At 40.4% G+C, this 288358-nt stretch overlaps 1 protein-coding gene across 2 annotated transcripts; it reads right to left on the bottom strand.

The window, feature by feature from the left end:
* Window positions 1–110649: 110649 nt before the first annotated feature.
* On the bottom strand, window positions 110650–272650 carry ADGRD1 (adhesion G protein-coupled receptor D1). 2 transcript variants are annotated; one of them, XM_075719005.1, is made up of 26 exons: window positions 272480–272650; window positions 272349–272385; window positions 267829–267912; window positions 264415–264510; window positions 261423–261545; window positions 256596–256775; window positions 255135–255389; window positions 251475–251539; window positions 250521–250676; window positions 247732–247791; window positions 246350–246467; window positions 245321–245431; window positions 243514–243589; window positions 239330–239471; window positions 184455–184528; window positions 182416–182539; window positions 166040–166143; window positions 162517–162628; window positions 155347–155500; window positions 147739–147805; window positions 146647–146713; window positions 138369–138460; window positions 115570–115696; window positions 114276–114317; window positions 111436–111528; window positions 110650–110745 (listed from the first exon to the last, which is right to left on the bottom strand). In XM_075719005.1, the coding sequence occupies exons 1-26, from the start codon at window positions 272546–272548 to the stop codon at window positions 110650–110652; spliced, it is 2724 nt and encodes a 907-aa protein (XP_075575120.1). In that variant the 5' UTR covers window positions 272549–272650. The 2 variants fall into 2 exon arrangements, with proteins under 2 accessions (XP_075575120.1, XP_075575121.1); XM_075719006.1 differs by lacking the exon at window positions 264415–264510 and having other exon boundaries at window positions 272480–272605.
* Window positions 272651–288358: the final 15708 nt, after the last annotated feature.

Here is a 288358-nt window from a genome sequence, read left to right as displayed (position 1 = left end):
AGGTGATACCCTCAGAGATGTCCGTACAGCTTAAGTCAGAATTAAGAGATAGACTTTGATAACAGGTGCACAAATCTATGCGCATTTAAAATGCAAGATGTGATGCTATTTTCCGGACTGGTAGGGGTTCTTTTAGTTATTTCTAAAGTGTAGTAGGTCTGTTTCAGTAGCCTGCAGCATTGCCAGAATCTATCTGCAGTTATGAGTGCAAACATCTTATTGATTACGATGACAGTTTTCTCTGATGGAAGAATTAGAAGTCAACGAGAAAAGCGCGTTTCGAAGACAGAAATTGGTCTATGGTTTATTAACTGATAACTGTCCAATTATTAGAACATAGATAATGAAGGAGAGAAATGCCTCTATGCTTTTATCGCTTTATGGAATTACACGATTTCTTGGTGCATGTTTCTTTCCCTGTGTCATGGTTGTAACCCCAGCCAGCAACTAAGTCCCACCCAGCTGCTCGCTCAGTCCCCTGTGGTGGGATGGGGGAGAGAATCAGAAGGGTAAAAGTGAGAAAACTCCTGGGTTGAGATAAAGACAGTTTAACAGGCAAAGCAAAAGCCACGCACACAAGCAAAGCAAAACAAGGAATTCATTCCCTACTTTCCATGGGCAGGCAGGTGCTCAGCCATCCCCAGGAAAGCAGGGCTCCATCACGCGTAACAGTTACATAGACAAAATCAGGAGTCCAGGGATTTAAGCTTTCTAAAATTCAGTTTGTGCTTATGTGCTGTGTGGTGCTTAGTTGACAGCTTAAAAATAGATGGTAGAAACATTTCTGTGTTTTAGATAACAACAAGCAGGCCAGGCTTGCTAAATAATAATTCACTTAAACACTGAAGTCACTCAAAACTTAACTTATTTTTCAAAGCTTGGGTCTTCAATGAACTCTACACGTTACAGGATCATAATAGGGAGAAGAAATGTGTCTTACATTCCAATACGCTAACTTCATGCTTGGATCCATGCAAAAGGCTTAGTGTCAACTTCTTTTAGGCAGAAGATCAGATGTGGTTGGGCCTCTGTAGGCAATTTTTAATCTAAACGTAAAATACTGATTGCTTTGTTTAACTTCAAATTTATGACCAAGTGTTAGATTGGCATGCTAGTCCCCAAATGATATGAATTGATTTTGAAGGGTTTTTTCTTATATGAAAATTTGAAGACATAGATTGCCTAACTGCTTTGCTATTGATATCCCCCTGTCTTCTTTCATAAGTATTATCAAATGGGATATTTGTTTTGAGGTGTAGAGAAAGCTGAGCTTTTTTGTCTCCTGGTGCTATGGTTTTTTGAGTCAGGTTTTGATGCTCTTAATTAGACACTAAATATTACTTCATATCACAGACAGTCACACTTGTCAGCTTCATGCACGATGAAATGAGTAATATCTAACTGGACTTTCATGCATCAGCAATTAGACCCTGTATTTATGTTTCATGAGTTTGTTAGGATCTTATTTGCTCTTCACAAGTCCTCACACACAATTACTATGGGTGCTAATATTGCTTTGAGTAGTTTCTTAACTACTCTAGGATGAATTTCTCCAGGTTCTCAGTGTATCTAAATACGCATACTGTTCCTTATTCTGGTCTGTAAGCCTGTCTTTTTGTTGAAATCAGCACATAAAATACCAGGGTCTTTGGGGGGAGACTGAGATAGTGAATACCTTGAATCCTTCAGCCTTCTCTGCCATCTCATATTTGCTCTCCTTTCCTATTAAATAATCTATACCTTTGCCACCTTTTCACAGGACTGAAAGAACCTTTTTCCTGTTATCTCTGATATTCCTTGCTAGTAATAACTCCCTTTTAACCTTCATTTTTCTGATTGTATACCTGTCTAGTTGTATAATACCATTCCATTCCTCCTTTATTATGTGTTCTTTTTAAATTTTTAACTTCTTTAAAGAGTCATGCCAAGTATTTTTCCTCTATGGTAGACTCTTTTGCCTTTGTGTTTTTAATATAGTCTGGTTTAATAACTGCCAATTCTCCTGCCCTTCTTTTTCCCTTAGAATTTCTACCCAACCTACCAATTCCCTGAATCTGTTGAGTTTCACTGTTCTTATTGCACTGCTCTTTGCAGTAGAGGACTCGGACAATTTCTTGATTGTCCCTGCCCCCCCTCCAAATTTCTTCCTACTTTCAAATTCTTACTTAACTTCTCTTTACGAGTTAGAATCAAATTCATGGCACCCGTTCCCCGAGTGACTTCCTCTGCCATGTGGACAAATGAAACTGTCCCTGAAATGTAGCAAATGCCTTTTGGGCAGCCTGCATTTTCCAGATTTTTTTCAAGATATAGTTTGGTAATAAAATCTGGCTTTACAATTTTGTCCTTTGGATTAATTTATTAACTATAATTGAGCTTGATTTTCCTCTTTTTCTATTTACTGGTAACTCGCTCTATACAACACCCTTTCAATGATATTGTTCTTTAACTTTTTGGAGAAAGAGGAAAATGCTTATGGCTAGATTTACCACGAATGAGTCATCTTTCACTCAGTGTTCCTACAATTAAGCAGACAAGACAGCCTCAAAGCAAAAGAAAGTCAATATTATTGCCATCCCTATTTCATAAAGGGGAATTGAAACAGAGTGATTGTCCAAAGGTCATTCTTGATGTCTGTGGAGGATTTGAGAATTGCTTTAAATCTCCTTAATTCCTGTCCAGTGTCTAAGTGACAGGTAGTTTTTTCTCATATTCATCTAGCTCTAGTTCACTTTTTAACAGTTACTCAGGTTCTTTATCATCTGATTTTGAAATCATTTAATCAATTGCTCCACATTTAGGGGTTTTTAATCCTTGCTGAAGAATAAATTGCCTTCTTTAGAGTTTCTTTATAATGACAGATTATGGATAGAAGGGTGAAAAAGTGGGGGTGAGGTTTAAGTGAATCAGAAATGGTATTTCTGCTTCAAATGTTTATATAGCCATTTTTCCTGTCCACAAACATTATATATATATGTATGTATGTATGAATGGATGTATTTAATATCATATAATTGACTATTGGTTTTCTAGCCATCAGTTTAGATAATAGTGATATATGTTATTTAACCAGTTACTGAGTAGTCTTAGATGTGAATAATATATCCTAAGCTTTGCTTCTCACAGTTACCAAGTGGAAAGAGAGAGACTGGGCTGCAGGGCCATAGCTCTCAGGGTCAGGGTCTCATCCCTGTAGGAAGGATGGAAGGACAGAAATATTCAGAGATCTCTGCTACTCACACTGTCAAATCCCACACAGCCCTCGGTTGGCTGCATCCTTTGCTCCTATGCTTACTCCTACACTAGAAGGAGCTACCTTGCATTCATACCCAGTCAATTTGGTTTTCTTTCCTTTTTTTCTTTTAAAGATTTTGCACATAATCTTACCCTGCCTCTTTCAAATGCAGAGTCTCTGGTTCCCCTCCCAAGCTTCTTAAACCCAGAGACACCACACGGCAAAGGGAGCTCTGCTGACTCCCATGCTTTGAGTACCTTGTGTAGAGGGGAGCCTGATTTACTTTTGAATGCTGGTGGATGTGATAAAACTATGGAACCTATTTTCTAAAACCCATGAAATTGGTCCCTGTAGTGACTCAATGGGTCTTTCTGTTCAGAAGTAATAACATCTATAATAAACACATGAAGAACTGTCTAGAAACCAACATTTTATTCCAAAGAAGCACTGAATTTTGCTCATCCAACTACCAAAACATAAGTAATTTTTAAAGTAATTTCCCTTACCGTTATTCGGAATTAAACAGCAGCAAAGATGGAAAAGAAGGTGGCCAGAAAAGAAGGGAGAAAGAGGTATTCATTCATAAAAGCTGGTGACTGATAGCAGTGGCCAAAGCAAACCAATCGGAGAGATCTGACAGCATTCCTGGTGCTTAAAATGCATTGGGTTTGCTTTTCCACGGTAGAATTTCTGCTGAATATTAGCTGACAAGTGCGCCATTGGCTTGTGTAACTGCTATTTATTATTTGCCATGCAGCTTTGGGAACTGCAGCTACAGGCTGACCTTTTTTGCCTGGCAACGTACCAACTCACAGCAGAAGGATATTTGTTTCCACAAAGAGGTTAAAATAACACGAGGATAAAATGAATAACGTATAGATGCAGACAGATATGCATGTGTAAACCGTTACCCAATTCTGGATAGCAAGGTGTCCACCGGTCAGCTAGCCATTTAGCTGAAGCCAGCTTATAGAACAACACACTGTGTTTAAGATAAACATGATATCCTGAATTTGCAACTGGCTGTGTTGGAGCAGATCAGGGACCAGGTCACAAAAGTAAGAAACCCTCTTCTCCCTTTCTTTTTTTTGTGGGAATAATAATAACCTTGCCTTGCCTGTAGCAAGGTTTCCTCCACACTGGTGCAGCTGTACCTGGTGAGTATGAGAATCCCTACTCAAGCCTTTTTTATCACTCTTCTCCCCTATAGGGATCTAAAGTTCAGCTGAAGTCTAGAAGGAGAAAAAGATCTGTAGTTTTAGGTCAGTTCCATGCTGTGGTAGTTTATAGAAGGAAAACTGAAACTTTGTAGGCATGGTATTTATTCAGTTCTTTTACATAATTCCCAGGGTTGAATACATGTAAGTTGAGCAATTCAATTAATGAATAGTGTCACTGTTCTTTTAGTAATTTAATATAAGATGAAGAGGGGGGGATGCCTGTGGAAGGATTCATTTCTGATGCACACCCACAAATCAGCATTCTTTGTGCTTGCTTTTTCGTGTGTAATTTTGCACTTTGACAGAGAATTATAAACTGTAAGTGGGTCACAACTGAAAATACGAAGGTTCAATGGCCTCCTCACTGCATGGAAGAACTGTGCTAAGAAATTTGCTTCTGCTTCTTTATGTCCTTTAAAAGATAGATGATCAAGGGCTCAAAGTTCTCAATGACATTTAAATGATGGATATAGCAAGAGTGCAGTAAGGTCCAGAAAGCCTGCTTAGGCTTCTGTAATTTCAGAGTTGCAATGCTTAAAGAAATGAGGCTTTGCCTGAAATGGGGTGGTTGGAGGTCAGGAAATTTTCCAGTATGGCAGAATAAGATGCCTGAATCCTGTGCATGATGCAGCTCTGACTGGAGCTTGCTGAGTAGTGGGAACCACGAGCTATGGGATTTGTCTCAATCCCAGCCCCACGGGGCTGCATGCTGAGTGCTTCTCTATTCTACAAATTCACAGTCTGGACTCCTTTCCTGCAACTAACAGACCACCTTTTGTGAAATACTTACAGTTAAACCCCTCGCTCACTATGTGGGAGGGCAGGATGCCAGCTCCTGCTCCCTTCACTGTTCACTGTGCAGAAGCAGACCAAAAGCCAGAGCTAATCATACGAGACAGTCTTCCTAGTCTCCCTTTGTGTCCCAGCTGTAGGGCCACATTCTTGTTGGCTTGCTGGCTCTCCCCTGTCTTCCTAATCCTTCTGCCCTTGGCTGCAGAGTGAGGTAGCCATGGCAGGTCTGGAGGGCTTCCTGGGGCTTTTGTAGCCCACTGGCTGAATGAGTCTGGTGAAGCTGATGGATCCCCTTCTACCGGTGAGGGCAACAAACTTCCAACCTTGCTCTCGCAGAGGAAGTGCTTTTCCTACTAAGCTACTATGCAATCTGGGCGCCGGCACCAATCTCGACTGTCACGTGTGAATAGTGTTGCAGTGGTTTTGAAATGTGAAATACTGGCAGTGTATCTTGGATCTTGTTTGAGCACTCCCATGGGATTGTTTAGATACTTCCTACCTTGTCCCGGGATCCCAGAACCATCTTCCTAATGTTTGGCGCTTCTGTGAAAGCGTTAGTTTAACATTTACAGAACTTTTCAGTGCAACATATTGGAACTGCATTAGTTTGGAAGGACCAGATTTATCTGGTAAATATTTGGACATTTAATGTGTGCGATGCACATCCTGCTGCAGATTAACTGCCGCCGCTTCCCAGATCAGCTCCGATGTATCTTCAACAGCCTTTGTTGTGACTGCAGCATAGATATACTGCACTTTCCAGCAGGAAAGAATAGTGCTTCCCTCCTAAGCAGGGTTGCAGTGAGGTAGGAAACATTGTTAGGTGTGTTGGTACACTAGCAAAGAGTAGTTGGATGGATGCTAGCATAATATTGTATAATATCTAGGAATCTCAATTCCTAGTAATCTCACCTTGCTTCAAACTCTGACACCAAAGTCCATCCCAAGGTCAGGTCCGTATGTGGGTAAGTGGTAGGCAGTGGAACAAATGGTCTGTACAGCTGCACTCCAGACCTGTTGGCTGTAAGACCTAAACCTTGGGCCCATTTTGCCACAGGCTGCATGTCTATTTTCAGGTCAGAAATTAAAAAAGATTAGAATGGCATGCGGCAGTATTTATATACATATATATACCAAAGATGTTCTGAACATATGAGGTTCTCTTGCCTTCGGCTTTTGTAATTTTGATTTTGCTCTCTGATTGCCGTTGGAGTATCTGCAGGGTTTTCTTGCCTTTGCAGGGAATTTACATTTTAAATTGCATGTGATGTGCTCTCTTTCCACTACTCTAACTTCTAAATGTCATTTTGATTATTAGTATTTTTTTGACACAAGCCAAGGTACTTTGCTCCTTTCCAGCCACATAGCTTCTGTTTTCCCCCCAAATCTATTTACTTTCCAATATGCTTTAGTATCCCTTTCTATAGGCAGATATTTCATTTTCAGTTGTTTCCTTCACTTGCAGATTAGCCTATTTTTTCTAACTGTTCTTCCTTTTTTAATCTCTGTACTTCAAGGGAAATGGGAAGACACATGCAATCTGAATTTTTCACATTCTGAGGTTTATTTTAATTGACACAGCTCTTCACTGAAAATCAGCCAATTCTTTCCCAGCTCTTGCTCTTCTCCAAGGTGAGCCAGAGGGGCTGGAGACCATCCCCTGTCACAAAGGGAAGCCACGGGCTGCTGCGCCTGGGCCCTCACAGGGAGCCCTACACAGCACCAGCCCCCATCCCAACTCTTTCATCTGCTTTGGCTTCTCTAATTTGAGTTTCTGTGTAATGTTTATCCTTGGCCACCGTTGCTCACAGGCACTTTGATCCTTGCAAAACCTCTCGAGAAAAAACAATACATAAACCACCATCACAATTGCGCTCTCTGTTTCTTGATGACACTGCACAGCATTTCTAAAATTAAACAAGTGTGTTGCACAATAGTTAGTTCTAGGCAAGGCTTCAAAAGATAGAGTTCATGTCATATGCTGTTGGCTTGTAGCCACCTGCCTTGTTGATGTTGCCTTCTTGCCATTCTTTGTCTATCTGCTTAGAATTTCATTTACATGACATATATCGTGGCACAGAATTTTATGACAAACAGTTCTCAGAGGAATTTGAGTGTTGTCTCCCTTTACCCAAGTAAGCACTAATACAAACTCTATTAATATGCATAACAGGAGCTATTTCCTGAGGCGTGTCTTTATTTTAATAGAGTAATTTAGAGTATTTTTGAAAACATATGCAATTAACATTGATTTTTTTTTCACCATGACTCTACTTAAGGTACCTAAATGAGAGCCCGAGATGTACTTTCCTTGTATTCTCTGAGAGAGTACTCCAACAGATGCACTCCACTTTCTCTCAAGTGGAAAATGCTTTGTCTGACATCTCTTTGCAAGCTCGCATGAATGTCTCCTTTCTCTCACTTCACCACAGTGGTGATTAATGTACTTTCTGAACCAGTGAGATACTCACATTCCTACAAATCCTTTTTATTACTGCTACTTTTATTAGGTACCCAAGCCCCATCGTGCTACGCATTACACAGATGCAAATTTTCAAATTGCTCAGGATTGGCTTTTGTCTATACAATTAGATTGGAGTGTCCCCAAATTCTCAGAGTTTAGCCATCAGTTGTGCCTGGAGTTTGGATCTCGCAACGCTGTTTTCCTCTGGCTACTTTCCAAAACACAATAGCAGATCACCACAGCACCTACCCTGGTTACTGGTCCTGTGCCCGTCTAATTTGTGTCTCCGTGTTCAAGGCACCGATGTTCCCTCCCGGAGCTGCTCCCTGGGCTTTCTCCCCAGCAAAGAGTGCTGGGTCATGCCTCCTCCCTCCTGTAAGACTGGAAAGCAGCAGGGACACGCACCCACACCAAGGAGCTGGAAAGACCTACAACCCATTTCAGATGTAATGCATCTCTACTTGACAAATGGTTCTCCAGAGGTGACCCCAAATAAGAAATAGCTGACAGGCTGAACAGTTTAGGTCCCACACTGGCCGGATGTGCAAAGAGCTTGCATACTGGTGTGCCATTCCTATTTACCAGTTGAGAAACTGAGGCACAAAGAGCTTACGTGACTTCTTCGAGGCCAAAGTAAATTTACTGCAAAAAGAGCAACACTAGGAGTTTTGTTCAGATTTCCTCAGTTTCTATGATTAATTTAGTTCCTAGTAATTTTCTTAGTTTTCATTCATAAAATGCTATGAATAAATCATATGCTGAATTTATCTTTCATGTATTTATTTACTTTTGGGCACATGTTGTGGCATTAAGCAGTAGAGAGCACTGCAGACTCTTGATTGCCCTAGCAGGTGAGCTGACAGTAATTGCAGGAGTTTCCAGAACTGACTCTTGGTTTAAGAGCTCCTCCCTTGCCCTTCCCTCTGCAGTTGCACAATCCTGGTTTTTCCATTTTTCATTACTGTGACATCTCACTGAAGGCAGAGAGGTGACGTTGCAACTAATGCTGCTTGTGAGGATTATCTGGCAGCTGAGAGACTGATAGCCCCGTCACTCTCTTCCTAGGTGGAACAAGCTTCCAGCACTGCAGGAGGAAATGTCTCTCGTGCATATCTGAGAGGAGCTGGGCGGTCCGCTCTTCTGTTTCTACCCAGAAACAGGTACACCAGCTTCTGGGGGGAGGGACGAGAGAGAAGAGAATATACCTTTGAAATTTACTGCCCAGGTGCACAATGAATGGAAGAAACTTGGAACACAAAATGAATTTGCTCAGAACAGCTATAGAAAAAAAAAATACAGCTGCTGACAAATGCTCTTGTTTTGTAAGTGCCACGTTCTTTGTCAGCTCCATGTTTTCAGCTCTCAAAAGCTCAGGAGAATTGCTGTGAATGATGTGCTCAGGATTTTTAGGAGCTATGCTCTTCCTTACACTTGCTTCTCTCCCTTATCTTATTTATGTGAGGTTAGACGCACACATTATTTCAACCCCAAGAGAAATAGGCCAGCTCATTTCAGTATTTCAAAACCTGATGAAAAGGAGACGAGATAGTTTAGATACTATTTTAAGACTCACACATTAAAGATACTCCTGAGATAATGAATCTGTCATTGTTTTCAGAGGGGGATGCAGAACATTATTCTTGTACCAGAAATTTGCAAAAGAAAACCAGAACTGTCGGCTTAAAATTAAAAGAAAATTGTCTCCTAGAGTCTATACAGTAGAGACCAGCTCATTTGCTCCAAATGCAGTAGAGGCTCATCCTAGCCACTGCCTTTCCCAGGGTCCTGGCGTACGGCCTTTGAGACCCTCATCGGAGGCAACGCGGTCAACGTCAGGGGGATCAGCGGTCACCGCTGTCTTGGGCGGAGCGAAGCCTGGAACGCGTGGGGAGCTCCTCAGTCCCATCACTCGGTGAATAAGGAAAAGAAAAGCCCGGACGTGCCCTAAGACTCCAGGTGGAGAATGAAAAGCGCTGCCTCAACTAAGCAGAATTTACATGTGGTTTTCCTGTTCTCTGAAGATATTTGGGTTTAAAAAAGCGGATCAAAATGAATGAAACAAAGTTCAGTTTTTTAGTTGGGATCAATCTATCAAAACATGAATAAAATGTTGAACACATTCATCCAAATTCTGCCTCTGGTGAGGAGCCACCCTGACCTCACTCTGCAGCCTGCACTGGTGAGATAAAGAAGCCTGAGGCAAAGAGTTTGCATTTTATTTCTTTTTGAAATGAAGCAAAAAGCCTCCCTTTTGTGGATATGAATTCTTGAGACACCTGGGCTCCTGAGCCTTTTCTCAAGCACTTGATCTCTTTACTGTAGAAGCAAGCCTGAAGATTTGGCACTGCCCCATAGCACAGAAAGTATGGTTAGTGAGATAGATTGTTTAAAAACATTAAAACGAGTATTTTTATTTTTTATTTTGCAGGACATTAGAGCTTATTCCATTGAGAAAATCTCTGGAAAATGGAAGAGTGAATTTGCAGTAAAGGTACGAAAGCTTGACCATGATGTGAGCAAGGAAAACATCAAGTCCATCTTTTCCAAGCACAGCTAAGAAGCCCTGATGCTTGTGTAATTTTGGCTATTGGAGAATAAAGTATAATTTTGCACTGGAAAGTTTGTGGGTTTGTTAACTAAGTCATTTCCATCTTACTAAATTTGGAAAACTAAGAAGTTGAGCAGTACAAGCTTGCCTTATTTAGTAACTTTAAGTAGATAAAATCACTCCTGATTAAAGTCAGTAGGTAGACAGCATGCATTGTTTTGTTTCATTTATTAAGATTATTGGTGACCAATATGCAGGCATACCAGATTGCATGCTTGTTCTGCACTTCAGCCTACATCAAACACATTTTCCATGTGCTGAGATGCCGTGGCTGAGAAAGCGGCACCCGTGTGCTGCTGCCATTTCATTTATTCCCTGAATTGGTATGAGTCACCTAGCAAAGCAATGGGAAAATTTTCAAGTGGCCGTTTGTTGAGAGTTGAAATCCACGCCGTTCAGTCCCGTGGGAGCTGCCTGTCCTAACGCATTGTTCATGCCGCGCTGTTTTGCCAACGAACAAGCGTGGGAACTGCTGGGAACGGCCATGGCTGTAAGGCAGGAAACACCTCTAAAGATACAAACATCTTTAGAAAGGAATTTGGACATCCAATGCCCATTTATTTTTAATGAGATGTAAATCCATGAATCTGTAGATGTCTCTGATAATCTCATTCTTGTTCATTTGGGAAATCTGCCAAAACGTATGGGCAATTGCTTGCGCTGGAATTACTGTCGTTGGCTTTGTTTGAAGGGAGAAGGAATGGCATGGATTTTTCCAAACACCTGCCAAATGGGACTGACCTGAAGCAGACATCCCCTGAAAAGTTACATTTTCAGGAGTTTGTTTTAAAAGAATTATGTTGTAGAACACAGAGTTCTTCTGAAGACCAAACTTGAAAATCATGTAGTGTCACCTTGGAGTGATATTTTATACGGTGACATTCATTGCTACTCCAGCTTTCCCAGTGACTGTATAAATTGCTTTTGCAAGCAGAAATTTATTGTGTATATGCGATGTAGCTCTCTTGATTTTGCCCCTCCATCTCTCTCCCAACTCCTCCCCAAAACAGATGTTGCTATAAAGTGATACGTCATTTGTTCCTGAACTTTTCTTAATGATTGCGGTGGCATTTCTAATATTTCTCAGAGGCAAGCGCAGCAGCTGCCACTGTAATTGTTTCACTAAGTCAATGAAATACATTTTACTACCAGAAAAAAAAAAAAATCCAGCTATGATTTCATAATTATTGCTTCCCTTGTTCAGCTCCAGAGCTGCACAGTCTGAATAGTCCCCATTCCTAAATCCCAGGATCCTACAAAACTCAGTGTTACGTGTTTTTTGTTATGCATGTTGAGCAAATATCTTACAGATTTGAACAATTTTGCTAGACTAACTTGTCAGGAGACACTTTGACTGTATTTCTTCGTCCCATTTTAAATTCTCCTCCTTGACTAGCCCTTCTGCAGACCCACCATACTTAACCCAGATGGATTTTCTGTGAGGCATATTTGGGCTCCCTTCCTGGTGTAGCTTACTTAAGGTGAGATCTGTCATTCTGCTTTATCTGTTGGTTTTTGTTGTTTATTTTCTTCTCTCTGATTCTTTTTGAACAGATTCATAGAAAAGGATTTAGGTAAATTTGCCAGCTACTCCGTAGTGTCTTTGGGCTTTATTTTCTTTTGTTTTCTGCTGAAGTATTGAAACAAAATTAAGATGCCTTGTACATGCTTTCTACTACAGACGAAGATCAAGTAAGATGTAAGACGGTCAATACTTTCTTTGACCTTGGTCCCACCCTTTCTTCAGCCTTCACATCTTATGCAAATGCTATACTCCAAGCCAATACTGAATCTCTTTCATTAATCACAACACCAGTTTAGATAAAGTTTATTTTTAATGTCACAGCATAGCTTCTCAGTAATTTTCCTTATGCTTTTGAAAAATTGAAGTTGTTCATATCAATCGTTCTGTACTTTTATGAAATTAGCTGCTGTGAAAATATTTTTAGTCATCTATTTTAAAGAACAAACTAACAACTCTATCTCTGCAGAGCACTCATAGATATTCAGAGCTTGTGATTCTGCCATGACCTGCTGAATCGGTCACGGTTCATTAGGTCACAGTTTGAGGAGCTGCCGATGTTTGGACATGGAGTTTTAATTTGATCCATTATAGTAATTTAGGCCAGCTATGAAACTGAGATCTGGATCCATATCTAAATTCTGAAAAAGTTACAGTCCCATCAGCGCTAAAATTATTAAATGATACATATTTGGGGTATTTGGGATTGATGCCTTCTACACTGTCAGTTGGAACTGCCACTACAAAGCATTAATGTCACGATATCTTTTCTGTTAGCCACTTATAAAATGCCCACAGCCGTAAGCATCATTCTCAGGGACAAGCAGAAAACCAATCACAGTGCAGTATTTAATAGCAATGTTTTTCATTCTAAATACTAATTAACACAAAAACATTGCTGAAATTAATGTCTGTTGCTAAGCCAAATCCCAGAAGTTGTGCAGTTTAAACTCTGATTCCAGTAAGCTTAGCAGTAGCCTGTGGGAAATGCACGAGCTGTAACTAAAATTGTTTCAGTTTTTAGAAGGGGCCTTTGAAGGCTTAGAGATATGACTTTGATACATTTGGGAAAAAATAATTACAATGAGCAATGGTTTCCAGTTTTGTTTTAGCATACTTGTGAAGCATTCAATCTGTACAATCATCTATATTTGTCCAAATTCAATCAGATAATAAAATGTCTGGACCATTGTTTATTACAGTGTCGCTGGGGAAAGGAGAGTCTGGTACAAGATTTCTATTTCATTTGGCTCCTGTTGACTCATCCAGCTGATCTTATTTGAATTTACACTAGAATTGAACCTGGTACTGAAAGAATAAAATGTTTGTTCAAAAAAAAAGGAGAAAGAGTATGTGGAAAGTTTTATTTTATGACAATGAGAGAAATAGCTGTAAACTGAAATTTTTGCAGGAGATGTAGGCTTTTTAGAAAAGAAAAAAAAGAGAAAAGATACTGAATTCGATTGTGAATCTTCTAGGCTTAAAATTCTAAATAAGCCTGAGAATTTATGCATCATTTTGCATATCTCAAACCAGCATTCTCTTGTCCCACAAATACAGACTTTTTCTGGTATTGGTTAGTCTTTTCTATTTCTCAGTGACTCATATTCCTTGTTTCTATCTACATCTATCTAGCTATCTTAGGACATGAAGTTTCATTCTTGAAAGTGCAGATATGTCAGTGGAATTTAGAAAATTATGTTTACCCATGTCAGCTGAGGAAAAAGCACTCAGAACTGGCTATCTCTGTTCAGTGAAGTCAGTGGGGAAAAAATGCCACAAAATACATTCTAGAAGATCTTGATGTGCTCGTAATAGATGTCCATATATAATTTGTTTTAGTGATGAGTTTATGGATGTCAGAATATTCGGATAAACTCAGAGATATAATTTATCCAATGGGCAGCTAATCCATGATAGGTGCAACAGGCCCCAGGAAAGAAAACTGCAAAGTATTGCACTGATGTTACCTTGCCTTTTCAATTTCTTCAGTTATCCACAATTCAATTAATCAATGAATTTTTAAATTTTAAATTTGCTGTTTAGCCTACTATTCACTGATGTTATTAAAAAGAAACTAGGTTTATTAACTGCAGCATTCAGTTTTCAGCATTAAGTGCATTAGTGCGTTTCTTTGGTTTTGATGAAAGTTGTGGCGTAGTGAATGCCAGGCTATTTTTCATGTATCCCTGTACTCTGCCGAAAGAAAGTGCCATGGCAACTTTATAGCAAAAAAGACTTTAGAGTTGTTGCCTGTATCTACACATAGTAAAAAACCCCAACCAACCAACCAACCAACCAACCAACCAACAAACCCAAACCAATTTGGACTGCTTTCATCCCTTTTTTTGAGGTGTCTTAGAGGAGTACTCGGAGAAAAATGGGTCAAGTCTCAGAAGAAACAAACAAAAAAAAAAAAAAGAAAAAAAGAGGAAAAAAAAAAAAATAATGGGACCCAAAGAAAACATCCAAAAGAGAACATCCTCTTGAAAAATGGGTCAAATCTCAGAAGAAACAGACAAAAAAAAAAAAGGGGGGGTGGGGGGTGGGGGAAGAAACAAAAAAAAAAAGGGCCCCAAAGAAAGCATCCAAAAGAGAACATCCTCCTGTACAGCATTCAAGCCAATATTAGAAGCAAAACTTTCTTGTCCTTTTACCAACTATTAAATAATCCTTCACCCAGGTTAAATATTAAATTGGCTTCTAGCAGTGCCATCAGCAATGTACAGCAGTATCTCTATTTTAGAGATATAAACAAGTCCATACATCCAAAGTATCTTGGTAGATTGGAGGTTTAAAAAATTGAAAAGAAAAAAAATTATTACCTAAAACTTAATTTCTACATTACATTAAAGAAAAATGTCATTGGTATTGAATGTCTTAAAGCTTTAATTAGTCAAAAAGCAATATTGATTAATTGGGGGGTGTTGGGTCTGTGTGTGTGGGGATGTATGTAGGCATGCAGAGGAGAAGGGGGGTTTCTGCAGTAATGCCTGGCAGAAATGAAAAATAAACCTTGTAAAAGCCACACAGTGCATAATTTTGCATTTAAATAATTAGTTCTGAGCCTGGCACTCTGGAGAAGCAACTGTTTCATCCAACTCTCCATGATCTGATTGTGTGTCACCATAAATCAGCCTTCCCGCCATCACCTTTTTCCCAGATAACAACTGGTTACAAAAAGATCGATCTTTTGCTGGAAATACTCTCATTTAAATGATTCATAGGATCATGTTTCTTATGAGGAAAAGTTTACATGGATTTGTACAATTCATTTTGATTCATTGACTTCCATTTGGATTCCGAATGAAAATAAATGTTGAAACAAGTTGCGGAGGAGACGTTCCATTTTCTGGCCAGCCCTACGGTTGCCGTCACTTATTCACAATAACACTTTATAACTTCTGATAGATTTTTCTTATGACAACACTGCACATTTGATGGAGGTATCTGTAGGAAATACAAGGGGAAAGCAGACGTGTTATGTGATTTGCTCAGGAATGACCCAAAAACAAGCTGAAAACAGAGCAGCCATGGACTCAGTTAACACATGACACGACCTCAGTTGGGAGATGAGCATTAACAAGAGATTTGTTGTTGAAAGAGTGAGTCTTGATCACTCCAAGTGGGTAGCTGGGTTGTTCTCTTAAAACTTACAATGGATTTACACTCCTCAGTGGGCTGGGAGGGGCAGGGATGCAATACGTGCTGGTATATGTATAACGCACACCAAGTGCCTATAGGACAGGACAGTCAGGAATGGTTTCCCAGAGCACATAACAGTGGACCAGCATAGAAGCGCAGTCCGAGGCCTTTAACCGGTCTGTTGCCAAGTATTCCTAGAGCAGGCAGTCTCACCAGGTCAGATATCGTGGACTTTTGAGGGAAGCGGTGGGTTTCCTTATGCAAAATAGTGCGATAGTGATGGCATTTGTAAGGGATGAGCATTTTCTTAGCTTGGACACTGCTGTAGTATTTTAAGGTATGAAAGATGTTTCAAGCTGCTCTTAGCCATGATGTAGTTGCAGCCTGCAACTGAATTTCTAAAGATTTTGTTCAGCAGAGTTTCCCGTGCTTATACAGCAAACTCTCTTTCTCTCATCTCGCTTATTTACATGGATGCTTGGACTGCACCTTTTCAAAATGGGGTCAAATATACAGACAGACACCTGGCAATTAGAGAAAGATAAACATTAAAGTTTTCTCATAGCCTAAATATGACTTGTTTCATTGTTCCGATAACATCGTTCTTGAAATGAAAGTGTCAGAATGAGGACCATCAGGGAGATTTAAAGGCATTTAGGCACTTTACTCCTATTGAGTTAGCCACCTGAACATCCTAAGAAAGCTGACCCTCTCTTCAAAAAAGAGCTTCATTAAGCTCTAAATGCAGTATGCAAATTGCCTCTATAACCTCTTCCTTTTTACTGTCTGCTTTTGCATAATGTAACAACAGGGCTTTGAGATTCATGCTGGGCTCTCTTTCTGCTGGGCAATCTATAGATGTACTCACGTTGCAGAACAGCGATGAAGCTTTTTCTTTCCTCATGGAAGACCAGATCATTTAAACAGCAGCTGCCTTTCTTTTGCTGGGAAAAGACAGAGTAGTTATAATTTTGAATAGAAACCTACTCAGATTTATTTCCTTCCATCCACTATATGCAACTAGAATGTATCAAGTGCAAGATTCTCTTGGGAGAAAGAGTTAATAGCCATTTTGTCACAAAATCGAATTTAAAATTTAATGATGTTTACGAAAAAGTTTCTTTTAACATAAACATTTTGAGATAAACTGTACACAGATAAACAATCCTTTGGTTGAGATTAATTTTAAGGAGCCTTTCTAGTCTTTCAAAACTAATGAATTGTTGCCAATAAAAGCTAGCATGCAGAAATAAAAAGGCATTATGTATTCCAGATCAGGCTTTCCAAAGTCCACTGAAGCCAGCGAGGAGCTGCTATCCTATTTCAGCCAGCAGTATTTCAGATCTGAAGGGAGAGCAGATTTGAGGATAAAGGGTTACCTGCTTCTTTAAACGGGCCCAATTGAAACCCTGCCCCTCCCTTCTTGCTTTATAGGGACCAGCTGAGTGAAACCCCAGGCAGTTTTGTCTCCACTGAAGTAGGCTCTGGAGTGATGCAAGATGATGCAAGAAGATGCAAGAACTCCTCCTGAGAGGTAATCAGTCTGGTTTTAAGATACATTCACTACCCATTTGCAAGCATCTTTTTGGTGTGTTCTGGCTCCCTGTTCTTGCACCTAGCTCGTGCTCAGCCAAGGGCTGTTATTGCCAGCGCCGCTCTGAAACGCGGTTGCGCTAAGGTGAATTAAATCAGTGTGTTTTCGAACAACGGTGATTTCAGCTCAACTGACTGTAGAGGCTGGTACAAAAAAGGTAATTACTTGCTTGGGTATTCTTTACATCAGCTAGCCCATATTTTAGAGAAATGGGATATAAATGTTCCAGGTTAGTGTCATGTGGTTCCCACTCATCCTGGCTGCCATTCTTAGAACACAACCCGGCGAACAGCAGGTGTGTTATGCAAACAGCCTCCACCAGAATAAAGCCATAATTGAAATGGACATTGATGTCACTGAACAATTTATCTTCCTTAAAAGGGTTTTGCTTTACAAAAGAAGCTAATTTAGTCTGGGAAATTAAATTGATAGCCATGTGGGAACATTTGTCTAATTCACTTACAGGGTTGTATCATTAACCGTGATTGTTTGATCAATATTTACAAAACAGTAGAATTTACTCAGTTGACAGATGTCAGAGTTCCTCTCCTCATTACTGAAAGCAGATTCTTTGTGGGTAACCTGCAACAACATCTACCTCCATAGAGACTCCAAATGCTAATACAGTATTAATAACGGATTTTTAAATACATGAGATGGTCTTCTACAATCTTTTAGTAGGCAGCTGAAACCAGGAAAAACTTTTCCTATATCCATAACATTAATATGCACCAGATACAGAAGTCTTGTAGTGGCCTTACAGCATTGGATAAAACCTGGAGGATGCCAAGCCTACTACATCGGACAGCTGAAAAAATAATTAGTTCTCTTCTCGCGTTATATGTGGATATTAACAGAGTGCTTCAGAGAAGGAAATGCTTCCGCAATTACATGCGTACTGCCAGGATTACCTATTCTCTCTCTTTAACTGTGCCATATTTTTGTCTTGTATCAGTTTTACTCTGCTTCAGTCGTGTCCGTTTTGCTGCTTAGATCTGTAGAAACTGATGTGAAAGGCCTGTGGAAGCTGAACCTTTGACAAATGTATTTTAGACCAGTATGAGAAATTATTCAGGTCAAAAAATTTCCTACATGTTCATACTTAAATAATACAGAAAATACTTTTCTCGGCGTCTTGAGAACCTTCATACATTTCGTTAAAGCTTTCCTTCATTCCTACAACTTATGCCGTCGTGTAGCCAGCTGTACATTGTGTGAATGATGACCATAAATCACTTTAAATGGCTCATCTGATCTCAGGTCAGCGCTGTCCTATTTTGGGGACAAGCTTTTTTAATGAAATGGCTAAAATATAGTGAAATTTTCTCTCTTCCTTCCTTCTCAAACAATTCACTTAATAAGAACCTTTCTTTTTACTGTAGCTTTAGAAAGCTCTTTGTAAGAGTTATCACTGTCAACACTTTGGAGTCTGGGTGCTGCTAAGAGGTGTGGTATACTGCATATTCACAGTAAATCATAATCTCACACTTTGTCCAATAACTATATTAAGGAATTCGGAATACTCACTACTAAAAATGTCTGTGTTCATGGTGGAATCTGAGCTGCAAGATTTAGTACCTGGATTTGGATTTGGATGTAGGCATTCAGAGCAAGGAGCTTTGTTCACTTCTGTTGCAGACACGAAGGCTGTCTCTGTCTTATTTGGGAAAAATCAGTGTTGTTCCACTGAAGCCATTAGAACAGGGGTGATTTGGGGGCAGTATGTTTCTGTTTATCAAACAGGCTATTAGAAGAGAGAGCCCTGTTTAAACAACATGGTTGGGATGTTTGTTTTTTTTTTTTTCCTGTGAATCCTGACTGTTTTCATTCCTTCCATATCTTTTAACTTTCATGTCTGTGGCTCAGACTTTCACCGAATTAGCACGGGTATAGAAGTGGAGAAGTTTCTTTTGAAGTAAATGGAAATTACTCCTGATTTGCCCTGGTTACATTGACATCAGATTTTCATTCTTTATCAATTCTTATAAGTTTTGGTGCCTCCCCTCTCTTCCCCCATCTCTTTTATTAATGGATTTTTCTCCTTGTAAGCTTTTCTGTACCGTGGCCTGGTTTCAAAAAGGTGCAGTTACTTCTGAATGACAAGCAACACAAGAGTAGTTTCTTTTTTTCTCACTTGACTTGCCTTCTGCAGTTAAAATAATATATTTTCCACTTACATAATTTTATGTTCTTCTTAAACCAACATGCACAAATATATAAAACACAAGTAACTTGGCTAGCTCTCATTGACATTTAAAACCAGAAGCGTGACTGCATTATGTAAAATATCTCTTTCTTTCCACTGCGTTTTTCATTTTATTGCTTTTCGTGTATTGTAAATACTTTTTTTAAAGTATGCACTCCTCTATTAACCAAATAGTATTATGCTTTGAGATGTCCAGCCATCACAGTAGGTAGAGTACATCCATGTCTCCTGTAAGGAGTTACACCAATTTATGCAAGCTCCGGGTCTGGTTTTTGGGGGGATAGATTGTGCCTTTGAATGGTTTACAGTGATTTTACCGACACCTGATCCTTGCCTCGGCATTTACTGAGTATTTATCACACGAATGGTAAATGTTAGGTCTGTAGAAGTATTCCGCTGTGTGCGGGGTGTGGGGGCAAGGTGCCTGGCCTCTCATCCAGCTCCCTCTCTCTAATTAGTAAATGTGAAGGTGAAATGGAGCCAGATTTCCGCCTATTACTCATATGTTCATGCTCAGCTCTTTCAGACCAGGAGCTGAAAGCATAGCTCCTCTCTGTAACCTGTTTGAATCTCAGGCCAGGATACCATTTCTAGCATGAAGGTGATTCATGAATTCTCTTGGGTAAGAAGTCAGCCCCAGAAATCAAGTATTTCATATCTTTTGGGTTAAGTCATTCAGATTTCTTGAGTTGATAGTTATGTAAGAATACAAATGCTTTGTGCAGTTCTATACTCAGATTCAATTTCTTTAGGTCAGTGTACCATGAAGAATCAACTCTAGGATTTCCAGGTAATGGATTGCCATATGCTTGAACCTGTGACTTTAATTAAAGTTGTCAAATGGGTGCTTTTGAGAAGTGTATTTCTTCGATTTCCTTCTGTTCTCTTTGGTCCTGCCTTGAAACAAGGAAAATAGAGACAGACGTGGTGATTGATTTGACAGCTGACCTATTACTCTCCAAGAAAATGATACCATGATGGACCTTCTCTAATAAGAATTCAGAAGGTATTAATGTCACTTTCAATCTAACAAATGTTTGACCTTTATTATGGTCTTACAGAAATGATAGCTGCTCATACTCACTCTTCAATTTTAAATGCATGCTGAAAAACGTTTAAATGTGGAAAGCCCACAGATTCAAGGCAAGTTCAAGAAATGGCTTCTGACTTCAGGCATTTTAATTAATTTATGAATGACAGAATAACCTGGCCCATGTTGAAGGTGGCAGCCTAAGGAACTAAAAAATCCGTTTCGTAAAGCTACATAGGCGGCTTTCCCTTCTTTGGGAAGCTATGTTGTATGATTCTGCAGACTTTCATAGGTGTACTTTCGTTCCAGGTTCTGGGAAGAAAGCCAGAAGTTTAATCCCATTTTGTAAGTGACTGTGGCCAAATTCTATTCCCAGAAAATTAAATGAGAGTTCTGTGATGGAGTTCAAAAGAATTGGGAATTGACCTCTATCTAATATCTTTCAGAATAATTTATTAAAACTATTTCACTTTTTCCACTATCGCGTTGCCAATGCAAATTTGCGCATTGGGTTTCAAACTCTGGGGCAGAGGGGAAAAGCAGCTAAATAATGATTGCGATTCCAATTATGTTAGCTTTGTGCTTAATTCAGATTGCTCCTATAAACAATCCAGTGCACAAGTTTATGACATTATAGAAAAAATGTTGCAGAAAGGACCATATCTGCAAAGACATGCTGAATAAAAGAGCGAGCTTGGAAAACATAATGCCCTGATCTCAGTAAGTCAACACGTAAGACTAGATCCAAACAAACCCTGCAGGACCAGGGCTGCAGAGGGAGTTTAAACTCACCCTTATATTAGAACATGTTGTACAAGAAATGCTTAAGGGATGGAGGGAGTTTAGTATTAAATGGCAATTTTTATAATACAGTGCATAAGTGATTAATCCTCAGCTGTGCAATTCCACCTTGCTTTCCTGTTTAAACTCTCCTTGAGCAACTTCTTAAGCTTATTAGAACTCGTTGCTTTATTGAACTGCTGTGATAAAGTGTTTCATGTGATTAGCCTTTTGTCTGGAACGCTCTCCACGGCAAAGTATAGTTGTTCTACGCAAGCGGCTTTGCCTGTGACACTCGCTTGAAAAATCTCATTGATGCCTACGGAGTCATTCATACTTAGCAGGTAGCTGGGTATTTAACAAATTCCAGTTGAATTTAAGCATGTGGATTAAGTTAATACACAGTCAATATTGTTAGAATGAATGGCTCCTTTAATGAGCAGGCAACTCGTTCTTTTAGATTAGGATTTTCAAAGGAGTTTTGAGGGATTAACGTATTAAATTTCAACAGTGCTTTTAAGATAATGGGGCACCTAACTTCCTCGTGTACGCACAACAAATCCTCACTAAGTTTTGTCTCTTAGATTTATGTGCAAAAGAGAGGGAAGAGAAGAAGAGGGTGGGGTTTTTCCGAGGTTTTCTTCATTGTTTTGGAGAATTGCCAAACCTAAGTCAATTAAATGGTATTAGCTCCTTTAGCTGTCTCTCTCGGCTTGCCAGTTAGAGAATTATGAGACCACATGGTTTAGGAAGAAAGTAGAATTTCCATCATAGCATCTTCCAAAACAATTCTTTGGAAAACCTGTGTCCAGGAATAGTTCAACATTCTTTGGGAAAAGGGATAGACTGTGTGACTTGACGGTGTTTCCAGACTTAGTTTCTAACATATTTTATTATTACATTTTATAATACTTTATTATATTTCAATTTCTAAATAAAATGCGTGAATGTAAATGCATTAATTTCTACAGTCAAAACCTGGGGAGAAAGCTGACCCCAGAGAGTGACCTGATTCCTGCGATAGCTGTCTAACGTTGTGGGGTGGCAGTCTCTGTCTCTGCTCTTTGACTACAGAGGGGGGTGAGTTAGATGAGGAAAATCCACTCTTAACAGCCCTGCATGCCTCAAGTACACCGATAAACTTCCTCAGTTTTGACAGGGATACTTATGATGGAAATGTGCCCAATTCTGGGGCTTATGGAAGAAATTTTGGTATCTAATTCAATTCTTTATTGAAATGTTTATAGAATGAGTTATGATTTCTTTTAACATCCATAGAGTAACTAAACAACACAGGTTAGTAGGATTTTTTTTAATTGCCATTGACAGGGAAGCCAAGGAGAGAAAACTTCTTTTTTGAAAACTGATTCTTTGCACAATTTTTTTTCCCAGGCTTGACAATATTAGTGTATTAATATTGGGGTTTGATTTCTTTTTTTTTTTTAATTTTTTATTCTTTTTAACACAAGCAAGTGCCCTTTCATTGCTGTATTTAATTAAACACCCTCAATGTTCTTTGGGCAAAGTCTCTGAGTTTATGAAACTTGTTGTCTTATTCAGCCACACAATAAAAAAATTCCCGTAGAAGATAGTGATGTTAATGATGTTTTTCTGTCATTTGGTGCACCAGCTGTGCATAAACCAGAGATGCTCTGCTTCAGAATTATTCCAGGATTCATCCTAATGATTAGGTTCCTTAAATCAGCATGTGGTGATTGATGATGGTGCCACATACCATTTGTGGGTTCATACCATTCTTATTTACCATCCTGTACTAATTTACAGCTTAGCTGTCCACTTCTCCAGGGTTTCTCGCAGCCGTCACCCTGAAATGTTGATTGGGAGGTTTTTGGTTTCTCAGCTGTGGGAACATACATATATTCTTAAAGGTTACTTTCAGAGAGGCAACTCTGTTCAAAGATGGGATTTCTGGTGAAAATCCGAGAGATCTGTGCAAAATTGATAGAAAATTGGAGGCTGATGTGGACAGCCTCTATTTGAGGAAACCAGTCTGAATCAGAGATGACATAACCTTAAATCCTGAGCACTCATTTCCCAGATTGGCTTTGCCTTCTGTCTATCCTTTCATCTACCCATCCACAAAAACCCTTGAAAGACCTTGGCTTTGCTGTAATGTGCAAAAGAAAGCTTTTTAAAAACTTCATTTTGTGAGAATGGAAGCATTTGCCAATTACCTTTGCTCACGCTAAATAATGAGGATCTTACTAAAGGCTGAGGTAAAGTCCTGCTCGGCGCCGAGAAGGCATTCTAATTGGGCCCACGGTAAGAGATGGAGCACGTACGTGATGCTCGGCTTCAAGCATTTGCTTACGTCCTCACTGAAGTTAGTAGTAGGACTAATATAACTCTCTCTTTAATCACCCTTAATTGCTTTGAATCACATTTTTTAGGCACATAGAATAATTGAAGATAATCATTTTGACGTATTCGAACCTTGGGAAAAGACTTTTGGAACTAGACTGGAAAACACATTGAAAAATAGAGCGTGGGGGAATGAATTTTGAGAAAGTTTTTTGCCTATTTTAACTCATCTGCCTGTAACCGTGAAAAGCAGCTATTTACACTCTCAAGTAGTTTTGTATGAGTTATAACTGCCACAAAATGGGATATGTTTCATTTTTGTCACCATTCTGAGTGAGTTTATTAAAGCTAGGCTAAACAACTAAATCCTGACAGAGCTGGGCTTTGTGAGGAAAACTCATCTATCAAGTTGAAATAAGTAATAAAATAGCAGCAAAATATTTTTTCAAAACCAAGTTTCAACAGTATCTTATTTTCTTAGTTCTGAACAAAATATTTAGATTGTTGCAAAATCAAATCTATTGCAAATTGAACATACATTTGAATTTTTCAAAAGAAAATTCCAGTAACTCGTTAACAAGTATTGAGAGAAATTTTATTGGGTTTGAGTGAAACATTTTTGTAATCTCCATGTTCTCCACAACAAGAACTTTTATCTTGGCGCTCTCTCTTTTTTTTTTTTTTTTTGTGAGGGGAGGGCAATTTCTGATCTCACTATGGATCATCAATCTTCAGTAACTTTTTTCAATCAGGTTTCTGTACAACAGAAATGTCAGCATAACACATATAATTTAGTGGTGTGACAACACAGCAGAGTTCTAGCATAGCTCTACCAGTTGATGTTATTTTGTTATTTTCAGAAAAAAAGTGGATTGACCACATCTTTTAGGAATATTGTTTACAATAGTGCAGTTGTTCCAGGACTCTGCCATTGCATTAGGTGAAGTCAAAACCAATTCTGAGCAAAAGTTCACGTATAGATAGTTCTGTTTCATTTCCATCTGTTTGGTGGAGGCTACATTTGGACTGCCAAGAGATCCATGTAAATCTAAGTGCCTCATAATTGTCTTTTGGGCTCAGGCAATATGGACATACAAATCCTGACAGGATGCCACTCAAATCCTTAGTGTATTGCTGTCTGTGCTTGACTGTTGGTGACTATGTCTGCGTTGATTCTTAATATACTCTGTTTATAAATTCCAATTTCTAGATACACTGTGCTGTAGCGAAAAGCTCAAACGAAGCTTCTCGTTACAGCTCAATATATATTAGGTCAGCATATACAGTCTTCAGAATTGCACTAGAAATGAGAAATGATTTGCCCTTCATTCTTTAAATTAGCCTACTTAGCCTACTGAATGTCCTCCGCCTTGACAAAGTTTTCTTAGATGAAAAATCTTTGTATTTCCTTAGGGACATTTGGAATGAAGCAGTTAATGCTGCCCACTTAGCGACAGACAGTGTCGTTGGTTATAAATTGTGGGTGACACTTTACAAAGGATTTGCTTTGTGCTTCCATTTTCAAGAGCATATCAGCAGGAGTGTTTGTGCTCATCTGTTTGCCTATATATTGATATTTATATAGACACGCCTTTTTTAAAAGGTCCTTAATTTAACAACAGTAAAAAGCAAATCACTTAGAACTGAATTTTGATGTGCCACCAAGCATAATGTGTGAAACCCAGATTGTGTAAAGTCTTTGGACAAAAGCATGAATATATACAAAGATTTTCTGGCTTCCCTGCAAACCAGAAGTGGTTCTGATGTTTTGTCAAGTTTGCGTCATTTTTCTGAGTAAAGCAGAACCTAATTACAAATGACCCCAAGCTTAACTGCAGTTGATTATTTCAGTGTTAGAAATCATGTGCTCAGCATGTTGCAGCAAATTTAAAACAACTCCATAAAAAAAGAAACCTTTATGTACTATCACTTCTGCATAAAGATTTGGATAAAATAGCACCTGAAAACAGGAATGGAAAGAGAGCTCCTGCTTCTAAAACAATAAAGACTTTAAAGGTTATCATTATCTTGCATATTAAAAGCTCATAATTTATCAAAACTTCTGTCTCTTTTGAAACTAGGAAAAGAGAGTTTGAACAAGGAGATATTTCTTCAGTTAGCTCAAAGGAAACTTCATTTTAATTAAAAGTCAAATGACTTTCTGACTAATTTAAATATTGGAGGGGGAAGATTGTTAAGAGGGGGAAAAAAAAAATTGCCATCTCTGTTTTCTTCAGAGTGTACAAATAATCTTGATTCAGATATTTTCTATCTTGCCCCAAATCAAGTATTCAGTAAAAGATCAAAGGTGGGAAGTTATGAAGGCACACAGTGATTACAGCCTTCTAACGAAGGATCCAGAGATGATTTTGTTCTTGAAAGCAGGTTGACTCGTTTCCTTCCTGAGCCAGTTTGAGCACTGCCTTCTCCCCCAGCGAAGGGGGGTGATGGTAGAATTAATTTGGTCCTGCAGATGACTTTCTCCAAAGTACTGGCAACTTTCATCTTCCCATGTGAACATGAATTCAGTAGTATCGTTATCCTCAGCCATGTTTCTGTCTTGTGGGGACTGATTGACATCCCTCAATATTGCTTGCCTGGCTAGCAAGGAGACTGCTTTCCTTCCAGCAGAACGTGACAGCTGAGTGTTTTTATCTAATGGGGCCCCGTATGCCACCGGGTCTCGGGAGGGAGGAGACGCCAAATGCTCTAGCTGCTTATGTATTCAGTCCTAAAAGAGAGGGAAGGTCACCCAGCCCTAACTCATAGATAGGAAACTGTTTGCCTGTTATTTGACAATTTCTTCCCATTCACCATAAGCCTGCAAAACCACGCTGGTGGAACAGGTGCATTCTACCTTGGCAGCCAAGTCATAATACGCCAATACCGAATGGCGTCCAAACTACGATCCAGTCATCGAATACGCTGAGCACGTGTACGAGCACCATCCTGTTCCATTTCCTGAATGTCAGCTGGCAGTCCCAACTGATGCCATTTCTTTGAAACTCCCTTGAGAGTTTTCTCTTGGGGAGGCTGCTATGCAAACGTCAAGTAAAGGTGGTTATGGCCATAGTTGGCTGAACGCCCGAGAGTCCTTTTGGGAAATCTGGGTTTCCAAATTCTGGGGGCATTCAGATCCTGCAGATGTTGATATAGTGATCCCAACTAAAACATAAATGGATGAGGACAAGGAGAGAAAAGGCAGGGCTAAACTTATTTTTGTTGTGGATGGAGATGAAGATCAACTTATGATTTGAAATAGATCGGTTAGAAAGTGAATGCGTAGCAACAGAAAGAATCTCTGCTGAATTTACCAGCAACATAAAATACTCTGTGACTTTTGTGTGTATGCCAGTCATCTTTTTAGTCCCAAAATGACATTTACTGCTTTGTTTAGTACCTCAGCACTTAGCAGGGAAAAAAAAAATAATCAGAGTATTTATAAGTTGAGTGAGAGGAAATGACCCTAAAAGTTACTATAACCATAACTTCAGCACAACTGTGAAGACTGTAAATAATAACGTGAAGTGTTTTCCCTCTTGATCATCTAAAGGACTTATTAGATGTCAGCACTATTCTGCGTTTCCTTTCATCTCAGACTTCTCAGGTTTGGAATAGTCTTGATTCCCAGAGTGGATTAAAATATAGGGTGAGATATACCACATTCTACTTGATATCCTACTTGTATCACGGCAAGCCATAGCGGCCACTTCTTGGTAACTCCTGCATTGATTTCAGGGTGCACAATGTATGGTGATTAATACAGTAACTGTCAACCAATTAATTATTTATTGACAAACTGTTCTTAATCTGTAGGTGGAAAAAATGCTAAGTGGTGTAGGCTCACTTCCTATGTCTCAGTTTTCCTGTGCTGATGGTTAGGAAGAGATGAAAAATTGTGATTGCAATATGAGTAAGAAGAATTATATTTTGATAACGTTTTGTGATTGCAATACGAGTAAGAATTATGTTTTGATAACAACTAGTTTGAGTCCTTGAGCACAGAGAGGGTGAGAGTAGCCCTGTCATTAAGAGCTTATTATCTATGGAGATAAAAACTAGGAGAAAGACAGAGGCAGGAAAAAAAAAAACGTGAAGCACCTTGGTGTCCTGATGCCCAGAAAGCAGATCCCAGCTTTGCAGTCACAATAGCTTTTCTGTCTGTAGACAGAGCTGTCAAATTATGTGAAAGGCTGTTCATGAGAAAATGTAAGTGAGAGCATAAAGACATGAAGGTAAAAAACATTTTCCATTTAAAAAAAAAAAGTCGCTAGCAGCATAGAATTGGAATTACATATATTTTGATTTTGACTTGTGCATTCTCTTTGCATAGTCTAAATAAAATTTAATAGAAAAGTAATATTTCATTTAATTAATTAAAGTCTTATGGCTTCAAAACTTGCTTTCAAAGGTTCTGTAGCAATAACAGGACTGCTTTTTGTATACTCCACGTGAGAGTTATCTGTGTGTTAGATAATAATTCGAGACATGTTCATTTTAACCTTTGCCTTTTTATATACAAACTGGAGAGAGAGAAATTCCTGTGCTGTAGAAAAAGATGATACATACACCAAAAGAGCATGCTTAAGTGAAAAATTTCTCAGTGTCTTTATTGTCTGACATGATACCTGATATGCAAGCTTGAGCTGTGTGTTATACATTAGGGAATGACAACTCTTGAAAAGATGCCATGAAAACAATTTTAGAAAAATATTCTGAGCGCTTCCACTTACAATTCTTATCCTGTTTAATGTAAGATGTTCTTCCAGCTCTACTAGAAAACAATATTTCACGTTGAATTTGAAGTGTATGGTTGTTGCTGTGATTTTTATATTCTGTGATTTTACTTTTACCGGTCATTTTGTTATTACATATTGCAGTAAAATTTAAGCTATAATTTCTAATATTGTTGCTTTTGTCAGGGGTGTGAAGATAGGAGATCTCTAACAACAGAACAACGCACTGGGCTAGTTGCTTAGGTAAACCAACAAACAGGCAATCAGAATAACTGCCTTTATACTGTGTCGCAAAAAGCACACACTGTATGGGAATTTAAGCCCAGTATGTTTCTTTATGACTTGCTAGGCTTATTTAGCTGTTCAACTGCAGTAGAAAAACCATTAGGAACCCTTTCAGTAAGGGATAATCCCAGTTCTCAACCTAAGAGAAGAAAGAACTTTTTTCCTCCTTATAGACAAAGAACCACCAGTGCAGATTGGTGTTCTTGCACTCCCAAGAAGCCCGTAGAAGAACTGGGGAAAGCATTTAACTACAATTTAACGCTCGAAGCATAGGACAACTGCTTCGAGAATAGGAGTACGCAGTCTGTGTCGCTAGTGGGCCACTCTAGTCTAACCTAGCCACCTCCAGAACACCTCCTGGGTCTACTCCTGCCTCCACGGAGGTCTAGAAGATAAATACTTCTCTATGAAGTTTAGATTGGTAGCCAGAACCATCTGCGGAAGAAAACCGGGTATATTAAAATATGCCAGAGTGCGGTACAGTCAGATGGGTAAATGATATATCTGAACCACAGTAAGCTCCAAGTGCTTGCTCATTTAACCAGTAAAATTGGATCCACACTAGAAAGATTTCACAGCTTTAATTATGGTTTTGGATTAATTAAAGCAGTAAAACTTTCTAATGTAGATGAGCCCTTGTTCATCTCATTTCTTTGCTTCCAGCATGCAGTCTATCGGATTTGCAGTGGAATTTAGACGCCCTTATTTTTGTCATTTTGCACACAGCTTAGTAGGGCTCCTAACGACTTCACCCAGTCTTGTGTTAACTTTTGCCGTGCCATTTTCACTTCATGACTGCACACTCATTATAAATCAGCTCACGCTCCGGCTCTTCTTGGAAGCACATTTTCTTAGGCTCTGTGGCTTTCAGGCATGGAGGGGTTTTATTAGCAAATTTGGTAGAGTACAATCAGCATTACACTTGAAATTGTCTTATTTATCCTCTGATTATGGCCCCTAGGTGCCTGGTATGCAAACAGGTGCTCAGATACCTCTTCTACTGTAACCAAATTTGCATTCTGTCCACACCAGCAATTTTACTGAGCCAATGAATATGATAGATAGTCCTGACATGTAGGGCCAGTGGTGTCAGCACATTTATAATGGCTTCTCTTTTCCAGTCTTTTTTTTTTTTTTCCCCTCTTTTGGCCCAAATATGGAGGCTTTGAAGAAGATAACAAGGATCAGATGGGTAGATAAAAGATGAGAGAGCAAGATAGGAAAGGCCAGTAATGCATACTGTACATATGAGAAGGTCCTAGAGGAGGTATATGATGTGGTAACGTATCGTGTATTTGCTCATCTTCAGTGGGCTGCTGTTTTCCACACTTGCCATCATATTTAAAGGCACTGTCTGGTCAGGAGCATGTGAAATAACATTTTCACCGTGCGCTGTTGTATCAGTTGAGCAGCATAATATCATTTTTCAGGTTATGGCTTGGTACTGAGGCAGTCTTTGTGCCTATCTGGAAAGGCTTTTAATTTCCATAAAGACAGAGTTTGGAGTAGGAATGGCAACACCAAGAGTTCTAAGTTTATGATTAAGGTTTACAAATCATAAATCTGGATTAAAATAATAAAAATTTAAAATTAATAATTCTCTTTCACGTGGACCTTTGGGACATGTATTTTGATAATTTTAACTATTTTCTCTACCATCATGAAAACTTTCACTTCTCTAAAAAATAAAGTTAATGTTTTTACAAAATACTCTGGAGACTTAATAAAGTACAACAGGCTTCCTCTGAAGTCACAAAACTGTGTAAAAAATATTGAAGCATTGAAACAGTCTTAAAAAATTTTTAACAGTAGAACTTGTGCTATGAAGTAACACCAATCAAAACAAGTATTTCTACAATTTAATGGTACAAAGTGAGCCGGCTTGAAACCATACTCCTGCTTTTGTGCTGTGTGACAACGGAAGCGTCAGAGAACTCTGCCCTTGGTATTGTGCTGCTGCTGAAAACCTGTGGACTTCTTCGTAATGAGTTATAAAGCTCATGCACGTGCTGGTTTACGGTATAGTTCCTAAGGCTATACTGGGTCACTGAAGTGTTTAATGTATGCGTATGTTTGCCTGATTTAATAACAATCTGTTGAGAAATAAATGAGAAGGTGAGACCCTGGATGGTTATAGACCTTCACAGGGAAATACTGTTGGATTAACAATTTACTATCAGTTTAGTCGCAGTTGCTGATTGTATGATTGTCACTCAGTGAAAATGTGAGGGAAAATACCATTTAAATAATGTATTGGTTATTAAAAAAAACCCCCAAAAACTCAAAAACCAAACCCCCCCCACTCCCTGGTAAATATATGTGGTTTTAGAAGATGGTGCATTAATTATTCCTCTGTCTGTGCCTCCCCAGACCTGGGAGAATCATAACTGACTTGCAGGATACAGCAGCTCAGGCCTTTTGCCTCCTTAGGGACCACCCCAGATTTCTCCCTGGGAAAGATGCAATCGCAGAAAGCACTCAGAGGCAAAGTTAATCCTGTGAGCAGGCGAGTGAACCCAGACCATATTCAGGTTTTTGCTGCAAACTGTTTCTCTCGGTTAGAAATATATGTGGCTGGTGTTGCTGGCAGGAGTTAAAGGTACTACAATATTGCAATTTCAGCCAGCAGAAATGAAGAGTGGCTCCAGCCAAGTCACTTCCACAAGATCTGCAAAAATGTGCAGTAGCCAGTTTTCAGTTTTTAACAGCAGAGTCCCCAGTGTTGATGATATACTGGATTGAAATATGGGAAATCTTTCTGATTGCAAGAAGGTGGACAGCCTTGTATCAGCATTAAATGGATTTTAGAGGCAATGACTACTATTTTTAGGCTTGAGTTCATAAATAGAATGGGACAAAAGGTCAGTCTGGCACATATGGCTCATTTACTGTTAAGCCGTACAAAGAACCTTGTAATAGCTGGGTTTTATAACAACTGAAAAACCAATGGATGAGTGGCTACAGAGAATTAACTTCATAATCCGAATGTTGCGTTTGAATGTTATTGAAAACAGTTATAATTATTTGAATCACTAAACTATATTTACATGTTTTGAGTTTTCCCTTGGGGATCGTTCCCTGGTTTTCTATCACACATGACTGGCTGGTAGATAGGCTGCAGTTAATAGTTTTGCATTACATGGCAATATTATTTCGAGTACCTGAATGGAGCAGCAGCAAAACACATTGTGGGTTGTAGCTGTGGTCAAATCAATACATTCATACAAAATGAGGAGAAAACTAATGTTGTGCTGTGAATAGCTCTAGTTAGAAAAATGTCTCTTGTGAGAAGGAGCAGGCTTAATAGTCTGCAGCAAAAACAGAGAAGTAAAGAGCATCGCGTAAGGAACGGAGGGGAGCAGTGGTATGCTATCAAAATCCCTTGTATCCCTCTAAGGAGAAACAGGATTTATTCCGTGATATGGTCATCTTAAAGAAATGGAATAGCACCTATAAATGGATAAACATCTAGGGGAGAACCAGCCAAGCAACAAAATCTGGGTTGGAGTGAGCCTTTTTGTAATCATCTCTCTGCCTCCTGGGTGGGAACCAAGCCTGACGGGGAAAAGCAAGAAGGGAGGCAAGCTGCCCGCAGTCGAAGGCACTGATGTCTGGCCGCGGGGAGCTTGCCAAAGGCTGGCAAAGCTCTGAGTTTCTGTGGAAAGGACTACTCATGGCCAATTCCTATAAGCACAAGTGCTATTTGTGATTTATGGGCTCCTTTCTCCAGCTGGAGGGGATGTAGCAAGCTGCAAGACGGACAGAGGGACCAAGGAGGGCAGGAGAGGCTCTTTGTGCAGCAGACTGAGGGGTGACCTGGGTGAGAAGCCTGGGACGTGGCTGCTGACAGCGGGGAGACCCTTGAGCTCTCGTGCAAAGTGAATGAACTCTTCTTCACTTGCAGACGGAGGCTCTGGGAATGTGAGACTGTAAAACAAAAAGCCATATGGGAAGAGTAACTGGGCATCTCTGCTTCCCTTAACACATTCAATCCAAGAAATAGAAACGCTACCTGAAATACTCGGGGCTAATGGTAACACCTACATATCAAAACCATCATGAACTGAAATATGAAATGCCATGCAGCAGTGCTTGCTGTGAGGGGACAAACTCCTACTACAAGTATCTTCAATTGTGCCTTGCCTTTCTTTTGCTAACGTGTGTGACCATAATGTCTTTTGACTTATACTTCTTTGTTTGTTATCTTTATTTTAAGTTTCATGCATTTTTTTTTTTTTTATCACCAGCAGCAGAATTTCTCTCGCTGCAAACAGAAAGAAGGCTGTGTTGAGCTCAGGTGGGATAACAGGCTGCTGTTTTGACAGGGCAAAATCTTGAGCATCTTTTTGTAACTGCTTTAGCAAGGGCTTAGGCAGGGCAGACCTCGCAGCTGTAAGAGGAAACATCATTTGTTTCCTCAGTTCTGTGATGGATGGCTATCAACAGTGGACCCCTGTAAACTAAGAAAAGAGTTCTTCCTCATACTGCAATCACCAGAGCGCTCCAAGGCACGACTCTTCTGCCTTAATTTAGACATCCGCAGTACAGACTTCTCTAGCTGAGCTGGGCATGCAGAGTACTTTTATAGTCCATGGAGAGAAATAGGGAATGATTTGTCTTATTCTACAGTAAATGTCTAAAGTGCCATATAAGTCATGCTTTAGAAATGCCTATGTCTCTCCAAGGACTATTAAGATGTTGTAGATAACTAGTTGCTGACTTCCGAATCTACCCACCTATAGGCAGGTGAGATGAGACCCTTTCCCTTGGCCCGCAAGCGAAACGGCGAGACAACCGCTGACAGGCGCTGGCGACAGCGTCTCAGCCATGCGTGCCCGGCTGCTGCCACCTCAGCGCTGCCCCTTCCTGCCAGGTCTTTTCCTACATTTCCCCTTTCAGCTTCCCTGCAGGTCACTACCTCTGGGCCCGGCGCCCCTCACGTAGCACGTGGCGCAGCTTTTGGGCTCCCTGAGAGAGCATGTATGCGGGGAAGTGTCCTGGTTTCGGCTGGGATAGAGTTAACTTTCTTCCTAGCAGCAGGCACAGTGCTGTGGTTTGGATTTAGTAGGAGAAGAATGCTGATAACACGCTGATGGTTTAGTTGTTGCTCAGCACTGCTTGTGCCAGTCAAGGACTTTTCAGCTTCCCCTGCTCTCCAGGGGCACAAGGAGCTGGGAGGGGGCACAGCCAGGACAGTTGATCCCAACTGCCCCAAGGGCCATTCCATACCATACGGCGTCATGGGCAGTATAGAAACTGGGGGGGTTGGCCGGGGAGCAGCGATCGCTGCTCGGGGACTGGCTGGGCATCGGTCGGCGGGTGGTGAGCAATTGCATTGTGCATCACTTGCTTGGTATATTATTATTACTATTATTATTATTATATTGTTATTATCATTACTATTTGACTTTATTTCAATTATTAAACTGTTCTTATCTCACCCCAGGAGTGTTTCTCACTCTCACTCCTCCGATTCTCTCCCCATCCCACCGGGGCAGGGGGAGTGAGCGATGGCTGCGTGGTTCTGAGCTGCTGCCTGGGGCTGAACCCCGACAGGAAGGCGCTTGCTATCCCTTCAGGGCCCCTGTTTACCTGCTTTAACCCAATGAGTTGTACCCCATAACCACAGACCATGCATGAAGCAGCATCCATGGGATGTGAGGTGATTTTCAGGACTTGATTGTGCTTGGCGTACTTTTATCTACCAGGCTTTTAATAAATTCAGATGACTGCACAGTATTTAGCTCTAATGCAAACCTAGCAGAAAAGGACATCTTCTTTCTCATGGCCTAGCCCTAGGCTACTCTGTTTCCATCTCGGTCCCGAGGTGTTTCTCTTAAGTTTATTTATAGAGGAGACAAGTGCTGAGCTTGGTTTTCTGTTTCCTTGCATCACACCGTCATTTGCACTAATGAGAACAGGATTCCAACTGCTCCACAGTCAAAATGAGGAGTCAACACAGAAATTATGGGCCAGATTAAGTTCTAATTTGCATTTAATTCTGGATGAAGTGCCCCTCCTTCTCTTTTCACTCATACTAGCTCTGTTTCAGTCTTGCTTTAGGGTTTCCTCTGTCCTGCTTTTGTGTTGTGGATTTGTTCCTTGATTGCAATGTGATTTCAATAATATCCGTAATTGCTCAAGTTTCAGTAGCTAACCATGTTAATTGAGGAGCTGGACAGATGGCTCAAGCATCTGATATTAAGCTTACTGTGCTGAAATGATGTAGCCATCAGGGTTTGAAGTGTTACCATGGGAATGCACTTCCAAAGGCTATTGAGTGCTAGAAGCATTACACAGTGGCACTCCTGCCAGGGCTGTAGTGACACTAGCTTTTAAGAGATCAAAAGAGGCAAGAAAGGGTCAGCTTAAAAAATCCCTGGAGAAATACTGTGACATGTTGGTATCCTCCAATTAGCTGCTGTATAGTCAACCAAAGGTTCTTTGCACACGCACTCCACTCAGAGCATCAAAGCTATGAGGAGCCTCTGTTTCTGGAATAAAGTAGAACTATCATTTTATAACATTCATTGTAGACTTCAAATTGAAATAAAATCTTTCTGGTCTTCTCAATCCCCTCTTCATCTCTCTGGAAAGACTTTTCAGTGGCCTTCAGGAAAGGAGGATGTTTTAGTAGCGAAGAATTGAGATGTCATTTCAGTAAGATCTACAATTGTTTAGGTTTCTGTAGGTAACTGTGAACTGAGAAACTGGGCAGATGGCTCAAGCTTCTTACATGAAGCTTACAGTGTTGAAATGATGTAGACATGGGCCTCGGAGCAGCTTGTAGCTCCTCCTACTTTGTATGATTTGGGGCAAGTCCTTTTATTTCTTCAGAGCAGAATAATTGAAATTTAAGCCGATATATTTTACCTTACGGTTTGAGTAGGCTGAGGATGTGCTAGCTACCATGCTGACCGAAGGAATTCCTTACGTGGTTACATTCAACAGCATATCCAGACAAGGGAGCAGAGAGTAAATGTGGACTCCAAGCTCCTTCCACCCCCAAACCCACGTAGCCCTGCCCCGTTAGGCTGCACTGCCGTAGCATCTTCCACAGGGAAAACCAAGGATTTATGCATTCTGTTGAGAGGCACGTTTCAGAAGAGATCACTGAAGTTTGTTCCCTGCATGCTCTGCCAGCCTTTTCCTTCTGCTTCTCATCTGAAGGACAGTTCCTGGTCCGGGTACACTGAGCTGGGTCCCCATCAGTCCCCTGCCGTATAGGGGGTGGTGGCAGCTGCGACTTTGGGAAAGGCACTTCAAGGCCCTGAGGATGTCCGTTATCAAGAGCTGCAATTATCCAGTCGTACTGATATATCAAAGGACTTTCATCCACTCTTAATTCTCTGCCTTTGTTGGTTTTTTTCCCCGTGTAAGTTTTCTGTGTTTTCATGGGGCTCTGAAAGTTATCCAAGATGAATAGGTGCTTTCCTTTCGGTTACAGTGGGCTTTTGAGCCGGCCTGTAACTAATGTCTAAACCTCCTCCTTGTCTTTCCCTTAGGTAATGTTATCGTGTGCACATGTTGCCATTTAATCTTTCATACGATCTGTTCTGCAGAGGAAAAAAATAATAAACGTGGACCGAACACTGCAGATCAACTGGAAAACCTGCCAGTGGCTTCAGTAGAAGGTTTTCTTGAGTACAGAAATTATCTAATCTGATTCATGCCCATCACCATGGTAACTGAGCACTGTGTAGAAAATTACCTGTATCTGTAAAAGTGTTTGCACATACGCTGGATTCCTTCCTCCTTTTTTTTTTTTTTCCCCCTTTATTTATATGATCTAAGAAATTCAGTGGGTTTTTTTCTCTATCTTTGTGAGAGTTACATGAAATGGAGACTAGGGCCTGTGTTTGCTTTGTTATGTAGAATAATTCCCTAGGGTAAATATATTTACCATTTATCATCTGTTCATATACATAATGCATATGCGTAGCTGAGTTGGCTAGCAGATAAAAAGTATTTTCTTTTTTTCTTTTTAACCTTTCCACTGAAAAGATGCATAAATATAAATCCCATCTGCAGATATAGCATCCTGAGTGCTGCATATTTCCAAACCCCTCCAGCAGCTGGGCTTTATATTCTAGGTCACATGAAATTATTTTCTTTTACTGAATTGCTGTGATATATCACAAGAGTTCCTGGGTGTGATGCCCCATGTGAAACAGGCATGGCTGGAAATTCCAGCCAGCTCATGAGAATTGGACATGACACAACATTATTTCCAAATATCAGTGGGGTTTTTTCGCCAGAAACTTTGAAGTTGCTATTTTTCTGAAACCAGATGCGCTCCGTTGAAAGGCTAGGTTGCAAGGTGTACTCTCGATCCCTCCGTTTCTGACAGTGTTTTTCAACAACAAAAGAAGGGCTGTCCGTGAAGGTCACTCACAAACAGACCTGTGTCTATTTGACTGCCACACTTCATCAATGAGAACACAAGTAACAGGAAGGGAAAAAGGGAAAAAGAGAAAAAGAAGAATAGTTTGACTATTCCATTTTCTCATAAAATGTGGTTTCATTATAACGCTTTATCTTGTATTTGGTATTTTTCCATCACTGGGCACTTTTTTAGAATCTGTACATTTATTTTGGAATCCAGAGGGGAGCTGAGATCTCTAGAAAATCTCTCTCTAGAGTATAATCTTCACAGTAATGGTCTGGTCGTAGAAAAAGCCGTGGAGAGGAAAAGGTCAGTCTGCCTGCCTGGGGCCTTGCCACATCTCTCACTTAGCCAATGCAATCCCTGTTGCTGGGATTTCAAAGAAATGTTGTGACTGAGTGGCTTTAGGCAAGATGGCCGGCTGTGCTTGCCATTTTTTATTCTCCCTAAGTAGCAGTCCCTTTGCAGGACTTGTATCTGGAAGGAAATTTTAAAATTGTAAAATGAATCATACTTGAGTAGGAAAGGAATATACAACGGCACTGCTCGAGGCAGGAGCTGGAACATATGAGCTTCATTTTCACAGTGAAAAAAGTCTTTTGGTGGCTAAATGCACTTGTGAATCAGGGCTGTAGACAAATCTGAGCCTTAAATAAGATGGTAGTGATTTCTGACTTGTGAAATATGAACCAACAGCATGATGTTGTATTATTTTCACTGCAGTTATGTACTGCTTATAAAGTACTGCGCCTCATTCCCAACCATGAAAATCAGCGACAAAAATACTCCTGCTGAAATGAACCAAAAGCTCAACTCCGGCTGTTGTGTTCTTTAGGCCATTTAGAGCACCATATTCTTTTATTCATTTTCTTTGAGAGCATTGTGTGTTGCTGATGCAAATTTTTGATTTTTCAAAAGCCTCCTTCATTGCCACACATACACACAAAAGGTCTAGAAGTGCCCACGCTTCAGATCTTATGCCTTGACTGAAGAGCAGTTTCAGTCAAAAAGTAATTATCCATAAATGACAAGCATTTATTCAACAGAACAACTCCTTGGTAAACTTTGAAGTGCATCTGCTTATTTTGCCTAACAGGCAAAATATGCAAATTTTTTTTTTTCCTTTACTGTTATCGAAAAAGAACCGATATAGGGCATGTGCATTCCCTTCTACCCTGTCCCTCATCATCAGAACTATCAGTGATGTTTTGACTATAGAATATTCTTGGGCAAAAAGTAGATAATTTGATTTTTGCATGCCTCGGGTCACTCTTCCAAAAGGGCGGTCTTTCTTCTTAATGTGCATTAAGACTTGTTTCACTCGCTATTTCTTCCAACCTCCAAAATGTACTAGGATTTATGCTTGATTTGTCCACATTTCTAGGACTGTTAATCTTTTTTTTCACTTTTCTTTATCTTAAAGCATAATTATAAAAAAAAGTCTACAGGTGCTAATGTTAAAATAGCAACACTTCTTTTTCTCAGAAGTCGTCTTTTGGTAAAGATTTTGCCCTACTATCCACAGATCAAGAGAGGATTGGTGAGGGAATTGCGGCATAACCTAAAGACAACAAGGCCAAACCTTTTAAAAAGGATCCGTGGACAGTTTGTGTTGTGCAGTAGCAGAAGAGCGGGCACAGATGCTAAAGGTAGCACCATCTCAGGCTGCTGTGTCCTCATGGTACATATGCATTTGAGATTCCGACTGTCCCAAATTATTACTGGAAGTCGGCGTGGTGCTGTGCCTACGCTAATAATTGTTTGTTCTCAGTTTATCAGCTCAGGCACAGGGCTGAGCACAGGCAGCTGATCTGCTGTCTCACTACCACAGCTGGCAGCTCGTCTAGTGACGTGGTGTCTCTTCGCTCCACTTCATTGCTCCAAAGGCTTTTTGAGTGTCAGGGTCCTTTTTTGAAAGGAGAGTTTTGCACTTCTGACCCAAATTTAATTGAGAGTCAAAGGGACGTAGGTAGTTATGGTATATTTATCAAAGACCTTTAGGAGTTTAGACTCCAAATGTCAAGTTTCTGTTAGGCTTTAAAAACTTCTACGTGTTGACTTCTTATTGATTTCAATGCCTACATTTGAAAGTCCCATCAGATGCCATCAGCATCTCTTAGTTGCAAGTGAAGATGCCTATATGCTTTTGAAAGTTAGATGTTTATATCAAGAAACATCTGCCATACACTGCTATCTTTGCCCCTGGAAAACAACTCCACTCCATTAAAATTACCAGACTTGTATATGGCTAAAATACAGTCTGAATGTAGCTCCTTTATAAAGCAAGCCATTTTTGTCATATACTTGTATTTAAAACATTTGAGCAGCCACACTGGGGTTATTTGTCTCAACAGAATGAAATAATCAGAGGTGGTAGTTTTGTATTGTGCGACAGCGTAAGTTCCATCTAGACCCCATCTTTGGTCAAAGCTCTGCATTTCTGAAAATCTCTTTCCTAGCAAATAGATATTGCATATATGAGAGAGGATGAGGTGTGGAAACGGGTCAGGTGCTGGCCTCACCATCTCAGTGAGGCAGCTACTGCCCCTGATTCATCAGATAGGGTGTTAAAATTTACTAGAAGCAGCAGCGCAGGTCAGCCATGCCAACAATGAAAGAAGTGAGCAATAGGAAAATTAGGACTCTGGGAGCTGTGTCCTTGAATCACAGGGCTTTGGAAACTGCTTGTGGCATAACACAACCTCTGGGTCACATTTTGCTCATGGCTGTAGGTAAAATTAAACTGTTGTCCCAGATTCCATGATAAAATCACACAGTGGTCTTTACTAAAGTATAGAAAGACTGTTTAACTCTCTCTGCAAGATGACTAGCGAAAATGCTGTTCCAGGATGCAGAAAGCCAAGTTCTTTGGTTTTCTTGATATTACAGTGATGGAAATGATAATGCAGCTGGATCATTAACTTCAACAATGTCAGCATGTTCTCACCATTGCATTTACATTAATTAGTCTACATATTATTATTTAACAGCACACTTCTCTTAGATTGAATTCACTAATGTACTTTTTGGCTCCCGCTATGTAGAGTAGCTCTGTTTCAAAAGTAAGCTGTTAAATGCTAGAAAAGGTAAGAAGATTTGTGGAAAGAGACACCAACGTGTTCACATTTGAATAGGAGCACATAAAGACATTGAATGATAACTTTCCTGCAGAAATCTCTTGCTGCTTACTATGCAAAAGTCTTTGTTTCTACCTCATGTGCAGGCAGGAAAGAAAACAAAAAGCAGAATATCAAATCCAGAGGAGGAGTGGATGTTTATGGACCTGAGAAGTGAGATGAATGAATGGTTCCAGCCAGATTGTTTTAGCACAAATTACACACAAATCACAGCCCAGAGAAGGAACAGGAAAATATGCCGAATACAGATCCTTACAGCTGCTCCCTATGTGCTAAGCACTCAGGTTGTGAACAACTGTTGGTCTTCATTGCTTTCTTCTACTGCATTTCTTCACAGCCAGCCTTAGTCATTGAACTTGAACTACATTGTGTTTGGATTAAAATGCAGTGTCTGTGGGGTTTTTATTTTCAATCTGTTTTCATAACCATCAGAGTTGAGAAAAGCCTCTTGGTCAGGAGTTCAAACGTGGACTATGCCTTAGTTTTTGCCTTGTCTCTATGCTGTCTTTAGCTGCAGAACTCAGCCTGGTGCTGTGGGCTGGAACAGGGACATCTGAGCTCTGTCTTGCTCTCAGTGGCTATGAACTTAGTATTGCAAAGAACTTAGAATGCAACTAGAATGGAAGAACTGAAATGTGTAATCAGTCAGATAACTGAAGAATCTGGGGGGGTTCCAAGAAGTATATTGGCTTTGAGTTGTCGGGTGCCCTTTTCTTCCCTGCCTCCAACTTCCTTTTGAAAAGGAACAAAGAACTCCTACATCGTGCATTCTGTGATGTAAATCTAACTGTAAAAAGGGGAAAATGCACTATAAATGTAGAGGGAGAGTCCAAGGCAAAGAAATCAGGGAGCCTCCATATCAGACTTATGGGGTAAGAAAAAGACAAAGTTCTTAACGAAGTAATTGTTTGTTGATTGATGAGTATTTCTTTTTTGTCAAATCTCTTGGTAGGTAAGCAGCATGAGCATGGGGAGAATAGCCTGTTCTGAAGGCTGATGCACAGTTCGATCAAACATAGGATGAAATATAAAGGTTACGTATTTGCATCAGCAGGGTCGTCTTTTAAATATGAATCTAAAGCCTTTCTCTTTTAATACCCTTTTAAAACAGCTTGCAGACAAGAGGCGACTGCCTATAATGGATGAGATAGCGAAAGCCAAGCTTAAATATAAAAGCCCAGATTTAATGTATGTTACTGGCAATGAGATTAGGCAAATCTGACTAGAAATCCATTTAGGGCTGAACATGAAACCGCCTGATGTCATTTGCATGACGTCATTCAACAGGCTGGAATCCTGCTTTAGATAAAAGAGCCGCGAAGACGTCTTTTCTGGCTGGTTTAGAAATCAGAGTTGCACACAAATGATGCTTTTGAATACAAGAGGCATGTACAAATGAATCTTGTTCTTTGCCAAAGGGCCAAAAGTTCATTCATGAATGAATATCCATCAAACATGGTGACTTTAGGTAATAAAAGAGTGAATGAAGCAAGAACTTAAGGCTTCCCCTAACCATGAAATTGGATGCTTATTCAATAAGAATCAAATTAAAACTATTGTATTGATTCAGTTAGTCCTGTAGAATGTAATCATTTGATATTGATATTTTTAAACTGTAGTTATGTTAGCAAATGCAGGTGGAGGACTGGGTGAATTGCATGGGTGCCAATACAGTAGAAATGTTCATTGCATACCTGTGGTGCCAACCATGAACAATTCATGAACATGACCTTATCAATTCAGTAAGTACTTCAGATATTACACACATGCCCTAAGTCTTGATGATACTTAGGGAAAAAAAAAAAAATCTATGTTGTAACACTGGTGAGAAAACAACTGCTTAAATATTTCATTGTCTTTGATTTCATTCAAGGCTTGAGAGATGCAGGGATGACGCTATCTTTTTCTAACACAGATAACTCTGTTCTTGGTCTTGGGTTGTTATATACTTCGCTAGGACAAAAAGGGCAGAATGTTACCCACTAGTCACGATACCAGGTGCAAAATTGACTCTTTAACCTTGATCAGCTTGTTTTAACTGTGAGGGTCTCGTGCTCTGAAGATGACAGTACCTTTAGCTTACAGTCATAAATAAGCATTTACCACCCACTGCTGCAGGGCAATCTTTCCTTTAGTAACAGTAGAAATGTATTTAGAAGAAGCTTCTGTGGTTTATCTGAAGAACAAAATGCATGCAAACTTCTAGGCACAGGTGGTGTTAGAGAGGTAACTCCTCTGTTCCCCAATATCTGCGCACTGTAAACTGGAATTTGCTTTGCTTAACCCGGAGAATATTGGTTTGCCATTACTGCCCAAGTGTGACACTTCTTATTAGTATTATCTTGCTAGAGTAGATATAGGGAACTGGTTTTTTCTGATTATTATTATTACCAACAAATTTGAGAAATATTTTGAATCATTCATGCCAATCTCAGTACTGCAATATTGAGTATTATGTTATAAATATTCTTCAAGACTTCTGCTTTCAACTTCAATTAGTAACATTCCATACTGTACACCTTTTTTTTTTGGTTGGCATGACTGTAATTTTGTTCTCCTTGGCAAGAAAAAAAGCGAACACTGACATCAGAATATTCTGTAGTATATGAAATGAGAATAGATGAGGCTTTCACGCAACCTTAGCTTATGGTTTTTTGGTGATAGTGAAAGAGATGATCCAAAAATACATTTGCTCGTCAGTAAAAGGTCTGACTTAGGCTTATATAGACATATCTTAGCTAGCTTTACCCCACCTAGACTGGGGACTGATAAAAACTGCAAGCTAACCCCTCCAAAACTTACCCACTTTCTCAGACTTAGAGCCTGCAATGAGATCTTGTGCTTGGTGTTGTGTGTGCTTACAATAATTGGTTTTGTTAGCTCCAGTTCGTCTATGCAAGCAACAATTGCAGACTGATTGCTGTGTAACATGGGGATATTTATGCAATTGTGATTGTACGAGGCCTAATAAAAAGTGGCAGTTGGTTGCCCGTTTTGTTTTCTAGTGTGATGCCCAGAAATGCTGTCGTAAGGATTTGTATGCATTGCATGATTGCTACCATTCATCTTGGAGCTCTTAATGCTATTCTTAAGCAAAACAGACCTAAGACCAGAGGGATTAACAGACCCCATAGCAACTCCCACAAAATAGGGATGAGGTAGACCTGGCATACGCTATCCAGTGCTCCACCACCTTCACGGTGCTTGGTGGGCATAGCACAGGGACAGGAGGAAACGAGGAGAAGGAAAGACTCTGAGATCCAGAGCATCTCCTGGGTAGCTGAAAGAGACAACGATAGGATAGAAAACCTCTCAAGCTGAACCAATATTTGAGAGGCACAATAAACACACGAAGATTTTTTTTTTTTCTTTTTCCTTCTCTTCCTTAGGCTGTGTCTTTCATGCTTCAGATCTTGACATGCACAGCACGTAATCTGGTGTGTGGGAGGCAGAGGCTCCATGATTGAGCTGCCGATTTAAGTTAAGTTATATATTGCCCATAAACTGTTATTTTCTGGGGCTTATCTTCATTAAAAATCACTTTAAGCTGAACACTTCTATTATTTTATCAGCTCAAAGTTGGCTATTTACGCCTCTGAAAGAATCCACTTTACACTTTCTGAGTTTTGAAGCTTTTATCGAACCCTTGCAAAAGGAACCCCCTTTCAAATCTTTTAAAAGAAGAAACCACAAACAACATTTTTAACAGAGTTTAAGAATAACTCTTTTTTGAAGTATTCTGGATCAAATTATGAGTGGTACTGTGGAAATCAACAACTTTTAAAAATTACCTAAATCCAGAGTTAGCTGAGATTGCTATAAAACCACTCATTATGTAATGATGGCCATAAAAGAGCAATTATACTATGTTGTTCTGAGTTTTAATTATGTAATTGCAATGACTATGTTGATTGAATTCTTAGAAGGTTTAATGGTGTTAAAGAAAATATTATGACATTTTAGCCCATGCTCTTCAGAAGTACTTTTAAATGACACCAGAATTCATGTGCTTCCCCTCCCCTTCTTTGTATGTTTTATTTTTCATTAATAGGGGAGTTTCTTTTGAGAGAAGCAGAGTAGTCCTGTTTCCACATCTGGCTCCTCCTGCAAGTGCTAATCTCTATCCTCCTGCTTTAAAAGGAGCTTGGCACTTTGCAGCATCATGCGGATCATGCAGAATAAGTACATTAAAACTTTGTATGTAACTGAGACAAATTCCTGATAAAGAGGGGAAGTTTTAAGGCAGTGCACAAAGCATTGATACGGCCTCCTTTGGCATATCTCTGCAATTCTATTCATTTGTGTTCAAGAGAGATGAGCTAAAATCAGAAAAGGAGCAAAAGAAGATTACTAATGTAATTAGGAGAATGGAAAGTTGATCATATAAGAGGATGTTTTAGGGGCTGTCTCATTCTCACAGGACGAAGTCTGGATAGCAACATCATTGCTATATACAAAAAAGAATGGAGGGAGAGAAAAGGATAATGGTGATACAAGAATAAATGGATATAGGGGAGGCATTAATACTTTCAGAGTGACAGTTTAGAAGCAGGTTCCCATCTACCAGAGTACTGAGATGCAGCAGCAGCCATTCCATCAGCAAAAGGGAGAAGAGCCCAACTTTTCTTCACGTTGACCTCAGTATGCCAATAGAGAGGACTCATGGCTGTGGTGCTTGTGACACAAGAGAATTTAACCTTTTGATGCAGAAGTACCCCTCCTCCCTTCTGTTTTACTTTTTCCCCAGGATAGCAAAGCATTTAAGCAAGTTCTAAAGTCCTGCTGAAGTGAGGACTAGCCTGTGCTGAACTGAAGTTGCTGCCGTGATTTCCTGTCTACTGCAACCCATTTAGTCCCTGTACTCTCATAAACAAATTCAGGAGCCAGTGGCTCCCTGAACTTTCAAAGAGCTGGGTCAGCATCTCCTGATGCTGAGCCAGAAGAGTCTTTGTGTAGGTCCCTAAAAAGCCTGAGACCTGAGGCTGGCTTTGCTGCTTATTCCACTAAGGGACGCAGTATTTTCCCCGTACCTGCAGACTTGGAAAGGATACAGTGCATGCATCTTCTGTAGGGGATCCTATACGTTTGGGTACTTTTTTTCTTTTTTTTTTTTTTGGGGGGGGTGGGATGACACAGGGACGAGGCATGACACATCTGTCCCCACTAACCCCCCAGTGGGGACACATCTATCCCCACTGACAGCGGTGACACTTTTGTTGGCCCCGGTGGAAGAGGAGACAAACACTTAGCCCTTTTAAAAACCCCACTGCTAAGATTCAACATAGTCTAAAGTATTTGCCACTTAATTTTTTTATTGTTCTCTTTGTGACTCCAAGTGACAGGACAATGCGGCGTTTCTATCATCACACATGTTGCTCAGCTACTCCCTTTTTTAGCCACTTCAATCCTATGGTTAAGATTCTATGTCATCCAATTCAGTCCGATTGCTTTCAATTAGATTTCAATGAAGCTTGCACTGGGCTATGCAAGACCACTTTAAGGACCCCATGGATACCAGCTTTTTCTGAGTGGTCCTACTAGGAAAGAAGGTTTTTCAGCCCCAATGGGTTTCTCTAAATAAACTTTACTCCATTTGCTTTTTGTGTGAAAATAAGATAGCTCATGTGAAATTACTTTCAGTGATGCACCATGAATATCCATAGTTTGCAAATGCATTCGATAGAGAATGTGTAACTAAATGCTAGCACAAAATTTTATTCCTTGGAGATCAATGCATAGGTCTTGGCTGCATTAAGGGCAAATTTCATGCTTAATGTAATTACTGCATCTTCTAAATCGGGTGACATTAATATGCTCATCTCTTTGGGACAGGAGCTCTCGCTTTCTATACTATTGGACAATGCCTATCATGCTGGGGTTGTAACTTGATTGGAATTTCTAGGTGTCACTATGAGATCTGAATGTAAAATTATAATCAGAAAAGCTTGATGGCTTTTCTCCCCTCATAATTTATCAAATTGCTCAATACATTTTTCTCTAGCATTCCAGCCTTTTCCATTTGGCAAATATTTGATGGTTTTTCCACAGCTTTAATGGAGGTAAAACTGTCATGAAAAAAAAATAATAATTGCATGCATTTTTGTAACAGTTACAAGCCAGAAAGCTTTTACTTTGTTCCAGAATAAGAACTCAAATTAATATACAGTCTAAGCTCCTTCTCAGCTTTTTAAAGTCCTACTCTGAGTCAATCATAGCTTCTCTGAATTGTGGTAACGTGCAGTACCTTTATAAAAGTACTTGTCTGTTGCCTGTCCTGAGCCAGAAGACTTGCAACTGTTTATTAGTGTCAGCAAATATCTCGCACAGGTATCACTAAGAAAACTTACAGGGCCAATGTTAACAGTCTTTAGCTATGCTAAAAGTTTTGATACTGAACTCCAAAGTAGCCTTGTTGCTGTAATTGGTACTCAGGCAAACCTTTAAATAATAAGCAGAAGGTATTTTCTTTTTTGTCCTGATAATCTATGATCAAGTCCAAAATTTGTAATGGTAACATTATACAGATCCAGTATAAGCAATATCAGCACTATATAAAAAAAGGTATCAAATTCATTTTGATACAGCACCAATTTTTTCTTTGGAATGAGGCAGCATAGCGTAAACTGGAAGGAGGGGAGGAAAAGAAAAAGCAAGCCCAAGGTGACAAGCTCATGCCGAGCGGCTAAGCAATAACCCCATCTACCTGTCTCCAAGTTAATTACGTACGTGCACAGGTATCTGTCAACTGGAGAGGCAACTAAAGCAATTTTTAAAGCAGCAGCTGAAAATGGATAAAGGCAGCAGTCCTTACTAGTACATCTGGCAGCTTTAAGAGCACTTGACCTTATGTCAGGCCAAGCAGGGAGTTCCCAAGCACAAGCTATCAAGTCCCTGGTTCACTTCAGGCGTATGCGGTTTCCTTCAGAGCAACAGCTTCTCTAAAGCAAAGCAAGGAGTGAGAGAAGGATGTTGATAGAGATTGACTGATAATGCTGTCACACGCCTTGTAACACCGGGGAAAATGAACACGTCTTGGTACTTCATTTAGAGGTGCGGTGTTTCTCTCATGTCTGATGCTGTTGCGCATCATGATGAATTTCAGAGGCTTTTGTTTCGCCTTTTTGACATCACATATGCAGGCACATTCATTATTCATTCTCTGTGCGTGATACGTCTCGTGGCTTTAAGTGTAAAACATACTTGTAATTAGATAACTCACAGGCATCCTAAGCTGTAAGATGCAGTTTTGACATGGAGACTTTCAGCATTTTATTGTATTGTAGCCACGCACCATCTTTATGGAAGAATAGAGGACTTTTGTGCAGGAGAACATTCCAAGTCCATAAAATTTCAACTTTATTGTATTGTAGCCACGCACCATCTTTATGGAAGAATAGAGGACTTTTGTGCAGGAGAACATTCCAAGTCCATAAAATTTCAACTTTATTCTGGAAGATAATGCTGTTATTAGTCAATATGGCTGGCTTGAGCAGAACGCTAAGCAGTGAGTCGTGAAAACTGGATTCAATCCCCAGCCCTGCCCTTGGTCTTCTAGGTCATGGTAGGCCAACCAGTCAGAAGTTCTCAATCCCCATTTTTACATGGACTTTAAATCTTTGACTTTGCTTTAAATCACTCCGAGATTTGCAAATGTAAAGGACTGTATTAAAAGTAGATGGCATATTATTGGACTTGGAATTCCCATTAAAACTTGTCAGTTTTAATGAGGAGTTGCAATATGATCTTAGTGAAATTGCTAAAGGACAGGCGCTTTAAAATAATTGGAAACAGGAAAGAATTGTTAATTGATGACCTCTTCTGGAAACATGACCACTAGTCTTTCTACACTGTATTTTTTCATTCTTTTAAAAAGATTAAAACTCCTTTCCTTCTGCCTTTTGTGTTCAGATTCCAAGGTATTCATCAGAGTGACTGTCTTTACCCTGTGTTACTAAAGCACTTAGCATAAAGAGACACCCTACCTGGAAAAACAGTTTTGTAGAAGTTATATTCTTAGCTCAAATAGAATGAATCATTTAATTTGTGGGGCAGGTGGGAAAGGGTTGAGGTGTGTGCAGCTCTTAAATAACGCAAAGGACCATTTCTTTTCCCCAGAGAACCTGCTGCCTGAATAGATGTTTTAAAAATCCTCAGTGTGAATTTGACCGCGTTATCTAATATAAGATCAACTACAGATAGATATCCACTCGCTTTTCTAGCCCACTGACTTCAGTCTAATAGTCCCACTTATGCCCTGTGCCTTTGAAAACATTATATAACACTTTCCAAAATGGTGCAAAGAATACGTAAGAGCTCAAAGACACATTCCTGGGGATTCAATTCTACCAGTAAAACATTCCTTTCATGGAGGGCAGTAGTGTTCAAAATGCCAGAAAGCTCTGCCCCTGCCCAGAACAACCTGTGACGTGAACCATATCTTGCCCCAGGACATCTTGCCCCTTCTCCCAAGTAGTTAGCAATAGGATGAGAGGAAATGGGCTCAGGCTGTGACAGGGGAGGTTTAGGTTGGATATTAGGAAAAATTTCTTTACGGAAAGGGTGGTCAAGAATTGGAACAGGCCGCCCAGAGAGGCGGTGGAGTCCCCATCCCTGGAAGCGTTCAAAAAACGGGTAGACGTGGCACTCTGGGACATGGTTTGGTCTAGTCTACCCTTGATTGGTTTAGTGTGGACTTGGTAGTGTAGGTTAATGGTTGGACTGGATGATCTTAAAGGTCTTTTCCAACCTAAACAATTCTATGATTCTAAGGTGATGGTACAGCTAGGAGTAAAGCAATGTGCAAGCTGTAAAGTATTTTTGATGCTGATGTGTTATTTGACGAGGAGCTACTGGAATTCCTTCAATATTAGTATCCCTTAGGGAGACCTCTGACCCCAGATATACGTATTCACAAAACTGGAATTTTCCTAAAAGAGCTGCAATGGAAGAAGCCACTCAGAAAGCCTGTCGAACTGGTTACTGTCATCTCGCCCATAAAGACCTGTCTGTTTTCATTGGAAGCATGCTCACAGCAGAGTCACTGATCATCCTAAGTTTCCACCACTGTAAGGTAATTGGTGACATCTACCAATGGGGGGGAACCCGGGAAATTAATCTAATAAATCAGTGATTATAACATAGTTGGCAAACCTGTTATAAAGTAAACTGCGACATCTTGCTCTTCCAGTTCTGCTGACTAACAAGGAGTCTGTCTCTTCACGTTCCAGATTTTGTCCTACCTCTTGTTTCTATGTCTGGCTTTGTTTTCTGCTGATGGATTTATATTTTTTGGCCGTGTTGGAATGACGAGACAGTGACATCTGGTGACCGGTTACGTGTATTCATTTTATTTTTTGATACTTCGCCATAAAGCAGTTACCCCAAATTCTGGTAATTACTGTAGCAAAACCTATTACTGAACAGGTCAAGTATTTTCAAAAAGAAAGACCTCAGCAGGTCCTGTAGAGTGAATATAAATGTCATAAATTTAGCTTAGTCTTTTGGAGAACGACTTGTCAAGTGATTGCTTATCCACGTAGCCATCTGTTTGCCCATTGCCACCAAGCTGTTTAGGGTCAGGTCCTACATCGTCCCCGTGGGTAGGGAGCCATGTCGTTCACATCTGCTGGCTGTTTGGCCTGAGCTGTTGACTGACCACAGGTGTATAGGGTTGTGTGTTATTTTTAGACTTGGAGGAAGCAATCATTGCAATAGATTGCTGACTTCTTTATATACGTCTTCAAAAAAACAAAGAAAAAAAAACCCACCCAACTCCTGAACCTAATCTGCTCTCTCAGCTTTGGTTTTTTTTTTTTCCTAAGTGGGCTGCCAGCAGGGCTCCTGCTAATAGCCTGGTGTCTCTGCATGCTACGCTTTTTGGACCTATTTATTTCATAAACAGAAACATCAGTGCTTCTCCTCCCTTCAGGTTTTAAAGGGCATGTCTGTATTCAGTCTCTATCAGCGGTGCCTGCTAAAGCTCTCTCTCCGCTACCTCACGCAACTGCTTTCTCTCTCAAATGTTCCTGGGGTTGTTCTGATGATATTGGAAAGTAGGTTGAACTTATCTAGAGATTTATGAATAAGAAAGAAATCCAGAGCAATGAAGTAGAGAGCTGCCTCTTTAATCAGATGAGTTTCCTGCATTGTCCCATAAGGAGCTGAGGAGAAATGGCGCTGTTATGCCATTATCCTCCTCAGCACTGCCACCGGTGCTCTCCATTAGGATAAACAAGGCTGTTGCTCTGGGAAGCGATATGACCCAAAGTTTTATTATCTTCCCCGCATTTTCCTTGGCTCCTCTGCCTGGGGAGGGAGAGGGGAGGCACCAAATGCACCCCATTTGCCTGTTCCAGGACAAGGGCAGAGCAGGAGGCCCATGGCCTCCTCTTCCTCAGGAAACAGAACCAAATGCCGTGTGGTTTTCCCCCAGATCATCACCAGGGCTGCCCCGGGACAGCGCTGCTTCTCGGGGCAAACTTGTGTTCCCTGCGGCTTCCCTCCTGATGAAGTGAGAATTTGCTTTCACAGAAAAATGTTTAAAATCTTAATCTTGCTTGTAGATGGTCTTCTATACTTTAGTACAAATCCTCATTTAGTGTAAATACTCATTTCAAAAATGCGGTTTTTCTTTTGAGATCCAATGCTTTTCTAATTTTGAGTAGAGGGGAAATACTGCCTTTAGATAGACTTTCAGTCAGACGACAATTTAGGAATACAAGTACAAGAAAAGGGAAATTAAGTTCATAACCAGGTTATAATCAAAGACTACAGGATTCTTCTGTGCTGTTAGAGTTTGCAGGAAGAAGCAGGCTACCTGGGTGTGCTCTGGGGAACAGAAAAATGAGTTATTTTTCTCTGCCCTTAAAAAAAAAAAAAAAAACAAACCAAAAAACCCAACATTATCATTTGGGTGTGTACGCTAAGAAAGTCAAGTTAAAACAAATGTTGTGTCCCAAGGAACTGGTGGACACCAGAATCCAGGGATGCCAAAGCACCACTGTACAAAGTAGGTGACTCAGATATTTAAGACAAGAGGCTTTCAATCATTCTCCCTTAGCTTGCTCAAGAATAGAGCCATTTTCTTAATTCTTTCATAAAAATAGTTCTTAGAAAAAGTTCTTGGAAAGGGTGGCTGGATGCCTCAATGAGGCCCATGACATCGTACTGCTCGGAGAAGCTGTGACGCTCCGTCCCCTTCCACTCCTCTTTCAGGCCTTTTCTCTCAGGTGACGGATGTGGCTCCATGGCCACGGCCACCCTGAGTTTGGCTCCGTGTGTGCACGGCTGGGGCTAAACCGCACAAATCCTGCCACGACGAGCTGCTCGGGCTGAGCCCTCACGTAGCCACGGCCCTCGGGCTCCTGCTTGAGCCTCCGGAGGTTTCCGCTTGCCCGCGGCAGCACGGTGGCCGCGGGGACCCACTGGAATGCCGGCAGGATGGATCCTGGACTCCTCCAGCCCAGGGCCACCAAGTTTAGCACACACACGAATAAACGAGCTCCTCTTCGCCTGCCCTCAGAGCCCAGCCAGGCAGGTAGCACAGGTCACCACCTTTTCCTTCCTGCTGTGCCTGCCCTCCTCTGCCTTTTCATCATATTGTCCAGAAATAAATTTCAACCATCATAAATTACTAATCCATGCTATTAGTACCTCCACCGAGTTAAATAAAGGGCTACAAAATTTATTAAGTCTAATTTTTTTGTGTGTTGGTTCTTTCTATATTCCCAGCTCCTGCAGGGCTTAGTAAATATGCAAATGATGTTTGATCCATTTTTGGAAGTGTTTTAATTATTAATATAGTAATAAAACAATTAGAATAATGTTTGGAGTTGTTAAAGATATTTTAAGTTGATGACATTTTCCTAACTGTACTGCTGGGTATAAATAAAAACGGTTATTGCAATCTCCTGACCTAATGGGAGTAGCCTGGCAAGTAGTATCGTTCCAAAGATCTTTTTTTTTTTTTTCCCCAATCTTTCTTTTTTTGCCATCATCTGAGCAAAGATGAATTTTTCCATAATATCATTATAAAACATTCATAAACAATAATGTTTTCCTTATTGTAAGTGGTATGTTTTAAATTACGTTTAAAGCATCTGAAAGTAATTTATCCCAGAGCTACATGGTGTCACTTGAGAAAAGAAAATCAAAATTGCTTTTGAATTTGCTACGACTTCAATACTACTTGTAATGGCAGCTGAACTTGCTGTTTAGAAAAATTGAGTCCCTAAGCATCTTGAGGTACAATACTTGTGTGCGTATGTAATTTCCTCAACCTCCTGAGCACTTTAAAGCCTCACTTTCTCACTCAGGTGTCTCTGATTCCCTTGACCTTGTGAGCATTTTAATGTTGTGCTTTCCAAAAATAACTATCACAGCTGCAGCTGAACATTTTAATTTGTTTTGAGTGCTATTTTGCAGTGGCATACACTGCAAAGCCAAATTAGACAAATTACAATACATGTTCATAGAAATTAATTATTCCTAATGATTTCCTGTCCAAATATATATTCCTTTCCATGAATGAAATAGAAAGCTGGTTCTTTACTCTGGGAAAATGTCCATATGTTTACACAGATCTTAACTTATGATCTTATTATAGTTCTGAATTGTACAAAAATGGAAGTATTTTTATTATATTTTATTGTATTTCTATTACAACTTTGTGGGTTCTGTTTTTTTTTTTTTTCTTTTTTTTTTTTTCCCCTCCTTCCTGACCCTACACTCTCCCTGCAGCCTGTGGGTGTGGAAGCCCTTGCTGACCACCTACCCAACAGATCTGAAATGAGCTGTTTGAGATCTCAGCTGGTTTACTGTTCTGATCAAGGTGGCTTTGATACCATAGGAAATTATCTGCTTTTCCTTGTGGCCATAAGGAATCTGTTGGTTGTCTTCAATCGAATAAAGAGTTTCTATCCTTAAATCTCCACTGTGCGTAACATTCGTATCTGCAGCTCCAGGTTGATGTTACATTTCAGCTCATGAAGTGCTGCAAATGCTGGGCAGCTAGGGATCTCCAGTACAAAAGGCTTATTCTACATCAGGAGACTATAAACTATTATGAGTATGGATCTGTTAAAACAAAGATCCTGTCATTCATAGTGATGATATTTTTCTGGCAATATAAGGCATTCTCTCCATATTCTGATAACCACTGAAATCACCATCCAAGCCTGCAGGACTTCATCAGTGTTCATTTGTTTAAAGAAATGAGGGGGTTTGTGGTTTTGGGTTTTTTTTTTTTTTTAATGTAGTGAATATTCTTTATATTGCATTTACTCTAGCTTTCATTCATTTAAGAGTACAGTCCAGTAATTAACGGGCTAGTGAGCCACCCTCATCCAAACATCTCTAATGTCATCTCACAGCCAAGGAATGAGAAACCTTAGATCTATGAGGTGCACACTAGCAAAGTCACTGATTCTTCCTAGACAAGGTTGGCATTTTAGGTACTACCAGTAGAGAAGCAGACACTCCGACTTTGAACGGTCTTTGCCAATCAGAACCACCCATTCTCCCACGTCAGCTCTTCTCAACGTATCAGAAGGCACGGCTGAACATGCTTTAGAGAAAAGCAGAAGGATGGCTCAGGGTCTCTTCAGTATTTTTACACTTTATCTATTTCTTTGCATTTTGTACATACAGGAGAAGGACTGCTTTTATTGGATACCTAGCCATTTATTTGTCCAGGTCAGGTTTAAGTGAATTAATATTGTTTCCGTGTCTTACGGAAGATAATGCTGTTAAAAATAAAATAAGGCACTTAGGGAGGCCATGACCCATGGATAAGTAGCCTTTAAGGAGCTCAGGGTTCACTCATGGTCTTATTTTTTTACTAAAATATGTATATTTTTGGTATATTAAGATGAGAAGCCAGTCTGGCCTCGATCTTAGGGTAAGTCACTTTGCTCCTCTGCGCTGCAGGTCTTCTTTTATGAGGAGAGACTATTAACATCCTTTAAGTGCTTTGAGATCCCTGGTTGAAAAACATTATACAACAGCTTGGATCCCTGATTTCTTCCAGTAAGAGGTCTTGATTTTTAGGAAACTTTTTCGGACATATTGCTTGATTCTGCCCCCCCCCCCGCCCCCCGCTGATTTTCCTCTCCATTATAAATAGTTCTGTAAGCTCCACAGATAAATATTTTGTATTTTGGAGATAGTTATTAATCACTGGTTGGTGGGTTTGCATTATTTGCTGTTATGTTATATTGTCAGAGATAAAGAACTTGATCAAGTTTAATCGCAAGTTCTTTCTCAATATGGCACTGTGAGAGGTATGGATAGAAATTGCAGATCATTTTTACAGCTGTTTAAGGAGACATAACCTGTTTTCCTGGATGGTTTGGGGGCTACAAAGAATTTTGAATCTCATAAAATGAGTAGGTTGGCTTTTGTGAATCAAGGTATTCAAATAAAGAGGAGCTAAAACCTGTCATAGTGTACTTCCATTTAAAAGAACAACAACTTTTATATGTTGGTGGCTTTGCTGTCAAACTAGTGACAGAAGGTCTCAAATGAAGAATAGTGAGGGGTGGAAGGGATCATCTAGAGGAAGGTACCTGAGAACAGCTAAGATGAAAAAAATGATTGTACAAAGATGAAAGATGTTAATAAAACCTGCCCAGCAATCAATAACTAAAGGTGTCAGGAAGTTTAGGTTCTAAGATATTATTTAATACCAGTTTGATGAAGTAGGGTTACACAGTGAGAGCACTGCTACTCCCTCTGCAGAGTGTTCTTCTACAAAAGAGTAGTTAAAAAGCCCTATCTTCTTGGTTGGCTAGGCTTTTATTAGATCTTGTGTTATATAAATGTGAGAGCAAATCACTAAGCATGGAAAATTTTAGAAAATAAAGGCTTGAAAAGGCAGAGGAGTAATAGCAATAAACTTTGTGTCTTTCTCTCAGTCGTACAGAGACTGTGACAGCAGAGCATGTGCTTCCCCACAATGAGGGAACACAACTCACTCGGATGGCTTTTCCTTGCAGTGCTGAACCTCACATGCAACCCTGGGGAAATGTAAAGGGAGGGACTCAGCAAAACCAAAGGGTTCATCAATGTGAATTCCCAGTGAGAGGAAATATACGTCCTTGGAAAAGAAAAAAGAGACGGAGGATGTGCTGCAGTGGTAACTGATGCAGAGAAACAACAGGATCAGCTCTGATTTCATGCTGGGAAAGATGCTGATCTTGTGCACTTTAAGAAGGGCTGGCAAGTTCTGAAAAACTTGCTGGGATTGCAGAATGAAACCTCTGCAAAGTGTTTGATTGTCACAGATAGCATCATCCCTAATGACAGAGCAATCTTGTTTAACCCTTCCATCATCCAACAGCCTCATTCCATTCTTGTTAGCTAACACTGAGATTCGGTGATGTGTTGCCAAGGGGTACGATTTGTTTTTCAGAACTTAGCAGAAATCTAATGGCATAAAAAATTGAGCCTTTGAGTGTTTCCCAGTCTACTGTATTTTTATTTCTCTCAGTTCTTAACTGTAGCAGGGGCTATGGCAAGTACTGAAATCAGTAGGCACTGTAAAAAAGGAAATGGCCAAGCAAAGATGACAGTGAACATTTAGAATAGTTATGAACGGACAGATGGTGAAACCCAGCAGAAACATCTACATATTTGTGAACAAAGGCAGTACACTTTAATGATGTTATGGGAATGATCACCAAGCCTTTTGAGAAGATTTAAGTATGATCAGCAAAGGAAAAGGACAACCTTTTGCTGAGGCCTCAGTTCAGCAAAACAATTACGGAGATCTTAACTACAGGGTTAATGTAGGTTTGTACTCAAATCTTAATGCCCAAATCTTTTCGATTAATAAACAAATTCTCATATCTGTCTTGAATGATGATTTAAACCTGGACTGATGGGGGTAGAGGCTACCACAAGGCTTAATTTCACTGGGAATAGCAGCCTGCCCAGTCTCTCGTGAGGAGGCAAAATTAATCGTTCAGGTGTATGCAGTGACTTGTGTCTTCCCCTTTACGAGGAGGTTGGGGTTTTTTTTAAGAAAAACTTTTTTTTCTACAACAGACAGGGAAACAAATATTGCATGAAGCATATTGCTTTTCTTCATGAAGCATAGCCATATCTACAGAAATGAATGGAGCAAGCAGAGAGGAAACCTTGGCGTGTGTGTCATTACTATGCAGCTGCTTACCAGCACACGACTGGCCAGGGCAAGACCATCATGCTGGCCATGCTAACACTTCAGTGAACATAATCTTGCGTTTCCATAAGGCATCTGCTGATAATCAGGGTCTCAAATCCAAATCAGGATTCAGGCTGGCTCAGGATGTGTTATCTCCATTAGTCCTGGTTCCAAACTGTGCAGAAATATCACTGGTGTAGACCTCTGTCCCTCTAACTTGATATATTATAACACTTTGCGCTCTGAAGATGTGAAAACATTCAAAGACTTCATGTCTTTTCTTCCCATTCTTCCTGTAATGTGAAAAAAAGTTACTCAGGTTACTCCCAAAGTTGGGGAATTTGTCATAAAGTCATTCATCTCTTAGTAGTACAATCTCAAGCTCCTGTGCAAAGAAGTAGACAGAAAATATTTTATCGTCTTTGAAGTCACCCATCTGACCTTCTGCCCCACAGAAATGGGATGGGTATTTGAGAAAGAACATGTTGACAGCGCTAGCCCAAGGCACAAATTTTCTAAAAGATTTCTCGGGACCCCTGACTTCTGGCAAAAGCAGTCCTTGCCTGAACTACAAGATATAGCTTTTTTACAAGCTTATATAATTTCAGAGTGAAGTTTTCCATTTTTTCAAATTACATAAGCCAGACTGAACTCTAAACGTTTATAAGTATATTGGTGACTTTTTCCTTCCTCCTCAGCTGTCTCCAACCAAGCTTATTGTTAATTAATATCTTTTTTGTTTTGGTGGGTTTTTTTTGTTTAGTGCATTCGGTGCTCACCCCAAAGGGCTGAAAATAAGTGTTGCAATTGGAAAGAGCTGGTAGTATCTTGTGACTGGTACTGACTGGAAAGGATGTCTGCAGACAGAGCCTGACTGCAGCTGCACAGAACCTGCTGCTTGGGCATTGCAAATGCTGCAGCATTTCCTCCTCTGTCCTTCACAGCTCTCTGGGGAGAGGCTATTTCCCTTGCTGTGTTTTAAAAATGCATATTATTGCCAGCCAAATGGATGATCTGGAAATGTCAAATAGGAACTAATTTAAAAACAGAAAAAAGTTCTGGGGGGAAAAAAAAAAGTGGCATCAGCTGCATTTAGAAAGCAGAGAGAAACCAATTAATAGAAGTGCATTTGAAGGAATATACAAAATGAAACATAAAAACTTATATAACAGCTTTTGTTTTGGCAAGAAAAATAGAACAGAATATGGAAAGAATGATGGAAGTGGAAAATAATGGTTTGAATGTTTTAAACAGGTTAGGGTTTGTAATATTTTCCACTTGAAGTGAATGCAGACTTTATGTGTTGTTATTCAAAGGCTTGGAAGTCTTCTTTCTTTAACCAGGAAAGACAGTAATAGATGTAGGTCAACCTGATGGATAGTTGGTTGAATGACAAAAATGAATCAAGCAGGACAGTAAAATACCTCCCCCTGACCCCCTGCAGTGCTACATTGCTGTTTGGAGATGTCAATGGTTAGGGTATTACCCTCCCAATTTTACTTCCCCCCGGAAAGCGCCATTCCTCTAGTTCCATTAATAGCGACTGCAACCCTGTTCTAGCACAATAAGATATACTGATTTATGGAATTATAACGGAGATCATTTTTCATGCTCAAGCTAGCAGTTATCAGCAATTTTGATGATGTGTTGGAACCTACCTAGCTGTAAAAGGCTCTTTCCAGTCAAATAAGTGTTGAAGCTAAGTTGAGGCATTTGCTATTGCAAAAAATCACTTTATTATACTGTTTCATAGCTATTTTATTCCAGTATAAACGTGCTTGATTTTGCTAGAGAAAACTGTCATCATCAACGATTTTAAGTCATTGATGGCATCTTGCCCCCTAACATCAATCCAGAAAGATAATACTTAGTCATCACACTTAATTTTTTTTTTTCTAGAGGGATGCTTATGAGCATGGGTGTACAATGCAGCCTGCTAGCGTGGATTGCATGTCTCCACGTCCTTGTTCTGTCAAAACTATCATAATGATGTAAAATGTTGGCCAGGAGAGCTGTAATGGGTGATTATATTTTGGCATCCAGGTGCTCTATCCAACTACCTGTGCGATTCAGTACAGTGCATTGGTTTTACCACTGTTCAGCAGAGTTTTAACCTGACTTGCTCTTGGTGAAAGGCCAGATCCAGTGCGGTCAATCTGGCAACGCTGGGAAAAACTGAAAGCTAATAAAAAACCTAAAAGAAGTAAAGAATCGATCTAGAGTGAAACAAACTCAACTCCTTTTGTTTTATAAGTTACATGGAATTAAATCATACTGTCAAAATTAAATGGCCTCCTCCTAGGTTTGGCAGAGTCAAAGCATACTGTGCAGAGTACAAAACATCTCTGTCTTCTGTCGCAGTGAGCAGGTCAGCTTGTGGAGGTGGTACCACCAAAGGGCTCTTGGGTGTCGGTCTCTTCTCCCACGTAGTTAGCGATAGGATGAGAGGAAATGGGCTCAGGCTGTGACAGGGGAGGTTTAGGTTGGATATTAGGAAAAATTTCTTCACGGAAACGGTGGTCAAGCATTGGAGCAGGCTGCCCAGAGAGGTGGTGGAGTCTCCATCCCTGGAAACGTTCAAAAAATGGGTAGACGTGGCACTTGGGGACACGGTTTGGTCTAGTCTACCCTTGATTGGTTTAGTGTGGACTTGGTAGTGTAGGTTAATGGTTGGACTGGATGATCTTAAAGGTCTTTTCCAACCTAAACGACTCTATGATTCCATGGGACAGGTAATAGATTGCTTTTTCTGCTGACTCTGGGAATATCTTGCTGACGGTCTCCAGCTCTGTAGCACTGCACATGTTCACGAATGGACTTTGAAAAGCCATGCAGTAGCACATTTTTTTTTCTGTCTGTACATGTACCCCCCCAAAAAAATTCTTGATTGATAATCAGTAAGATACGGGCTGCCTCCAAGAATGTGTTAATACTAATGTCAATGTGAGAAAAAGCACCCAGTAAAATAGAATATATGCTTGTGCCATTTCTGTTCTTACATTTTTGGGCATTGCACTGTAATGTTTATGAGCCTAAGCTCTGTTCTATATCCTTACAGCAACATGTGCCACCACAGTTCATCATTTACTACCCACATGAATACTCTTTGCGAGAAATTAATATTTTTTTTCATACATAGAAATACAAAGCAAGGAAGACATAGAGAAGTACTCAAGCAAAGTAGTCAAGCAAAATGCAGCTTTTCTGACTCCTACGTGAAGGTTTTTTGGCAACTATCTTGTCTTTTTTCTTGTTGTCTTTTTTTTTTCTTGTCTTTTTTTTTCTTGTCGTCTTCTTTTTTTTTGTCGTCTTCTTTTTTCTTGTCGTCTTCTTTTTTCTTGTCATCTTTTTTTTTTCTTGTCGTCTTTTTTTTTTTCCTTTTTTTTTTTTTTTGTCAGCAGCTCTTGCTGCATAGGTACAATACCCTTCACTGTATTATTCCTTATTTAAGAAAACATTCTAGATACTAATCCGTGCAGAAAGCAGTGCAGTCCTAAGACTGGTTCATGATAACCAGTGATTACTCTTAATTTCAGAAGATTTTCCAAGATACTGTCATTGTGTTGTGAGAAGATGATCAGGCCCAGGATGTCCTCCTTGTTCTTCCAGCTCATTTCTTGCTGATTTACTCCTTTTCATTCTTAGCCCAATGCCTGAAAGAAGGTACTGCTGAACTGGGACTACCTACAGCAACCAGTGTCATTATACTGTCATCTTTCTGATCCTGCTAGATATGCTGTTATCTGTCTTGCAGACTGCCCTCAAAATTTGGTTTTTGCACCCACTGAAATCCTGTCTATCCAACCTGCTTTGCTGCCTGTTTCTCTATCTAAGAGATTGTCACAAATCTGATTTTTATAGATAGCTGTCCTCACACTCAGTGCCCCCAGAGCCACTTAGCTTGAGGCCATCTGGCAGTATGAAGAGAGATTTTTGAGGCTCTTTGATCCTCCCAGTGCTGTGAAAAAGCAATAGAAAAGGAACAGGTAAAGATGCTTCAGGAGGCTGAAGCAGATGATGTTCAGTGGTGAGTCAGACAATTAGTGAGCTTAGAAAATACCACATAGGTATGATCATCTGGTTCGGGCTGGATAAGTGCATATTGGTCCAGATTGTCCCTTTCTTCATGGACTGCCAGCAGAACGCAGCCTGGGCGTATAGCGTCCTCCAACTGAACTGCACACAGAATTCCCTTTGTGGACAAAAATGGATTTTGAAACCCCTCAGACTAGACCAGAGACTTTGAAAACAAGGTCTGCCTGTGAGACAAACAGTGAGAAAAGTAGCGCTGCGTGGATACACAACCATCTGTGTTCAAGTAGCTGCAGGTGGAAGACCAGCAAGTTCTCTGCTTCCAGGTCCTCGCCCCAGAAGTCCACCACACACGCAGTCTGGGAGGTTTCCCATCTTTGTTCACTTGTCTCCCATTCTTCCCTCCCATTTGTATATGAAGTTTTCCTTTCCTCCCCTTTTTTATTCTCTATCTTCCCCTGTGTGATTCAAGCGACTGGGTGTTTGTCGAATTCTCTCATTGAATTGGCAGGGGAAAGGGAAAGATTCAGACCCTGTGTGTAATACCTAGAGCTAAAGGAACTATGCCATAGCATATGACAATCCAGGTGAAAATAAGTGATCTTTTTCTTTTTTTTTTCCTAACTGTCTATGGTATTTCACATAATTGCTATTCTGCTGTTGCCATGGTAAAGCCAGCATTTCTCTGTCTCTGTATTGTCGTCTTTTCTATCACTTAGATCTACTTACTACATGGGCCCACTTCTATCTAACAGATGAATTGCCCATCTAGAGGAGTGGGTGTCTTTTTATTTTTTTCTCCCTCCTTTTTTTTTTTTTTTTTCAATCCTGCTTTCCAGCCTCATGCAAGAGACTTACTTTAAATTTACACAGAACGTAAAAATAGATATATGTTTAAAGGCACATGATCAAGTGCTACAAAAGCAACGGAAGCTCTCTCACTCATCCCATGGTATTTAAAAGACCTTTTAAATTAAGGCCAACGTTGTCTCCTGAGCTGCTTTAGAACACTGGCATGAGAAGGACTGAAATTAAGTCTACACTACTTTAGCAACTATAGATCTTCCTCACCGTGTGTGATCTTACATTTAGAACTTGACTGAAATTGAAAGGCGGCAAGTGAATGAGGTGGGCCTGGCTGCTGAGCATTACTCATTATTTATAGCACGTACCAGGGCGTAGTGCCTGATTAGGACACAGGCATTTTTTTTTGTTTGGGAAGCTGTTTCCAATAGTGTTTCACTACCCAAATAGAAGAGTTCACTAATAGTGGGCAGACAATCATAATAATAACACAACATCACATAGGAGCAGCATCATCGTTTCTCAGGGATAATGGACACTTCGTTTTCGTCTTTTAGAAAATCAGAGCTACTGTCTTCCTTGGAGAAAAAAAGAGGATAATGAAGGGCAAATTTTTAAGATAAGCAAGTTATTAAAAAAAAAAAAAATTGTTTGTTACTGATTAGCCAGATTAACCCTACTCTGAATGAGTTTGTCCATAGTAGTACCATGCAGTGGCATAAGAAGGGTAACTGCGGAGGTGTAATTTCTAGACAAAAAAATGGTGCATATGCTACATGAGGGAGAAAATGAATCCAGTATTTCCTGGACAACAGAATCCATACTGGGTGAGTTTGTCTCCATTTAAATTGTAGTATTTGAAACTAGGTTGGTCTGGCTGCTATCTCAGTACAGAGTGAATGACATCCTGGTTAAACTATCTTTGTGGTTCCTGCTCTGAATATGTTCTCCAGGATCCTTCTGTCACTTAGCAGAGCATCTGCTATTTTTTCCATAGACAAAGATAACTGAATTAGAACTCTGATCCTTTCAGGATCAAAGTATCCGTGCTCTAAAACTGGCCTCTGCTTCTGCAGGATGTGTAGGAAAAAGCCTGCAATGGACAGGTGTTAAGATGCTCTTCTTTCCAGTATTATCTTGTCTCAGCCTCTCATTGCCTTAACATCTGCAGCAGATTTTCTGTTTTCTTGGACAAAACCAAATGCATGAAAACATGAGAAAATGCAGATATTATAATAGGATAGACCGAGTTAAAACAAATATTGCCATTTTCTTCCTACTTTTCAGACAAACATTAATCTTGTCTTATCCCATTCATCTGAAAAAAAAACCCAGTTATTGCTATTGCCAGTCGCTCAGTGACAAGCTCCAACTTGTTTAGAGTCCAGCTTCTATCAGACTGGCAACTGTAGATAGAGACTGTAATTTCTCTCCTGCCAGTTTTGGTGGTTGTTTTTTTTTTTTTTTTCCAACTGCTTTCCCATAAGACTCACTCGATTTTTTAAGCTTGAGCTATATACAGCACCATACCCCTGCAGAAGCCACTGGCCATGGCAATTGCAGCTGGGGCCTCAACATTTAAAGGCATGTGCTGGCCAAGTTGATACCAATGGGAGCATCTTGTCTCCTGTGTGCGGCCCAGTCTTCTCAAGGACAGCAAAACATGGTATGGTTTGAGTTTACATATAACGTCTTTTTAAGATAGTAAGTAACTGTAACTCATCCACAGATTCATATGGAGGTAGAAACAAGGCACACCACACACTTTATAGTTTTATAAATGTAAATAGAATCACAGTAGGCTCAGTTAGCTGCTAAAACTGCATATAAAGCTACAGAGAAATGCTAATGCAATTTTGGTTCTTTTCTACTTTTGTATTATACATTGTAACGGCATTTATGTATATACTACCATTTGGTTTTCACTGACTATGTGAAGGATTGGACCTCAAATCAAAGCAGATTCAAATTTTACACTGGCAAAGACCAGAAACTGGTTGAAGAATCAAGTTTTTAGGAAAGTCATTGAGGGGATTCAGGAGTTGAGAAGGTGATCTTTGCAAGGATGAAAAGATGAAAGTTTTTAATGGTTTAACTGGGATGTTACTCTCTGAACTGACTGTATTATTATCACTGATTTTTTTATTCATATTACAAGGATGATTATCAAGTCATATGGTTCTTTTAAGCTCTGATTCAAAGTCCACAATGTACATCTCGCTATTCTTGCATTTACCTTTGGGTCAAACTCATAAAGACATTTTAAACATAGATCTCAACCTATATTTCAAAGGAAGCTAGACTTTTATGCACATTTATAGACCAAAAATTAGCAATGAACACTGACATGAACAAATTAGTGTAGTTCATCCACATGCTTGTATAAAAATCCAGCTCTACAGATCATAGCAGAATTATTTAATTCAGCCTGCTGTGGTCCATACTCAGCAGCAACAGGAAAACATTAGTTGCCCTAAACAAGTAATGGACTGTCTTAAGATCATGCTGAGGCCTTCTTTCTCTGAAGAGTTAGAGATCACTGTGATACCAGCTGATAATATTTTATTTTACTTCCGATCTTTCACATAGTAAAGGTGTGAATTGATTACAATTTGTATTTCTCTTTGCAATGAAAAGTAATTAACAGTACTCAACAACTGGTTAAAGATACAGAAAAGATAAAAATTTCAATAGAAAAGATACAAATTTCAGTAAGTATAATGCATTAGGGATTTTTTTTTTTTTTAAATATGCCATATTTTGAGACATTTGTAAGTTCTGCTAAAGTATCCTTTTTTTCCCTGAATATTAGAGTGTCTAATTCCGCTGGTTTGTACTCAGTGTTGTTGGTATATTCATTTTTACACTAAAAGATGGGCTAACATTGAGTAATCTATTTTCATAGCCCAGATATGAAACTCAGTTTCTAAAGAACTTTATGCTTAAGAACTCATAAAGTCAATGAGCTAGAGCCACAGGCTCTTGTGGTGTGTAAAAATTAAATAAAATGATTTGGTAAATCTAGAGAGGACAAGAAATAGAAGTGTCATTTAAAACAAGAACACCACTAAAAAGCCCCCTTTACCTGAAGAGGTATGTTTTTGCCAGATGCTATTTTTGGTTTGAGATTACATGATTAACTAGAGTAAAATGTAGATCCCAACTCCACAGTGACTTCTGCATATGCTGAATTGTATGGGATAACTCATGTGGTTAAATATAGGCCTGTCTGCGTGCTTGAAGGGACCACGGGCACTGTGTGACTGCACTGAAGCCTGATTCCTTGGGACACCAACAGAACTATTAGTCTTCTCGTGAAAGGATATGGCAAATTTGCAAAGAAATTAATTTGGCGATTTCACTTGAGACTGTGAGTTACCTATTGGGAAGAGGCCCTAACCATTTTACACTAGATGATATTTTCAATAATATGATTTTTCTGAACAGGAGGAGATGGATTCTGACTCATAAATATATAAAGCAACATGCCCAGCTGATCAAAATTCCACTTTCCCCCTGGATTTCAAGTAATGTGCATTCACTAAAGCTGACTCCAGAAGTTACATACTCCAAAATTACCAATATTTTTTTTTCCTTCAACTCTCATCTCATTCCTTCAGCCTTCTCCTTTGAGAGATATTTTCTTTGCTATATTTTCAGAGGAGGCTACTACTGCTATTTCTTTCAAAATGAAACTTTGTACAGTGTTAATAATACTTTATTTTAATGCAAATAAAACTTCAGTTTGTGGTGTTTCTAGTGAAATATTAACAAGTAATCATGCAAGTCAATATTACCACAGCTTCCTATTCTCATCTCCTGGTGGCAGAGGAAAGCATTTTGGCTGTGGAAGAATCCCCCATCAGTGATCTTCAGGCTTTGAGCTGACCCAAATAAACCGATGCAAGGCAGACACTTCACTGGAATTCAGCTGTATCGCACATTGATTAAAATAGCAATTTTTAACAATCACCATCAATACAGGCATAGCGTTTCCATGTCCTGGGGATCAGCTTTTAATGTTTAGACTTAATGGCTCAGTGAACGTAATAGAGATCTCTAGGGACCAAGCTCATACATGTTTTCATTTGTCTCGTGGCAAACAGGCTTATCAGCTACAATAGCTATAATACTATTTTCTCCTCATTGTTTCTAAGGGAATTCCATTTTTGCAGAACCTGTACCTAAACTTATAGCTGGTAAGGTATTCTTGGTCTCTCCAAGTGTGTCCAGGTTTGTTTCATGATGTTATTGCTTATTCTATTGTGATGGCAAAAATTGTTTCAAAGACTGGGGGAGCTCTGCTAGGAACTTTATAGGCGTATCACCATCCCAAAGCATTTACAGTTTTTTTGTAAGAAGCAAAAAATAGCTGGGGAAAAAGAGGGCTGGATACCCTTCCTGTACCACAGCGAAGCGAGATACAGAACAGTTTAATTCCTTGCACAGATCAGTATGTGGGAGAGTGGGAAGTGATCTCAGATCCCCTGTAGTGCTAAGATATAGGCCTATCCTTCTTGTTCAATTTAATTTAGAATGAGTACCCATTTTTAACTGTGCTTCTGTATAAATCATTTAGTAATAATCCATCCTCTTGAAACCAAAGTTATAACAATCAGCTGGATATGAATAATTGGTACTAAAAGATAGGTAAAAGTGTCTCTTTCCCTATAAAAATGTCTTCCTTTCTGAATCAATTCAGCATTTGCTCTCTCCTAGAGAGAGAAGAATATTCAGGCTGCGGAAGGATGGAAGAAGAGTTTTGTTCTCATTAAAAATTCTTTTTCCAAAGATCAATAAGAAAAGCCCCATCTCTTCATTACGTTGAGCATAAGAAGAACCAGGTTCCTCCAGCAATTCGCAAAACATCTGTAGCGTGTTCTCAAATAGCCTGGGGCAATTACAGCGCCAGGCAGGTCTGGATTCATTAGTATTACTAGCTTGAACACTTCTAATAATTAGCCAGGTCCCTCTGGTGAAGGGCAGATAGCCTTCATGACTCTAAAGCCATGTTTCAGTCACAGAAAAGCGAGTTGCTCTTCGCATGAGGTACAATAGGTGGTTTGGAAATCTGTTTTCTCTAGATGATTAAGAAACCTGATGTATCAGAGCGCTTTGTTCTTACTTTTATCTCATCTTTTTGCACAAAAAGTTGGTTTTAGTTATCATTGCTTTAATTTAGTGACCCATTGGATCAAATTTGTAACTGGAAGACATGGAAACATTACTGTTTTCTCTTTTTTTAAGGGGAGTGGGTGGGGTTTTTTTCTTTTTTCTTTTTTCTTTTTCTTTCTTTTTTCTAATCTTTTTTTCATTTTTCTTTTTCTATTTTCTCTTTTTTCTTTTTTTTCCTATTTTTTTTCTATTTTTTTTCTTTTTCACCCCCCCCTTTTTTTTTTCTCCCCTCCATCCCTTGCCATCGAGGAAGCAATGCATTTCTTTCCTCTCCGGTGCCATTTTAGGGAGGAATGCTTTTGTAGCCCAGTAAGAACACTTTGTGGAGAAATTAGATTCAGTGAAAACTGGTGATCAGGAGGCCTATTTCCAAGTTCTGTAAGCACATTTTAAAACTGATCACCAATAAAGCCGAGGATCCTTAGAGGAATGGTCAGAATACTGTACGCTGGGAAAACAGCTCTCTGTAGGTGTGTGCTGGAGCTGTCTTTTCTCCTGCATCCTGCAGTTTCATTCCATACGGCAAAAAAAGCAAAAGGCCACGGAGGACTGACATTCATCATGAGTTTAATCCTGCTGAAATCAAGGAGAGTTTTGCTAGGAACTTCAGTGGGGCTGCGATTTCCCCTCTGTTTTTTGGAAGAGATGTTGGCCGCTTCCCAGTTTAATGTGATTTATTCTTCGCCTCCTTTTAAGTTCATCCTCTGATTGGCTTTAAATTCAGGTTAGAGCTTCTCTCCTTCGTCTTACAGAGAGCAGCAGCGGCAGCTGCGGGCTGTCACAGGGAGAGTGGGAAATAGCTGCTTTCAGAGAGGGAGGCGGGCAAGGCCCCGGCTTCCAGACCGAACACCACCACCGGCAGGCCCAGACCACCAACAGCAAGCAGTCATGGCGTTTCACCGAAAGTCATTCAAATCAAAGTGCCACTAGGAGGGGGCAGAAACCTTTGAGAACATTTGCCATTTAAAGAAAGATTCCTGTGTCAGGAAGTGTGGCCAGCAGGAGCAGGGAGGTGATTGTGCCCCTGTACTCGGCGCTGGTGAGGCCGCACCTGGAATGCTGTGTCCAGTTTTGGGCCCCTCAGCACAAGAAGGACATTGGGGTGCTGAAGTGTGTCCAGAGAAGGGCAGCGGAGCTGGGGAAGGGTCTGGAGCACAGGGCTGGTGGGGAGCGGCCGAGGGAGCTGGGGGTGTTCAGCCTGGAGAAGAGGAGGCTGAGGGGAGACCTGATCGCTCTCTACAACTGCCTGAAAGGAGGGGGTAGCGAGGTGGGTGTTGGGCTCTTCTGCCAAGTAGTTAGCGATAGGACGAGAGGAAATGGGCTCAAGCTGCGCCAGGGGAGGTTTAGGTTGGAAATTAGGAAAAATTTCTTTACGGAAACGGTGGTCAAGCATTGGAACAGGCTGCCCAGAGAGGTGGTGGAGTCCCCATCCCTGGAAGTGTTCAAAAAACGGGCAGATGTGGCACTTCGGGACATGGTTTAGTCTAGTCTACCCTTGATTGGTTTAGTGTGGGCTTGGTAGTGTAGGTTAATGGTTGGACTGGATGATCTTAAAGGTCTTTTCCAACCTAAACGATTCTATGACTCTATGATTCTATGATGGTTTCTAAGATTTATCTTCCAATTCTCCAGGTGTTTTAGGCCACCGAGGCCAGTGAGGCATTTGAGGTGCGAGCCTCCAGCGCCGGCTGGGCTGTGGCTGAGGCCTTGCCTGTGCTCCAGGCCCTCACTGAAATAGGGCCGGGGGTAGCAGATGATCAGGGGGTATCCCTGAGGCCCTTTTATTTGATTGAGCTCTTCAGAGAATTCCTCCAAGGAGAAAAAATAACCCCCCTTAATTTAAGGGAGGCGGAAGCTGAGGAAAGCATCGACTCCAAAGACAACCTATATGTAGACATTAAATTGAATGGTTTCTGATGAGTGAGCATTGTGTGGTGTCTTGCTTAAAAGAGGGAACAAAGTGTGGATTAGAGAAGCTGAAAAATCCAGGCACACAAGGGTGTTTATTAACGTTCTCTATTATTAAGTTTATTCTTTCACGTGGCACTCCTACAAAAGGTAAAGATGCACAAGTACCTGACAAGGAGAATAGTCAGAAGGATGAAAAGGTCTGAGATGGATTATTTTGCTGTGAAAAAAAGGTATAAGAGGAATTTAGTGCTTCAAAGAAATATTAAAATCGTATGTCATGGAAGGGGAGCTGAAAAGCCCAGATACATTAGCAATATCTGTGCTGTTCATTACTCCAGCTGTGCAAGTTGATACAGAGTCTGGCAACTAAAGAGCAGAAGGTTTTTGCTGGAACTGAGTAGCTGGTATAAAATGCAGATCCAAGGCCCAGACATTCATTTTTAAGCAGATGTGTAAGGCCATTGACTTCAAGTATCTCGCACAATTTCCTCTATTAATGCTCCGTGCTCTAAGATACAGGCTCATTATTTGCCTGTGTATTTGTCATTGGCTCTTTGCCCTTGCGTACACGTTCGGTATCAAAACTCGAAATACAGAAATGCTCTACCTAAATGAATTTCTGCAAGAAAATCATCCATGCGTGTAATAGCATTGCTAATTGTCTGTCATCTTGACAGATGGAATAATTTGCTGTTGATACATTTGATAGTAAAGGGCCCGAATCCTGGGTTCTCCTTGTTAGCTACTGACAGCTAGCTAGTCACAGAAACCTTCACTGTTGTCATTTTTACCTATAGTTATGCAACATAAGCAGGAAAAAAAAGCAGAGGAATTGGTAGCAATTTGTACGTTTTGTTTCTTATTTGTATTTAAATGTGTGATTAACACCTGCCCGCATTGCAAATCATAACACTGACTAACTGCTTACATGATCTATGTATCTACATTTGTCTACTGCACTAAAAATAACAAAGGAGCGATCAGTCTTTGGTGTCACACATGCTTCAAGCCTAAAACAAAATCAGAAGGACTTGGATTTTTTCTCTCTCAAGTAACTACTGGCACTGCCACCTCCAACCATCCCCCAATGAGTTCTCTTGACATTTACTTCTGGCTGCAGAACATCATATCACATTTTTTTTTTTCTCTAAATACAGTAGCTGAGAAAAATGCCTGTTAGGCATTGCCGTAGGCATCAATGCTTTTTACAAGTACACTGTAAAGTCTTTTGAAAAAAGTTTCACTCTGTTCTTTTCTCAGATGGACAAGGGTTACCTGTAAATATTTTTTTTCCTTCTCCCTCTTGCTTAGCAGCCTTTAGCAGTTGGTTGATACATCAGTTGATATATCTCCATAGATCATGGTGCAACCCTGAGAGTTGAAATTTCAAATTTCCATCACATCATTTTTACATATATTTTATACAAACCTCTCACGAGCTTCAAATGCAATTTGACACATTTGTTCTCGTGGAATTTCTCATCCTGCTGTCAACAAGCTGTGTACTATTATTTGGAAACCCACTTCAGATGGCCATTAATTATGCCTATTTAGTGTCAAAATAGTTAATTTCTTTTCTTCATTTTTTTAGGCTTAATAGCATGCTATCATCTGCAGCTTAATCTTTGCTTTAATGAACAGTAGCAACACATTAAAATGATGTGAAAATTACTACATTAACTTTACAGAAAAAATATCATTAGTACAAGAAGCACAGTAAATTCCTCAAGGGTACCTCAAGTGCATGGATCTTGAAGTTGATTAGAAGTACTTCTGCAGAAATTGTTATTTTAGGATGTTTGCTACCCTTTTTCCTGATTTGCCATGAATTACCACTGTATGTCATAGACAGCTTTATATATTCTGTACAGATACAATAGAATCTTAATGCATATAAGGATATCTCTGAGGTCATAGTTTATTAGTTAAAATACAAATAATCACGGTTTTTAATGATTTTGGCTGGAGGTCTAGCTGGGAACTATCGCAACATACCTGTGTTTAAAGGGGTTTATGCGGAATATTAACAGAGTAATACAGAACTTTCAAGAGGTGCCATTTGTGACACTACATTTTTAGATTATGGAAAGTTAAGCTGAACAGTTGGACTTTGTAATGGAGTTGATGCAATAATAATTTCTACCTGATGTATGTGTATGTGTACAGCAATATATGTAATATGATGATTATATAATTTATTTAAGTATATGTATAAATGGACAGATGGTCTTTTTTGTTGCACTGATGTCGCTGTTACCTGTTTTTCCACCAAGACTTCACTTGCCTGTTGCAAAAACATATATGCTGTTCTAGATGTTGAATTGCTTTGGTCTGTATTACTGAAAAATTTCAGGAGCATCATACTACTCAATTTACCACCGTGAGTTTTATAAAATGAACCAGATTTAGCTGCATTGCTGGACTATTTCAGGCTACTGTTGCTACACAGAGCAGTTGTACATTTTGGCGTAGCACAAAATAACGTAAAGCATCCAGACCTGTGGGTGAAATTCAAACAGCTTAATATAAGGTTGTAGTATTTTTGGCTTTCCTCTCCTGCTGGCTTATGGCTGGCTTTAGTAGCCAGTGGCTGTCAGGGGTCAGATTTGCAGAGTATTAAGCACCTGAAGGCTCAGATAGGCACTCACTGACATTTGCCAAGTGCCAAAGTGTGTTAGCAGATGTCTAACTCCTCATTGACATTCTGGCTACATGACTTGCTTAGGAGCTTCTGTAAACCCAGCTAGACATCTATGTTCACCCTTACGTATGCAGACATTTGCAAATTTGACCCTAATCCCATGAAGTGATCTACTTGATTACAGCAGAAGAGTTCATTCAAAAATTGTCTTGCAAAAATTGGAAACTGATAAAAAAAAAAAATTAGAAACACTTCTGTTCCCCTGTAGATCAGCCATTCTTGATTCTGTCTGAGGCAAATGAACTGCACTGTCTTTTAGAGACCTTTCTGACCCATCTAATATAATTACATAAAAAGCCCATGGCAGGTTGATCTTTCTGTCTTGTCTCTTCTCATGATTTCCAACCTCTCTTCCCATTTTACTTCTTTCCTGCATAAGATCATTAAGTAATATGTTTCCAGCATCAGTTCTCATGGCTAAAACGACTCCATATGAGTCTTTCTCTGCCATTACCACATTTGTGCTGAACTTATTATTCCCTCGTAGATTTTTAGGCCTGAAGGGAGGCCGAGCCACTGTTAAATCAGGCTGTAGGAATTCCCTCTCTTACTCTTTTATTGAGCCCAGTATCTTCAGTTAGATTAAGTGAGATCTTTCCTAAAGTTGTCAGTCTGAACCAGAGGGCTTCGAGACATGGAGGCCTACTGCCTTTCTTGGCCACTCATCCCTCCTTTCCTCTTGTCTCTCTCCTAACGTGGCAGCTGGATGAAGCCACCGTTCCTTCTTGTGGGATCCTGCAAAGACTTCTTGCAGTGTCCCATAGCTGTCTACACTGCAGCACCTTGGCTTGTGGCAAAAGGACTTTGCTGGCACTGAGCAAATCCTTTGGTCATCCCACTTCCCACCAGAGCGCCGGGGAGGACCGCTCATCGCACGAGTCTGCACCGGGCAGGTGCTGTCGCGTTGCAGCATCACGTCAACTAGCATATTTAAATGGAACTGTCACAGATAGATGTTAGCAAATCTGTCATATCATGTACCGTACTGCTTTCTGATCTAATTATAATGGTACCCTTAGAAAAGCCATTGTCTGACACATTGTTCATCCTCTTTTTTCTACAGACAGAGCAATTTCCCTTGATATTTCACCATCTGGGAATCCTTTTCTTCTCTGAATTTAAATGTTCTGCAGTCTTAGAAGGGCAGCTCTGTTCTCTTAGTTATTGGTTATTCTCTTCATTTTGATTCATTTTCTTATGATCAGGTAGCTTTTCTTATTTTCTTCAACATAAGTGTCCTGGACCCAGAGCCATGAGATGGAAGTCTGTGATTTTGGAGGTCTGGACCTGGATTTGGTTTTGGAATTTACTGACATCCCTGAACTCCCTGGGGGGTTAAGTCAGGATCTTCTGGCTACACCTCCTGCAATTTGCAGAACATGTATGCCACGCTTGTATCTACATCTAGTTCCAATTAGCTATTAGCATTGCTTTCCCTCCCCTGGCACTGTCATGTAGGCTGTAGCATGTACAGATTAATATTCCCCACTAGTCGCTTCTTTTCACCTCTACATTTTTTTTGCCTAGTTAATGTGCTTTCCTAGCCTGTATTTCTCAGGTGTCCTTTCTAGTTTTTGAAGATGACTTTCTCTCTTGTCTCTGGAGGAATTTGACCTACAATGTAATTCAGTATATTGCTTCAAAGCACCCAGAATGCTATGACCCTACATCCCACGCCTTAATCTTAATTTCTAAAACCATATGAAATGAAGCCTGCATATCGATATATTTTTCATGGAGACCTGAATTCCTTTTCTGCATTTTCACCTCTCTGCCAGTCCATGTTTTCACACACTAGGTTATTATTGTTTATTTTCAGACTCTCTTTATCTGAAAATAAAGAGGTCTGTTCTGTATCCCCTGTCTGTCATTTAGCATGAATTTTTATACTGATAACACCAGCAGTTTGCCAGGTGTACTTTTAAATTCTCTGCTTTGGAGATAAGATTGATATTAATCCCATCTTTTTCAGTAATCTACTGAAGTATTTACCTGCCTGGAATCATCATCTTTATTTATTTTTGGATTCTAAATTCTATTTTTTTTCAATATCCCTTCTATATGCTTTTCATTTCAAGTTGCTTAGATGACTCATTACTAGTCTCAGGTAGGGAATGCATTTTCTGTGCCAACCATTGAATAACAACTTCAGATGGTTTCTTTTCCATGGATGATTTTTATGATTATTATTTTTAATCTTAGCTATGTCTTCTTTCATGATGTGCTGCTGGGTATTAGCAATAGATCTGACTGTAGTTTGCACTGAAACTCTTTTCTGGACATTTAAAGGAGCATTAAACTGGGAGCAAATTATTTGTTGCTTTTTTCTGATCCTCTTAAACTGCCAACATAGTGAGAAAGGGATTTTGTGTAAAAGAGAGCTATACTCTAAATGTCTCTAAAGAAGTAATAAAAAGTTTAGTCCCAAATGGATAAAGGTGAGAAATTTGCCTATATTTTTTTTTAAATAAAATGTTATATTCTAGAAGTTTTCATTTGGAAAGGAGTTATTGGAGTCATTCTCCCATGCTCCCCAAGATTATCTTAGGAGAGGCCAGTTCCAACCCATACAGAAAGATGATCCTTGTCCCAGGCATTTTCTCTGTCTTGCAGTCATGTAAACCATAATACACATTAACTTTTTCTGTATTTTCGTCAGAGGATGGTTTTATGGTATTGCCAGTGCGAGGACGTACCTCAAAACTCCCACAGTGTCGTGGGAGTATATATATATAAATAATACAAAATTTGGAGCAGATTTTGCACGAAGGCAAGCCCTTCTTTAGTTATTCCCGGATCTCAGGGCTTGTCTGCCTTTAGCATTTTTCATCGAGAGACAACTGTTCCTGAATAATTTTGTCTACAGGCTCCCTGGCAGGCTTCATGTCACCTAATTATAAATGTGTGACAATGTAAGAGTTTGCATCTGAAGTAGTCATCTAAGTAGTCAGTGGCAAGAGAGGCATTCCTAGTGCATGATTTCCTTGGCAGAGGATAACAAACACTGGTTTCTTTCCCCTGACTATAAGGGGTCTCAGCCACAAGTTCAGATTCTGATTTCTGCATGGCAGATACTTAAAATCAGGTGTGTGCTTCTGTGCCCCGTTTCAGAGGTGGACTCCGCTCAAGCAGAATAAAGCGGTCATCATCCCAAACAGGAGTATTGTCACGGGCTTGTTCAGGGATGCCTTTTGCAGTTTAAATTCCTACTCCATCATAATTCAAATATATTCTTAGAGAAGTTCTTGGAAAATAAAAAGAGATGAAAATGCGATAGTCTGTGGCTAAACACTCTATGTTTTCTCAGCTAAATGTGCACTCTGCTTACCAAATACTGAGCGATAGTAAGAAACGGGTCTTGAATGTACAAGGACAGACTACATTTATCAGTTTATGTTACTTGTGTTTGCAAGTACCTAGGCTTTTCCCCTCCTTTTTCCTATGCTGAAGATGTTGCATATGATGGCATTGTGCCAGTCGTACACCAGTAACTGCAACAACAAAATTTCAACGGTCTTCCCTGTATGAAATTTCTATGATAATGTAGTAAGATGTGTCCACAAGAGCTTAAAGCTTCAAAGTAGCCAGGGTCATAATGGATAATAATAATAATGGATAAAACTGGACTCGGGCACTTTAAAAAAAAGTTTAAGATATGTTCAAAAGTCTGGAAAGAATGGAAAGTATTGATTAAACTGATTAAAAAAGAGTCAAAACTAAATGCCTATAAAGCTGAACCGAAACCTGAAAATATGAGAAATGAAACTTAAGGAAACTTCCCATCCATTTCTTTCTACTGGAACATACAAAATGCAGTTTCCTGGTTATTTCTGGTTGTAACTACATTTTAGCAATAAAACTGAGCGCCCACTGGATTAATGTGGGCTGCATATAATTTTGAAACCAAAGTGAAGCGTTCTTCAAAATAAGGGAAAATTACACGTAAGTCGCTCTTCCCCCAAGGCAAGAGCTAGAGGATAGCTGAAATTATATTTTAAATGTTTTTTTTTTTTTCTTTATAATGCATACCAATTACTCCTACAGTAAGTAGGTCTGGTTTCTTCTGCCTGTTTTGAGAAGACATTACTTACATTGTAGATAAGGGCACAATTCCATGCCCAGCAGTGCATTAGCAAAGAAACAATTCCTTGCACCTGAGGGCTCTGCCTGCCATCTGTATAGTTTGGTGTGCCAAATTTGGACATCTGTTTTGGAGACGTCCGTCAGCAAAAAACTCCTGCTCAGAAACATCTTCAGGTTTCCTCAGGGTTTCCCCCTTAGTTTTCATGAGCAATACTTCTCACCCACGCACTCAAAAATTATTTACCACCTGCTATGTTCAGAGACTGGGACTTCCAAAATTACCATCCCATAGCTTAAAAGCCCGGGTTTCTTCTGCTAGTGAAGTCGGGAGAATTGCAATAGATCCAAATGGAAACAACTGGGGAAAAAAAAAAAAAGAGGAAAATTAGTTACGGAGGTGGTTCAGAGAATGAATCTCCACAAGACACATTAAAAATCAGTAGACAAAGCTGTTGTTAAAATGCAAATGACACACAGCCTTTATCACTCCTTCTGAATCTACTCCTAAATCAGCTGCTAGACTTTGAAGCATGTGTTGATGAAGCGAGTTAGGATTTATGATGCTAAAGCATCAACTTCCCTTTGTCTTTAAGTTGGTGCATGACAAGAACAAAAACCAGTATGGAAATAAGTAACAGTTTGCTTTCTGGTTTTAATTAAGTTGGGCAAAGTAAGGTCAGAAGAGGAGTGTTTGAAGTTGCCTTGGGGATTTTTCAGAGTTTTTCAGTCAAACTGCTGCTAAAAATATAAAGAAATCTATAAGATACAGTTGGAACATCATTGTCATGACGAGAATTGCTTTAGAATCAGCCTAGTACTCTCTAAAAGAAATGTGAAAAGTTTCTGTTGACATGTTTGGAAAATGGATTGACCCAGTGTTTACTCAGTAAAATAATTTGATGTAATCATGATCCGCAGCTGGTTTCTAGCATTTGCTGAAGCCAAGACTTGAAGAGGGAGGGAAAAAAAGAAAAAGCAACAAGTATATGTTGAATGTTGGCACTGATGTGTTAAGGACCTTAAATACTTATGTCAAATAATAGTTCTAGCATTTTTCTCTCCAAATTAGCTTACATTGTGTATTGGTTACGTGTTTTATTTGTTCTTCTAAACTGGACAAGTCTAGGAGCTTTCTAAACTGTTTGACACAGGCATGTTAGAGGTCATGTATTAAGCTATTAATCTTGTCTGGTTCCTGCAAAGAACAGGCTCAGAGAAGTGGGAATTTGTGTAGAAAATTCATAAGGAAAGAGTCCAGGGAAACGCCAGCTGAGAAATACTTGCAGAGCATTAGCCAGTTCTGTGCATCATCCAGTCTCCATGCTTTTGCCACATCCTCTTTATTATGTTCAGCATCTTAGCAGTGGTCGAGTGATCTCAAGCACTGAAGGTTTTCAGTCTAATCCAGCCAGGCAGCAGCCTCGGCAAAAATTAGCCATGTCCTAAATGGCTGTGCTGAAATGTGCTAAAAGCTAAGCATTAGTTTAAATGCTTCATAAAATCGGAATCACAATCAGTGGTCATAAAACACTTTGGAGGCCAAGAAGGTGAACAGCATTTTTGAAAGACACATGAAAATAATTGATGATCCTTATATTTGTATTAAAGCGATGCAACACACGCAACTCTTTAGTTTTCAGTCCTTACATATTTCACTAGGATGAATGTTGCCAAGTTTATTTCCAGCAAGACATGACTTTTCCATCCTTAGAGACTTAGTACACGTAAGAGGGTTAACAGCTGCATCTTATCTACACCAGACAGTGAAACTGAGTGGAGAACTCAGTCCGCTAAGCACAAGTGCTCTGACATGGAGCAAGGAGAGATGGATACACACAGGGCAAAGGCTTTCTTCCCCGTGTACCTCCTTACACTTTGTTTTGGGGATGGGAAAGAGCTGTGTTACAGGCGTACGGTCCTAATCACTTTGTGCGTAATGGGTTGTAATATTTTCCCATTTTTTAATTCTGTTGATTTGATCAACTACATTTTGATGACCCTCTCCATTTTAAAGAAATGCCCTTGATAGAGACAGGCAGTACAGATTAATGAGGTACCACTTCCAGTTAGCCTGGCTTATTGCTCAGCATCACGATAGGCAAGGGTTTAAAATTTCTGGGTTTAAACCTTAGCGAAGAACAATTTCTCTTCTCCTTTCTTTTAAATCTGCACTGCTATAAATATGAAAAGCAACTCATTTTTACCATCACCTACGGGCAGAAGCTATAAGCTGCCATTTCTTTTCCTGTACAGCTGTCTGGTTCAGTAAATACATCTTTGGGGACTCATTTGCATTAGTTACCAAGAGATGATGTGCAGCAGTGAATGGTGGCTTGTGCTTTATAATGGGCTTCCTCAGCCCTCACTTTCTAACGCAATTATGAGCTCTTTTGTCGTTAAGGGAGGAGCGCAGATTCAACACTGTGCAGGAGACCTGAAGGTTAAGACTGAGTAGGCAGGAGGGACATCATCTGGCATTCCCCATAGCGACTTGTAGCAGCCCGATGCCAGACTTTCAGCCAAGGTCCAGCAAGGTTTCCCTTTTTGAGGCCTGACAACTGTTTTTCAGAGTCTCATTAGAGTTTGGTATTATACTCTAGGAGCTTAAGACAGTAAAGTGCACCACATGAATATTTGTAGTTATCCAAGAAGTAGAATGAGAAAGCCAAAGGGGTCTGCATTTAGATTATTTCAACATATTTAATGTGTGACTGCACTATTTGAAAAATAAGATCAATTCTTCTCCCATGTAGTTAGCGATAGGACAAGAGGAAATGAACTCAAGCTGCGCCAGGGGAGGTTTAGGTTGGATATTAGGAAAAATTTCTTTATGGAAAGGGTGGTCAAGAATTGGAACAGGCTGCCCAGAGAGGTGGTGGAGTCCCCATCCCTGGAAGTGTTCAAAAAATGGGCAGATGTGGCACTTTGGGACATGGTTTAGTCTAGTCTGCCCTTGATTGGTTTAGTGTGGACTTGGTAGTGTAGGTTAATGGTTGGACTGGATGATCTTAAAGGGCTTTTCCAACCTAAACAATTCTGTGATTCTATGAATAAAACCCCAGGAGATAAGACATTTTGTTTTTAATGGGGGGGGAAGAAGAGATGTTAACGCCTTCATTGAGCAGAGGAGCTTTGTCCCCGAGACGGATGTGCTGGCAGACACATCCCTGCGTGTAGGTGAAAGCGGGGAAGGGGGAGGAGAGGCACATTGTTTCTCAGCCAGTCTAACCACTTGTCTCAAAATTCAAGAGTTGAGAGAAACATTTTGGAAAATACTAGAAGATCTGGAGAGAACAGGTCCCACTGCTTTTGAAAAAACACATTGCGCTCCTTTCTTTTAATAATCTGCACAGTTGCGATTTCAGGTTTCTTAGGTTTTCAGTAATACATGCTAGGGCATTTTATTCTAAGCCCATATCATGAAGTGTTTCTCCTGGCTGGTCTACAAAAAAACGTGATGGCATGAATTTACAGTAACAAGTAAACTCATTAGCTTCCAGTAGGGGCTCTCTGACTGTGCACTTTGCATATTCTTGTGTTCAGACAGGAAGGACTGTGGAGCAACTGCTTTGCTTATTGTGTACTGATTTCTCAAGTAAAACAAAATTAAATTTTCACTGAATAACATATTTTTCAGACTGATGTGCATTTTGTTGTGATGTAAGTTATTCAGGGTTTCCTCTGGTGCAAATCAGATTGAGTGTGACCTAAGGGCTTTGTCTTGCACATTTTTAACTTAATGGAAATAATATTAGAGTGTGATAAAATTATATGGAATTTATCAGTGGATATAAATTATGTTATCTCATTGGATAACACGTGATCTTTTATTGTATTTTGGAGTGAAGGAAAGGGAAGAAAAGGGAAAAGATACTGAATTGTAAATATCATTTAAAAATATGATTTGAAGTGACCTTAATAAACACAAATGCCTGTGGTCCAAGTTAAGGGGTGGGTTTTAAAAAAAACATCTGAGGAATGATTTTTTTTTTCAATAGTCAGTGCTTTTCTCTCCAAAATTTTTCAAAATGATATTGATAAAGACAAGCCACCCAGTCCTTTGGGATCAGCTATCTCTAGTTGGTTTAGCCCATCATTACAGCAGTCTTTCAGGTTTATCAGTTTGGGCTCGCTCTGTTCTTATCACTTCTTGTTATGCACCTTTGTTTCATATATAATGATTGTATCCGTCAAAGCCTACTTTAATGAATAGGTTCAGCGCTTTATTTTTAACAGTTAAACCTTTTTTTTTTTTTTTTCCCACTGATCATTTATCAGATATATCTGTCAAAAATCCTTCTTGTCTCCAACAAATATTATTTTGAAGCCTTACTCCACATGTGAAAAGGACAATCTATTTGCTACCAGCTAGGACTGTTCTGTGGTTTATCAAAAATGAGGGGGTTGTTGTGAAATATTAGGAGCGGGATAGGGGATTGATGTCACTAATTGCAGCCTGTGCTTTTAGGCTAGGTAGACATATCAAAGACTAAACGGACATGAAAGCTGAATTCACCTCTCACCCTTACAAATGAGCTAGCTCAGCTGGGCTTAGAGCGTGGTGTTTAATCAGCGAGGAGCAGCCTCTGCTGATACTCCTGATGTTGTTCCTATTTGTCATTAAACGGAGGTTGTCAGTCTCTGCAACTCTCCCTTCGACCTTAGTATTAAATTTGCTGTAAAGAAAACAAAAGCACTGATTAGTGATGCCTGGAGATGTTTGTCAGGGCTACAGGTGCCTTTCTTGGCTGGAGACATGGTATAAAAATAAACCTCTGTAAAATCAGAAGTTTCCATTTATCCTGAAGGTTGGGAGGAGGATTATGGATAATTGATGGCGGGAGAACAAAATTGCCAGATCTGAAACAAAAACACATTGTCTCCTTGTCCATCAGAAAATTGGTTTTGGTTGCTTTTTTTTTCCCCAGCTCATTTGTCTTGGACAAAGCTCATATTTTAGAGATAACCAACTTCTTTTTTCCATGTCAGACATCTTGTAGAAATAAAATTTTTCTACTTAAATTATAATGCAATGCTGAGTGTTTAGCATCATGCTTTTCACCACTGTATTAGCTTGCGGAGAATCGGGTTTGCTGACAAATATACGTCCACAGTTCTAGTAAGCCCCTTCCTTCTTTTGTGCAACATCCAGCTATACACCTTCCCCGTCCTGTGCAAACCTCTGTATCTTTTGCCTGTCCTCCATCAAAATGCAATTGCTAACATCGGATCAGAAAATGTCATTTAGATGAACCTTTTATCACTTCTTCATGGGGAAGCCCAGTATGAACCAAATGATGGTGTCCTGTGAGGTATCGTGAGATTTTCTTTCTTTTTCTTTTTCTTTTTTTTTGAGAATCTGTAAGGAAGAAATACTGTTGATTGCATCAAGTGCCTGAAACGTGATCAGAAACAATTCTGCTCTTTAGATTTACATATGAAAGTCATAAGCCAAGGTTAAACGGCTTCTTTGTACATGTCGATATGACCCTATGCCAAGTGTTCTCCTTGAACAGGTAGAGCCAACTGCCTCCATCAGGATGCAGGCTGGGGCTCAAATTGATTTAATTCTCTATACTGTGCCAGTATTATGCACTAGGCTTTCGGACAATTTCGAGGTAACCTGCAGTGATGGCTACGTACTGTGCAAGCCTTTTATCCTACTGACTTTTTCAGGGCTCTTGTGGGTAAGTCCTGCTCTTCTCTGTTCACAAACCCTTCCCTGACATGCCTGGAAATGTGATGACTTCCCGATTGTTTAGGCTAAAATGTGCATTTGGTTACATAGGTACCTACACATGCAAATAGTTATGTTTTTAAACTAAGAAATACATTGATTTAGCTTATCATAAAATTAGAGACACCAAACGAGTGAGTTTGATGCTTTGCATTTGGGAATAATACAGCTGGGAATAACATTCCTTCCTGTTTTGCAGTACATAGAAAAGTGTGTTTCTTGATATTGATCAAATAAAAGACATTTTATTACACTATAGTTGCAGATGGAGAGGCAGAGGGGAACACTTGTAACTGTGAGAATTAGATTTGGAAGAAAAAGAGCTTTAGGACTGATAACTAAAAGAATATGGCTTAGATAACACGATAATGTTCTTTGCAGAAAGCTCTGAACAGATCAGACTGGAACTTACTGAATAACTCGGTATGTGATTATAGCCCTTGGCGAATTGTCTGAAAGTATACTTTGAATTGTGTATAGATTTATTTGCTAATCATAGTAGTTTAAGCAATTTACGTGATCTAGCACATTGCAAGCCTTCATCTACCATCAGTTTTTATTTCTTGCTCAGATTGTTCTGCCTTACGTGACTTGAATAACAATTTTCATAAAACCTCTAGATTTCTCTTAAAGAATGCATGTTGACCTGTGGGTAAGTCCACAAGCAGGAGAGATGAGTTCATTGGAGAATTAGCATGGCTATAACTTCTGTGTGTGTTCATGACTGTTACCTAAAAGCTGGTGAGAAAGTTGCGCCGGAGCAGCTTTGGGGTGCATTCAGACGGGCAGCGTTCAGCCAGTTCAAAGGGTTTGTTAGCCACCCAGTTCCCTGTGAAGAGGCAATCTCTGGATTTGCTTACACTCAATAGGAATGGGTTTAATATTCAAATTAATCCAGTTACACCAATACAGGTCTATCCATACGCCTTTTGGCACCACTTTAGATACATTGGTTTAAACTTCACAGATAATCCACGAAACACTGCTTTCTTTGCAAGCAAGTGCAGTTCGCTGGCTCATTGGGGTGGGAAGAAACAAAAAAAAATAAAAGTAAGTAATTAAATATATTACCTTATAATAAACACATTGGCTTGCAAGGACAGTCAAGGCACCAGGGGACCCCTCTAGGTGAATAAGCTGTAATTCAAGCTGAGGAGCACCAATGCTATGTGAGGAACTTGGGGCTTGGAAGATGATCCTGAGCTGCTCCAACCTTCAAGGATCACAACAGTCAACACGCCAGACCCTCACCTTGAATGCCTAAAAATTCCCATTAGAAAATCTATACAAAAGCACAACGTGAGCCCACCAACACCATTCTATAAAATGGACACCTTAGCAGCTGATCTGCAGCAGTTCTCACTTTTAATTACATCGCAAAGATTACCAGCAGCCAACTAATAATCAGATCAGTACCCTGCCAGTTTCCCTGTATCGGCATATCCTCATTACGTATCTGTCCTGTGTGATTACAGAGTGACTGAGCAGCCAGAATTGTTGTGCTTATTCCAGAATCAACTTTTTTAAAGTTTATGATGTGAGAGCATGTACCTTATATATGAAAAGCGATCCATTCTATAAGACAGGAAATATTTGGGCAGTAGCATAGAATCCCATTCGATGTATATCTACTCCAAACAGAGGGTGTAGCAGACCGTCTATGCCGCAGTTAAATCCAATTCAAAACTTCACCAGGTTTAAGTGGGATTTAACTTGGCCATAAGTGTTGTCCTGGCCTTCTGCAAAGATCTGAAATTTTGCCAGAATTTATACTAGGAATGGGCTTGTTATAATAATTCAAATTAAGACAAGATAACATTTTGTACTTGCAGATGGCACAGAGGAACAATAGGGGCTGATCTTGTAGCAAAGAAATTAAAATAAAATGTCAGTTAAATTAGTTAACTACACAGCCTGAGCCAATGTGAGATGCTTCAGTGCAGCTTAAGACCTTGAGTTGTAAGGTAAAAGCAGACCCAGTGCTGACAGCAGCCAGTGTGTCTGCAGCCCTTCGCTCCTAGCAGCAGGTAGGGTATAGCATCATTCTTTACATTTGATCATTCTGTTTTCTGCTATGCGTATTCACCAGTATTTGTAATTGTTTTGATTAGATTTACAGCCAGAGACGCTCATTAAAATAACATGCAATTGTATACATTTTTCTCTTCCCTCCTCCTCTGCTTCCTGAATTTAGCTACAACTCTGAATTTAGCTTCAATTCTGAAGCCGAGTATGTGTGAAGTATGGACTGGGTGTTATACATGTCCGCAGAGTAATTTCTCTTGCTTCCTGGTAGCTGAAAGGCAAGAGGTTTGTCCAGGGCCAGCTAATGACAGAGGAGCAATGTGTCCCTCCTGACCATGCAGCTCTCCGACTATAGCTCCTGCTCAGAATTGCAGATAGACATTGGTGTTAGATATTTACTTTGGAAGGATCCTTGTTTCTTTGAGCTAATGAAACCGCAAAGCAATGCACATGTAAGCATTGAAATAAAAAATGAAGTAGGAGCTTTCCAGAAGTCCATGGCATTTGCTGGGGATCTCACAAGAGTCTGGGAACCACGCTAGTAGCTAACCGAGGTAACCTGTCTTAGAAGCATGGACGTGTTGCTGTTGATAGCAGGGTACAAACAATAACAGCTCCAGGGGTTCAATTCCCTTTACTCCTAGTTGGCACCAGGTGTATTTCTGTGAGTAGGCTCAATCTTTGCTTGTATTTGGGAACCTTTCTGTGTGACACCATACTATTTTTCACATTATTCTCAAAGTATAACCATTCGGGAGCTTTATTTTATGTGAAAATGATCCTTGTTGCCTTGAACATAACCAAGATTTCCCCCCCACGTACATTTTCAACTTCTTTGGCATTTCCAGTTTGTAATGAATCTTAAATCCAAGTCAGTTTTGTCTGGGCTGTAGTTGAGTTCCCGAGGCTTGTACGCTATCTCAAGGACAACAGTTTTACATGTATCATTTAACTTTTCTTTAATTTCTCTGGCCTGAGATCACACCAGTTCCTGGGGAAATTGGTTCTATCCTGTTTCCAACCCTTCGCTTTCACACATCTAAAGGATAATTTTTCTGTTCTGAAAACCCAGCATCTGGTTATGCTCATACTGAGCAAAATGAAATAATAGAGACAATGGCATACCAATTAGATCACTAAAAAAAAAAAATCACAGTCGGTTGCCATTTCCAGGAACATGTAGTACTTCTGCAAGACAATACTATTATTACCTTGCAGTTGGAAGTACTGCAAACTCTTTCAACAACTTGCACGGATGTTTGCCTCAGAACTGAATGACTCCAGTTTAATTTAAATGTAAATGAAAAGTACATAGTGTTTAAATGTTTAACAGACACACAGAGGATTTTGCACAGAGCAGAATTATTCATTTACTATGTTCTGTAGTGGTTATTATTCATTTATTGCCACATCTAAATTCCTTAATCAGATCCAGATGATACTTTGCAGATTCCCTCCCTCCCCCTGCCATGTAGATGGCCTTCAGGAAGACTTCCCAAGCGCTATGCCAGCTTGGCTTCTGCAAGATGCTGCTGGCTTCCTAAATCCTGGCTGGAAAGTAGCTTCCATGATTGTAGAGCATAACTAATGCCTTCTAATACTTGCTTCTCAATGAGTAGCAAAATCCAAGCAAATGGCAGGCCTCGGTTCCTGCAGCAGTTCTGGAATCTGTCAGGCTCTCCTCAGGAGTTCCTGGCCTCTTCCGACTGGAATAAACTGCATGTTTGAAAAGAAGGACAACACGGAGTATCCGTAACTTGAAGCTTGCAGAGGTTTTAGAGGGACTCTTCTCAGCTCTTGAAAATCACTGCTACAGTCTTAGAAGGCTTGTCCAAATCTTCAAAGCCTCTAGTATGTCACACTTCCCACAGCAATTTATTCACAGATGTTCACTATACTTGTAGTCTTTATTACTGGTAATTCACATACTAATCTGGACATTCCATTTAATGTTATTAAGGGGTTTTTTAATGTACTTCATGTCTATACAGTCTCCAGGCTGTTCTTTTGTAATTAGAAAATTTATTTTTTAACAAAAGAGCAAGATAGGATCAGGTCAATAGTTCTGTTACACACGCCTCTGGCACAGCCATGCCCTTCTCCATGATATATCTCCTGGATCTGAGGAGATCCAGGTGGGTAAGCAATAACACTACGGCTATTTTGACCTCCTTCAGCAATGACAGTGATTTGAACACGTTCAAGTTTCTGATATGATTTTCTTTTCTATGAAATTGCTTCACAATTGGGATTGCAAAAACCCAGTCATTTTGGCTGTCTGAATTGTTGCAGATTCTTGTTACAAGTTCCTGTTACAGTCTCTTTATTTAATTCATCTGCCCAAAAAATCCATTCCATTTTTCATCACCTTCAGCCTTTGCCAGTCTGGAGTTTTCCTTATTTCTTATACTCGCTCAAATTAATAAGCGTAGAAATTGTTTTTAGTGCATAAAATTAAAAATATGTATATTAAATCCTGCTGAATTTCCCATCATTTTTTATACTCTGACTTGCACGGAGATCTCTAACCTGAGAACTTGTGAATAGCACAGACAATTCATTCTTCATACTGTTCAAGAGCTAGGAATTTAATCCTGTATATGGCAAGCTTGTCAGATTAACACATTCTTCAATTTTGTTCTGGCTGCTGCTGGTGGCAAGTAAATAGAGAGAGAAAATCCACCCATCTCAGTAGGAACTGGCTGCGACCTTGGACAAGCTGTTGCAACCACAAAAGTAGGTGATGGCGACTGCTACAGTGAAAGCTGTAAACCAGTTTTTGTTGTACACAAAATTTCTTGGGGGGACACCGTAGGATGCTGGACCTCAGCTCTGCCGTGAATGCAAAGTGACCGGGAGCGCTCGGGCTGGCTGCAACGGACTTTAGCCCAATGATGCCGGCGTCAGCACGGCAGTAGTAATTCGGAAAGTTTGCCAAGATTTTCTGACTGGCAAATGAATCCAAGTCACTTTCTGACCTCTCAAAGCTTAATTTTCTTTCTAATTTCAAGTGAAACCTATCCCTATCAGTTTGCAATGTACTAATACCAACAGCTTTACAGATGTATCTGTTCTGCCCAGCTCATGCAAAGAGGAGATGAATTCACACTAACAGGGGCTGGTTGGTCCTAACACTTTCACTCAAAATATTGTGCTGAACATAGAATACAATATAGCATAGTGCACTACATGACAACAGAAGCTCCCCAAGTAAATGTGCCCTCATACACTATATTTTAGCAAAAAAATAATTACGGAATTTACTCTGCAGAGCAACTGTGTGATAAATAATTTCAATCCCTTAGCTACTCACTGTAAAGAAGCCACATAAATAATTACTGATTTACTGACAGCAATTAAGTTGGCCTAAGAACCCAGGATTAATAACACACTTACTCTGCTTGTTCTCTGGAATAACAACTTAGATGCCATTTCTAAACATCATATATCTTTATCTTGGCTTCTGATAACTGTCAGCTCATCCTGACCAAAGGAACTATGAAAATGTAGCTAAAATGGAGATTTCTTTCATCTCAGTAAATCTCTTTCCCTTACTGCCTGTTTTTGCAATAGTCAGGGTTCTAGTGAGGCAATCTTAATTTATTGGTTTAATCTGGGAAATTAGTCACTGTACATTTTGGTTATACAGATCAATGGACAATAAAAACCATTTTGACTTGAATGAGATTTCTTTTACTTTTGCGAGGATGCAAAGAGAATACTGAAAACAATTTGAGTATTACTGTTTTAGAGATTAAAATTCAAATACGAAAGCATACAAAATAAATATTGCACCGAAACCTCTGATAAAGGGAAGTTTGTTGCTACCTAGCTATAGCTGTATGCAACCGCGTAACATCATACATTAAAAGTTTAAATAAGTAACGCCTGTTATGTTAGACACCCCCCCCCAATTTTATTATAAATTGCATTTTACAGAAGGAAAAAGGAAATGTTTTTGAAAGCCTCTAGCTGATTTAGGAATCTAAGTCACATCATTAAGTGACATGGGGCCAAAACCACATTAGCTGTATCTTCAAAAACATCTTTTGGAAGTAGAAGTTGGACTACAGTTGCTTTTTGAACATTTTGCTAAGTACCCATTTGCATTTGAGGAGTTATGTATATTTTAATGTCTGTGCCTATGCGATTTAGATGCCTTTCGATGTCTTTTACTACTTGGGCTTCCAGCTGCCTAGTCACTTATGAAAGCAGGATTTAGCTGTTCAAATCCTTTGGACCTTGTGATGCTTAGTGCAACGGCACGAACAAATTGAACCTGGCTGCCTAAAGATACAGCTAAGTACTCAGCAGCATATTATAAAGTGCCTGCACGGATCAGGCTTGAATTCAGTTTAAGCAAAAATCACAAAAACACCCATGCTGTTTGTTGAATAAGGTCTAATTAGTATATGGAGATAGTGATCAAATGCCTTTTATCCTTCTGTAAATGAAGGATGATTCTCTGCTTGTGTATTGTGCTGACACGTGGATATAATTGCGGGAAAGGGAAAGTACCTGCAGAAAAAATAATCGGGCCAAAAAGATAATGCTCTGCCTTGTGCTATGGGGCAGCTCCCGTGCTCCTGAGACCATCCAGTGCCACCACCTGATATCGCCACCCAGTCATGTCTCGTATAAAAGGCATGAAGAGACAAGCTCTTAATGCTCTTTTTAAGTACAACATTGAGCAGCTTGCAGCGCTTGAGAGCAGATCTCGCTGTACCCAAACATTGCGCTCCAACCCGAACTGCCCTGCTTTTAGCAGTTAGCAGAGTCAAAGCCAGCAAGCACTCCAACTCATGTTGTTGACAATAGTCTTGATTGCTCATGCCTGCCTGCGACAAGGGTCTCAAGCCAAAATGTCAGCAAGTGTGGGAGCTGCTTGCTCTTTGCCCCAGTAATAAATAGATTTCAGATTGTTCTGTTAACATTTGGCTGTTTGCAGAGTTCTGCTTTTATTCTCAAGGTTTTTGTAGGACTGAGAGGGACCTTCACTTGACTTTTTAACTCTAGGTTGCATCTCAGCATACTTGTGTTTTGGAGTGTAACATACAGTCTTTAGTCCTTTCTCCCCTCCTTTTGTTTGTAATAGAATGTAAAGTAGGGACCTGCTGAATGAGTTGGAGAAACTCCTGTGCTACTCTGATACTCTGCTTCCCATGGACCACTCGGGCCTTTTGCAGGCGCTTGGAAGAAAGAGAATAACCTTGATAAATACATCATGTATTCCATTTGTGACTTTGAGCCACCTGGCTGGTTGGAGATACAGGTTATAGGCACATATTAAAGTTTGAGAATCACACTCTTAATTTGAAGCTGAAGAGGGTTTGATCAGTTTTTAACGCTAGAGGATTGATCAGTGATCAGTGTTCAATGATTGCATTGAGTTTATGCTAGTCTTTCTCCAAGTGTGACACTGTTTGGATAATGGTTAGGTCTCTCTCTCTCTCTCTGCTGGAGTCAGATTTTTGAATGCTGACAATAATCCTGAAATTTTATGTAAATTGAAATCTAGCCTGAGTGGGTAAATAGATGCCTTCCTTTACAGTGTGTGTCAACTAATGCGAGCTGTCAATAAGTCTGTTTCCTTTTAATAAAACATCTGAAATTCAGCTTCTCTGGCACTATCAAAAATTTAACTGAAACCCATCCATTGCTTGAAGCCTATTACAAGATTAAGGAACTGAATTAAACTAAATGTGTTAGCGCAGCTACTTTATCCTTTCTAGATCTTTGATAATGTCACGCCTGGGTGCCATAACCTTCTGAAATGCCAGCGTTGTCAGAGGGGAGATCCTTAAGAGTGGTCAGGAAGGGAAAGGCAAACCATTAGCTGTCATTTGTGACCTGTGAACCTTTTGCAAGTACATATTACCTTTGCTTTTTCCTTAAAAAAAAACAAACAAAAAACCACCCACACTATCTGCTGCTTTCAAGGTTCTTCCCCATCTAAATTCCATGCGTTTGGAAATGTTTGCATCTACTTCAAGGGCCAAAGCCTGCGTGCGTGCCTTGGCAGCGTGTGCCTGGCTGTGGCAAGGTTGGCCGTGCAGATGAGCAGATGCCCAGTACTTGCTTAGCTGGCCCTGTCCCACAGAACAAGGGTCGTGTCCAGTGAAGGGCTTCTTCGTGGAAAGCAAAAGACCTGCCTTTCTCAAGACCTGGGCTCAAATCTCAGCTCTAATCTCTTAAGCGTGTGACCCTGAGTAAGGTGGCTTTTCCAAGTTCCTCAGCTGTTAGACGAGACTGCATTTTACAAGACTGTTATGAGGATTAAACTCATAAATTCAACTCAAATATGTAAGCTAGTATGAAGTTTTTGCTCTTTCTTCTGTTTCCTACCTGACACGCGGTGGTGATCTTAGGGGAAATTAAGGGATCTATTAAACTGTGGATGAGCTACCAATAACAATATTATTTCTAGAGATACATTCTTAATGTGCTGTTATAATTATTCAGATTATATTATTGCAGTTGTCTTTACTATTGTATCTCAATAGCACAGCAAAGCACTAGGCAGAAATCAGCATTTGGAGTACTATGTGCACATAGTACATATACGGAGTAAACATTTGTTGCTTTAGTAAAAAATACGCACTTGCATTTTAAAGCTAGGTGCTAGAGGGGGATAAAATGAGTAAATGTAAGAGAAGGCGACCAATGGTAATGGAAGAATAGTAAGTAGCAGACATCATTAAATGTGGCAGTTTGGTTCAATTCCTACCTTTTTTTAAAATTATTTTTGCACACTTGTATTTTATGAGAAATGAAATGTAATCTGTGGATGAATCACCCTCTCTGGGATCACAAGACTTGCAGTTACGAGGAGGCAGAAGGGAAATTATTTTCCATGAGGCATTTCAGTTTAGATTTTGTAACAACATTAGGTACCCACGTTTCCAAAGTTTTTACACCTCTGGTCTGTAAGGTCTTCACTTTTTGGTTCAAAATGTCCCAGACTGGGCAAGTCTCCAGTGTATTTGTTTCGTAACAGCTTGCTTGGATAATGTGACCAAGGTGGTTTGGGGTTTTTTTTTTCCCAGTTTGCCCTGGAAATAAAAAAGACTTACACTTTTTGACACGTTCTGATTAGAGAAACACCGATATATGAAGGAAATTCTTGTACTGTGACAGCATAAGGTAGGGAGAGCTATATTCTGATGTTATTAGCAAAAGGCACTGAGGCATGAACTTACACTTCACTGCCCTGTTTTGCAAGAGAGAGAAAAGACTCTTATGAGAATGATCTTGTAGAGATATAATCCAGAGTCAATGAAGTTCCTAGTGCGGTCAATGATGAAGTAATTGTTTTATCATGCTTTGAAATGATCTTGTGAGAGACAGAAAAGTGTTATTGTTGTTGTGGAAGTTTCCTTTATTCATAATCCAGGACTGCTCGGAGGTAGAGAAAAATGGAAGGATTGTGCTTTAAAAAATCATAAGGGTAGACTAGTCCTGCCATAAAACATTTTTTAGATAAATAGATGTGGCAGAAGATGCTATCACTAACATCATCTTCAGCAGCCTTTTAACTGTTTTCATCCATTCAGGAGAAAACCAGCCCAAATTCTGCTCCTGCTCTCTGAGGGTGACTGCCACAGAGCATCTGGTCACTGTGATGTCTGCGTGGATTTTCTTGGACCATGCATGCCTGAGATAAGTCAAGGCGCTCTAACTTTGATAGAAAACATCTTTTTAATTTGGCAAAAATAGACAAAATGAAGGATTTTACATCTGAATTTAAGCAAATATGGAATGGGTAGAGTTCATTCATTGACTTGGTAATGTTAGGTTAATGGTTGGACTGGGTGATCTTAAAGGTCTTTTCCAACCTAAACGATTCTATGATTCTATGATTCTATGATTCATCAACAGAAAATCATCTTTATTCCAGACTGATGCTACTTGTTCAGTGCACTTTGTTCCACTCCAAATCTAGGGAGAACAGAGGGGCAGGAATGACCCTCTTAATACTACTTTCAGTCCTGCCTTTAAGCCATACCCTTCATGTTTCTATTTGAATCATTTCATTTAAATAGTTCTCAGGACTGATTCATCAGAGTAGGGTAAATGATTTAAGGCTGATGGACTGCTGTGTAACTCTTTTTTTTTTTTTTTTTAAAGTTAAGTCCTTGTTCCTGAAGCATAATTTTCTTCATGATAAACTGCAGTATGAGGAAGGGGTTGCATTTCAGAGAATATATACCTTGCTGCAAAACATTAGGTTTTTTCACTGCAATATTTCCACATTGCCTGATAGTGTCCCTAATGTATTCATTAGAGAGTGGATGGATCAGCATGGCACAGAACCAGAATAAGATTCACACCAGGAGATGTGAAAACACAGTACTGAGATAGAGAAAGGAATTCTTTTCATGTACGGAGTAGAAATACTCTGAAGATACCATATCTGTGCTTGCTTTCCACAAATATTTTTCTTCCTCTTCTTACATTTCCATCTGGAAATTGCATTTCTGTATAAAGACCTTGCATTTTTTTCTTTTTTGAAGTGAAATGGCAGGTACTGTAAACTGATGTCTTAAACAATGATGACTTGCTCTGGACTCCTTGCTGCTGACTAGCGAGCCACAAATATATGGTGAACTATGGGAACAAAAGATTATCACATTATTTACTTGAATTCAGCAGCAAACTTTCATTGAAGGGGGTTTGTTTGTATGTTTGTTTCCCAAGAACATTCGAGTGTTTGACCTAAACACAAAAAGTAGTCATGAAAGCGTGGGGGTGGTTTACTCCAGTGTTGGAATTTCCACCAGAAGCAAAGTTTGGTACACATCTGTCTAGTCCATTGCATGTTTTCTCAAATGAGGAAGCGGACCCAATAAGAGACCAAATGTTTTCTAGTTGGCACAATGTAGATTCTATTGTAATATTCCATTTTCATAAGTATTAAATATTTTTTGCAATTAGTCACTTCCAACTGACTCATACAACTAAAAATGACATGTGAATGGCAAACTGAACATTTGTAACAGGATTTTAGCAAATACTCTGAAGAATGGCAGTTACTGTGAAGTAGGTAATAAATGTCAATGTCTCATCCAGTTTCAGAATAAGACACGACATAAATCCTACTGAAGTGGTTGGTAGTCTTTCAACAATTGACCCCATCAGGCTTCAAATTGGAAGGCTCGTCAACCAAAATGGCATGGTATTCAGTTATGTGTATTATTTGTAGAATATTATTAATATTTTTTTTTATTTTTGAATAATGTCACAGATTATATTTATTCAAAATGTCTGTAGCCTTTCAATGAGCAAAATCTTTCAATCCCAAAATTTCTTATCCTGTAAACAGTTAGTCAAATTTTGACAGTCTTATGGCAACCTAGGTTTTTTTTGCTTCGCCGCCTTCTGTTTAACTGGAAGATAAGAGATACAAGGAAACAAAAAATAATGCAAATTAGAATTCTGGTCAAGTTTTAGGATTCTTTTGGGGTTTTTTTAGTTTTGAGGCATTCTTCAAATCAGATACATTAAACTCAGCATGCTCATGAGAATATTATCATCAGAATTTACATGCTATAGACCATCCAGAAAGACAAGTACTTCAGAGGAAGAAACACAGTAGATTTCAGGCACCCTAGATGTAGCCATTATTTATCATTCTTATGCATCTGATTCCAATTTTGTATAAATGCTCCTATAAAAATAATTATTGTTAAATCTCTTCTGCTATACAAGAAGGGCATTGGACCCTTCTTGCATTTTTCTAAGTATTAAAACTGATTTATGATGGAACAGCTTCTGTCATTCCATTGTAGCTTTCTAATTGACTACATAATTTTTGGTATTAGCACTAAAAAGCCTGTCTTGGTTTTTCTTTCTTTTTTTCCCTCACAAAAAATTCTGCTCACTTTCTGTGATGTTCTTAAAGGACTATCAAGCATATGCTGCTAATGCAGAAATGAGGTGGAAGCAAACAAGGCCTACATCTTTGTACATTCCAGTTCCTGAAAACAAATGGAGTAGGAGGGTATGTTAAATGACATTTCTCAGCAGCCAAATTATTCCTCACTCACATATCAAATGCTCCTTCCTGAATACTTAATTGAGCAGTAAACTTCCTAATTAGAACACAAAAGCTAGATAGCGAGTGCTTCTGGCTAAGCAGGGTGAGATGGGTACTATAAGAGCACTGAGTACACTTAGGTCCATATAGCACTGAGATACATTAACGCTGGAAGAGTAAATGGAGTAAATTTGCAGATAAAATACTGGCTTTTCACCTCTGGGATGAATGCCCAGTTTCTGTCGATATTCCTACTAAATGTGAAATTAGCTTTATAATATTTCTGCCATAACGTATCTCTGAACAACATTTGGCATCTCAGAAGCTTTCTTGTCACTCAGCACAGTCCGGGCCACCTGCCCTTTCACCTCAACGACTGACCTATCTGAAAGGTGTAGTATCAGCTACCCACAGGGGAGGGACCTTCCTAGGAGCGCGCTGGCAGGTGTCCCCAGCTAAGTCACTTTAACCAATGCCTTTGATGCCTACGTTGCATGCCCAATCCATAAATTTCCCGGGCCAGGTTCTTTCCACTGCTTTAAAGCAGATGTTAGGTGCGCAGCATCCATGTGCTCAATGCACCAGGACAGCCCTTGCATCCTTAGAGGCAAAAGAGCAGCACTGCTGGTGGTGTCTCTGGCAAGGATATAATCAGGTCTAGCAACCAGAATTGGGGGTGCTGGTTGACAGCCGGCTGAACATGAGCCAGCAGTGTGCCCAGGTGGCCAAGAGAGCCAACAGCATCCTGGCTTGTATCAGGAAGTGTGGCCAGCAGGAGCAGGGAGGTGATTGTGCCCCTGTGCTCGGCGCTGGTGAGGCCGCACCTGGAATGCTGTGTCCAGTTTTGAGCCCCTCAATACAAGAAGGACATTGAGGTGCTGGAGCGTGTTCAGAGAAGGGCAACAGAGCTGGGGAAGGGTCTGGAGCACAGGGCTGATGGGGAGCGGCTGAGGGAGCTGGGGGTGTTCAGCCTGGAGAAGAGGAGGACTGAGGGGAGACCTTATCGCTCTCTACAACTACCTGAAAGGAGGTTGTAGTGAGGTGGGTGTTGGTCTCTTCTCCCAAGTAGTTAGCAATAGGACGAGAGGAAATGGGCTCAAGCTGAGCCAGGGGAGGTTTAGGTTAGATATTGGGAAAAATTTCTTCACGGAAAGGGTATCAAGCATTGGAACAAGCTGCCCAGAGAGGTGGTGGAGTCCCCATCCCTGGAAGTGTTCAAAAAATGGGCAGAGGTGGCACTTTGGGACATGGTTTAGTCTAGTCTACCCTTGATTGGTTTAGTGTGGACTTGGTAGTGTAGGTTAATGGTTGGACTGGATGATCTTGAAGGTCTTTGCCAACCTAAACAATTCTATGATTCTGTGATTCTATGAATTATCCCTTTGAAACAGGTGTTCCCTCTCAGGTGCGGGATTCATTCATAAAAAAGGGTAGTTCTGGCATGGCTTGCATCGGTGCCCATTCTAGTACAAATACTGCCCAGGCTGCCCTGCTGTGGTGTGCTGGTTAATGTTGTTTCTCTTTGGTTGTTGACCCTCCTAAGACTCATTTCTCTGAAAAAGTCACAAAGGTCTAAGTACTGGCAGCTTTCTTAGGCATCTTGCCATTTCAAAGCCAGGACTAATCTTCTGGATTTGCAGTTTGCAGCAAGGTTGCAGACCAAAAATTCTGATATTAGGGCCAAAATAGCTGAGATTTCCAAATCTACAATCTTAAAGGTATGTATACATATTGATACCTACCTGTGTGCATACAGAGTTCTCCAAGAATAGCAGACTTGCCTCTGACTTACAATTTGACTTATAGTTGGGAAACAGGAGTTCAGCAGAAATAGGCAACTGAGGTTATATTAGCTTAATAAAAAATGTAGGGTCTAACTCAAAAAATCCAGCATTTTTAACAGAAGTCAAGTGATTTTCTCATTTCTCTGGCCAGCTTCTATCAAGTTCATTACTCTTTCTTGATTAAATCTTTTCTAATGATTTCTGCCTGAATGAGAATCGGAGAAAGGGTAGTCACAAATCACTCCTTAGACAGACTCTGACAGCGATGTATATGACTCATTTATGTTCAGCTGGATATAAGTCTTTAATTCTTCTTCTGAACTGGGAGGAAAAGTGTATCATCAGCAACAAATATCCTAAGGGTGTAAATTCTAAGCAGGGAAATTTCTACCCTGTTATAGCTGGCAGAAATTAGAAAATTTGAAAAAATGTTCCAAGTTTATCAGGAATAAATAGAACAGTGAAAAAAAGGGAACTGGTGTAATAATACTAAACATTTAAGTTATTACAGTCCATTTATCACATAGAATGTATTTACCTGGAGGAGAACAAAAAGGCAACTTTTGCCTCTTTGGTGTATTTCTATAATAGGGGTCTATAAACACTTTGGTCTGTGAGCTGGACCACTTGAAAATGAGCAATAGGCACCTTTGGGCCTGAGTAGAGTGACTTACATGGAAAGAGTATCCTATTAAAGACCAATAGCTACACAAGCTTTTTGATGCAATCAAATCTTTCAGTGAAAGATATAAGTAAGTTTTCATTTTATCTGAAGGATACTATTCTTGTGTGCTAGCCGCAATACGTCATAGAGTTCATGTATGTACCTAACATTAGGCGCTTCGTTTAGCTTTACATGTTCAGGAGCTACCTGATAGGGCTGTGAGAAACTTCTTGCAGCGGGAACCAGAACCCTTTCTTGTCCTGGAATAGGCAGGTCTTCATTTTTCATTTAGACTTAAAACTTGGTTTAGATTTAAACATGTGCTAGAAACCAGAGGTGGATGCTACTCTCGTCTGGATGGTGGAGTTGGGTTGCATGTATCTGTTTCAGCATGACCGTATTTGAAGGATGCACGCTTCGCCAGGGAGCGATGGTTGGGAGAGAGAGAAGGGGTCCTTAGCTCCTCTAGTAAACCTGTGCTTACATAAAATTAAACGTCTGCTAGGTGCAGAATAGCAGCTCCCCTCAGGTTGGCCTTCTAGATAGAATATTCTTTTTCCCCTCAACCACCTTTCGTCTGATATTTTTCTCTTTTATCTACTTTTCCACATAAGGCTGATTGTAAATGTCGCCTTTCCTGTCAGAGAACTGGGTTGCTTTGAGCAAGATAACAAACACATGCTTTTTCCTCCCCCTTTCCTTATATATAATAACATTTCTTATTCTATTTGCCTTGTTGCCAGCTCTTATCCGTAATTTGGATCAAAACCCAAGACTGTCTTTTTCCAGGAATGCTGAATAATGTAATGGCTGGTAAATTGTGAGGATAATTTTCTTTTTGTTTTTTTTTTTTTCTTTTTTTTTCTTTTTTTTTTCTTTTTTTGTTCTGAATTTTTTGATGTTTCAAAATAGATTTGGGAGCTATTCATAATCTATAGAAAAAGCAGAAACAAAAGCCTTTTATCCTCTTCATTTCTGACTGCTGTGTCTGCTTGTTTTAACATGTTGCCTTTCCCTTCTTTACTAAAAATTAGAGAGGGCTTTTTCTCAGTGATACTAGCGTGAGTCAAGGCCTGATCCAAAGCTTACTGCTGTTAGTACCAAAAATTTCTGTCGTCTTCCACTGGTGCTGAATACAGCTGGGAGTCTTACTGTACAGGGAGGGGTTCGGGTCCTTGGGCAGGATTCCTGGCTTAAGGTTCTGCTTAAGAACGGCTTCTAAAAGAAGATGCTCAAATGTTCCTTCAAGACTGACATTAGCAGGTTCTGAAATGGACCGCACAGAGCTGCTCTGCTCAAAGGGTGCTGAGAAAAGGGGGAGAAAAAAGAGCCCCCCAGATATTAAGCAGGAAAACCAGACTTTAAGATGGGTGTCAATATAGAGACCTGTCTCTATCTGTCCTCTATTTTTTGGGGAACTGAACCTCCACTTTGCTCTCCAGAGTAACAGTTTACTCTTTGCTATCCACTTTCCTCATTTTCTCTTCCACAACTGTCTACAGAACTATCTGTTAAGAAAGACCCGCTTGAAAGACTGGCTTGGTGGCCAGATTATTCATTAACGTGCTGGATGAAGAAAAGGCTTTTTGCTATTTCTCTGGATTCCTGTCACCTTTTCCACCTTTTGTGGCAGTGTTAACATCCCTTTAGACTATATACTCTCTTGGAAAATCACCCCAAAAGTTTAAGGGTACGTAGAGCCGTCAATACCATGGGTGTCTGGTTTTGATTCTGGCCTTTAGACACTTCCATTGTATAAATATTTGTGATTAATAAACATAGGTTATACAGCCACTTCCAGAAACTCCTCTTACTAATCATAGTGCCAGCACAAGGACCAGCAAGTAACCTCGGTGGGGCTGTATGGCAGAAGAAAGCTTTTACTGGTTGTTGTTCACTGAGTTTGTGTGCTGCCCTTCCACATCCATCCTACTCACCAGTGAGGAGACCCGCTATTACTTTGTGTTTATGCAGCCTTGTTTCTTGCTAGCCCCTAAACACCACTGTCATCAACAGGATTATTTGTATTTATAATAATAATAATGAACAGAAAATAAGCGCTGTAAATACTGCACATAAAACTGCTGAAGAGAATACTTTTCACAGATTAAGGCACAGTTTACGGGTCGGTCATTAAATCTCCTGATATCTCCTCAACCGCTGAAGAGAAGTGAATGAATTTTTAATTGAGATGCAATGGGTTTTCCTGCATTCATCAGCCAGTAGCTCCATCAAAGCATTTCCGTCATGCTCATTATTATGTCACCTTGGCTCCTAGAAGAGTGAAACTTAATTCCTTATTGACTGGGGCCCATGGAGGACTAATGTGAGACCAGGAAAGTCGCGGTCTCTGGTCGCAGTCGGAGGCAGATACGTTGAACCAGTGGTTGGAGGCGGAGTGTTGCTGGCCTGGGGTAAGCTGCTAATTAAAAGTTGCTTTTCTGGTAGCTTATGTCAGAGGAGCCCTGGCACAATCTTCGGTAAGGGGCCTCTTTATTTCTCTTGAAGGCCAATTAATTTATTAATAAGAAGATCAATTTTAAGTGCTGCTCCCAGTTTGGGTTGCCATGGAGACCGCCGACCTGCCGCTAGAGCAAGGCAGGCTTGGGGAGCAGCCCCTGTGTTCGCGCTGGTGTCTGAGCATGTTCTGTGACTTGGATGAAAATGCAGCAAATTACAGCTGCGCATAGCTGAGGCAGGGTAAATCCAGATGTCACCCGTCTCAGAATCAATGGTTTCCTGCTTCAGATAAATCCTTTTTCTGCCGCGCCCTTGCAGACTATGAGATAGCAGAGAGAGGAATTAAGTTGGAGAGCGGCGGCAAGAAGCATGTGAGCAGAGCCTGCCTTGAGTCGAGGATGTAAACCAGGGCCTGGACGAGGCCACATTTCCACAGCACTCTGCTGGCTTTTAAATGATAAAGAGGGAAATAACCTTAATTACGGGAGTCTATTCATCTTCCCTTGCCTGTGCCCACGGCATGGCGCTGGGGATAGCGGAGAACTGGACCCAGCTACTGGCCTTTGTGCGCTCAGGCTTACAAAGGGCTTTGGAAACTTTTGGGGCAAAGCATCATTTTTTGCAATCTTAATTATTGTTAGAGAACCAGTTTTAATAAATTCAGACCAGCTACTTAGAAGTTTGTGCCCTTGATCTATCTGTACGGGAGAAATACCTTCCCTAGAAACTGGTATCTTCAGAGCCCCAACATCCATCCTACGCTGAAGTCAAAGCATGAAAGCAAGCAAGGCAACAAAAAATGGTGTTGAGCCAGCAGCTGCCTATCAAAACGCCAAGCGCGCCCAGGAGGGAGCGGGGGGCCAGAACCGTCTGGAGCCCGAAAGCAGAGAGGGGAGGCGAGGAGCTGGCTCAAAGCCTCAGCAGGGCTGCGCAGCGTTGTTAGCTGCTAGAGAAGTCAGCCCGAGACAGGCCCTCAGGTGGCACTGGTTGCTGTAACTTAATTGACGCCAATTCACGGCACTTCAGGGTCTACTTCACAGAGCCGGCTGGGCTCATGGAGAGGATGTTTTCAGAAAGCTCTCGGCCAAGTATGGATTTCTGTAAATGAGTGTTTACAAATAAGCCACTTACCACCTGGGCTTTATAGATAGCCGCAGATTTCTCTTTATCACATAACCTCGGTCTCCCCAGCCAGGCAGAGCAATGTCAGATGCAAACATTAAAGGGAAAAAGTAAAACGTGGGCATTGCAGGAACGAACATTTACAGTATCTGATGTAAGCGCTGGCAAGACCAAGTAAGAAATGCCCTAGGAGTTAAATAAACCGAAGAGGTGTTTATGGGAAGGGAAGTAACCAGCTTGAAAGAATGACGAAGGGACCGAGACCTGTGAGCATATTTGATTAGCATCAACAGAGAACAGCTGCCTCACACAGCCTAGACAAATACAGTTTGACTTGTAATTAATTTCATTGTATAAAACCCACCATCTGTAGGAAGAAAAAGCAGAAGGTAGAAGGGGGGAGTAGCATAACCTCTTCACTATGCCAGTCGCAAAATTAATACTGCCAAAGCAGCAGTATCTGTAGACCATGCAGGAGATAAATGCCTATAGTTTATGACATCTGCTCCGGCTTCACTTGACTAGATAACGGCAGATAAGTGAAACAGAAGAGTTTGGGGAGTGACTACACAAGTGGCTAAAAAACCCACCATTCTTAAAGCATTGTGGGAGGCAGCCAGTGGTAGTGATGCACTTTAAAAAGAATGTTAATTGCCAAATAGATGAGATAACTGGAATTTGGGCATTTTAAATATGTTTATTTTAAAATGTCATGAACTAAAAATACAATTCAAACTGAAAATGCAGGAAGGATTTAAAAAAAAAATGTCTGCAGCTAATGGTCAGATTAGAAATTTAGGTTTCTAATTGCTCAAAACCAGGATGCTGTCCATTCGTGCAATTAAAACAAGGGGCCATAGCTCTGGTCCAGCCCTCGCGCTCTGCAGAGAAATCATACAGAGCTGAGCACAGCAATGAACGCAGCTATGAGGAACATTGAAGTAACCTGCAACACACCAAACCTTTCAGCTTTTCTTTCTACAAAGTTTCTGACTTCTCAAACAACTATCAAGCTACTAGGTCTTTAACAGCACTCACTCTTGAAGGCTGCTCGAACAAGGGGGGCTTAACATGGGTTGCAACTTTATTGGCACAAAGAGACACCTTTTACTTTTTTTTGTACTTTTCAATTCACTCAAAATCAGCAGTGGGCAGGAGCTCTCTATTTGACTGAAGCTGTATCAATGGTAGAAATAAAATAGCTTTAGAAACAGTTATAGCATGGGTCATGGAGCGCTGGCTTCTTATTCGGGCAGACACAGAGATCCTGGTTATACAGATAATGTGTTGTTATGCTTTAGTATCACTGTTATCATGTATGAGAATGTTACTGTTTTCTGGCACGAATAACTTGAGGGAGTAACAGTGGTTTTGGCCATGACAGCAGGTGACCAACTGTGCCGTGGTTTATGGGAATTTCTTATTTAGCAGAAGAGTAAATATTGCTCCTTTTGGTGCTCCCGGTCACCCCTGCCCTCGCAGGCAGGTAGCTCCGTTCCGCTGACGATGGGGTGAACGTGCACTCTGACCCATCAGCAGCTCCTCTGGGTTCCACCACTTCTGCAGGGACGTTTCTTGCCTGAAATCAGATCTTTTGGGCCAGGCTCCTACTGTGCGGGCAACGAGGGAGAGTTTGAAGATGTATATATGCAGTGTGTACTTTGTACATCACTTCCACAGAACAAAGTGAGTTGCAGTCTATGGCCCATGGCCTAAATAAAGAATAAGGCTGCAGCCTGCCTTTGCGCTACTCATTTTGCATGGCATTTTTCTGTTTGGGGTTGGTTTGTTTTGGGGTTTTTTTTAATTTTTTTCTCCTTAAACTGCATCTCTAAGTTCTTACTTTCTTATCTTGGAAAGTACAATGTTTCACAAATTATAGTACACAGAAGGAAGGTAGAGTTTAGCTGGTTTCAGCTTCCCAGTGAGCATTTCTTGTAGTGCCATTACTGAGGCTGTTATCTGAAAAATAGCTCTATTAAATGAAGAGCTTTGATATGTAGGAAGAAAATTATCTGATATTTCTTTCCATGTTAAATTATTGTACTGATGTACATCCAGGAGGGACTGTATTTTCCTTGCAGCGGGAGCAGTTAGGTCTTCATAGGCCCAACCATTTTTTTTTTAATGGGAAGATGTCATTAAAAGTTGCTCTACAAAACGTTCTGTTGTTTGTCATTACGAGTTACGGCTCATGCACCAGTTCCAGGAGAATGACGGACCGTTATTTCACGAAGTTTGCTCTGCACACACACACACACACACACACACGAGCTCTGCAGAAGGATTTGGGTGGCTGGAGGAGGAGGAGAGCGGAGCGGGACGCAGGGCGTGGGCGAGCGAGTGACGTGCCACCGCTTGCACCGCCGCCGGAGAGCCGGCACCCGGCGCCGTGCCAGGGCTGGGCAGCCCGCCCGAGGTGGGGAGCCTTAATTCAGCCCGAACGCAAGACTGCTGTGCTTGCAGGGAGCAGGGCGCGGGGGGTTTTCCTTCCCTCCCGCTTTCCTCCAGTCGCCGTAGGCGAGTCCCTCTCGCTGTGCCAGCTTTTGTGGGGACTCCTGTGAGACGCTGTGCCTTGCTGGTCTGAGCCCAGGGCAGAGCTGTAACTGCACAAGGCAGCCGGACTTCGGGCTCCCCAGCGCCTGGGTTTGCAGTGCCCACTCCTTTCATGGGGCTAGTCTGTTGGCAGACTGGAAAATCAGTTTGATTTCCAAAGTTCCTTTGATTTCAACTGCCGTGGTTTCCAAGAGAAATTACTCGTAGAAGTGACTTTCCTGAAGTCATGGCACAAATGTTACCTTTTGCCGTCCGCTGAAATCCTCCTAAGTGGCTACTCTGATCCAAGTAAGTTCTGCTCTTACGATGGCAGAGCACAGCGCGAGTTATTTTATTTTGAAGCACAAATGTATCCTGTATTGAGTGTCTGAGGCAGGCAATTCTGTAAGTGTAAATAATAACTGATTTTGACAGAAATGCCTTGTACACTGGAGACCCTTCAGACAAGCAGAAAGCGGCTTTCGCACATTTTTTTTCCAGCTACACTGGTAGAACAGAATGCAGAAATCCAGATTTGTGACGCTCCGGGTGATTCTTGCTCCCCTACTGGAAAAAAAAAACAAGACCACACTGCTTCACTGGTGCTGCTTTTTGCCTGTGACAAACGCGTTGACATGACTTTTTCTGTGATTATTTGTTGTCCTTAATGGGTTCGGAAAAAAGGAGGTTCCTTGACAGTCTTGTGGAAAGAAGCAGGGACTACAGGGTGGCAGAGAGGAGGCGTAAGGCACGGCATATGTCCTGGCTCTCCAGCTGTGCTGCAGCATGAAGTGCTGCGCTCCCCCCTGCAAAATGCGCGTGATGCAAATTCCATCTACTGTGGGCAAGCTCTGCTTACAACTGGGGGGGTTCCCTCCTGAAGATGGTATCAGTAGTGAAAGAAAAAAGGACAATACAGGAAATATAATACATACCGTGCACATACACACAAAACCACGGCTCTGCACATGAGGAGTGCACGTTTAATGATGAAGCATTTATTGATATAAATAAGGGGCGTCACCATCTGACCTGTCCCTGTGCCTCTGTGCGTGCACACCCGGCGACGCGGCGTGCTGCAGAAACCCACGGCGGGTGCTGCTGAGCCGCATCCAGGTCTGGCAGCGGGGAGGTCTCGAGGGGTTTTGTGCTGACCTGAGAGCAGCTGTGATGCTCTGGGTGAGAAGCGCTGTGCGGTACCGTGCTGTGCCGCACGCCTGCCGGCTCCGGGCACCTGGGGGGGGCGGTGGGAATGTCTGCGCTGATGTGGGATCTGCTGGCGATGCGTGGGCAGTCGGTGCGTCGGGGGGAGGTGGATGTGGGAGGGTATTGGTGGGAACTGCATCCACCACCAGCACCTTCCCAGCTGCTCGGGGCAAGTTAAAGCAGCAAAACGCTTTCTAGAGCAGACCCTGCTGCAAAGACCCACTGAAGCTAATGGGTGTGTCTGTTCCAAACTTTATTCTGTTCAGTAGATGTTCGGGGGTGTGTGTCTAACCACCATATTCAAAAGATGAGGAATCCAAGGAGATGTGGCTGTCAGTATTACCAGAGCACTGATCAACTCATTCTGGATGTGAGAGCTTCAGATACGGCGCTCTCACACCAGCATGACTTGGACTATTAGTTGCTGGTGTTACCAACATTTTACTCCAACTATTTTCTTCTCCACACAAGGTACATCATCTGCGTGGTGATGCTCCTCTGTATACCATTTGCCCTGCACAGAAGTTTTGGCATCTTCAATTAACTTCTCTTTTCCAGATGGTGATTGAACACTCTTCCTAACAACTGCCTAGCAGTAAAGGCTTAGAGAGGTCCCAACGTTAAACTAATTTTTTGCCAGGTGACAATCAGCCACTAGTTTTGATATCCCCTTGGTTTGAAGGTATAAGACATTATTTATAACATCACCAAATAAAAGATGGTCTGGCTTTTAAGAACTAATTCTGGGAGACCTTTTGCATGCCGTCTGTTGACTTGCTGTTATCAGCAGGCAATACTGAGCAGCCTTTTAGACATATAAAAACATAAGGCTGAAAAATATCCCTACGTCATGGCGTGGATACATAAACTTGCTGTGTATTCTACTGACTACACATCTGAGATTTTTAATGCACAGTATGCCATATAAATGCACAATATTCAGCTTACCAATTGTGAACCGTAATCCACAGACTTTTTTTTTTTATTATTATATAATTATGTCCTTTGCTGCTGCAGAAAGCTGTCTGTGCAAATACTCACCAATGCTAAGCCTCAGATCCTGAAGCCTCCCACACAGTCATCAACAGAGCAGATGAAAGTCCCACGGGTTGGTACGAGGCTGGAGCTTTGCCCTTTTTCCTCTACAAACACATGCCCATATCCACCCCCACCCCTTTTTTTCTTTTGGAGATGGTAAAATACGTCAAATGAGTGATACATGACTGGCTAAGTGAGAAGACATGATCACATTCAGTTGACCTGTGCAGAATCTGAAACAAAAATGCCACAAGGAAACACACTATAGCCCATATAATAAGAAATTTAAGTTGTCAAAATCCTAGTATATAAGGCTCAAATTTTCCAAGGAGTATTTGATCTTTGCTGCTTAACTTGAGACGCTTCAGGAGAGTAAAAAATTTTTTTTTGTTTTTGTTGTGCATTTTCCTCCATAATATTATCAGCACAGTCTAAAACTTAAGGCTTTTACAGTGACAGAGTTGCTCATTGTGCTTCATTTTTTTTTTTTTTCTTCCTGTCTTGAACTGTTTTATGCATTATTGCATGTCCATAAGTAGAGATAAGCAAATGCTTAGCTTGGCGCATGCTTAAAGGAACACATGCAATGCCCAGTCAAGCCTGCTTTTGTACAGTAACCACAGAAAATAACATGGGAAGAGGAAATTTCAGTTGCCTTTGGTATAGGTGAATTAGACAGCCTGAGACTGCTCTGTTGGGAGTTACCCTTAGCAAATTAGCAACCGGTCAGGGAAGCTGTTTGGCAAAGATGCGCTGAACAATGCCTGAAAGCCGCCCTTCTGACTCAATATTTCTGTCATGTGTCAGCACCTGGTGAATATGCTGTCAGTGGCACGTTTAGTATTGTAATCACCCTTGACAAGATGAAATATGGCCTCTGAATTCCAAGAACATATGGGATTATTGAGCAAGAAAATTGTGTGAACAAGGGCAATTATAGCAGTAACTATCCATGACATACTACACTGAGTCATCCAAGCATAACATAGATATAATGAAAATTTTTTTAAAGGCAAACATGATGTAAACCAGTGCCAAAATTATCTAATTTATTATGTTGTCCTGAATCATAAATGTTAAAAATACCCTCTACATTTCACAGAATAGCAAGAAAGCATTCTTTTATGTATGCCTTGCTACATGATTTGGAGGGATACAAAGGGAGGAAGGTTTCCTTGTAACGGGTATTGAAAGATGATGAAACACCTTTCTCATCTAAATTCCAATCTTTAATTTTTCAGGATATAATTGCTCTAGTTATTCTTCATCACATAATTCCCCTGCTGTTTAACTTTCCACCACATCTACACAGCTATGCAACATCGAGAAGGCAGTTGGCAGCCTATTAATCATAATAGAACTAGATTTAACCTTGAAAACATGTCATCTACAGGATTGCACCCCTATGATGATAAGCTTTTGGAATTATTTGTTCTTTGAGATGTAATATTTCTGGATTTACATTATCATTTTCAGATAAAAGTGTAGTAATAAAGTTTGAATACAATATTCATTAGTTAAAAAAAAACAATCACAGTTTTTGTAATGTACTTCATTATGACCCATTGCCCTGCTATAGAGCGAAACTGGTCCTAAAGCCAAAGTTTCAGTTTCTGAGGCACTGGAGTCCTGAACCTTGTGCTGGTTTTCTGCACTGTTTGTATTAATCCCCAGAAAACAGGACACTGCGGAGCGTACATAGGCACCGCAGTGGCTGGGGGAACAGGGCAAGGTTAGGGGCCATGCTGTACAGTGCTTTTGTCCTCAGCACTGGAGCCAGCAACAGGTGAAAGAACCAAAATTATAGCATTAGTATTTGACAATAAGTGCTGTTTGTCAATTGTGAGGTTCAAAGCACTTAACAAAGACAACAGTATCATTATGGCCTCAAGCTGCATCAGGGGAGGTTTAGATTGGATATTTGGAAAAATTTCTTCATGGAAAGAGTGGTCAAGCATTGGAACAGGCTGCCCAGAGAGGTGGGGGAGTCACCATCCCTGGAAGTGTTCAAAAAATGTGTAGACAAGGTACTTTGGGCCATGGTTTAGTGGTCATGGTGGTGTTGGGTTGGTGGTTGGACTGATGATCTTAAAGGTCCTTTCCAACCTTAGTGATTCCTAGTTTTTTACTTTCATTAAAAAATAATCCAGCCACCAAGCCAGGAAACATGAAATTGTTACTCTACCCTTAATTGGTTTAGTGGTGGATTTGGTAATGTTAGGTTAATGGTTGGAGTGGATGATCTTAAGGGTCTTTTCCAACCTAAACGATTCTATGATTATCTTCATTTCACTGATGGGATAAACACATAATCAAGAAAAGTTGCTGGCTGAAGGTCACGCAGCAGGGTAACAGCAGAGTGATGACAAAACCCCTGGCATTTCTGAAGCGCCATCCTTTTTGACCATGCCTGTGCTCCCAGGCATCCAAAACATGGATGGTTGGTGGCGGTTGATAGTTGCTGCAGTTACTTGGCTGCAGGAGAGTGCAAACTGCTGTGGAATGTTAATTGTTGCACGTGCCCCCCTCTTCTCCTATCCAGCAAATTCTCTGTCCCCAGCCGCAGAAAATAGTGGAGAAGAAGATGCAGGCGTGGGCATGGGAAGAAACTTGTGAAAGATGCATGTATATATTTTTTAATATATGTATTTATATATGTAAAATATGTGTGTGGGTATCTAAATATAAGCACGTGCATGTGTGTGACTATAAGAAGTTAGGGATCTGGTAGAATGGCTCTCCCCGCTAAATCTGAGACAGAATCTGTTTGTCATAGCCAGAAATGTAATTTTTTCACCTAGGAACTGACCTTGACCAGGTTGCCGGAATAGCTGGGTTAGAAGAAATAATCTGCAGGAGCTGCTTCATAAAACAGGCTCCTTTCTTATAGGGGAGGAAATGACCTTTCTCGGTTTGTTCTGCGGGTATAAACTTTAATACAAAAAGATCATCTGCACATTACCTAGGCACACCTGACGCATATAGTAGGACTTCTCATATGAGTAAAGCTCTGCTTGTTTAATCACAATAGTACTCACAGGGAGCCATAATTGTTATGCTGTTGTTTACAACCCATGTGTCCTGGTTTCGGCTGGGATAGAGTTAATTTTCTTCCTAGCAGCAGGCATAGTGCTGTGTTTTGGATTTAGTAGGAGAAGAATGTTGATAACATGCTGATGTTTTTAGTTGTTGCTGAGTACTGCTTATGCCAGTCAAGGACTTTTTCAGCTTCCCATGCTCTGCCAGGCGCACAAGAAACTGGGAGGGGGCACAGCCAGAAGAGTTGACCCAAACTGACCAAAGGGCTATTCCATACCATATGACGTCATGGGCAGTATAGAAACTGGGGGGGGGGGGGGGCGGGGGGTGGCCAGGGAGCAGCGACCGCTGCTTGGGAACTGTCTGGGTATCGGTCGGCGGGTGGTGAGCAGTTGCGTTGTGCATCACTTGCTTCGTGTATCATTATTATTATTATCATCATTATACTGTTACTATTAGCATTACTATTTTACTTTATTTCAATTATTAAACTGTTCTTATCTCAACCCAGGAGTGTTTCTCACTCTTACTCCTCTGATTCTCTCCCCCATCCCATTGGGGTAGGGGCAGTGAGCGAGCGGCTGCGTGGTGCTGAGTTGCTGGCTGGTGCTAAACCACGACACCATGTCAAAAGAATAATTTGAACAAATACAAAGTTCTTTTAGGAAATTAAGATTTCTTATTTATTTGGGGGAAAAAAACAACCAACAAAACTAAATTATTTTACTACTTACTGGCAAAGTCATTCTTGCTACATTACCTATTTTAAAACTCACATCTCATTCAATTAAGATTTCATACCATTGACAAAATGACGCTGTCCTGAAAAAAAATATTGCAATAGCTGCTATATACAAGCCCATAAATAAATTGCAAGATTTTCAGGCTTCAAAAGACTGAGGACAGGAAGAGATTGTTTAAAGATTCATTTGAGCATTTCTTATTCAGTATATTTGCTGCATTCAGTAACAACAAAAATACGTTGAAACAAACAGAAAGAATGGACTTAGATGGCAATGGAACACATTTGTACCTTGTGGGGTGGTTTTTTTTTACTAGTTTATCAAAACCAGAAGAAACCCCATCCCCAACCTAGTATTATAAATACAGTGTTCGAGCTCCTAACCTCATGTGACATGAACAACAAGATTAACCTGCTTCATCACAAGTAACGTTCAAAAGTTAAAGCAGGGGATGCAGGTCATCCGCAGTGGATCTCAGTAGACACAGGGTAATAAATGCTCCCTCAATATACAATACATCTATGACACATTCTAAAGAGTAAATCCAAAAATATTTTCATGCTCTTCTTAGTTTTGGTGAACAATTTTAAAATACGGTATACCTGGATGAAAAACAGATTTAGCCCTTTATCCTACTGTCATTTGTGTGTCGCATTTTTTTTTTTCAAATGGAACTTGGGTAGTGACACAGGTGGCCAATATACATCAGCACAGGATGAAATGCAGGCAATGAAAATCATGTAGAGAGGAATATTCTTAAAATTTAAGATTTTTTTTTAAAAAAAAGCTTTTGTGTCCTCTGGTTCATTCACAGAACTGTTTGTGCTATAATACAATGATTAGAAGAGAAACAATCAAGGAGGGTTTCAATCTATATCCATGGTCACAGTGTAAAAATAAAACCAAAAACAAAAACCACAACAAAACCCCACATGCTCCACTATAAAAAAATATGCTTAAATATGTCGTCTGCACACAATACAAACACTGAACTCTGCTATCACAGTACTGTTCTGTTACAAACTCCTCCATACATTCCAAGGGCTCCTTCTACTGTGCCTTTTGGGGAAAAAAAAAAAAAAATCATTCTCAGGCCAAGAAAAGCCCATGTATTTGCACAGCTGTAAGACAGTCGGATGGAGAAAAGGCTAGGAAAAAGCCGCCCACAAAAGCCAAAATAAAGGCAGAGCTGTTTAGCTATTTAGCTTTTACTGACCCACCTTTTAGAGTTATCTGTCAACAACTTGAGTCATTTAGCAATAGGAAACACAAGCTTAGAGCCCCTATATTTCATGCACGTACACGTGTGATACGCAGTATGTCACATGCTGCTCTGTTCCAGCTGCATCAATCCAGCGTGTATCTGGTGAAACCAAGAGAATTTCTGTAGAGGGTTTTAATTTGTAGCCACAGACAAACTTGGGTGGACTGTGGGGTTTCAGTTTGGCGACCATACCAACAAGTCTTGGCCAGGCAGGGGAGAAGGCACAGGAGGTGGAAAAGATTGGTCCAAACTGGAACAGATCATTTCTTCTTAGTGCAGGAAGGGAACACGGAGAAAACTTGGTTTGGGTCAATCAGAAATTAAATGCATTGATGTTTTCTAAACTTTCAACTCCATTTCTTTTGGATGAGACACTTCACTGTGTTCAGTCCTAATTGATGAATGTTTCCTGTTCCCTAAAGATCAACTTACTTTTATTTTCTTTTTCACAAATTTACTATCCAATAAGCTAGTTCCACCCTGCACATTAGGGTGCAAATACCTTTTCTCTTGGAAATCAACAGCAGGTATCTTGCTAGATTCACTGGTATCAGAAATGATCTGAGGGGCTGAAGATACAAACATTTAATTAAGAAAAAACCCAAACCAAACCAAAAAAAAAAAAACCTCTTAACAAAAAAATGAGATTGCAGATTTGCATATTTCCCTCCTTTTGTGGTATTTTGCTAGCCCAGTGTATTAGGAAAGCTAATTACGTTGGTAATTCCTGCAAACCAGTATACCTGGTGTGTTAGGGAGCCAGCTACCGCAAACAAGGAAGAGCCAGGGACACAAAGCCGTGGCTGCGACGCCATTCTGCGAAGGGGCCTCATCTTTGGAAATGGCTCTGGAGACCCCGGCTGCTGAGCAAATCCTAGAGCAAATCACGTACTTAGGGGCTCCGAGCACCTCCGGGGCTTATAGCCCGCTCTACCCCCAGCTGGAAAGGTGCATCATCGGCGCAGCCCCGGTTGTACCCCCTTGCGCTCACTTCTGAGAACCTACAAAACACTGGTCAAAAGAAAAATTACAGTGTTTCTTCCTCCTTAAAGATACTGCATAGCAGTACTAAAGCAGAAGCTATTAAGTGCTGAGCAGAGTTTAAAACCACAAAAGACTCTGCAGAGACCTATTTAAAAGATGTCTGTAGGTAACAATACATGGACTTATTTGTAGTCTGGCCGTCTTCACAGTGTATCATTGTGTTACATTTTTGCGGTTGGAATTCAGTGTCTCCATTTGACCAGTAAAAGGAGAAAGAGAAGTCACAGTGCCAGGTTTTGATTTCCAAAAGCTACAGCGCATTTGCGAAACGCACTTGATGGACAGTTGTTGATTGCCTCCAAAAGCTTCAGGCGAAGCAATACAAATACTTTGTTTTGCAATCTGTCAGCAGACACAAATCAGCGCTAGAAATGCTGCGGACTGCTATAGGACAACCTTAGCCATTTCTGCCTTTTATAGAGCAATGGAAACAGGAATATCTAAAATACTAATAGGCCACGTATAGAAGTGTTGCATGTTACATATGCTGTTTACGAGCATAGAGACACGGGTGTACATGAGCTTTGCTAATTCCGTGCCTGCGCTGGGAGCCGCGTAGCTGGAACCCGCTTTTCCCTCAAGTCCTGGCTTCCTTGTAGCATTTAAATTAATCACCACGCTATGTATTTCGAATAAGCTTCACTTTGATAATTGGATTCTGTAAGGTAATAAATGTAAACAGAGAGTGCACAGCGAGACCAGAATACCCCCATTACAACATCACAACGGGAAGCATTTCATTTTAGAGCATAAAAATCCATCTTTCCAGAGGTACGTTGCCTTTCCTCCGTTCTGGGAGCTGGAATGATTCAGATAGCAGTAAGCCCTTTTTGCGTACCTAGCGTTTTCATCGTCGCTGACAAACCCATCCAGTGTATACTTGTGCGAGTTATTTCTACAGATATTGCTAGTAGCCAAGTGGCAGAAGACGTTACAGTTTCGAAGGCAAGCAGATGACGGCTATTTACTCAACAAAACAATATGGCAATTTCCAATTTATTAGGCGGTGATTAAAAAAAGCAGTTTTCTACTGGTATTAACAGTGAGAAAAAAACCTGGCGGACACGGTGTCAGAGGTCCTGAATGTATGGCTTGGTTTTCGGTGAGGAGCTGGTGCTACTGTCAGACGGCCGATAAATCAATGCGGTTGGCTGAATTGGTGCTTTTATCCCAGGTGTTCAGCTTCGTGGGGGTTGTGCCTGGCCTGTTCCCAGTCATCTGGAAAACAAAATAATATTGAAAATAGATTTATTTATTTTGCTAAGCCACTCTCGTCTGGATGAAATAAAAGCCTGAAAGCATCTATTTACATTACAGCGCTGTCACAACGTCTTGAGAGCATATGCTATAAAGGATTTTTAAACAGTTATTGCCAGGATCTAAGGTGATTGGCAGTGATCGCTTAATAATACCTATCACTTCACAAGTCTGGTTCTTTATAAAAATGAATGTCTTTTGCCTCAAGACAATTTAAGGGGAGCTAGAAAAGCATATTCACGTGTTGATTTATTTAAGGTTTTTATTCCTCGGGCTTAAATGTAAAAGGGGCCTATCAAAAAGCCATCAGCAGCAGACAGCTACGTTGCCAAAATGCTACTTGAATGCGCAATATGAAGTCCCTTACAATTGGTGGGGACAGTCTCGTTGAGCCATCCTCCAGGGTTCATAAACCTCTGTTTACTTTTATTTGATAGCTCACCAGAAAGCGGAACTCTGTCCTTCGCTTTCAAAACAGATATTGTAGCTGCAACTTAATGCTTGCTGACTCCACCTCTCTGCACCACGCATTAGCTTAGGTACTAAAAATACCCACGTGCCTTCTTGGGTCCTGCTCTTTCTAACAGAATTTAATGTGGGACACTTTCAAGTACAATAGGAGAAAAAAAAAAAAAAAGGAGGAATACTCACAATGTCTGAATTGAAGGGTTTCACATTGATGTTGCGAGTCGAACTACTGGTAAGGGACCAGACCTTGGTTTTGTGCTTAAAGGCAGCTCTAACCTTTGGGAAGAAAATGAAACCAGATAGAAGGTTGCTTTTGAAAAAGTTGCATTTATTTTCACAGGCGCAGCCTACAATCATTTCCCCATTATCCTTCCTCCACATTAGCTTCACTGTACTAAAAAAACAACAAACAATCCGCCCCTACATTTCTCTTTATATTTATGGTCTTGTTTTAAAACTTAACTTTGCTGTTCAAGTACCCGTACTTTAAATACAAAGCATTGTATAACCTCACTTATGTCTCATTTCATTGGCAACATTTTCATGTTACCTCCATTACCCCATCCTCCTAAATGTCCAAGGTATGACCGTGTTACCATTCATCTTGTTAAAAATAAAAAATAATAAAGGCAAAAAAACCCCAAACCTGCAGGCCATATAAGCGTACATCCCCAGTATTTGCAGTTCTGGTTTGAAAGATTTCATAAGGTGCCATTATATTGATTTTCAGCGGCTCTCTAGGACACACTCACATTTTCTAACTAAATACCCAGCCCCAGGCTGGACCGCAAGCTCCCCGTTTTGGGCAGGCTCTCCCTGGAGCTCACGCAGCCCTGATGGCACTCAGATGCCACAGGGACGTAAGCCAGCTGCCAGCCTTTTGGCAAGTGGAATTATTTACAGACGCTGGATGAAATTCCCTACAGATGCAGGAAGATTCTGCACCAAGGTGGAAATAATCAACCGCATAAAGAAAAAAAAGGGAAGACAGTCACTCTGTAGGCAAGTAGGTGAGATTTATCGAGGCTTACTGGCTGGAAGTGATTGACCAGTGTTATCATGTTGTGATAAAGAACATCTTGTCAGGAGGAGCCGAGTCTCAGAACACACAAAGGAATCCTTCCTCCCTGTTCTACACTGGCACGGCCTCCGCTGCAGTACTGTGTCCAGCACCCCAGGAAAAACAGGGACCAGCTGGAGACGGCCCCGAAGAGAGCCGTGAGGATGATCACAGGTCAAGCAAACACACGTTACGAGAAGCTCAGGTTGTTTAATCAAAAGAGGAGACTGGGGGAAAACAGGATAAGTCTTACAGTCTTCCCTTTCCTGCGGAGAGGAAGGGAATTACCTACTCTTTATAAACACAGTAGCTAAAACGGGAAATAAGAAGCTCAAACTGCAGTAAGAAAGATGAAAACTACAATTTAGGAGTGGCAGTAGTGAGGGACAGAGCCAAATTGCTGAGGGAGGGAGGTTGAGGGGCTTCGACGCCTGGGCTGTCAGGGGTGACGCTGGTGCACTGGGCGTGCGCTGCGCGAGGGGCTGCTCAGGTCCCCGCCAAACCCTTCCTCCTGCGCTTCTTTAGAATGCGCGTGCAGGTCTTGTCCAGGCGCACTGGGAATAAAGCTCTCTTTTTTTACCCAACCATTTGGAAATATCCGCAGGTTTCACTTTACAGTATCTGAGGTTTACTTCTATGGAAAGAATGAAATTCTCAAGAAGAATTCTAGCAGTTTAGCTGAAGAAGTATTTTAGATATGCACAGGACACGATGGAGCCAATAAGACGTGCTCTCCAAAAATGACAGTTCACATTAGCTATATACGAACTGGCTTTTGAGGATACAAATTCTGAAAAGTTTTGCAATTTAGTTTCTCATGAGGTTCGTGAAAAAATGGCAGCAATTCAAATATTTGTATTTGATGTAAGGCATTTGACGCTCAACAGAAGGAAGAAAGCTTTCTGAGCCTGGGGTAGAACAGAATACAGAACTATTTTTCCTCCTTACCTTTAACCTGCCTGCTTAACTTTAGTGGATTTCAATAAAGATCAAGAATTTCACAGGCAGTCCTGACTCTCCAAACTGATTGTAGCAAAGATCATACCAATGCTCTAAGACTGAGTAGGTTGGCAAATACTAATAAATAATAACGTCTCCGCAGAAGAGCTGCTGTTGTTGCCTCGGAAGAAGCAAGAGGCCATGGGGCAGAGCTACTTAGCAGCATCCAGAAGAAGGAGCCATGGGAGACTCAAGGCTATGTGGGTATTCGCTGAGCAGTACCCCCCCGTCAGCGTGCTGGAAATGGGTTTCATAAGAAACTGTCGTTATCAGTAATACATGTCACTGAATATTTTCTGCGATGTGCCGTGGGAGGAGAGGATGCTGCAAGCTCCAGGCCCAGCAGAGGTGGTCTCCACAAGCCCCATTTACTCCAGCCTTGCCTTGGCTTTACCCCAGTTGCTCTGACAGCCCTAATGCAAAAAGACGCCTCTTGGTCCGCTGTGAAAACCTGAACTTCCTGCCAAGAATAATGCCTGGAAATGTTCTATTCTGTTTGGTTTCCCATTAAGGACTGCATGAGCAACTTCCAAAAGTATGTTTTGCTGAGAAAAATATTTATTTTCCTCTCTGGAACTGCAGATGTAACAAAGCCAGAGGCCCCCCCAGTGGGGACTGCCAGAGTGAGTCCTGCTCCCGCTATTTAAGCATCCTCCCTTAGCAGCACAGCCCATGCCCTGCTCAGCCCCTCCAGCCCTCAGGAGCGCTTCTTCCCTAGTCTTGAGCAGCCTTCTCTTATTTTTTTTTTTTTAAAACACCTTTCTTATGTTGGATAAAATAAATGTCAAGCATGGGTCAAAATGCTGCAAGTCACAAAGTCACTAACAGTCATGTATTAATTGGAAGAAAAAAAGAACGCCGTGGCATAGCAGGCAACGATACTGGAGGAAGTATCTTCTCGGTTTACACTCACGTTACTTGAATTTGGTAACAGCAAATTTGTTAACACCATTTGGTTACCTACCTCTGAATTCAGAAGACAGTGAAACAGGAACATGAAGAATCCCTGAAAACAGATAAAAGGGAGAAGGGTGAAGACTGTGAAGAATGAAATACGAGAATGTATTTCTCACAGTATTGTATAAAGCAGGTATTGAGTAGCTAGAGATCTATAAATATCGAAGAGTAGGCCAAACTGTGCCCCGTGTTAAACTGGAGAAACCTGCAGCGTTAGGTTACTCTGAGGCTTGTCTGGACCTTTTGCTGTAAAACAGCACCTCCTAAACCTTGGGGTGCTAAAGGAGAAATCTGGCTGCAAAGAAGCAGGAATTCTGTTTTCATGAAAACAAGACAACTTTTTGTCTGTGCTTGCAAATACAAAAGCAGAGGGAAATGTTCTTTGGGAAACACCAGATTAATATTTTTTACATTAGAAAACTGAGGTATTAGCATTAGGAAAATTTTCACAAAAGAATTTTGCTGCCTTTGCGCTTTTTGTCCAATGGAAAGCGAAAAAGTCCCGTTCCCTTTTCCCTTCAAAAATAACTTTATTTTCTTTTGGGGAGTATTCAGCCAAACTTATGGGTTTTATTTTGGATGAAAATTAGAACTTTTCTTATCAGCTTATGCAGAGAACCCTGTTGAACTCTTTTTGTGACCACAGTGGTATTTGTTCCTGAGACAAAAAAGGATTTACAGGAGTTCATTCTTTCTTCCCCTTTGTAACCATTATTCAGGAAAGAATTATAACACCCCTATAGATTTATGCCTCTACTGAAACATGTGCTTAAAGCTAAGCAGATGCGTGCATTCCTTCTTGGGCAGAGCTGTTTTTCTGGGTTGGTGTCTTAAGAAGATGAGGGTCTAATTGCCTGCATGCCAGTCATGTGCTGGTTTCTGCAGCAAGCACAACAGCTCCACTTTTCTCCTTACGCCGCACCATTCCCACAAAGTTCTGTTCGCTTCTATTTAGTCTCAGTAATGAAGCCTCAAACTGACACTGAAAAATTGTTCTGGTATTGCTACTAAAGAATCTTGCCTGTGGTACATGGTGCTGGAAGAATGAATTTCATTTCTCAAGCTCACTGTCCCGTTTATTTAATTATTGCTACTGGAAACACTAAGGAGTGGGATAAAAGTTCTGTTCACGCAGAGACTAAACAATTGCCAGCACTGTATGGTCAGCACAGATTTAAAAGGCAGAGGAAGGAACATAGAAAAAATCCAATAAACACAAATATGTGAAAACATTACTAATGATCTATTTATTGGATCTCAGCAGCAGTTCGGTAGCCATATCTCTCCCACCAGATACTTACCTGTAGTGAATTGAAAACAGCAAATATATACTGAAATACCAATGCGTGGGCATTGACAGCCAAAACCCCAAAGATCCATGAGCTTCCCAAGATTGGTAAGAGAACAGCGACAGCTTTAGCTGTTAGCCTGAAAGAGAAAATGAAGATAGGAAATGTGATGAGAGAGTTAAGCGAATTTCAGCCCCCACAGCAGGGAGTTTATCAATTATGTCCTAGCAGCAAGGCAGCGTGTGTACAACTCTCTTTGCCATAAAATTCTTTTAATGGTCAAGTCTCTTAATTACTCATTCCTCAACCGTGAAAGTGGGGATAACAGAACTTTGGTATCACATGGGATAAATACAGACGGAGAAACAGTAACTGAGGGTACAGGGGAAGAGGTGGCGAGATGGTTCTATAGCTACGGCAGCCGTATCTTCAGTTTACAGCGAAGGAGCATCATTTGGTCAGTGAGGAGTCAAGCGTAAGAGTCAAAAACAGAGGGCAGACACTGAGAGCAAAGGCAGCATCACACGGAAAAACTAAAACTACTGTCTAATATATCCAAAATGCATTTGCTCAGCGCTATAGTTGAGTCAAGAAACCACGATACTCCTCTTATAGAAAGTGACTTGGGATTTTTAATCACCAAAAATGGGAAGAAACATGAGGTACCTCTGCAAAATGCAAATCCTCTAGCACCGCAGCATTATTCTGCTACCACCCTATTTTGCCCAGAGTTGATTCAGAGAAACGTTTGCCAAATATTGAAATAGCTTGTGTTTCCTGGAGGTCCCGACTATGTACGTTCAGTCTGCTTAGCTTGGAGGACTTGGCAGAATTTCAATAAAAGGTGATATGACAGCTGAAAAGCTAATAGCGCTGAGAAAATAAGAGGGATTCTTGGTTTTGCCTTAATGAGCTATGTCCGGTATGTTTGTTATAGTGGTAGATGAAAAGAAATTGTGGTATACCGGAGAATTAGACGATCACATAAAGTTTTCTGCAGCAGCTGAATTCTGGGGACCAAATTTTATATCAAGAGTAAACAAAGGGAACCACAGAGAAAACAAAGGCATGGCGTTTAGAATTGTAAGATTGCAGTTACGTCTCTTCAGTGTATTTGTGGCCTTCTACATCAAAGACCAAAGAAGTATGCACTTTCTACAAGGAGCTCATTTCCTTCATCTGCAACAGGAATTAAGAGCAGCCTAACCCAGAGCACTCAGGACCCCACAGAAGAGGTAGCAACAATTCTTGCATCCGTTTTCTACTTTGACACAAACATTGCTAATATCTCGCTCTGCAACTGAATACCACTCAGCCACTTCCAAGACAGACACAACTGATGAAATTTAACTCACAAAGATGATTGCTTATCCCACACAATTGTCTTCTCCTTATGAAGCCCTCAGAGCATCATCTCTGATTCATGCTAATGAATTGCTCTAAAGAATTGTACTTCTGTGCCTGCGTATACCCTGTAATATTGACTTCAAGAGTGTCATAGTAATAGCCCTACTGAGTGTTTCTAGTGTAATCACAGAAAAAAATAGGAAGACAACTGCATTACTCTATGGAAGTCCTTGCCACAGGATGCTATGGACATCTAAAAAGGATCCCATAAATCCATGGAAGATAGTTCTGTTGTGGATTGTTAAATGTGACAACTCAGATGCAGCTGCTTGTGCAGGACGTCCCTCATCTTTTGTGTGCTGAAGACTGGGAGCATGTATTTGGAGAAGAATCACTCTGCTCGACCTTTATAGCGGGGATACAGGGTTGGATGGACCCCAGTCCACCGGGGTTAATCCAAGATGGAAGTCCTTCTGTTCTAAGCCTAATCCATCTGGCTTTTTGATTGAAACAATAAACACCTCCACAGTTCGTTTTCACATCCATTTGACCCGGTAAAGGCAGGTGTAAAACAGAGCAGGGCCAGGTGACAGATAATGGAGTTCGTAAGTCATCACTGACTTTTTCCCAGTAAGTGCCATACATCTAGGTCACAGCACTGGGCAAGCCAAAAGTATTCATGATGCCTATCCACTCTGTAATCACTCAAAACGCCCCATGAATCCCACAGGGAAAAACATTCTTGCTGTCAAGATGCTGCTAACTAGACAGCCCGGTGCAATTTCGCCTGTCAAGGATGAATAGACGTTGGACCTTTGCACGCCCAGGCACCACATTTTCAGCGACTGCTATCAAAGGACAAACTCTTCCTCCTGGGCAGCCGAGTACAATTTTGGTGGCACAAGACAGAAAGCACAAAGAAGGGAACTGTCCCCATCTGAAACATCCTGAACCAACAAGGCAGATAGACCTAATCCCTACTTACCACAGCATTTATAAACACTTACTTAACTGCTGTTGTAGCCCGCGGGATTTAAGCGCATGCTGTCAATTAAATATGTGTTTAAAATATTTCAGTGAATTTAGTCTGTGGTACAATTATAGATAAAGAAGCCAAGAGGGCAGTAAAGGGAACAGGGGTAGTGAGAAACTAAAAGTCAGTCCGTGCTTGCTAAAGCTACATTTTTCAGAAATTAGTAGATTTCTATTTAGCTGGAAACCTATGCAAGAGCGAAAGTTGGTTTAGGGAGATTAATGTCCTGCTTGTGCCTTTTACCCCCTCGTACAGATTAAAGTACCGGTTCAGGAGAGAAGTGCATAGCGCTGCATGACAAGAGACCACTTGTAATTACAACAAACATAAAACAAATGAGAATTTTGTACAACACAATTCAATGAAGAAATTAAACTTAATTAAACTTAGAGACATCTTGTTCATTTCAGTCACCTGAGCACACACTTTGTTATATCCTTGATTAAAAGTGTGTGTTGAAGTACCGCACAGGCTTCAGGTTTATAGAGAAATCTGGGACCGGGAAGAATCTGGAATATTTTTTTTTTTTCCCCCTGTATTGATTTGCATCTTTATGTCCTTGGCCATGAATATTTCTGCACAATTCAATTTAATTTTGCAAAGAGTTTGTTCAGCCAGAAAATGAAGGAATACCTTAAATATTGAGCCCTCCTATTTAATTAAAAAATGTGTTTTAAACGATACAATTTTAAAACACAGATACAAGCTCATTTTCAGGAATCAAGGATGTTTTGGGGTTTTTTCCCTCTGTTAAGATTAAAGTTCATCACCTCAACTCTAACATAAGACGTGCTCCATTGGGGAGCTGCCCGCAGACCACCTCTTGCAATAAACTTTGTGCAGAAAGACCTGGATCATCTTACAGAGCCCTTGTGCCTTCAGGGGAACGCGTCTGTGCAGGACTCGGGGCGGACGCGGGGGGAAGCTACGCGGACACGTAGAGGGAAGATGGATTAGGTACCTTCAGATTCTGTGACGGCTTAGATGTCCTCTCTAACCTGATACAGCAGGTGATCAGTATGCCCGACACAGCTACACTGGTAAAACCGTCTTCATTACAAACCACCCTTTTCACTTTTTCTCTTTTGTTCTCACACGCTCAATTTTTATAAAATTTGCAATTTGGAAAATAATTTTCCCCAGCTGCCTGGCTGCCAAAAATAAGTTTTCATTATTTCTGTTCGAGTCAGAGCATAAAAAGCTTCATCTGTAATTTGTATTTGGGGGCAGAATAGAGTTAGGTACTCGATTTCAACATTTTCAAAATCATTCTTACAGTTTGGATTTTCAGGAGCCTTTAATATCACAAATGCCTTATGTATTTTTTAAAATAAGGTATTAATAAAGACTGCTCACTACTAAGCACAGGGTTCAGCACATGTGCAGCAGAAATACAGAACTACAAATTAAAACAAAATACAGATGCGGGATTTTTTCATGCAAATGTATTAAAGGTTCAGGCATATCCGTTTCAAAGGGCAGCCATGTGAGGGTGAACTTCATTTAAGACTATCTAAGGGTCAGCTCTGCATATGTATCACTTAAATCTCATTAAGTCTTTTTCTTTTTTTTGCCTAATTATTGCATAGCTTTCTATGCTTGCGTGCTCTGAATTTGATCCTATGTATGAAATTATTACTTCAAGGTGTTTATGAGCTATACTCACCAAGCAAAGGACTCAGCTCTATTCGTCCTGGGCCTCTTTTATTTTCTTCCACTTACCCCTCCCCTTCCCATCCTTATTTCATTTTGTCTTTGAACTTTAAAAAAGTTCAAAGCTTGGTTGTGTTAGGTTAATCATTGGACTGGATGATCTTAAAGGTCTTTTCCAACGTAAACAATTCTATGAAAGAAAAATACTAAATGTAAAACGCTGCGTCAGAACACCATTGCGGTGGCAAGGTTAAAAAATCTTAGAAATACAAAAGTTTATGTTCACCAGGCACATTAATTCTGACACAGTGCATGCACTTTTTTTTTTTTAATTCCCATTTTTCTTTGCTACATGAATATTTTAGTAGATTAGTTGTAGTACACTAAGATATAGAGCGCATTCAAATACATGTTGTTTTTTGGAGAAGGAATACTGCATGGCTTAAACTGTGCAACCTTAAAAAAAAAAAGTCACTACCGTCGCTTGAGCCTTATATCGTCTATGAAATTGGTGACATGAAGAAGCAATACTTTGGGGCAGGTCTCACGTTGCAGATATTGAGGTCCTGCCGTACCAGGACTTCATAAACCTTGCTAAAATCTTTCCTTGTCCTTGTGCCCTAATGCGTCAGAAAACAGAATGGCCATTGCCTTATAACGGACCCTCTAAATTTCTCCTGTGTTCCCCTTCTCATGCTCTGGCCTTTGAAATTAGAAGCAACCTGACAGCCTGTTTCTTACATACACTTTCAAAAGCTCAGATATTGTTACTTTTCTGCAGACTAATAGCATTAAGTTTGGTGAGCTTTTTGTCTCTCTGCATCTATATACACTGAATGATCAGTCCTGGAATTAATTAATTAGAAACAAAGCAAAACCAGCACAAAAGATTTCTTTTCTCCTTTCTATTGTTTCCTTTTGCCAGTATTTTTTTTTTTTTTTAAAGTATGTACCTGTTATTACTTCATCATATAGACAACTTCTGGAAAATAGAAAAATATCTGGAGGCTGATTAAATGTTATATCCAGTGTGTATGGAATAACATTTGGGATATTACTAGCTCTACGTAGCCTATCTCTCCGTTCAGTCTAAGGTTCGGGTTGTTGCTCACTCTGCCCCAACGCTAACAATTTCTTCAGCTGGGCTGCAGAGACTTCTGAAGCACCTCTCCCCAAGAACCTCTTGGGCATGACTTGATTTCATTCAGATTTGCACGCTTGCTTATTGCAACAAGCAAGCCGCGACGAATTAGTGCCGCACAGTGCCACATCCTCTGCCATCAGAGCGGCAGCGGCTGCTCTGCAGACACCGCTGCTCCTTGTAAGCTCCTGCACAGTCCCACTCACCTGAGCTCTCCAGCAGGAATCCTGTTGTCGGAGGGGCAGACTGGGATCCTTTGAAAATCCTTCAAAAAATTTTCTGATACACTTAGAATCATAGAATCATAGAATCACAGAATCGTTCAGGTTGGAAAAGACCTTTAAGATCATCCAGTCCAACCATCCACCCAACACTACCAAGTCTCTTGCCAGAACAGCGTGAACTTTATTCATTAGCTATTAATTAAGCTGTCCATTTAACACACCTTTAAATCTCCCGTTGAAAAAAAGTCTTTTTCTTCCCTTTTCCTGTGCTTACAGTTTAATTCCGATTCCTGAGAAGTAAACCTTGCTCACCAGAGATCTTCCACTCCAAATTTCTTCAACTGGCTTTGGTTGCTTTTAGTTTAGCATTCACTTCAGCGCAGGATTTTGATATTTTCTGTACACCTTGCTCAGTCAGAGACGGCCCGTTTGCCAGTGTTTCACACGGCTGAGATCCTGAAGCGTGCACTAATCAAACAATCGAGGAAGGGAAGTTCTCTGAGCTGGATAATTATCACAGCTGTATAGAAGTCCCGGTGTGCAAGAAGTACAGGTTTCAGCACCTTGGAGACGCATTTTCATTACCAACATCATATAAAATCATTGCACTGTTACTGAAGTTACTAGGAACATTTTTCCAAGAGCAGGGTTGGGCGTTATAGTTTTATTGTATTTGCAATTGGTTTGGAACAGCTCTACTCAACTGAGATTGCTCCCTTCCTCTTATTTAATCTCTGCCCTTTTCTGCCATTGCCCTGAGCACGCTGTCAATATCTTACACCGATGCAGAACGACTACACTGACAGCTACAAGAGAGAAATTTCACTGCTTGCAGGGAAAAAAAAAAAACTTTATTACTTCTGTGAAGGGGACCCCTAATCCATAAATCAATGTTATTGGTTATATATGCAGCACTAATCTTTTTAAGCCTTCTGACATCCACTTTTCAGTCATGATACCTGCTGAAGTAAGAACTAAATTCAGACCCGTAAGCCAAGACTATATCATAGTTGGAGGAAACACTGCCTAAAAAAAAGCAAAAATGCTTCACAACAATTCACCAAAATTGTTACCCTGACAAATAGGCCTTTTAACTGTCTCTCTTGTTTCTTAAACTCTTCACTAGCCACTGTCAGCAATATCCTTTGCTTTTCATAAAAAAAAATAAATCTGAAGACCTGTAACTAACATTTCAGACTAATGCTGGGAAAAGTTTAATTTAGCTTCAGTTTCCTATTCGTTACAAGCAGTGTTCACTAACCTCTCGGGCTGGAAGCTGGAAAGCTGCTGGGAACCCACAGGCAGCAATTCTGCCTGTGAATGGAAATGGTTTTCATTCAAGTTCAGCAGAGCTCCCAACACACCCCGTGTCTGCTCCGCCCTGCCAGCGCCCGGGCTTTCGTTCCTGCTGGTGCCCGAGGAATGGCAGTTCTTCTGACCGTGGCCTTCAGGAGTGCTGAAGTGCTGCTGCTCCCTTTGTTACCTGACTCTCCAAGGACCAAAACCACTACTAAGTGATTTAGGTGAGGAGTTGCCACCAACGTCAAACAGACAAATGGAAGAACACTGACAACTCATCTTTTTTAGTGAACTAGGCAGTGAACAGCAATGCAAACGTACACGCAGTCTTGGGAGCTGATCCAGAGCCACTTGACATCATTTGGAGACTACAGGATCAAGCTCCCTTTCACTCCTGAACGAAAAAGCAAGTCTCGGTAGAGTAATACCACACCGGTGGTATAAGCAACTCAGCAGAGTAGCCAAAGCACAGGCTTGAGAGTCAAATCCCTCAGGACCCCTTCTAACTTAGCAACCAATTTACTCCATACATTGCACGCAAGCGACATTGAGAGTAGGTGGTTGGGTTTTTTTCCAAATGAAATTTATCTCTGAACTCTGCTAGACATCTTGATCTAACGAGAAGAGCTCTCATCTCGGAAAGGACAGACCTGGATTTTAATTCTGCTCCTGCCACTGAGCAGTACCTCATGAACTCCTGCAAATACACATGCACTTTTTTCTCCTCCTACGCTTTGTCTTGGCTATATAGTCAATAAGGCCGATGGCACAAGGAATGTCTTTTAATTAGCACATACACAGTTCCTAGCCTAATCTCAGGTGACTTCTAGGCACGATTGTAATAAATTAAGAAAAAAAAAAAAGCCGAACTACAGATGCCATTTCCCATTTTCCCAAGCGTTGTTTGCCCTTTCAAACTGATGTTGTGAAACCGAGTAAGAAATATTTACAGATACTTCAGATCATTGCTTTCTGGTGGGTGCCATTTATAATCCAGGGAAGATGCTGCTAGTCAAAAGTATTGTAGCTATGAAAAAAAAAAATCTAGGCTGCAACAGCAACTAAATTCAGATTGATTTTTAGCACATGCGTGGGAAGGGGGGTGGCGTGACTCCTTTTCTGTTACGCTCAGCATGCAATACCCAGCCCTCGCACCGCACACCCTCGCAAGCAGGCAGGTGCTGCCAAAGCAGTGCCACTTCTCATGAGTCTTCCCAAAAGCTGAAGCTGCCTTTAGTAGATACAGCATTTGCCCAGAATATAGGAGGTCTGGGCTCAAATCACTCTTCTGCCTAAGGGACTGCAGTTCCTTTTTTGCCAGGAGAGCTTTTTGACTCCCTGCTTGATGCTCATTCTCGCCTACTGAAGCTGTTCCACTTACATTAAATAATTAACTATTCGCTGGGTCAGAGAGAGAAGGTGTGCTCCACAGATTAGTCGTGAGGCTCTCCCCTGAGAGAGAGGAGTCCTACCTAATCCCTTCTTTATTAATACTTCTTATTTTATATTAAGTAATCAGTGGAGCGGGGACTGAAATCCAAGTCCCCCTTCAAGCCTCCATCAAGCCTGACAAAATAACGCCATGACCAGAAATGGAGGTGCCTTAAGTATCTCAATGCTGAGAAGGCAATTCCGGGGGGTAGCAGCACTGACCTTTGACTTCAGCACCTAAGCAGGGATTTAGGAATCCGTGCCTTGCTAAGGCCTCCCACAGACCAAGTCCCATGTCACCTCCAGCACTTCCTGATCCTAAAACTACAAAAGAAAAAAAATACTTCCCAAAGAAAGTAATAAGTACTTAACTAAAACATGTCCTTCTCCTTGTTTTTAATGCAAGCTAGTAAAAGAATATAAAGAATTAAAACGTAATGGCCTTGCAAGCTGAATTTTCAGTGGTTACAATTTTTCCCAGGGGAACTGAATTTGCAGTGGGTTTTTTTCCATTCTCTGTCTAAAATTCCTTTCTCCAACATTTTTTGACACTAATTCTCTCGTTGCGCTGCTGCTGAGACAGCATTCTCTGCTTCTCGATCCCCAAGCCCAAGGTTAGAGCTAATTTTCCACTGCACTTTGCCATTGAGTCATCAAAGAAAATAAGAACTTATTCTCACAGTAGAAGAATGCTCCATGTCCAACCAAGGACTATTAATAATTGGGTTTGGATGAGGAGATATCGTACCTGCACTGAGAGGCTTTGTGCCACAGGATACCCGGTTGTATGTGCATTTGTTCCCAAGAGACAGCCAAAAGCTGCTCTGTTCTTAGTGAAGTCGTCGAGTTTTTAAAGGTGACCGGGAGCTTTTGCTAGTGAATCGTCTTGTGGCATATTTCTGCTTTAATCACCAAAACATTATGTCTCTCTGTGCTTCTTTTCATGCTCTGCTTCTGTTGAAGCACCACTTGAACCTCAGGAACAGCCCCAATGTAACAGAATATGTTTTCTCTTTTCCCATAGCAACCTCTAAAAGAACACGCAGTATAAATACTTCCAGTTAGATTTTCACTTAAGATCTGCTGAGTACCATCACAGACGAGTAATGATACAATCCTTTTGCATACAATCATTTATATGAATTTATATTCAAAATCAATGGTGTGTTTCTTTAAAATGCAGGTAGACTAAAGGGTTGACTGCTTGTCGCAGTCACCTGTTAAATTTTTTGCAAGTCCAAAAAATGTGGCTGCTGAAAAAGTTTTTTGGGAGACTCTGGTAATGGGTGACAGAACAGATTTCCCAGCAGCTGGTATTGACAACCACGGCCAGAAGCCAAAATAATCACATTCTCAGAAAACCATGTGGAAAATGAAAGCAACTTAAAAGAAAAAGGAAAAGAACAAGCCCTGATCCTTACAATAGTGAACAATTATGGATTTCTTGAACACAAACTGTTCACTTCCTTATTTCTTACAGTGTTTGGTTCTTCCTTAAGAGGATTTTGGAGTTACTTTAAAGGAAGTAAGAGGGGGAAAAATGACAAGAAAGTACTACCCACTTCCACTTTAGGGGTTCTTTAATAGTCTCACAGAAGCAGATTGACTGGGAAGTCTGGAGGGATTAATTTGTTGTTTTAAAAAGAAAAAAAATTGCAATGTTCTAACAGGTCAGGTCTTTTTTATATAGCATGCTATTATTAAGCATGGTTGTTTCCAAAGGTGGAACAGTCGTCTTGTTTTTTCAGTTTGCGCCTTACAGAGCAAACACCCAAGAAGAGCGCGGCATTTTTTTCTCACAACCAGGCAACAAAACCTGTGCGTGAGGATTTGGGTTTATCCATATACAGTCAGCCATGAGCTAGTCCTGGGTTGAAGAAGGTTATGGTATTATTTCTGTTTCTAGACCAATGATATCAAATAATTAATTGCCAAATCTGACCATAAAGTTAGTTATAGGAGCAACATATTAATAGGATAATCTAACCTTGGCTGCTCTGGATGCTCGGCATATGTGAAAACAGATGTTCTTTCAGACTCCCCCCTTCTTGTAACAGGGACCTGGTGCCTAGCTGTGCATTGGACTCGGCCCAGGAGAAGGAATTTGTTACGACAGCTTATTCCCAGAAAACTCATTACCTGTCTCTTCCAAGGACAAGGCAATGGAAATGTTCCAAAGGGCTAGCTCCCGCCTGTGGGTGCCAGATGGACCAGGCTAGATGTCCTATACTTCTTTTCTCCAACATTTGCACCTAATTATTTCTTCCACTACAGTCTCCATTGTTTTATCCATTTTCAAAGCTCCCAATGCAGGACTTCTCCCATCCCATGACAGCTTTCTGTAGAGACTATCCCTAGGTATATTGGCAGTGCGAGGCACGAACCTACATTAGCCCAACACTCACTATTTTTAATTGGCTGACTCTCTGCAAGTCATCTTGAAACAATATGCTGAAAATTAGTCTTATTGCACTATTTACAGCCATCTGAATCTTTTTTATAGTTATTATATCATGCGGTGAAAATCTTTGTTTTCCCGGCAGTAAACCAAGATGACAGACCCAGTGCTAATAAAGAGGGATTGTCAAATTACAGAAGTTATGAAAAGGACCTCATAGTGTTCCTTACATAACAGGAGATTTGAGGGAAAAATTCACATGACTGGAATACTGATATGAAAGGGCATAGCTTGTTCAGAAAGGACATGCAGGGAAAAAGAAAGGGTACATCAAAAATGTAGACCTGCTCAGAGAGCCAGAAACTGTAGGCAGGCAGACCTTTCAAAAATCTCTATGTAAAAATAAAGGCAAAGGAAATGGGAACTGTATGGCAGCGTACATCTATTTTGGCTTGCCAAACCAGGACACTAATGTGGATGGGACTTCTTCTTTCCTGAAACGTCTCAAGAATTGTCCAAAGCACCCGATTAGGTGTTAACATGGAGCTAGCTTCATTTAATTAATGATAATGATAATGAAATACAGTTCATAAAGCTTTTCTTAAGACTTCTAAAACTGCAGCCAGTGATGTAACCCCATTATAATTTTCTTTTTTTTTTCCTTACTCTGGGATGTCAAACCAGGAACATCATATGTTAAAAACATGAAGTAGCCCCTGCTTTGTGCTCCATGCTGGTGATGCCTGAGCTGGAGCATCATGTTGGGGTTTGGGGATCAGATTTCAAGAAAAGTGTGGTCCTCTGGAATGACTCTGGAGGCAAGGAACAAAAACGATTGCTAATCTAGAAGATGTAGCCTGTCAAAAAGGGGGCAAGTTGTGAGTATATAAGTTTGCAGGGACAGAAGGAAACTGTTGTTGATGTCCACTGGAGAAGGCCAGGCTCCTATTTGTCCTTTCTTAAACTGTCTAGAAACATCAAGCTTTTTAAGAGAAGCCATTAGGAAAAAATCCTCTGAGCTAGCTACGCCCTGGAGAGACTCAAATTTCCATCACCAGAGGCTTTTACCAGTATAAGTGATTGTGTTTTACACACAATTCAAAATGGTCAGGAGCAATTACCCAGCCAGTTACCGCTGTTCAACTGACAAGTGGCAACGAACGTCATAGCTTGGTCGTTCTGTGTGCCTGGGAACACTCAGGAAAAGCAGCCTCACAGAGATGGGGTTTATTGGAAATCTATAGGTTTGGCAAATATTTCTGGCTCTTAGCTCGAAGTCAGCGGGGCCCATGGTTTAATTTAGGGTGCCAAAGTAACAATCACATCAGCCCACACACAAAATTTCTGTGGAATAACATTCACCCCCTCCAGGAGCTGAACTCTGAAAATGATCTCTTGACCTAAACAGTCTCAGTGACCCTTAATTATGCAATGATATCAACAGAAAGATCCTTCTCCCATTTCCATGGCAACGGTGCCAGTGAACAGCAAAGCTATCAAGGTCAGGCATATAAACCGAGAAAGAAAAGTAATTTTCTGTGTAATGGTTCATATGAGCTTTAACTGCAGTAGTGGCAAATAAATAGCCGTATACTTGCTTGATTGCCTGTCTCAAATGTACATAAGGGAAAAAGAAGAATTGCTGAAGTACAACTGCAATCACGCTGCCTTGCTGTCTGGTTTCTAAAAACTGCTAGTGGCTGCTGCTTCGGAGGATAACACAAACTGCAGAAAAGCATTCAGCTGTGCAATGCTGTAATGTGAGGAGCTTGATTTCTTATTAAGCTGGCATTAAAGAAGCCAGGCAACATACGGCTTTTATCGCGTTTATCAAAGTTAATGTCATAGCTGATGCTGTATTACTTGCAGAAGAGCCCAGTCAGAAAAGTTCCAAGAAAATATTTTCTAATTTGTCAAAATCCAAATGTTTTACGAACTGGTTTGATTCCCACCTTCTCCCAAGGACCTGCTTGCAAACAAAAAATATGAAAAATTCTGCGTACTTCCTTACTGCCCTCCTTACCTCCTACCCTCCAGTGCCCTCTTCTTTTCTCCCTCACCCCTTTGCAATATCCGTGGGGTCTCCGGGATGCCTCGTGGGGTGCGGGCTGGCCGCGGAGGCCGATGGCTGCTGGGGAGCGGCCACCAATGCCAGCGCTTGTGTCTGAGGCTCCTTTGGCTTTTTGGAACCATCTCCAGCTCTTTGCTTTAGTCCCATGCTGCAGTATTGGGTATGGTTGCAGTTCCATATACATTATAAAAACGAAAAGTAGACTCCGCGGTCATTTATTCTTTTAATTTCTGAGCTGAGGATTTGCTGATTCTCTTGTTCTGTACAGCAAGCTCAGGCAATAGCTCATGGCAAGCTCCTTTATGCAGCACCATACATTTTTATATCTGTCTTATTGCTGCTTACTTTTTTGAAGAAGTAATCTAAATCATTACTATCTCTACTCACATGAGAACATCCAAGGCTTCTTTGTCCTGTTACTGTATTCAGATGCTCCCTAGTTTTTTAATATCTTTCATAAAATAAGGCAACTAACTTGGGAGGGTGGCTGGAGAAGCCGCGTGAGACTCACTGGGGCTAACAAACGCAGCGGTGTTAAACATGGCTCTTCGTGGGGTGACCACAGCACCTCACTTCGAAAGTCTCACTCTTCTGACATTCTCATGCTTTCAATTATCGTCTGACTTGACTGCCTTTTTGATTATTTCTAACACTGTTCCAAAAGAAAACTGCTTTTTATTCAGCTTCTTTCACTAAAATTTATCTTTCTGCCTCCCATCTTTTTCAATTGAAAAGAATTGGGCATAATTTCCAATTTCTATTTCCAAAACACCTGTAACACATCTACAGTTAATGGCATTTTATTATTTACCTGAAGATAGTATCTAAAAGTTTAAAAGGACTTTTTACTCTAAAATAGGACATTTTCTTTATTGTAATTACCCGTATTTTTCATTTATTTAATTTTATTTTGAGAGCGCATTGTCAGGAAAATATGTAAATCACACTTAGCTAAGAGCTGTGCCAGACTTGGTCGTGATTTACAAGGTTGCCTAAAGCTCTGCACAAGGTGCACGTTTAAATAAGCATTTACTTTATGCGATGGCATAACTATAATATTTGTCTTATTATTCTGCATAAAGCTGACACAGAGTTCTAGGATTATAAATTGGACCAAGGATATAAATGCAGCAGTTCAAGCAAACTCTTCAAGTTATTGCTGTTCTCAGTGAATTGTACCATTTCATGATGAATGACCAGCATTTAATTGTTACTCTGGTACCAGGCGTAAAGCTATGACTCATAACAGTGTCCTCCTCTTACCAGTATTTTCATGGCTTAAAATCAGATATTAAAAGATTGAAACTAAAAAGCAATTAGGAATTTTTTTTTAAAACAAGAAAGTGTGAACTTCAAAGCTCTTTTTTGCTGTAGATTTTCAAAAGCTGAAACTTTCTGTTGTTATAATTCTAAAGTAAAGACGACATGTTATTCTTTAGACAGCTTTGGGCGGGGGGTGACACCACACCTGCACTGTTGCCATGTGTCACAATATCATATCGCTAACAACATCTTTGACCTGACTCCCATGTATGCTGACACGTTGTGTACGCCAAAAGATTCATCAGGAATGATCCTGCCTTAGGCATGTGGCCAGCAGAGAGTTTCACTCTCAATTAAATGCTGTATAAATCCTGATTTGATTTAAGGAGACCCCAACTCAACGTAGTACACCCTCAAGCTCCTGTGGAGAACAGCTTTCACCCGCAGCGACTGCTCTTAGCATCTATCAGGGACTGATAGCGTGGAATCAAGAAATTGATTCAACTATAGATCAACAAGCACAACGTAGGTTTCTAGACATTGAAGATGAGCAATAGCTGAAGGGTGGCTTGGTCTGGCCCCTTCTCTCAAACCCTTCCCTTCCATTACTGATTCTGTTGTGCTCAGAGCAAGGTTTCATCATAGGGATTTAATAATGAAATTTTAATAAACCTCATCCTATCCTGACATTCAGATATGAAAACAAACATGCCTAAGCATCTCTAATGAAAAGCATTATATCCTTATACTCAGAAAATCCAGCACCTCTTAAATATCAAGTTTTCCTAGTATATTTTGTACCTGTATCATAGAATGATAGAATAGTTTGGGTTGGAAGGGACTTTGAAAGGTCATCTAGTCCAACCCCGCCCTGCAATAAGCAGGGACATCTTCAACTGGAAGTCTTACTGCCCTTCCAAATACAAGAATATGTCATGTCTTACTGCCCTTCCAAATACAAGAATATGTCGTGTCTTACTGCCCTTCCAAATACAAGAAAGAAACAGGCACGCGAGTATCAGAGCTGCTTGTTCCTTTGGATCCCACAATCAACAGGCCCTGATCACCCTGGAGCAGTAAATCCCGTACAAGGAGAAATGACAGACCAGAAACAATTCCCACAAAGGATGATTTTGGCTCCGAAGGAGACAACCAAGAAAAAAATAAGCTGTGGAAGGATTCACAACATCATCTTGTCCAGCTCAGCCACGAGACGGGATCAGTTGTTGCTCCTGGCACCAGAATTAGCCCTGAAAGGCATTTGTGCAGCCACTGCTGAAAGCCGTTCAGAGACACAAGCTCAGCAGCTCTCCAGGTGATCAACTCCACTGCTTTGCAACTCCCCTTCCACTATTGGAAGCTTAAAGATGCTTGATTTTTTCATCAGTTTAAGCCTATTAGTATTTGTCCTTTTTTCTGTGGTTTTGCAGAGTAGCCTCCTCTCTGCAGCTACATTTTATATACTTCTAAGCTTTTATTACTCCTCCCAAAGCGTGTCTGAAATGCACCTGAACAATCACAACGTGGCCTGGAGCCTTCCTCCAGTGCTATGACTCTTAGCGTCTGCGGTAAAGCAAGCACTACCATTCCTGTCATTACAGTTCCTAAAAGATTAGCACTTCCTCATTAATACTCTCATTGGCAAGATTCAAACCCATGTATTTTTGTCTAAAACTCTGAGTCTAATAAGGAGATACCCAAATTGCTTTTGTATTTTTCATATTCAATGAGCCAAAAATTTAATTAGGTTGAAGGCATTATCATTGGCAGTAGCACTTCAGCGCACTAATTGTCATTGCTTAATACTTTCATTTTAATTATTTCCTTTATTGCCAGTCAACTCTCCTCCTTCCAAGAGTTTCCATGAGATACATCACTCATCCTGTTTCAAGCCATGTTCAATGAACATGTTTCCTTACACGCAATTAGAAATTGTCAAGAAAAGTAATTGCTGAAAGCAGATTTGGCCTGCCACACTGCTCCTTCTAACTGATGGCTCTCCTTCAGCAAATGGGAAAAGCTCTTTTCTTTTTCAACAGAGCACACAAAAGCAGGAGCTCTGTTTCCCCGAGGGTTGCATCGCAGCATCTGCCACCCAGAAAGGCACGGAAAGGATTTTCTAGCGCCACGGATATTGAATCCCTGTAGACTTTCAGAAGAGTTTGCAGACTGTAACTTGCTCCTCACCCCTCTTGGAAGGTGGGGGGGGAGAAAAAGAAAAAGAAATTCTCTAATGGTACCACAAAGGGGTGGAGTTTAGTTATGGAGAGAGATCATGGTATGTCCTTTGGCAGGAGAGCTCTCACGAGAGCTTCACGCAAGTGCTGTGATCGACAAGTGTGTTCTGTGAAAACGAACAGCTGCAAATAATCCTTAGAAAGAAAAGTCTTTGGACGTCAAATGACAGGAAACAGGAATGGGATCACAAGAACAAAATGCAAGAAACACACAGTATCTTGCAGAATAATGCCAGAAGTTCAAAGCACCAAAGCTCTCAGCACTAACTCGGAGGCTTGGTGCCCGAGACAGAAGGTGACTGGGCTGAGAGGCAGGCGGGATGTTTATAAACAAAGTAAAATAGGGATGCAGAGTCATGGCATGGAATGGATCATTGATTAAATGGATGAGCAATTTGCCACGGTGCATTCAGTGTGCTGCAGGGAGGTAATAGATGGGTTTGCAAAGTGCTTTGGAATGGTCAATTACACGGTTAAACCATACAGATGTCTGCAGCATCATGAGCTGTTGGAGGGCAACTCTCTTCTATTTGTATCTGTCAAAGGGAAAAATCTCTCTGTACAGCTTTTTTTTTTTTTTTCCAAATAACCAAAGTAAGGAATGGATTTGCATTAAACCTACATACTCTGTTTTCAGTTTCATCCAACGTGGTTTACGCTGTATTAAAAAATGCGGAACTAACCCAACAGCTTACATGACTTGCTTGCCCTGCTGAGCTTTGCATGAAGCCCTGTTTTGCTCCCATGCATTGCAGCTACTGCCATTTGTTCCAATTTTCAGTCATCAGTTTAACTAAACAGAAAAAATGTTTTTCCTTCACTCAAAAGAGAACTAAGAGGCTGGGTTTTTATTTTACCGAGTGAGGATCAAGCGCTGAGGAATGAAGGAAATGAGTAAAATGAAGGCAAGAATGGGGTAAAAAGCTAAGAAATATTTCTAATTTTGTCATAATTGCTTTCTCCGTGGATGATTATGATAGCCATCACTTCTGGTTCACTGGCTTCTGAAGTGTACACTTTATAAAAAAGATAGAGATTTTTCCAACTCATTGGACCATTGCAGAGCAAGCAGTGAAAAAGTATTCAGTAAGAGTTGGACTTGGCAATTTATTCAGGAAAAGTTAATGAAACTGTCTCTTCTGGACAATACGATGCAAAAGCGACCTAGCTGGGAAAGCGCAGTGGTACGGCTAAGCATGGTATCTGTGTTTCTAGACTAAACCTACTATTCCTGCAACATAGACGTGCTTTGCATTTCTTCCGCTATGACGATTACTATTAGTCTTAGTGCAAAACTAAGGTCTTTGAAAATTGTATTACACTTCAACCCTTGCAATCCAGGAGCCAGCTAACTCAGCTAATCAAACGACTACCCGTGATAGACTTGATCAGGGAAGATTTCTCCCCAGGGGTGAAGAAATGGGCGCATTTCTAAAACACTGTCACACTAGAGATCTTTTCCCACTGTAACAAAGAAGTCACTTCCCCAGTTAACACAGCAATGAGGGTTTGAAGGGGTAGAGCAGCAAGAAAAAAAGCTATTTAGGTCCTAATAAGAGTTAATGAATGCACCGAGTGGAATTAAGAATTTACATGCAGCAGAAATAAGTAAGAAAAAGAGTTCAAATGGTCCATAACTCAGAAATGTAATCATGTGCCTTTTCAAGCACATGAGCAATTCCATTAAACTAATCTGCTTTAATTGCATTAAGCTCAGAGGGACTACTCATATGTTTAAGCTCAAACATATGATTAATTATTTCCCTAAAAGAGGGCCCAGTTAAGAAGAATGGATAATGCAAACAAATGTTGTATGGATGGATTTAAATGTTTCAAGGTATTTGATTCAGCATTCTACAAGCTAAAACATTCAGATTAACTTTTTGGTTGAAAATCTGTTCCCTGGATGCAAAACATTCTCAGAAAGCAGCATCTGAATTATTAAACAAAATCATTTTGCTGAGAGTCAATAGCTAATCATCTATTAATAGGTTCAAAGATAATCAATCACAACAAAGTGGAACAGCTCATGTTCTATACGTGTTCAGTGTGCTTCAGAAAACAATACAAAAAGCGTGTTCCTAAGTACATTCAAGTAGTCAATAGGAGCTGAGAATAATTCTTTGCTCGGCTCTTACCAGTAAACTGCTCCTGCAGAATTAAAGTTTCAGACACTAAAAAAGTGACCGTTTTCACACACACACACACAAATTCCTACAATGACCAAATACTGTTCAGACTGTCACCGGAGTCTATTATGCATTAATTAGTATCTCTGATTGTATACTGATTAATTAGAATCATAGAATCATAGAATCGTTTAGGTTGGAAAAGACCTTTAAGATCATTTTGCCTTAAATTATTGGGTACTTTGCAGTTTATCTATCATATAAACTTATCCTTTTATGCTACTTCTTCAGTTTATCCTATATTTTATTTTGGGAGTGCTATTATTATTTCCTTTAAATGAACAGACACGTCCACACCAGCATCTCTGGCTCAGCAAGATGTGACCAGCAACATCTGAACCTGAAGAGGTCCATCAGCCTGTAAGGTACCGCACTTTATTCTGAGCAAAATGTGAATGGGGAAGAGGAATAACAGATGAATTTCTGAGACAAAAAAGGAATTTTGTTCACAACTTCCTTTTGTATTTTGGCTTTTAAACATGAAGTTTGATGGACGCTGCCTTCAGAGCGGAGCACTGGCTCACCCTGATGCATATTCTGCACTCACATTTGAGTCAGCATTTGAGAGGACCTGTTGCCATATGGAAAATCAGGAACAATTACTCTAAATAATTACATCAGTTTATTGCTGTCTGTTGCCAAGAGAAACAAGCCTTGCTGGTAATATCTACTTGCGTTGCCAAGTAACTCAATCTTTAGGGAAACTAAATACGCTCCAGTACTAGCACTTCTCTAACAATAAATATCCTTTCTAACTGATACCATCATGGCTCATAACTGCATCTTTGCTCTGAGAGTTTCCTAAGGTAATCTCGGCTCAGTTACGGGCTGACGGCCTCGGAGGTGTGAGTTATCACACCTGGCTTGAGACGCGCACAGAGATGGTATCTGAGTACGAGCTGGGCAGTCCAGGCTTCCCTCAGAGTCAATGAGGAGAAAACAGAACTTTCAAGGCAAGTGAGATGAACTTAACAGACAAGATCGACTTGATAGGAGCACCCATTCCTCCATTGACCAGGAAGCCGGGCGGAGGTGTCAGCTTTACCGAGCTCTAAAGCTAGGGGAGATGAATCCAGGTCAGGTGCTGCCAGCAGAAACAGAAGCCAGTCCTTGTCAGCATGGTTAAACTTTTCCTTTGGCAGCAAAGCCTGGCAAGAGGCGAGCCTGATGACGAGCCCGTCCTGCAAAACCTGCGGGCTGGGATTTTCAGACTACAAGGGCTGGTCATATTTGAACTCAACAGCTGCTGTGAGTGTGAGGCCTCTTAGTCAGGTGCTTAAAGACAGAAATAAATATTGGCCTGGAAAGGAAAGCCAAGGAAAGGCAGGCGGGCACGCTCCTGCCACAGGCGTTTCTGTCGTTCTCCAGCCAGTTTTGCTATGCCTTTCAGTTCAGTATCACTTGTAAACTACAAAACACTGCTGTTTAAGTGCTATCATCCAAATTGTTGCAGACAGCAACTTACTGTTTCTCATTGTGCTTTCCACTTAAATTTCATTCCAGCTTGAAAAGACAGCGCTGAAATCCCTCTTTTTTTCCCCTCTCAAGTTTATTGGACTGAGCAGTCTTCCCCTCCACGGCTCCTTACACTGCAGTTCTCATTTTCTTTTGTCTTTGGCTTTCTGAAACCGTGAACACAGGCCTAAAAAACCCACTTCTCCTTTACATGCCACGGCACTGCAGCAAACAACTGCAACATGGCGACAAAGTTTGTTCTTGTCTCACCAAGATCAAGTCAAGCCATTTTAAGTCAGCTGTGTTTCTAAGAAGTGCTTGATAAATTCTCCCTAACATATTGCAGTTTCCCCCCATAGCTAATATCAAATAGAATCATAAAATCATAGAATCATTTAGGTTGGAAAAGACCTTCAAGATCATCCAGTCCAACTATTTAACCTAGCGTTAGCAAGTCCACACTAAACCAATCAAGGGTAGACTAGTCTAAACCATGTCCCAAAGTGCCACATCTGCCCGTTTTTTGAACACTTCCAGGGATGGGGACTCCACCACCTCTCTGGGCAGCCTGTTCCAATGCTTGACTACCCTTTCCGAAGAACCGCACCATTCAGATGGATGCCTGACAGCCCCTTTATTTAAGGCTCATATTACACAAAGCATTTTGCAGTCTTCAGCGATTCCTCCCTGAGCCAATTGAACTTGTTAATTCAAAAAACTACCTTGTAGTCCTCGCTGACAGTGACTTGACAGAAACTAGAGAGCTTATTGCATTTTTCTGATTTTCTCCGTGCTCTCTGTCACTGATTCGGTCTGCTGTACTTATCCACTCTCGCATGTTAACAACCTCTAATCAACATCTAGGATCCTTTAGTGGTTGGAGGCATGGGACTTTTTTCACTATGAAAAACATTTCCCGTGCAGCTGTCAGAACAGAACCTTCTTTCGTTTTGTTCTCTTCTTTTCTGGAAAATGGTACCATGGACAGAATGATTTCACACTAGACATAAACTTCTCACCTGTATAAGGAATACTGATGACGGGAAAACAAAATCCAGCATTACAAAGGCCTTCTATTTCTCTTTTTTCCAACAGATATGTTACTTTCCCCATGACACCTTCCATACATGAAACTCTAATTCATCATGCCTCACCGCTATGTTGAATCAGGGTTTACGTGCTCTCTAAGATCCGATTTGGACAGCTATTTATGCCCTTCTCATTTCAAATGTCTTCTGAGGACCCATTTCTGTAATGATACCTACATAAAAAGAGCTATTCTGTATGTTCTGTTTACCATCAGTTTTATTTTATTGAATTCATTTAGTTCTAGGAGGAAGGCTGTTCTACCAGGGCATATTGCTGCTTAACCAATAATTTAATGATTGAATGCTTACAGATGTATCTTCCCATTGATCATCATTTTTCTCCACCACCATCACTTTTGTTAGGTCAAATCCTAAAACTGTATTTTAAAAATTACCTAGCACAAGGAGCATCTCTTAACCAGGGAGCCTGGAGAAGTCACATTTTCAGTACAGAGCTCCACCTTTCTTAATCTACAGCTGATAATATTTGAACTAAGAACATATCCTCCTGATTAAATGGATTTCACTTTATTCCTAGACCAAGCATTCATAAATTGTTTTACTTATGTACACACACAGAGTTTTCTTTTAAAAATTAATACATATTAGTGTGCAGGGTACAGTGCGTATTGAATCAACTCTTTGTAATACAAGTAAGGAAATATCTAAGTACATAGAGCAATCTGTGTAGCTCCTCTTCTATTTATGGAGATTGTTCCTTTGTCTTCATAATTCTAACAGTTCATACAAATTGGCATTGACAATATACAGTTATTTGCTTCCTAAGGTTCTGTATTTCCTTTGTATTTCTGAAGGTCACAGGGACGCAGCCAAATCTGAAACAATCATTTTAATTCCCAGTCTTTTCATTCCACTACAGCGTAATTATCTTATAGATTTTTGTGTAGACTTATTTACTCTTTTTCTTTTCCTGTTCGATAAGTATACAATAACTAAACTAACTTCAATTAGGTAACTGTCACCAATATTTAAAACTTAATGGTGTTTTAAAAATGACATAAGTAACCCAAGCATAAAAATTATTCTTTATGACACCATTTCAGAGCACCGGCACCAAATCCTTATCATACAATAGCCTGTGACTCAGAAACATTAAACACAAACCATCATCGCATTTTTCTTCTACCTAAATTACATATTCCTTGAGTTATATATAGTGTCCGTTTTATGTTTGGACTAAAGCATCTTAAGGAGACACAAAATACAAAATGGAACATTCAGCATCTTACTTTAAACTCAGTATATTAAATTATCTCCTTAGCTACCCATATGTAATCCTATAGATTGTATAAATTGTAGATTTTTTTCCTTGTGTATTCAGATGCAGCGATGCGTCTACCTCACATTTCCCCTCTAGCCTTGCTAGCGCAGTATTTTAAAGACGATACACTCTCAGAGAGGCCACCATCCCAAAAGGCTCAAGGCACCTTGATATAAAGACACGCTTCAATTTAAGCACACATTTAAATCCAGCATAAGTCCGTGTGCTTTGCGGTACCAAGAGAGTCTTAAAGATAAGCATATGCCTAAATATTATGCTGAACTGGGGCTAGAAACAAGGTTTATCCTCTGAAGGAGCAGAATAGTTGTAATACCCCAGTATGGATTAACGATGCTCTGTGAGATTTATCTTTGAATATAGCAGGAAGAGGAAAGTGTCCTTTAATAAAAGGGAAAATCATGAGTCAGCAAACACTGGAGACTGTAATAAGCAGGAAAACACTTTAGCTCATGCCGAACCACGAGTTTCATCCTGTGCAGCATTCAGCTTTCATAAAATATAGGCTCACTGCCTGCATTCAAGAGAATGACATGCTACCTTTAACATCATTTGCTTTTTCCTAAACAGGAATGATATCAGTGTTCTGGGAGAAGTCCATGATACATGTCTCTATGATGTAACAATGCTAGTCTGAGGTTATTAACTTGTTATAATATAATTTGAATGAGAAAAAACTTACTTGAAGGCATTGGCATCTCCGTGGACCTTATAGTTGTCTGCGCTGATTCTTGAGATAACTCTTGTGACAGCAATGAGAATACCAATATTGACCTGAAGAAGAAGAAGGAACAAGGCTTGGTCAGGAAAGGAAGCACTGACCGTGTCGTAAGTGCAAACTGCCCTAGGAGTACAAATACAACAGAAAATATGAACTTTATGTGTTGTATTTATTTGGAAAAAGAGGTTTCCAGTGTTGGACTGGTATAGTTTGACCCTTGTCGATGGATTTCCCTCTCCCCGCAGTGGCAGTTCTTGCTTGTGCTTTCTTTCCTCCAGGAATAGTCCTTGTCTGTTTAGGATAAGACTGGATTAATATATTGCTTCACAGCTAAAGAAGTGCTCAGGATCCCTACTGTAGAAATAAATACCCTAATAACCTACTGTCAGCTGACAAATTAGACAAGAACTTCAGTGAAGAGAGGCACCTGTCTGCATCCTCTTTGGTTCTGCGCCTGCATGCGCACAGACTTCAGAAAGCACCTTTCTCGCTAGACTTCACAGCGTACAATTCCTGTTTCTCACCAAAGTCTGCTTGCAATTTAAGCACAAGATTATTTTAAAACAGCAATGAGGAAAATATGTTAAGCCTGAACTCTGCTCTTCAAAAGCCCTGCTCTTTTTGATGTCAGGCCCAGCAGAAACATCAATAAAATGGAAAAAACTCCCACCAGAGAAGTAGGAAATCTTGAAAAGACTAACACTGAAGATGTCTAACAAAAGAGCATTTGCTCTGGAGTCACAGGTGAAGAAAGAGGGAAATCTTTATCACTTAAAGGAAATGTGGCAAAGAGTATTTTGCTGTGCAAAGACCTTGGGTTTAAAAAAAAAAAAAAAAGAAAAGAGAGGAGAGAATGTGAAGGTGAAAGATGTATTTCCCCCTTCCTGTCCAAAGTTACACACCAGCTACAAATCTGATATTTAGCATCAAGTTAAGAACAAGGCTAGAACAAAACTATCCTGAACTACAGAACAAAAAGAAAGAAGTCTTCAAAACAGTGCTGTTGCTCAAACTTGATAATCATACTCTAGCTTGACATAAATATTCTAATTCTGAGGATGAGAGGGTGAATTAAAAAACGTTTAAGTCTGATGACAATGATTTCCTTGGTATTTTTCAAATCTTCCGACCACTCTTTTCATTTTAGATTTCTAAGAGCAGATCATCACCTGGTGTAAAGTAGGAGCACAGCTGTGATAGTTCATTTCTGCCACAGCTTTTTAGCCCGTCCAAAGAATACCCTGTGGAACCTGACAGCTTTTCAATTAGCAGAGTACTTGTTCAATCAGCTTTACAGAGATGAATGAGAGGTGAAATTCAATGGTCTTGGGGTCATTTTCCCTATTCCCACCAAACCATATTTTGTAAATGTCTTTTATAAATGCTTTAAGGTGATAACGAGCATTTTTGAGAAACCCACTTATATGCTAAATATACACGTTGACTGAAGCAGCAGGTGATGAACATGAACACATTACACTTTCTCTTTCTTCTCTTTCTCCTCCAAACTCCAGTTGTCTGCTGCGTGCCCACCAAATTATCATCATCATTACTCCAGCTTTGCATGGGAATTGCACAGAAAATGCCTCTTTGTACCCTTAACTTCTTTCCTGACGCATTATCTTTCAGCAGCTTTTTTTCATAGAATCATAGAATCGTTTAGGTTGGAAAAGACCTTTAAGATCATCCAGTCCAACCATTAACCTCACACTACCAAGTCCACCACTAAACCAATTAAGGGGAGAATAGCAATTTCATGTTTCCTGGCTTGGGGGCTGGATTAGTTTTTAATGAAAGTAAAAGCTAGGAATCATTAAGATTGGAAAGGATCTCTAAGATCATCAGTCCAATCATCAACCCAACACCACCACCCAACACCATCCAACTAAACCATGTCCCGGAGTCCCACGTCTGCCCATTTTTTGAACTCTTCTAGGGATGGGGACTCCACCACCTCTCTGGGCAGCCTGTTCCAATGCTTGACCACCCTTTCCATGAAGAAATTCTTCCTAATATCCAATCTAAACCTCCCCTGGCTCAGCTTGAGCCCATTTCCTCTCGTCCTAGTCTTTTATCCAAAATATCATTCTCCCCTTTTGACATGTCCTTGCGGATGTCTCACTGACAGTTCAAGTTCATCCTGGCACAGCTGCTCCACAGTCCCTTTTTCCGATGGCTGCAGTCAACAGCACACTCCTGCCAGCCTCACAAGCGCTTAACCCTAATGCTTTCCCCCATTCCTAATTCTTTTTAGACACTCCTAGATTTTGTGTTCTGCATAGCATTTTTAAATATATGCAGATTATGCTTAAACAGTGTATATTCAAATACTCCCCCCCAAAATCCAATTCAGTCAAAAAATAAAAGATGAAACCTCATTCTTCAAATTCTGAATTTCCTACATCTTACAAAAGTCAATGAAAGTTATGAATGATAAACACCAACAAACGAATACTCAGAGTCTTTCAATCTCACTCAAACTGGACACAAACCCTAAGATCTGGTCATGAAAACAGCACAAGCAAGATAGTCTCAAAGGAGACAAATTAGATGGTTTTCTAAAGCACAAACTGTTCAGCATTTCTAGCTGAATTTTAATTTCTCTCTATAAAAAGGAATTAAATTGGAAATTATTTTCCTAGGTATTTTGGACAGTCTAAAGTGGAAATTTAAAAAGGCCTTGAGCTTCCCCTCTTGTGCAGTGTGACTGTATCCTTTCCAGGGTTCAGTAGTAATATGTTTAAAAGATGAGAAGAAAACACTGTGATCTTGCTGCTGATAAAAACCAAGGTACTTGTAAAATTAGCAACAAACCATTACACTCAAGTCCCAAAGTTCTATATTTAAATTTCCTGAAGCACTTGAAAATTTTTGTCTAGGTATTTTGAGAAATTAGAGTGATCTCATCCAGCCTAAATAAACAGATTAGCTACAAATGTCTTCCTTTGCTAGTGTTTCAGTAAGTAAAGCATTGAGGTACTTCTACTGCCCTTATAATGAGAAACCAAAATACAGCCACTGAATTGTTCCTCCAGTGATTTTTTTTGGCATCTGATGTAAATACTTTGCCAAGGATTTGAATAGGAGAATGTTTAGTTGATGAAACACTCATTGTGCTTTAACCTATATCAGAACATTCAAACTAGGAGAATAAACATTAGATAAGGGAGCTGTATAGAGTTCCTATTTTTTACTTTTCTGGAAGGCCGGATTACCTGCCAGTTGCAGTCGTTTTGCCTTAAGATTACAAAGGAACTTAGAATATTTTTGCTTGCAGGTACTGGCCACACTCTGCTTCTCAAAATATATAGCTAATACCATTAGCGCTTGTTTCCTAACTCACGGGACTCCTTTCAAGGCAGCTTGTCCAACCCCAGGCACTCACAAGTCTCTGCGAAATCGGCAGGCGTTGCCAGTTCCCATTATTGTAGGCTTGATCCAAAGCCCACCAGAGCCCATGGAAAGATCCCAATGACAGCAGGGAGCTCTGGCTCACTCGAGTGACAACTTCATCTGACTGCAAGTTGTCAGATCAGGAAAAGAGTTAAATGAGTAAATAGGACCTCTTTCAAGATCTTTTCCCATCAAAAATTTGTCAGACCAGATACAGTGAGAGAAATTCTTTCCCTCACTTAGGTTTTTTTGCAGGGGTTTCACCTAGATTTCCTCCAAGTCTCAGGAGATTTTTGTTTCTTCTTTAGTGCAGTGCAGAAATCCCATGTGTAAAAACCCTCTGATGTGGTGTGTTGCGTCCTAGCCAAGAAAAGGCTTGGCAGCACAGAGGAACTAAAAAAACACAAAAAGGATAAAACATATTGCCTTAATTAAATGCATTGACCAGCTTTCCTCTAAAACCACGAACTATTTTAGGCTCCACTTCAGTTTTGGGCAATGGTACAGGGAGTTATAACCAACTCTTCCAAACCGAGGTTTAACATACGGTCTCATGGTGCGAGTTAATTTGATCCTTATCATGACATCATTAGTAGCACACCAATGCTGCAAGTTGTTGCAGTTGCAGCCCATGGCTAGGCCACATCAGAAATCGTTACTGGGTATTACGCATTTCCAAACACAGCCAGCTGATTAAATTAGATCGATGTTGAAATCTGATTTTGGAAAGCCTGATTCCACTCTGAGCTATCCCAGAGCAACTACAGATGGAATAGGCTAAATTGAGTTATTTTAGACTTCTGTGTACATGACTTCATATTAATGCATGTAGTATCACACCAGTCAGAGCAGAATGTCAAAGGAAAAAAAAAAAAAAAAAGTGGTTGGAAAGGAAAAACACAAGAAAAAAAATAATAAATAAAAGGTGTAACAGATCCCTGGCTTCTACTCTTTCCTAATATTAATCCATAATTTCTAATTTCTTACAATCTGTCCCCTTGTTGGAAAAAATGTTGCATGCTTTCCTGTTGGTTGAGTAAGAAGAAAGTTAGTTTTAAAATAATAAGGGAATTTAATTTTAAAATAGTAGAAGTGCTCATAACTGAGTGCTAATAAGAAAAAATGAGCAGCTTAGCAGCTGTGGTCTGTTCATTTGTGCTCTAATCCACCACAGCACTTAAGTATGTACTTGATTTCAATGACTCTGAGGAATCCTACTGTTTCAGGGCCTTTAAACACTACGGGTCCAATTCTGTCACCTTTTCCCATGATGAATGATGCCTAGGAAGGGACACAGATTGTCACTTTTCAATCAGTTGGCCTACCTGCAGAGTCAGATACTATTCAACATACGAAAATGATCCTAATTCTGCACTGGTACATAAAGGTATGAATAAATACCATGAGGCAACAGAATTAAATCAAGTATGATCAGCAGGTACAAGGGAGAGAATATTTTTTTTTTAGAGAGAGAGTATTCATAAGCAAGTACCAACTGAAGACGGCGATGGCAACCTCAGCCTGGGACCGAAGTTCCAGAGTCCCGTCTGAAGACGCTAGTTACAAAGCTGATGTCCCCACAGCCCCAAACTGTTAGCAACTTGCTAATGAAAGCCATTTAACTCCATAAAAATGCTGTTTATCAGAAATACTTGTTAAAAAACCACCAGGAAAATAACTACTTAGAGGGAAAACAATAGCAAGGACTTGCCACGACAGCCCAGCATCTCCCCCCCAATGGATTGTTTGCTGTCTGCAGCACGCCCACTGCTCTGTGTACACAGATGCTTTCCACAGAATTTCCTTAATTCTGCCATATCTATGGAAACACACCAAGGCAGCAGATGGCTGATAACAAACAAAGCCTTCTGCCAGAAGTTTTAATGTCTTGTTCCAAAAATTCAGGTGGTTTGTCAAGTTGGGTTTTTTTTTTTTTTCCCTTTAAAAACATGTCCCAGGCCCACTTTGGCTGAGATTAGTTTGATTTTCAAATTAATTGCAACAACTTTTTGGCAAAGCTGCCTTAAGAGGATGCTATAGAGGCTTGAGTGTCATGGTTTGGGGGGTGGCGAGAGCAATCTTTCAACCTTAAGGTGCAGGTAGAAGCCAAAAGACCTACACATAGAAGGAACTATTTCTTTCATCACACCCCTCGACTCACACCCCAAGGAAAGCGCACTTGGGGTATGGGAATCCATATAGGGCTGGGAGGTTCTGTGAATTACTCCCTAGAAAAGTATGTGTGAGTATTTTTTCCCAGCCACACTCCCACCACATCATTCGGTTTTAAGGCTCCATGATGTCTATATTGCCTGCAAGGTTGTGGCAGGACAGAAGTAGACTGTGTCTGCCTAGTCTCTAGAGAGCAGGAGTTGAAAAGAGCAGTCTCCCTGTTTTCTTCACAGCATAATCCTTTTTCTTGGCAGAGAGAAACTGGGGATGGAAGTAGTCAAAAACTGCTTTTTGAGATGTATTTTCAGAGCTAAACACTAGTTCATGCAAGTAGTGGCTAATTCGTTATTTAAAGAGCACAGGCACACATGCACACGCAAAATAGTGTTTAGCCTTGTTATTTCCCTATAGGCACAAACACATTTTTCAGCTAGCATATTCAATGCCCAGAGAGAATAATTTGTCAGCTAGCTTGCTGCTATTTTGGGCAGAGCTGGGTTTAGACTGTTTAACAAATTGCTCTACGCGGATCAACGTTGTGAGCCCATTTTTTTCTCTTTCTCAAAATATTTGTATCCCTACAAGAATATAACTTGAGCTGCGCAAATATTATATATCATAAGCGAGAGCCAGACATGTAAACCCTTATTTTCATTGGCAAGCAGCTACGCATGCAAATTGTTGAAGGCTGTGCTCACTCAGGTGAGTAAGCGCTTCACTATCTGGCATGTTTTGATTAATATCATCTTTGGACAGCAGCTGGGAAAGATTTGATTTTACTGGTTACATCTCATTTCTTCCTTTGCTGCTGAACGATGGCCAGAAAGCAAGTGCTAATGGAAGGAGGAGACATTTAAATATTAGATTATTTTAACTGCTCTCCAATCATCAATATCTACTTATCTTTGAATATAAACTCACATACAGAAGGTCCAAGATACAGGCCAACAAGATTTGGTGGAACAAAGTCCAGAGCTGTTTAACCAGCTCTAAACCAGTGATCAACATTTCTTTTTTACATGTATAGGCTTTCACTTAGGTAAAAGAAATTCTGCCCTTCCCGCACAGGGACTTCCCAGCATTGTCATTAATAATTTGATTAAAATGCTAACATGAGGCAATTTCTGCCACATCAAGATAGCAACTATTCTCATTGTTTTCTTAATACATGTTTATACAGCCTAGTTTTTCAGAGGCTGTCTCTTGGGTGGAAGACGCTGGGCTAGGCTGGGCTGGGCTGCCTGTGAGAGGTGCTGATTTCACCATCTCCCAGGCAAACGTTAGGACGTCCGCTCAGCTGCAGTGTAAAATTGCCCGTGGTGGAAAAGGTCAACCAAGGAGCCACCTTCTGCTTGCCAAATTGTTATGGAGATACGCAGTGCTAAGCACTAGTTCTGTAGGTATAGCTCTCCCTCCTTCCTTTGGCTTGTGAGCAGGATTTGTGGGGGTTTTTTTCTGTGTGATGAAATTTGGGGAAGTTTCTTTGTACTTTCCATGGAAATCCTAGTGTTCTTCGGGAAGTACAAGGTACAGTCAGTGGCTCCTTTTGATGCTCCTCCACACAGGTAGTCCAGATCTTATTTTACCTGACCCTCTTTAAACAGCATGGCAGGCAGACTCTGGTCTAGATTTGCGCTCAAGCCTTTAAAATCTAAGTAAAGCTTTAAAGACAACCTGATTTCACTAATCAGTGGGTCTGTTCCGTCTTCATACTGTCACTCTGACATTATAAACCGCAGCAAAAATCGTAGATAGCCTGATCAATTAAAGTATTGGAAACAGTGCTGAGAGGAATAATCTCCCATTTAATCCCCGCAAACATCCCTGACTCCTTCAGTAATCAGAGTGATTAAGCTACACCTCACTGTAATTTAATGTGTGGGCATAATTAAACCGCTGCAGAGCATCCATGTATCAGCATGGGAGCCACGAAGCCGCGCTCTGCCCTGGGAAGATGATGCTTGTTAGAGCTGGCAGAGGGGTCCGCGGCGGCCCCCCGAACGCCGGCAAACTCCCCCGAACAGCCCTGCCGTGATCAGCCGCCCAGCCTGCGGCCACAGCCGACATCACATCCCCAAACCAGAGGAACAGCACAAGTCCCTTAGCGCCCTAGGAAGGCCGGTGCAGCTTGGTACCTTCCCCAGGACTCACCCAAAGGGGGACGGCTCGTGCCCTTGCTTTAACCCATTCGTGCTCGCTGCTGGCGAACTCTGCCGACGATCACCTTCACCGGGGGCACGCAGCTTTGCTGGGGAAAGTGAGCTCGCTACAAGCAAAAGCGTCAAATACCACTGGGGTGGAATCAGCCTTTCAACTTTCACCGGGGGATCTGTCTGAGAATTACTAAAACTCCCAAGATTACTCAATTCTACGCAGTTGTTAATGACCCCAACAGGGCCGTTTCAGGAGAGGGCTCTCCCAGTATTTTAGGCTGTATTTTTGTCTTGGAATAGTGAAAGGAATGGTGTGAGAATTAACATGTGTAAACTAATACGCAACTGTGTAAAACACAAAAATGGGAGGAGGAACAAAATAATTCTGGGCCGTTCATCTCTGCCGTTCACCCAGTTTCGCTGGCCTGGCACAAGGACCGCCGTCGGACCTCGGCGAGTTCTGCTGTGTGGCTGACACAGGCGCGAAGCGGGAGAACAGCAGCAGCCCTGGCTTTACCTACCAGAATTACAAACAACGCCGGTGCCACGAAAGCCCAAATTGCTCCATTCTCTAGTGAAAGCCAGCAGCTGCAGAGAAAAATCAGAGTGATTTTAGGTGAAACGCACAGTCATTTAATGAGTAATGTTCTTAATTAAAAAAAGAGAACAACAGAGAGTGCAAAAAGACTGATGAATTTTAAAAGCGAGGGACATGATAGAGCATCAATAAGAAGCTCCTTTTCCCCTCACACTTGGGGAATCTGAGGCAGGATCTCATTTTGATTTGTATCTTGCAGAGAATCAGTGACAGCTATCGGCCCCAGCACGCCTTCAAACAGCATTAGGGGAGGAAAGATGGGAAGAAAGGAAAGGTTTTATTTGCTATTTGTTGTTCTCGTAGCCTGTATCGCAGGCACTCATTTCAGTGCTGTGAGCACTCTCGTTGTAGCAAGAGACAAATTGAAGCCCTCCCTGCCTCGCCTGGCTGGCGGTGAGGAAGAGGTGGGAAACCCGCTGTCAGCTTCACGTGCCTTTCTTACAGCAGCGACGATAGAAACTGGTTTACCACACACAAAAAAATAACCCTCGCTCCACAGCTCCAAATCTTCTGCTTACGTTATGGTAGGATTGAATCCTACGGCCGTTTTTTCCAGGTAAATCTGCTTTTGTTTTTCCAAATTAGAAAGGAACTAAATTTTCAAACTTTTTAGCAATACCCATTCTAGACCTGCAGATGTTTAACTGCAGTTTTCTTCACAAGATTAAATATCTTTAATGAAAGGGTATTCTCATCTTGTAGGAAATGTTTCAGCCCGCGCTTGGCTCTGTGCGTGGGGTAAGCCGGGAGCTCGCTGTAGGAAGCCTAATGCCTCTGCAGCAAAGGGGAAAAATAGGGACAACATCTCAGCAGATTTTTGTGCATCATCTCAGCAGTGAAAAGAAAACCTGAGGCTTCTGCGTCTAAGAATATGCCTACCCAACAGTCATGCTGTCGCAGGCTATCCCCCCTGCTCTTGCAGAACTATGTCCCGTTAACAGATCTACGAGGCTTTTTCCCCCCATCAGACTTTTCATCCTCATTGCACCTGGGGTGACGACGCGTGCATACTCACTTGCCGCTTTCTCCGTAGCTGTCTAGGGACGACGTGGCAGAAATTACACAAATCACCAGTGGGCAGCCTGCAAAAAGGCAAAGTCGGTGGCAATATCAGTGACAAAAGCACATCGTCCGGCAAACCCTGCAAGTTCAGCTGAATTTCATACGGACAACGGAACAGCTCAGGGTAATTTTAGAATTAAGCCTAACTCGGCATCCTCCTGCATCTGTGTAACACAACAAGTTTTAATCAATTAATGTCGGACAAACAAAATGACTTTTCAATAAAGTGCTTGTTTAACAGTTAAACTGAATTAATGCTAATTTCATTGAGAATCACAGTCCTTTTTCAACCTGGGTTTTGTTTATGGAATCTGTCTCTTGCTATTCAAGCACTGATATCCTGTGGAGCACTATCAGGCTTATTTTAAGCACTTCCCGCCAAGTAAGCGCAGCTTGTTCAAGAATTCAGAAGAATTTGGAAAACGAAGTAGAGTTTCTCGCAGGGGTGCACAACTGGCAGGCGAGAGGACAGAAATGGCGACACTGAGTTATCTGGAGCATCAGGCACGGCGGCGAGAGACGGTTACGAAGAGACAGAAGCAAATCAAGATCCCACTCAGATGCCCAACCACAACTTGTTTTATCCTAAATGCGTAATAGCTCCACAACGTTTCTGCGTTTCAAGTAGACTGTGTTTCCAGATGGGTTCCAACGGGTCCAGCGTGCTGCAGGCCGGGAGGTGCGGGAGTGCTTTACGGGGTTACGCGGGAATTACAAAAAAGCAGGCGGTTCCGGTCCTGCTGTCGGGGCAGCCGCGCGCCCCTGGCCCTCAGCGCGGCCATGCCCTGTTGTGCCACTTCAGCACGGCTCTCCAGGCCAGGAGCTGGAGAGGAAACAAGGCTTTTCCTGCCAGCAGTTCTGATTATAGTAAAACCTCATCCCTTGGAATATTAAATGATTGTCTGTTAATTCCTGTATGATTTAATAAAATGTGAAGGTTTGGGCTTTTATCATCTTACGGAATTTAATAACCAGGCCCCAGACACAGTATTATACATGATAGCTTAAAGTTTCAATTTTCTCTTGAATTCTTTAGGTTTTCTGCATGAGGCTTTTACAGAATTCTCTGACAAGCAATTTCTGCTTAATCTTGCCAATATCATCCTCACAAAAGTCTGTAAAGGTTTCCTGTACTGGCAGAACTATAATTTTTGGAAGAAGTGTTTTCATTCTGTAATGATTGTGGCTAGAAGCACCTTGCGTTTACAAGTAAGAAAGATGCTCAGCAGTTAAGGAGCAGCATCTACAGGCATTGTTTAGGTCTTCAACTTTGAAATCCATTCTGCAGGATGGAGTTTAATATCCCATGAACTTGATTCTGCTCTCTCATGTTTGTCCAAATCAGGAAACGCAGAATCCTAGAATCATCGTTTAGGTTGGAAAAGACCTTTAAGATCATCCAGTCCAACCATTAACCTCACACTACCAAGTCCACCACTAAACCAATTAAGGAGAGAATAGCAATTTCATGTTTCCTGGCTTGGGGGCTGGATTAGTTTTTAATGAAAGTAAAAACTAGGAATCCTTAAGATTGGAAAGGACCTCTAAGATCATCAGTCCAACCATCAACCCAATACCACCATGCCCACTAAACCATGTCCCCAAGTGCCACGTCTGCCCGTTTTTTGAACACTTCCAGGGATGGGGACCCCACCACCTTTCTGGACAGCTTGTTCCAATGCTTGACTACTCTTTCCGTGAAGAAATTCTTCCTAATATCCAATCTAAACCTCCCCTCGACGCAGCCGGAGGCCAAAATAGCCTCCCAGAATTACCCCTTTGAAGTAGTATTTGTGTAAGACCTAAGCAAAGGCAAGATTTTAGTTTACTATCATCCCTGCCTCTTTAAGAAAGGAAATTCCTACACACATTTGAACAAAATCAAGAATAATTATATTCAGCAGAGCAATTATTCACAGACATAAGCCTATCTGCTGAAACTCGGTCTGCCATGGGTATGTGAACTACCTGGACTAAAGGTCCCACGGGTATGTCTGCACATTCCCAACCACACCTTCGGTTGCTGAGTAGACATTGTTGATTGGCACTGTTTGTCTTCTGATGCAAGTTGTCTTCCCACGGCAGGGACTTTGTCACAGAAGCAAAAATACCTGTGCCCAAATAACTCTTCTTTATACTTCTAGTCTGCCTTTTTTTTTTTTTTCCCCAAGTCAAATGCTGCATATTTAAAGGATTTAGTACAACTCTTTATCAATTTTAAATGGCAGTGAAGAAGAAAATTAAATACAGAGTTCCTTTGGAAGATAATAAAACTTAGGCAGATGAAACATAGAGCAGTCATCTGCATAAAAAGAGCTGTTAAGACAGCGAGAATAAAATGGTCTGGAGCCTATAGTGCAGTGTTTGCCTTTTCTTTGCATTAACAAGATATTAAATGGATAATGGCAATGGAGGCAGAATCAAGGTTTTGTTACAGTGAAATTGGAACATTTTTCCTGTTAGAAACAACCATTTGACAAATTCCACAAAGGTTGGAAAAAAAATATATATTTAGCCTAAGGGATCATAAGATTTGATCTGGACTGAAGAATTTGAATGGATTATATATTATACACAAAAGTAAGTGTGTTTGCTTAAGCTTTTGTCTGTAATAATTACATAAGAGCTGTGAAGTTTAGTCTACACCCATAATAGGTAATGTTAATGTTGTGCTGGCACTGGTTATCATCCATGAAAGAATTAGAGTTATGTTTTTTTACTGTATCTGAATGATTTCTCAGTTGGCAGATGCTACAAATACGTTCACCAACCCTGCTCCAAATTGCCAAATTTATGATGCAATAGACCGTGCTTTCCAGAGCACGGTATCAGATGAAAATCAGGTTCTAGCACACCTTTCTTGCCCCTCATCTACGGCACCAGTGTCATCTGTGTCTCTGTAGTCCCGCAGCAATACAGCGTCACATTGAAATGGGCTAAAATCAACCCACATGGAGCCGCGTGCTGCTGCAGCTTGAGTTCTCCAGGTCCCCAGGCCAGCTAATTTAAAGCTACCTCCCAAACTCAGCATCAAAATACAGCCTGCAGAGCAGGCATAAACTCTTAATACTTGGCACGGGAAGCCCAATAACACAATCCTTGCTCAGACAAAATTCGCCCTGAATTCAACCCAAGTACAGTCATTAGGGTGAAGTCTAAATGAACGTCACCTGGGTCCTCTTCTTCAGCATTAAACTTCACATCTAATCCATTTGCTTTATGTTTCTGAGGCACTAATGACAAATAAAATGGAAAATGCCTGCAATTCTGTATACTGTATTCTGAAAGCTTCTGTGTCTTCCATACATAGCAAAAAACCAGACAGGCTATAGAAACTCTCAGACAGGCTATAGAAACTCTGTGGCAGACTATTCAAAGCAATTTTAGGACATTAATTCTAAAAGATAAATATGTCATTTTTTGAGAAAGATGAAGCATCAGACACAAATGAAAGTATATCTCCTTCCAATACTGAAAAGATCTACTTTACTTGATGGGGAAAAGTGTGTTCACCCATTTGTTTTGTAGAAGTTAATTTTCTATGAGTTTCTTTTTCTTCTGCTGCATTACACTGTATCTATGCAGAAGTCTGGGAGTACATCAAGCAACAGCGAACAAAGAAATTTAGGTCTTTTGACAGCTCAGAACAAAATCTTCATTTTAAGGCAGTCTCTAAAGGAAAGGAAATTGTCTGAAATAGGAAAACATGTTAAGGCCAAAGTGCCACAGCAAAATCTCCGGTATCACAAACTGCATCATCAGCGTCCTACAAATGGGTGGGTAGGAAAAGTTTTGCTACAATAATCTGTGTGTGTTATGCTGAATCACCAAGGCAACAAAGGGTTTTTTTTTTTCCCCCCCAATCAATCTCAAAGTAGTTTTCAAGGTAGGATATTATCACCTTCCTCAAATTGCTCTTCTTTTGAATTCCTGACAACTGCAGTCTTTGAGGTAATTTTAGCACCCTTGGGCCTAAAAATAATACACGGGAACTTCAATCAACTCTGCACATTTGGTATCCTGTCTCTCTGATTACTGTTGAATTCATTTTACAGGAGTAATATCTCTCAGAAATCTCAACAGATGTTACGAGATCAGTGATACTCAGTGTAGAGTTCCCCGTCCCTATTCTCCTCTCATTGCCTCAAGTTTCAATTTGTCATTAATAAACTTTGCAAACTTTTACACGTGTACCTATCACAGTTTTTCTGCTTAAATAAGAATGATGGGTCTGGGTTTTTAAATTCAGGACTGGGGTTTGTCATTTTTCCAGCAACTAAGAGTTTGCAAAAGTCAGATGAGTTCTCACTTCAATTAAAAGCCAAGAACGAAGAAATGAACTATCTGTATTGACTAACATGACATGAGACTCCCTTGTCTTCAACTTCTTTCAACCACCTTTGCTCAGCATAACAATTAGCTAAGCCAAAGTGTAAAAAAATAGCCATTTTTGTTAGATACTGGAAAATGTATATCTATTATGGTCTCAGGATGGCACAAAAACGCTCGACTTCCTTTTAACAGTTGCATTCAGTGCAAACTTACCTTCATTTTGAGAGCCAAACAAAATAATTTTAGGACAAAACCTTTTTAGCCTGTTTCCCCAGCCTTGCAAGACTTCTATTTAGATGTGGGAACTTTATGGAATATATATAACTTCTCTTTATTGTACTTTCATTGAGTTCATGAAACTTAAACTCTACCCCGTAGAGCATGAGCACACACTGCTGCTGAAGGCGGTACTGACGCTTGATCTCTAATTAAACATTTCTGCTCATATTCAGTGCCAGCATGCTAACAAAAGAGAAAGCTGGGAACTGACAAACCTGGGTGTCCTTTTAAGCAATTAATAAGCGAACACGGCAATGTGGATTTTAACTCTAAAAACATTATTCGGCAACATCTCGTACCAACGGAATGGGCATTAGAGTTACATACCAGACAGTGAGCCGCAATGCCGTTGACTGAATGAAGGTTGCCCTGGTACTTATCAAGAGATAAACGACTTGGAATGCAGTTGCCTAGTTAAATTACTTCAGGGATGTTTAGACACACTTGCAGCAATGACATGATGTCAGATATGATTAAGGAAATTCAACATTTAATTCAAATGTAAATACTTCGGGCTATACAGAAAAAATAAAGCAATACAAACTACTTCCCCAGCAAAACGGTAGATTTACTGGATTTCAGAAAAACACATTTTTCTTCCAAGTCATTGTAGGAATAATAATTGGAACATGCTTTCCAAAATTAAAATATTTGTCAAAAAACGGGCTTTTGAAAGGTTTACACAAAGAAATGTATTACTGTTATATGGATGATGTTTTCCACTATCTGCCTCCAACAGCAACTTTGCTACATTTAAGAAACGGAGTTTGCCACCAGGTTTCTTACACAATCCTTGCCAAGAAGGCACTGCTAGAAGAACTGATACAGAAACTTCTACTGCTGGTGCCTCCTGTATTTTGCTACGTACATCTATTTTGATGACAAATACCCACTGTTGGGCCTGAGAGATTATCGTCCAAAACATTACTCAAAATACCACTGAAGAGACTTTTTAGTAGCCACATTTAGCATCCCATTGGGCTATGTACCAACAGGCTATGTACTCATTGTGCTAATTACTACTAATTGAATGGTAGCAATCATATTGCAATAAAATGAGACAAAATGCAACATTTAGTACTAGTCATATCGCAGTCAGATGCCATGTTTATCCTTATGTCTTCTAAATCACTCTGTAGATCACTGCCGTTTTACAATAAATAAACCTTACACAAAATGCCAGAAAAAAGGGTAAAGGTGCATTGCAGCACATATAAATCATTAATTTATTTTCATAAGGTAATTAATGATTGATTGTAAATGGAGTTAATCAAAGCATCTGCTATAAGCAAATACCCCAGTGAATTAAATGCCAGTTCTTATTATTTTATTAGCTGTTGTGGCTTTTCACATAATATTTCTGAAGGAGAAAGAGTCCTCAAGGGCTTATGAGAACATTTTCTTTGGTTTGATCCACTTGGATTTGTATTCCATTAGCTCTGGATTAAATAAATTCACAAGAAACCTCTCTAACATCAGCATGTTTCTTTACATTTAGCACTGACTCTAGAAGAATCCACAAATCTCCAATGTCTTCAACCCTCAGCCTGTCTAGGTTCTCTTACTTTTGGGTCTATGTGCATGAAAAAGATTAATTACTCCACTTAGCCTGTTTTGAGTAGCGGTTTTGGGGAAAAAAACAAAACAGAGGGAGGGGAAGATTTTACACAACTCTACTAAAAACTCAGCAAAGCAGCTTTCAAATATTTTTAGCAACCGAAGCTTTAAGGTGCATACTGCTGGCACGCAAATTGGCCATTCCTTAAAAAAAAAAAACTATCTTAAAGGAACCAGGATAAGGGCACGTGTATGTGATACTCTTGAACCTGTCACAGAGAAACAATGTGGGCAAAGAAAAAACTTCTAGCTAACCAAACTGTAGTTTGTCCCCTCAATCTAGCAGATATCATGTTCAGCAGAGGACTGCATCAAATGGCCCTCAGACAGAACTGCGAAGGAGATTTTAAAAAGAGAGGAATGATGTACACAATAAAAATTCCATATTAAAAAAAAAGGACAAATAGGCAGCTGTTGAAATATCTATCTATATATAAGTGAACAGCATTACTATCACCCAGATCTGCATGGTGGCAATGGGTATTAAATATTCCAATTATGACGGCAGTAGGTCTGTATTATTAATTGGTTTTCATTCAGCTTCCAAATGAATTGGGGGTTGGGGAGAGGTAATGCATGTGTTAACATATTTTGAAATTATCTGTAATTACATAGATATTCCTTTGCTATCTTTTTACATCTCTCCTTTTGACTCAATATATGAGGTTTTCTTATTCTTCTAAATGTGGATGTTTGCCAAGCATCATTGCTGTACTTCCAGGGCAGCGAAAGCAATCTAGCTTTTATCTGCTGTGAAGAGTCTGGAACAAAACATTCAGTTTTGATTCCTTAATATGCACACAGATTATGCTTTCGTTACCGCATACAAAAAGCCGTGAATTGTTATCTGTGAAATTCCTGTGTCATAGGACCACTATTTTATTCTTAATAATAATATTGAGGTTCCATGCAGCCTTTTTCATCTAAGGATTTCAAGGCACAAAACATCAACTAATGAAGTCTTGTGATACTCCTGTGCTACTGAGCCAATTTTTTATGTATGGATTGCAGAATACAGATAAAATAAGCCAGTGTTGCGAGTTAGGGCAAAAAAAAGAACATAGCAGTGCAGTGAGACTTCCCTCCCACACTCCTGCTATTGATTTGGTAATTAAGGAGCTGATGTGGCCTACTGAGGTCATGGAATTCACTGCAGCGGGATTTAGGGACTATACATTTTAAAGTCTGATTACAGTCAAAAAAATTATGCAATCCAACAGACCTACTCGCGGTAAGGCAAACTGATCATAAGATGACAATTTTACATATAATTTTACATATAATCTTGTCCTCCAGTGAGAAGACTTAAAGCAAGCAGCTACTAAATGCTTACCCCATCCAATTCCGTAATAATATAAGTGCTTGCTCTCTTCTGACCCAAATACTTTGATCACCATACTGTAAAGATGAAATCCTTCCACCAGCATCCATGCAAAAGCACTCAGGAAGAAAAAATGAAGGAGAATGGCCAAGATCTTGCAAGGCACCTAAATTAAGAACAAAAATTAATACATTACTACTTTGTGATGCAGTCACATTGTTTTTCCAATTTTTTTTTTTAATTTCTGTATACATTGACACGTTGAATGCTAAATCACTGGAGTAAAACAGTCTTAAAAACAAAGCACTAGAGAATTTCCCTTTTTTGCAGCATTTTCACATAACAAATCTTTTTACATTTTAACAAAAAACATTGCCAAACGTGATGCGGAAATCCAAACTGATTATTTATTTATGCTATAGGAGCAATACTCCTACTACAGCCTACAAAATATTTAAGAATTCAAAACTGAAAGGTCAACGTCCTGTTGCTGAGCCTGTAGTAAATATAGGAGAGTCAAAGAAGTAGGGGTACAGGCATTGTACTGTACCCTGATCCCTGTTCCGTGATGGTAAAAACCAGCATAGTTCGTGCCTCATTTTCTGTGAGGAACTAGTAGAAAGTCAATGAATCAGTTAAGCTTGAGCAAAACACAGAAATTTTAAAATAAGGTGCCATGTTGAACCTGCTCTTTAGTTACACTTTGCCATGTGGCTTTCCTACTTTGCTGTTCTTCATATTAAAACCAGGATAAAAAGCAAATTAAATCACATTGTATTCCAGTATTCCTGGTTAGAAATTCTGTAAAAGTCTCATATGCTCCTCCATCAGCAATACTAATATAGACATTTCAAAAAATTATAGCAAGCTATCATTGGCTCCTGAGTCCTAATTGCTCTATGGTGGGCAGCCAGTTTACCCGCTTGTTCGAATTCTCAATTTCCCACAGTCTGAAGCATGTACCAGCCATATATGAAGTCATATTTCACAAGAACACGTCTAGTGATTAAGGCAACAAACTGAAAGTCTTCTCTGTAGAGTGTTTACAGACAATTCGAGTACTCCTTGATAGTCCTTTATTCACTGTGTGCTACAAGAATCTGGAAATAGGAGCTAGTACGACAGTTTAAGCAACAGCAAAATACCTTCTAGAAAGTAAGCCCACCTGGTGTAAACTGGACTGTCTGTTTCAATTTAAACTATAACCTGTTGTGAAGTGAAACAAATGCTGCCCCAAAAGAGAGGAATGCCATGCCTAGGGCAATGCAGCAAGAAGTAAAAACTTCCTCTTGAGTCCTTACACCCGTCTCGGTGCTTACGGCCCACTGTGGGCTACAGGAAATGCGGTCTGGGCTTAAGACCTGGCTTTTCCTTAAGTCGCTCTTTGAAGAGATCTTCACATTTTTCTCTAAGTCTCCTATCAGCCTACCTTATGAAAACAGGAAAGCCTAATCCTTTCTTCTTCCCCACGCCTCACATATGCACAGAGCACATTCTCCTTTCCCCACTAATTGCTTTTCGAGGATGTCTCACCACAAGTGGTTTCGCTCATCATGCAGTAATTGAACAGATGTGACTGCCAATGATTTTACCACAAGATAACCTTGTTTGGTTTGCTTTCAGTTAAGGCACATTTTAAACATGCTCTTGGAACGAGTCCCAGCGATACCTCAGTTTTGCATCTTGTAGCATACTGATGATGGTCATTCTGCTCTGTGGTTGTAACATCCCTTCTGTGACACCTACAGAATTTCAGAGGGCTTGCTTGCATGCAGTCCATGTAAATGGGATGACTTTTTTTTTTTTTTCTTCAAGGTTTCCCTTCCTCACCTGGACAAGTCACAGTGAAGTACCCAGGCAGGTGGAGCTCCTCCTGGAGCATCACCAGTAGGAACCAGTTTGCTGCCACAATGGCCTTCAGGTATTAATCATTAGTTCCCTTTGCTGCATTAGCTTAGCTGCCTTGTGCTGGCATTTTATTCTCTTTGTTGATGGTTTGGGACTTTGTACACTAATGAAAATTAAAATGCTGGGACTTGATAGTATAATGAAAATTGAAGCTTTCCCCTACCTTCTCACTTGTACTCAGCTGGTTCTGTGCTAGTGCAAGGACATTCTAATGCAAATCCACTGTGACTACATGTATTAAAAAGCAATAACTTTGGTTTTAATTCATGTAAGTGAGATCTGTAAGTGTTTTAGTATTTCACAATGTTCGGTGACATATAACTAAACCAGATCTGCTTATTGACGAAAACTGTAAAAACCTTTCCAGTTAATTTTATCATAAGGCTATGAAATCCCTTTTAATGCCTTTTGTTTTCTACCAGAAGATTAGTCCACAAAAATAAAAACGCAACGTAAAGCTGACTTACAAGCTAGTTCTGTGAAATGGATACTTTCCCATTTTTGAGTAGCCAAACAATATGAATCACAAAACAGCAGAAAAATAAAACACAGTGAAGTAGCAGGAGGCTGGTCTAGATTGTGTTCAAAAAACGTGTGGATGTGGCACGTTGGGACATAGTTTAGTAGGCATGGTGGTGTTGGGTTGACGGTTGCACTGATGATCTTAGAGGTCCTTTCCAACCTCAGTAATTCTGTTCTAGTTTTAATTTCATTAAAAAATAATCCAGCCACCAAGCCAGGAAACATGAAATTAATTATTACTCTACCCTTAACTGGTTTAGTGGTGGACTTGGTAATGTTAGGTTAATGGTTGGACTGGATGATCTTAAAGGTCTTTTCCAACCTAAACGATTCTATGATTCTATATAATTTTGTATAACACTGAGTTGCAGATTTTTACATCAAATCCATAGCAAAGTTCTTACTCATTCTGTATTTGTGCCTTAGTTATTACTTTGAAGATACTCTTAAATGACAGAATTGCCTTCTTGGAAAAGGCATTGAAAAGCTGGGACTTTACATATTAAAAACAAGCAGGTGTTCCTTGCTGTATTGTATGATGCACACCACTTTTTGTAGAACACCTGTAAAAAGACAGATCTCATTGCTGTTACTCTTAGAGTTGACTACCTGTGAGTCTGTGGAAATAGAAAAATCAGTCCAGCCAGTAGTGAGGCTTATCATGTTATAGTTGTTGAGAAAGTAAAGCAGACTCTCAGAAAGGCCTCACAGAAAATAGTAGTCATTTGTTTACTGAGGACAGTCTTAAAACAGATAGGTAAATTTGCATACATTTTCTAGATTCAGCTTATAATAGTGTTTTCAATTTAAGTGGCAATCTTACAGCATTATACAGAGCCCTCTGAAAATGTCCTTCCCTGCAATCTATATGCTGCTTTGATACACAGCCTTGAATATCTGCAGATACATATATCATAAACAAAAGTAGCTCATTTCATCTCTCTATTTGGAAGTGTTTTAAGCAATGCCATGCAGGAGTACCGAGTGAGAAACAGCTCAATACACTGATGCAGAACTGCAAATAGTAGACACATTAAATTTTCCAGTTGTGCTGGAAAAACACAGGGCTGCCTAACACACTGTACTTCAATTTTCATTTTCCTATGTCTAAATAATACTTCACTTTCTCCCACAGACATGTTCAGGTCTTCGGAAGGCTCTAGTAGCCTAAAGATGGTTAATTATTTTTAAATGCACACTGCTGTTGGGATTCTGTTAAAAAAAAGGGTGCTCTCTAGTCTATAGCAGAGTAACTAAGACAGCAAAGCTCTCCGAAGAAACAAATCCATCTGTTGCTGGAAGTCTAAGGGAAGTCATTAGACTGGCATGCAGCTAGCAAGGATATCTTAGGGACTTGGCAGTATAGGAAGAAAATGCTGTATACGAAGCTATTTGCTTTCTCTAGAAGAAAGATATCCTGGTTTCAGCGATAACTGCCTTCCTGGAGTATGCCATGATCATTTAGGACTACTGTTTCATCACTACTCATCTTAGGTATCAAGGACCAGCTTTAAAAAAAAAAAAGTTCTTGGATGTATTAGAAAGATCAAAGTCCTGTTCATGGAAATAGAGTTTTATGGTTAAAAATTAATCCTACTCTACAAGACGAAAACTGCTGTAGTACAAATTGTAAATGATTAAATAATACATCTGAAATTACCAGGGGAATACTGTATGCTATATCTGGAATCAAAACCTAAATATCCCTAGAGATGGAGATGGGAAGAGGATGGAGCGTCTAAAGGCAGTCATGCAAGAAAGTGTTGCCAGCTCATGGCCTGTTTCCATGATGCCGTGCCCTCAAGCACACTGGTACCACTTGAGCACTAGATACGCCCATCTTCGGCAGAAGATTAAGAAGTTTACACCTTCTGGTGTAAATACTGCCTCCCTCTTGTTGTAAACTACCATTCAGCAGTCCAATTAAAGCAGCAGAGAACAGAGCATGCAGAAGGTAAGGGCACGAGACTGATAAAAGGATGAATCACAACACCCCTGATCCCAAGAGGTTAAAACAATAGATCCAGAAGTGTAGCAGATAGTATGTACACCATGCTTTTCAACTTTAAGATCTTTACAGTATTGTACCCTATAATTACTGCTGTTACAGAGGAGATAGGGCTGAAATATCCATGGATTCTGTGAAGTGTTGCACTTGGATAAGCCTGTGGCATAAAGCAGGTCTTGCTTTCTGTGTGCTACTGTTCCAATTTAACTAAAGTAAGTTTTGAGTAGGTTTAAGAGAAATGAAAATATGCACCTATTAAACTGCAACTTCAGTCTACGTGAGTGTTTCACAAGTTTAGCTACATCTGCTTAACTAAACACGTGAGACGTCTGTGTGCAGACAAGGCACATTATAAATTTCATTACGGAAAGGGTAGTCAAGCATTGGAACAGGCTGCCCAGAGAGGTGGTGGAGTCACCATCCCTAGAAGTGTTCAAAAAATGGGCAGACGTGGGACTCCGGGACATGGTTTAGTTGGATGGTGTTGGGTGGTGGTGTTGGGTTGATGATTGGACTGATGATCTTAGAGATCCTTTCCAATCTTAATGATTCCTAGCTTTTACTTTCATTAAAAACTAATCCAGCCACCAAGCCAGGAAACATGAAATTGCTGCTCTACCCTTAATTGGTTTAGTGGTGGACTTGGTAATGTTAGGTGAATGGTTGGGCTGGATGATCTTAAAGGTCTTTTCCAACCTAAACGATTCGATGATTCTATGTAGGTGGACACTGGGACAGGTCTCTGGAGAACATGGGCTCTACCCACATCCAGCTAAAACCAGGAAATACAACTAGCATTTCATAGTGTTTTAAAAGACTGGGTGCTGGCCTTGATAAGGTGTAAAGAGGCTTTTGTTATGTGAAGTGACTCAGTCTGATTGCCTGAAAATCTGGAATCGATGAAAAAGGAAAAACTGTGAGAATAAGACACCCTGTCATGCTGAGTGAACGTTGTATTGCCCTCAAGCCTATGTCCTTTCAGTAGAGTTTTAGCTCTATACTTACTCAGAGAGGATTATTTTAACGCCTGGTTTCCATTGTCTTCAGTTTCAAATTACACCTTTTGCTGCTCTCCACTGTCTCCATTTCATTTTCCTTCTAAACCATTCCCCTACCATTTTCTCCCTTACATATTCCCTTACTCATTCAGGACCTACCTGAATGTTAAACAGCAAAAGAGTTTCAATGTAGTTTTACAAAGTGCTTTTAGATCCTCAGGTAATAATAGCCTACGTAAAACCAGACATTATTGTTATTTATAAACTTAACAGATGTTCAAGGGATCCCATTTGAGCTGAATATAAATTTAAGTAGCTGCTGTATTGGCAAAAGGAAGAATATGCAAACCTCATATTTACTTGTACTGAGAATAAAAAGACTAAAAGATTAATAGAAACTGCTCACTGCTTGTCAAAGTAATATGGAGCATCAGCTGGCCACCAAAGCAGCCAAGATTTGACCATTACAAAGACAGAGCACGCTAGAATATTATTTTAAAATCAGGTTTTGCTTCTGCTTTTTGCAGGTGGGACTTTCCATCAACAGCCCTTATGTTACCTCAAATAGCATTCTTTAAACACAACAGTGGAAACAAATTGATTTTACTGGTATGTAATACTGTTAACTTGGCATATTCATCTTAATCTAAGCCAGCTGGTTTAGATGCCAGCTTTAATGGTTTAGATCCTGGTACTCTGCATAAGGAATTCCCAGCTGTAGTAGCAGATCCATAAAATTAATCTGTAATTTCAAGTTCCGATCTATGTGATCAGGCAGAGAAAGCCTATACCTGCATAAAGCTTAAGTACCACGTAAGCAATGTGAAGGTGTTTCTCATCTGCTTAAGTGGTTGTCTTAGATGCCCAGAGAAGTATATACATGTTTTATGATACTGAGGATCTCAGATTAAGCTCTTCCACAGCGATACTTCGAGGTAATGCTTCTGCCACCTCTGGCTAATTAAGCCATAGTTGCTACACCTTTCATACCTTTCTCATTGATTACTACTGAGGTGAAATAAACATGAATGGTACTTAAAAATCATCTACATTTCCAGAGAAGAGAAAATGATCAATAAATGTGCTGTTCAGAAAAACAGCGTGTTCTACCACACAAATAAAACTTTATGAGCAAAAAAACAAAGACCTTCTGTTTTGCTCTCCAAGAAAGCAGAAGAAATTGCCACAGCTTCTCTTGCCAAAGCTCATTACCTTCCAACAAGAATAAGATGACTTTTTAATGGGGGGAAAAAAAAGGCAAACTGTACCATAGCAGAGAATATACAATTAAAAAAAAGCCAATCGCCCCACTCCAACCGCCCCCCCCCCAAAACCCAATCCAAAACCCTAACAGAAATACAAACACCTTACCTAAGTACAAAATTCATACAGTTTTCACCAATACAGAATTCCTACAGTTTTCAGTACAAAGAATGGATGAGAGAAAGCATAAGCCATGTCAGGCAGAAGTCAGCCATGCTATTTGAACACACCACTGAAATGTACTCCATTACTGTGGTGATTTTTCCATTTGATGGGTGCACATCTCTTTCAGTTTTGCAAACATCCAGACATGTCCAGATACTATGAGAACACCATTTGGGTGCACAGAAGGCTTTATCCAGGGCTGTAGGATGTCATTTTTGGCTAAGGCAGGTTAAAACCAGGAAATCTCACATGCAAGACACCTTCTTGCACATGGCACGCGGCATTCGTTCCACAGACTTCACTCTTTCTAGCACTTACCGTTCCAGGGCTGAACTGGAAGCTGGTGAGAAGCAGGATCTGAGCCACCAAGACAGCAAAGGACAGATTGGCATGGATATGATAGCGCTGGTTGCGGATGGTGCTGACAGACCTGGCAGAAAATAGACAGACACATGAATAAAACAGTATTTCAAGAAGCACAAACTCATTTATGATTTATCAGCAAGCATTTTGATTTTGGTCACTCATTTTGGTGGGTTATCGTGAGGTCTTTTGGGCGCTCCTTCCACCAGGATGGAGTTGGACCTAACTGGTTTCTTGCATATTCTGCTGCCATCCTGAAGGCAGCAGAAAGACTGAATTGCACATTAACTAGTTCTGCTAATGACTTGTGATAGAATATTAACAAAGGGCTTGATCCTGAATGGTGCTGAGCTGGCAAGGAAGTCAGATCTGCACCCCACAGAAAGCATACCACACCTTGCACCATCTAGCCCACACCATGCCACAGAGTTTCTGGTTTTATTCTGTTGGTATTTGCCTGTATTAGAAATAAGTGAACGCGAAAAGACTCTGGTTACAATTTTGACTTTACTATTACCAGCGTTTGAGCACAGGAACTGTAGCTACTTATATGGATGGGCAGTGCCTATCTTGACAGAGGCCTGACCTTGATGACAACATCGTTTGAACCCATCTCTCTTGGCTTTGCAAAAACCGGCTGGAAATCTGACAAGAACATGCTTTCCTGGGAGTCTTCTGACCTCGTGTTTCTGTTCTCATCCAGAAATAGGAAGTAGAAAACAAACAAAAAAATTTATCTGAACATGTCTGGCTGTTCGTATAATTTTATTCTTCTCTTTAAAAAAAGAACAGCACGAGTGGTAACAGGTTTTCTGTTTCAATCCATACTGCCTGCCAGCCCCTACTGTCAGCTTTAATCATTTTAGGGGACCTGGACCATTTGGCTACACGAAAGGCAGTGCTTCCTCCGCACAACAGTATGCACTCCGATCTTTTTCTTGTCTCACACTGGATGCTGCTGACTTTTGCAACCGCTGGTGATGCCTCGCGCGTGCCCCCTGCGGCAGGGTGCCATAGACCGGACGACGCAGGCGACGGCGTGCTGTCAGCCCTGCTCTTCCAGCACTGCTGCAGCCAGTGCTCCATTGGAAGGGAGTGAAGAGGGAGACCACAAGAAGTATCGATGGCCTAAAAGTAATTCAAAGGGACAGGTTGCGCTGCCTGGTGCCAATGGCTTTCTAATAAGGAACTTGGTGTAGCCGCGAACTGGAACATTGCTACCCCGAAGGCAATCAGGACTGCCCTCCTGGGAAGCAGCCGCTGTTGCCAGTACATGGAGCAGCAAAGGACTTGCCAGATTCCTCTCCGCTTACCTAACGGTCATCTAACACTACATTGCAAAATTTCACTTCAGCTGTTTAATGAGGACCTGCTCTCCAGTGAAAACCTAATCAAATTATTTTTAGTTGGCAGTTTTGAATGATCCTGTATGTAGGTGGGGTGCTTAATCCTGTGACAGTCAGCTGGGTCCAAGCTCTCTTTCCAAGTCTTCTGTTTGCCTGCAGTTTCTTGACGAGTCTTCAGCCCTGTTGCAGCAATACCATCTCCTGTTGCAGCAACACCATCTCCTTTTACTCCTTTTTCTTTTTTAAACACTAAAACATCCAGTTTTGTACTCAGACAAAAATGGAGCAGATCATTCCCCTTAGCCTAAACATGCCAACAGCGCAATGCCAGATAGGCAGATGTTGGACTTATTTAGAGTGGATTTTGCCACGCGCTATGCACTTAATCCAAGTATGACCAACGCAGATCTTGAGGCTGGGGTTTGGAACAAACAAACATTGCAATCAGTTTACTGGGTTTCAGCAAGTCCCTTTTCCTAGAAACCGGCCTCTTAACAGGATATCCAAAAGACATGTTTAGGCACAGAAATCAAAAATTGAACTCCTGAGTAGGAAGAACATGGTTTAGTGTGCGAAAGGAGACAAGAATCCCATTCCTCACTGTCGTGGTTCAGCCCCAGGCAGCAGCTCAGCACCACGCAGCCATCGCTCACTGCCCCTGCCCCGGTGGGATGGGGAGAGAATCGGAGGAGTGAGAGTGAGAAACACTCCTGGGTTGGGATAAGAACAGTTCAATAATTGAAATAAAGTAAAATAGTAGTGATAATAATAACAATATAATAATAATAATAATAATAACAACAACAACAACAATATACAAAGCAAGTGATGCCCAATGCAATTGCTCACCACCCGCCGACCGATGCCCAGCCAGTTCCTGAGCAGCGATCGCTGCTCCCCGGCCAACCCCCCCAGTTTCTATACTGCCCATGACGCCGTATGGTATGGAATGGCCCTTGGGGCAGTTGGGATCAACTCTTCTGGCTGTGCCCCCTCCCAGCTTCTTGTGCCCCTGGCAGAGCAGGGGAAGCTGAAAAGTCCTTGACTGGCACAAGCAGTACTGAGCAACAACTAAACCATCGGTGTGTTATCAACATTCTTGTCCTACTAAATCCAAACCACAGCACTGTGCCTGCTGCTAGGAAGAAAATTAACTTTATCCCAGCCGAAACCAGGACACTCACTGTGCTCCCACTCTGCTGTGCAACCTTGGACAAGTTGCTTCACCCTTTGTCAGGTTTTCTATTTTTCATTTAGACAGAAACCCCTATGAAAGCTTTTTCAGACGTGTTTGTACCAAGCCTAGCTGAGCCTCAAACTCAGTTGTCACTCCGGGAATATAAACATGCCTAAAGACCCTGAGTGCCCCGTGGCAGAAACCTTCCCAGTGCAGAGCCCTCGAAGGGGCTGCTGCGTTACAGGCAGGAGGCTGCAGAGATCCAGAGGATTTAAACATAAGCCATGGAGGGAATTTCACACTGCCTAGAGTGTCCTTCAACCTACTAAAGCAACACATTAGAAAACCAGCCTAACAGAGAACAGCAAGATACTTGAAAATAAACATGGGTTATATGATGTGTGTACAAGCCGTATGAAACAAAAGTGAGGCAGCTAACGCTGACGGAGCCTTCCTTTCTGGGCATACCTTTATAAACACACTGCCTCGCAGACAAGACAGTTGAAAAGCAGCAAGGACTACTGACTGTACACTCCAAGCAACCCAAAGATATATGTAGCGGGGGGAAGAGGGGGTGATCCTGCAGTCCTTGCTCATACTGTACTTGCTTTGTGTTCCAGACCAAGCCCTCCTACAGCCTCCTTGCAAGATTCCTGAACTACAGCAAAACACGGAGAGTTTAAAAAAAAAAAAAAAAAAAAAAAAAAAAATCCCTTATAGGATGGAAATGGCTTGCTATATAAAGACCACACGATTTCAGGAAATGAAAGTAATTTAGAAATAACCAACCAACTGTTACAAATATATATGCAGAATCTAATTAAAGAGGGTTGTAGAATTAATAGCCTTTGTTTTCTCCTGAGCACCTGAAGGGCTCCTAAGCGGTGGCCTGAAATGCACTGCTTGGCTTTCTGCGCGATAGTTGCTCAGCACGTATTAAGTTAAAATTACTCACGACAAAATAGCAAATGTCACCAGCGTGATCGTCAAGCAGAAGATGGACAGAGCACAGCCAATGTAAGTGATGGAGGAGAGGGCCACCTGGTGTTCTCTTGTTAGCTGTACACAGAGGAAAGAAAATGAAATAAAAACTATTAATTGATTTATTACACTACAGAACCACAGGTCAGCCCCGCTGCACACAGCGTTTCCTCCTCCATCCGCCCATATACAAGCTGATGTTCACCATCATTCGCCGCTGTTTCTAACACGGGAAATGAAGAGCCAGCTCCAAGCTCAGTCGCACCGTCAGGGCATCCACGTGCCCGTGGCATCTTGGTTCCCTCTTTTATTTCATAGATCAGTGTTTCCTCAGAGTAAGTTAGTTTCTCTGCCGCTGGGACATTGTCAAGCCTGAGATGCAGAGTGGTTTACTGGGCTGCACAAACAGTGTCAGCAATGGGATCTTTCGCAGCTCACAGGGCACTTTGCTAATGCTCTCACACTGCAATAATTTACATCATTGTGCAAATACCAGAAGCGCTTCACAGCAGTGAGAACTGACAAACCGAGAGAACCCATAAATCACGGGCCATTTATAGCCCCCTGGTTTTGTTTAATGTATCGTGTTTCCAGTGCCTGTTGAAGGAGCTGGACTGACATCTACAGAATGGAAAACCACAGAAAAGACCCAGCATGAGCAGTCAGAGTGTAAGCCTCTCATCTCAGCCTCTGTTTTCATCTACAGGCACCTTTTGTAGAAGAAATTCAATTTTCATGAACGTTTAATCTGTAACTCCATAGTGCCTGCCACATAGGATATGTTTTAACATAGGATCTACATTAAAACCTGGACAGATTCAATGGAGGAGGGACAGTGTGTTTTGACCATTCATCCTAAATTAATCAGAATGTGCTTTAATTTTCCATGCAAGTTCTCATAAAAGAATGACAAAAAAGCCACACCCAACAAAAGGAGCCAGGCAGTATTAATACATAATAAGTAGAACAGAGCTAGGCAGGAAAAATTTTTCTCATCTCAGAAGAATTTTCAAACATTTTTCCTGACTTGAATTTGGATAGAGTTGACATTTTCATAAACTGAACACTGCGGGGGGGGGGACAGGGACACCCCATGGTCAATCAAAAAGTTTTATTTTTGATGCTTGAAATACTATGTTTTCATTTCAACATCTATTCACTATAAACTAAAGTCTTAGCTGAAAACTCATTCAAAATATTTATTCTGAAAAATACTGAAAGGACCAATATATTTTCCAATTTTTTTTACAGTAACTCTATCTAATAAAAAATAATCCTTTCTCACAGTTTGGGATTTTCTATTATTTTCCACACACACAATAAAAAGTCCCCCCCCCCCAAAACAAAGTATTTCATCAAAGATTGTCAAACCCAACCAGTTCTACGAATAAATTTCCCATTAAAATTCCTTTTAAAGCAGAGAAATAACATGCCATGTGGTTATGAGAGGGGGAAAAAAAAAAAAAGTTTAAATACAGACAAAAATGATGTGTTGTTTATGTACATTTTTTCTCGTAATTATCCGGCGACAGTATCAGCTCACATGCAGTAAGTTTTACAGCAGAATAGATTGTGGCTCGCTCAGCAATCTGAGAACTATTAAGCGATGCAGCAGCAGCATTGAAAGACAACTGTTGCTATGGTGTTGCAGTTCCTACGAAATCTGATGCCGCTCTTTAGTATTTTTTCTCTTTCAGCCAGAGACACATTTCTTTTCCCTGACTTGGAGAGCATCAATTACAGAAACAAAAGGGTTCTATGTGCTGGACCAGCTTAAAAGGTTCATATAATTTCTACAAAAGAGCTCCTATCGTCCCTCATCCCCCAGAGACGCCATGTATAGCCATTCTTCACAGATTATTCCTGAACAGGAATAACTTGTGTGCTAAATTGGGCAGTTTAGAAGTGATTTCCTCATCAGGGATATTCATGTCCAAAATGCGTGGACCTGATTTCCTGATTGCTCCAATACCCATCCCCTTCTCTTGCTACAGGTGGCTTGTAGTTCTACAGAGGGAGGAGGGGAGCAGAGGAAGCTTTTCCAGCTTCAAGTCGCTCCAAAATCAGTATTTCTCAGCAGTTCAAGCCTTGCTTTCACTCCTTTCACTCCCAACACCTGCAGCCTCGAAGTGTTCCCTACAGAGGTCAAAGCCGCTCAGGGCTCTTTGAGATTTACAGTGGTCTATCACAGTGTTTGCATTGGCAAAGGCAGATAAGATCTGCAAAGGAAAGGTAATGTCTTACTATCACGTACAAGTACAGAAGATAAGGGGATCCATCTAGTAGAAACGGGCAAAAATCAAAGCCTTTGTTTTTTCCGTAATACCTCCAAGAGAAGATAATGATCACACAACATCTTTTTCTAACTAATTTCTATCATAACTAACATGCCTCTAAGCAAGTCATTCTCTCGGTTTTAGCTCAGTCTTCCTCCAGAAACCTCTGCAGAGCAAGACAAGACATGAATCAAGTTCTCTCAAGTGGAACCTGTATTACTTAGAAACGAAAAAGGAAAAAAAAAAAATCTCTTATCAACAACATGTAGAAGAGTCATTCAAAGCTAAAATAACCTACACAGGTCCCCACATCTATGAACTGGAAATCCTGGTAAACGCAACCAAAATGGGATGATGCTTTAAGAAGGACGCTCTTAAATCAATACCCACATCAGGCTGGTAACAGCTATTTCAAAAGCAACATCGCTGCAGTTCACATTCTCATCTTGCCCAGTGCGAGGGACAGAAAGCCCGTAGGGAGTTTTGAACCATTTTTTGTTTATCAAGGACAAGGCGGAGCCTGCGCTAGCTGTTCTCAGCCAGAACTGCTGGGTTGGAGGGGTGCAAGAGAGTGGCCCCTGTTCATAGCGGCTCCAGCCGGTGAAGCCAGCTCCTTTCTGTGAGTGACATGAATTGCAGGGGCAAGGATACAGCACAGAAGGCCTGGAATGATTTTCAGGGTGTGGAGCTTCATTTCTAAATACAGGTATATGGTACGGGAGAGGAGAGAACCTGTATTTAAAATATTGGGTCTCTACTGACTTCTCACAACCCAGCTGTTACAGCACAGCTGGACGTTGTGTGTCTGTTCACGTTGCAAAGGATCACAAGCATGCAGTTCTTTAGAAACACCTGGATTGGCAAAGCATTGTGCATCATCCATTAAGAAACAATTTCCTATAAATTCCAATGCTCTGATACGAGCTGATTTCATCTTACCTCAGCTTGTCTTTTTGAAAATTTTCAGACTTTGTGCATGATGTGGAATAAAAGACAGTAATTTGGGATGATCTTGTAGTCAGCACAAAAATGCTAATCAGGCTGTAATGCTATTACTAAAGAAAATAGCATTAAAAAGTACCCAATAAAACATTGAGCAATCTGTGAAGTAGTCCCATGAGCCTGATTCTCCCACTTGTCCCAATCTACATTAAATTATTCTTTTCTTCTAAAAGGTTTTGCTTCTTTGAGTTTATAAGGTCATTGTCTCACTCTGCAGCAAGCTGAAAAGCTAGGAAACAGGCTCATGCAGTCATGAGTGTTAGTAATCATGAACACTAAAAGACAGATGTTTCTTAGTTTCAGCTTTGACATACAGTCAAATCAAAAATTTGTACTCCATATAAAACTCCCACCCTTTTTGCGTAGGCTGTAACACCCTTTACCTTGCAAGTGTCGCTAATAGCGCGGACAAAGATCTGAGGGTTTCTGCAGTTACACCCATCTGCCATCTGATAGTCTATTGTCTTACCCTCCTTCTCACTCATAAAAGAAGTTAAGTGCGTTGCTCAACATTTTTATTTTGGAAACTCACAGGCAACCGGATGGCCTGAGAAAGGATCCTGGAAAGATCCCAGTTCAGACTCCAAATATATATTTTTCCTTTATGATGTTGTTAATAACAAGAAAATGAGCGGCATCTAACTCCTCTGTTTAAAAATAACTGCACAGGAAGACGAAAATACATTATTACAATGGGACGGTACTTTTCATCTCTGGAGTAACTGGAGAAGGTCGGTTGAGGCTGGAAGACTTGTTCAGCAGGCCATACATGAAAAATTGTATGCTCTGTGTCTAGAACGGAAACCCTACTTATTTATGTAACATTAATGAGCAACTACATATACAACACAGCACAATAACCCACCAGAAAGCTGCATGGGCTGCAGAAACACAAAATAGCAACTGGTCAGGTCAGGGCACCTGTCTGGGCAGCACGGGGCTCTCTCTGCTCAGTGTCCCCTTCCAGGTGTCCCCTTCTTTTGTGTGAAATTTGCACTCCCGTCCCTTTTTTCTCATTATTTGTCTCTCAAGCAGCTGACTGCACGTTTTCTGCTTTGCAAAGGGGGCTTTCTCCAGAGGAAGGGATGTTTTGGGGAAGTACTAATCTAAAATTTTCTTCTTTACATACTGCAAAATATCCCTCTGTGTCTGCCTTTAGAGACAGCACGTCAGACAAAGGGCTGAGTTCAAATACTTAAAAGAAGGTTTGTCATGCTGATCCTGAAAGGGTTTGTCCATATACCAAATTACAGTTTCACAATTTAGCCACCCAAAGCAGTAATTTCATTGTCTAAACTACTTGTGAAATTTCCTTTCTGAAAAGCAATTCATCTTCTTCCAAAAAAAGACCAGTTCTTGAACCCAAAAAAGTTTGACAGCCTTAAAAAATGAGGCCTGCAATCTAAGGACTATAGCATAGCTACCACTTGTATTTTAGAGTTACTTACCAGTAGAACACAGAATATTATATTTTTGCCTGTGCTTACATAGTGTATACATTTTATGAAACCAAAGTTGTTTGTTTACTGGTGGAAATGTAAGACATGACAACTGTATTTTGCCCTAAGTCCAAACGTAAGAGCAAGCTATATTTTAGTGTCCTTTTTGGTCAGCTTTCCATCTCAAAGAAACATTCCTACCATGAGGTTACTTACGACGACGTAGGGTTTTGACCTTGTTTATCGAACCAGCTGAGATCTGCCATGAGACGATCAGCCGCTGGCCTGGGCTGAAATCCACTCTCAAACCCTTCTGCGAAAGGCTTGAAACAACATCTTATGAGACATTTCTTGGGGTGGAAGAAAGGGAGGAGAGGTAGGGGTGAAAAAATTAAGGCTCAGCCAACCCTATTGAAGCCGCACCTTTAAAATGCAATCTGAATCCAATTAAGAAAAGGATGAATAATTAACTTTGGCAGCCTGAGTGTTTCAGAGACATTAAAACGCTGGCCTTGGCTGATGAAGCTAATGGTTTTAATTGCCTCCAGAAAGGCTGCTGAAATTCAATTTCAGTCCAGTGAGGCCTTTATTTATATATTAAATAATAATAACAATACAAATCTCTGTTTTCCTTCAGCTTGCCAAGCACTTTGTTAGGCACAAAACGTTATGTTTTTTTCATATTAACATCTGTGCTTAGTTCAGGAGGCTCAGTCTACTCCCTGAGACAAGAAGAACAATTTTGGTGGGGCCATACCGAATGGCACATGCACAATCACTACTCACAGAAAGAAAAGTCAAACTTGAATCAGGGACTTGTTTTATCGAGCCACGATGTATCAGATACCGCAAGTTTAGAGGAAAAAAAAAAAGCCGCTGAGAGTCACGCTCTGCAGCACAATCGTCTTTATCAGCCATTTGCAGCAGAACTGCTTTTCAATTCCCGTTCTCTATTAACTGCACAACTCCTAGTGATCAGCAATAAAGTGCTATGAAGGGGGCTTTTCATGATTAAAGGAACGTTTTCCTACAGCCAGCCCAGCCTGGTGGCTGCTTATTTAAAACTTTTCACCGTGACATGAAAAACTTAGAATTTTCCAAATATCTCTGCCGAAGTATTAATTAGTATTTTTAAAAGCCCACGTCGTCTTTTAACGTAGTTCTGGGCAAGATGTCATCAAACAGTAGGTAATCTGCTCATTACGAATCGCACATGGCAAGTTTTTAGTTCAAATGAAGCCTGAAGGAGGCATGGCAGGGAGGAAGGACTCAAGTTGTGAAAGTGGTACCGAATTATAATAAAGTTTGGGGAATCAGAAAAGTGAGTATTTGCAAGATCTTCCTCACATCTCTGTGCAACACAAAGCGGTGTGGGTTTTTTCTGCCTTCACTTCAGGCCTAAGGCTTGCAGTGCTTCCCAAGAAATATTAAATGCTATATTTACAGCAGATTATCCTACGCGAAACTGAAGAGGCTACTTTTGCCCATACGCCTAAGACTTGTGCATCTGTTCTCTACTTTCTGTTCCAGCAAGAGCAGACCCGTCCTGTTCTCCAATTAACGGCCAAACCCAAGTCCATCAGAGAGGGCTATGAGGAGAATAAAACCCAGCGTGGGTCCAGCAGGCTCTTGCAGGCACAGAAACGATGGTCTCTTGCCAAACGCTGAGATTTTTCAGGGCAGTTGAGGATAACTAAATAGCCATCTCCCAGTAAAATTCAGTGAAAATGAGTATGTCTACCTCCCTTATCCAGGCTTGGGCTTTGATTCAGACACGTCCGTTGCGATTCAGGATTGCGGCTAGCTGTGGCTTGCACCGCAGCCAAGAGTCTCCAGGTGCCCAGCCCTGAATTTCCCCTACACCATGCATTGGAGAGAAAGGGCACAAAAAGGCCAATACAGGAGACAGACTGAACTCAAGAGTACAGAATGACTAAAGTTAAAGATATTCAACAGAGAGCAGTGATGGATAAAGGTGCAGTATCATAGCATTTTTATACTGCATGGGGAAATCCTTTAGCTAGCAAGAAGACCTAGCTGCCAAATGGCTCAGTGCTTTCATTTTCACCACAGAAAGGAAGTCTATGTTATTTCGTTAAGGATTCTGATTAAAATAGAGTCCTGTTTCACGCTCCTCAAACAAAAGAGCTCTTTTGACCATTACAGCACTCTTAAATATTTGTGCTTTTCCAAAATAAAAAGTCATTTTTTTGTTCTCCTCCATTGAGTGAAATTCGGTAATTGCCAAACAGTTCTCTAAGGAATTTGAGGGGTTTAGTACCCTGCAGCATTGGTCCAACTCTCTCCATGTAATTCTATGGGATTAAGGACAGAGCAGAATCTCCTATTTCCTCCCATCAAAATCAACAGAGCTGCGCTGGCATAGGAATGGAATAGCAAAAGAATGAACAATGGCTCTGAGTTAAAAATCAAGATCAGTGCTCAATTTTCAGGAAAGATGAGCACGAGCAAAGAAAGGACAAAAGAAATACGACGCACAATCGTCCTGTGAACACATCGGCGAGATGCGTTCCTCCACGGGGGCAACATTCACTGCGATGAAATGGAGGGGGAAGTGGAGAGAGTGAGAAGGAGCGAGGAAAGTTTGCAAAGCAGTGCTAGAATAAACACACAGGCTGATTTATCTTTGTTCATCTGATGGGGAAGGGCTGTCTGAACTGTCTGCAGAGATCTCTTCAGTTAAATAAACTGTCAATGGTAATAAACAAGGACCAAAAAAATTGCAATGCCTATCCAATTTTTAAATATGCAACACAAAAGAAAAATTACTGGACTAAGGCATTATTCTTTTTATGTTCCCAGCAATGAAAAGCATGCTGAGAAGAGTAATTATATTAAAATTACAAAACAGCAGAAATCGGAGAATGCCACATTATTTCCATTTCATTGTCCTAGTAGAGCATATAATCTGAACCTCAGCTGGCTAAAAAATTTAAGAAAAGAGGTTATCATTTCAGACTGCTATTTTAATGCCCCCTGAGTGCAATGTTTCATTAATAACTGCAATATTAGATCTAGGAAAACAATGCTCCAAACTTATAAATTACACACCTATGCCCCATATTTTTAAAGCATTTGACAATATTAGGACTTTTTCAAAACAGCCTTTATAAACACGAATAGGTGCACTTTGCTCTTAGTGAGCCGTATGTTGCCAGAACTTGCTGTCAAACTCAGCTATAACAGTGAAAAATAAAATAAAAACGCACACATTGCCCCAGAGGAGACATTTGGGATGGCTTTCCTTTTGTAAATAGAACCCCACAGCCAAATCCTCAAGCCTTTTCAAAATCACAGGCTCCCTAAAGATGCTATGAGTGGTCTCTATAACTCCAGCTGCATGATCAGAAGTTTTTAAATATTTTCCCCTTTATAAATGCTTCTCTGTTTTCAAGGCCATTGGTGGGCAGCTCAACCTGTATTGGTTGATCCTCCCTTCTGAATTATTGAACAAGAGCTACAAATGGGATGAAAAACGAAGTAATTTCTAGCTTTAGAAATGCAGAAAATGTGTTTTAAAAACCCAAACAATTTCTACCGCAGATTGTACAACGCTATTACTTTGCTGGAAATGTCCATCCACATGTGAACTTTATAGTCGTCATTTTTATATCCTCACATTTGGAAAAGACAGAAAGAGGAAAAAAATGGGGGGGGGAAAAACCAATTTCAGAGAATGGTCTAGGAGCCATAAATATTACAGTTGTGTCCTGCATTGGTCACTTGGGGGAGGGGGACCCAAACCTCAAACTCTATTTTGCTGTGGGAGACAATGATTTCCCTTTTAAAAGGATTTTTGAACTCTGGGTCCCCAGGTGTCCACCATCCTTTTGCTGAAATGACATTTATGTGGCAGATGGTACAAATAGCCTGGCATGCTTTGTAGTTGTTGGATCACTATAAAAATAAAAACTGCCAGATGGCTGGCATGTTTCCTGGCAGGAGCACAGGGCCCCACTGACTGATGAGAGGAAGTAAAGCTGCCCAAAATAAAATAAGAGTGTCTGAATTTTCTTTGGAGTGCTTTTGAATCGTGCCTTACTCCAGGTTGGGTTTGATTCCTGCTGTCTAGGAAGCACCTTGTGACATCCAACAAGGCTGTGGCAACAAGGTTGGTGAAGGGTCTGGAGCACAGGGCTGATGGGGAGCAGCTGAGGGAGCTGGGATTGTTCAGCCTGGAGAAGAGGAGGCTGAGGGGAGACCTTATCGCACTCTACCTGAAAGGAGGGGGTAGCGAGGGGGGTGTCGGTCTCTTCTCCCAAGTAGCTAGCGATAGGACGAGAGGAAATGGGCTCAAGCTGTGCCAGGGGAGGTTTAGGTTGGATATTAGGAAAAAATTCTTTACGGAAAGGGTGGTCAAGCATTGGAACAGGCTGCCCAGAGAGGTGGGGGAGTCCCCATCCCTGGAAGCGTTCAAAAAACGGGCAGAGGTGGCACTTTGGGACATGGTTTAGTCTAGTCTACCCTTGATTGGTTTAGAGTGGACTTGGTAGTGTAGGTTAATGGTTGGACTGGGTGATCTTAAAGGGCTTTTCCAACCTAAACGATTCTATGATTCTATGATCCCTCTGTCCGGCTGCACCAGGAGCACCGCTCACGTCTCTCCTCCCGATTCCGTCTGTCCCTCCCACCCCCGGAGCGGGACCTCTCCCCCAACCGTTTCCCCCCGCAGCGGGAGGTAGTGCTGGGTGCTGGGTGCAGGAGGTGGCCTTGCAGGTTGAGACGTCCCCAGGCTGTGTGCCAGTGGAGGAGGCCTCCTTGAGGGAACATCTCATCTCCCATCCCCTGCTCTTCCTACCCAGGTTCAATCCCGCGGCGCAGGGGGAACTGTTGTACTACAATACTACAAGAAAACTACCACAGGGAGCATGTCACCCTGCGTGCCCTCTACTTGGACTTTCTCCAGAAGAAGCAAACATAAACCAGTGTAAACACATCAAACTAAATGGATTATTTATTTTTCCTACCGCAGCTACATTAATGCACCATTGTCTCCCTAACTATAACACTGCAGGGCAGCTGGCAGTCCGGGTTTGTTCTAATTGCAGCAAGCACAGGGTGAGGCAAACCTGGAGCACAGTTCTGTGGATCAAGGAAGGAGAAAGACAAACATGAACCCCCAAGAGTGCAGCTTTAGCAACGATTTGCTATGAGGGACTTTTTTACTCTACCTCAGTTTCCCTCATCAGAAAGAGAAACTTGGTCAGAGCAATGAGTCTCCCAGAGGAGGGGTACACGGATTACTTAATATCTGCACAACTACTCTGAATGTCCCACTGACATGTTTTGTTGGGGAGATGCAATTGTAAAATTCTCAATCGTACTGACTTGACAAAGTCAAGACATCTCAACCGAGTTTCCAAATCCTGATCGCATGCTGACCATAATTACATCCATGCAACCTCGCAAAAGCAATTGAGGGCTGAACGTGTCCCTTCAGGAACATCAGGACTGATGATGTTAGAGATCCTTTCCAACCTTAATGATTCCTAGTTGTTACTTTCATTAAAAATAATCCAGCCACCAAGCCAGGAAACATGAAATTTCTACTCTACCCTTAATTGGTTTAGTGGTGGACTTGGTAGTGTTAGGTTAATGGTTGGACTGGATGATCCTAAAGGTCTTTTCCAACCTAAATGATTCTGTGATTCTAGGATTCTAGGATTCTGCTCATCTTCGGTCACATTTTACCTTCAGTTAACCTATTTATTCATTTAAAACAGTTGATCATCACTAACCTCCGAAACTCCAAATAAAAGCTATCATTTCTCAAGTTAAAACCAACATGATAAATGAATCTCAGCCAGCAAGCATGAATTTGGGCCAGCTGTGATACACACATAACAGCAGAGTGATAAAAACACAAATAATTTCGGCATTCCACGTGGGCCGATTCATCAGCAGGCTAACAGGTCAGTGCCAGGCTGACATCTGAGCACCACATGGTTGTAAGTTTTTCCAAGATGGTTATTTCATTCCTGAAATAAACTTGTTACAACTGCTAATCCCCTGCATAACTGAAAGCAGCTAAACTGCACACATGGATCTCGAGTTAATCAGCAGTATTGTTCGTACCGTTCTTTCACAATCACTGCGACTTGAGTGTGTTCAAGCTCTCTTCCTGAAACTAATATAAAATCTGGAGTAGCGTTCAACTACACTTGTAGTCTGAGCTCAGCTTTAGCTAATTCACAGCATTCAAAGTTCTTTTTCTGCTGTAGAGCACACAGATATCAGAGCGGAGGTTCATTTTGTCACATTGAAGTTAAAATTCCAGAATTTAAAATTTTTCATTGTGACCTCTCTGTTTCATTTTCTTTCTCTGAAATACCGGAATAAAAATGCTTTTTCATCCCAGCAGATTTCAGTCTCTGGAGATTACTTCCAGCTGGCATACAGTAGAATAGTGGCTGAATTAATCTAACCTGTTTTGAGTAAAGATCAAGAAGAAAAATCAAGAACTCGCAGCTTGTTCCTAAGAACTTTCTTGCATTTCTATGCTCCCTGGAAATTAGACCCACCTGACAATCTGCTCCATAAACGTCTAATAATTTGTCAGCATTCCTCATCTCACAATACTTCAAGTATTCAAGAGAAAGCACCGTCTTGTAGGTATCCTACAATTTTGTTCCTATGAATGTCTCACTGAAACAAAATGAAATCCATGTGAGACATTGGAATTCCTCCCCAAGCCAGGTGCATAAGCTATTCACATAGTCCTGTACCTTATAATAAAATTGCAATGTTAAAGAATTGTGAGAATACATAAAGGCACTTATGCCCACAAGAAATGCACAAGCTGTAAATACAGAGATCTGCTGGATATTCGTGAAGGTGTGAAAGTGAGCCGGACCAGTACTAGCAGGAAGCGAGACACTGGGGCAGGTTCACGGTGCGTCAAAGCTGACAAGGTCTGGAACACGCTATTGTTCTCTAAGTAGAAAAAGCTAGACTTCACCATGTGAGGGGACAAAGAGAAGGAGTTAAGCGAGGAGATTCTTGCTCGAATTTAGCATTATTCAGAAGAAAAAGTCACCATCCTTGACAAATAGTTATCATACGAGCTCAGCTCTCTGGTCATTAGAAAAGCTCACCACAAGTATTTATGTGGCAAGTTACTTTTGAGGAAGGTCACTTATTTTCAGTATTTGTTGCTTAGAGACACCTTGGCTTATTCTGAACTCAGACGGTATGCCATACTCTCCGGCTGTGAACAGCAAACTCTAAAAAACTGCAATGTCTCATTAATGGAAAGCTTATGGGGTTTGGGCGGGGTTTAAGCAAAAAGAAAATCAATCTCAGAAGAGGAGTTGAGACAGGTAGAACACTTATGGCCCTGATCTGGTCTCAAGAGTTCATGGATTTCCACATCAACAGCGTTCTCCCTAGGGATGCTCTCCCAGGTCTGAAGCCATTGCATACACACTGGGCTGTATTACACCTCTTTAGAACTGTCGACACCCCCCTCTTTTTTTTTTTTTTTTTTTTTTTTTTTTATTATTATTTTCTGTGCATCTGCCTGCCTTTCTGCAAGGGGTGGTAGAACTATTCATTCCTGGGTTTACTGTTCTGCTGAGTGGTGCATGAGGTTAAAGGCTGTTATGGTGCCCTTGGAGAGGATCTGCCCATTTGTGCTACCTTGAGCGCTGCATTTATCCGTACAATGGAGAGAAAGGGAAAAAATACTTTCCGTAGGAGAATGGAAGTATAAAGCACCCCAAGTAGAATTCCCATGAAGAATGAAGTCACTTTTTTGTACCAAAATACAGCTTTTGATGAAAAACTCTCCAGTTTTCAGGCAATCCATTTCCACTAATTTATTTACATTTTTCATGAAAAGCAGACCCCTTTTTGTAAGGAGCAGAATCTAGACAAAAAATAAACGTTCTGTCAAAAATAGTGTTCATGTGGAAAAATTTCATCCAGTTCTATTTACACGGCCACAGATATATAATAGCTATATAAATAGAACTGTTCAAATGTGGGCAATTGCATACTCCCACCCTCTCTTTTTCTTGTCTCATATTATCTGTGAACTCCATTTATGAAAAGAAAAATAAAATACACAAAAGTTCAAGATTGAGTATAACATCATTGCAACAATTTCTTAGGGCATTGACAATCTCGTATTCCAACGGGTGATTTATATGGGCCCTCTGAACTTTGGCTCACGAATTTCAGAACATGGTGAATAAACATGTATATGTGTTAAGTAAATGTTAAAGTGCTGTGGATTTTAAACAGGGTTTCAAGGACGCCTGGGAGAAGTTTCCAACTGTCTAGTTGATTCAGTAGGCTCTATTGCTTAGGCGTGTGAAGCAAATACTTAGCAAATGTTTTAGGAATTTATAAATGAGCGTAGTCTGCTTGTATAGCTCAAAAGCCAGGCAGCTTGTCTTTGCTCAAATCTTCATGCCAATTACACAATGAAGACACCAATTTTTTTCACTGGTTAAAAGAATTACTACCACAAGATGATCCTAAACAGTCAATTTAAGGGGTGCGTCTTGGTCAAAGATTTGGGATGAGATCTTTTGATGAACTCTAAGAGAGGGACTACCTAATAGCCAAATGAGAGGAACTGGAATTAAAGCACATTGAAGGGATGACACCCTTCGTTGGCTCGTTAGCGGCAATATGACCTGAGACCCCACCCTCATGGCCACCTCGCTGTAACATCAAGCTTGTGCAGGCGATGGCAGGGCAGGGCAAAGCAGCCTTGTCGAGGCATAGTTCAGGTTCATTGCTCTGCAGACCAGTGAACCCGAATTTCTCCCACTGCAATGCTTTTATAAAATCTGCCAATCGAGGTACATGCAAAAATCAGGTTTAGGTGAACTTTAGGAGGTTAGAAATGAATGCATATTTTCTATCTAGCCTGCACAATCTTCCATTGAAAGCTGCAGGAAGCATTTTGAATTCTCATGGATTTGCACTAGGAACATACAGACTCTATACTGGAAATACTCCTATCACATTTCAGCATTTCGCTTTTCCTGCCATATAAACTCCCTTCTTTTTTCTTTTCAGAAATGGGATTTTAGGTGGAAGGGGTCAAAATAAAACAGAAAATTATGGGAATTAATTTTCATTTAACACACACACACACCACACCACCCCCCCCATTTTATAAAGACTTTAAGTACTATGTCACATAGGGAACGTTTTTATGCATCAGAGTGACTTGGTCTGTGTGTCTCACATCCACATAACATCTCAGCAGCACTTTCATCTTGTTTTCTAAATTATCGTAAAGGAAAAAAAAAAAAGTAATGCAAAAACATTCCACGCAAACTCTGGCAGATTCAAATGCATTAGACCTAAAAGTTAAGAAGGGAGAAAATATTGAAAATAGAACCATTAAACGACTGTGAGGAACTGGACAGTCCATTCATGTCCAGCCTTTCCTAGTTAGGCATTTCAGATCTCTTCAGGAAAGCTTGATTCCAAAGACTTTAATATAAAATATATTTGAGTTCCAATTACTAAAATTGCATAATATTAGAACTTATTGCAGCATCTCATTAATCATGACAATCTCCAATCTGTTTATTTGAAAGTTAGACCTTTCAGAACTATTCCCCAGTGGAAAATCGACTAATCTTTCACTGACATTTAATTGGGGGACACCCTGTTTAATCCTGGCAAAATCCCTGTATACTGCTCTTTAAAACAGGGTTAATAATCACGCGTTTCTCCCATTCTACTTTTGTCTCACAAGATGGGAAGCTCTTCAGGCAAAGCTGCATTTTATCACAAGTATGCAGATTTCCTAGAAAAATAATACTTGGAAACCAGCTGGGGTCATTAGGTGCTTTACAAGTCATAAAGATAATAATGGTTAGATAAAAACTGGGTGACCTGAACAAGATATCCCCATCTTCAAATGGTTAGACTAATACAAAGGGCTGTGGGTATTAATTGAGCTCTTTGGATAGCAGACCATCTTGTTCTAAACTGTGACCCTGACTTTCAGCATTACACCGTCTAACCGGGATTACCGCGTGCGTAGCTGTGCTGACAGCGTTACCGAACCAGTAACTCCTAATAGCATAGATGATTCATTCCTTGAAAAGACCTCGGAGCTGCTCAGTGGTATAACCCTGATTAGAGTTCCCTTCCGCTGCAAACTCACTTTTGTATCTATCTGCAGAAACCTCTGTGCCGCCCTCCCGAGCTCACACAGCCCGTCCTGCAGCGGTAGCTGTCTCGGCAAAGCTACTGTCTAAAAGAAGAGCAAACCCATCATTCAAACCAATTAACAGGAGCCTGAGACATGGCCATATAGTCAATGCATCCACACCAACAGAGCTGACAAAACCCCTCTACTTGTACCACAGAGGACACCGCGCTTTTTAGCAGCACACAGTGATAAATGCACAAGTAGGACTCCTACTGTCCTACTGAAGCTCTTCTTCAGTCTGTTAATTTCTATTATTAGGATTGTGTCTGTAGAAAGCCGAGAATGTGCCACAGAGTATAAATTTGACAGACAATTAGTATACATTTCTTCAAATGTATGGTTGGTAAATTATTTCTATTATACATTCATTACTTATTTACCGAGGGTTGTTTGAGCAAGACTTCATCACTACCTCTGTCAGATCCTCCCTGACAGTCGCACACCCAAATAAAGCAGTAAAAACATATTTTTCATGCTCATGGCAGTGCTGTCTGTCTGTCTGCTAAGTTCCAGGATGGGGTTGACCTTGCCTGGTGCAAGGGTTTTGTAGAGGGAGTCCTTCAGCAGGCACAAACCAGCACTTCAACTGCAAGGAGCAGACACTCTGGTCCATCTCTGAGGAAATCTTAAGGCATTGTAAGGTGTCATGAAGAGAAGAACATGTCTAGTGAGGAGAGCAACACATTTGCCATAAAAGCTTCCTCTGAAACCAGTGATGAGTATGAATAGCAAGCATAAGGACCTGGGTAAACAGGGAAAGTGTCATATTCCAACTGAAAAGAGGCTTGCTTGATAACTCTTTGGACAAAGAAACTGAGCATAGAGAAAACTATACATAAGGGGTTCACTCTCAACTCTGAAGCATCATTTTCTTTCTCATGCTCCTTCTACACAAGCCCCTGCTTGGCAACGAGGTGAAGAAACAGCAGCAGGGAGGCACTTGGAAAGCTGGCAGACACAATGGTAGGGGCCAGCTGGCAGCAGAGCTTGCTTCACACAGAATCCAAGCCCTGCTGTTCATATTCCACAAGTCTAGTTACCAAAACCCTTAAGCAGCCACATCTCAGCCGTCTCTGTCTTGAAAACAAATCATAAGAGCCAGGGTCATCTGTACGATGTCCTCTAGTGCTTTTCCCGCATAGTACTTTAAGAAATCATGCCAAAAGGGTGAGAATAAAGTAAAGAGAATTCCCACCTACCACAGATGTGTTTCATTTCATGCTCCATTTCAGTTCCGAAAAGTTTTCATAAAATAAATAAATAATCAAGAAGTATTAAAATGTCATCCCAGGAAGCAAGACATGGAATAAATCTGAGCTGGGCAAAAATAACCCCAGTCCCAGTCACTTACTGATGTGGTGTGAGAATGCAACTGATGTATTTATGCTTCATTTTTAACAGCTAGATTTACTCCTTTGCTTAATCTTACCTTCAGGGGCACCACTTGCATCAGAATGGCGAAGTTAGTGAGGTGGTTACAAAGACACACCGAGTGGTTGAGGTCCCCACTCTCGCGGACACAACCTTCATTAGACCAAACACCAGTTCCATTGCTGCAAAGCACACAAAAATGGAATATCATCTCTATCGAGACGCATCTTACCAGGTGAATTTGACATGCATTGTACTATACGGGAGATATACGGGAGATAAAAAGGTTTAAAAGCCAGCTCAGGCTGGAGCATCCACAAGCACTGTTAGTGAGTACTGACTGGAACAGGGCACAGATCAGACCCCTACATGAATGTCTCTAGAGATGTCTTCCCAGTTTTACAACCAATGAACAATAACGACATTTTCTCTTTACGCTGTGCAACCCATTTATGGCATTTCACCTAGACCCAAATGTCTATACTCTGAGAACTATAATATCAGGTGAGTCAATAATCTTGCAAGTCAAACAAGTCAGCATATCATATATGCTGCCTCTCCCTTACCCACTGTCCCACTCGTCCCATCAAAGCAATTCAGACTGACGGAGCATGATTTCTAGTGACCCATCCACATCAATTGGGATTTGTCACTTCATCCTCAGGGGTAGCAAGAGCAGCTCCTGCTCCACTGAGGGTATGGCTGGGCTGGCTGTGGTGCTTGGTCCCAGGGCTGTGCAGGAAAGCGATCCTCATGAGTTTGTTTCTTCCTGGAGCCAGGAAAACCCAGAAACCCCTGTGCTACCACAGCTCTGCAGTGGGGTGGGGACACAGAAGCCACAGCCACACATCTGGGGGGATTCCATGGGCTCAGACACCGTAGGTCACCCACCCAAACTGCCCGCTTCTTAACCATTTATTACTTTTGATATTATTCTGGGTCTTGAAGCTAGACTGAGCGATCTGCATTTTTCTTGGTGCTTATTGTAAAGATAGATATTACCTCACCCTTCCTCTGTCCTCTGGGACCTCCTTGAATTCTCAACAAAGTCTGTTGTAGGTCAGAAACCAATTGCTTATTCTTTAACTGCCATGCACTAGGGCACAAGACCATCTTGACACAAATAAAACTCATTTGGAAGGACAAATTTCATATTTCAGTTTCCCTCCTGAGGCAAAGTCTCAAGGGCCCAAGCCCCAGTGGAAAACAGCACAGGAACAATGCCCCAGCCATATTAGTTCGCTTCAGTAAAATCTGTTTCTAATTTATCGTAATTTGTGAGTAACCGTAACAACGAGTAACTGCCAACAGCTGGGACTGCTCAACATACTTGAAACAAAACTTCAATAAAACAATTACAGTGACCTTCCCATGTGCATGCCGGATAGGAGGGATCACAGCATTGCGGGCCATTGCTACATCAATTAGGCTTATACTGTTATGGCTCAAAAACTGTTAATCCCCATGAAATTCAAAATTCACTATTTGTATTCTTTCTCAATTGATTCAGTAAGAGCTGCATGTTTGGAAATCAAAAACAGATGAAATCTATTCAGAGCTAAAAAAAAAAAAATAGCTACTGCTTTTCCATAGTTCCTTTTTTCTGAGTGAAATTTAAGTTGATATTGATGCCACTTTTATTCTAATTTTCATTCAGGGGCATAATATTTCTCCATTCCATGCACTGGCCAAAATTCACAGCTCTGAAATACTGATCTCACATGGTGGTGTGTCACAGGCGCAGATCCAGTGAAAACAATGGCTCTGCTGGACGTTTGCCATCTTAAAACATCCAAGCATCTGCCCAAGCGGACATACTCATAAACCAAGATAAGCACAATGTGTATCAGTCTGCAGTTTTGATTCCAAAATTTTTCAGTCTCTCAGTTACCTACCTAACACAGGGTCTGTGAATAACAAGTCTCCTATTTATGGTAGGAAGCCACTATGAGATTGTGGTTTTTGTAAACCAGTGGCTCCATTTCTTTAACTATTTCCACAAATGAAAGAGGAGAAGAATATAGGTAATATACAGCATCATAAACTAAGTGTAATTTAATTAAACCAAGTTAAAGAATTTGAAATTACATAACGTACCTATAGTCCAGAAACGCACAGTAAAGATGAACTCTGTTACTTTTATTTAGTGCTTGGCTGTACTGTCTGGGAGTCTGCAAGAAAGAAAACATAAACCCTGAAGCAATGTTTAAAAAGGACTAAATTCCACTATTCAACTACTTTACATTCGCATTGTTATAATAACTTCAATAGACTTATTCTAGATTAGCACACCATAACTGAAAGCGAATTTTGTCAGTCTTCATGGCTTTAACACAAACTCCCAACATGCAAAGGCTGGTATTCAGTCTTAGTTTTACACACTGGGATTAAACTCATGTGACTTTGAACAAGAAATCTGTGTCCCATTTAAGCAAATAGCAAACCAGGATTATTTATTGCATATAAGCACAAATATATGGGTTAATTTTTGCAGGATTGGGGTGTTATTCTTCAGCATATATTTGGCTTTCTTGGGTTTTGTTCTCATTGGGTAATAAGAATCTCACATTTTATGATTAATAACACTGAAATATGTGCATTACAATGACCAACTCACAGACATTTTCTTTCCACAATAGTGACTATTTTAAAACATACAATCAAACTGAAAGAGCAATGCCATAATTCAAGATTCTATTTTAACACACCTTAGCATTATAATGACATAATTTCTATCTTCCATAAACAGATTTAGCCACTAACTCAATCTCCTCCATTCAGGAAGCTTTGAGACCCCATTCTCCACTCTGTTACACCAGTTTCATGACAAAATAATTCAAATTATATTGGAGTGAAGTAATAGTTTGTTATAGACAAAATATGCAAACTAGAGGAGTTCCAGGATCTGTTCAACCCTTTCTAATACACAAATCCCTAAAATCCACATTGTGTTAGACCCTACCTTAAGGCAATTTTTTTAATTACAAGAGTCTTCAGCATAAACAAACCCCTGGTGAAATAACAGCCCTCAGATTATTGCAACACAATTCTGCTGCCAAGCCAAAAGACAACCAAGTATCGCTTTCCTTGTTTTATAGAAAGAAGGAAAAAAACCCACCGCCTCATCATGCTGAAATGCAAACAAGTACAAGGAGTCCCTGATGTAATTTTCCTTCTCCTCTCCCACAAGTCCAACAACAAGTGTCAGGCACAAGGTAGCACAGTTCCCTCCTTACTAGCGATAATGAAGCATTTCTGCCTAACCCAGGACATTCACACATTCATGCTGGGTTTCCACACACTCCAAGTAGCTATGCTGTAGATAAGGCCATTTACTTCTTCTTAACTCGCATCTCTGGACAACGTAAATGGAATTTTCTTATCTGCTTGAGCAACATCCCTGGACAAAATTTCTAGTTCCTTGACTCACTCTGTTTTCCCTAAACTGTCATGGAAACAGCTGAGATTGCAGGTCAGGTACTCACAGAAGCAGAACTTTGTGAAGAGGAACGATTGCCACTTATCTGCCAAGGGTATCTATTTCCCCTTTGACTCTGGTGACATCCTGTAGCCTTTTTCCATGAAGGGAGCAAAGCAAACGGTAAAACCTCACACTCTCACATGTGCCACACTGGGAGGTGATAATGGGACAGGAGTCACATCCCCCATCACCAGGAAATACCTGACTGACATAACGCCCAATCTGCTCATGCCACTTTCTTTTCCAGAGATATGTAGTAAAATGAAGTGTATGATGTTAATTAATACAGAGGCATCCTTCCTCATGTGTGAAAGCCTTTCCCCATCGCTGGCTGCCCTGTGAAGGCCCCATGCAAGGCTTCAGGATCAAACTGGTATGTTCCCTGCTAGATCCATCAATTCCAAACTTCCCGATCGTTTCAGAAAGTGCCCCACCATGAGCCTCTCCTTTAACAACAGCAGGAGTCCTGCACACCTTCCAAATCACAAACCACCTATGAAACACAGAGCGTCTTTCAGAAACTGCTTACTTCCCTTAATCCCACCTCTTGCTGCTCAGGGTATTCTTCAAGAGCACTAGTTCAGAAACTGCAGAAGATGGATGATCCATAACCCACAGCTGGAAAACTGACTTCTGCAACTGCAGTTAATTTAAAGTTTTGCTGGCAGAGTTCATTCTGGTTTACCAGCAGCGAAGGTATATAGCATAATATTTGCCTATAATGTCCATCATGTCTATAGCTTTCCTGAAGCAAGCAATTGAAAGAATCCATATTTAGTTTGTATTACAAATTACTTCACGTGTATGACACACAAACAGTGGCCTCCCCCCCTCCCTAAAACAAAGAGAGAAAGATCTGCTGCAGTAACAGCTAAGATCATACAATAATTGTCATTTCTGATTTGTAAGATAGCTCTAGATAAATCTTGATTCTTAATACACTAAATGGAAAGGGCACCACAGGATCAGGTTGGAAGAAGACATGGTACTTCAGCTGTGCATCTTTTTACACAAATAGATCCCAGATGTATGTTTTACCCTCAATTAAGTATCTCTGGCAAGAGACAAATTATTCTTTTTCTCCATCTTTAACTCTAAACACAGACGTCACTCATCAGACAAAGAGCTACACCAAGTGAGGCTACACAGTCTCTGAGCTGTCCAGAATTGTATGCGTACTCACATGGAAAAAGAACAGATAAATAATGCGATTACAAGAAGGGTCCATACCAATTTGCCTATTTACTTCTCTTGAAGAGAATTCTTGAAGAACATGCCTTAAAGAAATTCTTAAAGAGTATGTCCCATGTTTTAACACAAGGCCTCAAAAGGCTTTTCAGTGCCATTTATGATAACTGCATAAAACACTCATCTTCTCAGACTTCATTGAAGCTCTGCAACAAAACCATCATTAGCATAGAAAGCCCCCCAACGTGTAAGAAACCGGCTACAATGAGGAATAAACCCTCTCTGATCTTCAACAGCTCTACTTCAAAGTGCTCTCTAATCTATGAAAAACGAACTGACTGTACCTCAGTACTGCATTTCTTAAGTTAAACTGTGTGTGACAGCTTATATGTGACTTGGATCCTGTAGCAGTGAGGATATTGATTTAATGACATTGATAACAGAAAGCTTAATATACAAGTAGGCTTTTACACTAAAAGATTAAGGCACTTGAGTGTTTGTAAAAGCCTGTGAAAGGCCAGTTTATGCAGCTTTCAGTAGTGTGGAGAGGGAAAGTACCAGCACGCTAAGTAATCCAGGATCTGTGCATCAGTTCTCCCTAATCTAAGTTCTTTGTATCAGTCCTTCCGCATGGAGAGGGGTACATGCAGCTTCTGCAGAAAAGAACTACATTAAAAGAGGCAAGCAACCTCTTGTCACTACATTAAAAGAGGAAAGCAACCTCTTGTTACTGAGAAACAGTGCGAACTCTATGTCTTATGGAGCAGGTATTTTGAGGAAGGACTGTCTCTGTTTACATCATGGCTGTTCAGCATCCCTCACACTAACCACTGGTTCTCGGTAAATTAGTCAGACTCACAAGCAAACCACAGAAATTCATTTTATGTGTTGAGAGCCTATGGAGGACAGGCATGGATGTGTGATGGGGATACGGTACTTACACTGCTGGGAACTAGGCACAAGGCCATGGTTAGTGGGTGAAGAGGCCAAAAAAGGGGGGTGGGGGGCTGAAAGGACTGCTGGAAACCTTCAGGAAAACGTAGTTGCAGGAAATGTCATGAACACAATTGCAGAAGAAAAACAGTCAGCCAGCTGCTGCTGGGAAGGCTTGCCAAGGAAGAGAAGCCAAGCAGAGGGTGGGGTGAAACTCTATGAGATTAGCTTGTTTCTCCTCTCCTGAATTCAAAAAGTGAATATTTAGCTACATAGTGGTGGCCACCAAGGGAGGAGGGTGTGCATCTTCTAATTCAATACATATTTTTGTCCAACTTGAAGAAGGACAAATCTGTGGGTTAGATCTGCCATTGGTCTAAACTCAATAGCTCCAAGTCCAATGTGTTGGGTGTTGGACTTCCTCTCATCGAAAGCAGATGATAATTTACCCTGTTAAGTTCAATTTGGAGTTAGCTTGTCTCTGTTTACAAAATACAGCATTTTGTCTCATTTCGAGATTTTGAAGCCTTGTCTTCTCAACCTCCAAGAATACCATGGTTTATTTGGAAGGTGGGAAGAAAAAGCACTAAGGCAAACAAGCCTCTTGTCAGTATGCTTCGGTCTTTTGTGCACTTCACAGCCCCACTGAAATACCCTTACACGTGTTATGAACCAAAAGCACTTTTGATTCTGGTTTATGGATTAAATTAGAGACTAAAATGATGCTTCTAATATAAGGGTTTCCTGTCCTCACAGCGACATCCCGACTGTTAGCGTGACCTATCCAGGACCACATCGTTTATTAACTCTCCTTTCCACCTTATACAATATACTTCTCCTAATTACCTAAAAATTTAAAACTTTAAGGTACATTCGTCTACTCAGTTCCCTGGAAAAAGACAGACAGAAAGAAAGAGAAAGAAAGAATAATCACCTATTTCTATAGTGGCTGTATTGCCTGCTATCTTCCAAGCTGTGAGAAAATTGCATTGCAACAGACCTTGGGCTTAGATCACCCAACTATTCTAATTTAAAGTCTGTCTGCCTGATTCACCCTAAGATGTAACTTAACATATGTAATGAAAAAAATGTTACAAATCGTACAAAAATGAATTTAGCTTATCAATAGGGAACTATAAAGTGTTATGCATAAAAGCCAGCCCTTTAGTTGTTCCATTGTTGTCAACAGAGTTATGCCAACACACGCTTACTGAAGCACCGAGCAAACACTGTAGGCTCCCAGGGTCAACATGAAAGCTCACTGAATGTATTTCTTAATGGTACAACCACAGAGTTTAAAAAAAAAAAGTCCCATGACATCATAAAGGGTGAAAGACTGTGGCAGACAACAATATAAAGGAAAAAAAACATTGAAATATCAGAGCCTGTGAAGGCATCTGAAATTAGAAAATGTGGCCATATGTAATTGAATATGGATTGGGTTTGATCCTTCCATTGCCTGAGGTTAAAAATAATAATAAAAAAAAAAAACCCTTATCAATTTTCTGCAAAAGTGTTCTTAATCAAATGCTACACCAATAGCCTTCCCCAGTTCTCTGAGCCCTCCACTTAACAGCTGCTGTATTGGGCAAGCAGTGTGAGAACAAAAAAAGAAATGAAAAAACCCATGAGCAACAGACTGAAAAGTATCTTGGCTGCTCTGCTAGATAGCATTTTTATAAATGAAGAAAGAAAAGGAGGAGGGAATGGATGAGGAAATTTTCCTCGTACTTTTTTTTTTAATTATTGTGCATTGGAAAAAAAATTGATTACTTCTGAGTGTGTACAGCATCAGAAGATCTGGCTATTTTTCTTCACCTAGCAAGTCCACATCCTTTTAAATAAAAATGCCATCCTCTTAACAGGATCCCATCCTTCTTACGGCACCGAACAAGGGGCTTCACCCAACCGCTGCCAAGACAACATCTGACCACTTGCAGATGTCAGTGTGGGCTGTCAGGCCCTGTGCATCTGTAAAAAAGTTGCTTATGATCCACAGAAATGGAAACTATTACTTGGTGCTCATCTTTCTTCAGCTTCTCTCCACTTAAGTTACCTGCTTACAGCACAGGTAGGCTTCAGAGCACCTAGAAAAGCTGGGACAGCAATTGCTGGACGTACTCTAGGCGCAACGTCATGACTGTTAAAAGAGTAATAGGCTCTTCTCTCTGGTTTTGGGTGCTACGTAGCATAAAAGTCAGGTTTTTCCAAACTGCTGGAAAAAAGCTGCAATTATGGCACTGGAAACTGACTGCAACCTTTGAGTTAAAATTATAATCTCCCTCAACACGCACGCACAGCTCCCAGATGGCTTTCCTTGAATTTTAAGGCTAAAAAATTCCCACCCTGAAGTGGAAGTTACGTTCACGTAGATTCCTCGGGCAGCTAACGCAGCACAGCATCGGCGGGTCAGCGCTGAGGCCCGGGCTCAGGAACATGGGAGCACAAAGTACCTTGCTCAGCCTCACTAAGCCACGTATCCTCTACGGACTATGCGTTCATACATTCCTCAATTTCAAAGATCTCAAATAAGTAACAATCTATTCCTTCCGTTTTTCTTTCTCTTTGGCCTGGGCGCATACAGGAATGATGAGTGTTTTGTATGTATTTGTTAGCGCCGGGCAGTGACAAGTAGTTGCATGCCAAATTCTTTCAGCTTAGAAGCCAAAACTATTTAAGATGCAGTACTGCAGTGTACAACCATGCCAAACTCCCATTGACTGCAATCTGGATTAATAATACTCACAATATTGTTGTAAATCACGGTAATAAATGGAAAGCACAGAAAGGCTGAAAAATAGCCACAGAGAGAAGAAGGTTCATTTTCATTAGAGATGCACGGAGCTGACTTCAGTGGAAGGCATGCACAAATAGAAACTGCAGGATAAGGACCTTTGAAATTCAATTTGGGCAGCTACCAAGTTACAACAGTAAATATTCGATGTTTAAAAATTTTAAATGCCAGTCAGTGAGAAATGGGGCTCAGCACGGCAGCTTTTCCTTATGTGAGCACCAATAAACACAGGATTGAACTGTGGATCTGTATGAAAAGCTGCCTTAATGCTTAAGTGAAGAAATGATTTCTCATGTCCCTGAAAGCACAGTTCTGTTCCAAAGAATGACAAAGTGAAAATATTAATATTGTCTCTTTAGAAATAGTCTCATTCAAGTAATTAGCAATATAGCAGTCAGATGATTTTGATGTCCTTACAGTTAAAGAGTTATATCCATATGTAAGAAAAAATTTACACGTACACAGCCCTCTAAACCTGCACGTGATTTAGGATGGACAAAGGAGTGCAAAATGAAGTCACTGATACTGAAACACTTGGGACATGTTCTCTCATTTCTTTGAGTTTTAGCAAGTCAATTCAAATGAGAGAGCAAGCAAGAGCTGGTTTCTTTCCTGCGTGTTATTGATAGAATTGTTTACGCAGAGCCGGTATCATCAAACTTGCTGGGACGCTCCGCATTGCCTCCAACTGACTCAGGGCATAACCTCCAACTAGATATTACCTCTCCGAAATTAATGAATGCAGTCTGGCTCCAAAGAGATCTAATTTATATCAGGTAATTTAAAATGCAAGTTATTTCACTCAAGCTGCCCGTGTAGGAGCAGTTACTCATTGCTTAACAGACCTTATTTTGTTTTAATGTAATGCAAAGCCCTGCAGAGCAGCTTTTCTGCTCTTCCCATCTCCCCTCCCATCCGGCACACGCTCAGAGCTACCAGGACTTCACACCAGACAGAAGAAGCCCAGCCTGACTGTCAGGGCTCAAGAAGAGTTTGTCAGACCAGCAAATAAGTAAATAAAAGGAAATCTATCATTATTTTCATTGGTAGACCTACCTGAAGCGGAGCTTGCCAAGCGGCCGTAAACACCAAATCCCATGGGACCGTTCTCCCCTACCCAAGAGCTCGTTTACGTCTTTATGCTCTGATCTGTTTTAACACATCTGAGGTTAGATGGGCCGGGATGAAAGTGATCTTTGAGCATGGATGAAGCAAAACTAAAACGACAAAACTACCCCAAACCTGGGCATTTGACCTGGTTCTTCCAGGAATTACTTTTGTGAGATACTACTTGCCAAGGCTGGCTATTAACGCAACTGGTTGTCGCGTTCATTCCTCTGGCCCAAGACTGTTGCTTTATGCTGCTCCTGCACTCCTAGGCTCCTTGAAAACACTATTTCTAATGCAAATAAAATCAAATCCTTATAAAGTTCTCTGTGCAAACCATCCACCAGCCTTGCAAAATTCTAGTCACATACGCTGCTAGAAGCTTACAGGCCTGTTTGGATAGATAAATGAAATATCAGTTCAGCTTTTCCCCACCCTCTTTATAATCAACATATTAAAGTAGATTTTGTGGTCATGCTGATACAAGTTCACGATAACTTTCCAAAACTGCTTAGTGAAACAGATGACGGTGTCTTTTGTTAAGGTTTTTTGTTTCCTTTTGCTGTGCCTTTTTCTGCTACTCTGCATTACTCTATTAAAAATGTAATGCTTTTCTAAAACGAGAAGCAGATGTTCCTCCTATACACCCTTTCTTAATCGCCTCTATTTTTCTTAACTCATGTGAAAGTACTGCTAAAGGAAAACAAGTGTTCTGATTGATATTGAAAAGTCTGGTTAAAAATAGACATGTTTTCTAATCCAACAGAACCATAATGAAAGAGGTAAACAAATCTTTGGTTTTCCACCATTCACCTGTAGTATTTTGACATAGGCAGAAATATTTCCCTTTGCCATACAACTGTCCAGGCCCAACGCAGAGCTCCGTAACAGAAAACAACGCCTAGGCAATGACAAGAGCCTTGACAGGGACCAGAAGGCAGGCACAAAGCATAATCCCTTAAAGGGATGCACTGAGTAGAATCAGTTTTAAGAATACTTTTCCTATTAGGTAATATTTCCACAATTCTTAGTTTCCAACACAGCGCTTGGGCTTTTCCTCCTGATGGCTCTTTTTTTTCTTTTCGTAAGAAGAGAAACATTTGCATCAGATGCGAACCGTTCAAGACACTCAGATTTAACGTTTAAACTGGAGCTGTGATTTGCAATCCCCGTGTTTCAGCTGAAACTGAAAACCCTTCAAACAGAGGGTCGGTCCCAACAACTAACGAGCACCGGCAAGAGCAAGAAGTCGCACCGAATTCAAAACCAACGTGAAAATACAAAGCCCAGCAGCAATGGCAAGTCTCGCTGGCACTTTTGGGTTTGTTTTACATACTCCTTTACCAATACACAAATGAAGTCTGAATTAGCAAACGTGTCTGTTTCGTACCAGACTGAAAGTCATAATTATAAGAAGAATCAATCAATATTCACTCACATTTATTATGGAAGAGGCTTTAGAGACCTCTTTTAGGCAATTTTCCCCACAAGAAGCACATAGTAGTTAGCCCAAGATAGATTTCCAAGTGAAGAATCAATACGTATTGCCTTTTCTAAGCAGACAAAAAGAAAAAGCACAAGGATGTCCTAATTTTCTGCACAAAGACCAAACAAAGTCTGTGTCCTTATTTTTGAAGAACACAAGGACTTTGGCAACCTGGAGCAGTTAAACATTAAAATTTCATGTACTCTGCATGCTAAAAACAGGAATAATGGACTGTTTATGGAATAATTGGGAGTAACACATTTATCGTCTTTGTAAAGACTTCAGTGGCCTGCACTTCACCTCCAAGGACAAAATTAGATTCTGGAAATGGGTAACTTTGGGAGTCTGGGAACACAAGAGGTCTGATAAGGCCAACCCCACCCCCCCCCACCCCCCCCCATGAAGCAGGATAAAGAAAGGGGGCACCATGGGAATAGGAATATGGCAAGGGGGCCAGGGCTGCTGGTCCTGGGGAAGGTTCCCTCAGCTCCTTTGGGAGCCCAGTTAAACCAGTGAGGCTTTGCCCAGGGCTCCAGCCGAAGCACAACCCTGTCTCCCATGTACACACCTGATTAAGCAAGGGCTGAGCAACCCTTGGTGAGGAGGAATAGAGGTGACAGCAAAGCAGCAAGAGCTAAGTGAGCATCCAAGGTGCGAGGTCTTCAAGGCACAGGCACAAAAAATCCTTTTGTTTTGTGTGCGCACAGCACGTAACTTAATGGCACTCTGCTTTATGACACAGATATGCTAATATGAATAAAATTGTACTCCCGAAAGAAAATACCAGCTTCTTCAGGTGTCAGAAGCCCCTTCATCAGCTTCAGTGAGAGTTTGATCAGGTCTGCATTGCACGCTTTGGAAAAAAACAAGATTTTGTAAGATACTCAGTTGGTTTGTCATTATACATTTGTAGAGTCATCTTTGCTAACATTTCCTTCCAAACAAAGGACCATGTTTGAAAGGGTGTTTTGAAGACGTGATTTAATGAAAGCTTTAGGAGAAGTTTTAATAGTTCATGTCAAAAACAGAGTACCAGGCTTAATGGTAAAAATATTTACCACTAGGTACTGTTGTTGCTAATATTTTTTTCTAGGACTGGATTTATATGTTAGCATTTTCCACCCTCATTAAAATCCTGGCTATGCGAATGTTGCCTCTGAAAAGCAATGCCTCACATTCTTTGTGAATTATATGTGGCAACCTTTGTTTTACATTGACCCTTTCAGCTCTTAGGTCCCTTTGACTAGCTGCTAATCATCATTTATCCTTTCCCTGACTCTGCTAATCTCCAGGGAGCGGGTGGGACAGGCAGTCAATGGAAGCGATGGAGTATAAATAATGACAGAGTACAATAAATATTCCAGTTGCAATGCCACATCTCATGACAAAGACTTTCAGAAAGATGCAGCGCACAGTCCTTCAACAATAAGACTGTTGTAACCAGACTGGAAAATATTACAAAAAACCTTATGCTTGCTTAAGGCCAAGACATCCAGGCCCACTAGGTGAGATAAGGGAATGTTTATTCTGTGTAATCAAAAAAATCACTTGGACATTTGGTTTTATTACCAAATTGACTTTCCCCATGTTCTTTCCTGTCTCCATGTCTTCCATTTCACATTTATTATCTTACCTATTCACTCTGTAATGTCTCAGTCTAAAATAGGACTCCTGTACCTTGTTGGGCTTTGCACAGTGGGAATCCAGCTAAAGCCCTCAGAGACCAGCGTAGAAGCCTGTGTTCACGTACAGCCTAATACTGTGGCATTTTCTGATAAGCAGCCTTGGGTCATCTGAATACCTCCTTAAGTACCCAGTGAACCAGGGGGCTTTCTTCCCTGACTTCTGTCTCCCCAAACTCCAGGTAGGGAGATACACGTCCACCATTTCACTTCTTCCAGTTCTGGCAAACATACAGCCACAGAGTGGAAACGATCAGAAAAAAAAGAAAATTAACCCCAACAAAAAAAAGGCAAGTTTTCTATCACGTTAATAAGCTACAGCTGCTGTCTTAAGCACTACAATCAATAAATGGACAAGGAACCCATGGCAAGGGAGACAAGGACAGGAGCAGGATTGCTCTGTTCAGATACAACCCAGATCGGGTCTAACATTAATCCTCATCTTGAGAGAAAAATACTCTTCTGAAATACTTCCTGAGCACCAGGGTGGTGTAACACCTCCTCTTGGAAGACTCTGTATTTCTTAGACCTTAACATCCCATTAAGATATTATACTCTCCTGACTAGATCTTTCTAGGATTAAGCCCATGGGTTTCCATTGCCTTTTTTTTTTTTTTTTCCTTTTCATTGTGGAAAAAAACCTCTCTCAAGAACATTTACATTTTTCTTCTTCTGATTTGAATCTTTTCTCCCATTCCTGTACATTTGCCAAATATGAGTTGTCTTTTAGCCTGTTGCATGAATGGGGATGACATTCACACAACTGTTTAATTTAGTGTCATTTTTCATTCACAGGAAGTGTCAGGGTGCCAGAACTATTTGATTTGTGCATCAGCCACATCCAACAAATTGAGAACCACTCTGGAATTAGGCCTGGTCCATTAACTCCAGCCACAAAGTTGAGTAATATGAGACTAAGCCATTGAGTTCGTTTTTCGGATGACAAAATGGAAGTTCGTGGAGCTCTGTGTACGTCTCCAGACATAACGCAGATAGAGGTATTGTTGCTGATATGGCAGCGACGGAAAAATAGCCAACTGGAATTGAAGCCAGGGCCCCTGGCTCTGCTCGGAGCATTGCGCTGCGCAAGGAGAGCGTCAAGAGGCTGCAGCGCTGGCACAGCCAGCCGCCCTCCGCCAGCGCTTCGTGGAGATGGGGCGGACTGGGTTGGCGAGCCCAGGGTGCCTGGCTTCGCCAGCTGGCCAGGGAGCCCTTGGGACTGCAGAAACCATACCAAGGTAACTTCAAGGCTGTGTTTTCAGAAGCGTGATAAGTAGCCGGAGCTCTGAATTCTCACTGCATGTTTTATTTTCGGGACCACCAGGATGAAAGTCTTAAAGCAGGGGTACGTTCAACCTTTCAGTCTTTCACGGCTTTGCAAATAACCCCAGCTTTCCCCCTTTTTCCTCTGCTAAAAGTTTACACGAACATTCCACCAAAATAGCTGTGTGCAGCTGTAAAAAAGAGGGGGCAAAGCAAACCCAGAGTGGGCTGCAGCAAGCTCAGGAAGAGAAACAAGCAGCCCGATACAGTATTACTGCCTGCCGCCTGATTCATCTGGGCATACCATGAAGTGCCACATAAAGGCATCGTCTGCCATAAATTTGAATACCTCCATAATTACTCAGCTCCCAGTTTGCGCTGTTTGTCTGGAGCTCAGTTTTTCCATGTGATTCCTGAAATCAGCAATGGGTCCCTCTGGAAACTGATCTAATGGTTTGAGGAATGCAGCTACAGTCATTAGAGCTTTGCAAAATCTCCAAACTCGCTTGTCAATTCCTTAGTACAACAATTTAAAATGGGCAAAGAATGAGAAATCTTATGTTCTCCCTTCAGTGGAAATGCTGCTACACCCCTTTCCTTCCTCTTTCTTGCACTTCAGTGAAATGTCACTGTGCCCTAAGCTGGATTTTTAAGCATCGTGACAAGACGCAGTAGTTAAGCAACACACCGGAGCGTCACATTCCAGTGAACTCCTGTGCCATTCCTGTAAAGCAATTGGCATCTTTTCTTTTCTTCTTTTTGCTTTAAGTAAAATATATTACATGAATAGGGGAAATGCTTTTAGATCTGATAAAACTATAATCATACACAAACAGAAATGGCTGGCTGCACAATTTAATTTACTAGGATAATTCTATAGAACTTCAGAAAAATTGCAAACCAAGAAGCAAAAACCTTCGGCAAACTGCTGCATGAGTAGCTTTATAGGCACAGAGGCACCCGTCCTGTTCCCACCGAACTTGGTAGGGAAACTCCCAGTGACTTCAGGAGGTACAAGGCGCAATATTCCTGTTCCGCTCTGAATAAGAGTTATTAAAAAGAAAGACGGTCCAGTTGTAGGAACACAGTGTCTCAGAACATTACAGCAACTATTTCGGTGTCATCTGAGTGCTAGTTCAGGATGCTTTATGCCATGGAGCGTGGAGATTTCTTTCTTTTGCTAAACACGTTATTTTTGGAAACATTCTTTCTAGTGTTCATGGGAATATTTCTAATGGGGCAACACTTCCAATTAAGACGTCCCTTTAATAGTTTATAAATACTTTAATAAGTGGCTGACAGCCTTAGAAATAAATGTATCTTTTCACAAACAGATGATGGTTAACCTGTCACAGAGTGATACACAGTCCAAATAAGTCAAGAGATTCCTTCCAACCATTACTTGTAACTTAAGAACTTTTAGTATCCTCATAACCAAAAATGACACATGCTATGCATATCTATCCCATGTCCGTGTATCATCTACTACTTAATTAGGAATACTTAAAAAGTGGTTCATTAAAAAAAAATGCAAAGTCATTTCTTAAATAGATGAGAGGCTCTTTCACAAAGTGGTAAGTAATTCAAAATGAAGTATTTCTAAACATGGAGAATAGGAGAAAGAGGCAAAACAACCTTCCCTGGAGATGTATTTAGATTCTCGTCAGCACTGTAAGTTATCAGGGGCATCGACGCTATCGCTGGAATCCGTGGACTGCCCTGCACACAAAAGGCTTTGCTGCAGTTAATGGGAAGATCACACAAGCACTCGCATAAACCGTACCATAAGGCTGTAATTTGCCTAGTGGGGACCATGATCACAGCAGGGGATAGCCCAGGCTGTGCCCGCTAATAAATCAGAAGTTTAAAGCACCAGAGTGAAACAGCCTTGAGCCTCAGTACAAAGAAAAAGAATATAGTTTAAATGCAATCTGCTGGTTGATGGCCAGCCTTTCATTATAGTCTCCCCGTGCTACACAGAATCAAAAAGCAGAAGAGCCTGGGGAAGCAGACGGAAAGATGGGAAGAGGGAAGGGAAAACACACCCCTCTCTTCCTCTTGGACTCAGCTACGCGTATAATGAGTTTGCAGTCTAAGAGTACTTCACCTTAAAGGAATGAAAAGCAATACAACTTTCAAAAGGAGCCAACCCCACCTGGAATGTTATTTACCAACAGGATTATCACTGGCGCCTCTTCAAACTGCGTTGCACAACAGCCAGCTACCTCTGGTGCTACCCAGTACGCGTTAGGTACATTTTAAGTTAGAGGCACCCCGTGCACAGAGGGCAAAGAGTAGCTCAGGGAGCCTTCTAAGCACTTGCAGCAGGCCTTCAGTAACCAGCCCTATTATTTCTTTTTTACACAGTAGTGATTCATTTCTGCTTATTTCCCACCAGCAAAATATTGATCCAACCAGACATTTTTTTGAGTTTTTTTTCCCTACTTCTCCTCTCACTGTTTGCCTTGGCAAACTCTCCTACTTCTTTCCACATCCAAGCTCAGGAAAGCAGGAAGAGCAACAAAATCAAAAGGCCACATCCAGTGTCTCAGGTGAGTCAGTATGTTTCAGGAATATCTGACCTTTAATATCTGCTACCTGTAAAAGCAGCTTTTAGCAATCTGGTCATTAAGGATGTTCAGTATGACTTTTTAATGCAAGGAGTTTTAATGCGATTTTATAAACGGACCTGTCATCATCATGCTTAGTCTCTTTACGTTGCACTGGACCTATAAGGACCTTCAGGGTGAGCGCACCTGTAGCTGACTGAGCTGTAACAAGTGTCTATATCCAACCCAATCTGCCTACGAAGTGAGCATCGTGACAGAATTCATGGCTTCATCCCAAAGCCATTTAAGCCAGTTACAGCCTTTCTTTGGATTTAAAGGAGTTTTGGAACATTGTCTCCATTACAGGGCCAGCAAAATTCCTCATTAACACCCTCAGAGACTCCAGATTCCACCAAATTTCATTACTGGAAAGTGCTGCCAGCCCCACAAGAGCTTTCCAGCACCAGAGCTGTTCACAGCACAAAGGTGGGGCCCACTTTGACGGTCCATTTTACGTTGTTTGTTTGTTTGTTTGTTTTTCCAGGTCGCACTGCTTTCTAGTGTTTTGGTTTTGATTGACTCAGATACAGGTTGCCCTAAAGCTTCTGTATTCAAAGGAGCAATTTGCGTAAGGAAATGTTCGGGACAGAAAAGAGACCGCTGTATGCAATGGCCCTTCCCACTACTTAATCTCTTCCATGGGTTCCAGCTGTATCCTCTTCCCAAAAGTACAATCTACTTTTCTGTGAAGAGGAAGTTGCAGTCTTGCTGGAGAACGTTTCAACCATCTGCTCTGAGCTTAGGCATTGCACATCACAGAAGAGAAACCTGGGGACTGATCCTGCATCACAAAGACATGAGTATCATTCCCACTTGAGTCTCCCGAAGAAAGGAAGAGGCTACTCAGGCATCAAAACTATGCACGTCCTTTGGTCTGCACCACTGTAAGGATCTTCTTGTCTGCCGTTAGTAGAGGTATTTAGGGGATGCAACATAAGTATCACAAGAACTTGCATGAGAAGAGAAAAAGATAAAATACACGCGAAGACACCTGAAGGCAAAATGCAAACATTCAGGTGTACTGGGTAGCTACTTGACGCAATATTGAGGGCTATTAGATGTAATCTGTGTTGCAGATGCATGTCTTACGCTTGAAGAATCAAGGCTATTAAAATACTGTTTCTCCCTAAATACACATGCCACTTGTACTGCTTTTAGCTCCTCTTTCTTCCCTGCCCTCAAGGACTGAGATCATAACAACAATCGCATTATTTTTTAATTTAATAGAAGGAACAGCGAAACTAATTCCAGCCTTGGGCAGTCCAGACAGCAGTAATCTACTCTCATCCTTGATGTATTGTATATAAATGAGATTGCAGCTAGATTGCATCTTTCTATCAACCACACGCTGAAGAACTGGAACGCGGGGCTCCTCTCTGTTCTTTCCACTGGGTGCCTAACAATCCCTCTGGCTCAGTGGGAACATGGTAAAACATTGAAAAATCTAAACACAAATTAAAGTGTCCATAGTAGCATACCCCATGTAACAGAATTACTGTAGATGGCTATAGACGTCGTGCAAATTGCAGCATGCTGCTACGCGGTACATGGATATTATAGGGTACAGCACTCACTAGACTTGGATTCGTCAACTTTAGCTGACAAAAAATGACATTCCAAATACCTACTTTCGCCTACTTCTTCCTAGTAATTAACACAAGCAGCCTTTAATGTACGTTGCACCAGGGGACTGCCGTCCAACCGTTCCTAACGCGCGCAGGCCAGCGAACGTAGCAATCATGAGACTCTGCCGTGGCAGTCTCCCGCTCCCCAACATCAATTACGAACACAGCTCCTCTGACACAAGCTATATAAAGCAGTTTGCTGGCATGCTGAGGGCTGAGGCAAGGTTTAAAATAGCTGCAGACAACTAACATGTGCCGATTTCCCACAATTAAAAGCAACGTTTTTTTCTATTCATTTTGATTGTAACATTTACAATTTTCTTTCCTTTGAAAAAAAGCTTATTTTATCGTATTGGTCGGTTGTGGCTTTCGAACGTACTTTTCTTAGAGGGTCATTTGATGAAAACAAAAGAAAAGGATTGTTTCCCCACACTCCTCAAGGTCACAAAAATTTCTTTGAGAGAATACTTCCATGTGAGGCTGAAACAGGGTGGACATTATTCAGACAGAAGTATCGGTATCTAATTCTAACCTCATATATCTATAGCATTTCTTTTTACTCTGTTCTCAAGCTGAAACATATAATGTGTTTGGGCACAGCACACAACTGCAAACTAAAATACAGTCTCTGGACAACGCCAGCAGCATTTTGACTGTGGTTGGAAATTACGCAAACATGCAGATGAACACAGGAGAGAGAGGGAGTCTCAGAAAATACATGCTGTTCGCAGAACAAGCTCTCTCCGATTAGATTAAATTAGACTCCAGTTTATCTGATAGTCAGAAGGATCACATCCAAAAAAGAGCCACGGCTACAAATGCTGAGTGCACAAACAGTCTGTGCTCAGCCTAGTCAGAAGCCTGATGAAACACAAAATTACCTATTGGGGAGGTTTGGATAACTTCCTCATACACAGACAGCAAAGAAGAAAATCGCATGCATGCCTGTCCATGAAATTGTTTTGTGGTGTGAAATTACCCATTTCCGAGTTCATCCATCAGACAGAAACCTCAGCAAAGATTCCTGAATAATTGTTTCTTATTTTTCCTGAAATTTTACATGAAACAAATATTCCTCTCTACATTTTGCTTGGATGCGGGGGAAGTTGTTTCAATTTTGTTCAGCTTTGCCATTTTTGGTGTAATGTGGAACTGGAAAAATAAAAATGTCATGAAATAAAAATGTAATGAAATTCAAAAAATTAAACATTGAAAAGTCCTAATTTTCCATATCATTTCCTCCAAGATATCACTGACTGATAAAAAATACTATGGCATTTTCGAAACATTTTGGTATTTCTGTTCTGGGTCACATTCTCTTGGTTTTCAGCCTATATGTAATGCAGCAAATCATTAAATTCAGTCATACTAAATCCTTGCCCAGAACACATGCGTTGGTATCTCAGAGGTATACATTATCACAGTCCAACGTTTGACAACATAACTGCTCAACATGTTTCCCCATAGCATATAAGCGAAAAAGCCTGCAGGCGTTTTTATCGCCTACATTCCTAAGGACGCATGTGTCATTTTTCTTTCTGCACATTTCCCCTAACTGTTATCCTACTGCTTTACACAAGTTTTTTTCTTGTCCCGTATTGGGAGTTCATTCACGGATTTTGGTGGCAAGGGGATCAGACCCACCAAATTCATGTAAAAGCACAAGATCAGTCCCACTGGGGTGATGACTTCCAGAGATTTTCATTAAAGTTAAAGAGAAACAATGCTTTGGGGGTTGGGTTGTTGGTTGCCTGTGCGGGATATTTTTCTTGTTTTTTTTTAGTTTTAGAGCATGACAAAGCCTGAAGCCAACAGTGTCATTTATTTATCTGAGTCTTTGTGATCCAAAGGTATCTAAAGAGCTTGTTTTCCTTTTCTGAGAAAAAGGGAGAGGAGGGGAACAACTTTCTCTGAATTTGTTTCTAGTATTTCAACTTTTAACTCTGAGGACAACTTCAAGGCTAAACTGTAGACACCTAAAATACAGGGTTTCTAAAGAAAATGCTGACAGCCTAGGAACTATAAAAGTTATGGAGAACCCTGTAATAGCAATAATAATATCTTTCATTTATATATAGTGCTTTTTCTCCCAAAACATCTCTTAAACTGTAAGTCAAACAATCTCATCTGTGGGAGTAAAAAGGACTGAAATAACAAGTATTGTAAACTTCTGGATTGGAGAAAGGTTCCACTCCTGGTTCAGTTGCTGGCCAGGTCTTTATTTCCAGTAAAATTGAGCTAAACTAAACTAACTTGGGCAGCTCACCTGGTTCCTAATGCCTTCCCCGTGAACTGTTCTGAGTGTCAGGAATGAGAGCGGGAAGGTGGCAAGATCAGATGTCCAGAGCCACGTGCCGAAGAAAACAGATTTCCCGTAGGGCTTTGAGATCCGAGCAGCCCAGGAGTCACGGACCACAGCTGATAATTCTGAAACTCCAGCGCTTGAGATTTCCCTCCAGAGAGCTCAGGAAGGAACAAGTCACTGCTATAAAAATATACAGGCTCTTTATCTGGGTAAATAATAGTTGGGAAAGAGAAAAAGAAGATATTTTTTCCAGCAGAAACTAGTAGGAGTGCAATGGCTTTTCCACTTTCAGTTCAATCTTTCTGTTGAGTTGGTGACTTCCAACAGAAGAACAAATTTTCTCCTGAAGTTTCTCCAAGAAGCAAAAGTTATAATAAATAATAATAATAAAGTAAAACATATGTGAATCCTCTCTGAATCACAGAAACTAAGCACATAGCCACTTGAGGAAAAACTGAGGCTGCTTCTTTAATGTATGGTATTTCCTATCACATTACATGGTATACAAGAGGTCTAGCTAAAAACATGAAATCATTAAGAAAATCATTTTAGACAGAACTTAGTGATTTTTTTTTTTTTTTTTTGCGTAACAGCTCCTTCTCCAAAGATCCTACTAGCAAGCTGAATAATAAATGTCTGATTCAAATTTATGATGAGAAATGGACACAAACCAAATAGTAAAATATTTGTGACATATGGGAACCAGCAACTGTGCGAGCTGCCCAAGTTGTTTTCACTTAGCTTCGCTTGCTTTTATTGAAAAAATAATATCTATACATAACCAGCCAACTCCTGGTCTCTCTGAAGTCAGTGGGAACTTCACCATTGATTTTAGCGAGACCAGAACGTAGCTTCCTTGGATCTTCTTTGGAAGATGGGGGTGGGAAGTTGTTTGTTTTCTGTTCAATATGTGTATTGGAACAGGAAGACTTCTCAAAAACAGTATCATACATTATCTTCCAATTAAGTTCTACCAGTGATGCAGCAGCAATATATCCTAAAATCTCTGTTCCAAGTCTTTATTTGTGTTAAGAGCCAGTATGCCAAGCACTATGCACACACACAGTTTCAGCTCTGAAGAGCCAAATATCTAAATAGAAAAGAATGGTTAAGAAAAAAAAAAAACTTGGAAGATCGTTGTGTCCATTTCACAACTGGGAAAACTGAGGCAGTGAATTATTATGGAGCATTTCCCTTCTTGAGCTAATTCATCATTCTTCCTCTTATTTCATCTGCGTGAACCAACTACATTTGAATAGTTTGCTCAAAGTTACAGAAGCAGATTATGCCAGATCTAGAAACTGATTTTAGGTATGAAACGCTTTGGCAGTGTAAAACCGTCTTTTCACTCTCCTTTTGTAATTACAATCATTCACTTTACACAATTGCAGCTCACTAGCGTAATGAGCAAGGGTATCGAGGGACCATGTGTAAGTATTTTAAAGGCATTAAAAGGATGGAGTAAATATAGGAAAATAAGCTTCTTATGCAAATAGATTCATCTTAATATTTATCCTTACAGAAAGCAGATTTACATATTCAGGACTGCAATTATAAATAAAAGCAATTTATACATTAATTCAGCAACACTAGAAAACTGCAGGTAAAATGAATAAAACCAAGCGAGTACTGAATAAGCTTGACAGAAGATCATCCACGCTTTGGTTTCAAAGAGTTAAAACAAACCAAAGAGACTGCGAAAAGTCATATGCTTTGTCGGAAAGGTACCAAGCATCTGAATTTTTCCCCCCAGAACCAGAACTTCCAGGTGTCGGGTTTTGGATCACAGGCAGACCCCGAACGCCTGCTTAGGGTGAAGACAGATTTTCTGATGGCTCAGCTTGATCCAACTATATCGCAGGGCCTATTTAAAACTGGAGCGGGCATATCATAGGAAAGAGATAATAGCGAACAGCAGTGCACTGGCAGAAAGATGAACTCTACCAAAACCAGATCATTTCCAGTCTTTTTTTTTTTTTTTTTTTTTCTTATTTTAACTTTAGAAAGCTCAGAAATCTGGGACACTGCTCCGAAAGTGCATGGTTTACTTATAGCATATCTGAAACTTGGCGCACAAACTGCGTCTTTTTCAATTTCATGGGAATGACAGTTGCATGAGATTCCCCGTAGTGCCTGGTTAGCCACGAACCAGAAATGCCACATGAAAAGCTATTTTCATAGCGTTCACGTCCAGTTCAAACACAAATCAAGAAGTGCATAGTCTTACACTGTATTTTTAACTTAACTATATATTTTGAATCTCGTTAAAACTTCGGTACTGTTCGGTTCAGAGTTTGAGCAAAGGTTTACATAGTTTTCATTTTTATTAATTTTATTCAAATTTCCTATGTTCTTATAGTCCGTCCTTCAGGACTGAAGGAGCTGCCTTATTCCACAAAACCTTCAAAGTTTTCTGGAACAGCTGGGTTTAAACTTTACCCTTATCATTTAACTTGCTGGCCAAATCTTTTGTTTGCTTTAGGTTTTTCTCTCCATATCTTTTTTTTTTTGTACCTTTCCTAGCTTTTTATGAGAGCGCCATTTGTATGACAGCTTTTTTCTGGCTCTCAGTGTTCTGGATCACTACAACATGATGATTTTCTCACATTAAATACTTTCATTTAAAAAGATATCTATTGAAGAGAGCTCTTGTGTAGCATTAAGATTTAATAAAAATCAGGGTTAAACAGAAATTTAAAGGACAGATTTAAAAAAAATAAAAGGATATTTACAGGACTAAAAACCGAACCAAATCTTGCAAAGGCACAAATACGCAGAGCCTTATCTAGTCATTTCTGTATGTGCAATGCCAGCCTCAAACGCTACCAAACAGCAACAGAATTGCATCAGTGCTCACTGTACATCGCTACACAAAGTGCAAGGCAATGGAAAATAAGGTCCATATTCTCAACTCAGTGTAGAAAGCCAAGTTCTTCTCAACTCAGCGTATTTCATAGCACTTTACACTCATTGAGAACCTTGACGCCAGGGCAATTTGTCTTGTAAAATATTGCACGCCCTACTTGCCTGGGGATTTTCCCCAGATGCTTCTATCAGTTACCAGTCATCAGAGTAGGAATAAGGGGGTTTGGATAAGGGAATTTATTGCTACCAGAAAATGAAGAACGCAGCCTGGCGTGGACACTTTGAGCAATTTTTCTGGCGGCTAGATTTCTGGATACAATAATTCAATATAGTTTGAAATAGTCAAAGACAAGACAAATCTCATCGTAAATAAGGCAACAGAGACTATGATTAACTTATGACTATGCACTTCTAACACTCACTAGTATAAGCTTAAAGCTATGCAGCAAATTCTTTTATTTTCATCAGAAGCTATTTCAGATTAGCTGAATGACATTTCATGACTAATTATTTTTAAAAATGTAGAAAGTAAAATGAACATCTATGATTTTCTAAAATAAAAGGAGCTCCATTTTTAAAATCAGTCTAGATCATTCAATCTACTTGAAAGGGCAAATTACAGCTTGATTGTAGGCTAATTATTCTGGTGGAGATCACTCGAATGACTATAAATGTATTCTTTCATGGGCAGTATTTGTTATTTGAACACTGATGGCATTTAATTAAAGGATAAAAAATATCTCAGGTACTTCAGTCAGGTCAAAAACTCATCAAAATGAGTGTAGTTCTATATATATGTTGTTGTACTTTTCTGGAATGAGTTTTTCAGCCTTTGAGGTCTGAGTCCCAAGCCTCAAAAATAGTTTTGCTGATGTTCATGGAGCTACAAAAAGGGAAAAGCACAGAGCCAAACCCATGGCTGATTTTCTTTCACCAATGTCAGGATGCCAGCTTGCAGCAGCAAGCCCACAGCTACACAGAAAGGTGATATCCTTTGGGAAGGGCAACCATGGGCTCCGCAGGTTGAAGCAATTCAGTAGAGCACAAGTAATTCCTCGAGGCACTCATCTGCATGGGTTGTATTTCACTCATACTAAGTGGCTCTCAGAAAAGACTTAGCCACAAACTTTCTGAGTTGGCCCCCACTGCGTGGTGCATCAATCACTCCCTGTTATTATAGCCTAGATTGCAATAAATTAAAAAAAAAATTTTTAAAAAAGGAGCATAGAGTTTATATTCTGAACAATAAATTGTCTCTCTCCAGAAATGTTATATCTAAGGAACAGTAATGCAGAACTCATTACCAAGAGCTGATTATGAAGACTGTGAACCATGCTCTGCGTTATTATAATCTGATTAGTATAATAATCTATTTTATCCCGCTCCATGACAGTTCAGTACAGATTATCTTGAATACTTCAGCTGGTTGTGCTAAGCCACTGAGAAGCTCTTCCAATTGCACTGGCTAGCATTAACTTAAAATGAAAATGTTTACTGTGTTAAAAATAACCCTTTCAGCATTTAGGGAAAAAAAAAAAATCCCTTTATTTGTATTTATCTTCTCATTCTTCGCATTTTGAGTCATGTCTGAAGATCAACTAAAGAAGGCCTTATTGTGGTTCCAATGATATAAATCCTTGGAGTTTATGCCAATACTTTTATTTGTCATAATTATTGGAACTGACATTTTTCTGGACTCTGTTCACATTATGACTTATAAGCTTAATTGGGTTTCATTTGTTTTGCTGTTTAAAATAAATTAAGACCAGGGTGTGGGGGATTTAGTCTCCCTCATGAACCTTACTTTCTAATATTGTGCAACGTGAATTCAACATTCTAGTTGCTATTCAATCATGCCATCTTATTAGGAAAGACCTTACCGAGCCATTTAAAATATCGTCTTCATTTCAGAACTACTATTTCATTAAATCCCTATAACACCAACCAGGGATCTCATCTCAGTTATACTCATGCTAGGGATGAGGAGCTGAAGCAGGAAGACTAAGACTAAAGTAGCAGCTGTGCCTGAGATGAGATGGATGTACAAGGGGCTGAAGTTCAGTCTCCCAAATGCAGTCTTAGGATGGGTCATACGCGTTCTTAAAATAAGCAGCAGCAGGGGAACAACTGGGCAAGCTAAGGCTTAGAGGATCTTGGAAGGTCTTAAAGAGAAGAAAAAAACACAGTAACAATATACGATAAATTATGCACTCAAACAAATTTAAGTCACAAAATGTCACAATTCAGGAACAAAGGTATTTTCCTCTGGTACCACTGGTGCTGGAAACAGCTGCCACATGTCTAGACAGCAGGATTTCCTGATGGTCCGTTGCAGGCACGAGCTGCCCAACAGAGGCCAAGGAAGATGGATACTGCATCTGCCTTCCAAAGAGCAGGTACTGAGAAGCTGTACACTAATGAGGACCCCCCTACCTGAGTATAATCCACTCCATTTCTTCTTTGGAATCAAGATTCATCCATCCCTGCTGCACTCCAAACACCTCTGAAGCCACATCCCATCTACATTCTAAGGTATTGTATCAAATAAAAAGAGAATAAGGGGGTATGAAACCTTTATGCTGTTACAGTTAATTCCTGCCGCACTTCCTCATGTCAATAAATTGCGTAGCTTTGCTTGACTGAAGCCCAGAAGACTTGTCCTCTATAAGATTTTACGCAAAACTCCCTGATGCGCAGTTGAGTTCTTGCATCAGGAAGAACACTGTCTCCAAGGAGCAAGCCACTGCACCAGAAACGAAGGCACACTTTGAGCATGTGTATTTAAGAGAAAAGAAAGACTTGCCTAGGCTGAAATGCTGAGAGCAGAAAAGCCTTTTATTCTTGATTCCCAGGGCTCTGCTCTGATTCTTGGAGCACTGTCTGGGTTGTTCTTTGAGGTCACAACACTTCAGAATCACATGTAGGGCTTTCAAAACACCCTAGCAAGGGCCCCTGCCTAGTTCTCATCGACCTTGCTCAGTGCAGTCAGGAGTCAGCATAACAGCAAAGCACAACGTTCAACTCTCTTGCAATAAAGTACAGATCCAACAGTCTTCTTGCAGGGTACGCAGCAGTTTCCCCCAAGAAAAGCCCAGCCTAACAACAAAAAACTGAAAAGGCCCTCAAAACCTGAATATCGTAAGCATAGGTTAAATGCTTTTGTTGTGTTTAGGTCTGAAAATTGTTCACTGGTAAACCAGATGTTTGGGATTTTAGGAGACTGGACTCACTGAGAAATCTCCAATGACCCTTGGGGAACTCAGGGGTTATAAAGCAGAAAGGCAGAAACTGCTTGACAACCACGGGTACGTTATAATTATACATCTGCCCACGCACAATTTGTGCTAAAGTCTTGGACAAGGTGGAAACGAGTGAAAGAGAATGATAATTTAAAAGGTTAGTTCGGTTCTCTCCTTTATGTGGATAAATAAGGCTGATGATCATCCAGACACAGAGAACACCACCTTAATTAAATGAACAACTATTAACAACAAAAATTGTTAGGGGATCCTAGCGATAGCTGGTGCTCTGTTAACAACCCCCAAGTCAGACACTTAGTCCTCCTAGATATGAATTGAAGTCTCAAAGAGGGAACTGCATCAAAGTTCAAAACTCTTGATGATTGCCTGCAAAATAACAGTTGACATGACTAATTTCTGATGAACCAAACACTGGTGACAATAAGGAAATGCTGCTTAACAGTGATACTATGCTATGCCATTGAAGCAAAGTTGACTATTAATCGAAGTATTTGTAAGAGGAGGCGCAAAGCAATTCTGCTGGAGGAATAGCAGGGCATCGCAAAGGTAGATGATGCAGGCAGAAAAGGAAAAGGCTGATGGGCCCCAGAATATTCTTTGCTCTTCTTTTAAATCATGTTTCAAAGCAGCTTATGAATCCATCTCCAATAAGCTACAGAGGATCAGACAAAACCAACCCCAAGATAATGCTTTAAAAGAAACTGGGTTTATCCCTGAGAAGAAACAGGCCCACTATATCTTTTACACCAGATTTCTCACCGGCTCTTCATTTCTATAAGAGCCTTCCAAGTGTGTGCTCCACACACCTTTACCTGATCTAGTGGGTCACCTTCTACAATAGCCTGCTGTTCTGGACACCTTATATAGTGACTAGTTTCTTCCCAGCTTTCAACCTGCCTGGTTTGTCCTATCTGCCAGCTCTGACAGCCAGTTCTTTCCATAAAGTGCTAAACTATTTTACTCCTCAAATAACCACTGGATCTTCACGCTTTTCTTTATGCATTTGGTAAAGAGAAAATTTTTAAGCTTTCATTTTGGTGCTTTAAAACACTTTAGACCTGCTTGTCAGTTCTGGGGTGACATATTAAATATCTTATTACCTCTAAAGGCAGGCATACGTACAGGTTTCAGCCTGTTTGAGAGGGTACAGAAAGGTGAATACATTTGAAGTTGCTGACTCCTGCAAACTCCAGACAGACATGAGCACTGATCAGTGGAAATATATTCAGCTGCTGGCCTCTACATACATTTCTCTCTGTTATGTACCTTTTCACAAAGTTCTGGCCTTGTACAGTTGCTGCACCTTACCAGGTTTTATTTTCCATTCTATTATTCCTCCAGTCCTATCCATCTTGTGATTTTATACAGATAGCATTGAATAGGTTGATCCATCTCATAGTTAATCAACCTAGTCCTTTCTTGACAGCAGGGATCGATTACAACAGCCCCTGTTTCTCCTGAATTATCTTGCTTGCTTAAATGTTCCTGAAGAATTCTCCCGCAACAGAATTGCCCCTTTATCCCTTTATCCAACAAGGATTGTAAGACAATAACTGCTCAGTTCATTTAGTTTGCGTTCCAAGTGTGCAATCTCTTCTCGTTAGTACAAAAATCAGGTGTCAAATGTACGTGTCAGACACAAGAGGGTTAATATTGCTCTGGGCAAACATTCTAGTAAGATAAACACCTCAAACTGTAGATTTGGTGTATATCCTACACAGAGTTACCAACAGACTTTCAGTATTTATCTTCTCGCTATTTACCTATATAGACACTGTTTCTGTGTTCCGCCTTCTAATTCAAGAATTAAGTTAATGTTATACCTTTGCCATTGTTGATACAGATTAGATCCTGGTATACAGTACAGAAATTGAAGTTTGATTTTCAGAGACCTATTAAGAAAATCAGAAATCACTGATTTTATATACAAAGCAGCAAGAAAGAGAATACAAATAGACTAATTTTGTCTTTTCGAACACAAATACCAAACTTCATGAACATGCTGTCTCAGGGTTGGCAAGAATCGGAGGTGAATAAAAATGCTCTGGAAACACTTTACCAAGCTGTTTGTTTTTTCAGTTAAATCCTTCGTAATTCCCAGAAAATGGAAGAAAAAAACCCAGATCTAAAATGTCAGAGAGCCACCAAGAATAGCCAAAGGTAGTCTAAAAAGATGCCTACTAAGTTTCATCTTTATACAGCTGGATAGCACAATACAAAACACACCCTGGAAACACTGCCTTTCAGGGAGGTTTGTCCACATTTGGTTTCTACAGGCAGCGAGCACTATCTGCTTGCTGCTCATGGAACAAGAAAAGTAGCAGAAACTCCTGACGACCGGCAGAAGGTAGCTCAGGCAACGAGGAGAGTGCAGCAAAGAGCTGAGGAGTCTGGTTATAGCGACCAAAGTGGCAAACGGGGCAGGGAGTTGTAGTGAGATATTCTGGATTGTCAAAAAAAAAAAAAAAAAAAAAAAAAATCCATTTTCTCCTTTGCTACAATGACCCCCTGCATGCGTGTAACAAAACATTTAATCTTGTTTCATTTTCGAAACAGAATATATTCTGAAAATGTTCAGAGTCAATATGTCATATTAAAATGTAAATATATATTTCATGTTTAAATACCAAAATAAAATGTTTCCATTTTTAAAAGAGCACACAGGTTTATAAATACTTAGCCAGAGCTGCTCGATGCTTTCAGCACAAATGACACATAATTCGGCCCACCTGGAGTTAAACTTTTAGCAAATGAAAGAATTGTTCAGGAAGATGTTTCCTCGGCATGTAGTTAATTCGGCAGCACCCTCCGACTCCCCCAGGAGCCCTGGGCGCTTTTGTCCTGAGCATTTTTTCCTGAGGATCCTGGCACCAGGAGCTCTGTGCTGCTTCACCAACCCCGGTCCCGCTGCTCCGAGCGGGGCAGAGCGCGCTCCGCTCCCGTCCTGCGCAGGCAGCGGAGGACAACGCCGCGCCGTCTGGCCCCAGAACTGTCCCGCTCAGCTCATCGACACCGTTACTGTTATTAAAGAGAGGGTAAAGTCACAAAGATCTTCGGAGCCTGTTAAAGCAGCACAGCTGCAAGTCCACTGCTCTTTTCAAAAGCAGAAAAAAATAAAGAAAAAAAGGGGGGAAAAAAAAAAAAGCAGCTCCTTTGAATATAATCTTTCCTTTAAGCTGAGCAACCTAAGTAAGGGATCTGAGTTCAGCCTCAACAGAAAGAGAGAAATACCTTTCTGGGAGATTTCATAAATTGTTTCGTGAAGTGCTTCACCCCCTGGGCTTCGGGGCATGGAGAGCAGCGCAGGAAACACAGATTTGGGGACGACAACTTCATTCACACTGGAAAGGTTTTTGCCCACACCCTGACACCAGAAAAACTTCCTGGTAGATAGGGGCTGTCATTTATACCAGCAAAAGGCGTTCGTCAGTCAAGCAAGCCCAGGTCCCCGAATGACAGAGACTGGTTTTGCACTGACAGAGGCAGGCTTGCCTGCACAAATGTTATTGTTTGGGGTAAAGAGCAAACCGTGGCAGTGTGGTGCTTACCCAAACATTTCTGAGAACCAAGCATATCTTTTCCTGTGCTCTAGAATTTATTGGCAATGGTCTGCGATTCAGCTAACTTCACACTTTAGTCAGAGCTGGACTTGGACCAAGATCACTAACGTTTTTGGATAATCTTTAAGGAAGCATTAAAGCGCAATTCAATTTCTTAGAACAGAACCAGTCCATGTGAATTAATGCCACACATTCATTTTGCTGACTTGCTCTAGAGTTTGTACTATAAACTGTGGACTCAGAGGCAAGCAAGTATAAAGGGAGGGCACCTCTCTCCCCTATAATAATCCTGCACGCTAACTCTACGTTACCTTCCCCGAGGGTAGGGCAGCACAGAGACAGGAGGGCTGGTTACCTGGACCATACCGTTCCCCAGTCACCATGTTCAGGTATTTCTCCAGCTTACTTTTTCCAAAGGGAGGAATGGAAGAAGAAACCTCACACTGCCTGGGGCAGAGAATGTGGTCCAAATTCTCTACCTTCCACCAAAAACAGATTTTCTCTATTTGCCAGAACAGGCCAAATACTGGGAAAAGTCAGACCAATACAGAACATTCCTGAAAAATCTTACTCTACACGCCGTTGTTTACACCTGTAAAACACAGCCATAGCATTTGCGCAGATCAGGGTGCTATGTGTTACATCCCTTCTTCTCAAATGTAAGTGACTCCTCCAGGCAGCCGTGCATTGGGTATTATGGATTCTTTTTTGTTCTTGTTTATCAGCATATCCACATATGACAACATGGAAAATAGAAGTAACAAATAGCTAAGTTGTTAGCACGGTGAGGTAAAACTCATGAAAGACAAAATGTATCATCAATCTCCTTCAAAATTGTGATGCAAAGGTTTTTATGGAAACACTTACTCTCAATGGCATATATGTATTCCAGGCATAGCAAATTACTTCAGCATGAGCCAACAACCCATTTGTCTAAAGAAGTGTTCCTAAGAAAAACCCTGAAATTATTTATAATATGTAATGACAGAAACCACCCCCCACACACACAAATGTTTTAATGCATGGAGAGATGTAAAGAAGCAAATATACTTTGTACACGACAGGCTATTGCGCTTCGGAGTAATTTCTCATCGTTTTGTTTGAAGCGTATTTGCTGTTGTGCTCTAAACAGCAGGTGCAGATGTAATTGAAAGCGATTGGTTGTGTCAAACAAGAAAGATTTCATGAGAAACCTGAAAAAGCTTACCTATACCCTACTCGGGAGAGCTGCATGCACTGATCGGCAAGAGGAAAGTCGCAGGCTGACTGCAAAACAAGAGCGCCCATTTGGCCTTCCTCCACCGCTCCTGATGAAATCATGCTATCGGGGGGCCAGTGTAGCTCCGCAGATGTGCTCTGCCTTATAAACAAATGAGCGAGGTGCCTTGGGAACAGGCACTTTAATGTACGAAACAGATTGCATTCTGTTCTGCCACAAGCAAATAGGCGACTGAGTGAACAACTGACATCTTCATTTGCAAATATTTCCAATTCTTTCCTTGCACCGGGCCCCTAACACCTTCCTCGCAAAACTGGCTTCTCCAGTTCCTGGAGCCTGGTCCCACAGCCTCCATGACGGCACATTTTGGGAGATGCGGACAGGCCCTCCTCACCTAACTACCTCTTCCTACCTAAGCGGAAACGGGGACCGGTATTTTGTGAATTTCTGCCACAGCTAGTTAGATTTAAGGGGTTTGGCCTGAAGTAAGAGGAAAGATGATGGATGTCCTCCCATCTGCAGGTGAACTAGAGTGGTGTGGATATATCCATATATTACACAGAACTGGTAGCTCGTTGGCACCTGGATAAAAAAACCCCAAGCAATAAAAGAAGAGCTCGGAGCAGGGCCAGTGACAATTTTACAAAGAGGTGAAGGGCATGCCTGCATGTGAGCCACTGAAGTTACTGCCAGTCAGGGTGCCTTTTTGTGACATCCCAGAGTCATACTTCTCAGTATTTCCTTCTGAAAGCTGAGAAGTCTCTCTCATTGCAAGGGCTAGAAAAAGCAGAACTTGGCCAGACTGAAAGCAGGCTGAGAAAAGTTGCCCACACTGTTTTTCTTTCCGACCTGCAAGATGAACAACACAGGTGATAAACAAGGAAGCAACAGATGGTTTAGCGCCCATTTGGAAAGTCAAGAGATTCATGTACCCTAAGAGACTCAGTAAGAACTGCAGTACTTGTGTCTAATGCTTCCACGCCAGAATCCAGGCTGCATGCTCTCTCTTATTTTCCCAGCTTTGTATTTAGGTACTCACCTCCCCTGTCCTTCCTAAACCAATAAAAAAAAAAACCCAAAACCTTAGGGTTTTTGTTGCCATCCCACATTCATCCAAGAGCCTCCTGAGACTGAGCATCCTGGAAACATCCTGCAATGTCTGAATCACTGGGAATCTTAAAATCCTTTGTACCTTTGAGATGATCGCTCATTACAGTTCAAACGGGTGGAAAAACAAAGAACAATATGGAATGGGTAATTATTTTAAAATTCAATAATTACCCAGGGGGGACTTTTCTTTTTTCCAGATGTTTTCGCCTAATCTGACTGCAGTTCCAATACACCATCTAAGAATCTAGCTCTCTAGCCACAGCGGGTGGTCCAAGAAACCTGTAAAAAAAGGCAGAATTATATCAGACTGAAAAGTGCTTTGTTTTATAGATTCATCCCAAACAACCTAGGTCTCTTTGCAGAACTGATTGGAAAGACCTAATTCTCATGCAGCCCCTTCCACTGCCAAAGTCTGTATCAGGTCATGCCAACATGAGACCAAAAAAAAAAAAAAAAAAAAGCTTTCACCATTTCACCAACTTGCTTTAGATCACAATAAATTTGGGGAAATACATATTCACATTAGAACTGGAAAATGTCCATTTCAGGTGAAGCACAACCATTAATTGGTCTCCCTTCAGAAAACAATGTCTGAAGTGATATTTTCTCTAAAACAGGTAGATGCTCCCATTTTTAGAGCAGCTAAAAGAAGAAAAGAGTTGGAGCTGACCTTGGTTTCCTACTATACTGTAGCAAATTAGATTGGATATTAGGAGAAATTTCTTCACGGAAAGGGTAGCCAAGCATTGGAACAGGCTGCCCAGAGAGGTGGTGGAGTCCCCATCCCTGGAAGTGTTCAAAAAACGGGCAGAGGTGGCACTTGGGGACATGGTTTAGTGGGCATGGTGGTGTTGGGTTGACAGTTGGACTGATGATCTTAGAGGTCCTTTCCAACCTTAGTGATTCCTAGTTTTTACTTTCATTAAAAACTAATCCAGCCACCAAGCCAGGAAACATGAAATTAGTTATTACTCTACCCTTAATTGGTTTAGTGGTGGACTTGGTAGTGTAGGTTAATGGTTGGACTGGATGATCTTAAAGGTCTTTTCCAACCTAAACAATTCTATGATGCTACTCTATGATTCTAAAAGTGACAAAGGCCAGACAATAGCTGAGGTATTTCCTAAGTGGCACTAGAGCACAGCTGCCTGCCTCCACCTCTAGACAGAAGGAGCACAGATTCAGGCCATCAGATTCCGGGCTGACTCACCAGTCCGTGTTTACACCTCCTGCTCCAAGAACGTATTTTGACAGCATGCAGCGTATGCTACCACCCACCACAAAGACAGAACATTCCTGGAAGGGAGTTTCTCTCTTTCTTTTGCAACTGATATAATTTTAAAGGTATTTTTCTGTTTTGGCATCTGCATTTCTTTCTTTTTTTTTTTTCTAAGACAGACTTTACAAAGCTCTTGTTTCTTCACAAGCAACAGCTGTCAGGTTTGATGAGAAGAGGCTCTGCATTTTACACAACACGGCTACGGAACAAAGACCTTAGGCCAGCGTTTTGGCCACACGCAACCAGAGAAAATCTTTCTCTAACTTACACAAGAATTTATATGATCAATATCTATCAGGTCTCTTATGCAGTTCTTTAACGTGGAACATAGTTCGCAGTGAAATGGTCTCTTTACACGGCTGTTCTAAAGTTGGGCTGAAAATATTGCCCCATCCAAATTTCCAGTCCAATTTCCACCCTCTGCTGTTATTTTCCATCCACAAGTGTTAAATACATTACCCCCAGCTTCAGGAAATTTTTGACATGTTTAAGTATATTCCTATGTTATTCCTTTTGGGATATTCATTGCTTTTTAAAAAGCATCTTGTTTCTGTTCACACTGTATTTTAGGCAAGGCGCTTCTTTCAGAAGATCTGGTTTTAATTTACATTTGAGTGACTGCCACTGCACAATGGCCATTCATGATGAACATGTCCAATAAACTTAACAACCTTATGATGTGCTGTTTCCTGAGATTAGTTCCATCCTATAGCATCTGTAGAAAAATACATTTTTTTTAATTTGCTTTTGTTGTCTGAAAGAAATTTAATGCCAGTAGTACTGGAATATGAAGACTTATTCACAAATCAAGTTTTTGCCTGCTTTGTCAAGTTTTTCATTGCTTAGAGATTCTGACATATGGCTTGCTGGGAATACTATATCTATGAGTGAAAACAAAGCCAGTCCAGAGCTGTACTCCTCAATCTATTTTTGTCCTTAACTTGAATTAAGCAAGCATGCTAACTGGTGTCCAACAGTAGTTTTGTTATGTAGGCATTTTGTCTGAAAAAAAAACCCAAACTACCAGCTTAGATCTTGATCCCATAAAGAATTATGTACACATATCTTTAAGCAGACAATGCTAAAATTACGTTATTTCTATTTTAAATTAAACTTATTCATGATTTTTAGAACATAAAGGTTACTCAACATTTAATTAACACCAAAGCACAGTATATTACAAGATTTTTTGCGAGGACACTGCTTTTTCAAATGCCATTAACAGAGTGGAGCCATTTTACTGCTGAGGAGATCTGTGTAATCTGTAATTACATCAACTGTGATGAACTGGTATGTTTAGTAACAAAACAGGAATACTAGCTGCAGTATTTGAATATTGGTCTACTCAAATGACACTGCAAAAGCCCTTTCTGAATTCCATAACCTTTAATATTTTTTATACATAGAAGACAATTCTCTCTCACGGATCTTATTTTCATTAGTTTCAAAAACTCTGTATCAATAATGGCTTAAATCAAATCCTCTGAAGTCAATCACAGCCCACCCACCATCTTTGATCAAGCCCAGTAGAAGGAATGAAATTATTGTTTGGATCTTGGAATCAAAACCATAACCCTTCAAGGCACTAGTTATACAGGAGAAATTAAATAGAGGTAGTCGTAGGCTTTCAGCCTAAGATTGTTTCTTATTTTGCCATTTTTAATTGCAGGAATAAGCACATCTGTTGTTGTAATAATATCATTATTTTTCAGGTGGCAAAGACAGGAAATCACTTAGAATGTTAGAAAAAAAAGCTTACAAACACCTTAGAAACATCATAAAAATGAGAGCATGAGAGCAGATTTCAAAGCAGTGACTGACTGCGGAATCTCAAGAGCAGGCAGACTCCTGGGCTTCTGGAAACCCAGAGTTCTCACAAATAGGTTTTACTTTGTTACACTAGGAAACAAGAAGGATTTCCAAATAGACTGTCTTTTCATAAAGAAAACAGGAAAAAAACCCAGGGTACTAAAGGGTTGGCTGTGCCAATATCTTCTCCTGAAGGCAATTATTGCTAGCTGATGCACCCAGAATTGGAAGAGTTAAGCAGCTGTGATACTTGAGCTGCATTTGGTTTATTCAACACGCATCTCCAGTGATAAAATTTTCAGGAGAAAAATCATCTCCATTGCTCGGAGCTCCCCATCTAGCGCATTCCTTCCCCAGCCTGGCCTGGCACCACCAGGCACAGCAGCGTTGGAAGGCGCTGCCTCATTGCTAACATTTTCTTCAAGTCTGGAGTTTTTGTAGCTGGCATGAGCAGGACAGAATGAACCCTGGAAAATACTTACACAGATTATACCAAAGGAATGTAGGGCAAGGATTAAATTATAAACTGAAGTGACTTTAAATGAAATAACACAGCAGGTTGTGATGACCATTTGATATGGTCATTTAGTACCTGACTTTGAAGGTACGGCAAAGGAGTAGGTGGTAGATGTGAGAAAGAGGAGGGGACGAAGTTTGTGGGGTCTACGTTCCTCCTCCTTCCACCTCTCCAAACTACCTCTCCTTGACTTGGTGCCTAGCAAATCTGGTCACCTTAATATATACAGTTGGCAACATATCAATGTAAAAGTCCACACTGACATCTGAAAGTGATCATTTTACTGCCCACACTGGAGGAATGTTTCCCCACAGGAATAAGGAATTTTATGAGTGTTATAAAAAGTTACTGGCACTACAACGTATTATCACTGTGGTATAAATTACCGATCTGCATGTCAGCTATGGGCCAGCTAGGACGGCAGCCAGAACCATCTCTCTGCTCCGAAAGAGCTGCGTGGCCAACCACCTCCCTTTGCAGCCTTCATCCTCAGCATCACCTGGTTCCTCCTCAGGAGGGACGCAGCCAAACCAGCAGGCAGAGAGGGGCAGAGCAGAAAGGTCTTGCATCACATATCGATCATAATACAACTGCAGCAGCAGACGACGTTTTGATCACATTTGTCTTGTTGCCAGTAAGAGCAAAAACATAATGCCGGTTTTCATCAACAGATACCCAAAGCTGCAGTTAGTTTTGCCTTACTCTCAAGTAAATTAGAGTACACTTGAGCATACTTAGTAACTTGAGTATACTTGAGTATACTTAGTCCTTAAAAATATAAAAGATACTTAGATTCTTACCAGGCCTTCTATTTCAGCTGCACAATTTCTTTTTTTCCCAAGCGCTCTGAAATTTACCTGTATTTTTAGCCCATGTTTTCCTGAAGTTGCCAGATGTTCTGTGACAGAAGGAGATATTGCGTGCAAACCCCAAAATATCGATACCTGTACAGTCCCTTGTATTCCGAAAGCAAACGTGCTTGAGCCACGTCCCCAGCAAGCCGTTACATACCAGCAGCAGCAGTGTGGGGAGGTGGCACCTTGCACGGGGCAGTTCCTTCCCTGTTTGCAGGGTGCGGGCAGGCACGTCCAGTGCACGGGGTACGCTTACACAAACGCAATCCGCACCGCCCCACGCTCGCCCAGTGCAAAAGAGGAATCCAGCTGTGAGTATAGGCACAGCCTGGTTCCTACCTGCTCCTTTGCTCTGGGGAGAAAACCCCAGCATCCAAGCCCTGATCCATTCATCAGGAGTTAACATAGCTGAAGTCATCCCAAATTTTGGATCCTGTAACTGAGCACAAACTACAGCTAGATGATGTGTCTATCTCCTGTTCAGAAACCCAGTGCTACGAGGCCGTGTCATATAAAGGATACTGTCGGACAAATGAGAAAGCCTGCAGCTCAGACTGAAGCGATTAATCTGTATGCAGGGGTTGTCATCATTTCCCATTAGTTTGGAAGCTCCAGCCTTGTCAGTGATCCATCAGTGGTTCCAAGAACACATTTTTATTTTCAGGGCTCTATAGCTCTGGGCTGAAATGTCACATTTGTAGTGTCATCAAAACATATAAAATCTGGTTCAGTCATGCAAGAAAGAATATGAGGAAAAATAAAGGACTTTTTTATAGTCTCAGTACCTTTCCCTTTTAATTTTTTTTCTCTCTATCTTTCCAAATGCATTCATTAGGCTTAAAAATTGCACACTACAGAAAATCCCAAATGGGGTAAGTTTTTCTCAGCAAGTAATCCAAACTTCAACCATTACAAATATAAATCTCCGGATCTCATCTGTGCAGTGTTTATTAAGCACAAATGGTACCTCTAATTCCTTAATGTCTCTCTGTTGCCCCCCTCACCACATTGCCCACAGCAGGAAACTCCCCTGTGAGTGCCGATCTGCTTAACTTCGCAGTGAAGTAAAACATACAGGGTGGGTTTTAGCTGAGCAAATCTAGGTGTTTATCACTCCAAGTTCCCTTCATATCAGTGGAGACGAATAGGTCTAATTCAGCCAATACATTTTAAACAAATACTTTGGCACGGAACGGATCATATCCTGGAAGAACCAACATCTCTTCTTGACTGCTCAGATAGTCTGTGCTGGTGAGCAAACAGGGAGATGTCAATTATATAGGATGTTAAAATACAAAAGCCTTACTCAAACACGCCCTGACCCAGGTCTTCAAATGCAAACAGGGTGCAAGCTTCATTCAAATAGAGGGTAACTGGATACCCAAATATTTTTACAGATCTAGCCCCACGCATTTTCTGAATTGCTATAGGGACCTGCTGGAATAGCGCTCAGTGAACACTCATTGGAGTGTTCTTCCTACGTCTTGACCTTTGGAAGGTCCAGTAAGGGTTTTCTCTGCTCTTCGTCGAGCGTGAAGGGCAGCAAATACACCTCTAGCATTTTGGCTTAATATTCGACAATTCAGAAGCCAACTAACTCTTTGCTAGCGCTAAGATGCACGCTGCAAAAGTCAGTCCCAAAAAGCTGCGGCATGAAAGTAAAATTCCCTGACGATCTGAAAGCAAATATGATGAGAAAGACATAGAAGCCTAGATAGCAAGTAATAAAATTACGTTCTACAAGACACACACACCAGCAAAGACAGGGATAAAATGTGGGCAGCAAGAAAGCGTAAGTGAAAAGCAGCTCTCTTAGCAGTAGCGCTGGTACAGAGTCATTGTATTGATTAATTGCCTTTATACAACTGATCACTATATTTAATCCCGTAAATCTCTGGGAGTTTTGACACGTCATTAGTGAAGACAGAGAGTCAGGCAAATATGTATAAAACATCAAGAAATAGTAGGTACCTAGGGAAAAAACACCACAGCTTGAAAAAAATGCAAAATTCAGCATTTCTGCTTACTCTGTAACTTAAAGAATGTTACATCTAGTTTAGATAAATGCGGCTACCAGAAAAGCTGCCTTCCTGTAATACATTGTACCTCTGCTGTAAAAAAATACTTATGCATTGGTTAAGAGCATTATTATATAAATAATGTCTTTCTAACACCAAAGGAACAAATCTTGTTAGGTCTTCTCAGATAGGATAAGGAATCTCCACGGTCTCTGTTCCCACTAAGACAGGAGATTGCAGGCTGGCAGCGTAAGGTCCAAACCGCAAGAGAATCACGGCTTGCTCAGCCTCCACCTTTGATCTTAAGGCATAATAAGAGAACCAGTTTGGGATGTTTCACAGGCTTTCAAAGAAGCAATCAGCAAGTTACCCAGTAACTCTTTCTTTTCATATTCAGGATTTGGCGGAGTTTTCTGGGTTTTTTTTACTGTATGGGTTTTCAAAATATAGATCTGTTCTGAGCATTTCAACAACATGTAAAATTCAAGACACCGGTACCTTTGGTGATCCCCAAAGCCATGGAGTACTCTTTCTTTCTTCACTGAAGCAGCACAATTTTAAGTCAAGAGCCACAATTAAAAATTTGGCTTTTTGGAGTCTGCCTTCCAGGAACAGTCTTCAGTAACAACTTAAAATTTGCTGCTTTGCTAAATATTCTTGCCAGTGCATTTATTTTCTGCTGGCTAGTTGATAGTTGCAGGAAGCAAACTTCAAATGTTGGGGATTTTTTTCTTAAGTGGAAGAATATTTAGGGGGGAGGAGGTTAATAATATTTTCCGATCTCTAACATTCCTCAAGAGAAAGCCAAAGAATGAGTTAAAATGTGTAAATCCAGTTCTGGGATATACAAAATATTCAAGTTGAGGGAAGTACAAAGCTCATCAACAGTCTGCAGACTATGGCAGAAGACTGGAAATACACAATAAAGAACTATACTGTAAATGAAGTTGTGCTTTTGTTCCCCTGGGTACAGGCTTTACCACAATAAGGCTCTAAGTCGCTGCAATTCTTTTTATAAATTTTACTGGAAATATTTCTGTCATTCCATCAGGTTTGATGTTCACAGGATATACTTGGGTTTGATGTTTGTGTGGTTAGCTGAGAAATGCATGATTTAAAGTGACATCACGTACTCCAAGGTGGTTTGGTAAGTGTGAGGTTACACGTTTCTTAAAATAAATAATCAGGCTTAATAAGGCATTTATAGGGAGCTTGCTCCCTCCATGCCGCCTTCAAGGGATTGTGCGGGACTTTTATCCTGAATGATTTGCACTCTGCATCCCATTTCCCCCCTCCCAGCTGGACATTCCCGCGCTGCTTTTTCATTCCTGTACGTTTGAAAGCTAAAGAGAGATCTACAAAAGAAAATCAGGCAGAGAATTCCGTTAGACGAATTACTTACCACTAGTTAGGATTTAAGGGTGGGAATTTCATTGTCCGGCACAGCCGCGCTTGCTCCGATGACTCCCAGCGGAAAGGGGCGCATGGCAAGGGGGGGCTGCGTTGAGAAGCATCCTCACGGCTGCGCACCAAGGCAGCCCGCACGGCTACGCACCTTCGCTGCTCCTGCCACTTTGGCTACGAATTCAGTAATAAACGGGCCTCGAGCATCTCACTGAACCTCGCTTACTAAAAGCTTTGACCCGAAAGGTTGAACGTTAACCTAACCCTATCACGTGCTGAGCTCTGAAGTGCGTGAGTTGACAGCACTCGGCTGTTTTGCGGGAGAAGCCCGTCCCGCAGAGGATGCCGAATTTATGCCTATTTGTCTCACGCTGGCAACTGTTCCCAAGAGCAAAGTAACGCTTCTCTGAAACAGAAATGGTGTTTGTGCTATATTTTCTCCTGCGATATTAAATTATTCCCTGGGTGATTTTCTTCCTTCACCCACACCTCTTTTACCCCCGCTAACACTTTGTCTAACTGCTGGCAGATTTTCAATGTCAACATTTCTGCTCCTTGAAGGAATTTACATAAAGCCCAACCGCTCTGCAAAGGAGAAATGCGCGAAGCTGTCACTGCTCCTCGGTGACAGTTTAGGACTCAACAAGGCATTCACAGGACCAAGAAAGGGAACATTTTGACCCCCCCTCTAAGTGTGCTCTGCCATTCACCGAACAACTTCAGTTTAAGAGTTAATTTTGAATTTCAAAGCTTTTATGCGCTGGTCTGAAATAATGGTCTGGAACTCTTTTTTACCGGTAGTGTTCAACAGGTTTGCAGTAGTCACATTTTTGCAAGTTTTAGCAGTTTTTGGCAGTACGACGGCTGCACAACAACGCTCTGGGGGCCACTGTGGCTGAGTCCAAGAATGCCTCTCCTGGGGGAGATGCCCTCAGTTAGTACAGCCTGGCACCATTTTATTAACTTCTGTTTATTTTTCTGTTTGTGAACTCCTGCTGATTGACTCCGTATGAGAACCTGGTCCCACTAAATGTTTAGCCAGTTTCTATGACCATGTTTTCTCCCCAGTTTGAGCAAGAACAACCAAGACCGTTGGACTAGAAAACAGATTATCACAACATCACAACAGTTTCATGTATTGAAATCAATGGAAATCAGGACTTCAACACTGACATAAATCGAGGGGAAAAATTTTGTATGAATCACAACACAACCTCTACATAGAGAGTGAAACTGAGAAATCAGAGATCAGAATAAAAATTCAATACCGTTCTAGCCTTTTAATTAGTCAGAGTGCATAATTAATGGCATTACGTTGCAAGGCTGGCTTTCTTGACCAAGAAAAATTGGTCCAGTTCTGAAGACCTTTAAGTAATGCTCCTAAAAGAAGAATTACCATTTGTCTGCCATATGCAAAAATCAAGAAAATTTATTTTTAGGTTGGGGGCGGGGGGGGAACCACCAAAAAAAAAGCTTTCTCCCAAATCTGAAATTCCACAACTTGTTGAGGGTAGAACTGTCATCCCTAATAACAAGTGGGAACCAGTAAGATTTCATCAGTGTAGCCGAATAATTACAAACACTGCTCAGGAAAACCAAATTCCCTGGTGTGTCTGATGCTTTCTCCAAATTTATTCTTTTGCTGGCTATGCAAGCTGTATTTGATATCAACTATCACAGCAGACAGAAACAAGGAATGAAAAATACAGACAGCAGTGCTCCTGAAATGATCGTTATTGAAATTATTTGAGACATCTTTAGGCTAATAAAAAGTCTATTGTAAAAATTGTTGCCAAAGAGCCGCATAATTCACACACAGTCTAACATGGACCAATCCATTTCTTAAGTGCCACAGGATATTTTTTTCCCTTGTAGCTTTATTAATTAGAAATCTCCTTGAGCATCCAAGTTCATACATTCTCTACCTTATAGCCACAGACTATGTAAGGGAAGTGTCTACTGTGCACGGGCGCATTGCAAAAATGTTAGATCTCACAGAGTCTTTTTGTACCAACCTACAATGCATGTCATAATAGAATCATAGAATCTCCAATGCATGGAGCAAAGGCGCTCTGATGCTTTACACTTCTCCCCTCCCTCCTATTTATACAGAGCGGGACTCCTGAGGTAGCTCACAGTAGAATCTCCAAGCTTTTGGTAATATCACCAGTTATTACATCATAGAATCATAGAATCGTTTAGGTTGGAAAAGACCTTTAAGATCATCCAGTCCAACCATTAATCTAACATTACCAAGCCCACACTAAACCAATCAAGGGTAGACTAGACTGAACCATGTCCCAAAGTGCCACGTCTGCCCATTTTTTAAACACTTCCAGGGATGGGGACTCCACCACCTCTCTGGGCAGCCTGTTCCAATGCTTGACCACCCTTTCCGTGAAGAAATTTTTCCCAATATCCAACCTAAACCTCCCCTGGCGCAGCTTGAGCCCATTTCCTCTCGTCCTACCGCTAACTACTTGGGAGAAGAGCCCAACACCCACCTCATTACCCCCTCCTGTCAGGCAGTTGTAGAGAGTGATAAGGTCTCCCCTCAGCCTCCTCTTCTCCAGATTAAACAACCCCAGTTCCCTCAGCCACCCCTCACAAGGCCTGTGCTCCAGACCCTTCACCAGCTTATAACATCATTACACTGAACAAAGAGATTTAGTCATACTACACAGGGTTAATTTATTTCACAGCTCTTTGGTTAGCATGAATGCAAAATAATGAAGTTGATGTCTTACACTGGACTAGAAGCTAATGACTAAACTTTTTTCACCAGATGATAAAGTGTGCGTCTAGGGAATAACTCCACCCTAAATCCTTACACGATCTGTCAAAGTACATTTCATCAGCCTGACCCTGTAAGTTCTTCCTACAGTGCACCATATATAATAGAAATACAAGGAGTGGTTTAATTCTAGGATGGAAGCATTATATCTTCCTTCTGCCAAAGTACTTGGGCTTAGTTGCAGCCCCACATTATGTGGCACAGCACTCCAGCTCTTGCCTATTTTTCAGCTATATGGAGTTTAATATTAACATCAAGCATACAAATAAATACATAAATAGCAGGCTATAAGATGACTAAATTAGGATAGATATAGATACATAGGTACAGATAGGGCAAGCTGAAAAATAATTTTACCCGTTGACCAGATTAGACTTGCTCTAACTAAACCTGAGAATTTATTTTAACTAGTATTGGAAATACTTATCTGTTTATTTCTCTGAAACCAACCAATAGCTTTTTTACTAAAAGTATCTGTGCCTCTGAGACATTGCTTTCTACACTTATCTTCATAAGGCTTTCCAAACTGATCTTTATGTAAAGTATATTCTATAGGCCATTGCATTAGTCATATGCATAAACATCTCCGGGCTCAGTCCTAGAAGGACAAATAAAAGCAAAACATCAAAATCCAATAATCTGAAGAAAACAATTCTCAAAGAAAAAAGTGCTTAGAAAATTAAGAAATTCCTTAGAAAAGGAAGAAATTAAACAGGAGCGTGTAAGGAATTTTTTTTTTTTTTAAGAACAGGTTAATATTCTGAATTAGAACTTTAAACTTCTCCAGCTTTCATTTACTATTAAATTTCTTTATGTTTTGTTTTATTTGTTCATGGGATTTGTCTATTTATGATTTTCACATCTTGTATCTCTCCTTGTTTAGCACTAATACCCAACTTCAGCAAAGCACTTAGCAATGTGCTTGATTCAAATCTCATGAGTAATCCTGGTAAAACATGCTGCTACATTCTGTGCTCTCTCCTGAACTGCGATGCTCCGGCTGTCATCCCGAAAGCGTTATCATATAAGCTCTGCCTTAGTCTAGAGTGCACTTTCCCCTTCAAAGCATATGTTAGTCATTAAATGATAGCTTGAACAGATCAAGATTACTGAAATTTATTGTGAGTCCCTGCAGAGGAGGAAGGTATGCAGAGCTAGCTGCAGGGTGAGTCACTGAAATGCAGTTCCTCTTGGCTGGCCCTGTCCCGATAGGAATCTTGTTGCTGACCCAGCTCGCGTTAGTCTCTTAAATTGGGAAGGACTCTACTCTTTTTTTTTTTTTTTTTTTAAAAAACAAAAAAAGGGAAAATCCCTCCTTAGCAGCTGCATGTTTCCTGCTAGAAAAACAACTCCAAGTTTCTATGACTAGCTGTTAATATCATTATCTACCAGCTCTGTTGCAAAGCGGAGGGAGTTGAGTTGAAATGTCTAGTGTAACAAGCGGTGGGAAGGGAAACAAGCAAAACCAGGAATTTACCATCCACAGATTTCTCCAAAGTATGACTCCTCTGCCATTTCTGAGCTAAAGTTAGACTCTGTTTTCTAAGCCAAACTTTTTATTTATATTGTGTGAACTAAATACAAGCATTGTTTCAGATTGGTGATGTTACTGTAACAGAGCCTATACTTAGCCATACTGCTGCCCTGTAATAAGGACGGTCCCAGCCACAACGCAGTATATCAGGTGACTTCGGTTTTGCTTTAGAAGAAATGCCTCTGCGGAAAGGCAAAGGCAGATCACACTCACCACTGCTGAGCAGGTGCCTTATTTTGCCATTGCCAGTTAAAGGCGACAACTCAGGAGCATCATAAGAAGGGTAGACCTCTTTCCAAAATTATTTCTGTACTAATGCCACTAATGGCCAGCAGCAGAGCAATAATCTTTGTCTCTGTTAGACTGTACAACTGGTATCTCTCCCTCAACCTTCCCCACTTTTCTATTATGGTTGTGAGGACTCCACTCTGGATATGGATCATACTCTAGTTTTCCCATTCAGTGGTCCAACGCAATATTCACGGCATTTTTCTGCAGAAATTGTGAATATTTTAAGGGGGGGGGGGAGGGGGGAGTGATCTACTTGCATTAAGTGGACTTGCAGAGTTTTGCAATTCCTCTTCTTACTAACTATAAATTAATTGCATTTGAAAACTGCCCACTACTTCTTTATCACTAGAACAGCAAAGTTGTCTTCAACTTTGCAACCCTCATTATCACAAACTAAACTTTTTCAGTTCCACAAAACCATACTGAACTCCCTTGCATTGGTAATGTCTGATGCGTGTAATGTGCCAATATGCAGGTTACAAAATTCCTAGCCAATCCTTCTTAACTGCAAGCCAACATAAAGGAGCTTCACGTTCAAAAGCCTTGAATATTCTATGATTTAGAATTACATCCATATGAATAAATTTCCTGTTACCATCCGCATCCTTCTAGATCTTGTACTCTTTTGGACACCACCACCACCTCACACACCCCACACTCCACCCCCTCAAAAAAAAAAGTGATTCAAGGAATTAAAACAAAAGAAAAAAAATAACCTATGGCCTTTCCACAACAATGTTCTGAACAAGAGTATGCGCAGGAGACCTTACTCTTTTCAAAACCTGTTCCATCTTCACAACCATTAGCCTTTCATTACCATATCATTTTCAGCACATTTTTGCATACGTTTCCAAGGCAGCAGAATATAAACCAGAAAGACAAAAACAGATTTAGTATGTTTACCATTTTCTGGACCATCACTTGTTTATATGCATTTAAACATCGGTCATTCGTGCCACATAAACCATTCCTGAAAGCTTAAGAGGTTTCACAGAGACATGGGCAGACATGCCAGAAGCCTAGGAACTTGAATAAAATACGTGATAATGTCCTGGATTGGCAAGTGAGAAATGTAAACTCACAATCTAATAGGCAAAAAAGCACGAGCAAAGAGTTCAAACTACACACAATTAGTAAAAGTAGAGTAACTCCCTCAATGCTTAGTGCTAATGTTTTGAAGGCACCACCAGTGCAAAAAAAACCTAGCAACTGTTACAGCAAAGTAACTCAAGGAGAACGTATAACAGGTCTCGGATCCCGTGCTACTGAAAGCAATAAAAAAATAAATTAGATTAAATAAATACAGAGTTGCAGATGGGACTTCAGCTGAAGTTACTAGTGAGGAATTTTCTAGTGAATTTTCTACTTGTTATTTACTTACTATATGTGCCAACAGAACTTTGCATTTTTAGAAAGTATTTGCAGCGAGGGCCTTTGCTGTATTCCTCACAAATATAGGCCCATTTAACTGCTAGGACTCATCCTGAGCAACAATGCTATCACGGCAATTCTGCCTCTAGCAGATGCACATAAGGTGATAGAGGCAGAAAACCGGCTTAAGAGCAATTCTCAGCACTTAGGTACATGCTCTACACTCTGATTTAATTCCCACCATACGTGAGAATATAGTAAAAAATACGATGATGATAAGTAGCTTAGGAACATCTAGATCTTAAAAGCTTGCCAGCGTGCATAAGACTTCCAGTATGAACCCAGACAACGTACAACGTGACACAGCTGCAATGTGAAGGATCAAACTGTAACAAAGCAAGGAAAACAGACAAGAACGTCTTTCTTAAACTTCCCTCCACCACAGTAACTTATCTGGAACCTAATCGCATTGATCTGGAAGAAAAATTGAGTTGAACCTGCCTAGAGTTAAGTCAATGGGTCCAGAGGATCCAGAAAGCCTTTTCTCTTTTTGCTTTTATGTGGATTATTCAAGATGTACCTAATGGAGAAATAGCAATGCATTAGCATTAGATTTCTACTCACTAAAAAACACTGGCTGCCAGTACAATCAACAGACAAACTATCTGAAACAAATCCTCATTTTTGGTCTCTGGACTTGATTTCTCTTTAAGTCATTATGAATAATGAAGAATGGAGTTGTACCAGTCTGAAAGCAACATTAGATGCCCATTAGAGTGAGAACTGAAAGCTTGGCGCCATGGCAGTCAGCAGTTCTACTACAGATTGTGATTACATCAGAATTTTACTCTTTACGTTTACTGTATCTCTTTACAAAAGAGTTTTGAGAACATACTCTTCTCCAAGGGTCTGACTCCAGTGAAATAAATTCTCTATCAGCAGAACTGTTTCTGACCTTTTTTTTTTAAAAAAAGGTAAATAAATAATTTAGGCATTTTGAATCTAAATCCAGCTCTTTGTGATTTCAAATGCTACGGTTCACTTCTGCCACTTCAAAACAGCTTGGCCCCATCAAGAGAGACTTTACAGGATCCCTGCTCACAGTGGGGCTTATGGACTGGTGGTATCTTATTTTACTTCTCTGTTTATAATTTTAATCATCAAAGTTATTAACATCTGAATGTTGGCTACTTCATCTCTGCAGTAACTTTTTTTCATAACATTTAAATATGTATATATCTGTATTAACACTGTGCAAAGAAATACATTGTTTTATAGCAGAAACCCTGATGGTTCATTAAATGTTGCACAACTAGCTGGAACTCCTGCAATAAGCCATCACCACATGCAAGGATGTTTTGAGAAAGTAGTCACTGATGAGGAACTTAAACAAGAGGAACTAAATTGAATTCAAAAATTGTGTTCGTGGCTGGGACAGAACTCTACATCACTTTGATCGTGTCAGATATAAACCCCGTAATTTTCTCTTCTCCTCCTGTGACAAATGTTCAATCCAAGGCAGTGCGTGAAGTAGCACAAGATGCCACAGCTCTGTAAAATAGGATAACTGTGGAATTCAGTTCTGGGTTTATAAGTCAGCAAGATTTTTCAGAGTTTATTGCTTGGTATTGACTGACCTCCAACTGCTGATGCACTGTCCCTTGCAAGCAGAAATTTGAAAGAGAAAAAGCAGATGCTTTTTGCTGTAGCTTGATAACACTTGGTTCCAGTCACCAGTGGTTATTTTCTTTAGGCAAGAGGTAATTTTATAGATACTAAGTGGAAACTGGCATATAAAATTACCCACATACCCAAAGAATAAAAGTCAGCAACTAAACTTAAAATTGAAAGCGAACTTTACTTCTACGCTTCCAAAACACTCAACCACTTCATGATGCCCTCAGTCCTGTCCCAATATGCACCTCAAAGGCAAAGGCCTCATTTACAAAGAAATATTGAGGACTTGTTTCACAACAAGTGAGTGATAACGCTTGGAAAGTATTGTGCCTCCAAAGGCTTAAGTCTGTTCTGACATGGAAATGAAACCTTCTATGAATTAGAGCTTATTACAATGCAATCCTGATCCTTACAAAGGGCAATCTTCAATGTGCTTAATGAAAATCTATATTTTTTGTTACTGCACCTTTCTAGACTTTTAGAACACATTGCTATGAGAAAATAAGTCCTGGGATGTTTCTGTTAATAACATTAACAATACAGAACTATTGCTGTATATCATCATAATGACTATTGGTATTTTAAGGTTGCCCAGGAGCAAGTAAATTAGCTGCAACTCTGTTCATTTCTCATTTGAACTCAATGGATTTTCTGTATTCTTTATGGCAAGGATTTAACTTGCGTAACAAAGTGCCAAACTTTGCATTGATTTTTAAATTACAAGCTTTATTATTATTTTTCCTTTTTGCTTAATTGTGGTACACTCCGTAAGAGTCACAGTTTAAATTGTATTTTACTCAAGTTTTGCTGGCAAAGTCCACCCAGTGAAAAATTATACCTTCGTTCTGCAGATGTGGGCAAAAGTCATTGTTTTTCCTCGATCAATATATAAATTAGTAAACACTTAACTTGCCATAAAAATAAATTGGCTCCACATTGATTTGTCTCTCTCATGGTAGCACTAATATTTGTGTACAAATGGGAATTGCTTCTTCTCTCATTTTATTTTCCTATCAGTAATGATGTTAAACAAACCTCAGGATATGGCACACTGCTGGCCAGGCAAAAGCCAACAGAGAGAAGGATGATGTTCGGGTACCTTTTAGGGGCAAAAGCCCCATTGCCTCATTAAAAGTTCAATGAAGATGTTCCTTAACCTTATTTCCATCTCCCTGAACTGCAAGAGGACTACCAGCACTTTTTTATAATGGGAGCACAGTTCAGAGAAGAGGAAATCTATCTTTTCCCTGCACTTTACCATCTCCAAAGGAATACCCCAAGAGAGCACTTCCCAGACCCGCAGGCTGCACTTACAATAATGAATGCTGACGCTCTCATAGGACTCCCGGTTCTGGAGATTTAAGGAAGTCACATAACAGAATATGAGATGGGATTAACAGGAAAAGCTGATAAAGCTTCATTGACAAAGCGCTCTAGCGAGGGGCTTAGAGGAAGCCGGCCACCGTGGGGTTCTGATGGGAAGCATTCATTGCAGAAAGTAAAAAAGCAGAAGCAGAGAAATGATCGAGAGAGGAGTTGGTCAAAAAATGAGAAGAGAAGCAGCTGCCGAATGATTCAGTGTAATAAAATGGTAGGAAAGATTAACACTTCATGGTGAGGCAGACAACTCCCCAAGCACTACATTTGTTAAAATGAACCAGAAGGAGCAAAGGAATGAGGTGGAACAAATGCTAAATTAGTCCTGACTTGGTAGTATCTTAGTAAAGCGCATTTTTTTCCCAGAATCAAATAAAACTTTAAAATGGCATTTGCATTAGATATATTTGGGGGAAAACCAGCTACATTAAGAATTCCCAATTTGCATCTAATCTTCCTGTGAGGCCCCCTGTCAGAGGGCGTAACAGGAGTTTATCATTCTCCAGAACTGCGGGTGCACATGTTCCCCTTCTGCAAAAAGGAAAGGGAAAATAAAGCCCTGCAGAAAACTATAGAAGCCTTGAAGTGGTCGAAACTAGCGTACAAAAAGTGTTGTTCTAACCGTAAGGCAATTTTCTCTATGGTGCCAGTCAACAGTAAGGGATCAACAGAGCAGTGTGCTGTGGTGCGTCATCCAGGGTATGCATGCTCCCCTCTTGCCCCATCACCCGAGTCCTTTACCCTCTCTGCACCCAGTACGCCTGGGCTTACACCAAGCTGGTATTTCTATCTGCTGAAAGATGGTCAGCTGCCTTGTCAGGAAAGACAAGGATTTATAGCTACTTTGTCCCCAAGACAGTGTCAAAAAGTTACTTCAGTGTGGTCAAAGATCAAGGTCTCTGCTAGATAGCCGTATGGATTGTACAAAATATTGGTGCAGTTTTACACCATTTCTCCCTCTGTTGCCTCTCCTGACACTGGCCAGAGCATGTTGTGTATGCATTTCAGCCTTGACATTCGTCTCTTCTAAATTTCTACCCTGTGCTGTAATTTCTTGGATCATATAAGTGAAATGTTAGTTTCCCTAGTTGTTCCTGCTATGAAAAACATCTTGCCAGAAACAGAAATTTTTTGAGGATAATCATTTTACAAAATGTACTGTTGCTTCATTACAAAACATCTGGACAGGTCGAGATTAAGCCTTCAACTGCAAACTACCGTCAGTCTTCACATCATTCCATACAGCCTGAAGGTGTTAGTTGATTTCTGTTATCTTTTTTGCTGGAGACAGTAGTTCACCCAAGTTGCTGAAGAGCAGAGTATCGTAATTTTTAAAATCAGTCAAAAAAATGTCTGTCTTTCACTGAAATGTTCCTGAATAACAGCTGACTGTTGTAACGTAGCGTATCAACTTTTATCTCTTAGACGGCTTAGTTTAGACAAAATTTTGCTGATGAAGGGAAATGTTTATATTAGAATAAATACTGCAACCTACTGTAAAGAAATAATTCAAAAAATGCATCTTTAATGTAACTTGACATCTTTACAGTTATAAAGAACAATGTCTGACTGAAGATATTGTGTGCCCAACATCTGAAGTTTTTTCAGCCTTCTTTGACCAAGATGCTGGGAATGTAATCTAAAGCTTTTCCAAAGAAATCCTAAACATTTTGCGAAAAGTTTAACACCTTGATATAGGCTCATATTCAAATTCATTACGTCCATTCAATAGTAAAGCCAAAATGATATCCCTCAGGGTAGTTCCACTAAGGAGCACAGATCTAGCTTAAATGTATCTTTACTGTTTTGGTCTTTGGACTTCCTCTTAAAATTACCGATGCACGCGCCAAGCCGTAACAGTGAGTTTGATGTGAGTAGCTATCCAGCAGGAACATAGCCTATTCTTTTGGTTCAAGTTCATCAAGAGCTCCCATAAGTACCATGCAGTCACCTCTTCAGCCATCATACACATTGGCTAGAGATGAGCAATGGTTACGACTGTTGATCCTCTTACTATTTCCCTTATTCTCACTCCGATCCTCCTTGATGGGCTGGAAGTGTTCCAGTCTCCAGAGCAGAGACTACCACATACTACAACCTGACCTGATCAGCAGATATATCACGGGAGCTGGTAAGTTTAGAGGAAAACATGTGTTCACACTGAATATGCCACAATTACAAGCAATACTAGCTGTCAATGACCATAATTTTCTTGCATTAGAGCCTTTGTCTGCTAGTTTTTCAGGTGAGCTATAAAAAGAAAACTATGTATACATAGAGCAAGCTCTTCTCATTCTTTTCTTGTATGTTGACTGGCAAGACTGCATTATGACAAACATTGAATCAACAGTAGAAAATATTAAATGATATTTAAAATCCCACTATTAATAAAACAGCTTGACAGAGTGACAACAACAGATCTGAGTCTGCAGTGTCACAAAGTGCTACTGGTTCTCTCTCACCGTCATCTTGTACCCTAAGCAGTGAGAAGTCATTAAAAAGATCCATCAATGTAATTCTTCAATATGTAAAAAGCCTCAAGCAAAAAGGCCCTCGATGATCCCCAAATATCAGAGGAAAAAGCTATCTTATATCTAGAGAGAAGGAAAACGAGAGTTGCTTTTCACCCCTAGCTCTATCGCTGTGCTGCAAAAGTGGACACTGTGGATAGAAAGAGCAGATAAGCATTCCTCAGAATGGCAGAAAGAATAAAACACTTGATCACTTTATGTTCTTATGCAAAGAAATTAATTTTAAATCCTTGTTGAAGTCTTCCTGCAAAATAATCTTTCTAAAGCTGTTAATATTTTCATAAACACAAGAAAAAGGAAGAGTAACAGAAAAACCGGTTTCAGGGATTGTGCAACAAAATAAACTGTTGTTAGAATACTGACAATTAAAATAAAAATAACGCTATAAGAAGTAAAATGAACATGTCTGTCCTACCCACAGGGAGTCTTTACTTCTTAAGAAGACTTAAACAAGTAGTATTTTTATCCTGCGAAAAAATTGGGATGACTTATTCATTCTGATTCATGAGAATTTCTATTTTAAGTCAGAAAACCATTTTCCGCTAATGGAAGCTTGACCAGAAAATTCCCTGCCTGCTCTGTTGGTAGAAAGAATGTCGACCAGCAGCACTGGTCCCACGAGAGTCCAGCTGCGAGCCTGAACATCAAGGCCTAATGGCTGTAATTACCGGTGTCCTCTTCTTACGTTCTCTCTGATGGAAGCGAGTCTGTAGTCTAGTCTCCCTAGTCCTTGTACCCGTGAACTTAACAGTGGCTGTATTAACTGCGAGGTGACTTCTCGGCTCCTGTGCTCCACAGCACCAGTTTAGCCCCCAGCCTGCCCCCAGCCTGGGCACTCAGTGCCCACTGCCCCGTGATGTTCTGTAGAAAAGGAAGCATTAGCGCATCATTCAGCAGCATTCCCTGCATTTCACCTAATTGATTAGATATTAGCATCGATTTGTATTGCCACGTGTTTCAAAAAGAAAGAGAAATTTCATCATCTCACAAGCTCTTAAAAGCTACGTAAAAAATGCAGACGATTTCAGAGAAACCCAGAGAATTCTTGCCTAAGATTTAACTAACAGCGAGTTAGACTGTGGAATGATAAATGCTGTGTGAAGTTTTGATTCAAGAGGTGATATTCAGTTCACAGAGATTTCTCTTTGTAACTATTTCCTAAAATAGACATGTTTTATTTTACTCCCTTTTGTCTTCTGTTGCTCAATGATTGGCACTTTTCCTATACACACTAGAAGAAAAAGAATTAAAGTTTTATTAAGCTGTGCCAAGCATCGCTACAATCAGTACAAGAAACCATATTCTCCTTCCACTCCTCATTTTTCTACGTGTGCAACCCAATAGACTCCATTGGAGTAGCTAAACCAGATCAACTGGAAAAAGTCAGACTCAAACAAATTCTAATACAGAAAAAGTATTTGTTTGGACTTGTTATTTTTTACTTCATTTTCTTATTATACTTTCCTCTCTGTTAAACTGAGAAGATTATGTGGAACAAACGGGCAGCCATAAGAATGAGATTGGTATCCACTTCAAATGTTTATCCCATTACTATAAGCAAGCAAGCAGAATTTTAATGGATGAAACTGGTTTCTAAACCAGATTTTATGCTCTTGGTTTAACCATTATATTCAATCATAAAGTTACATAAATAGCTCGTTACTCTTTATTTTAAAGTACATACTTTAACACAGTGATCTTGCAGCCAGAATTTCTTTAACGTTTTAAATTCTACTTTTATTTCATGAGCAATCATACTCAACCAAATGAAGGAGTGAAATAATACATAGCATGATAGGAAGGGCCTGTGCTGCTATCATATGAAAGGTTTCAGAGTCATGCAGTCATTTCCTGATCTGCTTAAGTAAATTCACTTAAATTTACTCATGTAAATTTGCTTAAGTAATTTACTTAAGTAAATTCACAAGTCAATAGTCTAAATTTATATTGCTTAAAATTATTCCATGGAATTCATTGGAGCTATTTAAAATCTACAGCAGCATAAAAGAGAACAGATTTGGCCGACTGTTGCCTTATTTACGCAAAACTGGAAGGTATGATCTATCCATCCTTTCCTTAATATTAAACATTCCCACTAATTAAAAGCCAGAAGAGAAACTATATTCCCAAAGCCACAGGCGTCAGAGGCAAGCAGTCTTCTACCGGATTCAATGTATACACCACTTCAGCAGAGCTGCACACATTCTGCTCGCAACTCCGTACTGCACATCTTCCCCACAGACAAATATTCAGTGTATTTCTACCCACACTATGTCTTTGTTTCCCATGATTACTCGCAGAATTTGGAATCCATGTCTAAGACTCCCAGAGGCATTTGGGTTGGTTCTGTTGCTCACTTATTAATAGATTTTTTTAGTGAATTCACATGAACAGCAGAAAAAATACAAGAAAGGCAGAGCAGATAACTAGATGTATTCCCATTGCCCAGATCTCAAACTATTGCTTTATTAATTCTGTTTACAAACTTTTATGCCTACTTCTCCTTTTAAACACCTATTCTGACTCTAGATTATACTCTTCCACTGAGAAAACAATATAAATTAAATACGGCAAACAAAAATTTAAATAAAATATTTTGTGATGTCAAAACAGATTTTCTGTTTCAACGCATTTCATGATTTCAGAATGTTTTGGTATTTGAAAGTTTTTAGCGTTTGGATTTTTTACATCTGATTTGGAATTGTAAAAGGAATTTTAGAAACCAAGCCAGGAGATATACAAAGTGTTTCACCATCAGATTATACTGAAATTAGGTTCTGGAACAAGCATAGAAAATATCTCACACAGTTGCACTTAGTTTTGATTTGAAAAACACTGGAGAAATGGATATTTAGTCCAGCACGGGACCAGTTTCCGATTCAAGTCCGCACAATTTTCAGGGGTAAAAAACACAATGAGATTATGAATTTTCTAACTGTACTTGTGCAGCAAAGCTTCATTGCATCTCCCAAACTTCTCAAAGTAACAGGATGGTACCAGTTAATAAGGTGTGAAAGCCAGCCGCAGATTGTTACTGGAGGGAGTTAGCAGGCGGGTGAGAAGTTCCTTGTCTTTCAGAGGGATAGAGCACAGAAGGCACACCCATCTCCTTGCAGGGTTGTATGCCTAAGAGCAAGATCTAGCACATTTATTATCCCAGTACAGTTTATTGAACAGAGTTTAAGATCATGCTCACTACACATTTAGAAATATTTCTCCCCTTATAACTAAAATTCTCGGAACTTTAAATACAAATGTATTGGCATGTATTTATGGACTGATTTCAGACAGCACCGAGCTACTTTTTCAATGCTGTTAATACAGTGGAATAAGTTTCCCCATTTCTTGCAAAGATTTTTAAAAAAATTTTAAAAAACCAACCAAACAAAAAAACCGACAACAAAACAAACACAGACACGCAAAAATCCCACCAAATGCCAAAATCAAGTCACACCTGAACAGGTGTCAGCAAGGTTAGTAAGAGCAGAACATTCCCCAAAATGGAAGTAACTGTAGAAATATTATGGCAGGTAATAGATGCTGCCTGTGAATGCATTGCCAGTTAGCAACAAGAGCTCTGCAAGAGAAAACAGCCACTGCCCCAAGGCACAACACAACGCACACACTGCTCTATGTAGAGTCTGAAACTCCCAGTCAACCTGGATCTGTTATAGACAGGATGTGTCAGACACGTTCATACTACATTCTCATGGATTCTGCTGACTAAACCAGAGAGAGACAGATGACAAATGTAAAATCTCTATCTGTGTACCAAGATCCCAGTGATCTTCACAGTGAAAGTCAACAGGCATAAAGCAAAAAGCCACAGGTTTAACAGCCTGCTAGTAAGTCATCATACTAAAGCATGAGGAGGTACCTGAATAAATAAAGCAAAGTACATTTTATAAACGATCTACACAAAATAGAGTCCTCACTTTGCAAATGCCCGCCTCTAAGAGGCCACTAGGGACATTCAGGAGAGTCCTTAGTTTGAACAACTGTCAGCAAAACACTTTTCATTTCTATGCCTTAGGGTTTTTTCATATATTTGTTTTCCGTAGCCTACTCCATCTTTGTCAGAAGCCCAACAGGAAGAAGATAAACTGGCTTGAAAACAGCCATTGAAAGAGAAGTATGATAAAATATTCAGAAGAACATCTAGGAAATGTTTTCTAGGAAACATTTAAGAATTGAAATCTCTCTTTTCCATTTCCATTCAATGCTGTAAGTAGGTCATAGAGGCTGCATGCCTCACACCAGCACCCCAGAGTTTGAACTCAACTATTCTCCATTCCACGGGCAAGACAAAAAGAGATGTCTTTTCTCCAAGAGCAAACAAAACCAGCTATTTTTCCAGTTTCTTGCCGGAATAAGCTAATTTGGTGAAATTGAAATGTCTTACCAAAATTGATCAGTTTGAATAAAACTTGTCTCCAAGTTTTCTCAGATTCTCACATTTCTTGTCTCGTTTCTCAGATTCAGCATGCTCTGCTCTCTAGAAAGGGCAGCTCACACTAGAACAGGGATTTGAACCTGCTCCGCTCCTATCCCAGGAGATGCTCTGCCCATCATACTTGTACTTGCCCTTGGAGGAGCTCCTTCTCTGGGTTTATTCATGAAAACATTCAAAACACCTCAGTTATCTCAGTGTGGATTAAGACCAAAAGCAAAAACCATAAGTGAATTCTTGGTTTTGACAGTGCTAATGAGAAAGCAGTAATTCACACCATCCCATTGCAGATTGCACAAACACATCCACAGAACAGTATATACAGAAAGGCCTAAAGCGATACTTGTCACTTCACCGTCTTTTCCAACACGTGCACTAATCAGCTTTTGGCAGTGATGGAAACAGAAGTCACCAAAGCATAAAAGTTGGAAAAACCTAGTATTGTAGTCACAGATGCCATCTGAATTGCTGCAAAAACCGCCCACAAAAATTACAAGAGAAATACAAAGACAACACCACAGACACCGAATTTTGAAGAGCCCTGACGATAGCCTAAACTAGTAGTTCCATTTCACTTACCAATTTGTGGGTGAGCTGGATGGTAATAAGAGGAGATCCTGACAGGTTGTGGGACAACTTGGGTAGAGGCTCCACTTTGACAGAGATAAGATAACTGGTTGCTGAGATCATATAACCTTTGTATGCAGCAGCTTCAGCAATCCTTGCAAAGAAACAAATAAATTAAGGAATGAGAACAACAGAATTTTTTTAGTTCATCCACACCACCAGGAACACAGGACCTCCTTTTTCCATTCAAGTCAATGAATTTCTATAGGGGAACAAGATCTGGCCCCAAAAGATCCTACAGGACTAGAAGCAACAGCTACAAAGTATAGGGAACAGCTTTAGACATTAGGAGACTTGATATGATAAGCATTCCTTCATTCTGCTCCTCTTTTGCAAAGATTTACAAGCCTTGCTGAAAGTGCTTCAGATAATTAGAATCCTACAAAGTAAGGGATCTAAAAATAACCTAAGCAAAGCAATCTAAGCAAGGAGAAAACTTGCAGGGGCTTCACGGCTGCCTAATTAAACATACACATTAGCGTGTAAGGCACATACATATAATGCATATAAACATATATGTAGGAATATAATTAGAAATGATTTATAGCTTTACTTTGAAAAATTGATTATGTCCAGTCAGGTTTGTTAGAGAGTAACTCAGGTCACCATACAAACAGCTGAATCTGACCAAATGTCTGATTAGTCCACGTAATACTTTTTTTTCTAGGCTGAAGTAGTTTTGCAGTATGTCAAAACCCTTTTATTTCTGCTTTCAGCTAAAACTTACGACTTTGGCATTTTCACACATTTAAGAGTAACTAAGATCCACTTGGCTGTAGGGGAAAATTTTTTATACTGTCAGTAACAAAACTGTGCAAGAGTAAAATGGTCTCTGCCATCCACCTCTTCAGCATGTGGATGAATGGTATTTACTATGAGAAATATGAGCCACGGCGAATTAACCATCAGCGTGGGTTTCCAAACATAGCACACCACTGGAAAGAGCCAGTTTACACAGCACATTAAAACCATCTTATTTACACCTGCCACCTGTTTGCAATGGCTTCTTGTTTTTCTTTCAGGAAAAAAAAAAAAGTCATCAGATATTAAAATAACTTCATTCAGTTCCTCAGCAAGGTCAAATAAAACAGCACTCATTTAGCACAACCCCCAGCACCAGTCCTTAGTCCTGACCAAAAAAAGTTGGTATCAGAGACTGCTTCTGCTGCCAGTAAGCAGCATGTGAATTAAATTTGTTAATCTCACAGCAGAATTTGCTACTCTGATATGAAAAGTTTAGAGGGGGACTCGTAATGTTAAGACCGCTATCTGACATTTTAGGATTTCTCCTACAGAGATTAACAAGATGAACAGTTTGTTCCACACCCATTAGCTGCTGTTGTAACTTTAGAGAGCTAGATGAAACTTGAAGCGTCAAAAATGAAACTTGAAGCGTCAAAAAAGACTTCAGCACAAGCAAGAAACAGCGTTTCTGTGTTTTGTGCTTGCATACCTAAGCCTTTCTTCACGTGGCCCTGGATGTTAGATGGCAGTGGGTGTCACCCGATTACCTTCAGCTGCATTACTACAGATTTACACAAACCACATATGAGCAGGAGCAGAACTGGGCTCAAAACCTTTTTCTGTTTTGATTTTTTTTTTTTGAAGGGGAAGAATCAAAACTGACTCTCCTTCGAAACTGCTATTTATGTAGTCTGAAAATAGAAGTCATCTGTCTGTACAGCACAAAAGCTCCAAGAGTTTTGGTTTTAGCTTTTCACCACAAAAGAAAAAAAAATTGCCCTTAAGAAGAAAATGGACAGGCTTCAAATTACAGGTGTTCAAGTAGCCCAGTGCTAGAAGGAACATAGAAGAAAGTCTTTAAAACAAACTACTCTGGGAAAACGTTATTCTAGTGAAATGTAAGCAAAAAAGTTATAATAATACAGCACAAAAGGACAACCAAGCCAGAGAGAACTACATGCTTTTTTTTTTTTTAAACATTTTTTGAATACCTGGGGTTTGATTCCAGAGGAAAATAGCTGAGCTAGTATTCTCTGTATTACTGTTTTTTAGATACTGTTTTGGACAGATCTGCATCTAGAATTTTACAGACGTGATTCTGTAGCGCATTACCTACTGCAAACAGTTCAAACAGCTTGGAATAGCTACAGAAATCTAGGAGATGTTTCTTCTCCATGTCTTTGTGTTTCTCTTTAAAATTACAGCACGGCCAGATCCTCCCTTCTCAAAAACGACTGGTAAAAATGCATACAACTCAGTGGAACAGGAATGGGTCTCCAGGTTGTCCCTATTCCACAAAATTCAGAGAATGTACACAAAGATGACATAACCGTTTTATTTTGCTATATCAGAGCCCCAGGAGCTGCAGACGCTGCAGCCTTCGGGTTAATACAGTGTTTTGACACACAGCATCTTCAATCATACTGTTTGCGAAACTTTGACCTAAGTCAAGACCATATTCATTCTCTTTCTCTCTTTAAGAAATTGAGATTATAGCTTATTATCTTAATAACTTGCACTGATCTGCCTGTTTGAAAAACATAAGCTGTCATAAATTAATGCCTCTATTTAGAATAGAATCATAGAATCATAGAACCGTTTAGGTTGGAAAAGACCTTTAAGATCATCCAAGTCCAACCATTAACCTAACACTGCCAAGTCCACCACTAAACCAATTAAGGGGAGAGTAGCAATTTCATGTTTCCTCGCTTGGTGGCTGGATCATTTATAATGCAAGTAAAAACTAGGAATCATTAAGATTGGAAAGGATCTCTAAGATCATCAGTCCAACCATCAACCCAACACCACCATGCCCACTAAACCATGTCCCAAAGTGCCACGTCTGCCCGTTTTTTGAACCCCACCAGGGATGGGGACTCCACCACCTCTCTGGGCAGCCTGTTCCAATGCTTGACCACCTTTTCTGTGAAGAATTTTTTCCTGATATCCAACCTAAACCTCCCCTGGCACAGCTTGAGCCCATCTCCTCTCGTCCTATTGCTAGCTACCTGGGAGAAGAGCCCAACACCCACCTCACTACCCCCTCCCGTCAGGCAGCTGTAGAGAGCGATCAGGTCTCCCCTCAGCCTCCTCTTCTCCAGGCTGAACACCCCCAGCTCCCTCAGCCGCTCCCCATCAGCCCTGTGCTCCAGACCCTTCCCCAGCTTCACGTCAAGGAGAAATCCTGCACATTAATGACATGGTTCCTTTACAGCTACCTGCCAAGTGCCCTTTTTCTTTGAGAGAGCAGGGTAAACAACAGTACAACTTGCTCCTTGATTTTAAAATGTTATTTTGTAATAGCTGTGTGATTATCTCAGTGTGATCAGTTTGGTCATAAGCCAGGATTTTCTACCCTGAAGCTCACAAACGAGTTCCTGTGATCATGACCTTCCATGTAGCTGCATGTAAAGAAAGGGAGGCAATCCCTGACGTTCACGACCGCCGAGATGCTGCATCTTTCCTTCCACTGCCACAAACAACGCACCGAAATGTCACAGATTGGAAAAGACTGAGAGAAAACGTAAAACTAATCTACGTACCCCGGTGTAGATCAAATAAAAACATAAAGTCATACTAGCTTAAAAGCAAAGTGTAATGATTTACGTGAATGGCGTTGCAAAATCCCCCGGGGAACTGTATTGCCGAGAGGTATACAGCTCTGCATATACTTTATCTTATCTGCTAATGATTTCATTGATGCAGCATATAAAACAAAAGGTCTTTTAAGCATTGCCTGGTCTCCTGTTATAAAATTATCCTACAGGTTTCTAGGATTAGGATCCAGATTTTATCTAAAGAGGGATGTTATGTTTTCTTACTTGTTTCATTTTAGTGCAAGCTTTATCTTGATATGTGACAGGGGAAAAAGATGTAATTTCCTTTTATGAGACAGATTAAAATTATGAAACTCTAATACCAGCTATGATGAATGGAAGGAGAAGACAAAGACAAACATGTCGCTGCAGGAGTCTATTTTACTACAACATAAAGTAAAACATCTAATGTCAGCTTTAATCTCTCTCTGGTTAATGGCTACCTGTCTTCAATATTGCAGAATCAGGATTACAGCTCGTAATTTATTTACCGTCGATAATAACATGACTGTTATAAAGGTGTATCGCTAAGGTAACGAACAAGCTGCTACAGCATGAGAGGTCCAAGACACTTACTTGGTATCCATAGGGTTGATATTGTGAAAGAAATAGTGCATGTTATGGTAAAGCAGGCCGACAATGGTAATCCAAGCTGTGGAAAGGGAACAGGGGTTATTCCTCAGAGCAACAGTTGTAAGCAAGAGACACTTCTCTCCTAGACCTGAAACTCCCTGTTAATTAAGAGCCTTGACTTCAGTAGACTTTCATATCTTTGCTTTAGCAGATTTCTGGTTATTCTTTTAAGTGAAAAAGCATGAAGATCTTGCAGTACGGCACAAGAGACAGATACCAAAAGCAAAATAGAAGGATGCCTGCCCTGCGCAACCGTACTTCCAAAATAAGTTGTTAATCAGTTGTCAATTAATCCCTCACATAGCAAGGAAAGGGTTGCATGACATACCAGGGTCAACGTCTCAACGGTAGCTACGGTAAGCTCGAGGCTACTTCACCACCACCTACTCAAACACTCAAACAATCGGTTTCCACCTTGGTTGCCTGTCTGCTGCCCGCATTCCAAGTATTTATGGGTTCTCCGGCATCTGACTGAAGAGACAGACGCATATTTTCTAAGAGTCAGCCACACAGATGTCTTTCACTACCCCTTTTGCTGGGTTCCAAGTATTTATAGTGTCAACTGTTTAAAGGTGGAATAATAAATTTTTAGGTTAGCTCATTTGGACAATGTAGAAGTGTGGCCTGAAGGCTGAAATTACTCAGAAATGAGCTTTAGCTGGAAAAAGAGTTAAACATTTAATGGGCTGGATCATTTCAGGATACGGAGCATGATAATGTGCTGAAGAAAAAAAAAAAAAAATCTGCATGGTGAGAGACTTTATAAGTGGGAAAGGAAAAAAAAAGCCCTCTCACATGCAAACCAACTTCTAAGGCCAAAAATAGCAATTATAGTTATTCAAGCCTCAGAGCACTTGCAGTGAAGACTCCAGCCAGAGCCCCCTGCCAGCCCAAAGAAACAAAGCTGCCACCACAAATCAGGTCGACAGTGCAGTAATTATTGGAGTATTTCTCACTGCAGGTTGTCTGAAGCTAACTTTGCACTTTATGAACAGGGACCAACCTTCCTTCAACAGAGGTGACCGGGGAAAGGTCTCGGGGTGTGTAAATTCCGCAGGTTGCAATTTAGGGCACATAGGTCAGATTTTCAAAGATTTGAGGATGCAGGTAGAGCTTTTTGTAAATAGGTTCCTTCAAACCCTGATTAAAACACAGATAATTAACTGCAAACATTGTTATTTTAGAGCCTTACCTAAAGCTTCAGGTTTTTGCCATACCTTGTTTTTGAGATTATTAAAATTTTAGCCTAGGTATGGATTTCTGAGTTCTGCCTTTTTTTTTTTGCCTTGACTGTAGTTTACATCTTCATGCTGTTTCCATAGCTGCTGTTGCTTAAACCTGTCATTTTATAGTTTAATGTCATACAACATTTTAAGAGCGATTTTGCATGAAAGGATAAGTAATACCTGAGCTGACACCCTGGAATTTCTTCCAAATAACCAGTTCAGATGATTAAAAATAATCTATGAAATTACAGCTTCTCTGATGTAAGAAGTCAAAATTAAATGGCTTCAGTCTCTGTGGCCCAGCTGTATTACTCAAGATTAATTCAAGTAATATGAGAATTCTGCCACATTAATCATTCATTAGTATGACAGGACAACTGCTGCTTCTTTAGAGCCAGGACAATCACCAGTGATTAAATCAGTTACTTGGAAAAATAAAGCAAACCGAAACCTGTTTTCAAGCAAAATCATTTTTGGATACCCTGTTTACATGACTCTGCTCCTCCCTTTAAATTTTTTCTTACCTTTTTCATGAAAAGCTTCAGTGGGAATGGAAATATAACTCTGTCCTCGAGATGGAAATCGATAGTGGGACAAATTCAGAGCCTGAGGATGCATTTTGACCAAGGTGTAATCTGTGTGATAACCCAAACAAAAATATGATAAAAATCAATAGCCTCTGCAACCTACTTGACCCTTTAACTAGACTTCCCTAATAGCTAGTGCAAGTCTTGTATTTAAAAACCCAGACGTTTGCAGAAAATATAGTACATTCCCCGAGTATAAAACTGTCTTGTATATCCGACTCCTTTATGACAGAGAAGGTGGTACGCACACTGTTAATATACCATGGATCGCTTCACCCGTGCTCAGATACTGAGCTTACCAGGGCAACAAAACAGATTGATAACACACTCTTCCACTGACATTTGAAGGCATTATTTCAGACCTCCACTGCTCCGTTTGAGAATGCCAGCGTCCAAGAGAGTACGTGCGGTGATTAACGGCGCCGGTGACTGCTCAGCTTATTTGCCCCCTCACACAGGTCTCAACAAGGCACCGCAGAACGCCAGAACAGATAAATTACCTCTGCTACCTGTAGCATCCAAAGGCACGGGTGAAATTAGGGTGCTAGGATGCTAACCAGCAGTAAACCAAAATTCTCCTAAAAGGTCAAAATTACTCCTATTATTTGCAATCTCTTGCAAAAACCTTGCAAAATTGAGGTTTTGTAGCATCCAGACATCTGCAACTTGGACGTGCTGCATAAGAGCTCTAGTCCCTGTTAGCATAGGAGTACTAGATTCATTTTGTAGAATTCATATTCTAAACCCCTGCCCAAAAAACCTCAAGGAAGTTCAAGTACAGTCAGGCTGAGCACCTCTGGACTAACTGCACAGCCACCTTTCCACGACTGAAGCACAGTTTTGTATTCAAAAGAGAAAATTAGCTGTTGCAATTTCTGCCTTCACGTTGGCAAAGGAGGGGCTGCAAGCACAGAAGGTTGTAGGACAGCCAGCCGGTCCAGAGAGAACATTTCTGCTAAATCCTACCTGCCACAGACGACGTGCCCTCAACGGTTAAAGGTAACGAGTTTTCGTCCAGATTGAATGTCACATGAGCCATCACACTGTCAATAGTTTGAATTAAACTTCCAAATATGTGAGCGGCCTGGGGGAAGAAGAAAGAGAAGGCTCTACAGCAGAAGAAATTGCAGTTCATAGCACAAAATGCCAAGGTGCCATGTTAAATTCCTGTGTGACTCATCATTCAACAGTCCAAAGTCAAAAGTGACTTTCTCCACAGCCTTTTCCACATACAGGGGATAAAATGTTACACAAATTGATGCCACCCAGAGCCTGACCTTATAAAATACGGTGTTTTATAGAATGTCTCCAAATGAGACTCTGCTCTCACCAGCATCTGGCAGTCAATTATACTCAGGATTCAGCAGAATGAGGCCAAGAACTGAGCGCAGTATTTTGAGAATATATAAAAACTGGTATCGCATCTTTATTGGAACATAAGCTGAGACACCACATTTTGGCCTTTCTTTCATCTTTATTAAAAAGGTCCCCAGTACAAAGCTCCTTTAAAAGTATTTATGTGTCCCCTGGAAAACAACCCTCCAGGTTGAAACTTGATCCATAAAATCTCAGAGTGAATGCACATTTTAATGCAAAAGAAATCTATTTTAGCTGAAATTTATTTACATCAGAGATGATCAAGGATTTTAGGCTAAGAACATAAATCAATTTAGATATCTTTTTCTCTTAAAAGCATTTTAGGCTTCAGTGAGACCTTAATTTACTTCAGCCTCTCCTTCTCTCAGTGTAAAAGCTCTCTGTTCTGAAATCTGTGCTCCCTTAAGATTCAAACAAAAATCTCAGGAAATTCCTGGGTTCCTCCTGCAAGTATTTCTCTGCACTCTAGAAGGTAGACTAGAAGAGAAAGAGCATTGATAGAAGTTACTTTTTCCTATATTAGGCTTAATCTCTCTCAAAGCTTCAGTTCACTAAACAGGTAAGCACTACGGCACATTTCTCTTGCATTGAAAAACATCAATCTACATAACAAATATAAACTGTTAAATATCAAAGTTCAGTGCTAAGAAAGGAGTGATTGAACAGATATCGTCATTAAAGTAAGTGTTATTTTATAAACACAATTGTGTTTCATTCATCCTGAAATATGCGGAAATAGCAGCAGATAAAGTTCCCTTATTTTAACCCTCCGAAACACATTAGAAAAGAAAATGACATAATTGTTTTCTCTGTGGATCTTTACTGCAAATATGAGAGCGACATGTAAGAAAAAGAAATCATACTGCCAAAAAGTCCTAGCAAGAAGAATAATAGAAGCAACCAGTTTCATTACTATCCACGTGAAATTATGCACCCGAAGCAAGCTCCAAATCTAAGCCCATTTGTCTTACCTCTGGTACATCAACCCAGTTGGGCAATAGCAGAAAGTCTTCAATAGCTTTTAAAAATGCCTAAAAGATAAATAAAACTATATTATTTGATTATTTATTCATCAGCTACATCTCCCGGTAAGGATCCAAGGCAGATCTCTGCTAGGATATTCTCAGGTTTATTTTAAGATGACAAGCCCATTTTCATTCAAGTCACAGATTCATCTCTACCTGCCAGCACTCTCATCGTGTTCTGTATGGTGACATTTTAAAGTAATAGTTTATTTATTAAAAGTAACACCACTGTGAAACTCCCGAAGTGCGATCATTATACTGCAGCTGAGGTGACAAGACTGGAAGTAAGACTGAAGTGAACTTATTTTCCCATTCTATCTCAACTCACATGACATTAATACCCCTTTTAGTCTCAGATGACTAGATGTTTCAACAGCACTAGATAAATATCTGGGCCCATCACTCGTACGATTTATTATCTACTTAACTTCTGCACTTAAATGCTGGTTTTGAGGTCAAGATCTGTAATGGTGAGCACGTTCAAGTGCTGTCCCTGTCCTAAGGAGTCTTGCTGATGAAGACAAATAGGAGGAGGAGAAAAGGCAGCACAGAAAATTAAAAGAAAAAACCCCATGCCTCCTGCTTAAACTTCTCTGTTCAAATGTCTCAAAAGCATCAACTGAATAAAGTTCCACTGAGAAATGCGGAAGCAAGCTGCAAGACTTTTTTGAGCACAATTTTCCAAGCTGTAGCACACAGTGCAGTACCAGAGCTTCGCTCTCCGAGCTGACTTTTGGCGTGGAATTCCACCTGGCACGCACAGAAGTTATCCTAAACCCAGGACCCGGCCCAAATTGCCTAGAGCATTCAGATGCTTTCAGGTCACAGCATCGCTCCAGAATTACTCCGAAGAGGATGCGTTAAACCCCTGGGAAGTGAGGGAAAGCAGGAGCGCCGGAGCTACCGAGCGGAGCAGCATTCTAACAGAACACACAAGTCAGATTTGTCAGAAGCGATGCGTTATAAATGCGCTTCGGTAATCAGAACGGTTATTGCATATCACTTAAATCACATTTTGTTGTGCTGTGAGGCATATGACAATCGGGACAGAGATAACTCTACAGAAAATAGCGTGAGCACTCAGTGCCTGCCTTTCAGGGAATTAGCTGCAGACAATACAGAGCCTAACCATCAATCAGACAAATGACAGTCTCTGCACCATCAGGACGCTCTTGTGTTTACTTCCCAAAATAGCTTTGCTAAAGATAAGCGTGTCCCACATTTCTGTCGGCAAATCACTTCCATGGCACACAAAGCAGCATCAGATAGCGTGAACGAGCAACCAAATGGCAACTGAAATGCTGTGGGAAACAGGTAGGATATCTGACAGGGTGACTTTCCATTTTCAATTTAGAGCCCACACAAAATTTTTCAGCAAAACAAAGGAAACAATGTATTAGAGCTTGTTAGAAAGGTTTTTGCTACATATCAAACTGTGATCCGCGAAATCCAAGCTTTACAGTTTGCAAATGCTAAGCTTTTAACACACACTATCAATTGCTGTCCATGTAGTTTTCAGAAGCATTTATTTATATTGTTTGTCTGAGTAAATAATCCTTGTCACCCTGGTATTACCCGCAGGCTTAAAGGAACAATCACTAGTGAGGCCAGAGCTGATTACTGTAATAACAGCTTTCCAGCCTGCTGAAATCAGGGAATTAGATGCCCATCGTTTTACAGAAGGCTAACTTTCTGTTAGCAGAACATGACCCCTTGTCCCCAGCTCAGACTGCAGAAAACACCACTTTTTTTTTTTTCCCCCCCCTTCCTTTGTGGATTAGATTAAACAGAAATAAATTACTCGGGTTAAGCTTTGGACCTGATTTTTCCCGGAACCAGGTTCAGTGGAGATTTATGATATGTCTACGCAGGAGGCCTGGCTGTGATTGCAACCCGGTGCAAGATAAAGCTATTTAAGTCGCAGAAGCTAAGGACACCAGCACCACAAACGGGTCCTCTCCCACAGCTTCCCACCTCCAGGCGGAGCTGGCAGAGCAGGGCGCGCGCCTCTGCCGTTGTAGGGTCCGGCAGGAATAACGCTGACACGCGACTTTGCAAAAGGGAAGCCAAAAGAGCAGAGGCACGACTTGCCCTGTGCTTACTACAGGAGCAATAAACACTAACAAGAGGCTGGGCACCCAGCAGTGATCGATGCTTTTTGAATCCTGTGGTGCAGATGTGAATCTCAAAGATGGTAAGTTCCAAGTTTATACTTGGGCAGTTACCCAGGGCCGGACTAACACAGCCGCAGAGCGCTCCGAGCACCCAGGTTAGTTTGCTATGAGCTTGCCTGTGCCTCCACTTTGCTGCTGTCACTACTCTGATTGCAGTGCCTTTATGTCCTGCACCTAACACACAACTGTCAAACTGTGCTGCTGGGCCATGCAGAGAAATGTTGGATTTTTTTTTTTTTCTTCATTGGATATATTTACATCTGAAAAAAAATTAACAAATTATTTTCTCCTCCTCCGTTTGCTCAACTAAATAATTATTTTTGATGTGTGGTCATGGTTCCAGGTATTTATAAATAAATATATTAAATAATATCCCCAAGAACTAAGGTGATCTTTATTTTCTCTGGTTGAAGCTCACCTTCTGCTACTCCCTAAAATATCTACTCCTTTTTTTCCATATATATTTTCTGCAAATCGGCAAAAACTTTCAAAGCTGCATTCCAGCTGCTGGAGGAATTTCAGGGTCATCTGGCTCCACACACAAATGTGAGAGACGCTTACCTCTGCCAGGCTTAGAGCGGTATTTTCTGACAAGGATTTGTTGGGCAAGCTGAAGGACACGTTCTCCAGGTAGCCCAGCATGGTGTCAGGGGAGCGGAAGCTCCCTCTCTCCTCGGTCAGGTTAGTTATGATGGGACGGTAGGCGTTGGTAGAGAGCTACAGGAGAGAGATACGACTCATCAGAAACTCTTCTATGTGGCCATCATGATTTATTGGTTTAGCCCAAAAGGGAGTTTGAGGCATAGCAGGCTCCTGTGGTTGCACACAGGAGGCTCCATGAGCCAAGGGAAAAGGAAAACGCACGGAGAGATTGATAGGATAAATGGAATACACAGGCACGGCTTCATTTGTTCATGAGCAATGCTGGTCCTATCTGCCAAGGGTTCCTGAAAGCCTCTGTGAACAAGGAGCAAACTCAGAGAACTTTGACACCGCAGGTATAGCAAGGAAGTGAAAATACACGGTAGCAGCTAATTGCCTTGTAGGCTGATTACAGCTAATTGTATGTATTCTGGATATGAAAAATTAATTTTATTTAAATCTTTTTCATTAAGCATTTACTAAACAAGATGAAAACTAGTTTACTAGTTTTGTTATCGTGGTGGGAAATTTTTTCTAATCTTAAAGGAAATAAGAGGAAAAATTAGCAAAATGGTTTTGAATGTCCTATATCTTCAAAGTTCAGTGAAATATTTCAAAAGTTTCTACATTTTTTTCCTTTTAAGATAGAAAATATTTTTATTTAACCATTAATTTCCTTTAGCTGTCCTACATTGAGTTCTGTAGTACTCCCATCTTCCCATATTGGCTAAAAATTCTCCCTACGCATATCTGAAAATGTTTATAATGGGGGTACTAAGTGCCACTAATGAAAGCTGTAAAGTGAGGAAGGTCTGCAACTCTAATATACACACATTCTGACATTATAGAAGAGAGTTATGAGGACTGTCCTACCACAGGTTTTGTAGTGGTTGTCATCACAGACCATGGAAGCGTTGAAGAAAGCAAAACTTGCACACCTGGGGAAAACACGTACATGAATGACATCATTAATAAATCTGATATTCCCACTGCAGGTTGAATCAGTTCTAACTGAAAGTAACATATTTGCTGTTCTGTGCGTTTTATTTATTTGCAGTACTGTAGCTACACAGGTTGTTTAAAGCGTTTCCTTTACTCTCTCATCAATTTTATTTCATCATCTTTATCTAGATGAGCCTTGCAATTTAGTCTAAGTCTTAAACACTTAAAATTAAACCTTTGTTTGTGAACAGGAAATTTCAAGTGTTACATCTCAATAAAAAAAAGGACAACTGTACAATTAAAACATTGGCATCCATCTTCCTTCTCTAACTCTTCCTCCAACATTTATGTGAACTATTTAGGGAAAAATTAAAAAAACCCACCCTATGTCTTATCAGAAATAAATAATAATCTGTAGGCACTTCTGAAAATTTCATATAGGACCTTGCTGTATTTCTGTATATGTGACAAACTGGGACTGGGAACATAGAGACACTGGAAAAAATGAGACTCAAGTCTCAGCTATGATCTCCAAATGCTAATATTTACTTATATCTTGAGTCTAAATTGCTCGAGTGCCAAATGAAAATCACACCCATGAAGGCAAGTTCAGAAAGACTTTTCCATGTTAAAAAAAAAAAAAATCTGTAAGAAATATTCAAAGTCAATGGAAATACTTTTGTTGCTTGCAGCAAAACTAAGGCACCCTCAAGTAAAAGAACATTGGTAGAAATGGTGGCATACTAAAGCTTTTGGGGCACGCTAGTTTTGCATAAAACAAATCACAGGGGTCAAGGAGTCAAAACACAACCTTCATTAGCAGTTTGAGCATATTATAGATAATGTATCTGTTAGGTGTTTGTAAGTTGATTTCAAGCAACAGTGAGGTTGCTATTAATGCTATTAATCAGGCTTTACTAGTAAATGTCACCCACTAGCACTATAGCCATTGAAAATTACCATGTGAGCATGTCATAAATGATTTGTCGACCCAGAAAGAATAAACTTGGTTTTGGATGGTTTCCAGTTGCTCCATTTTAAAAACATTGATTCCTTTCTGTGGAAAGGGATTTATTGGTCATTTGCGATAGAGAAAAAAAATTTTCTTCTAATCTACGTCTTACCAAGAATTTATATTTGCCAGGAGTGTGGTATTTCAGCACAATCAAACAGTAGTTGCCTATATAGTACACATTTTTCTCATGGATCCAAAAGGAACGTGATTATTCATTCTATTAAAAAAACTGGCTGTCCTATTAAGTTTCTTATGTCAAACCACATTAGCCCAGCTTCAACCCTGCTTTAAGCTCTCCAAAGTCAATAAATAGATACCAAGAATAACTTTTGTTTACTACGTTGATTAATATCGTAATATCCATTGCTTCCTCTGAGAATGTTCTAACTTCATCCATCAAACTGGAAATTTTACCAAATCCTATCAGTCCACTATGTTGAAGGAAAAAGCAAAAAATTCAATAGTCCACTTTTCTCAAATGGTCCAAATCACTGAGCACTTTCAAATGATATTGGCTTGAAATTCTTCACACTTACAAAAAAATATACACCTGGCATCCTTTTACATTTTAATTCCTAAGCCCCTAGAAAAGACACATCAAGCTTCACTCTCATTTAAGAGGCTAGAAAATTATTTTTCACAGAAAATTGATAGTTCTAGATGACCCTGAAAACCTGTGAACACCTAATGTGATGCAAATTGCAGTAAACTCACAAAAGCTCACAGCATGAACATCTCCATGTATAAACCAGGGAGTCTGCAATACAGCCTTCTAAAAATCAGCATGGAGTGAAAGGTAGGATACAGGCAAAATTCTGTACAACCCTTTAAAAATTTAGACTGTAGCAGAATCCAAGGGCCCAACTCCTTCTGCAGCATTTCAAACGCTGACAAGTGTTTCAAAGAAATAAAAAAAAATTAAAAAAAAAAAAGTGTTTCAAAAGTGTACAAGCAACCAGATCTGTTGACCCCCAGTAGGACTCTTTCCAAACCAGAGTACAGAGGAAAGAAGTAGAAACTTAAGTCCTGAACAGGATTTGCGTTCGTGGAAAGAGCTTTCCATGATGCCTTGATTATTTGTTAGAGCGAAGATGGGAGGGTGGAGGGCTTCAGAGGATGCTTGCTGCGAGTTCACAAGAATTCAAGGGGTTAAAAAGAAGAGTTCTCTTTGTATTTATATAAGTCATACTTCTCTGACAGTGAAACAGGGCACACATATAGATGGATCAGGTCAATTTGAAAATCTACTCTTGAGTTTAGCAACATAACATTCTTCTTGAGTTACGTTAAATCAAAAGATTGTGATTTATGGTAGCTATGAGCTGGATAGTGTTATAGTAACCCTAGACTGTTGTAAAAGATACAGCAGCCAAATACAAAAGCAGTTTTCCCAACATGACCAGAACATTACAAAGTTGTTAAAACTTCTTTTTTTTTAAGATTTTAAAACTATTTTCTGTACCAAATGAATGCTCTCCCCATCAGAATTTTTGAAGACTTTCATAGGAATCACTTTTTAAAATAAGAAGGTTTTAAAACAAAAAACTTGAGCGCAATTGCTATTATTTGTGTGGCAAAGCAAATAGATTGCTTCATTATATACCAGACGGAGGGTTTTCTTTTTTGGTGGCTTCAATTCTGCATAAACTAGGGTTTGTTTGGCGTTTTTTTGTTTTGATAAAATATATTTTGTATACATTTGATTTCTATAATCAAAACTGGAAGTCACAAACACATACATTCTCATTTCCGGGCACACATCAGAAGTTCTGTGTTATTCGAAGAGTTTCTGTTGTGCAAATGGTCCCATGGGTTTAGAAGCACAAGAGTTATGGGTGTAACTGCTTTAGCTCTCAGTAACCTAGTAAGAATAAACGAAAGCAGGGAATCTGCCAGCAGAGCCATGTTCCAGATGGCCCATAGCTTTATTCCCAAGATGGATGTTTTCTAATTGCTGCTCACACACAAGCACTTAATAGCTTGTAGTGAAAAGTTTATTATCAAGATCCATAGAACAACTGACAGGGTTTACTGGCCCATCATCTACGTTTTTGTTCTACCCCTTACTCTTTGCTTTTTATACTACATTTCAGCTGGTATCCTTCTTTTTAGTTCACAAGCACACATGAGTTAAGTCTTTATCGTTCCAGGAACTGTAGAGCTAACCATTATTAGCCACATCTGCTGGAATACACTGACTGTGAGTTGGCTCTAAGTTACAAAACAACCAGAGTGCAGGTTAGAAGTCCAGAGTCAGTCTTTCCTTCTACTGTTCTGCCTCAGGTCTAATTATTGCTCCTCTTCTCTTGATCCTAGGGGATCTAACAATGGCTGGATACTTCAGGTCTTGGTAATTTTTTAATGACATTTTTAAGGAGCTAGAACCCAGGATAAAAAGACTGCACATCCAAAGACAGCTGAGCATTTTGGTGACGTCCATACCTGACCTTTTTTTGCCTCTAAAAATTACATTCAATAGCTAAAAGATGTAAAAGGAACACAAACCCTACACACTAAATATTTTTAAGTCAGCATCTTTACAGAAGATGAATTATGAAAACAGTGCGTATACTCACCGATAGCAGCTGTAAAGTACTGCTCAATTTCATTGGGGGTGAGTGCCCTTTCCCATATAATGAATTCATCAAATGCCCCATTCACATAGCGCTTAGTTTGATCCCCCTCCGTCCCAGTCAGTAGATTTGCACTGGGGTCTCCGTAGTCATAGAAAACTTTCCCATCTGGATCAGTTGTGTTTAGAGTTCCATTGACATAGACTTTCAGTCCTTCTCTTGATTTCCAAGTAAAGAGAACATGAGTCCAATAAGGACCTGCAAAACAGTAAAAGTCACAGCAAAATCCATGAATCAATTCCATTTAGAGTCTTTCCTGTTCAGTAAGTTTTTGCTGACTTGTGCAATACTACGGAGCTGTATAGGAAGTGCTAAGAGTGAATTATGGAATGCTGATGTCATGTATATTAATCTTTATACCCATGGGGAAGCCCATACTTTGGCAGAATGCCTGTTAGCTTTTGTCTGAACTCTTACTTGGGCTCACTGCAGTTTCATAAATTACACTTGCTAAGTATTATTGGCCAAGACTTGAAGTCTCCTCAATACCGTCTCAAAACTCAGTTCAGCAAGAACTGCATAGACACTACAAGAACTGGAGAACAAGCAAACAGACTAATTAAAAAGTTGCCACAGTTTCTTTGTTATACTTCAGAGGCTGAAAACATAGTATTAATTTTCACTTGGACTGGATAATCCACAAACGTGTGAATTATTCTTACCATTTAGCAGCTTTTCTCTTAAAATAAGATTTTTAAACTGATTTATTAAGCTTTATAAAACTCTGCTACTACAAGGTGAGAAAGTCCTATTTTACCAATGTACAGGTAGTCAAATTAAGGCAAGAAAATATTCAGTGACCGTCATTGGCATTACTTGAAGACCAGAATTTGTTCCAGTCACTAGGTAATACTGCTCCCCAGCAATACACAGTTTAGATAGAAGCAGTAAGATATGGGATATACCAAAATGTTTATTAATACCATGACATGGCATACAAAACTTGACACTCAACAGATAACAAAATGACCAAGGCATTAAACACACAGTTAGATAGTTACCAAATAAAGTCTTAATTTAGGAGGCAATAGAGGACAGCACATGTATCCAGTTTTAGAATATACTGAGCACAGTCAGGGATTAACCTGCATTCTTCACTCATGTTTCCATCTAAGCACTCATTAATCTGTTGATGTCAATAAGAATTCCAGTTCGGAAACAACTGGAAGTTGTGTCTGAGGACCGTTACCGAATGGCAAATGTTCTATAATATCACTGCTTTTTCAGATCGTACTTCATCTGTCTCTCCCCCCATCAAGAGAATTCTTGAGCACAGAGCTCTTGTAGCTATTTTTATAGATCCACTTCTCTTTCCTGAAGTTGTGTTCTTACCGCTACATCTTTCTGCAAGAGTAAAGTAAAATATAAAAAAGAAATTAAAGTTTATGGGGTTTTTTTCATCACCTGGTGGACTAAAGCTTGCTTTCCACTTCATCATTGCATTCCCAAGGGTGTAAAATTCCACTGAGCCTTCACCTTCATTTGAACAGATTTTGAAGCGACTGGAAATTACTCGTCCACCAGAGGCAGGGAGAAACTTGGCCTGCTGGTCTTGAGTCTTCCAGAAAAAGGAAAATGTTACTCCTGATGAAAGCAAGTGAGAGGAGATTTTAATGAAAACAAACAAGTGCAATTAAAAATTTCCAGTACTGTAGAATACAGAGAGTGGGGATGCTTTTGAAGACAGATCATCTGCTAGCATAAACAAGGGCAGTTTTTTTAAAATCAACAATGCTCTAACAGTTTAAACCAAATAAACATCTCTTCCTTGGTTTCTCATCACATGCGCGTACCCAGGACATAGTAGTAATCGTTGGGCCCCGAGTAGCTTCTATCAGCTAAAACTAAAGTTCTTTGTCCACCAAGAGCAATGAAGGGGTTTTTTCTTACAGATTTATGCTTCCATTCCCTTTGCCTTATCTCACCAGTCTCCTTACCCTTCTCACCTTCCTGTGATAATCCCCTTTTCCTCCTGTGATAATCCCCTTTTCCTCCTGTGATCTTTGCTTGTTTCAAAACAGAAGTTGCTCTCATATCTCCATCTCCTGCACCAGCATCTGCATCTTTTTCTGACGTTCACCAAATGCCAGCAGAGCCAGAAATACATTGACTGCTTCCAAGCTACTGATGCGCTAACTGGCTGTCAGCATGCCCATGCTTATTGAGTAGCATCCATTGAGCGCTAATTACACTTTAATTCTTCTAACCATGTTATTCCCTGTGTTTTCACACTTCAGTGCTCCAATAATTGCTGAAAGCAAAGAATCAATGTAAAAGTAAGGGATAGCAACATGCAGAGCCACAGTCAAAATCCCGAGGTCCCCACCTACACAAAAATCAAAGAACTTTTCCCAAAATGCAAGTGCAATCCTGCAAGTGCGTGTGTGATTAACTTTGCCCACAAATAATCCTGTTCAAGACACAGTAAATTTTACAATTATACTGTAAAATTGAAGAGCTCTTCAGATTGCACATTGGTAAAGAAATATGATTTCTGTAAGATGGTTTCTTTCTTTAACAAAGGTTACCTCAAAAGGCTTGACTGAAACACAAGTAGCAAATCAAACCTCCCTCACACTTCGGAAGTTCATAGTGGCTCTGCTGTAGAGTTTCTGCGGTCAAATGCAATTACAGAGAAAACGGCTCAACTAAACAGCTCCTAAAAATGTTCATCTCAGAATTTATAGTATGAAGTGCTAACAATAAAATCTGAGTTCAGAGCAGGCTGAGAAAAAGTGTATGAAGTACAGCAGTGGAGGAGGTTTTGCCACAAAGAATCATAATGAATTAAGTTGGCAACGACCCTGAAGATCACCTAAACTGCCTGCTCAAAGCAGGGCCATCAGCAGAGCCAGATCCGCTTGCTCAGAGCTCAGCTGAGATTTTAACGCCACCACAGATGCAGATTGCACAGCCTCTCTGCGCAAACCATCCTGATGCTTCGCCACCCACATAGCGAAGAAACTTTTTTTTCCTTGGATCTAATCAGCATTTCCTGCGCTACAATGTGCCTGCGTTGCCTGTCACATTTCCACTGTGCATCTCCAAGATTGTTTAGCTCCATCTGCTGCACAACCACCCACTGGGGGGTTGAGGACAGCCCTTAGCGTTCCCTTTCCTTCATGGTGCAAGGCAAAGCCTCAGCCTCCCGTGTCATATTGCCCAGCCCCCTCAGTCATCTGCTGGACCCACTTTGGCTTACCAGAATCTCTGTTGTATCAGGGGACAAAAATGGGACATAGTACTCAGATATACCCGAGTAGAGGGGAATAATCACTTCCCTCAACCTGCTGACTACGCTCTTTTCACGTGTAGTCAAAATATCTGTCTGGATGATTTTATAGCTAGCAGTTCTGCAGGCCGCCCAGGCTGCACGAACTTTGCCAATTTGCTACCAGATAGCCCAGCAGAAGTTAATGAAGCCCTCAGACTATTATGTACATTTCTTGTTAAAACCATAAAGGTTTTTTTTATATGTTTGATAATTTTATGATTAAAGATGGAAGAGCCTCAGACAGCTCACTACAGTCATCAGAAATATTCCGCCCTACTATTCTCTGGAACATAATTTTTTTATATTTCACATATTCTTTTTGTCACATTAACTTAGCGGAAAAGTTAAAAATGGTGTTATTGCAGAATAAACAATTTAACTATGTAGTATCTTCCTGTCTAACCGATCTTTCTGTTTATCCTCATGACAGCACCCATCGGTTTACATGATCTACACACCGTTCCGTAAATGGTTTATATGTGATAAAATAACCACTATGGAAATGCTAATCAATTATCATCGGCCTCCTAGAAATCAATCAGTATATGAACATCATCAGTCTCAGTGTGCTAGATCTTCGTGGATAGGGGTTGAAAGCTCTAAATGCTGTCAGCTCCCAGCTGAACGATCTGAGATCTGTTGTAAGCAAGTTGCAATACCTTCATCGGCTGATAAGGCTGAGTTCATATTTCAGCTTCTTTACCACACCAGTAACAGGTTGAAACGCTAATCCAACCCTCTTTCCAGAAAGCCACGCATTTCCCTTGTTTCTGCACACCATCCTTCACCGCCCTGGTGAAAGGGCCACCACGGCTGACCACATCAATCTGCCGCTGCTCTTAATGCGATTCCGCTGTCAAAGTGTCTCACAGTCTTTTTCCAGCACTTCACCACCCTTCTGAAAGGTATGGAAGTGCTGTTATTCCTCCTTTACAGGCTGAGAGCTGACGTTTAAATGATGTAGACAGAGAGCCTAAGTTATACAGCGTGTCAGCAGCGGAGCCGGTTTCCTCCGTCTTCGTCTATCCTATCGGACTGCCCTGTACCTACTGATCCTCCTGTAGCCACAAGGAAACTGTGCATCTAAACCCTCCTTATGTGCGCGTTGGTTCATGAAATGCCAAAATTAAAAAATAAAGCAAGGCACACAATAAACATTCATCTTTAGGAAATGTCATGTCATGCATAGGGCTGCTTTTTCAATTTTTTTTTTTTTAATTTCAACTTCACATATGTTGACTAAATCTAACTTCTCCTACTGTGTTCAAACTAATGATTACGAGAACATTCTCTTGCGTCTTTCGCAAATGTTTCTTTTGACTGAAAATGCCACTTTAATGAGCTTAAAACTGCTCACAGAAAATGATTATTTGCAAATTTCTTGAGAAAGAAGGAAGGTGGTGGAAGAATTTTTAAAATGTTGAAAACAAGAAGAATTTGTTTTCTCAAGTCAAAATAACAGTTCTGAAATGTTATTAAATTTAGGCTAGGAAAAATTATTGGGACTTTTGTTTCATAGGTTGCAGTATTCCACCTGAGAAGATCCCAAGATCATTTCAGAAAGCATTCCCTGCTTAAGTGTACTTAACACCAGTTTTACACAAATGCAACAAATTAACATCAAGGGATGTTTAAGCAATAGTAGGCTTGAATAAAATTACATCTTATCATTGCCACAGGTTTTATTTCATTTGGAGAAAAAACCAAGAGAGACACTCTTTAGATGAAGGGGTGTTGGCTTTTTTTTTTTTTTTTAACATGCTACAGTGATTTAGTATTTATTGTTTATATGATTTCTTCTCTTCACATTTTATCTGCTGAACATTTCAGTGGTTTATGGTTTTAATGTTCTTGTTTGTGAGATACTGGGAGTGCTCTGGTACTATAAAAATAATTTATTCTGATTATTATGTTATACTATAGATGTAGAAATAATATGACTTACTGATGATTTTTATTTCCCAGTAGTATGAAAAAATATGAAAAGCTACAGCACGTATCAGGAGATATGCCTACAGTAGGATACTGTATTATTTTTCCTAATACTCTCAGGTAATAGCCATGTACCATCTGCTCTCTGAGTTTCTCCTACTTTCTTAAAAAGTTAACACACAGCTTTTGCTATAGCAGCTTAAAAAAAAAAAACACAACAAAACAATCTTATTTCAAATAACATTACCAGTTTGAAGAATGACTTAAGTCAATAAAAGCAAGAAAGTTCAGTGTTAACAATATTGCTTAAGCTTAGGGACTACTGGAGTTTATGTATAGAAAGCCACCATTTTCCATTGAACCTTCCATTTCTACTGAATTTTAAATCTCGAGTGAATGTTTTATGCTAGCTACTAGTTGTATGTTTGGTTTGACAGTCACATACAGTTTTGATCATCTGCTGTAATCAACACATTGCCAAATCCATGCCCCGCTATTACACCTGTCATTTTGTGACCTTAGCCCAAGAAGAAATGGAACAGAAATTAAAGAGATTTAAGCACCTACGACAAATGGATTCCAAGACACCGGAGACTTAAAAACTTGGTTACCCCCAAAGATGAATCTAAAAAAACCCCATTCCTGCTAAGAGGCCACACCGGAAAAAAGCCTCCTAAATTTTAAACCTGTAGGACAACTTCTTTGTTTGTCCTACTGCAGCTCTTGTAGGAATTAATCTTGGTGCCACAAGAAAGATTTGGGGCACTGTAAGCTTATTTCTGGTTTTGTTTGAATTAATTATACTGTAGATCATTGATCTAGGTAGCTGGTGATTAGTTCTAATTTAAATTGCATTTAGAAAACACTATATTTCCAGCAATCAACACTCAACTGTTTCAAAAGTCAATAAAGAATAGTGTCAAGCTAGAATTTGAGAGAGTTTGTTCCAATGAGGAAAGGAACAATGATTATTGAATTACATCATTTGACAGCAAAAGAAAATAGTAATTAATGAATTTACTAACCTTCAGGTCCACAGACTTCTGGATTACTAATGCAAGAATTTTGATAGTTTCCAGAGAAGAGAAAGGTAACTCCTTTTTTTTCAGCGACGTAAATTCCTTTGTTCACCATTCCTTCTACAATATCTAAAGGAAAAACAAAATATAGTTTAACATTTATATAAAAGAAAACTTCCTGGAAACATGATTTTAACAGACTCTTCTACCTCATATGTTTATCTTGTCCCAGATATAGGTTTGCTTTCCTTGGGTTTTTTTGGTGGTTGTTTTTCTTTTTGTTTTTTATTTGAGTTTGGTGGGGGTTTGTTGGTTTGTTTTGGGGTTTTGTTGGGTTTTGTTTGGTTTTAGGGTTTGGTTTTTTTTTTTTAAATAAGGACCGTACAGATAACTCTTTCATTTCAAGTTTGTAAAAATGATACTCTCATCTGTCACTCAGATTCTTGATTAACTAAGACTGCTTGACAGAACCCATACATGCAAAAATTATTATTTCCAAGTCATCCAAATAAACCTTATGCTTCCCAGAGTTCTGGATATCTGACACATCACAGAGGTATTTCTGTCTTACTGTTAGGCTGAGTTAGTGAAGAAATTCTTTAATCAATCAAAAATGTATCAGAATAGGTTTCTTTCATTTTTGAAATGGAAGTTTTGTGATCAAAAGCCACTTTTCATTAAAAAAAAAACCAATGAAATATACTTGACAAGCTCTATTTAAAAGGCACAAATATTTATCTTTTTCAGACATCCTTTGGTACGGCATCATTGTCATTTGGAAGGGCTATTTCTTTGCCTAACATGGACAATGAGTAATTGTCTTGTGATTTGATTGTGTTTTTCTTGTGTTCCCTCCTGAAGAAAAGCACTGTTGATTCATCTCCTACTAGCTAAAGCACATAAGCCTTCTTAATACTAAAAAAGCATGACATTTGTTTACCTTTGGAAACCTCACTAAAGTCTGAGAGTCCAACTGATAGATGATGATGGGAAGTTCATCTCATTTGTCCCAAAATGAAAAGTGGGACTAATTTGAGCAATGAAGACAATAGGAAATCACAATCAAAAAAATTCTGCTATGTTAAAAAGTATGCATTCCACAGAACACAGAATGCTCTACCAACTATTTCTGAGCAGACAGAACATAATTATTCAGTTTGGAATTTCTGCAAGGACTGTGAAGATTCAGGACCTTGGTTTTAAGATCCTTCTCTATAATTTCTTGTGAAAAAGACTGTGTTCGGAGAAGAGCTGCTCCAAGGGAAGCACCAGCAATGAGAACACCGTCTTTTCCTGCTCCGTGGTGCAGAAATTGCCAGCTAGGTGCTCCTTGATATTTGAAAATGAAATGAGATCTTGACGGAAACAAGGAAGGTGCACAAATGGTCTAAAACACGAAGGATGGGACATAAAGGACTTCACTCTATTTATCACTGCCTATCTACCTGACTTACCAGAAGGCTTTTGCACGGCAGAGCACAGTGCAAAGCACGCCAAGTACGCACGGTCAGTGCTAGGGACAGGCCATCTATCTAGAGCGATAATCACAAATACTGCAATTCAGAATGATGCTTCCCTTTATGCAATGGGCATAACGGGGACACGGGCAAAAGGGCATCTCATTTTCAAACCGTAGACAACCATCAGGTACGAGGCAGTCACAGTGCTGGTCCATCTGTAGGATAACACCACACAGGGAAACAGCAAAAGCTTGGCGTAGCCCCCAGTGAATGTATGTCCAAATATCTTCCTAGTTCATGCCAAACCTCAAATATCACAGTTTTCAGGTATCTTCCCTTCCCTTTGAGGAAGCAGTCATCACGTTCTGTCTCTGACAGACAGATAAAATTCAGTTTCTTTGAAAAATTTGAGTGTGTATCATGGAGCGAAGCAAACATTTCTAAGTTCTTCTCGAACTCTTGAATTCTAAATTAATCCAGCCAGCATAAATCCCATAAGGTAATGCATTTCTGTTTCCATAGCATTTTCTTTGCTATTGATGTCACTCCTTTTAATGTTCATATTGAATATATCTTATTATGTGAGAACTATGCAAATGGTCTATAAAGCAGATAAGCGAGGACTGAAAGGAATTAGGGTCATTTGAAGTTCGTTATTAATAGAGTTCACATTTGCCAGCATACTTTTACTGTTGGAGTAGAAAAACAGTGGGTTTAGTATTCTAACATAAGCCTCCTAGTGTCCGAGCAGCCCAAATCACAGTTCTACGTTTTCATCCTCCTCCTTGGGTCAGAACTTCGAACAACTAAATGTGAGTTAATACCTAATTGTGAAGTCGACAAGAGGTCATATTTCAATGGCACCTTCACAGGTATAAATCCTAGTGACTTCAATTAAATGACTTTAAGCTTATTCTGGTGTAGACGCAACTAGTTTCCAATCTGTCAGGTTTCTCCCTGGGGAGTTGTCATTTTCTGTTCTTCCTTTTATCTCCTGGTGTGTTGATGTTTAAAAAAAAAAAATCATTAAAAGGACATATCTCTGCAGATTTTTGCTTGGTATTTTTTTTTTTCCTAAACGTGTTTATCAAAGACATCATGAGTGACAAGATCTTACTTCCAGGCTTTGCAGATTTGCTTGCTTTTGTCTGTCTTAATCTGTCCTTTAAAAATTACTATGAAATGGTGGAAAACAGATGGCTTCTTTTTCCTTTTAACCTTGAAAGAGAGGAAGAAACTCAACCTATTTGCTCTTATATGTTCCTCTGAAATGTCATCTCTGTTTCTTTTAAGCTTAATACAAATATTTTAGGTTTTGGAGGACCGCTGGGGCCCATCGTCCCACGGGAATGCTTCTCCCAGTATTTCAGAGTAATTCAGGTAACATTGCAGGAGTGCTTTTTCAATAACATATGCCAATGTAAGCATAAACAGACCTTTAGCACTTGAACCAAAACTCAGTGTTAACTTTGAATCCAATGTTACAAGAAACATCCAAGCTTGACAAATGCAGAACAAAAAAATATGTAAATCCTCACCTACAGTTGCAGAGAAGTTAGAGTAGGCAGAGTCATTGGTATATACAAAGGTAGAGTTATGGGAAGGAAGCACAGTGAAGTTGTGGATTCTTAGAGCTGGGTGGAACAACAAAAGAAAATAAGCAAAACAATGAATAAACAATCAGTAACGAATTCACCAGTTCATATCTCTCAACATAACACAAATCACAGATGTTAGTCAGTGGCCTTTAAAATTATCATACAACCACTTCTCCCAAGGACTTGTATGCACGTGAATGTTGCATTCTTTAACTACACAAGTAAATACAGTATCGCTAAAACAATTTTTTTTATTTACAGTGACTGAGGAGAAAAAAAACTATAAAAAAAATACAACTGCAGTTGAAGGACTCTGAAATATAATCGTGCTGGTAAGGAACTCCGCAATTATAACAAAAATCATTACACTGGTGCGAAAACTGTGGGCGATTGAAGTCCCATGTCCAGCTCTGGGCTCGCCAGCACAAGAGACCTGGACATACTGGACCAAGTCCAGAGAAGGGCTGCAGAGATGATTAAGGGGCTGGAACACCTGGCACGAGGAGAGGCTGAGAATGCTGGGACTGCTCAGCCTGGAGAAGAGAAGGCTCTGGGATCTCAGCAATGTGCATAAACACCCGGCAGGAGATGTAAAGATAGTGCCCGACTCTCCTCAGTTCTAGCCAGTGAACAGATAAGAGGCAACAGGCACAAATTAAAACACAAGCAATAGCACCTAGACATAAGAAAAAACCCAATTTTGTATATCTGACAATAAAATTTTATTCTCTTAGGGTTTTTTTTTTTCTTATTTTGATAATTTAACAGTGTCTTGTGCACCGTAATTATTTACCCTGGGCAGGCAAATAGAGCTTAATGGAAAGCCCATGAAAATAAATAGGCACATTGATTTGGGATTTAGACCAACTGAGCTCGCAGAAGGGAAAGGCAAATGCTCCTAAAAAAACCCCAACACCCCCACACACAAAAAACTCAAGAGAAAAGCGCATGGAAAACCAGGGGTCAGATGAAAAACCTGAACACGGCCACATCTTTTTTTCTTTGCTATATTTTAAGTTGGTTGTTTCTCTTCAGTTGCTTCTACTGCTGAGATAACCAAAAAATTAATTTGCTGACACTCTCTCTCACAACACAAACGCATTGAGAGATATAAATCTGGCTTCACACACAATGACTTCAACAAATAAAATGGATTAACATGACAGACAGATTATGATGCTTCAAGGATTTAAGAGGAGAAACATGGAATGAAAATAATTGCATGATATGATGAGGGGGAAAAACAAGAAAGACTCTAGCAACAAACAGAAGAGTTGTGTAATCAGAATGGTATCAAAAACAAGCAGATTGCCACCTGCATTAAATTACAATAAAGAAAACTTTTCTTGTATATCAAAGTCAAATGCCAGATAGATATATAAAACTTCTGCTGCAGGCAGTTGAAATAATATCTGTGCATTATAACACACAATATAAGCAACTAAGAATTTGAGCTATCCACTACAACATTAACAAAAGTATTCAGCATTGTCAGAATTGCACTGCAGAGAAAAAGACTTTTGGCTATTGGCATCTTCAGCAAATAATAGTGAGACAAAGTCCTCCAGGCTTTTTTCAGCAAAGTCATGCAGCTGGCTCATTTATAAAGTAATTTAACACAATGTCATAATAGGAGTCAAAGGAGATTGCTCATGTGAGCCAGTCCCATTCCTGTAAGTGAAGGTTTGTAGGATCAGAAGCTTTATATATTCTGCTTTATCTCTTCCAAGATGCTACTGAAAAGATTTCTGAGTTTTGCTGAGATAATGCAGCTTAACGTTATTTGAAAAACAATCTAACATCAGTAGTCATTTTTCCAAGAGCTATATTTTATATATTGCTTTCAAGCGCTTTCAAAACAACATCTTTGTAACATGAGTGCCAAAACAGTGCTAGACATGGAGTGCCTTACTCTTCTTCAAACTATGTGAAGTCCAGCATCAGGAAATTACTTTTAGCACAGCATCAGAGAACTCATGGTAACATTTTGTAAGCCAAATTACAATTCTATTGAGGTCAATGTGAATGCTGCCATCAGCCTCTAATGGGAGCAGAATATTGCCCAGATTTATTTCTGGTCAGTCAATTTCATTCCTTTAAGAAGCTTTGTGGAAAGATGGGTCAAAGTTTAAGCTTAAAATACTTGAACACCTCTGGAATAAAAAGTTTGAGATATTTATGGGTCTTTTGCCCACTTAGGAACAGAGATTGATGTTGCCATTTTTGTTTATTAAACAGCAATAACTTGGCACTTTTGTAACATTTTTCATGTAAGGTTGTAAAGGTCTCTAACTCCTGATTTAATCTTTCTGGGTAAAGATATTACAGTCACCAGGAGTAACACAGCAGCTACCGCTTGCACTAGTACAAAACAGTTTAGCTCAACTGCCAAGGCGGTCAGCCATAGCGTGGGAAATACTGGGGGAATATACATCGCCCCAACTTGGAACTGGCTATAATGGCAGAAGAGGAACAACAGCTCCTGTGAAAATTACTAAGGGACCTGTGAGTCTCAGAAGGAGGCAGAGCATAGCTGAAAGGAACGGCCCTGCAAGCCCATGATGCTGCAATGGGCATCAGTGCTTCAGTCAAAGCTCCATTAATTACATCACCTGCACATCCCCGGGAAGCCCCCATCACCCTTTTTCTTCCTGATGCGAAAGAGCAGAACCAGAAAACTGCTGAATCCAACCAGACTGCCTTTCGATATCATTCCCTTTGGGATCCTGATGTCCTGGCAACTGACTCTTTTCAAATCAGTGGAAGTTTTGCCTTACCAAACCTCTTTTGGTTTTGTACAATTGGAAAAAATATTTGAACTAATGCTGCAATACTGCTTTTAAGGAAATAACCAAAAGCAGATAAAAAAAGAGTAAGAAGTAATCAGATAAGAACTTACACTTCTTTTTCTATGGATACTACGTGCAATTTTGAAAAGCGTCTGAAGAATTTGGGCATTTAACTCCTTCCAAAAAGCAAAAAGAAGCAGGCATCTTCACTGCTGGCATAGCCAAAGATCTCAGTCACTAAATGTATGAGTTCGTGTTATGCATGTACCAAAGCAGCTAATAACTATGTGATTTCAATGACTTTTTGGATCATAAACCTTTCCTCTTTATAACCTTAACAATGTGTAGACAGCCCATAAAATGTCTGAGAATACTCTATAAAAATCAGTTCACAAATACAATATAATTTGGACACGGGAGCACTGCAAAAACAGTAACTGAAAAAAAAAAATCTCAACTGCTGTGGTACAAAAGCTATCCCCTTTCATTTCTCCTGCTCCTGTTCTACTTACAGACTACCACAAATACTTATATTATTGCCATTGTCAACGAATCCTTTGTCTACCTCCATTTGTATCCCGAAACTCATGAATTCCATCCACATCTTCCAATGGCCAGTAATGGGAAGCTGATGCGAGAACTTTGAACCCTGTCAAGAAACACAGATGAAAAGGTTATTAAAGTAAGGCCCAACAAAGAACATAACAAGTCTCCACAGAAGAGAACAATAAAGGAGTTCAATAGGTTAAGTAAAACAAGATTTTTATGTAAATCAAGTACAGCACATACGCAAGATCATAAATCAAAATGGCAGAGTAGATTAAAGCCATTTATCTGCTTGATCACTGCAGAAAACCTGTTTTTAAAACCCAACTGATTTTTATTTTAATTTCACTCAAAAAGTGTAACAGTCTCTGACTAAATCTCTGCTAGTGTATCAGACAGCATTCATTGAAGTAACAGCTGAGGAGTCATTCAAGAGTAACTTCAAGATTTTATTGAGATCTGAAACACAGTGGATAGTACGAAGCGCTGAGAAGGGAATGCAAGGGGGAATGGTTAGCCTCTACAGGATACTACTTCTGCTACTGCCTCCTCCACAGGTAACTCAGCTCTCTGCAGTTCAAGGGAGTAGGAGAAGATGCTAGGGAGTTCCCAGGAATCTTATCCTCTCTCCAAAACCCACTGGAAAACCAGTGCAACACATTCAGGTTATATTAAGCCAGGTGTTTTTTCAGCTTTGGAGACCTTATCACTCTCTACAACTCCCTGAAAGGAGGTTGTAGTGAGGTGGGTGTTGGTCTCTTCTCCCAAGTGGTTAGCGATAGGACGAGAGGAAATGGCCTCAAGCTGCGCCAGGGGAGGTTTAGGTTGGATATCAGGAAAAATTTCTTCATGGAAAGGGTAGTCAAGCATTGGAACAGGGTGCCTAGAGAGGTGGTGGAGTCCCCATCCCTGGAAGTGTTCAAAAAACAGGCAGATGTGGCACTTTGGGACATGGTTTAGTCTAGTCTACCCTTAACTGGTTTAGTGTGGACTTGGTAATGTTAGGTTAATGGTTGGACTGGATGATCTTAAAGGTCTTTTCCAACCTAAACGATTCTAGGATTCTATGGAAAGACGCTAGTCAGACCAGTAAGGAGCAGTACTCAAGGGTGGAAGAGCTGCAACATGGATGAGAGTATAGGTGCCTGCACGGTTGTTACTGCAGATTCTACCCTTCCTGATGTCTCCAGATAACTTGCACCTTAACAGAGTCATACAGCAGAACTTACTTTAACAGAAGGAATTTGATGTTCCTCAGGAGAAGGTGTTCCAGAATATTAAGGAACATATGGAAAAGCTAATGCCGTATGGGAAGGAGTGAACTATTTCTTCAGAACCTTCTCCACCACACCAAAACCAGAACAACTCCTTGAGGCTGATGAGAACAGTCTGTTTTCTTAAGTGTCCTCCTCAGCAACAGGTGGACAAGCTGACAAGAGCAAAACATCTGCTGGCTTCCGTTGGCAGATTTATCTGCACGGTCTAATTGATGAGTTTGAACAGGTTTCAGATGAGACCTCACAAATCTGACCAGAAGCAGGCTGCCCAAAACAATCAAATTTTGTGTTAAGATAAGAATTCTATTTTAAGGGTAGAGCATTAATAATGTAGGAAAACATGAATTGTGCTTTCATATTATCTTGTTAGCTGCAAGAAATCCTTTATTCTCAAAATAATTAACTTAACCAGCTGTGCCAAAATAAATTTATGATGTCTTATATCCAAGAAAGTTTTAGAATGTTCATACAGATACACAGAAATTTTACCGTGAATGCAAATGAGAATGTGTTTAGTTCACCATCATGAACTATCATCCTATTAGTTTGAGTTAATCTTTTCTTTGGGGGGCAGGCGGGAGGGAACGACACAACGGACGACAGGTACAGAGAGAACGAGTATTTATATTACACCACATCTGTAGTTCTTTGCCCTACGATCATTTTTCATTCCCAAGCAATCTTTCAAGAACCTAAGGTGCAAAGCTGATAGAGATAAGTTTCTTAAAAGCCAGTTCAGCTGTCGCACATCATACAAAAGCTCCCCACACCTAGTGTGCAAATTAAAACAAATCACGAGCAGTGTTCTTTGACATTTACAGCCTATCCCACACCTTTCTTCACTCGAGATCAAAACAGTTTGCCTATTTGATAATTATTCTATCATTTTAACTGCCTGGATACCAACAGAATTTCTTTATCATGGATATGAAGGTGCAAAAAATTTATTTGCATCCTTAAACTGCCTATCCCACACAGCGGAGATCGCTTTGATGTCCTCCATCCTCATGGTATAGTTTCAGAGCTGTGACACAGAGAGGATCCGAAAATTTTTTTTAATAAGAGCACAAAGCTGATAAAATTGCTAAACATCACAGCAAGCAATCGTAGATCTGAGAGCACAGAACTAAAATAAGCTCTGCATCTTGTGAAGGTACTCGGACTTGCTTCCAAACTCAACTATACCAAAGATATCTAAAAAAAGACTCATAATTGATCAGGATCTATTACTGGCCTACCTAACTAGAAATGTCTGCAGTCGTCATAGAGGTTTTCCCACAGGGACGGAGCATGACTATAAATAGATAAGATGGGGATGTCTTTAGAGAAACTGAGGCAATTCTACAGCTCTATGTTTCCTTTGAATATTTGGAAGGTACAGAGAAAGGCACAACTGCTAACAAAAGGAGAAAGCTACTGCCGACATGAGAGAATAACGACACAGAATGAGCACATCCAAAACCCAGTCTGAAAATTCCAGGCAACCCCAAGCTCAACTAAGCTGAGCGTGGCAAAGCACACTGAGGAAACGGGATACAGGAACAAGGTTTTTGCATTTACATAAATTAAATCTGGGTACGCGCTTACTTTATCTTCAAAAAACGTATTCTGGCTGCTGCAAAAGAAATGAACATTGTGAATTTCTATGGTATTAAAAGCAGCCACATATGCAACCTATGCTAATGTACGTCCATCCGTCTTTCACCAAACTACCAGTTCCATTTTGCAGGGCACAGAACGTGCCTGCTTTTTCACAGAGTGCTTATATGCAAATAGCCCTTGCTCCCATTAACATTTCCCTTTTGTTTGTATCAGGGGAAAAGAAAAAAAGGATTAAAGTTGAGAGAGGTGGTAGAAAAAAAAATTAGAGAAAAATAGAAGAGGAAAATCCCAGGAGAAAATTATTTGATGCCAAAAAAGCGTGTCACAACGTGGCACAAGTATTTTAGTAGTAGTAGCAGCAGCAGCATCACCACAATAAAGGCATTGCCACGGTTGGCAAACAAACTCCTAAGGAGAAGTTATACTCTAAGGAGCTTACATTTAAAAGCTGGGGGGGAAAAAAAAAAGGGAAAAAATGGGAAGGGAAATAGCTAATACAAGTGAATTGCCTAGAGCCACGCTGCACATGGGGTTTTCCCCAGTTCTGAACTCTATAAAGCCACGCTGTTACCCCACTTCCAGCCAATCAGCCCTGAGAAGATCTCTGAAAACAGATACCTGTTGCCTTGAACTCAACTTAAACTTGCAATATCCTTCCGATAGGTAACTACTCTGTGTTTAGAACAAAAAGCACAGGACTTGTTTACAGCCTAGTTCAAATCCAGAAAGCATCGCTTGCAGTTACGCTTCCCCACACACACTGCTACAAAATAAATGTTGTGTAACTTGCCCCCTTATTGCGGGAGGCTTTTTCCCCCCCCTATATTGTTCCACCAGCTAGAAGCCAGCAATCCTCATCTATAGGAAATGAGTATTTCTTTGTTTTTGAATGAAGGTAGAACAAAAGAAACTAATCCGGCTGAAGCTACTGCAATAGCAGACAACATGGCTTTTCCACATCGCTCTGTATTTTATTTTGAAAATAATTACATACGGTTAAAACTTAAAAGCACAAAGCAATACATGAATTGGTAAAGCAGTAAAATTGTACTTGTACACCACCATGAGGCTTGAGGTTAAACTATTTATATAAACAGAAGAATTCTGCAGTTACACACACAGACACCAAAATAAGCTTGGAGTAAGTTTTTTCTACATTGAAAACAGATGAGAGAACCTTAATATGCCCTATAACTGATTTAAACTTAAGCATGAAGGCTGGGAGGACTCGAAGCCGTGCCAAAGTACCGCAAAGTATACAAGCTGGTATACCTCACTGTAAATCAATGAATTGAAAATGCTGAACACTAAGACAGTGAGGGCAAAAAAAAAAGAAAATAGTCTGTGTAGAGGTCCTATTTAGAAATTCATGCTCGAAAAAGTAATAATAAACAAACACTGTGTACAGGATTTCTCCACGTATCAAATACGATCCATTTTTCCCCAAATACATTTCTATGCAGAATATTTAGTAGGTAGGTTACTGAATTTAAAATGACTGGAACAGTCTGCTACTTTATTACATTTTTAATACAGAGCTGACATTCAAATGTAGGATCACAGTTTCTTTGGGGCTACTAGGAAAATGAAAAATACAAACCAAAGAAGCAAATAAATATTTCAGCACACTGTCATAAAACGTAAATAGAACATTCCTTACCTGGGTGTTTGGGTAGCTGGGAATAGTTTCCATACACCTGCACAGAAAACATTACATAATGAGACAGCGAGGCAAAACTTGCTAAGAGGAAGCCAAATATATCTCAGTACTGACCATATTCAGAACATTACCTGATGCTTGTACTGAAATAAAATCAGCAAAGAATAATGACAACAGAGCAGAGAGAATAAATTCTCCATGGTCTATTTAAGGTTAAAAGTACAACTGAAATCAGATTCCTGCAAGATCTCAATCATAAGTTTTCCTTTGCTACTTTTTGTATTAAAAGGGACATTTTCCATGCAGGTTTGAGAAGTCCGTTCCTTCAGTGAGGGCAAAATATCCTTCCAGAGCCTTTGAGTAGTATCTGCTTGCTTCACACTTTGATCTCTTCATTTAACTATAAACAAATTACCGTGACTGTAAGAAAATTAAAAGAAGTGTGCCTCAGATGCAAAAGTTGTACTGTTCCATGGAAAGAAGTCAAATATTTATGTTACAATCTGTGCCAAAAAGAAAAGATCTTGTCTTCAACTTTCTTCCTGCGGTTGCCTTTTCCTTTCAATTACTTTCACGTTGTCAGAGATCTGAAGCCATTTTTAGTTTTGCTTGCAAGAAATTGTACTTCCTTATAGCACGTAGGGCGTATAACTCTCGCTATTTCCTCAGAAACGGAGCTGAAGAGAGTTGCTAACTCCTCGCTTGTCCAGCTCACGTTTGCACCTCCATCCCAGATCTTTTTGGGTGGAGAGCAAGTCTGAGTGATGTCATGCTTTCTTCTCAAACTTTGTCCCATTCTGGTACTCTATTTATATCACGTTGCTGCTGTCTCTTTTCTGGGTCCTAACACCAGCCAGCTAGGAACAAGTGGAAACAAGTCAACGTGCTTCAGCAAACAGATACAAGAGATTACTGCTCTTCGCAATCTGCGCACTTAAAGAAGAGTCAAAGCCAGAGCAAGCATTCAGAATTCAAGCGCCTAACAAAAATAAAACGGGTTTAGGACAGAAATTTTTGAAGGAAAGCTAAGATCTAGTTACTAAAGTAACAGATTGTATTTCTGTCTAAAGCAGCACGACCTTTAAAAAGAATACTGCTTTAAATCACATAGCACTCTGAGGGATTAACTTTACTGTGTCTCTGTCAAGAAGGGGAAACTGAGGCATCAGTCATTTCCCTGATTTGCTCCAAGTCGCACCACAAAATTAGTAAAAGAACTAGGAAAATACGTCTGTAGTTGCCACTTTAATTTCTTTTTAATAAAAAATAATTATGTGTAAGTATTTTTATAAGAGCCTCCCAATTACACTCGAACTATGTCACAAATATTAACCATCATTTTATATATAAGAGAAAAATAGCAGCTAGAACTAGCTGATATTCTTCATTCACTCTGCTCCCCTATGGAAAAAGCTTGTTGTCAGTTCCCTCCAAGTTCTTTTTTATGTTCAGTGAAATAAAGTGGAAGAGTAGTATTTTAATATTAAAATTCAATAAGCTTTCCATCCCTGTTCGTCTCCCCCCTGCATTTCCATATCAACCCCTCCTTTATCCTCACCCCAGCCATTTAAAGGGGATAGAGGCAGCATGAGAAACTAAAAATCTGAAATCAGACCACGTTGGCATCTCCACAAAATTCAAATTATTTTCTTTACCTTTTCTTTTGCCAAAAATTATGTCAATAGATTAGATCTTAGTTTAGCCCCAGATGCTTACTCATGCAGCAAAACATCCTCTGCCCGAGATCAGCGGACACACAAGATCGCGATCGATAGAAAAGGGATCACGCGCCTGGCTTCCACGCATGCCGCTGCCCATCCATAGCTCGTCCGCTGATCTGTAGTTACCCTGCCCTCCCCGCCCATCCACCCGGGCACTCGTGGCTCCGTCTTTTCAGGTGCCTGTCTCAGCCTACAGTCGCCTGGGTCCTTCTCGTCGCTCTATTCCTTCCAGCACACCCGTCTGCTTCTTAATCACGACTCAGAATCATAGAATGCTTTGGGTTGGAAGGGACCTTGAGAGATCATCGAGCCCAACCCCCTGCAGTAACGCTTGGCTAGAGTCAATTAGAACTTCAGGGATGAAGCAGCTTTCCACCGACGCTTTATATAGAGGTTATATACGCTTGGTAGCAGTTGCAGCCCTGATTTACCCACCTGGCTCCCCAGATCTACACTGCACTTCCGAAGCTTCTGGTGGTAACCAGCTCCTTGCAGACGACTGGCGAGTAGATGGGACTTCAGCGTCCAAGGACTGAAGAGATCAAAAATAATTTTGGAAACCTTAAGATATTCATGCTGCATCAATGCTTCAATGTTACCAGAGTTTAATATTACAAAATATCAGTATTGAAATAAAATGTGTGTATTCTCTTTGTAACCCTGATTTAGGACATAACGACAAAATAATTTTGAAAATTTTGGATTTCGGTTCCTACAAAAATTTAGCTTCCCACTTAGTTATAACCAGTCTGTCTTTTGCTTATTTCCCTCTAGTTTTTTTTAAGACTCCTTCCCTCATTACGGTTAGCCACAAACTCCTCTATATCCTGAAGAGGAGGAATTCTGCATAAACCCTAGGAATTCTGCTTCACGTACTAACAAGTAGAGCCACCCTCAGAAAGAATAGAGAGCTACAGCTAAAAATCCTAAGAAAAGCTAAAATGTAAAAAGAGAAATACAGGAATTTGAAATATTTGCCAAGAGGGGCCTGTCAAGGGAAAGAATATGCTTACCAAAACAATTGTGAGAATCCAAGCAAACATGTTCACTGCCAAAAATTTTTGTGGAAACAGCAAATTGCAAGCAGACATCGGCGATTATTTGCAGAAGCAAATTCTGAATTTATTCCTGTGATCCTCTGGAAACCTGACCTGCAGAGTCACACTGCTCCCACCGCAGACCAGAGGCACCGGCGGGCATCCTGCGTGCAAACCAGAGTAACCCATCCGGCGCTTGGAAGCCGCACAATCCCGGCGGATTGCTCCTGAAGCCCCTGCTGATGAAATAATGTCCGTGTCAAGTATTTGCATGTCAGTAGGAGCACAAAGTTCTGCACACGCTGGGCAAGCGGGCAGCCCCTGCTAAGCCTGCTACAGAGGTTTCTGCCCAGCACAGCTCTCCCACGGGAGCAAGGAAGGAGAAAGCTGTGAGCCCCGTATTACGGTACGGGGGGTCCATGAAGGGCCTCCAGGTTTTCCGTCCCACTTAAGCAGAGAGCAGGGAAAGGGCCAGGGAGGAGCTGCTCGGCAGCTCGGACATTTGCTGACAGGTAGAATGAGCTCCCCAAAGAGAGCAGAACAGAAAGCCTGATGGTCTGTACAAAAACCAGAGCCTTGCAAACAACACTGCGAAGTTTTATGCCCCACATTTCTCTCCCTCTTTTTTTTTTTTTTTTAACCCCTTCCTTTTTTTGGGGGGGGAGGGAGGTGTAGTCTTGCAAAGACAAAGGCTTAACAACAAAGAAATACCAATTATGACATACCTTGGTGATGTCGGCTGCCCCACTTTCACAGCAAGGCAAGTGTGACCTACCATGTGAGAATTAAACTTAACTTTCAGTTTCAGCTTTCCCTGCTCACCTCATGTTCATTCAGGGTAAGCGTACCATTGAAACAGAACTGAGCAAACGCTGTAGCTGACATTTACCGCGGAATGGAAAATAACCTGAAGTTAAAAATCCTTATTGCTAACTATGTAAATACAAGCAGAGAAAATAATCCTTTAAAGCATGTTTTACGCTGCAGAAGACAAACAGTCTGTAATACAGTTTTCTTCCTTTGTTTTCATTGGAATTATTAACTTCCCGCAAGAGAGCTGGTGCATAATTGGGATTGAAATATTTTAACAAACATCTTGGGAGTATTTTAAGAATAATCTAACAGCTAGATTTTGTAAAACTTCTCTAATACCACAGTGTCTACTAACACGCCAGTAAATATTCTGGATTAAAATACTCCTTGGTCAAAGTATTTCTCTGCCAGTAACAGAAGTTATTTACAAGGTGGTTACAGCTGATGTATCACCACCATCTGCTTAAATTTGGAATTTTAGTGCTAACTTTTCTGACTTGTCATAGACATCCAAGGTAAGTAGTTGTAAAACTGATTTTATTTAACTTCCCTTCCACAAGAAAAACTCCACAGTTTTGTAAGTTAATTCAGCTGTCCTGTGCTACAGGGAACATCCAGGGCAAGTCTAGCAGCTCTCTCGGAACGATGCAGATGTATATAGATGCAATTTGATTAGATTTGCATATCTGCAAGGAACCAGAACAAGACCTTGTGCAAAACTTGCCACCTTCCTGAAATAAAAATAACTGCGCTGGTACAAAGGTGCGTAATGAGTATGAACTATTTACTCACAGAACTCTAAAGCAGAAGCAGTTTCACAGATAAAGAGGTCACCTCTAACAGAGTTTATTACCTTTTCATTATACAGTCTTACTCCAATGTAGAACTGTGAGCCCATACCAAAAAAACAGGTTTTGGGGTTTTAATCCTCACTTTTGTGATGAAGAAGTCATTCCTAAACCTATGAAGTTGGCCTTGCACAGAACTGTAGCAGCGGGAAGGTCTTGCACCAGCTCTCAGACCAAGTTTGATACATCCACTACCAAAGCCGCACGCTGCTGCCGTATTTAGACACTCCGGCAGCGCTCAGAGTCAACAGGAAGGTCAAAGCCTTGGTGAACAAAGTCCTCTCCCTGCAGTTACTGTGCAAGGATGAAACACGGCGAGGGACGGGGCGAAGCAGCTGTCCCTGCTGATCACCACGCTCCCAGCATGCGATGGAGAAGCAACATGTCATTCACCCGGTCCTTCTTTGACTTGTGCGTCCCTGGCCCACAACCTGTCTCTGGATTCTGCAGTCACCTTCCTAAACGGGGGACTGCACCCTCAGCTGCTCCATTAGCCTTTTTCCCCCCATTCTAAGGTTTAACGGGCTGCAACCAAAGCCACCTTGCCACAGTTCAAACAAAAAGCCAGGACCACGAGTTAAATTGACAGCACAGGTCATAGGCAAGAAAGGGAGTTCAAAACTTCTTGCCTTCTACTACCTGCACCTCCTGTGCTCAAAGGCGGTGGGTATCCGTATCTGCAACGCAGACTCAAAGCCGCCTCTTCCATTCCGTGGCTCATTTCAGCCTCGCAAAGGAGCCACGGCTTGGTCTCCACCAGTTCTATCCAACCATCCAATTCACTGAGACCATGACTACTTTGATTTTTAAAAGAAGCTATCGCCATATCGTGACAGGCAGGTCCATCTTGCATTTGGCAGCACTAAGAAGCACAGTACCTTGAAGGGTGGTTTGGTTTGTTGTGTTTTTTTTCCCTCCAACCTCTCATTTCTCCTTTGAAGAAGGGAACTGAACAGGTTCATTAGAATGAATTGGCTGAAAATATTCCTCTTGAAGTATTTTGTATGTAGGTAATGCCTTTTAGCACTTAGTTAACTAGCTCTCATTTCTATAGTGTAGATAATTTATCCCTATATTGCAAATGAAAGTTTAAAACAGAGGCAAAAATTAAGTTATTTGAAGGTGAGCTGGTTACCTAGAATAAAATGCTGCATATCAGTTAATATTTTGATTAGCGGTTCCAGCACATTTGTTGTATTCTCACAAGTTTTGTTTTAAATAAACAACTACTGCCATTGAAGCAACTTTTAACTTCAGCAAGTAAGTCCCCTTCTTCCTCAAAAGGACAAATTTCTCCAGCTAGGATTTTATACCATCTAAAAGATAGCCATTGTTCCAGGCTGCCAAAAACAAGTTCTTAATAACATCTTCATACAGGAAAAAAAAAAAAAAAATCATTTCCCAGCTGCACCACATTCAAAGAGATTGAAGAATGTTTCCTTCCCTGTGTTCTTCCTTGGTGTATTACAATAAAATCATGATGATAGAAAATACTAATTCGCAAAGTAATGATGGAAGATTCACTTCAGAACACTGGAGCCCCTTGGTCCCAGAGAAAAACAGGAAAACACAGGTCTCAAAGACAGAAGACTGTTGCTTAAATTGCCAACTGTTGCTTAAAAAGCAATGATTATTTTAAATAGCATCATCATTTTATTAATCTATATTGATGTATTGGATGGGGATGAGGCAGAAAAGGCCGAGCCCTGCTTTCTTAAGGTTTCCAGCACATAAATTCTCTCTTTTCCTCAGGGGATGGAGGGCACCTACAGCTGTGGTAACTACTATAAGCACTTTTTTTGCGTGGTGTCCGTTCTGAGGCATTTAACAGCTACGCAGCCCTTTGCACCGTTACCCCTTACATAGCTAAGTACAGCCCTGACGTGCACTACCAGTGACAATCTGGTCTTTGATAAGTTTAAATAAAACTGAAAACATGCACAGCCTCCTGTGCTTTCATAACTCAAGGCTCTGCAATTCTAAACAAAACCAAAACGTACAGCTGAGGGCTTTTTTTTTTTCATTCTTCTATTGAAAACTGTTTGTTAGTGTTTATCCTTGCGGATGTGTCATCATCTCATGGTACTGTACTAAGCTCTCCACAGATAGCATTTACAATCCCTTTAACATTCTTCTAAATGGTAAACATCCACCAATCTGTGGATGCCTACGAGTGAACAGCAGTTTGAAGTGCATTGCACCCATTTTCTCAGAACACTAAAAATAAAACTACATTTAAATATTTGGTCCCTTTTCTTTTAGCACTTCCTCAACCAAACAACTAGCAAATTTAACAGAAGGGTTTTTTTTTTTCCTAAGTTTTCTCTAGAACCGCAGAATTTGGCCAGCAGCATTAGTTGCTTCTCTTTACATAGAAACTTTGAAATGAATAAATCATGTGTGAAAGTACAGTTTTATTAGGAAAAAAGCAAAGAAGGTTGTATAGTTGACATCAAGGATATGTATTCATAACAAAAGCGTGGCTGTAGCCCTTATAGTAGCAGAAACAAAAATATTGTGGATGGCAAAGGCCATGTCCAAGGATCCAATCAGGTTTGGTTGCTACACCACACCAAAGCTTGCTACAGCTTCGCTTCCATCGCTCTTTGTGCGATATTCAATATATTATTGAGCTACACAACTCAAATACCTATTTTTGAAATTAGAACTAATACAAAATTCAATTTGATTCCATATCTACCTTTAAGTCATCTATTAGAAAGATGTTCGGTTGGGGTTTTGTTGTTGTTTTGTGCTTCGGGTTTTTTTTTAAATCAGAAATTAACTCATAGGCCTGAAGTTCCTGGAAAGAGCCATCATTTCTAAGGCTCATACACTGCCTAGACCAGTAACAGTCTCTTCTGGGTCTCAAACTTAGGTCAAAATAATAAACGTGAACGGATGCGTGTTCTGTATTTACACACAAATGACTCGCTACACAAATGCGGGTTAAGAAATAGATGGCTAAACAGGTGGTTCTTGAGGAACAAAAAAATTCAGAGTGCTTGGGGGGGTCACCAGCAGAACAGGAGTCAAGAGTGACAAGCCAGGAAGTACAGAAGGATTCAGTCATGCGAAAAGAATATGTGAAAATAATCTCATCTGGTTTTCACACTCACTGCAGAGGAGTAAGAGGTAGGAAGGCTTGATATTGGTGTAGAACATGACAGGAGTGAAGGACAGAAAGGGCTGTGCAGTCTCCATTATTGCATGTCTTGAAGGACAAACTTGTCAGAGATACAACAGTCTTACCTTGCAGCATGAGGATGAACTAAATTAGTTCTTTTGGTCCATTCCAGCTGTATTTTGCCATGATTCTGTGACTTCTGAGGCGATTGATGTATTTGTATTTCTCCTCTTTCATTTTTTCCTCAGTCAAAGAATATTAACTTTGGCTAGTATCAACACTAAGATTTTCAGTGCAAATCCTGAAATACAGCAAATTTGAATTTCCAATACATAACAAAAAAAACCCTCGAGGCATAATAAAGAACAATTTTAATAAAAAAAATAAAAGCAAGACTTTCTAGACCTTATGGGAAAGGTTTATGCATAAAGATTTTGTACAGGCTACACAAGCTAGTACTGCCTTTGAAAGAATGCATGGTATGGGAGGGACATAGAAGTTTTACTAGCATGAGAAACAGTCATAAATACACACAGATTTTATTAGCAACTGTATTACTGTGATTAACAGTAGGATGATTCTTGATAAAGTGCAGCTTCTCAGAGTTGTGCCCTTCACTTACACAAACACAATGCTGAAGGAGCAGCTATCAGATGTCACATAACAAGTTATTTCATGAGCTCTTTGCTGGGTCCCCAACTCTGGTAGGAATCCACCTGCACAAAGATAGCTGCTGCTGAGCAACTCACATGCTTCTCAGATTGGCAAAGAACGACAAAAGCTATGAAAAAAAGCTTCACAGGTAGAAGAATTTCAGGCATTAGAGTTCCTATTTGCACAATGCCATCTAACAAAAGACAATCCAAGGGTGGCAGCGGCCATTGCATGACTCCAGTTCCTAGGACACATCAAGTAGTACAAGATATGTTGGCAAAATCTAGAAAGTAGACCACGCTCATGAAAATACTGCATTAAATTTTGAGTTGATTATACTGAAAAGGACAAACTGAACAGTTCAGACTGAAGAAAGAGCAAAACAAACAGAAATCCTGGAGCTAATTCAACAAGGCTAAAGATATCATGGAAAAATATTTTTCTAATTAAGAAAATGAGAAGTTGCTGATTGATGCCAGAAAACAAAATACAGCTTTTTGGCAATAAAATTTAGGCCTAATCAGATGAAAATACTTTTATCGTGCTATATATGTAATGTTAAGCTGATCTAATTTATGTATTCTTTCTGAAAACATGGAGCCTGATGATTCAAAGAGCAAGTAAACAGGTGAATAATATCATACAACAAATTATCAATTTAAGTTTTCTTTGGATGAGGTCCTGCTTACTAATTGATAGTTATCGGATTACTCATTTTATTGTCTATTTACTGTATCATCCTGTTCATTAGCCTTTTTTTTGTATTGTGGTAGTGGCTTGAACATCTTGCTCCATACACTGAAGAAAATATTTTATTTTTGCAAAGTAGTTTAGGCTTTTGTGCAAATCCCAAAGACTTTATTTAATAAAAACTTTGGTTATCTGAGCCTTACTGTCAAGCTTACATAAAACTGGATAATTGTATAAATAAAACATTATACAAACTCTTTTTTTATGTGATTAAGCCAGATTTTATTTTCCAAAAAGCCACTGCCTGTAACTGCGTATTTTTTGGTGTCATTCAGGTAGTCAGATTTTCTTCATTACAGAAATATTTCACCATGATAAAGTTTTGCCTTTGGAATTTGTGCCAGTTTCTCTCTTACAGTCTTACTTAATTCTCTCTTGCTCTTCTGGGTAAAGCAACTCCATGAAAGTTTCATTCAACTGCTTTGTGAAACGAGTTTACTAGCACAAATGGAGAATACACCCAGAAGCCAAACTGCAAATTACTTCTCAGTAAGAACATCTGAGCCTATTATAGATGTACATATTGAAGACTTTTTTTCTACGGGGAGTAACACAGTTCCTGTCTTTTTTACCTTCTTACTTTAGATCTAAGTGGCAAAAGCAATGAGATGGTAGGGACAGAAAGTAGAGAGCTGGCTAAAATGTTGGCAGCAGCTTCCAAATCTGTGCTCTTACTAAGATCTGAAGAGCCATCAAATCTGAAGTGCAACCCATTATTTAAAAGCATGAAAACTGAATTCCAAAATTAAGATCCAGACTAAGCCCCACAATTTCAGGTCCTGAGCCTTGGAGTTTTAGCTCTCCATTGACAGAAGAGGGTAAATACACAAACCAAACCCTAGCATAAAGTCTCTTCCATGCACTCTCTTGCCCACTGTGACTCCTGTTGGTTTGTTCCTCACTTTGCTGTAACGCTTAATAATCTGACTAGAGAAATCACTTACATCTGTTGGCTGCAAGAGCCAGCCCAAAGATCCTAAAATCACAAGACACACCCTGGAATCATGGAACTGGCTAAAGGAAAAAAAAAAACCAAACCACCCCATGTTTTCAAAACAATAAACAAAAGGAAAAATCCCATTTGTATCTGCCCCTGTTCTTAATGCGTACTGCAGAAAAGCAAACTACAATAAAATCAACCATTCAAAATGTGATTTTGACTATGAAAATGGATATGATAGGGAGATTAAAAATTCCCCCTTTTTCTTTTTCTAGAGGATTTGTCAATCTCACAGTGATTTTCATAGGCTCCTTAAATAACTGTCATTTTCAGATGTCACTGGCAGCTAAAGACAACTGATGTGACCTTCTTCAGATCCTTTTTAATTAGTTAGAAATAATGATTTTTCAAGAGATTAAGTCTTTCCCTTCTTCTCTTGGGCTCCAAGCCTTTTTTAGCCCATGCAAAGCCAGCTGGGGTGATAAGCAGGAGACCATCATCAAGGAATACCTACCAGATCAACACTCACATCTGTAGAATTAAACGAGGAAGAAACAGTTCCTTAGTCAAGCCAGGACCTGTGAAAATGGCATTACAAAACTTAACATGTCAGACTTTAAATAGCCAGCGATATATGCCATGTATTTAAGAGTAGGATTTATCCATTGCTCAAAGGGGATAAAAGCATTAGTCCTCTGCTAGCGTTCAGCCACTAGTAGCAAGTATCCACTCCATAGAGGTCAACAGCAACTGAAATACAAATTTTGAAAGCCTAATGAACCCAAGCAGATAGCATTGTTTTCTTCCATCAGTTTTACAGAGGCAGAAGAGAAGGTTTTATACATTTTCAGTTGCATTTATTCCACAAGGCCCATATATAATATTTACATGAAAAATAAAAGTATTGTTTCACATGTTGTGCTGAAGCTTCCAGGTGAGAATGTGGTCCTAGTTGCACAAGACACTGTATACACACGTATCAAAAGGACAGCACCTACCCATTTAAAAGCCTGTAACCAAAGCACTCGAAGCGCACTTGCAAAAGTAGTCAACTGAAATAAGTGAAAGGAGTAATAAAACGGGTAATAGAAAAAGGCTTGCCCCAGGGTATAGATCTTTCAAACTGCAACACAGAATATGTTACATGCCTAAATCACATTTATCCTTTATGTTTATCCTTTACATGTTACTGAAGTAACTCCTGACCTGGAAAAATCCAGGTTATTCATCTACAAGAAAGTGGTAAAACACTCTACCTGACAAGTAATCTTCAAGTTGCAGGGTGTTAAAGCAGATTTTCTCAGGCAGCTTCCATTTAAATCACAGAAGTTCTAGCAAACTCAACTGACCTGTGCACCACAAAGATTAATGATGGTACAAACTCAAACCCAATTATTTCGTTAGGTCTTTCTCTTCTCTTTAAAGCTTTTTGCTCTGGTATCCAGTCAGTACTGCCTAAAGTGCTTTCAAGCAAAGCACAGGTGCATGACCAGCCTCTCTCATGTACGGGTACAGGGAGTTCTTGCAATTTGTTGGACACCAAGCTGGTCTTTAAATTCTCTGTGGTGGAGAACCATCCGTCTAGTGAAGTTCTCGGTTGCCAGGAGAGTTTGGGCGTTTCCCCTCCCTTTCCAATCTGCATCTTTCTTTCCCCTACTGCTTTCTTCCCTTCCCTTTGATATCTAATAGCAAGCTTCCATCAAGTATAATTGGTACTAGTTATGCTTTAGAATGTTGCATTAATCATTATCACATTATTAGCATGCGAACATTTTGTTCTCTAGTCATAATTTATGTCTGTCTTCAACTATTCTCCATGCCTTTCTGGTGGCCCAGTTTGTTTCCGTGCTTTCTTCTTCCTGCGTTTGAGTTCGCCCACGTTCCTTCTCACGGGTCCAGCCCTGTACAACAGAGGTGTCGTCTCACTGCCTAACGCAACATTTTGCCCGTTGCGTTATCTTACAGTCTAGGCTATGCTTCCAAAGATGCCACGTTGGTTTTTGCCACGCTGCTCAGGCAGCCTCCTGTGCAATAGCTGCCCTAAGTTCCGCAGGCACTACGTCAGGAATTTGCCTGCATGGAGTCAGTCAGTTGCTTACTCCACACTCTGAACCAGGGACCCCAGCTGGACAGCACGGATGCAGTTTATCACCTACGAAATACGCAGAGTGCATCTGAGGAACTTGCAAAAGATAGTGTTCTCCAGCATAACTAGAGAAAACTGTCACAGAGCAGTTCTTCCAGCCACTCTAATTTCCAATCTGAAGGTCTGAGTGGAGGAACACCTTTCTCCCTTGTTTAGAAACCCCTGACAGCAAACTAGGAACTACAATACTCAGGACAGCGATCCTTCAAGCCTGCTGTTCATTTCGCTACTCATACCGTAACTTGACTGCGAGATCAAACCACAAGTTACATGACACAAGACTGTGCTAGATTTGACTGCTGCATACTCCTTACCAGATTTTTGGTTTGCATCAGGGTTAGGTGAGCAGCACTTAATGCATGGATATTTTTCTTTCCAGGTCAAGTTATATTTAATTCAATATCAGTTATCAAGATGTTGACTGGTTCTATGCAGCTCCGATTTTTAAGTCTTTTTTTAACCTAAATTTGCTGGAGAGTAGGAAAAAAATGAGAAAGTACATGATGGCAGTGCCTTAGCTTTGCTATGCTAACAGCGTTAGGATGACAAAAATCCTCCTGTAATTCACTGTCTTGGTGTATTTCACACTCTTAGCAGATTTAACTTAAAGAAAAAAAATAAGCCTATTAAAAGTCCAGTTATATTTCTTATTTTGCCAGAAATAGAAGCATTGTGCAGAAAAAACCCTCTTCCCTGCTGTGTTTTAAATTTTTATCAACTACCACCTGCTACCGCACTCATCTTTGCGCTACCTGCTGCTGTTCGCAAGCCTACAGGCAGCCCCAGCGCTCCTGCCCCGAACGGGCACGGCTGCTGCAGCCCCGGCCCCGCGTTCCCATTTACTTCAAGGTCTTTTCCAACCTAAACGATTCGAGGATTCCATGATTTTATGATTCTGCTCGGCCCCCCCGCCCCGAGGCGCTCCGCGGGCAGCGCGCCCCACCGCGTGGCTCCGACCGGTACCACACCAGCGATCTCCTCCTCCTCCCCCCAAAGTTTCGCTCCAGCCTGGAATTATCACAGAATCATGGAGTGCTTTGGGTGGGAAGGGCCCTTTAGAGCCCCCCCAGCCCAGCCCCTGCAGTGCCAGGGACAGCTTTAACCAGCCCAGGGTGCTCAGAGCCCCGTCCAGCCCGGCCTGGGATGGTTCTGGGGATGGGGCCTCCACCGCCTCTCTGGGCAGCCCCTTCCAGTGCTTCACCACCCTCAGTGCAAACAATTTCTTTCTTATGTCTAGTCTAAATCTATCCTTATTTAGTTTAAACCCATCACCCCTTGTCCTGTCACAACAGGCCTTGCTAAAAAGCTCGCCCCCCCCGCCCCTTCCCGCAGGCCCCTGTCAGCGCTGCCAGGCCGCACTCAGGCCTCCCCGCAGCCCCCTCCTCTCCAGGCTGAGCACCCCCAGCCCCCCAGCCTGGCCCCGCAGCAGAGGGGCTCCGGCCCTCGGGGCATTTCTGTGGCCTCCTCTGGCCCCGCTCCAGCAGCTCCGTGTCCTTGTGCTGAGGGCCCCGAGCTGGGCGCAGGGCTGCAGGGGGGTCTGCCCAGAGCAGGGCAGAGGGGCAGAATCCCCTCCCTCGCCCCGCTGCCCACGCTGCCGGGGATGCAGCCCAGGATGGGGTTGGCTTGCTGGGCTGCCAGCGCACATTGCCGGCTCGTGTCTAGCTTGTCATCCCCCAGCACCCCCAAGTCCTTCTCTGCAGGGCTGCTCTCCATCCCTTAATTGAGAATTACCCCGTCTTCTCACATGCTACACCGTCTGCTTGCTAGCAAGAGAAAAAGAATTATGCAGTAACCACTCAGTCTCCATAACAAAGCTTTTTTTTTTCTTTTTAAGCTCCATGAGACTTGTTCAGCTAGCGAGCTACGAGCTATTCTCACCTGGTTTAAGCCTCACACACCCAGCAACAACTTCTGCACTTCTGACTGATGCATCTCAAACACATAATCTTGGAAGAGTTACTGTACTCGTCTGCTATAGTTTGAAGTAAGTCTTACAACGAGACATCAATGTAGGTATTCGAGTACAACAAAACATCTGGACCCAAATAAGAAATAAAAATACTAGATCCAGAATCAAGAGGCAATGATTAATGCCCAAAAATGCAGGCAGGGGTTTCTTGTTTATTATGACCCACGTTTTTATTTATAAGTGGAACAAACCTCTTTGGCTTGAGCTCTTTCCCTAAATACTTGACCTGCAAACCCAACCTGAGATCTGGAAATTTTAACTTTTTTTTTTTTTATGATGTAATGCATCAAAAAAGCCTGACAGGAAAGTTGACTTCCTTTTATATTCTCAGTAAAAGCAAGACACACATCGTTTCCCTCCAGTACTATTTGCAAAAGCCACCAAGATGTGAAAAAGTCATCAGCAAGTTACCGCTGGTTTTGTGTAGCAAAAAGCTTAAAGTAGCAGCCACAGGAACTGGTGTTACAACTGGGAAATGGGACTGCGGAACTGGCTCACGCCAGCTAACTCTTACCTGAAATAGATGTTCAAAGCCAACGAGAACCATTTGTATTAGCCACTCAATTTGCTATCTTTAGCTTAATGCTTGCTACAGGAGACTTAAGTAGCTCTATCAAGAACGATCCTGATGCTTCAGGGTATAGTCGGCGATTTTGCCACTTAGACAATCATAACAGGAAGGACACCAGTTAAAGTTTTCTTCTTAGATGTTATTGATCACAACAACCTTACGAGCTTCCTGTTTATGACTACTTTACACTTACAGGGGTTTTGTTTTAGCTGCCCTTTTCAGTCCTTATTAGTCAAGTGTCAACATGGAAATAGGTGACAGTAAACCAAGCTCACTGCCTTCTAGTAACCTGGAACTATTGATGAAATTCTATTTTGAATGTTTGCATTACATGTATTAAAACAATGACTTCAGAGATAGCGGATCAAACATTAAAACTTTTTTAGTGCCATGTAAAATACAAAATGCTGTTTATAGCATTATTTGGTGGCATTTGTCCTCAGATTCTCATTTTTTCCCCTTGAGCAAGCAGTAGAAATATGGGAATCTGATTCTTCTTAATCACAGAATTCCACAATCACAGCAAGACAGATATCAACTATGACTACCCAAAACAAAATTCAAACAACCTTTTCCTGCACTGAACTAGTACCCCAAGATGAACGTTGGCCCATTTCAGCCATGCAGCTCGTAGAATGCCAGCATTTTGGGGAAGTGTCATTCACTCCTTGACCAGTCTGTTCACTTGGTGAACTGGAAGAGAATTACCCGCACAACCCAATTAGCATTATTTGCCTTGTACACTCAAATCTGTAAGATAAGAAAGTTTAGGCTCAGTATAGGCCTTGGTATAAATAGCATGCCTTATGTTTTGACATCGCTACAATTATTCACTAACTAGCTATATGAAGAGGCTATGGTTTGGCACATCAGTAAGTCCCACTACCTCTGTTAAACAGGTTATCATATCAAGCCTTCCTTTCAAACATAAAATTCTTCCACATTTAGCTTTACATTATTTGTCAGGCAGCTGAGTGAGCTCTAGCTCTAAATCAGAAAGAGGAATCAGTCTTTTTTCGCCCTCTTTACTGGGAAGGCAACAGCTTGCAGCACAAGGACAGTTACCAACAAGCCAGAGGGCAATGAAGACTGAAGATCCCTACAGGTGTTTCCAGAGTGTTGTGACCTGGGTGTTGTCTGAAAAAGCTGCTGGCCTAGGACAGCACAGCCATTCTTGTTCTCCCAACACAAGTCCCCAGCTTCAAATGTTTCCTGATTTTGGCCACCTGCAGAGATAATGAGAAGTGTTACAGGACACATGCAAGGAAGAACTCCTTCATGTGATGCCCATATAGCAGCCTGTGCTAGGAAAAAGATTCCTTTTGAAAGCGAACTTGTCTTGTCAGTGCAAACACCAACACACACACATGAAACCAGCCTAAATCAATGCACCCATGTGAAAAACTGATCCAAGCAGCAGCAGATTTAGCTTTT

The sequence above is a fragment of the Pelecanus crispus genome, chromosome 11 (assembly GCF_030463565.1).
Source record: "Pelecanus crispus isolate bPelCri1 chromosome 11, bPelCri1.pri, whole genome shotgun sequence".
Lineage (NCBI taxonomy): Eukaryota > Metazoa > Chordata > Aves > Pelecaniformes > Pelecanidae > Pelecanus > Pelecanus crispus.
Note: the sequence above shows the minus strand (reverse complement) of the source record. Positions and strands in the feature narration are given on the sequence as shown.

Bases quoted from the DNA above. Each gene is read 5' to 3' on its own strand.
- ADGRD1 (XM_075719005.1), bottom strand. From the start codon at position 272,548: ATGGAGAATTTATTCTCTCTGCTCTGTTGTCATTATTCTTTGCTGATT. The intron at 247,792-250,520 runs GTAAGCGTCTCT...TTTATCTTTTAG, and splicing joins CCGCTCTAAGCCTGGCAGAG to GCATTTTTAAAAGCTATTGA. The intron at 243,590-245,320 runs GTAAGAAAAAAT...CCCTTTCCACAG, and splicing joins TGAAGCTTTTCATGAAAAAG to CTTGGATTACCATTGTCGGC.